General features: G+C 41.6%; 2 protein-coding genes across 2 annotated transcripts; both read right to left on the bottom strand.

Moving 5' to 3' along the window:
• Window positions 1–26,295: 26,295 nt before the first annotated feature.
• LOC307271431 (unconventional myosin-XVIIIa-like) lies at window positions 26,296–233,281 on the bottom strand (the record flags this gene model as incomplete). Its single annotated transcript, XM_080053890.1, has 42 exons — window positions 233,162–233,281; window positions 223,604–224,687; window positions 163,090–163,177; window positions 159,601–159,707; window positions 157,540–157,716; window positions 156,471–156,681; window positions 154,095–154,237; window positions 152,992–153,092; window positions 152,467–152,530; window positions 150,520–150,664; window positions 146,883–147,077; window positions 145,676–145,766; window positions 144,941–145,133; window positions 143,551–143,637; window positions 135,027–135,168; window positions 134,018–134,177; window positions 133,532–133,718; window positions 131,037–131,244; window positions 127,193–127,302; window positions 119,221–119,286; window positions 107,758–107,886; window positions 106,746–106,889; window positions 106,213–106,302; window positions 104,509–104,628; window positions 92,755–92,866; window positions 90,298–90,425; window positions 89,832–89,986; window positions 85,615–85,738; window positions 85,298–85,405; window positions 84,822–84,914; window positions 83,683–83,793; window positions 82,877–82,981; window positions 80,818–80,964; window positions 80,330–80,443; window positions 56,142–56,258; window positions 47,921–48,004; window positions 45,878–46,015; window positions 38,185–38,370; window positions 37,572–37,711; window positions 35,784–35,828; window positions 28,590–28,712; window positions 26,296–27,652 (listed from the first exon to the last, which is right to left on the bottom strand). Exons 2-42 carry the CDS (start codon window positions 224,606–224,608, stop codon window positions 26,296–26,298), a joined length of 7,350 nt encoding a protein of 2,449 aa, XP_079910016.1. The 5' UTR covers window positions 224,609–224,687; window positions 233,162–233,281.
• On the bottom strand, window positions 167,538–174,199 carry LOC307248640 (uncharacterized protein; the record flags this gene model as incomplete). Its single annotated transcript, XM_080025083.1, has 2 exons — window positions 167,538–168,758; window positions 174,107–174,199. 2 exons carry the CDS (start codon window positions 174,197–174,199, stop codon window positions 167,538–167,540), a joined length of 1,314 nt encoding a protein of 437 aa, XP_079881209.1.
• Window positions 233,282–254,396: the final 21,115 nt, after the last annotated feature.

Genomic DNA, 254,396 nt, shown 5'->3' with positions numbered 1-254,396 from the left:
ATTAAATTTTATGCCAAGAGCCATGGTATAACTCTCTCCTCTTCAAAATTGTAACATAACATCAGCACAATTGACAGTGCTGTATTAAATGTAATGTATTTAAATCATGTATAGTATTTCTTTCTTTCTCACATGACATCTTTGAACAATAATAGCACATGAGAACCAGGTGCCTTCATTTCTGGTAACAAATAAAACATTAGCACAATACCAGTATAAGGTGTACAAAAGTGAAAAAAAAGTGCTGTATTGGAATTCAGCTCTCATACAAAAACGTAAACGGACACAAAGCCAGTGCAGGTCATATGGGTTTGCTGCTCTCTGCCCTTTTGTCGCCACTTTTAACAACTCGCACTTATGTGGTGTGCATGCGCAGTGGCGCAGGAAATACTAATATTAAATACTAGTTGAAATTTTTAATTTTTATTTTATTTTTTTAATTAATCGATTATTAACTTTTATGAATCGATTCGGAATCGTTCGAGAGAGAATCGCAATGCATCGGAGAATCGATATTTTTACCCACCCCTAATGTTCATACAGATGCACTGACAGCCACAAGCTAATGGAAACGGCATGTTCACAATAAAATTGCAGCAAAATATGGAGGCTACTGCGAAGCTACTCGGGGGCTAACGGTTAAAAATAACACTTAAATCGATGAAAATATTAGTTTCATAGTTTGACTTCTACACTATTACCTTCCAATGCTTTGTCTTGCTAAAAACGAGGCATTGCCAGACTGCTGTGGGGAATATAAATAGGTTATTATGAGCAAAAGATCAATGCTTTTCCCAAAGCTAGCTTGGGAGCTAGCGGCTAAAAATATCACTAAAATCAGTGAAAACTTTAGTTTCAAAGTTTGACTTCTACACTATTAGCTTCCAATCCTTTGTCCTGTTAAAAACGAGGCATTGCTAGACTGGTGTGGGGAATATAAATATGTTATTATGAGCAAAAGCTGGATGCTTGTCCTAAAGCTAATAGCTATACACCAGTCAGGCAAAAATACCAATAAAAACATTTATTTTAGTTTCACCGTTTGAAAAAAAGCACAAGTAGCTTCCTATCCGTTGTGTTATTAAAAACGAGGCATTAATAGACTGCTGTGGTTAAGATAAATTAGTGGATTATGAGCAAAAGCATTCTGTGTTGGTTTATGCAACATTCAGCATGCTTTGCTGTACTACAGGCATCTTGTCGCTTAGCGGGGAAAACAACATGGAGGCGAAGGAATATTTTTGGGATCTCGGGGCCGTGGACCAATAAGAAATAGGGGGGTGGGGTTATCATACGTAGACTACTGCACGGTGGAAGTTTCTGGAGGCCACATGTGGGGTTTTTCATTGACTCCCATGTTAGATAAGCCTGTGGTGAGGAAAAGCACAAAGATACGTTTGTTGAAGCATCAGGGTTTATTTCAATAATAGCAAAGATCTCCGCGGAGGGTCACTAGTTCCAACACAGGTGAGTATGTTACAAGGAGTGACGGAGTTTTCTTAAAGTCATAACATATTTAAGGACATTTGCCTCCCAGGGGGGAGAGTAAGTTACAATACGTACGAGAGAGGTAGACAGGTTCGAATATACATACTTAAGGAAGCTGGGTGGGGGAAGACGACTAAATTACATTACAAGAGGAGAAGGAGACAGGTTGGGATATACATTGATATTATAATCGTGGGAGGGTTAGGCTGACCAGAGAACAGCAGGAGGCTGTCTGTAAAAGCAGTGTCCATTCAGATGTATATTCAGGCTGGGCTATTTTACCTCCACACTCCACTATTTTTATCATTTATGATAACACAAAATATAGCAAACCAAAATTAAAGCAAAACCATACACTCGGGGGGGAAAAAATAGTAACCCCAAAATAGTCAACAAAATACAAAAATGTAAGGCTAAAGGAATAACAGGCAAGAAGGTGAGTTAAGGGAAATGAAAAAAACCTTGCATAGGCAAAAAGTAACCCAAAATTGGCCATAAAATAACACAAAACAAGAAATTTGATTAAATGGGAAAAAACCTCAAATGGGTATTCTATTGAGGAAAAAACATTAAACCGAAATAGTCAACAAAAAAAAAGAAAAGAAAGTAAAAGTTATAAGAAAAATTACTGTGATAGTCAAAGGGAAACAAAATATACAGAACAATCCTAGATCTAAATCAAGTGGGAAACAATTACACAGAGTTTCCCATGTGGAAATACTCGAAGCAATCAGCAGAAGGTGGATCAATTGGGTCAAGGCAGTCGGCAAAAGGGGGAATCCAAATCTCAAGGGGGAGCTTGCGGAGCGAGGGGCAGACATTTCCTTCAGGTCTGAAAGCTTTGTGTGCTCTCACTGTGCACCGCCGGACGGTGATGGGGTTCTTTTTGACAGACATCTGGAAAGCGACGTTTCTGCCGTTGGTAATGATGCTATGGAAGTGGCAGTAGTCTTCATCACATTGGGTGGCAGGGCAGGAGAAAGAGATGACGCCAGATTTCCAGGGCTGTGTTTCCCATCCAGAAGGGGCGGGCCTGACACATCCAGATTATTGCCCAAAGCAAGTGTGTAAGGCCGGGGGAGGTAGTGGGTCGTCTGGCTCTCATTGGAGCAAGGTGGTTGCCCGTCTTCTTCTTCGTCGTTGCTGGTGCTGGTCCCGCTGATGTCGTCTGGTCCAAGCTGGTGGGCTGTTGTCCTGTCGTTGGTGCCTCTCGATCCGTCGGGCTGTAGCTGGCAGGGATTTGCTTGCAGTGGCTGGCATGGATCCAGGTGGTCCTGTCTGCAACCTTCACAGCCGTCATGGTGGTGAGGAGGATTTGAAAGGGTCCCGTCCATCTCTTGCGGCGCCAGTTCCTTCGTCTGAGGTCCATGACCACTATCCAATCCCGGGTTTTTAGTTTGTGTAGCTGGGTAGTGGCTGGTCGTGGTAGTGCCTCCTTCACCTGTCTGTGGAGAGCAGAAAAAGAAGAGGAGATGGTATCACAACAACGTAACATCGCATCTTCACATAGATCAGTGCTAGGAAGGACCTTGTTAGCTGGACCGATACCAGTGTTGGCTGGTCTGCCAAATAGGATTTCAAAGGGACTAAGGCAATTTTTATGGCGGATTCTTGTTCTCATCTGCATAAGAACAATTGGAAGGGCCTTGGTCCAGGAAAGGCCAGTCTCTTCGCAGCATTTAGCCAATTTTAGCTAGAGAGTGAAATGTTCTCTTTCCACAGCGCCAACACTAGCTGGGTGGTATGCACAATGTTTTCTCAAATCAATACCAAAGTAGGCACTAAGCTCTTTTAGGGCAGCATTTGCAAAATGGGTACCGTTGTTGCTACTGATTTTTCCAGGGATGCCCCATCTCGGAATAATGTCATGGATCAGAGCCTTGACAACAGACTGAGCATCTTGTTATGAGGTGGGAAAAGCTTCCACCCATTTTGAGAACATATCAACCATCACCAAACAATGACGCTTACCTTCGCTGGGAGATAGCTCAATAAAGTCGAGTTGTAAGTGGTCGAAAGGTTTACCTGGCTGTGGGTGCGCCGCCGGTGGCATGTGAACGCCGCGGCCTACATTATTTGTGACACAAATCAAACAAGAACGACAATATTTTTTTGCATAGATGCAAAATCCCTTAGTAAACCAAAAACTATTGATTTGAGCGAGCATGAGGTTTTCTGAGGCATGGTCAAGGCCATGGCTCAATTTAGCATAGTGAGGAAACAAATATTTGGGAAGACAAGGCAAACCTTTGGGGCCATACCAAGCCCCATTCGTTATACTGCAGTAATTTCTCTTCCAAAGTCGGCATTCTTCCGGCGTGGCCCTCTGTTGCAGGTCCTGCAATTCAGACAGGGGAGTGACAGTGACAGTGACAGTGACAGCAGGCGTGCTTAGAAAGGTTGTTGTGGAAGGCTCATGTTTTTGTTTAGCGGCAGCCTTAGCCGCTATGTCAGCTCTAGCGTTACCTAGGGAAATATAATCTGTTTTGAGTGTATGGGCTTCACATTTGCACACTGCAATTTCTTTGGGTAGGAGAATAGCATCGAGCAGGGTTGCCACTAATGTGTGATGTGCAATTGGTTTGCCTGAAGAAGTCAGGAAGTTTCTGTGTTTCCATAGGGTGCCAAAATCTAGACAAATGCCAAATGCATATCTGTTGTCTGTAAAAAATGGTAACAGATTTGTCTTTAGCTAATTTGCATGAGTTAGAACGATTAGTTCAGCAGCAGAGTGTGTTGTGTGCTGTTACCACTGCGAAGCCCACTTGATTTTGCCCTGTGTCTGGATTCCGTGAGGCTGATCCATCTACAAACAGCTCCAGGTCTGGATTGGACAGTGGTGTCTCTTTCAGATCAGGTCTGGGGGAACACACCGCAGCAGTCATGGCTACGCAGTTGTGAAGCTCTCCTTCTTCTGGGGAGGGGAGAAGAGTAGCATGGTTTAATGTGGTACAATGTTTCACAGTGATATTTGGCAAATCTAAGAGAATAGTGTTATACCTTAACCATCTTGCAGAGGATTCTTTTTGTTCAAGCAAAATCATAGATACAGCATGAGGTACCAACAAGGTTAATTGAGAATAACCCACACAATCAGCTTAAATAGGGAAAATAATGTACACTTCACCGCAGTAAATCAAAGCCAAAAGAAATAACAATGTTGTCTTACCTTAGGTTTGCAGTCATCAAGAGAAAAAACATAACCATAATTACTTACTAATATGACCTGCAAAGCCTACAAAGTTTTCCTGTGGAACAACATTAAACATCAACAAGGTTGCAGCAAAATGTTGATAATGTGCATTAAAACAAAAACATAAAAATTTCAAAGTTAGTTAGGCTGTCTGTAAAAGCAGATGTATATTCAGGCTGGGCTATTTTACCTCCACAAGCCGTTTTCACAGCATTATTAAAGTGGCTACGAGGAACTTCTCAATATCTTTAAAACAGCCTCCTTTTTCCTCTGATAATCATAATTTACCTTTACAGCATTAATGCCTTTGGTCTGGTCGCACACCCAGTCTGATTTTCGGCTTGCGCATGCAGGCTCTATGGTCACATATTCGTATTGATCGCGGATTTCAGTGTAGCGCAGCAACGCGAGTAGCATTGCAGGTAAGGGAAGGGGAGCCTTGTTTGAGACAGTTACAGTGCTGTGAAAAAGTATTTGCCCCCTTCCTAAATTCTTCTGTTTTTGCTTGTTTGTCATACTTATTTGTTTCAGATCATCAAAACATTTATAATTTAAGACAAAGGCAACTCAATTGAAATCAGAATACAGCTTTTGAATTTTCATTCTTTTTATTGAATGTAAATAGTTAACCAGAACCTATTACACCCACGTGAAAAAGTATTTGCCCCCTAAACCTAATAACTGGTTGTGCCACCCTTGGCCGCAACAACTGCAACCAAATGTTTGTGATCACTGGCAATGAGTCTTTTACATCGCTCTGGTGAAATTTTGGCCCACTCTTCTTTGCAGAATTATTTTAATTCGGCCACATTGGAGGGTTTTCAAACATGAACTGCCTGTTTAAGGTCACGCCACAGCATCTCAATCGGTTTTAAGTCCGGACTTTGACTAAGCCACTCAAAACATTTTATTTTGTTTTTTCTGAGCCATTCAGAGGTGGACTTGCTGGTGTGTTTGGGATCATTGTCCTGCTGCATCACCCAAGTTCTCTTGAGCTTGAGGTGACAAACTGATGGCCGGACATTCTCCTTCAGGATGTTCTGGTAGAGAGCAGAATTCATAGTTCCATCAATTATGGCAAGCTATCCAGGTCCTGAAGCAGCAAAGCAGCCCCAGACCATCACACCACCACCACCATGTTTGACTGTTGATATGATGTTCTTATGGTGGAATGCTGCGTTAGCTTTACCCCAGATGTAACAGGAACCAGGCCTTCCAAAAAGTTCCACTTTTGACTCGTCAGTCCATCGAATATTTTCCCAAAGGTCTTGGGGATCATCAAGATGTTGTTTGACAAATGTGAGACGAGCCTTTGTGTTCTTTTTGGTCAGCAGAGGCTTTCTCCTTGGAACTCTCCCATGGATGCCATGTTTGCCAAGTGTCTGTCTTATGGTGGAATCATGAACACTGATCTTAACTGAGGCAAGTGAGGCCTGCAGTTCTTTAGATGTTAGTCTGGGTTCGTTTCTGTCCTCCTGGATGAGTCGTTGATGAGCTCTTGGAGGTTTTTTGGAAGGCCGGTCACTCCCGGGAAGGTTCACCACTGTTCCAAGTTTTCTCCATTCGTAAATTATGGCTCTCACTGTGGTTCGCTGGGGTCCCAAAGTCTTAGAATGGCTTTGTAATCCTTTCTAGACTTATAGATAACAATTACTTTGTGTCTCATCTGTTCTTGAATTTCTTTTGATTGTGGCATCATGTGCTGCTTTTTGAGATCTTTTAGTCAACTTCACTGTGTCAGACAGGTTCTATTTAAGTGATTTCTAGATTCTACAGGTCTGTCAGTAATCAGGCCTGGGTGTGGTCACTAAATTAAACTCAACATTCCAAAATATATGGTCAATTGATTGATTTATTAAAGGGGGGGCAATTACTTTTTCACACAGGGCAAGGTACGGTTGAATAGATTTTTACACTTAATAAATGAAATCATCATTTAAAAACTGCATTTGGTATTTACTCAGGTTATTTTTGATTAAAATTAAAATTAGTTTCATGATCTAAAACATTTAAGTGTGACAAATATGAAAAAATATAAGAAATCGGGAAGGGGGCAAATACTTTTTCACAGCACTGCATTTGTCGTAATTTGGCTGATAACGGGGCAAAACCATCTAAGAAAAAAAGAAAATTCAATGAAGAACAACTAAAAGGGAGAGTGATAGACGGGCAGAAGGAGGGCGTTGCCAAGCAACATGTAAACAATTTAACGGGAGTGAACTAGTCCTGCAGTGTTTACTCCTAAGTGGATTAAAGGTACTAAAACAAAGTTTACTTTGCTTCATCATCATAGACGTCGATTACGGGGGGTATGGGGGGTACATGTACCCCCCACTTTTCGTCAAGACTCATTTCGTCCCCCCCACTTTTTAAGCCGGACATGGAGTGCGTCCAGCCGTATTAAAACACAGCGTCAAGGTGTCTCTCTCTCTCTCTCTCTCTCTCTCTCTCTCTCTCTCTCTCTCTTTATTGGGCACGTTATAGCCTCAAGCCCAGGGCAGAATGGATGCTAGCTCTAGAATGAACTAAGGGCATTAAAAGTGAAGTCATCTATAGGCGTTTTCAGACGGGAGGAGACGTTCTGTCTGTGCACTCGACCGGTGGAGATAGGAGGCTCCGCGAGGAAACGCCGTGCGGTAACCATGGAAACAACTTTTGTTTACAACCCTGTGTCGCTGCTGTCAAATATCTACTCATATTGTTAACATTTGTTTAGTTAATAAGTGGATTAGTTATTCAGTTTAGTTTGGTTTAAATGTCTACTTTGTGGATTAGGTCTAGGTTTCACTTTAGTGTTTGGTGGAAGGATCAGGGCGAACAGCGATGCTCCTGTTTCATCTCATTAGATTCATGTCGCTACAAGAGAAAGCAGCAAAAGAAACAGGCTGCTTTATGTTCATCATACAATCTTGACTTGAATACAGCAGAATGGTGAATATCACCATCTCATTGAGGAGAGAAAAGTAAAACACTGTTCAGCATGCCAGGCTGCAGGCGCGTGTGTGTGTGTGTGTGAGAGAGAGGAGCACAGACGTGAGTTTAGCTGTGCGGCCGCTTGTCGCTCCGTCTGTAGAACTGCGGACTCTCTCTCTCTCCACTCGCATGTCAGCTGCGTTACAGACGTAACAACAGTTTAGTGCGGCCGCTTGTCGCCACGTCTGTAGAACGGTAGTGCGTCTCTCTCCACTCGCATGTCATTGAAAATGTAGCCTATTACCAGACACGTCAAAAGCCTCCCGTATGAAAAGGCCATGATGGCGAGAGTAGGCTACATTTTATTAGTAAAGGCCACTATTAATGAATTAAAAAGAATTAAAAAACGGGAGGACGGCAAGGACGGATTAACATGACCACGGGCCCTGGACACAAACCAGTCATGGACCCCTACCAACACGCAAATACACGCACTAGCACACCGTGCAATCCACAATCACACACATTATAACGCAGTGTACGGCCTAGAGAGAGAAAGAGAGAGATAGAGCGAAATACAATTCTATAAAGTCTCTCTGGTGCTGCGCAAGAGAAAGAGACTCTTTGCGCCGGAGCCTACTAGACAGTTAGATTGGGGCAGAGACACCGGCGATGCGAGCGCGCGTTTAGCGCGCGAGCAGATTTTTTTTGCCATTGTAAGATCTCTGCGCCTGCTTTTTGGCCCACCCTTGCCCCCCTCGGAGCCTACACTCAATGTCTGAGCGAAGCAGCGCGTCACCCGGTGAAACGCTGTGTTGGTGTCGTTCAGTGAGACAGACACACTCTGTGGTTTAAAACTAAATGATCACAGGGGATTCCTGCACGTTAACGGGTGTCGAGGGGACAGGCTCCGCGATCTGATTGCATGTCCCGAGCCTGGATACCCCAATCTCACTGCCGACTAACTGTAAAGTGAAACAACCGCCTCGCTCGTTACACTGGTAGGCCTACTGGTGCGTAAAGGGAACGCACAGTTGGCAAACTCTCCTCACTACAACTGCCACAGCAGAAAAGCCACTGTAGGTCGATCGCTTTGTCGATTCGTGCCTCTGACACGTTGACTCGCATCATAATGAGTCGAGGCTTTGATTTCAGTGGGGATGTGGAGCTCTTTGGCCATTTCCCGTGCCTTTTTTTCTCTAGACACATCGTTCTCTCTCCAAGCGCACACACGCTGGTCCCGGCCGAATATAAGACCCCGAATATAAAACAACCCGACTTTTTACGACCCATTCCCAGGGGGGAAACCCCTGTCAAATTTTTTTAATAAAAAAAAAAAATCAAGGGCCCCCCTATTGGCCAGGGCCCTGGACATGTGCCCACTTTGCCCATGCGGTAATCCGTCATTGGAGGACGGGTCCCGTGGCCAATTTCCGGTACTCCCGGACTGACTCATTTGATTGAATCCCGAAATCCCGGGACCCGTCCAGCAACCCTAGTCGGAACTACCTTCCCAAGCTCCTTTTGTTTACGTCATGTTTGGTTGGGCTACGGGGAGCAGCTAGTGGCTCATATGTCCGCTGCTTTTTGAAAATGCTTTTTTCATCAAATGTGTCAGACATCAGTGTTTTGTATACATTGTATTCATTAGTGAGCGGGTATGCCGTCTTTCAGAACCGTTCATTACCTGCACTAAAGAGAAAAAAAGACGTTTCCTCATTGTCCCCCCCACTTTTGAAAATGCACTCCAGAATGCCTGTTTGTCCCCCCCACTTGTTTAGCCAAATCGACGTCCATGTTCATCATCATCAGATGACCTGAAATAGTCAATATTTGCAACAACTAGGGCTGTCAAGCGATTAAAAAATTTATCTAATTAATTACAGGCTCTGTGATTAATTAATCTAAATTAATCGCATACCTATATGAGACATTTATGCCTGTTTCTAAACAGCGGTATAGTCACACGCAATCAAAAGAGGAAAAAAGGCAGGCATAGGTTAGGAAGTGCAAGCGGGAGACGAGGCGGCTAGCACACAAAAGTGAGACACACGTAGGAAGATTGAGAGATACTGAGAGTTTTGAACCTACATTGTTAATTAGGCACCCACTAAATCAATAATGCACAGACACAGCGGAGAATAACATGAGATGTCTTCCTACCTTCCTACCTTCATGCTTATGTGCCCGGAGCAGCCCAAAACACATCCATAGAGCCCTCGGGCCTTTACCCTGCTTCTTTCTTTACTCTTAATAATAACTCTTAAAAATATTAAAACAGTGATAGACAGAATATCAAAAGGAAAATCCAGAAAATCACATAAAAAAAAGATAGAAATTATTTTGCATTTCATTGAGTGAAATAAGTATTTGATCCCCTATCAAAACATTGCTTAGTACTTGGTGGAGAAACCCTTGTTGGCAAGTACAGAGGTCAGACGTGTCTTGTAGTTGATGACCAGGTTTGCACACATCTCAGGAGGATATTTGGACCACTCCTCTTTGCAGATCCTCTCCTAATCTTTAAGGTTTCGAGGCTGTCGCTTGAGCTTCAGTTCCGATCTATTGGATTAAGGTCCGGAGACTGGCTGACGTTAATGTGCTTCCTCTTGAGCCACTCCTTTGTTGCCTTTGCTGTATTTCTAGGGTCATTGACGGGCTGGAAGACCCATCCACAACCCATTTTTACAGAACCTGGCTGAAAGAAAGAGGTTGTCACCCAGTATTTCATGGTACATGGCCCCATCTATAGTTCCTTCAATGCAGTGAAGTCCACCTGTCCCCTTAGAAGAAAAACACCCCCAAAACATAATTAGACTTGACTGTGGGGATGGTGTTCTTGGGGTCATAGTCAGAATTCCTCTTCCTCCAAGCATGGCGAGTCACTATGATACTAAAGAACTTGATTTTGTTCTAATCTCCCAAGCATTCTCTGAGTCGTTCAGGTACGTGCAAACTGTCCCTTCTTGAGCAGGGGGACCTTACGGGCACTACAGGATTTCAATCCATTACGGCAGTGGTATTCACTATTTTTTTCAGGAGAGCCGCACTGACAGGACAAAGTCAGCAGGAGAGCCATTTTTACCGCAAAGTATCAAAAGCTAAATCCAGTCATACATAAGCATGCCTGCTTATTAATATGTCATTCTTGAACCATGAGTGTTTCCCACAGAATTTTGTGAAACTGAGGGAACTCAGTCCTTAGGGGGGTCCGGGGGCATGCACCCCCGGAAGAAAATTTGGTACCTTTTAACCCAGAATGCATCAATCTGGTGCACTTTTGGAGGAAAATTAAGAGTTGTTTGACTGTGTACTATTATCTGGAATAATTTGGAGACACTGGGTCACATAACATCAAAGCTATTGAAGAATAAATTAGTATCCTACTTTTTATTCAAATATTTGTAAAAAAAAAAATTATGAATGACATATTCAATCAACATGGGTGTGTTCATAAAATACCCCCCTGGAATACATTTTGTTTTACCTTTCAAAGGTAAATGCATCAATCTGGTGCACTATGAGAGGAAAATTAAGAGGCTAATTCAATGTGATTCATGTGAGCTGTTTAGCAGCCTATTATTTTTCTGGAATAATTCAGAATAATAATTGGGAACCCTGTCTGATCAAAGTGAACATACAAAATGCAGGTTAGCCAAAACACTTCATTTTCCTCGTTTGTGGAGCTTTTTATCTGTCCTGATGCCCAACTGGTTATGACTAGAAATCTATCAATTTTCAGCACATGTTCAATCACTTTCAGTCCTTATAACACCAGTAACCAGCATGAAATGTTGAAATCGCATCCAAGCTAGCGTTGTTGCGGTACCGTGCGTATGGTTGCCAGGTTGTTAGTGTCCTCCAATTTAGCGATATAAAACGAGATCTATTTTTTTTGCAAATTATTTAATATATTCCATGTTCGTGAGCATGCTTGTGATAGACGGCATGCATAACATATTTTTATTGACCGTGAGTTATTTTTTTTCCCCCACAGTAGCCCAATCTATCCAAGAGCACATTCTCCCTTGTAATGCATGAAAACCGCAAATCTGGCAACCCAGCTGTCAGTCAGCGTACGGCTGAGCAAGTTTAAATATATTTTCTAGTCTGTATTTCCACCTTGTAATGCCGCTGTTGACTTATTCTTTTAATACTTATTTGTAAGAGAGCAGCCACGTTAGTTTAACAGGTTTAATGTTATAGATCTGCTTGTTTTTAATGGTTTTATGAAATATCTGTATTAACTGCATGAACATATCACAGTATTTTTTTACTGCCATGCGAGCCGCACATAGAAGCTTGGCGAGCCGCATGCGGCTCGCGAGCCGCGCTATGAGTAACGCTGCATTACGGCATAGTGTGTTACCAATGGTTTTGTTGGTGACTGTGGTCCCAGCTGCCTTGGGATCATAAACAAGCTCCTCCCATGTAGATCTGGGCCGATCCCTCACCTTTCTCATGATCATTGATACCCCACAAGGTGAGATCTTGCATGGAGCCCCAGACCGAGGAAGATTGATGGTCATTTTGTGTGTCTTTCATTTTCGAATAATCGCACCAACAGTTGTCTCCTTCTCACCCAGCTTCTCGCCAATGGTCTTGTATTCTATTCCGGCCTTGTGCAGGTCTACAATCTTGTCCCTGATGTCCTTAGACAGCTCTTTGGTCTTGCCCATGATGGAGATGTTGGAGTTTGATTTATTGACTCTGTGGACAGGTGTCTTTTATACAGGTAACAAATTGAGACAGGTGTGTTTTATAGAGGAAACTAGTTGAGATTAGGAATACTTTTTTTATAAAGCACGAGGACTAATCTGTGGGAGCCAGAATTCTTTATGGTTGGTAGGGGATCAAATACTTTTTTCACTCAATAAAATGCAAAATTATTTATATATTTTTTTTATGTGATTTTCTGGATTTTCTTTTTGATATTCTGTCTATCACTGTTAAAATAAACCTAGCTTTAAAATTATAGACCACTCGTTTCTTTGTAAGTGGGCAAATTTACAAAATCGTGTCATGTATAACTGTTAATAACATTTTCAGTCTGTATTAAAGACCAAAATAAAATTAATATTATTGCAAATACTTAGAGATTAGCTTGTTTCAGCCATTAGTCAACACTAAAAGTAGACATTTGTTTCAGCTATGAGCTTCTTAATGCCCTCTCTCAGGTGCTGGGAGGTGATATTGAGAAACTATTCAGCTCTGTTGGGGTTGTTGGACCAAACTGGAGGCAGCGAATGATGTGACTGAGCTTGTCTACCGGTATCTAGCAGGGTGTGGTGTTAGCCTAGCTCCTGGCGGTCGTGCTAATGTTGATAATTCGGTGTACGTCACGGTATGTCAGCTAGATCGGCGTATCTCCCTCCCCCAACGTCACATCAGTGCCCTTTTTTGTTAAGAGGAAATAAGGCGGAGTCAAACTCTGACAAGATGGCGACACGCATAAGCCAAGAGGATTGGATGCATTTGGAAGAACTGAGATCAGCCCGGATGCTACATCCATTTTGATATACTATCTTTGGCGAAGACACACAAACTCATACTTGATTTTGACTAGAGAACAAATATTGACAACTAAATTCTAACAATTATTTTTGCAATAGTCACATCACATCTGTATGAAAAAAGAGCAGCTTGAATCTTTTTGGCTTGCATCAGTAATCCTCCCTCTCGCTGCCAGCCCACCATTCAGCGTTTTCAAACTAAGTACTTGTTTTAAAAGACATCAGCCATTGAGTCATTTGTCTATGTGAAGCCATCTGCATGGTTAGCCCTCAGAGGTGGCCTATTGCCTCGATCTATTTCCCCATGTACCCGTAAACATTTGAATCACTAATCAGACGGCCTATTACAATAGATGCCAACCAGCGCCATCAGCGGGAATGGGAAAATTATGCAGCGAAACGAGAGGGATCAGCGAGCCATTTGCTCTTTTGCCTCTAAGTGACTTCAGATGGATAGCAAAGGGCCATTATGCAAAGTGAAATAATTAGAAGAACATTAAACATGCAAATGAAAATATTCAACCACCAATAACCATCAAGCAGCGCCAAAAGAAAAACACCTCTCTGGAAGATTCTCTAACTGGGAAGATTCTACAATCTTTGACTGATACCTTTTTGACTGTGCATGAAAAATATATTCGGGATAAACTGTAAATATGTTAGACACTTACATTACTTTAAGGCGTATTTGGCCATGTTATCCAATTTGCTTATTAATTAAATAAATCATTCAAATTAAAGTCAAATGAATCAAATTCAAATGGATCAATATATCAAGAGTCAGGTTAGAAAGAATAATTTAGACAGTAAACTCATAAGCTGCATTCATCAATATTTTATATTTAGGGCTGTCAAACGATTAACATTTTTAATCAGATTAATCACAGGATTCTGTGGATTAATCACGATTAATTATACCATTCAAAATATGCCCGAAAAATTCGAAATTATTTCTCTGTATATTGTTGTATGAACGGAAAGATAAAGGACAGAAGGTGGATATGTACATTTAAAATTTGAATTTTTATTAATTGAAAATCCAAATGATGGGTTGAATACTGAAAATAAATGTAAATCAAACTAAAATATATACCTACTATTCTGTCCTCTCAGACGCGTCCCTTTGCATCCAATATACAGATAGTTAACAAACAAAATAAATCCAGTAGGCGTTGCTTATGCTGAAGCTTATTTACTGAATTTAATGTTGTGAAACTGCAACACACAGAAAATAATAAACATAAGTTACACAGCTCAAAATAAATGCAATAAGTGCAACAAACAAAATACTCCTTACATGTGTTTTACATGACGTAGGCTATATGAAAGAAATAAAAATACTTACAGACAGATCTACAGTACATCAAGGATAAACGTGTGGAGCTGCCTTCAGCTTGTGTGGATTCTGCTTATCTGTAGTAACTGAAAACAAAATGGCGGCCGAAAACCATGTGGTAATTTGTTTAACGTGCAGTACCTAAAACGGCCACTAAGCGCCACTAATTAACAATGACTGGGGTCAGAACACCTACCACACCATAATTCAATTGGTCTGTCTCTATACTATGTCTTTGGGCAAATGGCTATATAATGGCATTTATTTGGTGAATCTATAGGTTGTGCATTCTTGAATACAACCTGATTACAGTCTGCGGTGTGTGTGTGTGTGTGTGTGTGTGTGTGTGTGTACGCGCAAACACGTCCTAGGGGACAAACAAAAGTAAGTCATCGGCGTATAATGACCTTATGTTCAATTCCTCCTCTCCATATCCCCGGAATCTGTTTGTTACCGCGAATGGCAATCGTAAGTGGTTCGATTGCAATAGCAAAAAGGAGCGGGCTCAAAGGACAACCCTGCCGGGTCCCACAGTGCAGATCAAAACTACTTGAGTAACGGCTGTTTGTTAATACTGAGGCAGAAGGGCATGCATATAATAATTTAACCCAAGAAGTGAAAACAGGACCCAAATCGAATTTCCCAAGGGTGAAAAACAAACAACTCCACTCCACTCCATCAAATGCGCACTCCGACCCAACATTTCTGGGGGAATATAAAATGTTCATTAGCCGGCGGATATTATAAAATGATTGGTGTCCCTTTATAAACCCAGTTTGGTCGGGGGATATGATAGAGGGGAGAACATCCTCCAATCTGTGGGCGAGAATTTTAGCAAGTATCTTCACATCCGTATTTAATAGTGAAATTGGTCGGTATGATGCACAATCTAGAGGATCTTTATCCTTTTTTAACAACAAGGAAATACAGGCCTGATAGAACGAAGGCGGAAGTTTACCTGAGTCAAATGAGTCTGAGAATACTGAACATAAAAAAGGCGACAATTCGGCTGAGAATTTCTTGAAAAAGTCAGATGGAAGTCCGTCTGGACCAGGAGATTTGCCTGATTGCATAGATGTTATTGCTGCAATAATTTCCTTCTGAGTAATAGGTGCCTCAAGGCTATGTCTCAGGTCTTGAGAAAGGGAAGGCATGTTTAGGTTACTGAAAAAGGTTTCCATCACCGTTACGTCTACTGTACAGTCAGAACTATACAAATTTGAATAGAATGTTTTGAACTCATGGGCGTAAAATTGCGTATGGACGGTGTGGACGTGTACATACCAATATTCAAATGTGCAAAAATTGTCCACACCAATATGAGAAGGATATGACAACGACGAGAAAGGGTTAATGCGTTGCCTCTTTATAGTCCCGCCTTATGTATTTAGTGATTGGCTTTGCCTCCTGTTGGTTGTCGTGGGTTGTGTTTCGGTTAGCGGTGATTGGTTGCTTAATTTGAGAGCGGCAAAACAGCTTCTGCTGTCATTTCGGAATCTATCAGCTCAGCTGCTGCGCTATGAATGCGGCTGAAGTTTGACGTCAACTGAGGAAGAATGTCGGGGAAATAAAGGAAAGGAGTGGCGTTTTCTCCCGGAGGCCAAGGGAAGCCAGGCTTCCCTGTTTTTTAGGCTGTAGTTGTCATCCAATAAAAACATTTATATTAACAGTTTCGGTAATCTTTGGTGCTGTGCTCCCGTCATTTCTTCCCCATTTCTCTCCTCTCGTTGAGCATTTCACAATGCGCGAAACAGCGCCCCTTTACATTTAGATTCTGAAGACGCGGCGAAACACGACACTGCACACTGTATGTCTGCGAGGAAGCCCAGGCCGAGCTGGCTTCCCTTGGTAAAAAAAAGAAAAAGAATTGACCAATCCGGTGAGGCTATTACCATGACTCTGCCCTCTGTGATTGGTCAGGAGGGTGTCAGGAGGGTGCCAAGGGAAGCCACTCGGCCTTTGGCTTCACACCAATCAAATCAAAGCTTCATTATCAACGTCACTGAAATTTAACAACAATAACAATAGCGGGAGATTAGCATGTTTGCATTGTTATCATATTAGCAAGAACAGTTATGGAGGGTGGATATTTTGAGTATTTATAAACAAATTAGTTTACCAAACTGCCAATTGAGAAGCCATTAAAAATCAAATCTGACGGCAGGCCAATGCGTGTGGAGAGAAAGAAAGTTTATCGCACTTTCCGTGAGGATAACTATGTCCGCACCAAGTGGCTAGCTGGTAGCGGCAAACTTCAGCTAATGGCCTTCCTCTACAAATAGTGAGTAAAATACACACCTTCTCCCGGCGCGGGTTAACTGTTCCCTTAACTGTCTGTGTAACTATGTGTGTTATGTTTTGTGTTATTTTATTGCTAATTGTGCCTTGATTGCCTGGATTAAGTTGCATTGGTAGGCCTACTGTAGCCTATATCCACTGAAGTTGTTCTGGGTTGTCTTAAGTAGCCTATAGTGTTGTAATGAACATTTGGCCTAGTTCTTAAACGAGAAGGATGTATAAAAAGTATGTGTGTATGTCAAGCACCTACAACTGATTGTGTGAGTCGTGTCTCATGTGAACGTGAAACTTAAAATAGCCTTAAACGTCCCCTAATTATATTGTGAATGAATTCGAATCTGCATTGGGCATTAAGCGGCTAGTTGTGCATTCCGGTCGGAAAGAAAAGGCACAGTGCCTCAGCATTTGGGTCGGATCGAGTCCGGACAAATTCACACCACAAACAAACTGCAGCAGAGTGCGTATGGAAGCACACCGAGACCACCTCTTCAGCTGGGTCTCGGAGCACTTGTTTGGTCCGCCCCCGAGCAGGGCCGCCCATAAGGGGTAGAAAGTGGGAAAGCTTTCTAGGGCCCAGCCACCATTCAGAGAGGAAAAAAATAAAATAAAAAATGTTTTTTTTTTGTTGCAGATTACCTAATTTAGCCAACCTTTATTATGAACGCTATATTCGCAAGAGAACTTTCTATAAAAGAAAACATTTTATTCATTGTTACTTGGATAAAATATATCACATTTTATATTGAGAAACTAAAAGTATCATGGGTCGTTTTTTCCCCCTCAAAACCGTTGCATGCATTGATGATGAGCAAGCTAACCTAGCAAGCTCAGTGATGCCAGGACCTGGACATAAATCAGGGTACCAGAAAAGAAAGGAAAAAAAGGGAACATTCAAGGGCTTTAGATCCCCGGAAAATTCCTTAATATCAGTATTTCTGCTAGCAGAAGTGTATTTTCAATTCAGAGATACTGTGATATTTCATCAAGTTTTGAGGTGTCTTTGAAATTATTCTGTATATTTTATCTATTATTTTCTAAGAAAATTAGAAAATTAAATATTTAGCCTTTAAATGAAGGTGGCAGATGGTTGTTATACTGATGAGGAAAGCTTCTGGTAGCAGTGCTATCATGGTAAACCCCCCCTACAGCATTGGTGTGTCTAAAAGCTTACATTACAGGAAATGTTACAGTAAATGTGCCAAAAAGCAGGTGCAGAGATCTTGCAAGAGCAGAAAATTTCCGCTCGCGCGCTACACGCACGAGCATCGTCGGTGTCTCTGCCCACTATTATTTTCAGTAGCCCCCCTTAATCTAACTGGCTAGAACCGGCCCTGTGTACAGGTATGTGTTTATGTAGGAATAAGCGCATCATGCACATTGATACAAGTTCAGTATGAGTAAAGGGGGCCCAATGACTGGACCTTTTCAGGGGCCCAGTCATTTGTCTGGGCAGGCCTGCCTCTGAGTGCGATTGCTGTATTCACACGTCTGAAAGATGCGCACCGAAGGCGGAAGTGCATCTGAGTTCGTTTCAACCAAACTAAACACGGCATGTGTGAATACACCTTAAAGCTATACTGTACGATCTGAGAGAGCTAGCATGATTTGAAATTAGCTTGTCCTCGGAGTTCCGTTTAACTCCTCCCTCTCCCCTCGGGACTCCCTCCCCCACCCCTCGACACACAGCCGTGCACGAGCGCTGCTGGCTGCACTTCCCAATTGCACTGTTTACCAGTGATTGTTAACATTTAACTCACACACACAAACACTCACACATAGGCTACATGCAGAAAAGGCCCCAAAGTTTATAGGTTACAGTGTTGTTATTTCTTATAGAGTGTTGAGATGAGTTTTGTTCAGTGTGGATGACAGTATAGCTGTCAGTTAGTGGCCGTGACGTCAGTCGGCCGCAGGGTCTGTCTAGTAAGTTTCCTTTTCTCTTCTCTCTCGGTCAGGTGTGTGAGCGCGCATGTTGCCGCAGTAGTCGACACAGTTGAAACGTGTTTATGTGAATCACCCGTGTGTGAGTAAGTACATGCAGTCCCGATCGCTGTTATAAGTTACAGTTTATGGATGTTATTGACGGCCGCGATTCGCAGGTCGCAACAGCTGTTCTAACGTCTCCTCACGAGCGGAATGTAAGCCTGTGTCTCTTTTCCTGCGATCTATGCTGCTGTGCCTGTGAAAGAAGGAAAATAAAGAGCGGAAAAACCATACTCCTCTTCTCATGCTTATAGTCTGACGTTTTTGGCCTTAAGTGGTGTTCTGGCCGACACCTCTGAAGTGAAACCAGTGATAAGCAGATCAGCGCGGTACCGGTAGGCGACATCCACCAGTTTCCTCCGCTACACTAGGCTAGCCTACATGATGAAAGATACAGAGCAGTAGCCTACTTAAAAATATAGCCTACTTTTTAATCTTTGGGTTTTGGGGAAAGTAGCAAGTCTTGTCAAGTCAAAAGGCTCAAGTCACGACGATATGGCACGAACGCTTTCTCTGCCCTCCGTGAACGCGCTCAGGCTCGCACACAGAGGGGAGAGAACGCGCAGGATTGTGATTGGTTCTTTAGATACGGGTCCATCGTCTCCGATTGGTCAGCATTTTAACAGGTTTATAGAAGGTACAGAATTTGGGGGTTTTTCGTTTCTTTTTCATTGCCCATAAGTCATTTATTGCTGTTGGGGTGTAAAAAGCACTTTTCACAACATATTAAAAAGTGCATATTGCAGATAATCTCCTATGATGCCTTTAAGTGTGAAACCTCTCGTGGACCGCGGGGCAGACTTTGGTGCAACCTAGAGGTGCGTTTGCCGGGTATTTGGACGTTAGAACAACAGCCTGTGGTCGATAGGAAAGGTAAAACAAATTGTGTTGTCTGAAAACACCTCAGACTCACGACAGACTAAAATAATGTACAAGATATAAAGTCACGCGTGGACACGCGACTGTTAAAAAAAAGAGCAAAAGAAAAGGCATAAGCGACCGTATCTGCACCTCAAAAAAAGACAACCAAATGTTGTTGTTTTTTTTTTTTTTTTTTTTTAAGATATTTTTTGGGCATTTTTATGTTTCATTTGATAGTGCAGAGAGACAGAGGTGAAATGGGGCAGAGAGGGGTGTGACATGCAGAGAACGACCGCGGGCGGGAACCGAACCCGGGTCCGCTGCTGGGCCCGGCCCGGGAGGGGGACGCCTTACCAACTGAGCTAAAGGCGCCCCACAACCAAATGTTGTTTAATCACTTTTTAGGTCCACTCACAGTGGTCTGTGGCCAGGCAATAAAGGAATTAAAACACGGGAAGTTAAAAGCTCATGTATTCTTATAATAGTTCCATGGCCACCACAACAGTCAACAGCCAACTATAAAGAACACTGTAAAATTGCCTATCCAGCCAGCTGCATGAGACTTAAGAACAGATGCCTGCACATTCTGGCAAAATACGTGTCCTATCAACACCATTAGCAATGTTTTATTTTTATTTTCACATTTCGCTATTATTTATTTTATTCAATTTTATAAAATATTTTTCACTTAGGCTGTACATTAGCATTTTCCTTGTTTTCATTTCAATGAGGCCTATATTTAAAGTCCAAAGTCATGGTGTTAAAATAAACAACCTTGTTTAAAGTTAAATAAATGCATGAAGTTCTTAAATCAAGGATTAGGGTTAGATTTTTTCCAAAATCAAAGGTGCCCTACCTTGTCATTTCCATGGTTTGGATCACATCACTGTAGCCTAATTGACATTTTGACTTGATATAGGTTCTTTATTTTTGATTTTGTCAAAGAGTCAGTGAGCTCCATGTTAATGCAGTGATTGACAGGCTGACTGAAATGCTCTTTAGCTGGACAGAAACTCCCATCCCCTAACCACTCTTAACATCCACATAAGTTCTCCTTTACTGTTGCACATAGTCCTAACCCCAAAAAAAGTTGTTCCGTGTACACCCTCACCCAAAGGCCCATTCTGAGCCAGGAAAAAACCCTGTAATGTGTGAAAATATCCTTCTGATGCACATCCTATCTGATTCAACAACATGGAGGACCTTGTCTGCTCTGTGAAGTTGAATGAAGGACAGAGTGCAGAGCCCATTGCTCACACATAACACATTAAATTGAATATTGATCAGAAAAGAAAGATTTCATCTGAAGGTCTCACTCTGATGTCTCAAGGAGACTGAGCACTAAATAAAGTCTGTACACACACACACACACACACACACACAGAGAGAGAGACAGACTCACGTTATTGTTATGACAGCACTGCTGGATACTGGATGTGAGTATTCCGGGAACATGACTTTACCTCCAAATGCACTGAGACAATGGTTCTTTGGGTAACACACACTTTAGGTTTTAGAATATAAGTGGAGCATTGTATAAAGACTCAAGGTCACTGATCCTAAAGAAGGACATTTTAAATCAGAATATTTTTATAAGAAATGTGCTTTCTTTTCATTTCATTGGGAGAATATTTAAGAACAATATCATTTATAATGATATGGACCAGAGTTCATTTGTTGAGGTAGGATTTGGATATCTTCTTGTGGAATGGAAGCGTGCATTTAGCACTCTGACACCTCATTCATTTGAACTGCAGTTCCCCAACAGAAATCAAAATCGTTATTATACAGGCCAAAACCAAACAGAAAGAAAAACTAAATCAGTGAAGTAAGTTGGCAGTGGCAATGTCCACACTTCCTAAAGCAGATGTTAACAAGCAGATGCATCAGAAAACATGTTTCCCTTTGAGTTTTCTCTGCATGGCCTTTGGAAATCTTCAAACCACATCAGACATCCAGATTTAAATGCAAAAGAAAAGATGTAACCTGAAGACAGCAGCAAAAAGCCAATACCTCAGACAAATTCAGGCCTCCAGTCAGAGTAAAACAATCACCATCATTTATTTACAATATATTAAACTGTAATGCAAAAATGTATAACAAGTGGTCAATTTGTTCAATAATGAAAATAAACATGAACATTTTCCAAAGCTAGCATGAATCATATTTATATATAAATACGGTGCGCAGGCAGCAATATTATGTCTGCTCTTAAGTATGTGTACTGTTAAAGCCAGACACTTTTATCAGGGTCGATAAGGGCAAAAAAATACATTACCACACTTGTGTTGACTGCATAGAGCATAAAATACAAAAAGCATGTGTAGTAATATCGCATCCCAACCTTCTCCCACAATGAACACAACATTTCATTTCAGCCCCAAAAGCACTTTTGGACCTTAAAATGGCTTTCCAACTATCTTAATGCTATACTCCAAAAAACACAAGACAGATGAGCACTGGAACACTTAAGCAGCCATGAAAATACCGGCTCCCATTTTTCATTGTGTTTAGGCATCGATGGGTTAAAAAAGAACACAGAAAACCTGCCATAAAAAGCAGGCCTCAGAGACACAGAACATGATTTCACAGTATTGGTTGTACAGGCTGTAGTGTCCAGTTCAGGAAGGTAAAGTACCCAATGAGGAGGCTGCGGAGGTTCTAGATTCTTATTTTCACAAAACCCAAGACATTTTTTTTTCTTCAACTCTGTGGGATATGGGTAAATGTGATATTTGATCTGTAGTGTGATTGAATGATAAACTCGCAGGCTGTTTTCTGAGTTTGTTAAGTGTAGTGGGGCAGCAGAGGCACAGTACATATTCTGGGACCGACTTTGTTTTCTGTTCAGATTTCCTTGAACAATTTTTGTTAGTTCACATTTGTTCAAATTACATTTTTATAAAAAAAAGTGTCAGTCCTATTACATATAGCTGCACCATCCACTTGTAAATAACCTGTAAGGCTCCACTGAATTGTGTTGGCTTTCACACAGTTAATGAACAAGAACTGATGAGACAAATACGGCTCTCAGAGAAACCATGAATCATCATTATTGTCTGGTTATAGCAACCAAGCTAGCTGAGCTGTTAGTAAGGACTGGCACTTATATATTATAATATATCATATTAGAATATAAATACAGTTGCCAGTGATTGAGGAACTTTTGAAAGATTCACATCTTTATTTAGAAGCAGCCAGTTTAGGGCTAAGAGGTTGTGATGACACCTGACCTTGATCCATTTGCTGGAGAAGACAGAGAAATGGTTCAAAGCTACCCCATAATGATCAGTGGACCTTTGAGCGCAGAGTTTTGGTCTTAATCTGTGATTTGTGAATACTAAGATAAATATAGAACCACAGCAGCCTTTTCCTTTAACATATGCTGGTGGAGGATACCATGTGATCCGTGGTTTTCTGTGGGAAACCAACAGATGACTGGTGCCCAACGTCAAGTACATTCCCTTTGGAAGAGGAAAGCACAACAACACAGACAGAGTGAGCACGACAAGCACAACAACAACAAAGTGTCAACACCAGATACGTCTGGCCGGTTCTTCATCAAATCAAGTCCAAAATAAAAATGAATACCATGCATTTCAAAGAGGTAAACTCCAAGCTGGTGGAAATTCATTTGACGGCTTTCCTCTGCAAAAACCAATCGGTCAAACATCAAAAGTAAAAGATTCAAATAGGGGAAAAAAAGCTTTGATTTAACGTCCAAGCAGTTAGTAATGCAATCCTCTTCACCATGAAGGAAGAGGTACTTTGCCAAGGAAAAGGCAGTCACTTTTCAGGCAAACAAAAAGCTTGCTGATGATGCGATAGGCTTCATTGAATAACAGAGCAGTTGATGAAATGCCAGAGCTGCAGAGAGGAGGCCACCAAGAACGCATGGAGAAAAAGAGAAAGACTGGGACTTTTCCCACCATCAATTTGCAATAAGTAAAAAAAAATATATATTAAAAAAAAGAACCTGCACACATACTTTACAAAGTCTTTTTGGCAATAAAATGTAGAACGACAATACATGTGACTGTGGTGCACAAAAGGAAAGAGGAAGAGTTAAAGACACAAAGAGGGAAAACAAATCTATAATCATCGCAACCTCAAGTTCTTTGGCTCAGTTCCAACCGATGGAAGTTAATCAGGATGGCTGCTCAAGCCAAGCAACTACAGCTTGCATGCAACTAGCAGAGTTGAGTTGTTAACCACTGAGCTGCTGTGTGTGTGTGTGTGTGTGTGTGTGTGTGTGTGTGTGTGTGTGTGTGTGTGTGTGTGTAGTGAGGGCAGACCGATGAGTGCCCATGTTCATTGTCAGCCTGGAACATCTACAGTGTTTGCATGTGTGTGTGTTCTGCAGGGTAGTGAGTGTCTAGATGTGTTGGTTGACCACCTTTGTGATCAACTTTGCATGCAAGGGCAAACCACAGTCACAGTTGAATGTGAATGCATTTGATTGAGTGGATGCTAACAGCAGGGACTACGATGTGCTGTCATAAAGCCTCTCCTCTTGCTCTCTCATAAGGCTGCTGTATCTGGCCCCCACTTCCTTGTCCTCTTCCTCCTCCTCTTCATCAGATCTCTGGAGGAGATAACGTCTTCTGCCTGGTGGGCTGCAGCAGGACACAACAAGGAGAGAAGGCTGGTATTACACAACTGGATAATCAGCAGGAATAGTTCAACATTTTGAATGTTTAGCTTTTTGTCTCACTGTTGTTGATACATAGATGACCATCAAAGACACTTCTTGGTTTCCAACATAACGTGGTAAATAAACAAGTCCCCACAAGCACACAGAAGCGTTTAGTAATGTTGTAAAGTTTATCTTTTGACCTGCTCCCTTTGACTACCACTGTTTGAGCTAAACTAACCTGGATGAGCTAAGCTAACCTGGATGAGCGTCCTTTGCCCATTTCTATATCAGAAATGCACACACAGTTACAGGAACGGTTTCTGCCGCCTTTTCTTGAGCAGGAGAGTGAGACTAAAAAGTTTTAAATGTTGAACTATTCCTTTAAGGGCTCAATGCACTACACTCATCAAATTGGTGATACGGTTTTCTTTATTTGCTTGCATGTTGAACTCTCCTAAACCACAGAAAGTGGCTGTACCAGCCATCTTCTGAGGTTAGCCATTACTCTAGCATATAGAAGGAACACAATCTTGTGCAACGTGGTGTCAAGCTAGCGTGCAAAACTGTTACTAAATATGTGATTCAGTGACAAACACAAAGCATAGTGTTTAGTTGTAAAGTGAACAAGCATAAAGAAAACTAGAATCCCACTTAACCCATTTATACCGGCTGCTGCGCAACGCAACATTGTATCTCCTGCCGGCTGATGCGTAGCGCAGCATTGTGTTTTTATCTAAAGCCCCTATCTCACTGGGCTGCGACTTTTTGCGACAAGTTGGAGACTGCATTCGCGAGGTAGTCTCTAAACTGTCTTGAAACGTTCGCGGGGTCTCAATTTCCTCGCATGAGTCGCAGAGCCGTGCAGTCCTGTCGCTTGAATTTTTAACATGTTCAAAAAATGTGTGGGACAAATCTACTCTCAAAATAGTCTCAGAGTGGTCGCAGGTGTGTCGAACTAAGGGAGCTAAGGGAGCATGTTTAAATAAAACCTGTGAACCTTACCTTTTAAATGTTTTTTATTTCATGTTTCTTTGTGCTACACAGGCTTAGATATTAAGGTTTTGGTAGACGTTGACAATTCGTAGTATTTTTTCAGAAAACCCTCAGGCATTAAGGACATGCATCCTAGATTGCCATAGTCATCAATGGGTTAAAATAAACAAATCGTTACAAATATCTAAACTTAAAGTCATGTTTTCTTTATCACAACAAATCAAATTTTCCCTGATGCAAGTTAAATCCAGTCCATAGCCTGTCTACATAGTCTACATAGAGTCTAACATAGCTTTTTACACATTATTTAATGTTTAAACTGCTTTCATATTGCAAACTGGAGGATATTTACTGTCAACGGTGCATCTCAAATGCATTTGCTAGTTGGTGTAAATCATTGCTCGGGGTCTAATTATGCCTGCAGAAGGACCTCTCTTAATTGACTTAATTGATATTTTTACCTTTCTGGGGCTATACATCTCCAGTAATTAAAGGCTTACTTAACATTCATGTAGAGTGCAACATCTCATTATCTACACTTACTCAACTCTTATCTGCTCCTGAAGACCCCTCACTAAAAACTTTAACATTATTTACCTTTAAGCGGGCATGTTGCTAGCTACTGTGAGCCCCCTTTGTTTACATACCCTTTGTTAAGATACAAGTTTAAAGAGCCTTAGCTGTCTATAAACACTGGATTTATTTTCAGCGCACGAACAGTACGGACAGGTAGTGGAGCATGACAACAAGCGTTCTCCAGAATCGCTGACTCCACCTTTAACATTATTAACCATGTGAAGAGACAGAGCTTGTGGTAGCTAGTGTTTGCCTTATAACTGACAACGTGAAGTAGTAAACACCCAAAAACTGTTAGCGTGCATAAGATAAAACCATCATCAAAAGTGCAACACACAAACTAGATCTCTAAAATGTAAAAGTCTAATCCCAGTCAGATTTAACAAAGAGCAGTCCATGTGCTGATTGATAACACTGGAAGGTATTTGTTTGGTTAGGTCACTCCATGCTTCAGAAACACTCTTCAAGGTCTAGTCCGTAATCAGACAACCACCTACTGGCTGCCTCAGTCGCTGTCCGGCCGGTACAGGTACTTCATCATCAGGTTGTCCACCTTCTTCTTCCTCTTCTTGGCGTCCTTCTTGTTAAGGGGCGGGCTCTGGCTCTTTGGCCTGGCTTCTTCCCCTCCTTCCTCTGGGCTGGAGACCTTCCGGCCCGGGGCCCTCTTCACACTGCTGGAGCTGCGGTAGGAGATGGTTGAGGCACCGGAGCTGGACTCTGATGATCCAGAGTCTGAGTCAGAATCTGAAGATGAGGAAGAGGATGAAGACTGCTCCCTCTTCTTGGACTTGCTCTTGGCCTTGTGTGACCTCCTCTTGGAGCTGCTGCGGTGCCTGTGGTCCTCTGCAGAGCTGTCAGACTCAGAGCTGTGGTTCTTCTTCTTCTTGTTCTTCTTCTTGCTCTTGCTGCGGTGGTGACTGCTGCTGCGGCTGCTGGCCCTGCTGGATGTTCTCCTGCAGTCCACGGCGGATGCAGAACGTCTGAGACTATGGCTTCCTTTGATGTCCTCCTCATCTTTCTTGGATTTCTCTTCATCGGCCTCAGAGTCTACCATGCTACTGCGCTTGAACTTGATGGGCTTGAAACTCAGCACCTCGTTGATGGCTTTCTCCAGGTCGGGGTCCAGGTAGTTGCGGTGACTGACTGTTTTGATATCCATGGTGTCAATTGGGTCGTTATCAGCAGTTGTTGATCTGGCCTGTGGCGGTGGCATGGACATACTGCGGCCGGTGGACGAGTGAGGACTGTATGCTGACCTCTCGGTGAAGGCCACACTTCGACTATCGTCTATATCCACGTCAAACTCGCTCAGGCGGCAGCTGCGGGCCAGCGACATGTGAGATTCGGCTCGGCTAACACTTCCAGGACTGCGACCCCCGGAGCGCCTGCTAAAGCAAGGGCTACTGGGACTGCTGCTGTACATTGAGCGCCCACCTCTGCCCTCATGTAAGCGGGACGTTCCTCGCTGACTTGACAGACCCAGGCTGATGGTAGACTTAGCATCGTCGTCCGGGCTTAACCCCAGACGCGTAGAGGCCCTGCTGGGTGCAGCCAAGGACTCTGTGTCAAAGTCGGCCCAGCGGCTGTCCATGCCTTTCCTGGCACGGCTGTTGGCCTCTGAATAAGCCTGGGAGATGACCGAATCTCTGTCATTAAGGATTTTGGGTTTAGGCTTTTTGACGGATTCTTCTGGGTCAGTATTCTCCTTTAGGTTAGTGAAGAGGGCGTCTCCTTTGGAATTCAGGGTGGATCGTTTTCTGTAGCTGAGCGAGCTCATCACTGACATTGGCCTGCTGGATTCTACCTCTTTATTGACCTCTTTCCACTCTTTCCCTTCCTTTGAGTCTACATTTACAGTAAATCTAGAGAGAGAAACCACAGCGGAAAGAACAAAGGAATAAAGACAGGAGGAGGGAAAAGACAGAGAGTGGGTGAAAGTGGAGGTGAGTGAAGGAAGATAGGACACAAATGAATCAAAATGTACAAATTATAAAAACAGAAATACGATGAAGATGTTAAGCAAAATAGGAGTCCGAAAATTAGAAAAGAAGATGAAAAGAATAAGGAAAGTGACACAGCAGTTTTGGCCATTGTGGCATTATGGCAAGACAATTATGCTGCAACACATAATTCCCAAACAGATACATGTGCAATACACTATGGAACACAGAAACATTATCTAGTTCCATAGAAAGAATTTGGGCAAGAATTGGAATGAACTTGTGTACCCGTGCAAATGGCAATTTACATCACTATTACATGGGGAAATGTTAGCTAGCTGGATGAATCTGTCAGTGTGTGTCCATGGGGCCAAGCAGCTAAGAAGAGATTTAAAATCTCCAAAAGTTTTTAAAGATAGTGGCTGAGTTGAAGGAGGGAAGTTCAATCTTCTGCTAAAGAGACACATCTAGGCCAATCCCAGCTGTCAGTTTGAGACACATTCATTAATCTCAGCCAGCGGTTCAAGTAGATTATGCCAGCTGGCCACTGGGCATGTCCATAAATCTAACATGGTACCTCCATATTAGATTGAGGTGGTTTTTGAAAATAGAAAAAAAGGAAAGCCTGCTTTTCACCAAGTGGGTGACAATAAAGGCAAAGCAGCATGAAAATGCAGAATGGTAAAATACTAATAATAACTAATAGCAGTCCCTTTATTCCAGCCAAGTATATTTAACGGGTTTCTAGGTCAGACCATGTAAAAGCCATTTCATCCAAGAGTGAGTCAAGTGTCTGGGCAGAGTGCTTACTTACTGCTGTAGAAGTGATAGTTATAGCAGCTGTAATGTTTGGACTGACCTGGAGCTCTTCAGGCTGCCATCATCCGACAGGTTCTTGGCAGAACCTTTGCTTTTGGACAACCAGGACTTGACCCCGTCCACACGGTCCTCCAGCTCAGAGTCTGTGTCTGAATCGCCCTGACTGGGAGGAGGCACAGACAGGGGCACAGGTCAGAGGAGCAGGGGAGAGACCAGGTGGGTATAAGGAGGTTATGAACACAGCAATGCAAACAGTCAAGACATGGCCATTCAGAGAAGAGGGGATCAAGTCAAAGAAATGTTAGTGTGAAAAGGTACAAGTGGCCTAAGCTGGCCTTGTAATGTTCTCGAGCTGTGGAACCAGACATTGGAAAAACGGGCTGTAAATGTTAGTATGGAAGCAGAGAGGGATTGTGGCATTTATCCTGGATGAGAGATAGCACATGCAGTCAGCTAAAAAAAAGGCATGTAAACCCTCAAACATGCCCACGAGAGCTTGTTGTAAACTGTCACTGTTAGATGAGTGCTCTCCTGGCCAAGCAGGCATCCATTTGAACTTTTTACCTTTACTTATCCAAAGCTAGACATCAATTAGCACCATGAAACTGCTCAGAACACCGTCTCTATGAGGCAGGCAGCCCTGCTCTGGCATCCCTCCATACATGAATGCATGCGTATAGGTTCCGTGCATGTGGGTTATTTTTGGCCCATGTGTGTGTCAAATAACATAGTGAGACTTGAATTTCCCCTCAGGAGATTAATAAAGTACATCTTCTTCTTCATCCTACATAACCACATGTGACATTGCATCATTTATGAACTGAGATAGTGGCAAAATTCCGCTATCCAACTAGCAGCTCTATAGCCTCAGTTTACGGTTTGATTTTTTTAAACTGATGTTTTGTAAAATAAAAAAATCTTTATTAGAGCAACAAAAGGGTCCTTTTATATAAGATCAGCCCTTTTTGCTGTGCAGCAGAGGTACTTACTTCTGTATCCACAATTAGCGATAATGTAAAGGTTAAATGGACTCCATGGTAAATGGACAATATAGCGCTTTTCCCTGGTCTACATTGTTTTGTAAACATTCACCCCATCACACACAAATTCATACACCAAAAGCAGCAGCTACCACACAGGGTGCTAACTAACTATTGGGAACAATTTAGGGTTCAGTGTCTCTTTGCCCAGGGAGACTTCAACATGTTGCAGGGAGACAGGGATTGAACCACCGACCCTGCACTCCAGTGGACGACCGCCTTACCCGCTTTGCCACAACCGCACATAAAGTGTACAGTACAATAGACACAGTAATACCCACGTACATTCTAACTATAAGTCAAATAATTATTATAGTTATTGAGGCTTTACTTCTAGGTTGTTTGAAATACATATTAGGCCTTATTACACTGTTTTGCTCAAGCTTACCTTGTACTCTTGAATTTGTTTTGGTTCAGTGATTCTTAATTATGGCTTCAAAATGTGTTAAAGTTGGGTACCAACATTTCAACTTGGCACTCATAAATGTTTTCTATAGATTTGGTTTCAAAAAGAATGTTCAGTGATTCTTGAGAAGCTGGACAAAAGACCGTAATGCAATAGTAACTGCTGTTATTTTTAAAAATAAAAATATTTAAAATTGTAGATGTTATTAGGGATTAAGAATATAATGTCTGGAGCACAACTATCTCCTTAAATTTTATTTTATCAATATTATGTCAAATATATGACACTTGTTATCTTCTCACGATGTCCAAAACAGTGTGTCCACAGAGAAGGGTTCAATCTTTCATATGCAATAACACTTATTAAAAATGTACTTGATTAAAAAGATTTTTTTTCATCAAAAGCAACACTAAATAATCTCTCATATCAATACAAACTGTTTTTCTACAACACATTCATGTTTTATAAGGTTTCTAAGTGGTGTCCCCACTGTCCTGCATCACAACCATGATTTGTCAAAACCGACTTACAATTTCTAAAGAAGTTATTTGAAATGTATAATAGCATAATAACACCTAACATCCACAGAAAAACCAAATGCCTACTAGATAATTTCCATTTTGTTTAAGAAACGTTAAATATGTCAGATTTCCTACCTGAAGGTGGTGGCAGGCCAATGACGGAGTTAACATTCAATGTGAAGGCATTATATTTGGGTGGTTTTCAAGTTATTATAATTAAATTAAATATAGAAATAGGGTTTAGTTTTTCTAATACTGTATTTATGAAAACTCTCACAATCTTCTTTTGTCATGGATGATTCTTAAAAAAGTACAGGATGATATACAAAATGAGGCGATTTGGTGTGAGTCTGTTAAAGCAAGTCTGATTGAAAGACTGTAATATGAATCTTGAATTAAAGCTCAAAAATATACTGTTATAAAATCACTGTTATTGATTATTCTATGTATTTTATGGTTAAGATGATTACATCTGGGTTTTTGTCACCACCGTCAGATATGTCAAATCCATAAGTATACTTGTCAACTCCGTCAGATATGTGTCAACTCCGTCAGATTTATATTATTTTGATAATATTGCATAATGATATTTCATTGTTGTTGAGGAATGGTTGGTTATATCTGAAAATCTAACCAGTCAACTAACGTGAGAATGTGTTTTGAAATTTGAAACACATCTTGATTGCTGTTAATTTTAAAGTAAAAATTCTATTACACAGTTCAACTAATGCTAGGCTTACACTACACGCACACAATCTTCCAATGTCGGACTGAAATCGTGGGAGTCTTGCTGGAGTTGTGGCGCGCGCCCGTAATCTTAGTCGTCTGGTGTAAGGTGGTCATCCGACCCGATTTCAGTCAGTCTTCTTCCCGTCTTGATGTTCAGACATTATCAAATGTTTGATATTATCAATAGTCTCGAGGGGTTGACTCAAGCGAAATGAGGCACTTCGGACACTTTTACCTAGCATGCTCGGGTGGAGAACCAGGCTGACAACTGCGCAACCTTAACACTTTATCGTCACATTTGGGGTTAGGAGTTGGAGTTTTGGACAAGATCAGCAAATAAATCTGGTCAAATAACTAAAGGATTCCCCCCGCTCGGAATATTGAATTAACTTAAAAAAAAAATTAAATAATCACAATCGTGTTTGCAGTTATTCACATGATCATACATGACATTTAGCCTACGTGATAAGGGCATATAGTTGTTTATATTTATTTAACACCCAGTCCATTTGACCTGCTAAAAAAAAAAATTATTTGACTGAAATCACTTTAATCCCCGGTAGCAGGATTGGAAATAATATTAATCTCAAAAGGAATCTAGTTGTAGTCTTGCAGTATGAGACCCCCTGTCTTTTCAAAATCTCATTTTGTGACTGAAAACTCAGAGAACTAATGACTAATTGTCTTCAGGTGTGAGTTGATTGTCTTTAGATGTGAGAGGGTGTCAGTCTTCAGTCTTTTCAAAGTATTTTAAAAGTCCTCTAGTGTAACCCAGCATAAAGAACATAGAGGGAAATCGATATAGAAAATGTATATTCATATACATTTTGAAATTTTTTGTGGCCTCTGTCAGTCTTGGTGAATATTTGTGATCACCATACATCTCATGGGTCTAGCATAAATTGAGGGAAAATGTATTTGTGTTTTTGGTCTGACGGTGTTGACACAAAATAAGGAATGGCAAGATAAAAAGCCCATGTTAAAAAGGAGAAGCAAGGTAAAAAGCCCATTTTGATAAAAAGGACAAAAGCTGGGAGGTTGTATCAAAGCTTAGCTCAGTAGCTTAGTATATGTTGGATACATACATGTAATTTAATTTGCCTAAACATAGGGTTTGTATTTTTTCAACATTGAACCCTGTTTTGTCCCACTTCTCAAGAATCACTGATTTACGTTATGGTATCCATCTGTATGTTTTGGGATTCTGGTGAAGGCTGGCTTGCCGACATGCATCAGCATAAGAGAATACAATGCTTAACTGAGGCCGTAGTATTAAGATTTATTTTTGTGTTTTTGAAATACAACTATCTCAGTTCATAAGTTCTTAAAACTTAAGTAAATATACCAATTGACTGAGAGGAAGCTCACCTGGATTGAATTGCATTTTGCACAACTCTTTATGTGTGTGGTAAAAATTGACTTTGCATGTAAAAGCTATGTGCGCTTAACTATAGATCTATGTTGGTCAGAGGGCAGCAGGTCTTGAAAGGAAATATCTTGCACGATGTCTCACTTATTTCTGGAAATGATTTAAAAGATTTCCTCATTTCATACCTTTAATTTTAAATGACCATCAGGATCTATTTCTGCATGTGCATACACTCATAATAGGTTTCTTGACAATGATTTGATACACATCTGGGCACTGCTCTGTTTTTCCTCTTAATTATCATAAACGTTCACAACGCACTGTGAGCCACAGAGTAAAATACAAAGGCTTGTCATATAATTTGACATGGATGAAAAGAGCGCAACACTCATTAAGTGCCGTCAAAGCCAAGGGCGTGTGTGTGTGGCGCAGTGAAATGAAGATGCTACAGCTTAATAGTCCTACAGAGACATCAGAGGGGCTGGCTCCACATCTATACATCTGTTTCACAAAACTTCCTTTCTTGTTGAGGAGGAGAGAGAGAGAGAATATCCTTTTCTCCTGAACACAGAGCACAGAGAGGCCAAGAAACACCTTAACATTTAAATAATTAGCAGGCACAGACAAAAGCTCCCTGGATTTTCAAAAGCGGAAACTTCAAATAATGGCTTGCCCATTGGGATCTAAATGCATAGCCGGCTAGATTGAATGGAATACAATAACCTTGGAGGCTAATGCTGGGGACTCCAAAGATGAGGAGGGTGGGAATGATGGGCGACCGACTCCTAAGCTGTAATTAGCTTTGCAGAACATACCTCAACTCGAAGACTATCTGGGCTTTTGCTACTGCCTACTGTTATGATGACAGCCAAGTTTGGCTGTCTTTGGCAATGTGGAATAAATTAAAAGGCTTGGTTAATAGAAATAGAGAAGGCTCTGGGGAGTAAACTCTTCCCTCCTAAAGGAAGTCTTTTAACCTTGGTCATTACTGGCAACAAGTGTTTTAAATATCTTCTCACCCTGTACTCTTAGTGACACTACCACCACTGTCGGTGGACCAGGCTTACAGTCTAAATCAAATTAATTATACTCATAGGGGCTTAATGAGTACAAGAATGATTATCAAACTAAATTCAGTTCACAATGTTACACTAGACACATATTCAAACCTAAAATTGCCTATAAAGTTTAACAGCGATAGTGAACGTAGCGTTATTTCATTCCTCAACCATTATTCTCCAAGACTTTCTTATCTGCAAAATAATATCATGATACATTGAGAGCACAGAGAGACCTCTCACATCTAGAGCCAAAAAACAACAATGGTGGCCACTATGTCAAGCACAATGTATATCTCTGACCACCATATTATTAGTTAGGCCCTGCCAAAAAGCCTGGGGGGAAGCAAACAAAACACAATGCTGAGGTGACATTAATTGTCCGTGACATTCTGCCGCCATTGGTTTTACATCTGTTACACACTATTCCATTCATCATTAGCTTGTATGGATGCTCCTGCTCTGCTCAGCTTTGCTCCTCTCTGTCCCTGGGTCTTATAGAAACCAGTGTTAAGACCTTGTATATTGGATATATCAAAGTGTGGAGCCTCTCTCACACACACAGCCATATGCATCCTCTCTCAGACCATCAGGAGCGTATGCTTGGACAAACTCATCTCTTCCACTGAGTTACATGAAGAGGAAACACTTAATCGGTGCTGTGAAAGTTTGGTGTGATCAATTATTAGCTATACCAAAACCGCCACTGAAGTCACAAAAGCCATCCCTTAAAGAAATCAAATATATACAGTACTGTGCTAAAGTTTTAGGCAGGTGTGAAAAAATGCTGTAAACTAAGAATGCTTTCAAATATATAAAAAAACAATTGTTTATTTTTATCAATTTAAAAGAAATACTAATTGAGAGAACAAGGTAGTTATACTGGATAAGCAAGGTCTCTAACAGACAAAGATTGCAAAGCAGACTGGGGTATTTTTTTCAAATTCTATATTCAAATTATAATATTTCAAAGTTATTAAGATGTTCTTTGGAGATACATCAGAACCGGTCTTTTATCCTTGTGCAAAAAAATTATTGTACAAAGGTCAGTGTTTGAGAATATACCTCAGTACACACGACAACGCAAAACACTTTTGTAATCATATGATTTATTGCTTACTGCTGTAACATCACAGTAGAAACTATAGTCACAATATCGAAAATAATTTTGCCAGCGAGCTAAGCTGATTAGAAGTTAACAGACACCACATTGTCAATAATAATAATAGTATGCTACTTCCCCTGGTGGGCAGCACAGCTTTTTGTAAGACATTTGAGGATTGTAAATGATTTAGTAAAGTGTGAGTCAATGATTGATGAGAAACACAGCCCTTCTTTCCTCTTGTCACCGCCGGGCCCCAGAGCAGTGCATTAAATATGAAGACAAGAGGCGGAGCAGACAGACATCAATACAGCAGCCTCCAGCATGACACCCTTGGACCAAGCCACGCAAACACAGCTGTACACCCTTCAGCCAGTGTATAGAGGAAGACCTGGGCCTCCAGGGGGCGACCAGAGAGCGCACTTTGCAAAGTGGTTAACCATACTGTGTAGGGACTCTGCAAGAAGGAGGCTTGTTTCATGCTGGGGGCTCCAGGAACATATTGCCAGTGGTGTTCATGCATCTCAGCCTGTGAGGGGCATGCAGTGATGAGTGGAGTACACTGGGGTTATGGAGGGATCTCTGAGCACTGGTGATGATGCATTATCCCCCCAAGCCTTCACACTTCAATCCCCCCCCCCACCCTTTGGATTGAATGTATCTCTGCCTCTTCTTCCATAAAGCATATCTCCTAATGGAATTGTTATAATTGTTAAACATGTGTGTGGATCTGGAACTTAGCCATATCTGCCTCTTTTATTGGGGGGCCTGACACCCAAAAAGTCTTAAAATAGATGAAATGTATCAAGGGAGTCAAAGAAAAAACAAGGCACAAATTGGCCATAAATGCCAGATGCATTCCCATCATCTATTCCATTATTTCCCTCCTGGCTCCACTATCAGCTGCTCTAGTGAATGTGTAAAGACTGTAGAATGCTGCATCATCTCCAGTGGTGCCCCCCCCATCCCCCATACACAAACACAATCCCAAAAAAAATCAGTTCCTCACGTTCTGTTCTGTCTTTTCTGATACTTTGTCACCATGTCTTGCAAACTAGTCGTGATGATGAGATGGTGAAGAGACAGACAAGATAAATAATACAAAAGAAAAGAAAATAGAAAAGAAAAACATGGAATAAGAATCAGGTCAAAAATAATACATAAAACATGAATGAAACTAACACTTTACAATAAGGGTACTTTAATGTATTGTTAGTAAATGCTTAGTTTGTGCTTAATAAGCATTAACTAACCATTAAAAACTGATTAGTTATGCTCAATGAAGCATTAACTAAGCATTGACTAACTGTTATGCTTAGTGCATGCCTACTAAGCATTAGTTTACCAAGCATGGGTATGGTTAACGCGCATTAACTAACCATTAATAACTAACTGTACTGTAAGCATCAGCATAGCTTGGTCTTGTGTCTTGCATAGAGAGTGGAGAAGTAAAACGCTCACTCTGGTCTTCGTGGGATTGCAGGGAAAAATAAGTAAGTCTCAGCTGGCATCTCAAGAGCTGAATAGATTTACTAACAAGCAGCCCTGGACAGAATACAGGACTGTGTACAGGGTGTGAATTATACAGAATGGAGATGATAAAAGATGAGGATCTATTTAGATGTGGCCACTCAACAAAGTGAGGTAGTCATACATCCTAAAGCAAATGTCATTGTACTGAAAGCTCTGGAAATCAATGGGAAGTGAATCATGAAGTGAGAATGGACTATATGTTGGTGCTTTTTGTGCATTAGGACCCTTCAATACAATAAAGATTGATTCATTCTATTGACAAGGGCAAATATTGCTGGGCTATAAACTCATTCTTTGTTAATTCTCTGTCTCTTATTAGCCAGGGGGCAAAGTGATTTTATGGACATGGAGTGTTGTAAAAGGTTGTTCACCAAAAATGACATTATATCATTATGAAACTTTGCCAGTTGATTACTGACATTAAAACAAAAACCTTTTGTATTACAGTATTTTCCAAAATGTTTAAATAAATATGAAAAATCATCAATATCATACTAATGATGCGTACATTTGCATATCTGCAAAGCCCCAAAATCTAGATGTTGGAAGAAAACAAATTTTGAAAACAAAACAAGTGTCCAACTGCCTGAAGCCTTTCCTAATCACAGTTCAAATTTGATCAATAACCCATAGAAAATAAAAAAATTACACAGTTACATTTCATGTGCCATGGACCAAAAGTGTCCTTTTGGAGTCTCCAGCTGGTATTTCAGGAAACGGCTAAACATTCCCTTGGAAAAAACAGTGTAAAAAATGTATTTTCTATGGGTTATTGATCAAATTTGAACTGTGATTAGGAAAAGCTTCAGGCAGTTGGACACTTGTTTTGTTTTAAAAATTTTAAAACAAATTGACTCTGCTTTTGTCCAACATCTAGATTTTGGGGCTTTGCAGATATGCAAATTTACACATCATTATTTATTCAAACTTTTTGGAAAATACTGTAATACAAAAGGTTGTTGTTTTAATGTCAGTAATCAACTTGCAAAGTTTCATAATGATATCTATAAGTTTAAAAAAATCCCTATTAGCCCACCCCCATTCGCTTAAACAGTGGCTCTGATTTGCTCTATAGCTTTCCAGCAGCTAGTTGACCAGGTTGTCCACCCAGGTTGGGATCCTGGAAGGTCCTGGATATCATTTCTGGTGAACAACCTTTTACAACGCTCCATGTCTGTTTTAAAAAAAAGGGGGGTTTTCCCCCTAGGTATATATCATTTGGAACTTCAAAAGGTTCCAAAGCCAGAAGTTCATTTTGTTTTACCTGTTGATGAGATCTTCATTGTCGTCACTCTCCATCTCGTCCTCGATGGCTGCCTGGAGGTCCCCGATCCTTTTGAAGGCCAGCTTGAGGTCGGCCTGCAGGCTCTGGTTAGCAGCCTCTAAGCTTTCTATGTCCATTTCCTGGTTTAATTAGATAATAGGACCAAAGGTTAGACCAGCTCAGAGTTGCTGATGTGTTGTCGATGGATGCTATGCAGGCACTGCCGTAAAAGGTGGGGGAAGCAATTCCGGAGAATGTTTTTTGACAAAATCACTTTTTTTGTCAAATGAGCTCATCAAAATCTGCTTCTTGTCCGTACGATGTGAGTGTGCTGAAAGAAATTTGGTGTTTGTACACAGCCTAGGCTCTGTAAAAATGTGCATGTTTACATGCTACCGAGGGCTCCCTTTGTTTACATTCCCTTTGTTTACACAGAAGTTTACAGAGCCTAAGCTGTGTATTAACAGCAGATCTTTTTTTCCAGCACACTCACAGGAAGCAGATTGTGAGGGGATATTCACTGATCTTGACAAAAAGTGATTTTGTCAAACACATGGCTGACTCCACCTGTAATGTCAGGAGTGTGAACTCTTAATGTTCCTGATGTCCTCACCAGCTCATGTTTCTTGCGGCTGGCCTCGGCCTCCTTCTTGGCCAGCTCTCCCATCTCCTCCTTACTGTCTCTGATCTGTCTCTGCAGACGCTTGTTCTGCTCCTTCTCTCTGCTCTCACTGCTCACACGCTGGTCTCTCTCCTCCGTCAGCTTCTCCACATTCTCCTTCAGACGAGATACAAGGCTCTGCACAGCAACACAGAGAGGAGGCTCAATGATAGACAGATAGACAGATAGACAGATAGATAGATAGATAGATAGATAGATAGATAGATAGATAGATAGATAGATAGATAGATAGATAGATAGATAGATAGATAGATAGATAGATAGATAGATAGATAGATAGATAGATAGATAGATAGATAGATAGATAGATAGATAGATAGATAGATAGATGTACTGTATTTATGATCATTTAGAGCCAGCTGGACAGTACACAACAATATAATTAATGCCTGAAGAAATGCAGCCCCCGCTTTAATTTAAAGTCTGTCAGGCCAGTAGCGGAACCAAGACAGAGCACAAAGACACAGGGTTGAACCAACAGGTTGAGCCATGATCAACCATATGTACCAGTGCTAGTACTTCTGGTGAGGCTGCCAGCATGCATAGGAAAACCTCTGCAAGTTTGGTCTCTTACCAACCAAACAGCTCAGGTCAATCCACTCTGTATTACTCTGCTTAGAATGAGTTCGAGACACTAAAGCTTGCCTACAGAGTGGCCAGCACCACCCATTGGCCCTCATTTATCAACCTTGCGTAGACCAGAAATGTGGGTGTACGCACATTTCCACGCAAACCTCTGCATTTATCAATATGGACGTGAGCGTAGGATACGCTCAAATCCCACGCCAGCTCTCAGCTCGTGTACGCAAGTTTGTAAACAGCATGGACTCGCAGTGCAGGCTGTGCCGGGTAGCCGATTACTTTGTTGGACAATTATTAGAAGATAATACAAATGCAGTGTTTGCTCAGACCGAAATAAAGATATTAATCACTTAAAAATTTGCAGCTTATGGTGTGCAACTGAGTAGGAGAGCTGATTCAATAGTGTACACACCGGCCACTTAGGAGCGCTGGGACTAGTGTTGTTTTTGGCGGCCTGTTTTAAGTTTAGTTTTAGTCTAGTCTTTGTGTCAAACTGTCATTTTAGTTTTTATTAGTCTTAGTCACGTTTAAACTCTTTTTAGTCTAGTCAAGTTTCAGTTGACTAAAAGTCTTGAGCTTTTTAGTCTTCGCTTAGTCAGAATTATCTGGGACTATTTTCGTCTAGTCTTAGTCGACAAAAACTGATGACATTTAAGTCTAGTCTTAGTCAATGACATTTGTATTTTAGTCTTTTTAGTAATGCAATTATATTTAACCCAGTTAATATAGTACAAGTACCTAGTATAGTACAGCCAAAATCAAAATGTTCTTTAAGTCCCCCATTTCACAAGTCAAACAAGGTTATCTTATCTTATTATATTATTTTTACCTTATAGACTCAAGAATACATGCAATTCCAGACACGGAAGACGCTCTAATTGAATTTACATCATATTTATTTGAGCATCAAACATGTAAGAATGCCGGATTCCTCAACCTGAACAGCTGTCTGGTGGAGCCCGGACAGCTACTCTTGGCTTTTCAAAATCTCCTGTCTAATGACATACATTTACATAAAATAAATAGGCCTAAATAAAATAGCTTCAAATGACAATGCCAGAAAAAATTGACATTACATTCAAGTTTAATTAAGAGAAAAAGGGTTCTTGAATGCTAGAGCTACAATAACATAATAACAAAGTGCAAATAAAATGTTTGTGTATGACTTGTATTGCTTGTAAACTGAAGTCAGATTTTGTAGGCCTATTACAAGATATAACAGAAATGGTTTGAACCATGAGATTGGAAGCACAGACAGCATACAGTGGAATTCGTAGACAGAACTTATTACATGGCACTTTGAAAATCCTATGTAAATCACGGCATTCTACAGGTCTGTTATTTCCAGCTAGACAGACCTCTGTCAAGGGTATAATGACCGTTGCTAAGGACCTACGTCATAGTTTTGATGGATAGACGTCCACAAACAGGGCTACTACTCGTTCAGAAAACAATGGAATACTTTTTCGACATGACTCAGGAGAGCAGGGAACACAGGAGTCATGGTTAATATCCGACAGGAATCCAGTCAAGATGACGTGAGTACGTTTGGCCGCATATTGACAGTTACCCCGGAATTCCACTGGCTGCGCGTGCGGTGTCCAACGGTTTTGCTCCGTGCGCCCACGTCCGTCAATACCCACCTGCTCCGTTTTCAAAGCAGGCACGGCCAGCTCCGCTGAACAGCTGGAGACGCGAGAACGAGGAGTTCCCGCGGTAATAAAAGTGACGGGCGATCGCTCTTGATAATGTGATTCTCCTATATGGTATTTACACAATAACGAACGCAGGTTATTGTTCCCATCCGAACGAGTAAAAGAACAGTGGACATGCTTGTATGTGTCTCTGTTTTGAGAATGTCACCTGCAGTGAACACCGAGTGTCTTATTTTGAAAATTAACCAGATGTTTTATTGTTTTGTCGGCGCTTGTGTTCCTGTCTATCTCGATGTGTTCTGTGCTAAATTGATGCGGTGAGCTCAGGCATCCTGCATAAATAGAAGCAGTGCATATTTCACCGGAGAGCTGGAGCAGCAGCGGAGCAGAGAGACGGTGCAGCGGACGTGGTGGAAACTCACCCACTGACTGCTCTTAATTGTATTACTGTTTCTGCCGTGCTGGAGCGGAGAAGGACCGGAGATGCAGCCGGTGGAATTCGGCCTTGAGCCTATACAGTAACTTCAGGCTGCAGCTGGTTAGTCGTTAAAGTTAACCCACCGCCGCAGCTGCATCTTCCATATTGCCGCGAGTGGGGATTGAGGAAGTAACGTCGCCTGCTAACTTCCTGCTATTTCAAAGTAAAAGCCAACTCACGTTTGTCTAGTTAAATACTCATGTTAAGCCAGTGAAATGCTTTTAATCTGAAGCCGTAGCCTGTTTGCAGCCCCGAGACTCAGGAAACAGAAATATTGCAAAAATAATAATAATGGCGAGACAAAATAGCCTGAACATGAAGAGATATTTTATCAGAGTTTTTGTTTTTGTAAACCACATTTAGTCCCGTTTTTATTAGTCAACAATAAAGCATTTTATATTTGATTATATTCTTCGTCACATGACCACCATTTACGTTGCGTCTCGTCTCGTTTCTGTCACGTGATAAATGTTCGTTGACGACGATATTTTGTCATACATTTCGTTGACAAAAACAACACTAGCTGGAACTGCGTAAGGGCAGTTGACTCCGTCTGGAGCATCTGGGGGGACACTGAGGCACGGGGGCTGCATTCATTCAAAATGTTAGCCACAGTATTAAATATGTAGTAGGCCTACACTGCTCTTTATGATAAAAAATACACGGCACAACATTCAGCTTAACATTTTATTTATTTGACGCACTTTTTAGATGTTAGTTCCTCTTTTAATGCGTCATTGATCGCTTAAGCGAGCAATTTATTTCCACCGTTAACCGGCACGTTTTTCCGATCTGCTGGTGGAGCAGGACAGTGGGCGCTCTCACAGCTGATCGTTGCCGGGTCGGCTTGTGCAGCTGACCGCCGGGCTGACCACTCGTGCTGTCATACAGTAAAACGCAAAATGTGTTATTTTTAGTTTTTACAACCCTTTTGGGTAGTGCTATCTAAAAGGTCCAATACATTCTAATCATTCAAATCTCTGCAGACCTGTATTTATTTCATGGGGACCATTACCGGACAGTTGGTGCGTCTGTTTCTCCTCTACCACTTAGCCTATATTATGCCCGCACCCTCAGTTGGTTGCATTTCAGAACAGCAACACGCTTTTTTTAGTGGCGATTTTTGAGTCAGACCACTTTTTCTTCATCTATGTAAAGAAATGGCGACATATACTTGTATATGCTGTTTTATAGCATTTGAGCGATAGTAGCCTACTGATGTAAACCTAAAATGCAAAATCCTCAGCTGGAGATCGTTTGTTGTCAACACCAACGCTGTTGACCGCAGCAGTTATTTCCTTCCTAACTGCTGCCTTCTGTCGTTCTTTGATGCCGCTTGTAATGCTCCGAAATGAAACTCTTTTTTTTTCTACTTTCGCTGTTATTCTGTCAATTTCTACTTCAGAGAAATTCCTCTTCTGTGCCGTAATGCGCATATCCATGTCGTAAAACCTCTGGGCGAGGCCTCTAAACTGAGAAAATATAGGGGCGTGATACGACCGCATTTATCAATAATGGCCTGGCGTACGCTGAGATTGGCGAGATACGACTGTTTGATAAATCCCACGCAATACCTGGCGTAGGGAGGTATTTGCGCCAGATCTGCACCAGTTTGCACCAGGATGTTCTCCCCTCTATCATATCCCCCGACCAAACTGGGTTTATAAAGGGACACCAATCATTTTATAATATCCGCCGGCTAATGAACATTTTATATTCCTCCAGAAATATTGAATCAGAATGCCTCGCTTCTATGGATGCTGAAAAAGCATGTGATAGAGTAGAATGGAATTATTTGTTTTTCACCCTTGAAAAATTCGGTTTGGGTCCTGTTTTCACTTCTTGGGTTAATTTATTATATGCATGCCCTTCTGCCTCAGTATTAACAAACAGCCGTTACTCAAGTAGTTTTGATCTGCACCGTGGGACCCGGCAGAGTTGTCCTTTGAGCCCGCTCCTTTTTGCTATTGCAATCGAACCAATTGCGATTGCCATCCGCGGTAACAAACAGATTCAGGGGATATGGAGAGGAGGAATTGAACATAAGGTATCATTATACGCCGATGACTTACTTTTGTTTGTCGCCAAGCCAGCCACCTCCTTACCGGAGGCACTTTCTGTGTTGGAGGTCTTTAGTCAGTTTTCTGGCTATAAACTTAACTTGAGTAAGAGCGAACTCTTTCCAATTAATAAAGAAGCTCTTAAACTTGATCATACAGCTCTCCCACTCAAAGTGGTGACAGATCATCTGAGTTACCTTGGGGTATGTTTTACCAGAAATTTTAAAAACCTATTTAAATCGAACTCGAGACCAGCGGTCTCCTCTGGCTTTCTCTCTCATAGGTAGAATAAATTAAATTAAAATGACATTACTCCCAAAGTTCCTATATCTATTCCAATGTCTCCCCATCTTTCTCCCCAAATACTTTTTTCAGGCCCTTGACTCTTTAATGATAAATTATATTTGGAATGGTAAACACCCTCGGTTACGGAAAGCTTTTCTTCAAAGACCCAAACCCAAAGGTGGAATGGCCCTCCCTAATTTCCAATACTATTACTGGGCTGCTAATATCCGTTCTTTAGTGCATTTTCACCTTGACGACTCAGCCCCAGTCTGGGTAACAATGGAGTCCAGCGCTATTAGCCCATTGTCTCTATCTGCCCTCTTAAGCGCCGCACTTCCACTCTCTTCGGCTATTCCCAACAGTAATCCCGTGATTAAGCACTCCCTTCGAATCTGGACCCAATTTAGGAAGAATTTTGGAATGCAGAATTTTTCACTTTTCAGCCCAATTGCAGCTAATCATTTGTTTGCTCCCTTGACGGTGGATGGTGCATTCAAGATCTGGCATAAAAAAGGCTTAAAATGCATCTGTGATTTATTTATTAATTATCTATTTGCTAGTTTTTCTCAATTGACAAAACATTTTGGTATCGAAAAGACACATTTTTTCCGATTTCTGCAAATCAGGCATTTTACGCAGAAGTTAATTCCCCAATTCCCTTATAAACCGCCAGCCAATCATGTCGATTTGTTTCTTTCTGTAAACCCCACATTAAAAGGCTCAATTTCTGTGTTTTTCAACCTTATTTCAAAGTTGCATAGCCCCTCTTTAGCAGCTATAAGAACCCTGTGGGAGCAGGACCTAGGCTCTGCCTTCACTGATCACATGTGGGATTCAGTCCTGGATCGGATACACTCTACCTCCATGTGCGCCCGACATGCTCTTGTGCAATTTAAAGTAGTACATTGTATCCACATATCTAAAACTAAATTAGCTCGTATGTTCCCCGATGTAGACCCGACCTGTGATAGCTGTAAGAACGCACCGGCATCACTCTTTCACATGTACTGGTTGTGTCCCACCTTGACTGAGTTCTGGACATCAGTTTTTCAAACAATCTCTGAAGTACTTCAGCATCAAATTGAGCCGAACCCTTTCACTGCAATTTTTGGCATTGCTCCAAATCCGGGCTTGCCTGAAGTGAAGCTGAAGGTACTGGCCTTTACTTCATTACTTGCTCGTAGGGTTATCTTACTCAAGTGGAAAGATCCTGCTCCTCCTTCCCACTCACATTGGATTAGAGACATTATGTCATGCATGAATCTAGAGAAGATACGTTACACTACCCAGGGATCTGAGAATAAATTTGACAGAATTTGGCGCCCCTTCTTAAATTATTTAAAAAAAACAACGACAACAATAGAAAAGTAGCTGCCCCCTCCCCTCTTTTATTGAATTAAATTTTATTTCTTTATGTTTTTTGTTTCATGTTGATTGTTTGTTTTTGTTTCTTGGAAGTGTGTATTTTGTTTTGTATCAGATGGTGTGTGGTTGGGTGTGAGGTGGGTGGGGTGTGTGCGGGGTTAAAAAAGGGGAAAAAATTTGTATTCCATTGTGCTGCAATTGTTTTGCAACTGTCACTTAATAAAAAAACCTTTGAAAGAAGTTTATTAGCATTCTCCTCCCTGATTATTTGCAAAAGTATGAGGACAACTAATGTATCATCTGATTCTGCATATACCATTCCCTTCAAATCTCACTTCTATAGCAGAGGAAAATCAGAGCACAAATCTCAATATATTCCAAGAAGTTCTGGAAATGATATGAAGGAATGCTTGCTGTGGTTCAGAGTATAGATGCGAGCTTAATACCTCCACAGAACCCTGTCAGAAAAAAATGTAAACAATTGATGAGACTATTTCAATCAATAATGCATTGGAGTGGTGCAGCAGACTTTAATCACAGATGCTTGTCTTCAGCAGTCTTTTCATTGGTGACTCCTACCAGTCAGTAATCAGCCTGTGCATCATTGCATGCAGTGTGCTTTATCAGTGAGTGAGCCTCTGTCCACATTTCACACAGTGACTGGATGTTGTACCTTTCCTCCTCACATCTGTATTGATTCAGCTCTGCCACTTCTAGCCCTGATGAATTACACTACTACTACTTTTATGCTGGTGGCACGTATTAAAAAGCCTAATCAAAAAGCAAAATTAGTCTTACATTTTTCAAACTTTGCACATTTCCCCACAGGCTGTCTGGGGAAGAAACTAAACTAAATCAAATTTAATAAATTTAAAAATAGATTTAAAGGAGCAGAGGGACTGTGCCTGGCAGTGAGCACTAATTACTAAACTGAACCTGCAAAACTGAGCACAAGGATATTTTTATCAGTGGGAGTGAGGAATTACATTCTCAGGAGCTTACAGATGGTAACTTTGATCTTTTACTTGTGCCTTTTGTCTTTGTTATTTAAAAATGACAGAAAATAACAAATGGTGTTGTCAAGTGAGACTAACACAAGCTAGTGGACAGAGTAGAGCAGGTATATTTATATCTAACTGACATTAATCAGAAACATGTTGTTTTAGTTAATCATCATTATTCCTCTTTCTAGAGCTCACCTCCAGGCGTTTAACCTGGGTCTTCTCAAACTCCAGTTTGGTCTCCAGCTCACGGATCTTGGCCTCCTGACGGCTGACCAGGGATTTCTCCACCATGGACTGCTCCTGGAACTCCAGCTGGCTCTGGAGTGCTTGCATCTAACACACACACACACACACACACACACACACACACACACACACACACACACACACACACACACACACACACACACACACACACACACACACACACACACACACACACACACACACACACACACACACACACACACACACACACACACACACACACACACACTTAAGTCGCTATACTTGCAAGTGCCAACAATTTTCTGCAATAAAAAAGCTATTTTCTCTCAATTCAAAACGTCTCATCACAAAGTAGACATTCCATGTGGCGTGCAACAAGGCTTTGTACTTTGACCACTACTAATTAGTCAATATATGTTATGATATACTTCATTTGAATTATAATGTAAATCATAATTATGATTTAATTCAATATGCAGGCAACAACCAACTCTATATGGCTTTATTCATAGGACACAACAGATGAGAAGTTTTGGTCCAAAAGAACAAACTGCATGTGAGTAACTACACTCTCACTGCCCACTACAGCACCAGAGTCTGCAGGGTTTCTATTCCAACCAACCAATGGTCATTTTAGATATCGCGGAGATTCACACAATCCTTGCACTCTTTGTACTTTTTTGTTTTTAACTATCAGTTTTTTAAGAAAAAGGAAAAAACACACACGTGTTATCATAACCACATTTATTAAGTATGTATTCAAAAGAGGCAAAAATAATTAAATTAAATAAATAATTAAAAAAAAATCTTTGTACTTTCACATTCCCGTTTGTGTCCATCATTAACCAAGTGTGATACTACAGGTCAATTCTTGAGTTGCTTAGCTAGGCTCACTGTGTCTCGAATTCAGTATCAATCCTTTCATATCAGTGGGAAGTTAACTGAATAATGACTACTAATTAGTACTCACTATTCCTTTGAGGGGTTCAAGTTTTACCGAGGTAGCAATATTGTCTTGCTCTCAGTGGAGATAACTGCCCTGAAGCAGAGTTTCAGATGATATCATTGCATGGAGGAGTGCAGGGCTTGGATCAATGAGACAAACTCATGGGCTGTACAGGTGGAGGGTAGAATACTGCTCTAATCTCCCCCTCTCCTAGCAGGCTTCCATTGCTCCCATTAAGCTGTGTCTGATAAAGGAGGATGACAGCACTAGCATGCTCAGCACTATTGCTTGAATGACTTGGGAAACCAAGTTGGCCATCTGTGTCACATATTGCCAGCACCCATTTTGCACTGATAAAAATAAAAATTTACTGGAAGCTGGAACCAGTAAAAAAAATAATAATGAAAAATTCAAGTCAACAAATGACAACGTATGAACACTAAAGTCTTTATGGTTCATCAAATGTTTTGAGTTAGTCATGATTGATATAATTAGTGGAAGTGATACTGAAACGGATTTAGAGATAAAAACATGGAGAAGAAGGAGAGTCTCTTTCTCAATTTCTTCACATTATAATGGTTTTGTCATGTATGCACTTCAGTTACAAAATGTTGTCACAGAAGAATCTTTTAAAGAATGTACACAGATAGAACTGTGAGGCTAGGCCCTTTCAAACCATGTATAGTTTACCAGAGTAAAGATTCAACCAGCTGGGGAACCAAACACCTCATAACGCTTACAGCAAACATTTACTTTAATAGTCAAATTTCCAGCTTTTACATTACTTGCATTTTTTTATATTTACCTAACAGCCAAGGAATATGGGAGATCAGTTACACATTTTCATATTAAAACCACAAAGAAAAGTTTAGTTCTAATTGGTTCCTGAGCACTAATTAAACGCCCTAGCTGAAGTGACTTCAGGGCTGGATTTCTTTTTTTAAGGTGACATATGGTTGAACCCCAGCAAGTTACACAACACTGTAAAATCTCTTTCTGTGCTTCTGATGGACTGGCTCTCCTTGACACCAGAGGTATGTTTAGAGCAGAGAAGCAGCACGTACCTTCTCCTGAACCTCCTGCTTATCCTTCAGGGACTCCTCCAGCTGGGCTTGTAGGTCACTGATCTGAGCCAAGTTCTGAGCCGACTGAAAGCAAAGGAAGACGGGGAACAAGTCCAGTCAGTATATGAGCTAGATAGTTTAAAATGCGTTTTCGGTAACACTTTACAATAAGTGTACATAAATTGCTGCCATCGGTGTATGAGTGTGTGTATGAATGGGTGAATATGGTAAGAAATGGAAAGCGCTTTGGGGCTGAAAAAATTGGCTAAAAAGCGTGGTAACACTTTATTTGAAGGCGTATTCATAAGACTGTCATAAGACTATCATTACACTGTCATGACACCTGTCATGAACACTATTAATGGTTATGACTGTTGTCATAAAGTGTCATTCGGTCAATTATGTCACGTTTAATGCAACATTGACATTGTCTGAGATATCTTTGTTATGACAACCTGACATAAGCTGAGACAAAATAAGTTGTCGGTGTCTTTGTTATGACAACCTGACATAAGCTAAGACAAAACATCTTATTGATGTCTTGGTTATGTCTACTTGACAAATCATAAACATGTCATAGTAGGCTTAAAGGTCTCATATTATACACTTTTCTGGCAATATTATATGGTCTTAGAGGTCCCTAATACGTTTTTCTTTAGTTGTTTGCTGAAAAAAACGTTCAGATAATTTATTGTAGTATGCCTCTATACCCTGATTTTCAGCTAATCTCACAATGGCCTATTTTTGAAACCGAGCTGCAGCTCCCCTCATAAATATACAATCTATGAGCTCCCACCGCCCTGTCCGGAAGCGAAGCCATTGGCGTCTGCCCATAGGTCCATAGCTTGCCGTGCCTGTACTGCATGTAACCACGGTTAGGTTTACCCTGAGAAGAACCATGTCTAGTGCTAGTAACGCAGGAGCTCAGCCGCACTTTGAACAGTTTGACATGACCGATCCTTGTCTACATGAAAGACTATGTTCATACAGATGCACTGACAGGCACAAGCTAATGGAAACGGCATGTTCACAATAAAAATGCAGCAAAAGATGGAGGCTACTGCGAAGCTACTCGGAAGCTAACGGCTAAAAATATCACTAAAATCAGTGAACAAATTAGCTTCAAAGTTAGACTTCGACTCTATTACCTTCCTATGCTTTGTCTGGCTAAAAACGAGGCTTTGTCAGACTGCTGTGGGGAATATAAATAGCTTGTTATGAGCAAAAGCTGGTTGCTTGTCCCAAAGCTAATAGCTATACACCAGTCAGGCAAAAATACCAATAAAAACAATTCTTTTAGTTTCACCGTTTAAAAAAAAGCACAAGTAGCTTCCTATCCGTTGTGTTATTAAAAACGAGGCATTAATAGACTGCTGTGGGTAAGATAAATTAGTGGAGTATGAGCAAAAGCATTCTGTGTTGGTGTATGTAACATTCAGCATGCTTTGCTGTACTACGGGCATCTTGTCGCTTAGCGGGGAAAACAACATGGCTGTCGCTCGGAATATTTTCCAGAGGATCTCGGGGCCGTGAACCAATAAGAAATGGGGGGGTGGGGTTATCATAGACTACTGCACGGTGGAAGTTTCTGTTTACTACAGTGTTGCCAACTTAGCGATTTTGTCGCTATATTTAGCGACTTTTCAGCCCCCCTGGCGACTTTTTTTTTAAAACAGCGACAAGCGACAAATCTAGCTTTTTTTTCTGGTGTAATTGGTGACTTTTTCGCCGAAGCAAGTATCACTTTTATCGCTTCTCAACGAGCAGCGGGAGCCTCCCGGCCCGTCCCCCGTAACAGAGCACTGACAGACGGCCCGGTCCTCGCGCAGCAGCCCCTCCCAGCTGCGGTCAGAGCAGGAGATACACCTCTCCGCTCGTGTTCCGTTAGCATCACTATTAGCAGTTAGCAGCTTTTCCCACCTCTTCTACAGTCTACGAGTAGTGCAATTCAAAATGTTATGCAGTGCTTTTTTAAACTATGAGCATGTAAGATTACTGCTAGACTTAACATTACCACGTTGGTTGTTTATGCAATTGTCACGTTCATAACACTAGAACCCCATCTATTCAAATATTACTGTATAAAACCCATGTCTACAAATATGCAAATTAGGCGATGACAGCATCTACAAATATGCAAATTAGGCGATGACGTCATCTGGCGACTTCTAGCGACTTTTTTGGACAGCCAATATATATATATAATAGCTACTTTCCTTACTGAAGAGTTGGCAACACTGGTTTACTAATGTGGGGGGGAAGCATGGACATATAAAAAAAATATGGGGAAGTGGCTGTGCCGACTGTGACGTTACAGTAGGCGAGAATTCTGACTGGAGTATATTGGAGAGGTTTTCAGAAAGGGGGAGGGTGAGGAAAGGAGATATATATATTTTTTTTTAAACTTTGGCAGTCCCTAGGCACACCGTGGACCCATAGTTATGTTCCATCACATTGAAAAAGTGCGTTTTGCATAATATGGGACCTATTATCAAATGTAAATTAACTATTTCCATTTATGTGGTAAGATTATATTAAACTGTCATATGCGGAACATTTTGACATTGACTGTCATGAGACCTTTATTATACTGTCATGAATGATTCTGTTGGCCTCAAGTAAAGTGAAACCATTTGGACATTTCATTAACATGTCATGAAGCGTTATTACACTGTCTAATGCCTTTATAACAGGCTCATGAATGATTCTGTTGGCCTCAAGTAAAGGGAAACCATTTGGACATTTCATTAACATGTCATTAAGTGTTATTACACTGTGTAATTTTGATATTTACTGTCATGAGACCTTTATTATACTGGCATGAATTATTCCCTTTGCCTCTACGTAAAACAATTTGGACTTTTCAGTAAATGTTATTACACTTAATTACGCACACAACAGTGTTAACTTCAGTAGTAGCCCCTTTATAGATGTAACATGAAGCATGTCAGTATTACATGTGAAAAAGCAATTTAAGTCAAGACAGTCTGTTTTATTTGCTTTGAGACACTAAACACAAAATATATACATACACTTAAAACAGAAATAAGAACTACTTTAAAATCAAATGCACTTTCCAGTCCTTAAATGAACAATCCAAAGAATAAAACAGTGGCTTTAAAATGAATAATATATGTTATAATGGCTGCTAAAAATCACCAGGAAGAGATCAGCCTAAACACAAAAGGAGGGAAAATGACATTCAAACGTTGTGGGCCTGTTAGCTTCAGCATGTAACTAGTGCAAACTTGTAAGTGAATACAGTTCTTAAACAGGCAGATTGCAGATGAGCAAATCATAGAGCTATTAGCGCACACAATAATAACAGAAATATACATTAGATCAGGTTGAAGTAAATAAAATAAAAGAGACTGTGTATGCCTACTGCCCTGGCAGTGCGTAGTATGGAGCATGATAGCCAGCTAACATTTAAAAGCCCAATAAAGAATAAAAGACACAAGGCTTGACTTTTCTTGTTTCTTTGTGAATCTTGTATTGGTAGTTTTTTCTTTGTAAAACTGTAACATAGACATAAATCAATATACACAGACAGTACCAGACCTATACAGACAGTAGACAATACACAGTAAGTAGTATATGGTACGTATACACACAGCTATGCTATTCCTATTTAAGTATTAAACAACACATGACTGTATAAACACAGCTTAGCATGTATGTATACGTCAGTCTGCCCCAGGGCAGCTGTGGCTACTCCGTAGTTTATGACTGTGTGTGAACGAATGGAACCTGGAACCCTGTAAAGCGCTTTGAGTGCCCTGAAAAGCGCTAAATAAATCCAATCCATTATTATTATTATTATTATTATTATTATTATTTATTATGACAAAGTATAGTGAGCTAGCAAACAATTATCTTCTGTAGTAGTCTACCTGCTAGCTAACAGAGCCACATGTGCAATCAAATAAACATACAAGTAGCTTACTTTACATTCTTACACCTGAAAGCTAATGTTAACATTACAAACTATCAACACTTACAGACAAATAGTCTCCAAGGCAAAGGCGTAATAAAGAAATACTCAGCAGCATGTATATGTAGGCTATGCTGTTCCTGCTGTAGACTGCATAACACTGTGAACAAAATGTAAGCTACATGAAACACCGGAGATTTGGCGCTAGATCCTGTATGCAACACGTGAGGGCTCACTCGGACGCTTTTTCGAAAAACCAAGATACAATAAAAATATTAACACTTCATATTTACTTAGAAAAACTGCTATACAACAATAATTACTGACTTATAGTTAAGGCAGCAAAGACTGTCTTGACATATTGCAATTGAAATTATTGTTATATAGCAGTTTTTCTAAGTGAATATGAAGTGTTAATATTTTCATTTTATCTTGGTTTTTGCAAAAAGTGTCAGAGTGAGCCCTCACGTGTTTCATACAGGATCTAGCGCCAAATCTCCGGTGTTTCATGTAGCCTACATTTTGTTCACAGTTTTATGGAGTCTACAGGGACATCATAGCCTACAGATAAATGCTGCAGGGTATTTCATTATAACACCTTTGCCTTGGAGACTATTTCTCTGTAAGTGTTGATAGTTTGTAATGTTAACATTAGCTTTCAGGTGTAAGAATGTAAAGTAAGCTACTTTTATGTTTATTTGATTGCACATGTGGCTCTGTTAGCTAGCAGGTAGACTACTACAGAAGCTAATTGTTTGCTAGCTCACCATACTTTGCCATACATGCTAAGCTGTGTTTTTACAGTCATGTGTTGTTTAATACTTAAATAGGAATAGCATAGCTGTGTGTAAACTTACCATATACTACTTACTGTGTATTGTCTACTGTCTGAATAGGTCTGGTAGTGTCTGTGTATATTGATTTATTTTTTCATGTCTATGTTACAGTTTTACAAAGAAAAACCTACCAATACAAGATTCACGAAGAAACAAGAAAAGTCAAGCCTTGTGTCTTTTATTCTTTATTGGGCTTTTAAATGTTAGCTGGCTGTCATGCTCCATACTACGCACTGCCAGGGCAGTAGGCCTACACAGTCTCTTTTATTTTATGTATTCTTAATTTACTTCAACCTGATCTAATGTATATTTCTGTTATTATTGTGCGCGCTAATAGCTCTATGATTTGCTGATCTGCAATCTGCCTGTTTAAGCACCGTATTCACTTACAAGTTTGCACTAGTTATATGCTGAAGCTAACATGCCCACAACGTTTAAAAGCTGAGTGCCATTTGCCCTCCTTTTGTGTTTAAGCTGATCTCTTCCTGGTGACTTTTAGCAGCCATTATAACATATATTATTTATTTTAAAGCCACTGTTTTATTCTTTGGATTGCTCATTTAAGGACTGGAAAGTGCATTTGATTTTAAAGTAGTTCTTATTTCTGTTTTAAGTGTATGTATATATTTTGTGTTTAGTGTCTCAAAGGAAATAAAACAGACTGTCTTGACTTGAATTGCTTTTGTTAAGGTATTTTCCACATGTAATACTGACATGCTTCATGTTACATCTATAAAGGGGCTACTACTGCAGTTAACACTGTTGTGTGTGTAATTAAGTGTAATAACATTTACTGAAAAGTCAAAATTGTTTTATGTTGAGGCAAAGGGAATAATTCATGCCAGTATAATAAAGGTCTCATGACAGTAAATGTCAAAATTAGACAGTGTAATAACACTTAATGACATGTTAATGAAATGTCCAAATGGTTTCACTTTACTTGAGGCCAACAGAATCATTCATGAGCCTGTTATAAAGGCATTAGACAGTGTAATAACGCTTCATGACATGTTAATGAAATGTCCAAATGGTTTCACTTTACTTGAGGTCAACATAATCATTCATGACAGTGTAATAAAGGTCTCATGACAGTCAACATACATATCCCACCTCTACAAAAAACATGAGCCCACAATACACATAGCCAAGATGAGAAAGTGATTTGGATAGTCCCTGTGCATAAGTAGCTTTTACTCGTAGATAACAGTACACAAATACTAATACTGCCAGTGCATAGTATGAAAGGAAGAAGAAAAAAATATGGTAAAAGAAAAAGCAATCAACTGTGCAAATATACAGGTGCAAAATATGCAGCACAGGCTAAAGTTTAAAAGTTCAAATGTCCTCTGTCCTTACTTATAAAGTGCAATTGCAGTAGGTAAAAAAGTGTTTGCTTAAAAAGCAATAACTAAGCATTACATTACCACTATGCTAAGTTAATGCTTAACTAAGTATTCGTTAACTAAGCATAGTTGATACTTAACCCAGCCTTAACTACCAGTTAATAACTAAGCGGGAAGAGGTAGTTTAATAAGCATTAACTATGCATAAACCAACTGTTAAATAAATAGCATTAACTAAGCATTACCTCATAAATTCCCCGCTATATGGGCCCAGTGCTGCGGCACATAGGGAACCAAAAGGTGTGAGGTTTGCCCCAGGTTTGTTTTTGTTTTAGCTTTGTTTTGTTTCTTGTGTATTTATAGCTTATTTTCTTAATCATTTTGTCTTAGTTATTTATTTCACTTTTTTTCTGTATTCCTTGTCTGTTTATGTGGGGGAGGGGAGAGGGGGTTGGGTGTTGTGTATGCATTGTATGTGTTTACTTATTCTGTTTTTTTTGTCCATATGTAAAAAATGATGTACCCTTATTGTAAAGTGTTATGGCATTTTCTTTAAAAATGTATCTTTTTCATCATCTTTTTCTTTACACCCTGGATTATTAAAGAATGTTGACCTGTACAGCTATGTTCCCAAAAACCTGAATGCAAAAGCATCAAATCAACACAAGTAGATCCAGTCAAACAAGATGACATCTCAGTGACATTAACCTAGACAAATAAATCTGCTGGAGAGTTTTTAGTACGGTGAACGCATGTCAATAAATCTCATTTCAATAAGACCGGAGTGAAATATTTGAGATGAGTGCTTTAATCCCCACAGTAGATGAAGCACTCGGCTCCAGCGCTTCCCACTGTGAATTCAGCTGCTTCTATTTAGACAAGAAGGATGGATTCATTTAGAGCCAGTGGAGGCACATCACTCAGGAAACGCTTTGCTGCTCATTTGCATACACATCTACATTAATAGTAATGGAGCTTGCCAAATACTGCCGCTTTACAACAATGATTCAATTGCCAGGGATGGATAGTGTTAACACAAGTCAATGGTTTAGCTTGATTCAGCTAGTTTACCTTTAAATGAACCTGGGATCGTGATATGTGTAATATCAAGCCTAGACTGTCATCACACTACAACTATGTACGTCTGTTGTGGCAAAGTTCAACTTACTAAAATATGTGAAATGTACTTGGGTTTCAAACAGAAACGAGCTGAAATGTGTCGTTTGCTAGGATTTCATTGGCTGGAGTTGCATCATCACATACCAGTTGAGCCTCAGTAAATGGATAGTTTGGTATTTAAGTGGGGTTGTATGAGGTACTTATGGAAAGTCAGTGTGTTACCTGATTTGAAGGACTTCGGTGAGACGTAGCTGTAGCAGAAGTCAGCATTGTAATGTTGAAGAGGGGGCCGGCGGAAGAAACAGTTTTTTGGCCTGGTATATAAATGCTTATCTAAAAATAAATATCCGTTCAATTGTATGCTACATTTAGGATTTTTTCACTTCTGAGACTGATATGCCTCACTGCTCTGGCAGACAGCCGTTTATTTTTGCACCTTTTTCAAGCGTAGTTGGCCATGCATTACTACTCCAGCCGGTGCAGTGCAGGGTATCAGTCCACAAATCAGCAGACAAAATATTTTAAATTTAGTGTACCAATTGAACAGATAAATATTTTTTAGGTAAGCATTTATTTATAATGGCGTAAAAAAGTTTTTCTGGCCCCCTTCCAAAACAGTTGAAGGCTGAGTCCCAAACCCTTAGAATGACTGTGCTGACTGCCATCTCCATTAAGTAAGCTTCTATAGGTACCACATACAACCCCACTTCTGAACTATCCCTTTAAATTTGTAGGTCTTTATATTAAAACAATCATGAAATCGTCATAAGTCAAAGTAGGAGACTAATGAACTAAAATACAATAAGCACACACACATTAAAAAGTAAATGAACAGTCAAATTCAAAAGCACTTTAAAATAAATTTTGTTAAAAATAAATATTTTTCTATATTTCAAACCAATTAATTAATCAATAATGTAAATAATAAAACTGTGTAAGGAAATGGAAGTAGTCTATAATTGTTGGGGAGTCCATGTTAGTGCACAGACCTGGGCCACAGCAGCCTTGTGTTTCTTCATGAGCTCGTTGAGATCCTCCTGGTCCTCCTCCATCCTGGACTGCAGGTCATTCTTCTCCCTCTGCAGACGACTCAGCTGTTCCTCCAGCTGGAGCACACAGAGCAAAGACATCTGTCACTTCATCAACCCACACTATGTCAGGCTAAATGAGGCATACGCTGTCAGCTGCTTCTCCCACCTAAAGCCGCAATATCTTTGTTAACAGTTAGGAAAATGAAATAGTCCAAGACATAGGGTCAATTTCTATTTTTAGTTTTTAAGAAAGGATGGCGAGCGAACCCATGACATTGAGCTGTATCCTAGTGTGGGTTAGACTTCCTTGGCAGACAGAAGAAGGGAGCATTGTTTGCATTGCTTTTTATTTAAAGCTCACATATTATGCACTTTGCTGTCAATTTTATATGGTCTAAGTAGTCCCTAATACTTATTTTTTTAGATGTTTGCTGAAAAACATTTATTGTAGCAAGCCTCTATACCCTGATTGTCCTCTGGTCTCAGGATGACCTATATTTGTGCGATCTGGCTGGCCCCTCCCACCTCTCTGCCGGGCTTTCTTTAAATGGCCATGGGGCTCTCCCACCGTCTCTGCCGTGCTCTCGCGATACTAGAGAGACACTACGTGAGTCTACAGTGTTTACTCGGAGGCTCCGGGCCGGAGCTAAGCTAAGAGAACAGTTTGACATGACCTGACATGATTAAAACCAGTGAAAACAGTAGCTTCAAAGTTTGATTTCAACAGGAATATATTCCCATCCTTTGTCATGTTAAAAACGAGTCCTTTTCAGACTGGAAGCTACATGGGCGCTAACGCTAAAAATAAGACTCAGACGATAAAATAAACTAAAAGTACCACACAAATCGGTGAAAAAAATATTTTCAAAATTGACTTCCACACTATTAAGTTACAATTCTTTGTCCTGTTAAAAACAAGGTATTTCCAGACTGGTGTGGGTAATAGAATTATGTTTTTATGAGCAAAAGCTGAATGCTTGTCCCAAAGCTAAATAGCTATACACCAGCCAGGCAAAAATACCAATAAAAACATTTCTTCCAGTTTCACTGTTTGCAAAAACCCACAAGTAGCTTCCTATCCGTTGTGTTATTAAAAACGAGGCATAGACTGCTGTGGTTAAGATAAATGAGTGGAGTATGAGCAAAAACATTCTGTGTTGGTGTATGTAACATTCAGGCTGTACTATGGGCATCTTGTCGCTTAGTGGGGAAAGCAACATGGCTGTCCCTCGGAAAATTTTCAAGAAGATCTCACGGATCTCGGGCACGGGATCTCGGGGCCGTGGACCAATAAGAAATGGGGGGGTGGGGTTATCATAGACTACTGCACGGTGGACATTTCTGGTTACTAATGTGGGGGGGGGGGGGGAAGCATCGGAAGCATGGACATATAAAGAAAATATGGGGATGTGGCTGTGCCGACTATTAACGTAATAGTCGGCGAGAATTCTGACTGGAGTATATTGGGGGGGAGGGGTGGGGGTTTCAGAAAGGGGGACAGTGAGAAAAGGAGAGATTGTTATTTTTTTTGATATTTTGGCAGTCTCTAGGCACACCGTGGCCCCATGGATATGTTAGAACACATTTAAAAAGTGCATTTAGCATAATATGTGACCTTTAAAAGGGGCTCTTGAGCATCTTCTCTCCTCATCTTGCCTCAGTGGTGAACGTCAGAGAATCAGCCTATCTATTAGATCACAAGGTCTGGTTGGGAATGCAAAGGGGCAGGTTTGGTTATTATCAACAATTTAGATAATTAATCATTTCTATTAAATTAATAAATATCAATAAGGATTATTAATAGGAATTAATTACAAAACGGGGCACCATCCTGGAATACAGGAAACAATAACCTAAACAAGCTTGCAATCTGTTGACCCAGATTGTCAACAGACTGTTTCTGTCTTTGATTGTTTTTTTTTTAAAGCCTCCGGTGGACAGGTGTTGAAAACTACAGTAGCATGTATGCTAACTTAAAACAATGCATCTGGTAGTCCAATGAAATAAAATCTACAATACAATACAATGCCCCATACACCGGGAGGACTAAACTGAGGGTGCAGGATTTAGCTCATATGCTAACTCCTTTTGATAAGCTCCAGCAGACACTGAGGCTGAGTACTGAAAGCACACCGTAAAAACTCTAACTCCTGCATTAAAAATGCTGCTTCAATAAAAGTTAGTTTTACCAATTAGAAGTAATTTGTAAAAATGTGGGATTACAGATGCAAATTAGCTGTTAGCTAACTCCGGCGCAATTGTTTTTAAATTGTGCACTCTCCATATAAAAATAAATAAATCAATCAATAAAAAGATTTTTGGGAATATTAATGGCTGGTGTGGCTATTTAAATGTTTTACTTGCACCATCTCCATAAATAGGTGTAAGATGTGACTAAATGGTCATCTGGAGCCGTGCTTTAGTCATGACACTCTATACAGCAGATGTTTTCATGTGAAGGAAGCTCTTGTTAACTCCTACACAGCCCCTCCTCTGATCACAGGGCCCAATGTGGGTTATTGAAGGTCCCAGTCATTGCATATGAGATTATCCAATCAGAGGCTAAAAGCTAGCAGCATATGTCTGGTCTACCTTCAGCTGAGGGGAGGGACTTTGCTGAAGTGATCCTATTTCTGTAATGACTGGGATGATATACAAACGAGGGAGAGAGGTGGTGCAGGGCTATGGCTTAATAAATCATGACTAATGTGTCTATGTGAAAAGGCTAATGAATCCATTTGCACACAGCGAGTAGATGTGGAATGGGGACAGGCGGAGCTGACACCGTTGCATCCATCTTATTAGGATAAAGGATGTGGAACCAATTACTGAATCTAAACACGGCTTCAAAGCACAGATGTATTTATTCCTTATCTATTTTTATTAACAGCCCCCACTGCTGAGGTGTACTTATTCACTTACTAAAAATATCCATTTGGAATCTGGGCCAGATTTAATTTGCATATCACACTTTCCCTTTAAGTTGCACCGTTGGCCTGACTAAGTGCTGATAAAAGCTATTCAAGCAGGTCCAGCTCTGCAGCGCGCGCAGGGAGAATATGGGGATCAACTGATTGAACAGAAGTGGCATGCGGCAGCATTAAACTTTAATTTAGCACATTTAACAAAAGGCTGTAAGAGCAAATCTCAACCCAATTATGTGGCTCGGGCTCTTTGTTTTTTCCTCTTTTCTTTCTGTCAGATACCCGCGGCCCTCTGAAAATAAAGCTGTCCAAAAAAGGCAAGACAATTTTCTGAAAACACTGCAATTACGGCGATGGAGTTGTGGTAGAAAGTTGTCGTGAACATCGAATACAAATTGGCACGTAATGTTTTTGTGTTTATTTCGCAGCTGCCGGCATACTCACTGGTGTTTGCTTCTCTCACTCTTTCCTGTGGCTCTCTGCCTCACATGCATTGCGCTCACTCTCCCCTCCCAGCCTGAGTCTCCTGGGCACGCACGTGTGAGGTAGTCTGCGGTGCGCAATATGTACATGGGTGCACTCTGTATGCGTGTTGGTGTTTACCTTTACCACTATGTGAACACAACGAGTGGGAGAAAAGAAAGACGAGATCAGCTATGGCCTGAACCTTGGCTTCCCCAGGTCTAACTGATCCTCTCCCCACAAGTGGCCTAGATAAGTGACTTGGCCCTTATATTACCAAACTCACACTTCAGGAGATTCACAACCAGGCCAGCACTTTCCAACCTCAACAGCTCATCAATATGCGCAATGTGATCTTTCCAAGACAAAAAGTACACAACATCATCAATGTAGGTTACCACCTTTGTAAGCCCTGCTGTAATAGTGTTCATTAACCTCCTTAATATATCAGCTCTGAAAAGCAGCACCAGCTTGTATCCTTTAAGGAGATCGAAATTGGACACAAAACTAGCCTGTCCAATTCGATCAATTCAATCCTCTAACCTAGGGATGGGATAAGGGACGGGCATGTGTCACAGTGACCACTGACATACCGTGGCATATGTGCCGCTCAGTAACGGTAAATGCTGGTCCCAACAATGGTATCCTGCGCTCCGCACATCACACCAGCACGCCCCGTCTCCCCCTATAATTTCACTATAAATATTGCCGTAAATGTAAAGCTATATATATTTGGTCTTTACTGACACTATATCACAACATAACGCCTTAAATAAAGGGATGTAGGTGAGAACGGGGTAAGTAGGCACACTTTTTTACTCTAGTGAGAATTGCTTATCACCTAAACATCTTTCAATAGTCATTCCTACATTAAATTGAAGCTTAAGGTGTTGGCTTGAAATGTGTACCCCTCACTTTTTCTATCTTATTGTAATAAAGAAGAAATTAATCATCAAAGACACCCTTACACATTGTGACAACCAACCCCATCAAGGGGTCGGTTGTCAAACACTATGGGGTTGTTTGTCACAATGTTATCTTAAAGCGGCAACGAGTAACTTTTAAATATCTTTTAAACAGCTTCATGTTTCCTCTCATAATCATAAATTACCTTTAACAGCAAACGAGACCATCAGTGCAAAGAAATACGTTTTTATATAGTTTTTATTACTGCATTTGATCTGGTCGTACACCCAGTCCGATTTTCGATTCACGCGTGCATGCTCTATGGTCACATATCCGTATTGGTCACAGATTTCAGTGAGGCGCAGGAACGCGATTTGAGAAGCCTATCCCTCCAGGTGAGGGAAGGGGAGCGGGAGCCTTGTTTGAGACAGTTGTTTGTCGTCATAATGACCGATAACGGGGCTGAACCATAAAAGAAAAAAAAAGAAAATGCAATGAAGAAAAGCTAAAAGGGAGAGTGATAGTCGGGCGGGAGGGCGTTGCCAAGCAACGTATACACAATTTCACGCAGCGAAACTAGACTGCAGTGTTTACTCCTAAATGAATGAGCGGTAGCCTACTAAAACAAAGTTTACTTTGCCTCACCAGCATCATCAGATGACCATTATTCATCGGAAATAGTCATTATTTACAACATAAACACATTACCTCATCGTGATCCATACTAACTAACTGCCATCTCTCGTTCATTCGCTTTGTGTGAGGACACGGGGACTCGTTCAGCTCCGTGAGAGGTGACAATGCATCAACTCATTGCAATCAGGTGTGTTTAGCACTTACTGGCATTAGTTGATGCTGTGTCACCCATAGACTCACGGAGCCGAAAAGAGTCCGGTGCCCTCACACTTTCAACACACGGACACGCACCATATTGCTTCCTGATTATTTGAATCTTGCACGCCTGCACGAGCTACAAAACAGCTTCACGACAGCTGGCGTCGTAATAATACTACCGCTTTTGTTCAAAGGTGTCGCCAACGTGCCGACTTACTCGTAGTAGCTTTAATGGGAATACTCTTAAAAAGAAGGCAAGAAAGTAGAACTAAATTTGAAAGTTTAATTGCATTGTCAAGTTGACAAATAGGCCTATATAACTTACTGTAGCCTTGGCAGCTGGTCTAGTTTGGGATGCACTGGGTTGTTTTGATTTTGTTGCCCTTTTTTCTTTTGCATGCTAGCTGCCTTTTCCTGCTCTATTCTTTCCTTCTCTGGGGTGTCAGTGAGGATACAGCTTGACAATTTCTTTCGTTATTGGGTTCCTTTTCTGGCTGCAGCCTTGAGATAACATGTGACAACCAACCCCCCAAAAAATGTGACGACCAACCCCAACTTGAATTTCTTGCTAGCATCAAGGCCAACAACCATCTGACAACTAATTAGCTTGCTAACCACAATCTAAACTACCCTTGTGTGTTTACCCTTCACACTTTGTATGGGTAACAAGTGTTTTGTTATAAACCCATTGTGTAAAAGCCTAGACGAAAAATACTGAGAAGCTAAATATTTTCAATTTGACATGAAAAACACAGCAGTCTAACACCAAGGAAGACTATGTAGGTGACCTCTGAGCCCAATTCTGGATATTTACATACCAAAATTTTACAGGCAGCGCCTTCTGGTTCCGAGATATAACGATTGTGACAACCATCCCGTGTGACAAATTACCCCGTTCTACCCTATACGTTTCTCTGGTCCGTTCTGTTGTTAGGATATGTGCAATCTGTTTGTTGTTGCTTTTGAAATGACATATTTGTTTTGTATGATAGGTGCCAGGTTGTTAATTTTTATACACAGGTTGAAATGAAAAGAACAGATAAAAAACAACTTATGGCACTTCAAAACAAACAAAAGAAACATAAAAAAAATACCAGAAATAATCCCTCCCAAGTCACTGCCAGTTCACAGAGCCTGAAATGAGCACAAAAAAAGGTCCCTATGCTCTCTGAAACCCTGCACTGGAAGGCCGAAGTGAGTACCTAATTTTCTCTAGCTTAAGGCAGGATATGACATCTTTTAGCCATTGTGTATGAGTGGGCGGGACAGGTTCCCTCCACCTCAACAAAATGGTTCGCCGGGCCAGAAGAGAGGCAAAAGGTATAGTGTGTCGCTTAACTGCAGTTAATCCAACCACCTCGTCAGTGACCCCAAAAAGTGCAATTAGAGGTGTTGGTTCCAACTTTATGTTTAACACCTGAGATAATGTTTGGAAGACCTCTACCCAGAATTTGTTAAGGCTGGGGCACAACCAATACATATGAAGTAGAGAGGCTTCATAGATGTTACATCTTACGCACAGTGGACTAACATCAGGGTAAATTGTGGATAATTTGGCTTTTGAGATATGAGCCCTATGAACCACTTTGAATTGGATCAGGCAATGTCGAGCGCATATAGAGGTGGAATTAACATGTTTAAGAATGGAGCTCCATGTATCTTCCGCTAAAGAGAAGCCCAGGTCCCCTTCCCATGCTGCTTTGATCTTGTCCATAGAGGCATGTCTTAGATCCAACATCCTGCCATAGAACGCAGATCTCTTTTGAGATGGGTTGATAGAAAGAACAAAATCAACAAGGGTTGTGTCTGCTGGTATAGAAGAGCTGGTCAATTTGGATAGCACAAAATGTCTTGTTTGCAGATATCTGAAAAAAATCTGACCTTGGAAGACCGAAATTGTTGCTTAGTTGTGCAAATGATGCTAAAGTGTTACCCATATACAGGTTTTTGAAGCGCACAATACCCTTCTTATGCCATTCTTTAAAGACAGGATCTTGGGCTGAAAAGGTGGTTTGATGCAATAGCAGCAGGGAGAAGTTATGCAACCCAAAATGTTTCCTCAATTGAACCCATATCCTTAGAGAGTGTTTAACCACTGGATTTTTTAAAGATTTAATCGAGGTATGTAATGTATGTAATTCCATGGCTACCCAGTCAGGGCAAGTGGGCTGATTGTGAAAGAAAGACCAAAATTAAAGGCAGCGCAGGTTGGCAGCCCAATAGTAAAACTGAAAGTTTGGTAGAGCCAGGCCGCCAGCAGCTTTGGTTTTTTGGAGGAGGGTCTTATTGAGACGAGGCCGCTTACCTCTCCATATATATGAGGAAAGAGTTGAGTCGAGTTGGTCAAAAAATGACATGGGGATAAAAACTGGTAAGGCCTGAAAGAGGTACAACAACTTTGGTAGAATGGTCATTTTAATTGATTTACACCATTGCGTAATCGTTTGTTTGGTCTGATTAAACAGATTGATAAAGTTGTCTTTGAAAAGTTCCTTGTGCCTCTTTGTAACTGAAATGCCTAAGTACGAGCAGTATGACCGGTGCTTGTACTTCATAGTTAATGGGAAACAGTTTGCTTTTTCCAAGATTTATCTTATAGTCTGAAAATTGACTGAAATGATTGAGCAGTGACAAAGCAGACTGCATAGATGTGTCTGGGCTAGAAACAAAAGGCAGAAGGTCATCAGCATATAGGGAGACCTTATGCTGTGTGCCGCCCCTCCAAATACCGGCTATGTCCTCACAGCTACGAAAGGCTATGGCAAGGGGTTCAATGGCTAAGTCAAAAACATGGGGCTCAGAGGACACCCCTGGCGGGTTCCACGATGTAAGTCGAACGGCTTGGAAATCTGAGAATTTGTCCGAACTGAGGCTAAAGGGTGAGAGTATAGTAACCTGATCCACGATATAAAGTTTGACCCGAAACCAAATTTGTCAAGAGCCGCCCATAGATAACCCCACTCGACATGGTCAAATGCTTTTTCTGCATCAATTGACACGACACACTCAGGGATGTCCTCGGAAGCAGAGTAAATTATATCTAATAATCGACGTACGTTAAAGAAAGAATGTCTGCTCTTCACAAAACCAGTCTGGTCCTCAGATATAACCGTAGGGAGGACAGTCTCTAGTCTCCGAGCTAGAACCTTAGCTAAAATTTTAGCATCTGTGTTAAGGAGGAAAACTGGTCTGTATGAAGCGCAATTGGTTGGATCTTTATCTTTTTTGGCAATAAGAGTGATACAGGCTTCGGCAAAGGATGGAGGGAGAGAGCCTTGTCTGTAGGATTCAAATAGAACGGAAGACAACTGTGGGGAAAGAAGTACAGAAAACGTTTTAAAAAACTCTGCAGGGAAGCCGTCATGGCCTGGACATTTGCCTGATTGCATCGAAGAGATGGCTGCAGCTATTTCTACCTGTGATATAGGTTCTTCCAGTCTTTCCTTAAAATCCAATGAGAGTTTGGGAATGTTAAGACTGCTGAAAAAGTCAAGCAATACCTTCTGATCTGGTTGAGATTCGGAAGTGTAAAGCTTAGAATAAAAATCTCTGAAAGCGACATTAATTTGCAAGTGGTCTGAAGTTATCTGGCCATCAAGCATGCAAATTTTTGAAATATTCTGTCTCGCTTTGGCACCTTTAAGTTGATTTGCGAGCAATTTGTCAGTTTTATCACCATATGTGTAAAATGTGGCTTTATTTTTTAAAATTATGTGTTCAATTGAGTGAGTAGTGAGTAAGTCGAATTTGGTTTTGAGTTCCACTCGTTTTTTATAAAGAGTTGGGTTTTGAGTTTGCGCATATTGCTTGTCAATCTCTCCAATTTGATGAGCCAACTCCAAACGCTCTTTAGTGGATTGCCACTTCATCTTGGCAGTGTAAGATATGATCTGCCCCCTAAGGTAAGCCTTAAGGGCGTCCCATACAATCAAGCTAGATGTTTCAGTGGATATATTAGTAGAAAGAAAAAATGTTATCTCTCCCTTGATAAACTCCACAAACTTATCATCCGAGAGCAAAGTTGAATTGAATCGCCACTGCCTTCTCTTTTGAGGGAGATCTGGAAGGGACAAGGCCAGAGAAATAGGGGCATGGTCAGAAATGACAATACTCTGATAGTCACAGGAATGAACCAGGGGTAAAATATGGTTATCAAGAAAGAAATAGTCAATTCTAGTATACGTATGGTGGACATGTGGAAAAAAAAGAGAATTCCTTATCCTGTGGGTGTAAAGAGCACCACACATCACCTACACCATAATCGGAGAGAAAGGCTTGAATAAAACAAGCTGATTTACTCACTACACTGGGGTTAGTAGAGGATCGGTCTAACCAACAGTTGAAGTCACCGCCAAGTATAATAGAGTATGTGTTCGGGTCTGGAAGTAATGAAAACAACCGCTCAAAAAAACCTACATCATCTACATTGGGGGCGTATACATTGACAAATACTACAAGGGAGTTGTATAATTTTCCAGTCACGATTACATACCGGCCAAACTTGTCCGAGGTCACATTATGTGGCTCAAAGGAAATATTCTTGCTGATCAGAATTGAAACTCCTCTAGCTTTAGCCTGAAAGGAAGAGTGGAACCTCTGCCCCGCCCAACCCAACAAGAGACGGTCATTGTCTGAGCTACGGATATGAGTTTCTTGCAAGAAGGCTATTTCTGTTTTGAGTTGTTTGAGATGTGAAAACACTTTTCTTCTTTTAACAGGGTGGTTTAAACCTTTGACATTCCAGCTTACTATAGTGAGGTGTCTATCCATGAATCATAAATAGAAATGTTAAGTTGTTATGTAGATACAGTGAACCCAATGGAAGTCTGAATGCAAAGCAACGGGTCAGTGCAGGTTGAAAGTGACTAGTGTACAACGATGGGCTTAAATACATTGCTAAAGCGTTACTGGCAGTGACACATGAAAATATGACTGCAGCTTTAAATGTACGGTTGTAAACATTATAGAAGAGCCGAAGCTAGAACACCACAGCGTGCATAAAGGGGCAGACAACATGCGGCAACAGCACACCCCCCACAAAACAAAATGAACACCACCTGGACATAGTTTCTAATTTAAAATACACGTATATTTGAGTGTGGCCTTTTGTATACATCCTGTACCTTTTTAGTAAGTAGACAAAACACCCGGATAAGGGCGCACAATCAGCTGTGTAGCAAAACACAGAGCTAACTGAAAGCTGCACGTCTGTCTTCTATGGCTACAATGTTACCTCTCATCCAGTGGATTAAGCGTCCTTAACCCTCTGAACCCTAGGGCTATTTTGGCCGTTTTGCATACTTTTGATCAATCCTTACTAAACTACAGTAAGAAATGTTTATCATGCCAAAGTTTGGTATCTTTTTGTTCTGAACACCCTAACCTATATGACCTGATAGTTATTTATTTCATTTTGATAAATGATCATATTGGACCAAAAACCACATGATAAATGTAAAAACGGATTAAAAAATATATTATTGCTACCATGGGTAACTCAATCATTCATATTGAATTTTTTTGAAAGCTGAAAATAAATACATGGAATGTTTTTATGGTAATTTAAAAGTTTGATTGAGGTGGCATCAACCTTCATACAAATTTTATGAACAAATAGCAGGTGAATACATAGGCGTTTTCCCCAAATTCCTCAAAGTTCTGTCAATCATAACACAGAGGGCACATACAAAAATGTTAAGCTTGCTGTGTTTGGTATATTTTGTTTCAGTAAAACTTCACCTACATTACCTGCCAGTTTTTTTTTCAATTTGACATAATATTTGACCATTATGGACCCAAACCACAAAAAAAAGGAAAAAAAAACATATTTTTTTCATATATGCCTTTTTATTAAAAAAAGCTAGGCCTAGGTAGACCTATATAATAACACATACAGTATATGGATACATATATGACATGTATATGTAAAGAACAGATTATTAGGCTACTGTGTCTGTAGGCTACACGTTATGAAGGCTGGCTGCTGTGTGTGTACTCAGTGCTTCAGTCAGACAACAATGGCTTTATGTAGCCTACATTTAGTCATACTTTGACTCTGAGGATGAACTGTCCTCCTCCTTCATGTCAAAGAACAAGCTGATAGCTTGACTCACGTTCAAAGTTTTCTTCAATATGACTAAAACATTCTCAGTAGTCTATCTTCAAACCCCTCAGTACCTCTCAATCTTCCTCCGCGTCTGTCAATTTTGTTAGCTAGCAGCCTTGTCTCTCTCTCGCATAGAGAGACTCTCCCACAGCTCCCGCCCCCTGTCACTCTTCTTCTTCGTCTCTTTTGGTGTAGCTTCGTATCACTCCGCCAACCCCTGCCCCTCCTCCTCCCCTCCCTGGTAAATGCAGCCTGTTGAGTAGGAACTAGTTTCCGGCATCATTTTCTGATCGTAAAATGACTAAATAATGGCCGCGACCATCGAATTCTCATACTTTTGAGCCCGCGGAAATAAAATAGATATGTATCAACTTCAAACCATTATATCTCTGGTTATACTGGGTCAATTTAAATGAAACAAAGACTGGCATATAGCTTTAAGCCAGTACTTTCGACACACACCGCAAAGTTGGCCCCGCTCTAGTTTCTATGCTGCGTCAAGTAACGCAATGCTGCGTGACCAGAACGCAGTACTGCGGGCTCCTGGTTGGAAGGGTTAAACAGTGTCTTTATGAGGGTTTGGGGGACTTGTCGATGTATTTCTGTGTCTCCTAGGGTGAGTCGGACATCGTGACACGGAGTCGCGCTGGGTATAGAAGCGCAGGTCTCGGTCCCGATCTGTAAAGCTCTGCCATGACGTCCCGGTACTCTGCGCGCTGGCTCTGCACCTCAGGGCTGTAATCCTCCACGATCCGAATAGGCTTGCCACAAAACTCGAGCTGGCCTCTCCGTCGTGACTCTCTGATGAGTAGATCTTTGGTCTGGTATCGATGCAGGCGTAGGATGACTGGTCGCGGTCTCTGGCCGGGTGCCGGTCTAGCGTTAAGGGAGCGGTGGGCTCTGTCGACTTCTGGGGGATCTGGCATCATCTCGCTCCCGAAAACCTCCCGCAGCAAATCCGGAAAAATAACTCAGTTGGGCGGCCGGTTTCAGTGGATTCAGGCAGACCGAGAATGCGAATGTTTTGTCGCCGGCTTCGGCCTTCCAAGTCGGCTACTTTAGCTGTTAGCTTTGTGTTGTCACCACGCAGAGTGGAACAAATGGTCTCGAGGTCGCTGACACGCTGACTCAGGTCCTCAGCAGAAAGCTCCAGGGACGAGACGCGTTGACCATGGTCCTCCACTGTCAGTGTAATCTGGTCTAACTTTGTGTCGAGCTGAGCGAATGATTTTTTAAACTCGGCAGTCAGTGCCTTACGGTGCTCCTCAAGTAGCGTGTTTATCATGGTCTTTATAGCCCCCAAGCTAACGTTAGCATTAGCATCCTCGGAGTCGGCTTTTTACCCTTAGAAGCCATTTAGAGAGACGGCTGTACTTCCCTAAAGGAGTGTTTGACAGAAACGAAGAAAAAACTGAAGCCGTTTTGGTGTGATAGTATGAGTGCGGAATGTTATAAAAAGGTAGTTTACCGGAGCTCACGCTTAGTGCGTCCACTCCATCTAACTCTAAAACTGGAAGCCTTGACAGATGCTTTTGAAAACAGCCGGACTTGCTGTGGTGAGTGTAGTAAGCTTAGCCACCTGAGCAGGTCTGACTAATAGATAACAGAGATTTAGAGCTAAATGGCACATACCATTTTACATTATACCATTGTTGGGAGCGGCATCTACCGTTACTGAGCGGCACATGCCATGGTATGTCAGTGGTCTCTGTGGCACATGCCACAGGCCGATAAACGATCTCGGCGCTACTGCAGGTTTATATGCTGCTCATAAATTCTGTTACTAACAAATATTCTCCAGTTACAGGAAACAGGAACATTTTTGAAAAGTTGAGGTTACATTTTCAGTAAGTTTGCATATGATTCGTTATTTGCTGCCATTCTCTGTTTAAAGGTTGTCAGAAAAATAGTAATTCAATTCCCCTAGACTCCTTCCCCTATCCATCCACACATCCATCCCTCTCTTCTCGTCAGCTCCAGACCTGCAGCTGTGTCAACCCATTTATCTGTACTCTTCACACAAACTTATTAAGGTGTCAAGTCTGATTTCAATTAGGTTCAGCAATATGTAAAAACACTCAGTACTGACTTTTTAACACAACACTATGCAGGAGAGAATGAAACCTCACTGAAACAGTAGGGTCCATGTACGGCAGGAGAAATGTGGAAGCAGAGAGAAAAAAAATGCAGGTTGAGCGGCATGTTGAACCAGGCATAAAGAAAGAAAAGTCATGCTAAAAAGGACAGGGAAATAGAAAGGTCAAAAAAGATTAGTAAAGAACAAGGTAAGGCAAAGATGTGAAGAAAGAGCCATATAATGAGTTGGGATAGACTTCCGGTCTGGCGTGTTACGTGATGGCAGCAGGCCCCCGACCAATTTAACAAAAAGTGTCTGACAAACTCCTCGAATTTATTTCTTTTGCAAAGCGTTAAAGCTGTAGAAGAATTAACGGACGGACGAAAATGCCCAGAAGAAAAAAAAGTCACAAAAGTAGTGCAAAAATTGACGAAGAGGTCGACCAACTGTCGCTAGCTAGCAGCAACATGGAGGACAATATGACGCAGGAAGAATTAGCACTGAGCGGCGACGCTAACTTGGGCTTAATTCTGAAAGAACTACGAGACTTCAGGAAAGACTCTAACCAGCAACTCATTGGTATAAAGGAGGACATAAATAAAATACACCAAAGAATGGAAGAAGCAGAAGAGCGGATCAATGCGGCAGAGACTCGGATTCAGTCTTGGGAAGAGGTGGTATCTGGGTTGGTGAAACTACAGGAGCAAACGGAGGCTAAACTGACTGATTTGGAGGGGCGTTCGCGTCGGGATAATGTCAGAATATACGGAGTAAAAGAGGGAGCTGAAGACGGAACTACATCGGTGATTGCCTTTGTGGAAGAGATGCTGATGAGAGGTCTGGAGCTCCCCCCTCCACAGCTTTAAACATCGAAAGAACGCACCGGGCGCTCGGTCACAAACCCCCACCGGAGGCTGCGCCAAGATCGCTAGTGGTGAAGTTCTCCAGCTACAGAGTGAAAGAAGACGTACTCAAAAGAGCCTGGCAGAAAAGAGGTTTTGATTTCAAAGAAAAGAAGATACACTTGGACAACGACTACGCGCCGGAGCTGCAGCGGAGACGGCGGCAATATGCGGAAACGAAAGTGGCACTTAAGGAAAGAAACATAAGATTTCAGAGTCCTTTCCCGGCCCGATTGAGAGTATTTTTCGAAGACGGCACAGTGATCTACAACTCAGCTGAGGAGGCAACCGCGGACATGGTTGAGAGAGGGATACCAGTGACAGTTCTGAAAAACCCAACCTCCCTTCTGGACCAGATTAACCGGCTGACTTGGAGACCCAGCAGAAAGCAGGACAACAGAGTCTTAACGTCTCAAGCCAAACTTCAAGGAGCGGCTCCATGCTTTCCGACACCGGGACACTTGATAAGTATTAGCCTGAATTATGTCTGGCCATGCTAAAAGAACTTGGTAATTTAACCGGTAAAATAGAGTGTATTGATAACTACTTTTCAACTTTTTTTTCCTCCCCCTCATTACCGTGACTTCTACGTTAACATTTGATTAATGCATAGGGCATATGGGTGATATATGAGGTCGGGGCGCTACCTTGTGTTCGACATGGACCTAAGCACCAGCTTTAGAGCTGAAGAGGGCCCTCTCTCGTCAGGAGGAAGAGATTTTCCCTCTATATTCTCACTCCAACAGACACAGGCCAAAAATGTAGCCTCAAAATTGGAAGTCAACTTTGTTTTTCTTATATGTCTTTTTTATTTTCCTGTTACTGGTTAATGTTATAGTTCGTGCTACTGTTTGGTATAGCACCAGGGATGTAAGTTTTCTTTTAAAGATAGGACTGCAGGGACCTAAAATATTTGAAAAAAACGTTTAATGACAAGGTCAATTAAAGTACTTGCATACAATGTAAATGGTCTGGGAAATCCAATCAAGAGAAGTAAGGTCATGGCAAAACTAAAAAGAGAGGGAGTAGAAGTTGCTCTCCTGCAGGAGACCCACTTAACTGAACAGGAGTACCAAAAACTCCAGAGGTGGAAGTTCAATCAGTACTCATCCTCGTATAGCAAGGGCTCAAGGAGAGGAGTATCAATACTAATCTCAAATAATTTAGATTTCGAATGCATTTATGAAAAAAAAGACAGAGAAGGGAGATTTGTATTTATTCGGGGTAACTTGCAGGGTGTTTTGGTCACTTTTCTGAATGTATATGCTCCTCCGGGATCTGAATGGACATTTTATAAACAAATCTTTGAATTGATTACTTTGGAGGCTCAGGGAACCCTAATTTGTGGGGGAGATTATAATATCAGACTAAACTCAACAATGGATACATCAAAACCTCTTCACCAAGGTGGGGGAAAATACCCAAAAATATTAGAGTAATGATGGGGGAGCTGGGACTTTCAGATGTATGGAGAGACTTAAACCCAACTAAAAGGGACTACACCTTTTTCTCACATTCAGTTTACTCAAGGGTAGATTACTTTTTCATGTTTCAAAGAGATTTTTGTAAGGTTCAAAACTGTAATATTGAGACTATGGATTTATCAGATCACGCTCCGGTCTCCATGGACTTAATATTAGATCTTGAGAAGAAAAACACAATCTGCAGACTAAACACAGGAGTGTTGAACCAAATGAGGCCACAAATTAGGAAAGATATAAAAGATTATCTTAATGATAATGACAACGGAGAAGTGTCTCCCTTGATCCTTTGGGATGCTTGTAAGGCTGTCCTCAGAGGGAAGATAATTGGCTACAGCTCAAATCTAAAAAAGAAAAGAAAAGAAAATTTGGAGAAGTTAGAAATGGAACTTAAAAAGTTAGAAGATACACATAAGAAAACACTTAAAGAATGAAAATGGAAATAAACAAGAAAAAGAACGAATTGAATGAAATCCTCTCAAACGACATTAAGAAAAATTTGATCTTTTTAAGACAAAGATACTACGAAGCAGGAGGAAAGTCTGCTAGACTACTGGCCTACAAACTAAAAAAACAACAGGCAGGGAACACAATCCATAAAATTAGGGACCCTACAACAAATTCCATACATCCATATGATTTTTTTATGTATCCATAAAAGATATGCAACAATCATTTGAAGCTTTTTATAAGAACCTATATGCACAGCCTTTAGTAGAAGAATTAGAGATTGAGAAATGTTTTGATTTGATAAAACTACCTAAAGTAAGAGATGAACAAAATGACCAATTAATAAGCTTAATCACAGATAAGGAAATAGAAAAGGCAATTTCACATTTAAAACCTAATAAGGCGGCAGGCCCAGACGGCTTCCCCTCCGAGTGGTATAAGGAAATGAGGGACCTGATGACTCCAATTTTGAAGAATACGTTAAACTGTGTTCTCCAGACAGGTGCGACCCCCCCGTCATGGAGTGAAGCAGTGATCTCCTTGATACCAAAGGAGGGGAAAGATAAACTTGATTGTGGAAGCTATAGGCCAATAAGTGTACTTAACCAAGATTACAAGATTTTTACCCACATCTTGGCAAAAAGACTTGAACAAATTCTCCCCCAAATTATAAGTCTAGACCAGACAGGTTTTATTCAGCAAAGACAGACACAAGATAATATACGTAGAACGCTACACGTAGTCGATTATATATCAGAAAATAAAATCCCTGCAGTACTAATGAGCCTTGATGCGGAAAAAGCTTTCGATAGAGTCAATTGGAATTTTTTTATATAAAACACTAGAGAAATTTGGTTTTCATCAACATTTATTAAAACTATTCAAGCCTTATATAACAGCCCAATAGCAAAAAATAAAATAAATTGAGCCTTATAAAAATGTTTCAACCTTAAGAGAGGGACTAGACAGGGTTGTCCGAATAGCCCATTACTATTTGCAATTTACATTGAAGCTTTGAGTTTGGGGGTCATCCAAGATGAAAAGGTAACACTTTATAATAACTCGTTAATAGATCATTAGTAAACTCTTAATTAATGATTATTAATGATTTGTTACGTGTTTGTTAGCAGTTTGTTAAGGATTTATAACAATGGTAGATAGTTAATATCTTAATAATTGAATCAGTTCATCTGGGAGGTAATCCGAGATTAACTGATCACGTCACGTTCAAGTCCATGGCATGCACAGTGTGTATTGAGTTTATTTAAAAATATTTGAAAATGGGGCTGCCCTCAGTTGCCCATGCACTGTGTATAGTCTATAGCCTATTTCAGCCTCGTCCCAGATGAACTGATTCAATTATTAAGCTATTAACTATCTACCATTGTTATAAATCCTTAACAAACTGCTAACAAACACTTAACAAATCATTAATAATCATTAATTAAGAGTTTACTAATGATCTATTAACGAGTTACAACGGATAGTTATTATAAAGTGTTACCGATGAAAATATTACCGGCATCAATATGCTAGGACTGGAACATAAACTCTCGCTTTTCGCGGATGATATTTTAATATATTTGTCCCACCCAGAGAAATCATTTTTGAAACTCCTATCATTCTTAGATATTTTCAGTGCTGTGTCAGGTTACAAATTGAATATTGCCAAAACCCAGATACTGAGTTTTAATTACAAGCCTAGCCAAATTGTAAACTCTAATATTCAACTCAAATGGGATCTAAATCACATCAAATATTTAGGAGTAGTCATTCCAAAAGAACTAACAACATTGTATAATTTAAATTTCAACCCCTTGAATCAGAAAATAAAAGAGGATATAAAAAGATGGAATTTATTACCTATATTGAGCTTTGAATCACGAATTGAATCAGTAAAAATTAATGTATTACCTAGGATGTTGTATTTATTCCAGACTCTCCCAATTGAAATAACAGACAAACAATTTAATGAATGGGATAAATTAATTTCACGGTATATTTGGCATGGGAGAAAACCAAGAATAAAATTTCGTACTATCCAACTAGCCAAAAATAAGGGAGGACTTGCACTCCCTTGTCTGAAGGACTATTACACATCGGCCCAGCTGAGAAGCGTGTATTGTTGGTGCAACTCAGATTACTGGGCAAAATGGAAAGAAATTGAGGAGAACATATCCGGAGAGGTTCCAATCCAAGCAAGGCTAGGGGATAAAAGATTAATTAGAAACTTAATGGAAACAGATAATAAGTGCATCAATCTCTCATTGAAAACATGGTTAAACACTATCACTAGGTGTGACTTGCAAGAAGAAATGAAAATCCTGAAATGGTGCACTCATGACCTCGACTTTTTACCAGGCAAATTGGACGCAAATTATAAGGGCTGGGCTAAACAGGGTCTCTCCTCATACTGCACCTTCTTTAATAAGGGAACACTGAGCGACTTTCAAACGTTAAAAAGACTACATGGGTTGAACAATTGTGATTTTTTTAGATTTCTACAAGTACGTCATCACATCAATAGTTCCCTGTTAGTTAGTCAAAATGCCTTTGAAAACTCTTTAATGAAAGTTTTTATCAGTGCGTACAGGTCAGACTCTGGGTTTAAAGTAATCTCAAGATTATATAAGGGCCTTCAGGATATCAAACAGACAAGTACCACCTATATAAAACAGAAATGGGAAACTAAGAGAGGTATCCCAGAGGAAGTTTGGCTACAATATTGTGAATTTCAATGGAAAATATCAGTCTCATGGAGAATGTTTGGCTGGAAGAGTCTAAGTAGATTCTTCATTACTCCTGTCCAGTCATCTCATCACTCAGGCTCTTCCAGCTGCTGGAGGCAATGTGGCTCTGTGGAAGGCAATCACTACCACTTGTTTTGGGAATGTCCTAAAATCTTCACTTTCTGGCAGAAGATCCATACAGAGCTAGAATCTGTATTTGAGACTAAAATTAATTTTAATTGGGACGAACTACTTTTTGGTTTACTTCACTCAATCTTTACAAATTATCAAACAAAATACCTCTTTGGAATTCTTAGTATAGCTGCCAGGAAAGCAGTCATAAGGAAATGGCTAAAACCAGACATCCCATCTTTAGAAAACTGGTATGATATCATCCACGATATATTTGTAATGGAAAGAATAACGTTCTCCGTGAGGCTCCAGCAGAGCAAATTCGAAAAAATATGGTAAAAGTGGAAGAGATATATCTCCCAGAAACGACCTTCTTTTGTCTGATTGATCTGATCTGTTGTCTTTGGGTTTTTTATTTTTTATTTATTGTTATGTGTCTTGTTTTAAATACAACCCCTGCTGTACTTCTTATTTTATTCCACATTTTTTAAACTGAAACCACCCCCTGTTCTTTTTGTTCTTTTTATTGTCTCTGTATAAAAAAAAGGATGGAGCAGAGAATTTAAAAAAAATAATGAGTCGGGATAAGTGTGTGTGTTTTAAAGAAATTTAAAATGTGGTAAAAGAAGCAGAAAATGAAGGAGAGAGGATGTAATAAGGGGGGCAGCTCCGTGGGAACAGATGTGTCCTCTGACCCTTTATCTCTGGCTGAAGGCAATGATTTGACACATCTACTGCTGCTCTGCTATCAGCACAGATGGTGCAGCCTTAAAAAGACTTTAAACACAATGTACACTAACACCACTGACAAACATGTCCAATGTTTTGACAGCCTTAGCTATTTTTGTCCTATTCAAAGATGATATGTAGTTTAACTCATTCGTTATCTTGCCAACTGTCACCTGTACATGTGTCAGTGCAGGTGTGCTGTTAGAATTAAGCATGGTGGGCGCTCTGGTGGTGTAGTAGATAGAGCGCGTACCATATTGGCTCCGGCCTTCGTTGCAGTGGTCGCGGGTTCAAATCCGACACGTGGACCTTTACTGCAGGTCATCCCCCCTCTCTCTGTCTCCCCACACTTCAACTCTGTACTATCTAATAAAGCTTGAACATGCCAAAAAATAACCTTAAAAAAAGAAGAATTAAGCATGGGCCGATAACCGCTTTGAAAAAGTCAAGGTTTCAAAACCACATTAAAACTGCGAGCAGTGATGACCGGGCCCTCGCACTTTCGTGCTGGACGCCGTCCTGGCCTCGGCGCTCCGGGCGACCGCGTGAGAGAACGCGCCGCGGTCTCCTCCTCTTCGGAGCGCGCGGCATAGAAATACCTGTCACCGGAAGTGTGGAAGTTGCCGCGACGCGCTTAATACGGATGGTAGGACGTCCTCAGGCCTGGGCTCTTACCAGGCAGGTGAAGTTTGGAGCACATGGGACAGTGCAGAGCGAAATTACAGCGACTTCCTGTTTCGTGGCGATGACGCCGAGAAACTACGAAGGCCATGGAGCCGATAGAACCGGCTTCCCGTGTTATCATTGTCTCTAGACCTCCCTGAGCTGCTTTGAGGTTGTTTTGATCAAAGTTTGTCCGACATGTAGCTAAAGACTTTTATTTAATAAAACAATTAAATAATATATTAGAAGATGTGTGGCTTATCTCCACTGTTGGAGAAATAAAGTCCCATTGCATTAACCATTACCCTACATAGCATGTAAGGCTAAGAGAAGTCTTCAGTCCCTCTATTTGTAATGCAATACTGCCATCTAGTGGGCAGCCCTGTAAATAAGGGAGAACAAAGTAGAAAAAAGAACACAAAAATAGCTGACTTTCTGTGGGTAGAGGTCAGAACATGAAGATGATTTTCTTTGTAATTGTACAGAATCTATTTGAGAATATTTTGTGTTATAGTATTTTAACTTACTGCAATGCTTCATTATTGAAAAGGTTTAGTTTAAGCTACAGTGTTGCTACAGACGACTGAATATAATTAAGTTAGAGCTGCTTCCTGTTTAGTGGCGTTTCAGCCAATGGAACCAGCTTCCCGTGTTATCATGGTGGCTGTCTAGACCTCTCTGAGCAGCTTTGAGGTTGATTTGATCAAGTGTGTCGGACTTGGAGGTAAATAACCAACATGCAATATTTACTTGACCCAGCAGTTGGCGCTCTCACTTTTTCTTAATATTATTGTGTGGGCTTACTCAGGCCTTGGGTCTCATTAAGCATATCAAATGTTGAGAAGATCAGACTGAGTATAGTGGAGTTACAGCTACTTTCTGTTTACTGGCGAAGACGCCAAGCTACAGCGAAGGTGTTTTGACAGGTGGCGCTCTCACTTTCTATGAATATTAGTTTGGGTTTCCTAAGGCCTTGGGTGTCATCAACCATAACACATTTGGAGAAGATGAGACATAGTATAGTGGAGTTAGGCCAACTTCCTGTTTTTTTTGGCAAATATTTCAAATTAAAAGTCTTCCTGTTGATTTTGGGGCGGGGCTTCAAGAGGCTTTTTTGTTTTTCCTGGGATTTTACCTTGCTATATCAAATATTGTGCATCTAGGTGTAACACAGCCTGAGTTATGATCAATTAAAGGGTTCATGTTCACGTTTTTGATGTTTTTTGGCGAATGACGCGTCGGTGCTGCAAGACGGTGGTTCCGATTAAAACTAGCTTTCGGGTGTATCATCTTCCATGTCGGAGGACATACCCTATCATATTTTTTTTGCACAAAAAGTTGTTATGAGTCCATTTTACTCTTCAATCTTGCAGAGTAATGTGGAGTTATGACGTTTTGCTATATATGTTCCTGTTAGGAGTTTTGAATTTTTGACCATTGTGATGATTTGAGAGTCAGAAATTCACATATTTCAAAACAAAAGACTTCCTGTTGATTTTGGGGTGGGGCTTCAAGAGGCTTTTTTGTGGGGCCTGCAAAGATACATTTGGGTTTTAAATGTGGTGCAGCTAGGTACACTGTGTTCCAAATTATTATGCAAATTGGAATTAAGTGTCATAAACATTTAATTTTTTGTATTTAATTTAAACTCATGGATGGTATTGTGTCTCAGGGCGCTTTGGATCATTGAAATCAATCTCAGACACCTGTGATAATCAGTTTGCTAAGTAAGCCCAATCAAAGGAAATCTACTTAACAAGGACGTTTCACATTATTAAGAAGGCCACATGTTTCAAGCAATATGGGAAAGAAAAAGGATCTCTGCTGCCGAAAAGCGTCAAATAGTGCAATACCTTGGACAAGGTATGAAAACATTAGATATTTCACAAAAACTTAAGTGTGATCATCGTACTGTGAAGAGATTTGTGGCTGATTCAGAGCACAGACGGGTTTGTTTGGATAAAGGTAATATGAGGAAGGTTTCTGCCAGACAAATTCATCGGAATAGGAGAGCAGCTGCTAAAATGCAATCACAAAGCAGCAGACAGGTATTTGAAGCCGCTGGGGCCTCTGGAGTCCCGCGAACCTCAAGGTGTAGGATCCAGAAGTTTGCAGTTGTGCATAAACCTATTATTCGGCCACCCCTAAACAATGCTCACAAGCAGAAACGGTTGCAGTGGGCTCAGAAATACATGAAGACTAATTTTCAAACAGTCTTGTTTACTGATGAGTGCCGTGCAACCCTGAATGGTCCAGATGGATGGAGTAGTGGATGGTTGGTGAATGGCCACCATGTCCCAACAAGGCTGCGACGGCAGACAGGAGGTGGTGGAGTAATGTGTTGGGCTGGAATCATGGGGAGAGAGCTGGTAGGCCCCTTCAGGGTCCCTGACGGTGTGAAAATGACCTCGGCAAAGTATGTTGAGTTTGTGACTCACCACTTTCTTCCGTGGTACAAAAAGAAGGAAAGTGCCTTCCGTAGTAAAATCATCTTCATGCATGACAATGCACCATCTCATGCTGCAAAGAATACCTCTGTGTCAGTGGCGGCTATGGGCATAAAAGGAGAGAAACTCATGGTGTGGCCCCATCTTCCCCTGACCTCAACCCTATTGAGAACCTTTGGAGCATCCTCAGGCAAAACATATATGAGGTTTGGAGGCAGTTCACATCAAAACAGCAGTTATGGGAGGCTATTCTGGCATCCTGAAAAGATATTCAAGCAGAAACTCTCCAAAAACTCATAAATTCATTGGATGCAAGAATTGTGAAGGTGATATCAAAGAAGGGGTCCTATGTTAACATGTACCTTGGCCTGTTGATATGTTTTTGATTGAAATAGCTTTTATTTTACTAAATATGACCTCCACATTCTGCAAATTCAACAAATGACCGTTTTTAGTTGTTTACAACCTATAAAATGTTTTGAAACTCTCTTGTGCATAATAATTTGGAACAGTGCATTTTGAGTTTTTTATTTTTGAAAAAAATACTTTTATTATTGGGAGGTTTGTTCAATAAAATTTGAAATATACTCTAACGGTTGATGACTTGAAAATGTATTGACTGTGATTTGCATCGACTATTTCGGAAAATCTGGGAAAATCTCATTTGCATTATAATTTGGAACGCAGTGTATAACACAGCCTGAGTTATGATGAATTAAAGTTTTTTATGATGTTTACGTCAACTCTGACCCCTAATAGCTCCCTGGTACAATGAGAATTTTGAAATCTTTTCGCAATTTAACATCGGGCAAGCGTCTTCAGTATTTGAGAAGTGGTTCGACGTCCCTGGCGTAAAAACTCTAGGACGAGTTCGTCGATATGTAAACATTTTGTAATATGGCGATTTTAGGCACTAAATCCAAAATGGCCGACTTCCTGTTGATTTTGGCCCAGGACATAAAATTGCATTCAGGTGCGCCTCGGGCCAATACATGTTATCCTAAAATGTCAGGCTTCTAGCCCAATTTTTGAGCATGCATCTCCCGAAAAACTGGTCTGATGGGTACGCAAAACATTTTCAAGTTATGCATGACGGGAAGGGGGTGAAAAGTGCCAAAAATTACTAAAAATTATAATAAAGAATAAGAATCCTGGCGGTTTCAATAAATAATGATCAATCATGCCGTTTGAAGGTATCACCGTGATACTGTGGTATTTTTGCTTAAGGTTTTCATAGTGTCAGGATATCATAGCGGCCCATTGTCTAGTTAGAATAGGTCATGTATGAGGGGGAGAGTACTCACCGCCTGCTTGGTTTTGGAGATGTCCTCCATCTGAACATGCAGATCTTCTATCTCCACCTCCATGGACTTACGAGCTTTGACTGCAGCCGCACAGGTGAACTCAGACTCCTCCAGCTGGAAGGGGAAAACATGGTCAACACCAAACTATGGACAGTCCACTGTAGCCTGCTACCAACTGATGCAGGCCCCAGGCAGGGTATTGAATGCAGAAGTGGGTCTTTCTCTTTTGGTGGGAAATAGTCTGTCAGTTCTTTATTGTATAATACGTGCATACATATCAGCTGTTGCCCGTGTGCACATATCTTGGGCATCTTGGCTGCCTGACCTACTGAAATATTGAATGGCTTTCCATTCAAACTGATTCCAATCAAGAGGCTTGTCTGGTTGGGATGTCTCTAGCCTGGCCTTTTACAACTCTTAAACCATCTATAAATGTAAATGATTCCTTCTATGTGCATGTGTTGCAGTGATGTGTTAGCTGTCAGTACCTGGTTCTTGAGCTGGGCGATCTCCCTCTTGCTGGGTGCGTTGTTCTTGATGTGGTCCAACATGATCTGTGCGTCTGCCAGCAGAGCCTTGGTTCTCTTCAGGTCCTTCCTCAAACGTTTCTCAGTCTCTACGTCCCCCCCTCTCACCTGGGACAGAGGCACAGGGAGCTGTGGTCACACCTCTGATACAACTCATTAAGCTTTGAAAGGCATATTAAGCCATCTCCAGCGAACAAATGGTGAGTAGAGTAGATTTGAATTTTTGACAAAGAGTTCCAGATTAGAATCGCTTGGTTTGCCTTTAACGGAATCCATTTTAACAATCAGGGTTCCAATGCTTACATTGTATACCATATACATTTGAGTTAAATTTACACTAATAATTGAAGAGTCTGACTAAATGTTTAGATCCTTAAAGAGTGTGGGGACCTATTCTGAAAACAGAACCAATGAATTTTGTTAATGGGAGGTAGGGAATTTGAAAGCTTACAATCTGGGTTGTATCAATAACAGAAACTATGCTGCGGAAGTTAGGGTTAGGGTTAGGGTTGCAAAGGGGTGGAAAGTTTCTGGTACATTTCCAAAAACTTTCCGGAAACTTTCCATGGGTACTTTCGCTCGGGAATTTTGGGAACATTCAAAATTGGGAATTATAGGTATCAACTAAATGGCGGTCATTTAAATGATTTTTTTTTTCTTATCCAAAAATTAATCTAAACATATAAACATTATGTTTGGTCATAGACAGACATACATCCATGCAAAATAATACAATTAAAAAACATTACATTTGAACAGATTTATTTGTAAGTAGAACTTTATCAAGTTTTGATTATTTTCTGAACAATCAATAATTTCACAGAAAACAAAAAGATGAATGTTGAGTAAAATCTTACTCATCTGTCTCACCCCATCCATTCAATAAATTAAGTAAATTGCCCCCCATGTAATGGAGGAATGCACAGTGCATGTAGGGGGCGTGGCCTCAGTACCCCTGCAGTAAACTGTGTGTGCAACCTGCCAAGCTTACTTGCATGAAATCTGGTTGTTTTAAATCAAGATTATGCTAAAATATATTTTCCCAAACTATATTTAAAATCACTGTTTAAGCCTCTGTAAACCTGGTCTAGTAGAAATCAATAAATTATATCAAGTTGGGTTTCTCAATAGGCTTTTAAAAAATCTGATTTGAAATTAAATGTTCATAAATATTGTAATACTTAGTTGAAAAAACTGCTTTTTACTGTCTAGAACATTTGCCAGGACTGAAATAACATAGTTAGAATGACTTTGTTCATTTGGGTTGCTTTAAATTGAGAAAAATTCCCCAAATTCCTGTTAATTCCCAAAATTCCCGTTAATTCCCATGGAAAGTTTCCAACTTTGAAAATTCCCGGAATTTTGCAACCCTAGTTAGGGTTATCATTAACATGATCATCAAGTCATTGTACTATAAGCTGTGGTCACATGGGACACTGTATATCATATTCATCTATTTCCATTGCTTTTGGTTGCAGCAGGCCACGCTCCATTCTCTATTCTATTCTACTCCCTCCCTATTATATCAGAGATGTCAAACTACCATATAGTTTGGACATCAGCCTGAACTTTTCCTAATGCTGGTGGCTCTATTTGTATCTCAGTAGCAGTCGGCAGAGTCAGATAAATATTTCATTCAGTCGCATAAATAACTGAGTGGATTCAATCACACAGCTCAACAGCAGTAGTGCTTTGGCTTTAGACCAAAACACACTTTCCTACCCTGCAAATACCAAATATGCTTTTGAAGGGCTGTTAATACACAGAAGACATTTATACATGTACAGATCAAGTTAACTTTATTCACTGTTTCACATACATTTGTTTTAGTAGAACATATTTGTTTCTCTGGAGTGACTGACTACCTCTGACTTTACCACATGGACAAATGCTGCAGGAAAGCTGTGTTTAACCTGTTCTACCTTAGCTCCTGTAGTAACCCTGGGACCCATCCCTGTGTGTGTGTGTGTGTGTGTGTGTGTGTGTGTGTGTGTGTGTGTGTGTGCACATAGAGTGTTACCTGGTCCTGTGCTGACAGCAGCTTTGACTCCAGCTCTCTCTTCTCTTTCAGAACCTTCTGCTTATCATCGTACTCCTCTTCAAGCTGGACCTCCATTTGCTTCAGCTACACACACACACACACACACACACACACACACACACACACACACACACACACACACACACACACACACACACACACACACACACACACACACACTCCACAATTTACAGGAGTACCCATAAAGAATTTGAGATATGGCTTTCGTCCTGTGGCAGTAATCAAAATGCATTATAGATGAAAGTGATGATATGAAGTGAACAGATATTAATTTCTTTAGGTTTAACATTTAATTTGACCTTTCTTTTCAGCCCCCAACCCCCTCCCCTAATAAGGCTTTTGGCTTTTGCCAGGCTGTCTTTGTTAATAAGAATTTGTTTTTAATGACATGCCTGGTTAAATAAATGAAAATAAAAAATTAAATCGTATTATTATATTGGCAGTACAAACAAAGGCATTCCACCATGCATATCCCTTCAAATACAGTAGCTTGTATTTTGATGAAGTTTGGAACATTGGTCATACATATGAGTAAGGCTTTGTGTTTTTTCTCCGCCCCATTACATCTCTGTCTCTCCAAAGCTTTCCAATACAAATCAACAAAAAAAAAATCCCAAAATGATTTTAAAGTAAAGGCTGTAGGTATCGCAGTTGGGTTTTCTTGACAGTAGCTTAGAATAAGAGTATAAAATATGGCAAGGTGGCACTGCAAATGAGTGTGTGAGAGTAAAGGTAGTACTAGCGTAGTGAGTGAGCCCCCTTACCTTCTTACTACAGGACTGTCTGATCTCCTCCACCTCATCATCTTTGCTCTCGATCTCTTTGGAATGGCTTTGACGCAAGCGCTCCGTCTCCATCTCCAGACGCAGCTTGGCCTGATGGGAAAAAAAAACTCTGCTTTCATTATGGCCTACAGGAACACCGTCCTTTGGGATTTTTTAAACATTATTTCCACATAATTCATAACCGTGTGTATGTCCATAGTACTTGCTGTAAGCTGTTCTCTATATCTGCTTATACATTATGGCATCTGCTCTACTGCTCAAAGTAAACTACACTAACAGGAAAGTCAACAGAAAACATGCTATTCTAAATTTCTGTGTTTGTGGACAGATCAAATCAGTTAACTATGTTTACATTTAGTGAGTGTTTGAATTATTTGTCGACCTCTATTTGATCTTTGGACAGAGCCAGGCTTGCTGTTCCCCTTCTTGAAGTCTCTGAAGAAACATATTGATCTTCTCATCTTACACTCACGGTGAGCACAAAGCATGACTAACTCATTTTAAATATGGGTCTATGCCTGTGTTTTTTAAATCATAAATAACATCAGCATAACATGTTAGCTAGTAGTATCCCACTGTATTCTATTGTAAAACAGCCTAAGCCTATGGTAGAATAGCTTCTTATGAAAGAGAAGAAGAAAGAGCTGCATGCGCACACATTTTCCTCTAAACACAAGACTGTTCACTGATTAAAGGTATACGGCAGTTTGCTTATTCCAACCAAACCACTAATAACACCGAGTTGGCTTGTTATAATAATAAATAGTAAAAGGGCAACAGGGAGTTATGGAGATGGTCATCAAACTGGCACAGTGGCCAGTTAATCATCAGTAAATCATAATTTGAGGTGAGCCATAGAAAAAAAAGCTGGTGAACATAGAGTAGCATTTAGTAGCTAATGAGCCAGAGATCATTGTCAGGGGTTGGTGGAGACCAAACACAGAGCTGAAGGAGATTTAATATCAAACTTACATTAATCAGGCGGACACAAACGCAACTTAAAATGAGCTGTTAAAAAACTATTTGCTAGGTGATAATACGGCAGGGCATCATTCCGCCTGCCTCCCAGTGGTCATGGGGGAGTTTTCTTTGATGGAGCCACTGCACTCTGTCTCTACCTGCTCCAACATCTGGATGGAGCCGGCCTGCTCGTCCAGCTCCTCCTCCTGGTCCTTCACCTTAGCCTCCATGTCTCGAAGCTGCTTCCTGATCTGAAGATTGACACATTGTACAATCACATTAAAAAGGACTGCATGAGTTACATATACTTGCAGTGTGTGTGTGTGTGTGTGTGTGTGTGTGTGTGTGTGTGTGTGTGTGTGTGTGTGTGTGTGTGTGTGTGTGTGTGTGTGTGTGTGTGTGTGTGTGTGTGTGTGTGTGTGTGTGTGTGTGTGTGTGTCAAACCAAAAAGGCAGAGTACAATGACACTTTTACATTGTGGCTCTGTATTTATATAACAGACTGGCAGTCAGAACTAGAATGCTAGCTTCCAGGCTTGCAGCTGTACTAGAGTATATAAAGGATGAGCAGTATTTCTACAAAGTAGGATAAGGCAGCAACACTATACAGTCAAAGCCAGAGAAAGCCAGCAGACCTTGGCCAGTGACGCCTCATCCTTGGACTCCTGGGAGTTGAGGTCCTGCAGCTCAGCCTCCAGCTGCTCCAACTTCAGGCTGGCTGCACACACCTCCAGGTCTTTGTCCTGAAGGACATAGACAGAGAGAATACACACACACACACACACACACACGATGAGGGGAGGCTGAAATGATTTACTCAGTAGATAGTGCCGACACACACACACAAAAGGTCCAGAAAAGGTTAAGATGTGCAAATAAAAGCATAACATGACAATGTATAGAGCACAGAGAGCCAGCATCCAGCATCATGTTGCAGCAGACAGACACACACCTCCAGCTGCTGGCGGAGGCTGAAGGCGTCTCCACACAACATGTCCTTCTCCCGGGCCAGTTTCTCCCTCAGACTCCTCTCCCTCTGAACCTCCTCCTGGGCCCCACTCAGCTCACTGTCAAACCTGCACACAAGCACACACACTCCACTGGTTACGACACTCAAATACTGCTGCTCTCAAGACATTCTACAAGCATTTAGAAAAAGAGCATTTAGAATTCACCAAAATACCCCTTACAGTGTGCTGCACACAAAGAAGACCCTACATACAGTATAGCCTTAGTTGTAACTAGGGTATGCCAAGCAGCTGAGATCGAGCGCTTTAACACTATGACATATACATTGCCAGTTTGAGTGATGGATCCCTAACAGAGGAAGGGATGGGCAACTAGGGCTGCACGTTTATTTTGATCAATATTGAGATCATGATTTATTTTTTGTGACAAACATATTTTTATTGGACTGTCACGTACACATTACACAGCTTTCATATCCATGTGATCAACTATGTAATAATACTGCTAATGTACAAATCTTTGCATCAAAAAAAGGTATCCTCGTTATTAACCTGAATTCAATGCATTTATTTCCAAGAAGAAAAATATAAATAAAAATATTTTACACAAAATCAAATCAATAGAGCTGCACTGCTTTAACTTTTCCTTGTGCTACATTTCTGTTAAAGCCACTACGAGTAAGTCGGCACGTTGGCGACACCTTTGAACAAAAGCGGTAGTATTATTACGACGCCAGCTGTCGTGAAGCTGTTTTCTAGCTCGTGCAGGGCGTTCAGATTCAAATAATCAGGAAGCAATATGGTGCGTGTCCGTGTGTTGAAAGTGTGAGGGCACCGGACTCTTTTCGGCTCCGTGAGTCTATGGGTGACACAGCATCAACTAATGCCAGTAAGTGCTAAACACACCTGATTGCAATGAGTTGATGCATTGTCACCTCTCACGGAGCTGAACGAGTCCCCGTGTCCTCACACAAAGCGAATGAACGAGAGATGGCAGTTAGTTAGAATGGATCACGATGAGGTAATGTGTTTATGTTGTAAATAATGACTATTTCCGATGAATAATGGTCATCTGATGATGCTGGTGAGGCAAAGTAAACTTTGTTTTAGTAGGCTACCGCTCATTCATTTAGGAGTAAACACTGCAGTCTACGTTTGCTGTGTGAAATTGTGTATACGTTGCTTGGCAACGCCCTCCCGCCCGACTATCACTCTCCCTTTTCGCTTTTCTTCATTGCATTTTCTTTTTTTTCTTTTATGGTTCAGCCCCGTTATCAGTCATTATGACGACAAACAACTGTCTCAAACAAGGCTCCCGCTCCCCTTCCCTCACCTGGAGGGATAGGCTTCTCAAATCGCGTAACTGCGCCACACTGAAATCTGTGACCAATACGGATATGTGACCATAGAGCATGCACGCGTGAACCGAAAATCGGACTGGGTGTACGACCAGATCAAATGCAGTAATAAAAACTATATAAAAACGTCTTTCTTTGCACTGATGGTCTCGTTTGCTGTTAAAGGTAATTTATGATTATGAGAGGAAACATGAGGCTGTTTAAAAGATATTTAAAAGTTACTCGTTGCCGCTTTAAATAACACATCTTTGCAGACAAATAAGGTGTTTAGTCACATGACCTCATTGCATCTCCTAGAAGCAAAATATTAAATATTTTGCTCCATTCATTGTACCTGCATGATGGATGTGTATAAAACTTGATTTTGAACTAAATAAAATTGTGCTCAAAATGGATAACAAAAATTATATTAGGAGCTGCGCCTTGTCAAAATAAATCACAACCTATATGGCTCTACCATGTGAGAATTTAATTTGAAAGAACAGACACAGGAAGTGGCGGGCAACACTCAGCAGCAGTCCACGTTAGTTAACTTTGCTGCCTCATGCCTTTACTCTCAACGTGAGGTTTCATCTTCGCTTCTGGTCATGTGTACGAGGTGAAACAGAGGCACTGACTGTATGGAGCTAGTATTGGGTTATAAATCTAGCGCACAAAAAAAAAAGACTCATGAGGGGATGTACAGTATCTCACAAAAGTGAGTACACCCCTCACATTTCTTCACATTTTTCTTTATATCTTTCCATGGGACAACACTGAATAAATGACACTTTGATACAATGTAAAGTAGTCAGTGTACAGCTTGTATAACAGTGTAAATTTACTGTCCCCTCAAAATAACTCGACACACAGCCATTAATGTCTAAACTGCTGGCAACAAAAGTGAGTACACCCCTTAGAAAAATTTTACGAATTGGGCCCAAAGTGTAAATATTTTGTGTGGCCATCATTATTTTCTAGCACTGCCTTAACCCTCTTGGGCATGTAGTTCACTAGAGCTTCACAGGTTGCAACTGGAACCCTCTTCCACCCATTTATGACAGCATCACAGAGCTGGTGGATATTAAAGACCTTGCGCTCCTCCACCTTCCGTTTGAGGATGCCCCAAAGATGCTCAATAGGGTTTAGGTCTGGAGACATGCTTGGCCAGGCCATAACCTTTACCCTCAGATTTTTTAGCAAGCCACTGGTCGTCTTGGAGGTGTGTTTGGGGTCGTTATCATGTTGCAATACCACCCTGCGGCCCAGTTTACGAAGGTTGAGTGCACATGGTCAGCGTCGTACACAGAGGTTGGCTTTGGAAAATAGACGTATGAGTGCTGCCAGCATTGCTGAAGGGCTTGAAGAGGTGGGGGGTCAACCTGTCAGTGCTCAGACCATACGCCGCACTCTGCATCATACTGGTCTGCATGGCTGTCATCCCAGAAGGAAGACTATTCTAAAGATGATGCTCAAGAAACCCCACAAAAAGTTTGCTGAAGACAAACAGACTACGGACATGGATTACTGCAACCATGTCCTGTGGTCTGATGAGACCAAAATACATTTATTTGGTTCAGATGGTGTTAAGAGTGTGGAGCGGCAACCAGGTGAGGAGTACAAAGACAAGTGTGTCTTGCCTAGAGTCAAGCATGGTGGTTGGAGTGTCATGGTCTGGGGCTGCATGAGTGCTGCCAGCACTGGGGATCTACAGTTCATTGAATTCTAACATGTACTGTGACATACCGAAGCAGAGCATGATCCCCTCCCTTCATAAACTGGGCCGCAGGGCAGTACTGCAACATGATAACGACCCCAAACACCCCTCCGAACGACCACTGGCTTGCTAAAGAAGCTGAGGGTAAAGGTTATGGACTGGCCAAGCATGTCTCCAGTCTTAAACCCTATTGAGCATCTTTGGGGCATCCTAAAACGGGAGATGGAGGAGCGTAAGGACTCTAATATCCACCAGCTCCTTGATGTCGTCATGAATGGGTAGAAGAGGGTTCCAGTTGCAACCTGTGAAGCTCTAGTGAACTACATGCCCAAGAGGGTTAAGGCAGTGCTAGAAAATAATCATGGCAAAACAAAATATTGACACTTTGGGCCCAATTTGGAAATTTTTTCTTAGGGGTGTACTCACTTTTGTTGCCAGCAGTTTAGACATTAATGGCTGTGTGTCGAGTTATTTTGAGGGGACAGTAAATTTACACTGTTATACAAGCTGTACACTGACTACTTGACATTGTATCAAAGTGTCATTTATTCAGTGTTGTCGCATGGAAAGATATAATGAAATATTTGAAGAAATGTTAGGGGTGTACTCACTTTTGTGAGATACTGTATGTGATTTCACATGCGCAGATATCTGCTCTCGTTCGTGAAGTGCTTTCTACGCAGGCGGAAAGTTATTCACACGTTGGGGGCGGAGCCACTGGACTTTGATTGACAGCTCTCTGGGAGCCTGGGGTTGCCAGGTTGGAGTTTTCATTTACTTTTGTCAAGACGAGAGACAGTAGCCGCATGGACAGACTGTGACTGCTTCATGCAGACACATGATCAGCGAGTGCTTTGGGGAGCGATTGATTTGCTTGGCAGCGGAGCACACGTTTATAAAAATCGCACGATCATGTACATTTAATCGTGGGAAGCTGTGATCGTGATTCAAATCACAGTAATTGTGCAGCCCTATTGGCTACACATTCTTTTGGAAAGGATACCCTTCAGGTGGTCAGCATCAGCATCATGTGGGCTTATCCATTAAAACAGGTTGCTGCCAAGACTCACTGAATGTCTTTGTGTCTGTGTGTATGTTAATGTGTTTGTGTCTTTGAGCTTGTTAATGTGTGTGAGTATGGCCTGACCTCCTCTGTTTCTTCTCCAGGTCATGGTTGCGGCTCTGCTGGCCCTCCAGGTGCAGCTTGGTGTCCTGGAGCTCAGAGGTCAGGCGCTGGCTCTTCTTCTTCAGCTGCTGCACACTCCTCTGGGACTCCTCGTTATCCGCCTGCAGGTCGCTGATCTACACACGCACGCACGCACGCACACACACACACACATAAACACACACACACACATAAACACACACACACACACACACACACACACACGTTCAGAGGCTTTGGAATTGATATGGACTTTTGGTTTGCCATAAACTTAAATTCTTTCAAATAATTGAAATGCTGTAATAAAACAAGCAGATTCCATACATAAAAAGGTAATTATTTCAAATGTCTTGGGATTTATAAAGTACTACATAATGTATGGAAAACTAACTTCAAATAACATTTTGGATTGAATGATATGCTTTCTAGTTCCATGGTAGTGGCTCACCCTGCGCTCCAGCTGCCTCTTGTTCTGCTGCTCCAGCTCCAGTTTGTCATCAGCCTCCTGCTGCAGTCTCTTCTTGGTGAACTCTATCTCTCTGATGGCTCTCTCATACTTCAGCCTCCACTCTCCTCCTGTCCACAGAGCATGTCACAGTCACTGTCTGCTCCACACATGCTCTACCTTATTAGTTGTGTATTAATTGTATATTTGTTTAACCTACTAATCCTAATAATAAATTATCCTGTTTTATTTTTATTTATTTCTGTTTATCCGTATTTGTATATAGCAAATGTTTCTATTGTATATCTGTCATTTGTATTGTAACATCAACCTGCCTAATGGACAACAGGTGGAAATGAGCCCCCGGGCTACAATCTGGCATTTTTACGTGTACTGCTGTACATGTTCATTAATGTGCATTGTCCTGAAACAAATAAATAAATGAATAAACACATAAACCTTCTATGTCCCATAGATCAGGAATCATCTCTTACACAAACGGTCCCAAGTTTGGAATCGGGATTTCAGTACATAAACAATAACATCCAAACTTTTGTGTGTGTCAAAAAAAAATATATGAGGGGCGCCCTTAGCTCATTTGGTAGGGTGTCCCCCCCATGGGCCTCGGCCAGCAGCGGACCCGATTCCAGCCCGCGGTCGTTCTCTGCATGTCACTCCCCTCTTTGCCCCATTTCAACTCTGTCCCTACACTATCAATAAAGCATAAAAAATGCCAAAAAAATATCTTAAAACATTTTTAATTAAAATTATGAGAGGGATTAATGATAATTTTATACCAATCTTGTTTGTAATTGGCAGGGCTCTAAATCTTTGTTTTCCAGAACAGTAGGTCGAATTGTTGCTTTTGCTCAAACAGATTTAATGAAATGGAAAGAAAGGTAACTTCTCTTTCCTGAGAATGTTTCCTGATCATTATCATTAGTGAGTTAAAAGTTAGTAAGCCCAACACTATCTTTCTGTTTTTGTATGTGGCATAACCAACATGTATTTCTTGGACTTCAAGTCAAACATGAAAAATCCCTACATGATTGTGTTGTAGTGTTATTCTGGTCACAGCTCTGCTACCTAAAGCTTTTCCAACCCATGCGACTTGACTGAAACACTTAGAAAATCTATTTTACATTCAAAGTCTGAATGCCACACAAAGAAAGCCGGCTACCTGCCTGCAGGGCGCCTGAAACTAAATCCTTTCTTCATTTTTAACCAATCCATTTCTACTGTACTTCTTCCATGGGATGTATCTTGTCTTTTGTCAAAGCATCGATCAGACACCACCCCTGTAGTGTCAACAAATCCATTGAAGAACTCACACAGGGCTTTTCTTACGGCCGGGCAGTGAATAACTGTGGGAGTATGTGACACAGTTCATACTGGGAGTCCACTAAACAAGTCTTATGTATATATTTAGTAAGATTCCCAGTGTACATCTGATTCACTTATTTTTCTGAATGACTAAATTGGAACTAGGTATTCTCTCTGTCAACACAGTTTCCCAATGTTTGGAGTTTGTATTCTAACAAAACCCTCTGTCTTTTGAATATGTTGTTGAGGGGCATTGATTCTACTCTTTTGCTGCTTTTGAGGCTTTGGTTTCAACAGTGCTCCATTCTGTCGAGTGTTGAACATTCTGATGGACTGACAGAACATTGATGAGCAACAATTTTGGAAAAATCAATTTATTGTTTAAGTCATTTATGTTCTCAGATTCCAACTTCTCCAATCAGAGGAATCAATATAAACATGTAGTTTAGGACTGTTGGTCAGACAAAAGAAGTCACTCTTAACAACTGGCCTTGATAACTCGCATGGGGGATCCAGATCAAGCACACATTGCCTGTAGTGTTACATGATCATCTCAGTCAATCTCTTTCTATTTTCTGTTGTTCAGTCAATTGTGGAGTCTAGGACAGAACCAAAACATATGAGCCAGGGTTCCATCAGAGTGTTTGCACATAAGGCAAAGGGGTGACGAGGAGGGATAGAATGAATGGAATTCCACACGCGAACAGTGGAGCCGATGTACAACCTTAAAATAAATTAATTGGTGCCTTGAGTTGATCGAGCAAGAGTGTATGCTGCGAAGACACTTAGCCCAAGCATCCTCTGAAATTTATACTCTTTGAATGAATTAGAATTTAACGGTTATCGGCCAACCTGTTCCCTAAACATCGGTATCGGCCATTGAAGAACCCATATTGGTAGATCCCTATATCAAACTCAGTGTTTTTCCTGTTGTGTGTGTGTGTGTGTGTGTGTGTGTGTGTGTGTGTGTGTGTGTGTGTGTGTGTGTGTGTGTGTGTGTGTGTGTGTGTGTGTGTGTGTGTGTGTGAGTGTGAGTGTGAGTGTGTGTGTGTGTGTGTGTGTGTGTGTGTGTGTTTGTTTGAGTATGAGTGTATGTGTGTGTGTGTGTATGAGTGTATGTGTGTAAGTGTGTCTGACCTGTGTCGTCATCATCCATCTCTCCATTGAGTTCTGAAGCCCTGATGAGCCTAGCTTCCATCACCTCCATCTCCATGGACTCCATCTGTTTGCTCATGCCTTCATACCTGGCCTGGTGGAGGAGAGGGGACAAGGGGGTTCTGGTTCAATGGGAAGGCCTCTGTCTTCATACATTAACCCAGGAGTTCAACAGGTTTTACTGAGTTGGAGAGCCCAAATAGACATTAGACCCCACAATTTCAAACATAATTTTTTCAAGAAAAATCGATTATGGAGAAAATGTAAGTGACAATCTCCAAGTTTATCATTTGTTTTTCTCCCCTTTCCTCTCCATCTTTTGTGCCATTTAGCCATTGTCCTGTCTTTATATTTAGTGTCACTAACATTAGGTGCAAAGCAGTAGCTAAAGAGGAGCTCTACACAGGACTACACTTCATCCAATCAGCCCATGCGGACATCTTTTCCATTTGATTTACTGTTGTTGAGAACAGAAGTCTTTGAGTTGGTGGGTGATCACTTCCTTAAAACTTTGGCTAACTGAATGAGTGTGAATACTTTGGAAATGTCTTCATAAGTTACAATGTCAAAGAAGCTAGGGGGAACTTGTAGTTGTTGTTGATTGTAGCGACCCCTTTGGACCAAAACAGTAGTGTTTTTACCACACCAGCGCCTACTGTGCTAAAGATCTTTGCTTGCGCGTGCCAGCGTTTGTTTAGGAAGTGAGTGAAAGAGACGGCAGGATGCATGGCCATGAGGTAATATGACCACGGTGAAGGAAAGTAAACTTAGATTAAGTGGAAGGGATGGGTACTGGACATCAGGATGCGCAGTCTGCCTGCCATAAATCATTTGGTCCGAGTTCCTGGGAAAAATGGGACCAGAGATTCATAATAACTATATAAAAATAGCAGTGTAAAGCACTTAAGGATTATTTTATCTTACAGTTTTTCAAAGTTAGGAAGATTACTTTGTCTAAGTGTTGCCAGCCTCTGTTTTGAGTTCTACATGTTGAACACACACTGAGGGCATTTTGCAGCATCCAACAGCGGCAACTGAATCAACAGTTGCACTGGATACTGATGCTGAGGCAAAATAATATGTGCACTACTCTCTCAGAGAAGAGAGTTAAAGTAGGCAAACTCTACTGTTGGCCAATTGTAAAGCATGTTGACAGTGTGACCTTTAACCACACAGAGCTAAAGGTATTGTTTTACAGGAGCTGATGCTTCAAATACTGTTTTTACCTCGTTTTTCAGAAAGAGGTTTAGTTTTTTTAACAATACACCATGAAAACAGTTTTTTAGTAGACACCAAAAATACAACATTGAACCTAGATATGTGCAGAATTAATTTTTTTCATCAACACTGTAAGATGTACGGGTGATAACTGTAGGTTCTATTTCATTCTTACTGACCGCCAGAGGCAGTGCTTAACACTGGATGTTATCCGACCATCGCGCATGCGCAGGTCGAGTATATAATATAAACAAAGTCACGTGTGACCGGGGATGACGTCGGGACGCCCGTCTATATAAGTCCACGTCACTTCCCAAAATGTCCCTTCTCGCTGTAGCGAATACAGGTTTAGAGTAAGAAATAAGCTTGAATAAGAGCAATATTAGCTGGTGGCTTAAGCTTACGTCTTGTTTTGTTTGCCCTCGCAGTGATCTGCAAGGCTGCATCGGAGATTGCCAGTACCGGCGTTTGCTGCCTGGGTGGCAACTTTTGTTTCAGTTAATTAAAGGCTCCCTGACGGGTGTGTTCGCTCGTTAAAACATGTACTCCCTTGGTTGGAATTAAGAGCAGAAGCTCCCCAGTATGGCTATTGGGTAAAAATAAATAAAATAAAAATAAAATAAAGGAATAAAGTTTAAAAAAACAAAAAAAACATAAGAAGATAAATTAAATAAGTTATAATACAATTTAATTTTGAAGTAAACTTGAGAAAAAGGAAAAACTACCTTTGTGGTGTTTTAGTTTCAGTTAGCTTACTATTGAGCAGTTTGCTGCTATTTTTGTTGCATTATTACTAATGGGTGTTTTCGCTCAGTAGTGACTACTTCACTCTGGAAAGAGACTAATTGGGAATAGCAGTAAGGATAATTGCATTAATCCTCAGTTTTACACAGCCTATCCACGGGTTTTGAGCGGTGTGGTAGCATTCTAACCCACCACCACCATGTTAGGCTTACATGGTTGCCGCACTTGCATGGCTCCACTGCAAGCAACAGATGGACATGATGAATGCCCCGCATGCCTCGGTGTGGTCCACCTGAGGGAGGGGCTGTCTGACAAGCAATGCATGAATTGCAGTTTCATGCCACATAAGCTAAAGGTGGCGAGAATGTCAGAGGTGGAAGGTCCTCAGGTTGGAGGTGAGCTTCCCCCGTCTGGAGATGAACCAGAGGTAAGAGTACGCTCCCCACCCAGGGCGGCCCGCCCAGGAAGAGGGCTAAGAAGACTGACCCGTATGCTGCCAAAGTGGACAAGCTGGTGTCAGAGTTTGCTGAGATTAAGAGTTTGCTCTTTAACCTTCAGCCAGTCAGTTTGGCGTCAACCCAGGGGTCTATCCCTCAGACGAAGGCTCTGACCACACCAGAATGGGACGAAGATGCCCTGTCTACGAGGGCTTCCTGTAGCCAGTTCTATGAAGACAGGCCGGGACAGGACGAAGTAGAGGCTTCTACCCAGGCTTCGGAAGACTGCTCCCAAGTTACAGGAAGTGGGTCTAGGGCAGGCTCAGAAGCTTCCCCGGCCACGGTTAAGCCAGTGGTCCGAATGGCACTGGCACGTTTAGGGTTGGATGAGGCTCCAGCAGCAAGCGCTCCAGCTAGTGCATTCTTTAGGCGGGTCCCGCCGCAAGATGCTTTTTCTGTGCCTCCCTCCCAGCCATATATTGAGGAGCTACACAGATGCTGGCCAGACCCCAGATCTCTAGCTCATCACACCAGTGACAGCAGGGCTTTGGCTTCGATGCAGAATGCCAGCAAGCATGGACTTGACCGAATGCCAGCCGTAGAGCCGACCATTGCCTCCCTCATTGTAGCACCGGAGGAGGTGTTGAGGCCGAATGCTCGCTGTCCCAGGCCACAGTGTCGCATTACGGATGACCTGCTAACAAAGTGCTATGACACAGCGGCACGTATGGGCCGCATTGGGAACTCTTTTTCACATTTGATACTGGCCCTGTCGCAGTCCTTGCAAGCGTCCAGTGCAGAGGCGTCAGTGCAGAGTCTAAGTGATACGTCGTTGCAGGCTTTTGTCTTCATGACCAGAGAACTTGGTAGGATGATGTCGACGCTTACGTTGGCTCGCCGCCAGGTATGGCTGGCCCAGGCCCCATTATCAGAGCCATGCCGAAGAATCCTCCGCACTCTCCCCGTAGTTCCGGGGGAGCCGTTTGGCCCGGCAGCACAACAGGCCTTGAATCGTGGCATTCAGGCTAACCAGACACGGCAGCAGTTTGCTAGCCTTCGGGGACCTACACTCCAACCGAGACAGCAGTCTCCACAAGGTAATGACACCAATCGTCCTCTGCCGCCAGCGCGTCCTAGTGGTTATCCCAGGACCTCACCTGCTCCTGAGCGATCCTATCAACCCCGCCATGCTCCCACACGGCCAGCACCCCAGGCACAGAGGGGGCGGGGATCAGGGTCCCAAGAGGACGTGGGGGCAGACCCTGAGGGCTCAGGGCCGGCCGTCGGACGCTTCTCCCAGCAGCACCTCATCTGCTGGGAAAGTTGTGCTACAGACCCTTGGGTGGTGGCCACGCTAACCCAAGGGTACAATCTCCAATTTCAACGCCGGCCCCCAGTTTTCAGGGGGATCAGACTGACTTCAGTCAGCAATCCCACAGAGCGACAGGCCCTCAGCCAAGAAGTATCCACCCTCCTGGAGAAGAAGGCCATCGAGATCGTAGATCCTCGGACACAGCAAGGTGGGTTTTACTCAGTGTATTTTTTAATTCCAAAAAAAGAGGGCGGGTTTCGCCCTATACTGGACTTACGAGGGCTGAACAGTTTTCTGAAGGTATTGCCCTTTCACATGTTAAAGACAGCAGAAGTGCTCCAGGCCGTGACACGGCAAAGCTGGTTCACGTCAATATATTTTCACATCCCAATTGCACCACATCACAGGCCATATCTGCGCGTCGCATTCGAAGGGCGGGCCTACCAGTTCAGGGTCCTCCCATTTGGGTTATCGCTAGCCCCAAGGATCTTCACCAGGTGCATGCGTGCGGCACTCGCACCAATGCAGGCCACCGGAATGCAAATCTTCCCTTATCTGGACGATTGGCTTATTTGCGCTCTGACCCGGGAACGGGCAGAGCAGGACACCACGGCCCTCCTAGGCCATGTGGAAAGGTTGGGTCTTACAGTCAATTATGGCAAAAGCTGTCTGATACCCAGCCAAGAGGTACTGTTCCTTGGCATTACCCTGGACTCCGTCCAGATGCTTGCTTGCCTGTCTCCGCGGCGGGTAGAAGCAATACTACAGCTCCTCCTGCATTTTCGGGAGGACAGGAGGGTAAGGTACAGCCTTTGTCTCAGGCTGTTGGGGATGTTGACGTCAGTAACGGCAATAGTACCACTAGGCCTCCTCCACTTGCGGCCGTTCCAAGTATGGACCAATGGCCTCCACTTAGACCCGAGGGTGCACAGATCCAGGAAGGTCAGGGTGTCCAGTCAATGCCTCCTGGCATTACGACCCTGGAGACGCAGGGCATATCTTGCCAAAGGTGTCACACTGGGTTCGATCCCCTCACGCCGCGAGGTGGTGGTGACCGATGCTTCGCCCTCTGGCTGGGGGGCAGTATGGCAGCACAGGGCGGTGAGAGGGCTCTGGAGTGCGCAGCACATGACACAGCACATCAATGTGCTTGAGCTCCGTGCTATGTATTTAGCGCTCCGCAAATTCCTGCCTTTTTTAAGAGGCAGACATGTTTTGGTACGAAGCGACAACAAGTCAGCTGTCTACAATGTGAACCATCAAGGGGGCACAAGGTCGGCTCAGTCGTTACAGGTTGCACAGCAACTCCTGGTATGGGCTCTCCCTTACTTTTCCAGCCTCAGAGCTATGTACCTTCCAGGGCCACAGAATATGGTGGCAGACTTTCTTTCACGCCAGAAACCTCCGTCGGGGGAGTGAAGACTCCACCCAGAGGTAGTAGAGGCAATATGGAGCAAATATGGCACAGCAGAGGTGGACCTGTTTGCTTCAGAGTCCACAAAACACTGCCCTCTCTGGTTCTCTCTGGCAGAGACGAGTCCGATGGGACAGGATGCCTTGGCACATCCATGGCCACGTCAGCTCCTTTATGCCTTCCCACCATTTCCACTGATAGGGTTAACCCTACACAGAGTTCAGAAGGGGAACCACAAACTCCTGCTGGTTGCACCAAACTGGCCAGGGAGACCCTGGTTTCCAGTAATGTACAGGCTGCTGGATGGAGATCCATGGTGCCTGCCAAAGACACAGGACCTGCTCTCAAAGCTGGGGGGCCACATCTGGCACCCCAAACCAGAATGCCTGCAGCTATGGGTTTGGCCCTTGAGGGGACCGATCCACTTCTGATGGCATGCGACCAGGAGGTAGTTCAGACCATCATAGACTCAAGAGCTCCCTCCACCAGGGCACTTTATGCTAACAGGTGGAAGATATTTGCGGAGTGGTGTACGGCTCAGAGAGAGGTACCGGAGAGTTCCTCAGTGCCAATTATACTGCGGTTTTTGCAGTCTTTACTGGAGAGGAAGCTATCTGCTTCCACTTTAAGGGTCTATGTGGCCTCTATTTCATCCAGGCACATTAAGGTTGATAACCAGCCGGTGGGATCCCATTCTTTGGTGACCCGATTTCTTAAAGGAGCCCAGCGGAGGAACCCCCCACTGGTTGTCAAGGTTCCCTCATGGGACCTGCCTCTGGTGCTGGGAGCCCTCTGTCTCCCCCCATTTGAGCCCCTGGATCAGGCGCCGCTGAAATGGCTGTCAGCAAAGGCTGCCTTTCTTCTAGCGATTGCATCAGCCAAGCGTGTTGGTGAGCTTCATGCATTGTCAGTGAGTGAACAGTGTATTCGCTGGAACTCAGATGGCACAGGGGTGGCACTGTGGCCTAACCCTTCATTCTTCCCAAAGAGGCTGCCTTCGGCCTTCTATAATCAGGTCATAGAGCTAGCAGCTTATGGCCCCTCACATCCACTGGATGAGGAAGCTAGTTCAGCAGAACTACTCTGCCCGGTGAGAGCCTTGAGATGTTACATACAGGAAACTGCTGGTTTTCGGCCCGAGAAAGGGGCAAGCACTGTCCAGACTAAGGCTTTCCAAGTGGGTGGTGGAGGTAATTGAGGAGGCATACAAGTCAAGAGGACTGCCTTTGCCTCTTAACGTCAGAGGCCATTCCACCAGGAGTGTCTCCACTTCCTGGGCAGCACTAAGAGGAGTGCCTCTAAGTGACATTTGTGCAGCGGCCTCTTGGGCTTTAAAGTGCACCTTTGCCTGATTTTACAGGGTCAATGTAGCTGCTCGCCACACAGTGGCTGAAGCTGTTTTCCAGGAACCCTCAGGCCCTTCCTAATAGGTGGGTACAGGATTCCTCATGACTACGTTGGTAATAGTCATCCAGTGTTAAGCACTGCCTCTGGCGGTCAGTAAGAATGAAATAGAACGATAGTTACGTAGGTAACTACGGTTCTATGAATTCTGGATGACCGCCAGAGTTCTCTGTCACTCGGAATCTTGCGAGAAGATTCTGAAGGGACATTTTGGGAAGTGACGTGGACTTATATAGACGGGTGTCCCGACGTCATCCCCGGTCACACGTACCTTTGTTTATATTATATACTCGACCTGCGCATGCGCGATGGATAACATCCAGTGTTAAGCACTGCCTCTGGCGATCATCCAGAATTCATAGAACCGTAGTTACATACGCGACTATCGTTTGCTTTGTTGGGTCAAGAGATAAATGAGAGCGGAACAAACGGTGTCTCACAGACCTTGTTGTAGTTGAATTGCCAGTATGTTTCTGAATGTCTCAACTACAGCGCGTTCCAAATTATTATGCAAATTATATTTTTCTCCGATTTTCCTAAATAGTCGATGCAAATGACAGTCAGTATAATTTTCAAGTCATCAACCGTTAAAGTATGATTCAAATTTTATTGAACAAACCTCCAAATGATAACGGTATTTTTTTCAAAAATAAAAAACTCAAAATGCACCGTTCCAAATTATTATGCACAACAGAGTTTCAAAACATTTTATAGGTTGTAAAGTAATAAAAATGGTCATTTGTTGAATTTGCAGGATGTGAAGGTCATATTTAGTGAAATCAAAAGCTATTTCAATCAAAAACATCTTAACAGGCCAAGTTACATGTTAACATAGTACCCCTTCTTTGATTTCACAATTCTTGCATCCATTGAACTTGTGAGTTTTTGGAGAGTTTCTGCTTGAATATCTTTGCAGGATGCCAGAATAGCCTCCCATAGCTGCTGTTTTGATGCGAACTGCCTCCAAACCTCATATACATATACATATGTTTTGCCTGAGGATGCTCCAAAGGTTCTCAATAGGGTTGAGGTCAGGGGAAGATGGGGCCACACCATGAGTTTCTCTCTTTTTATGCCCATAGCCGCCACTGACACAGAGGTATTCTTTGCAGCATGAGATGGTGCATTGTCATGCATGAAGATGATTTTACTACGGAAGGCACTGTCCTTCTTTTTGTACCACGGAAGAAAGTGGTCAGTCAGAAACTAAACATACTTTGCCGAGGTCATTTTCACACCGTCAGGGACCCTAAAGGGGCCTACCAGCTCTCTCCCCATGATTCCGGCCCAAAACATGACTCCGCCACCTCCTTGCTGACGTTACAGCCTTGTTGGGACATGGTGGCCATTCACCAACCATCCACTACTCAATCCATCTGGACCATTCAGGGTTGCACGGCACTCATCAGTAAACAAGACTGTTCGAAAATTAGTCTTCATGTATTTCTGAGCCCACTGCAACCGTTTCTGCTTGTGAGCATTGTTCAGGGGTGGCCGAATAATAGGTTTATGCACAACTGCAAACCTCTGGAGGATCCTACACCTTGAGGTTTGCGGGACTCCAGAGGCACCAGTGGCTTCAAATACCTGTCTGCTGCTCTGTAACGGCATTTTAGCAGCTGCTCTCCTAATCTGATAAATTTGTCTGGCAGAAACCTTCCTCATTATGCCTTTATCTGCACCAACCCGTCTGTGCTCTGAATCAGCCACAAATCTCTTCACAGTACAATGATCACACTTAAGTTTCCGTGAAATATCTAATGTTGTCATACCTTATCCAAGGTATTGCACTATTTGACGCTTTTCGGCAGCAGAGAGATCCTTTTTTTTCCCATATTGCTTGAAACATGTGGCCTTCTTAATAATGTGGAACGTCCTTCTTAAGTAGTTTTTCCTTTGATTGGGCTCACATGGCAAACTAATTATCACAGGTGTATGAGATTAATTTCAATGATCCAAGGCGTCCTGAGACACAATATCATCCATGAGTTTAATTGAAAAACAAAACAATTAAAGTTTATGACACTTCAATCCAATTTGCATAATAATTTGGAACACGGTGTAAACACTAATGATTATGAATATCTTTATGTACATACAACAGCTTTTTCACTTATCCAACATTCATAGTTCTTAAAATGCATTACAATAGACCAGGGGTGTTTTTTCACTGAGGGCCACACACAGAAAAATCTACGAAGGGTCGGGCCACTTTGCAAAAATAACACATTTATCAGGACATGTAGCTGCTCTGATGTTTAGCTTCATAGTGTCTTCGTAAATTGTAATCCTTCTTCACGGCAACACTTTCCTTGCACATTAAACAGACACATCCCCCCTCTTGTTTATATGCCAATGATACACCCAGTGTTTTCTGCTTTTGCTTCCAATGTCCAGCAGGGTGAAAATAGTATCCAGTCGAGGTCCCGACCCTCCTAGGGGGGTCCGGGGGTATGCCCCCACGGGAGATTTGTTAAAGTTTTTAAAGTGAAATGCATGAATCTGGTGCACTTTGAGAGGGAAATTAAGGGGCTAAATCTGAAGAATTTTGTATGAAAAAAAAATGGAGACACTGTGTCAGATGAATTAGAAGCTATTGGAGAAGGACACAGATTTTCCATAATAATATTAATTTTAAATAAAATATTATGCAGGGTCCTCTGGGATGGGCTTGTTGCTGTTTTTCTTTTATGGGACATATTTCTCTGTAATATAATGAGTGCATTTAAATTATTTAAAAATTAAAAGCGCCATATTACATTATATTTTTAAAATGTGCCACGGGCCAATCAATCAGTGTTTGACACCCCTGCACTAGTGGGTTAACTAAGAAATGCAAAAAAATAAAAAAAAAAATAGTTTTTTCAAAGGGCCATATTACATTATATTTTTAAAATCGGCCGCGGGCCAATAAAAAGCGGGCCGCGGTTGGCCCGCGGGCCGTAGTTTGGACACCCCTGCAATAGACTATACAATCCCACAGGAGCGAAAGCAGGGCTGGTTAACAATTCTGCTCTATGATGATGTTCAAGTTACAGTCATATGAAAAAGTTTGGGAACCCCTCTCAGCCGGCATTATAATTGACTCTGCTTTCACAAAAAAAAAATAAAAGTGGTATGTCTTTAATTTACCAGGAACAGCTAAGTACTGGGATGTTTTCCAAACAAAGATTTTTTGAAAAGCAGTATTTGGTTGTATGAAATAAAATAAAATGTGAAAAACTGGCTGTGCAAAAATATGGGTACCCTTGTGGTTTTGTTGATTTTAATGCCTGTAACAGCATGTAAAACTGATGAATTTAAACACAAAGTTGGTTGGATTATGTTGTTAAGCCTTGAACCTCATAGAAATGTCTGTTTAATCATGAGAAAATGTATTTTAGGTGCCTAAATGCAAGTTGCACTTCTCTTTGACTCTCTGCTGAAGTGAGACAGAATGGGATCATCAAAACAGCTCCCAAAAGATCTGAAAAACAAAGATTGTTCATTGTCATGGTTTAGGGGAAGGCTACAAGAAGCTTTCCCAAAGGTTTCAATTGTCAATTTCGACTGTAGGGAACGTTGTCAGGAAATGGAAGGACACAGGCACAGTGGCAGTTAAACCCAGGCATGGCAGACCAAGAAAAAAACAGGAGCGGCATAGGTGGAGGATTGTGAGAATGGTTGCACACAACCCACAGATCACCTCCAAAGACCTGCAAGAACATCTGGCTGCAGATTGTGTATCTGTACATCGTTCAACAATTCAGCGCAATTTGCACCAAAACATCTGCTTTTTATAAAGACCAAATAACTTAATTTTTGTCTCATCAGTCCAAAGCATTTTCTTCCAAAATGAATCTGGCTTGTCTAAATGAGCTTTTGCATACTCCATGCAACTGTATCTGTGGCGTGGGCGCAGAAAGGGCTTCCTTCTCATCACCTGGCCATACAGATGTTTTGGTGCAAATTGCACTGATTTGTTGAACCATGTACAGATTCACAATCTGCAGCCAGATGTTCTTGCAGGTCTTTGGAGGTGATCTTTGGGTTGTGTGCAACCATTCTCACAATCCGCCGCATATGCCGCTCTTGTACTTTTCTTGGTCTGCTAGACCTGGGTTTAACTGCAACTGTGCCTGTGTCCTTCCATTCCCTGACAACGTTCCTTACAGTAGAAATTGACAATTGAAACCTTTGGGAAAGCTTCTTGTAGCCTTCCCCTAAACCATGATAATGAATAATCTTTGTTTTTCAGATCTTTTGGGAGCAGTTTTGATGATCCCATTCTGTCTCACTTCAGCAGAGAGTCAAAGAGAAGTGCAACTTGCATTTAGGCACCTAAAATACATGTTCTCATGATTAAACAGACATTTCTATGAGGTTCAAGGCTTAACAACATAATCCAACCAACTTTGTGTTTAAATTCATCAGTTTTACATGCTGTTACAGGCATTAAAATCAACAAAACCACAAGGGTACCCATATTTTTGCACAGCCAGTTTTTCACATTTTATTTAATTTCATACAACCAAATACTGCTTTTCAAAAAATCTTTGTTTGGAAAACATCCCAGTACTTAGCTGTTCCTGGTAAATTAAAGACATACCACTTTTACATTTTTTTTGTGAAAGCAGAGTCAATTATAATGCCGGCTGAGAGGGGTTCCCAAACTTTTTCATATGATTGTATATAAAAATGACCAGACATTAAACTAGATTTAACCAAACTCCTTAACATCAAACTATATTGTTAAGTCAGGGAATGTGGTTGTGTTGTAGAAAACATTAGAACCTCACCGCTGAAGGGATAATTGGGTTTTAAACTGTTATCATCTCCATTTGCCATCACAATAATCATTTGGCCTAATAGAATGCTAAGACAACAGGCATCAAAGGAAGGACTGGATCAGTGCTTTAATAGCCACAGTGAGGCAGTTCTCCCCTCTGGTTTGCCGCACTAACTTACAGCATGAGTACACAACATAGTTCCTTTTTTCTACACATCTGAATGTGCTGCTTTACAACAGTTCTCCTGTTATCGGTTATGTATGTGCATGTGTATGCATGTGTGTGTATGTGTCTGTGCATTTATGTGTTTATGCATGTGCGTGTGTGTGTGTGCGTGTGTGTGTGCGTGTGTGTGTGTGTGTGTGTGTGTGTGTCTGTGCATGTATGTGTTTGTGCATGTGTGTTTGTGCGCGCGTGTGTGTTTCTGTTTGTATATACCTGCAGGTCCTTCATGTCCTTCTCCAGGCGCAGTCTCTCGGAGGTTTCCGTCTCCAGCAGTTGGGAGGCAGACTCCCCAGTGTTCCTCTCATCAGACAGCTCTGAAGACAGCTCAGTCATCTGACACACACACACACACACACACACACACACACACACACACACACACACACACACACACAACACACACACACGTCAAACACCTTTACACTATTCATTCATAGAATGTACGATTGACTGTCAGAAATTGTGTTTCTGTTTTTGGATTTATTATTTATAGTTACAAGTCATACACCAATTCTAGGAGTTACAGATGCACTTCTAAGAGACGTGACAGACAAGTCATTACATTATCTTTATATTAGAAACCTTGATGTAAGTTTTATGTCAAAACTTACAGCTGCTGCCCGTCTTTTAACCAACACCAACAGACGGCAGCACATCACACCAGTTCTTAACTCCCTTCATTGGCTTCCTGTCCTTTTTAGAATTGATTTTAAACTTTTATTTTTATTTTTTAAAGCTCTTAACGGCCTTGCCCCACCATATTTATTTGAGCTTTTAACCATCCGAAATCCTGGTCGAGTCCTGAAGTCCACCGATCAACTGTTGCTGGAAGTGCCCAGGTCAAGATACAAGCACTGGGGTGACCGAGCCTTCTCTGTTGCTGCCCCCAGGCTCTGGAATAAGCTCCCCACTGACATGCGTCTCATTTCTGACCTGGGCCTCTTTAAATCCAGGCTAAAAACCTATTTATTCAGGATGGCTTTTAATACACAGTAGCGTGATGACACTTTGTTCTTGATCGTATCTTGATCTTGTTTGATTTTGTCTTGTTTGATTTTATCTTATCGTGTTTTATCTTGCTCAGTCCTGTAAAGCACTTTGGTACACCGAAAGGACTGTTGTAAAGGGCTGTATAAATAAAGTACATTTACATTTAATAATGTATTCAAGCCAATTAGGAACAGTTGAATTCCTTCATATGTATGGATACATGTCTGAGGGACAAGAAGAAGAATTAAGAATTATTTAAAGAGGACCTATGATACTTTTTGACTTTTATGACCTATAAACGTTGTTATAATTTAATAATGATTTATAGTCATGTTTAACCATACTAGCTTATCAAATAATGACGTCCATGCATTTAGACGTATTCCCTGCTGACCGTCTAGGGTGGCTGTGCAGAGCACTAAACACTAGGGCAGCCGGTCGAGAAATCACGTGTTCAAATCGGTTCATAATTTCCGGATATTCTTGTCGTCACGAAAGCGGATGTTTCCATGTATGGTAATGCTGCTCAGGCAAGCTCCGGCTATGCCCCCACCTTCCTGCTCTCAAATCTCCCCGCGCGCTGCTGAAAGTGTTCCGGAAGGAAGGTAACCAATCACAACGGAGTGGGGTTTGCAGGAGGGGGGGCGGAGAAGCACAAAGCCGAGTGTGGAGCAGACTGCTGTGCTCGCTCAGATGAGAGGAAGAGTTTCCCGAAAATCTACATGGTTTTTTGTGATGTGATTCGTGTCAGGTTGCTCTATAGCAGTTTTTTTTACAAGAAATTAAAACCAGAAAAGTAGTACAATAGGAGATCTTTAAATAATTTTAAATCTAAGAATTATTTCAAGTTTTCATACAAATTTGACTTGTGTGTTTTACAAGACAGGACCCAAACTGACTCCTGTATCTGTATATGTGTGTGTTTACCCTGCTCTCCAGGCGGTCACTGCTCAGTCTCAGTTCATTCCTCTCCTTCTCCACCTTCTCTAGCTTCTGCTTCAGCTGCTGGATCTCCTCCTGAGACAGACAGACAGACAGACAGACAGACGCGTTAGGATACAGCAGGTGCAGTGCATTATTCATCATATAATTATTACTGGGTTCTAATCTGTGCGAAATTGCAGGGTGTACTTATGGCTATTTTCCTTGTGCACTCTCTCTGATATTTATCTGATAGATATTATGCAGTTTGGTTGATTAAATATTAGTATCAAACCGAATCATCTGACAAACCAAACAATGGATCCAACATCTAGTGTGCACCAAGGAAGTGGACTATTAGGTGTGAACACGATCTCACACTGCTATGGTTCAGTGGCTGTGACTAGCAATAATTCAAATGGCCACATGATTTTCACCATTCCTAGAACTTTGCACCTCTATAGTGTGTGTGTGTGTGTGTGTGTGTGTGTGTGTGTGTGTGTGTGTGTGTGTGTGTGTGTGCCATTGTGTGTACTCACATCCTTGCCGCGGATCTGTTCCTCAGTGAGCTGCACCTCTATCAGCGGTCTGACGGTGGTGAAGACCTTCCACCATGGCCAGCCTTTCACACCACGATTCTTCTTTATATTTTTTTGGATGCAGCGGATAGCCAGATCCTGGATCTGTCAAACACACACACAACAATATGAGGAAGATGACTAACACAAGACCACATAGCGTAGGAGTATCATACTGCATTTACAGAGAGCCCATAGTTTATTTATTTCACATACAATCGCTATAAAAAACATGTGGTAGAAAAAAATAAAAAATAAAATACATGTGTGGATGTGGTAGAAACCTGTACAAGACTACTACTACTGGACACAGAATATAAGCAGGCCCGCCTCAACCTGCCATTAGGCCCTGGGGCTGAGAGGTTTCGTAGGCCCCCTGAGTGGTGGTCTTTGATTACAGACATGTTCTATTCTTCAGTTTGGTTCAAGGTTGCTTTCTTGCATACTTTGAAGCCACTTTTAATGCTCCCAAATAAAACGTATGTGTTTTTTTCCACTTGCATTGATATGGTGGAGATTTCTACTTCAGAGAGTTTCCTCTTCTTTCCCATATTGCAGTCACATTGTCATAAAACTTCTGGTCAAGGCCTCTAAACTCAGAAAATATAGTGGCGTGATATTCAAATTATGATTCTTTCCAGCCGCCACATTTATCAACACTGATCTCTGGTGTACGCTGAGGTTGGCGAGGTATGACCGTTTGATGATCCCACTTGAAAGTTTGATCAATGAGGCCCACTAGGTGCTCCTCATGTTTAAAAGTTGTTTGTGTGTGGGCTCTGGTGGTGTAGTGGTTAGAGAGTCCCAATTCAAAAACAAATATATAAATACAGTAAAATAAAAGGTTATTTTTGTTTTATCAAGTATTTCTAAATTAATATTTCTAATCTGCAGTCAAAATGATGTTAGAATGACAGAGCCTTCAGAAAGTGCCTTGGAGTGCTCCTATAGCCACTAGGTGCAGCAGTCTTACCTTCCTCTTCTTGAAGGCTTGTCTGGACAGGTATCCCCTACAGGCAGCCTGGAACAGGGAGATGTTTCTCCTGGTCTGAACGTCCCTCTGCTCCTCAAGCCTGGAGAGGGTCCCTGCTCTGAAGAACACCTGACGGAGAGCCACACAAACACACTCTATTGTTTTCTATAAGGTGGCCCCATGCAACAGCATACATTTGACCATATGCAACAGCATACATTTGACCATATGCAACAGCATACATTTGACCATATGCAACAGCATACATTTGACACAAAACACATCAGTATGGATATCTGCCCAAGTGCCAAGAGAAGTTGACATCTCTTATCAATTAGAAGTGTTTTTTCTGAATTGCATCATTTCATATCCAATTATTTACCAAGATCCACCAAGTCATTCTTATCATTTGGACATCATCTGACATGATTATACCTCGACTGGTTTCTTTATAGCAACACAAATGGTAATGTTAACAATGAATGGATTATGAGATGGGCCTATAGTCTTTTGTTTTCATCTAAACTATCAGTCCTGATCTAGATCTAATTTCTTTACATTAGGGCTGTCAAAATTATCGCGTTAACGCAAGGTGATTAATTTCTGGAATTAATGCGTTAATTTTTTTTATCGCAATTAACGCATGTGCAGATTGATCCGCCCCGTACATCCCACCGGCTCTGTACTACAGCCACTCAAACGTTGCAGCTGACCCAGGATCAGTAGCTGCGCGCAGCCAAACATCACAGCACGCTAGCCCATGCCGTGTTTTAAACTGCTAATGGTCACGTCTGTGTCGGGGGCATAGATAGTAGGCTCGTTCGACCTGTCGCCGTCTTGCTAAGACCTGCGCAATTATGACGCTCGTCTTGCTGAGCGCACTGCATTATGGTTAGACTTTTTGTCCCACTTGCACCCGCGGCTGGCTGCGGCTCGGCTGCTTGAGACTTTGAAGTCCCGCGGTATCAAGACGGACACAGACACTGGAGCAAGTCGCTGCAGTTGCTCCCCACGGGCTGCGGGAGCGAAATGTCTGATGGGAAACGTCTTGCTGACAGGCGGAGCTGAGCGCTAATTGGGAGTTTAAACCTCGTGCCTTTGATGCGTTTCCCCAATTGGTTAGGCAAAAGTCTGACATCACCGCTCAAAATTAAATTACGATCCATTCTTTTTGATTTTAATTTATGTTTAATCATTAGGCCGCCACAATATGCATTTAAGCAGAAATGTACTTAATCAGAGTTAAACCTCTGAACCCTTGACATAGAAATAATTTGGATGTGTAACTCTCCTGTATAGATATATTTAAAAGTGAACACAAACTTGAGTCACATAAGATCTTGGTGAAGTGATTTTTATACCATTAAGATTAAATCATAGGCTTATTTCAAGTGATCTAAATGGTCTGGGAATTGTATTTTACATGTAGTGTCGCAAAGCCAGACCAAAACTACAACAAGTAGTTTGTTTGTTACACATCATAATACAGTTCATCATATCCATCTCTACAATAATAATAAGGGATCTTTTCTTAGACCTTCTTTAACTTTATTTAGGCCGATCATATTCGTTATGTAGGTTTAATACTAAACCTCCTTTATTTGGATTTGTAAATTATTCTTGTAAATTATTCTTTATCACTTAAAAGTAGGTGTTCTAGTAAAGTAACAAGAAAGATAAAGATGTGTGGGGAATGGGGATATTATATCTCGTTTCTTGTTTTGAAAATGCCCCTCGCTTTTAAAGTGTTTACTCGTCTTTGTGTTGTGTTCTGCTTCTAATCGGTTGTAGCATGTGTGACTCTCCTGCGAATATGTTTCTAATAGGCCTTCAAAATAAAACTAGAAAACGAACTGCATCCGCAACAAGGACGCTACTTCCGACTCGGAGCTGTCCGGCTTCAGTCAGGCATTTTCGTCACTCCCCCGACTGCACTCGGCTACTCTCGTCTACTTTCCAGACGAGCTGAAAGTTAGGTCGAACGAGCCTACTATATGCAATCAACTGCCGCGGAGCCACTCAAACGTTGCAGCTGACCCAGGATCAGTAGCTGCGCGCAGCCAAACATCAAAGCACGCTAGCCCATGCCGTGTTTTAAACTTCTAATGGTCACGTCTGTGTCGGGGGCATAGATAGTAGCCTATATAAAATCAACTGCAGCGGGTGACAGTTGATGTCGGGAGCAACAGGAGGAGAAACATTGTCCGCTCTGTTCAGAGCCCGCGAAGACACAAACGTCTGCAGTTTTCAGAGGTGTGTGTGAGTAGACATCAACATAACGTTGGCTTCCTGGCACAAATGAACAGTCCCCTAGGACGTGTTCGCGCGTACACACAAACACACACACCCACACCGCGGACTGTAATCAAGTTGTATTCAAGAATGCACAACCTATAGATTCACCAAATAAATGCGATTATATAGCCTATATTTGCCCAAAGACATAGTAAAGAGACAGACCAATTGAATTATGGTGTGGTAGGTATATATTTTAGTTTGATTTAAATGTATTTTTAGTATTAAAACCATCATTTGGATTTTCAATTAATACAAATTCAAATTTTAAATGTACATCCACCTCCTGTCCTTTATCTTTACAACAATATACAGAGAAAATTCGAATTGTTTGGGCATATTTCGAATGGTAAAATTAATCGTGATTAATCGTGATTAATCCACAGAATCCTGTGATTAATCTGATTAAAAATTGTAATCGTTTGACAGCCCTACTTTACATACCACATTGGTTCCATAACATCTTGCCCAAGGACTTCTATTCAAAATAGGCCAGTTGGCTAACATTGGCACATTTATAGAAATGTTGATTCATGTGTGTTGTCTGTATAAATATATACATACACTTGGGAACTAATAACGTGTGATGAAGATGAAGATATAGTATTGTGTCTCAACATGTTAAAAAAAGCAGATACACATTTTATGCTGTGTTGTTACTTCACACTACAGCTTGTTCTGCCCAGTGATAACAGTATAGTTGATTTCTTCCCTGTCCTGGCCATCATCCCCATGCTTTAGCCTGATCATTGTTGACCACAACATTTCCTGCTCTTTAATCTCCTCTGGGCAACATGAGTGTTTCTAACAGAATGCAAATGAGGGCACAATTTCATTTTTGACACTGGGCCCTTGTAAAAGACAAGATCATAATGCAGCTAACTCCATCTAGATCAGGGGTGGCCAACCCGCGGCTCGCGAGCCGCATGCGGCTCTTTGCCCAGCTTCGTGCGGCTCTTCAGTTCATATCAAATTATGTGATTATAATTTTTTTATTTTTTTATTTTTTATACTTTTTTTTTGTGTGGGCCTATGTGTGTGCATGTTCGCAAACGTTTCATGCGGCTCTTACGTTCGTTTTACATGTTGTCTATTATTTAATTTTTTATTTTATTAATGTGTAGGCCCTATGTGTATGCCTGTTCGCAAATGTTTAATTGAGGACGCAACATAACGTTCGCAAACGTTTGGTGCGGACGCAACATAAAACTGCCCGCTCAGCTTGGAGGGAGGTTTTCCGTGAGTAAACTATTTGTGTCAAGTTCGCTCCGAAACAGAGTGGGAGAGTTCATATTTTTTGTTGAACGTTATGACAGGCCATTCTGCCTTATATGCCAGGTGTCATTTGCGCATTTCAAGGCTTCAAATCTTCGGCGCCACTTCAGCTCTCTCCATGCTAAAAGTAAGTCCCACTAAGCAACATGCATAGTAAGAGAAAAACGTTATTTTAAATTGTTATATTTTTGTTTGTGGACTTGGTTGAACTGAGAGTTTGTGTGTGAGGCAGTGCACACAATGTTCATTGTTGAAAATGACTGCCCTGTCGTCTTTAGTACTGTAGGAGTCCAGTCCTGTCATTATCACAGGGGCGGCCTTAACGATCTGGGGGCTTTCTTTTCTTTATTGTTAATAAATAATGCTTGTGCATGCATGTGCAAGCTCCCCGCGAAAATAAAAACGCCCCCCCCAGTTCAAATGTTATTTTTTATTTTCATTTTATTTTTTTAATTACATTTTTTTCCTGATATGTATCCTAGTTCAGAGATGATATGTATTTTTTTTTCTTTCTTAACTTTTTTTGATAGGTAGTTGCCAAGTTCATCACACAAACACTCCAATCCACTGATATGAGATCAGTTTGCAATTTTCAATTACTAAATTAATGGTAGGACTGTGGCCACTAGAACTGGTCTCTGGTCAGCAAAGGTCTTGAAAACAGCATAAGTGTGCTTGTGACATGCGTGCCACCCATGCATGTGTATAGGCCAGTGACGTGCGGTCAGGGTAGGCAGGGTAGGCAGTGCCTACCCTGGCGCCGTGTGCAAAAATAAATAAATAAAATAAAATAAAATATTTTTTTTATTTAATAAACTTATATTTGTATTATTACTGTTAATTATTTCGATCTTTACATGTAATCCGCGATTACTTTAAAAAAGTGTAGACGTTTTGATTAGAAACGTGGCAGTTAGTAAGTTACGCCAAAAAAATATTGTGCCTTTGCTGTTTCCCATTCATTGTGTACGGCAAAGAATCAGTGCCTTTGCGCCTATTCATTGTGGACGGCAAGAAAAAAAAAGTTTTCGCGCATGCGCACTTGATTCTGTATTATTTAACATGTACGCAAATAAGCATAATTCTTTGTGCCTTTTTTACGTAAATGGTATGCCACATAAGCCTTTACGTTACATATCATTCATGGACCAATTAAAATCGAGATATTACTAGACATTTACGCAGCTTAGGCCAACGTCATTACGTTGACTATGCTCATTCACGTCTCGTTACCCCCGCGGATTTTTAAGTCAACATTGCAGCTGCCGTGCCCGCAGATATTTCAGACTGGAGGAATTTTAACAAATTGGATTATAATTTAAAAAGGAACAGAATGAATAGCAAGAGAAAGGCCTGCGCCAGCCTTGGACGGTGTACAGCAGCAACAGGGACAAACAATGTTCGAGCATTTCAAACGGACAGGTAGCCTACATGAACGGAAGGATGCTTGCTAGCTAGCTAGCTGTGCTGTCAGTCAGACTGTCACTGGATTACTATCGTCTTGCTTATTTCTACAGCCAGGGAGTCAGATTGGTGAGTCAGAAACTTTTTTGGGGTTTATTTAATAATAAAGTTGGATGAATTGATACCGAGTGCAATCCATTCTGCATTTTATATTCAATTGAGCAGTTGTGTTTTCATTGTTACTGACGGACAAACCTAAGCTCTGCAATGTGGATAAATGGTTACATTCTGATGCTGGACAGGTCCATGGGGCATATGCTACTGGTACTTTATCTATTAAGATAAAGTTTATGGAGTGGAGTTGCCATCAGTTATGCTGTAGTCCTACATAATGATGAAGTCTGTCTTTTATTTTTAAGTTGAATAGAAGTAGTACCGGTAGTTTGAATCGGCGAAGGTTTGACTTGTTGCCTTACGTTTTTCGGCCCTCGGTGTGAGGGACGGGTCCGTTAAGTCGATGGATGCGATGTTTAATCATTTAGACCAAACTACAGTAGGCTACGGGCAAACCTGAAGTCACCGTCGTGACATTTCATATACGTCCCGTCTGTGTGTGTGTGTGTGTGTGTGTGTGTGTGTGAGTGAGTGAGAGAGAAAGAAAGAAAGGGAGGAACTTATTTGAAATCGGCCGTGCGTGCCTGTTTGTTGTTTATTGTTTTTGATTTAACAATATATAGGTTTAGAGAAATCTGGCTTTCAGAACTCAGTGCCTACCCACTCACTGACCTCACCGCACGTCACTGGTATAGGCACGTGTCCCAGCAGATTTTTGAAATCTGAATAAAAAAATTAAAGTTTGTAGTTAGCGAGTGTAACATGTTCTTAGCAAGGGCAGACTTTCATAAATAAAAGTTTATTTTTTTAGCAAGATATTTGGTCAAAAGCTAGTGGTCATCCGTCCCTCTGTGCAGTTGTTAGGCATCTGGCTGCTAGCAAGTTATGTTGTCTTGCTAATTTTACTATTCATCTGAGCTGAAATAAATATTGACTTTTTCCTTTATTATCTTCGCCAGAATGCACCAGAATGCTTAGATTACATGTTAAAAACACAAAAAAAATCTTCTGGGGGGGGGATGCCCCCAGACCCCCCTTCAGGGGTTTAGTTTTCTGACAAACATTACAATGGATACTAATATGATTTGGGCGTTTGGGATTATAAATCATCTTTGAATTGGTTGTACAGCATATCACATGCTATTCATTCAGGGGTGCGATGGCCACCCCACTCTAACTCTGTGGCCCACCTTGGCCACCCCCAGTCAAAATTTCCTGGAATCGCCACTGTGTGTACCCGTGTGTACGATGTGGCTCTTTGCAGTAACACAGTAACAAATGTGGCTCTTTGTCTCTGACTGGTTGGCCACCCCTGATCTAGATCATCAAATCAACCATTTTTATGCAGAAATCACGAGATATTTAATTTTTGTTCAGTGTTATTATTATATGATTATTGCGCCCTTACTCTGAAAGGGCAACGTGATGATGTCACTACGTTCACGTGAAGGAACCCTTTCTTTATAGGTCTGTGGAAGGAACGCCTCAGGTCAAACTGTCACATTGTTGTTGTCATGTAGGCTATTCAAGAAGAGAATAAATATACGCTATAAAGGCTAAAAGAGAATGTATCGCTTTGCTTATTCTTCACCACGCCAGCGACGAGGAGTCACCGCTCCATCTCACAATGTAGCTGTTCTTATGTGCAGCGCGCTGTTTATTATTAATATAACGGCCCGTCATCAGACACACGTATAGCGGATGGGTTTATACATCGATCGCTGCATCAACTAAATCCAAGGCAGAGCTTTTCTTTTTTGAGAGCGTTATTTTAAGAGTGTCTTACTGTCTTTATAAAGTGTCTTCTTGTTAAACGTTTTCTTATCACCGGGCCGCCGAGTCCCGCTGTGTGTTAAAGGCAGCATTTTAACAGCTGATGAACGAGAGTAAACAGTGGGCCTTTGGCAGCGGTTAAGAAATCCTTTTTGCTTTGCTTTATGCTGCTCTCGCCTTTTTATGTAGGCCTATCTCCCCCTTTCACTTGCCCACACCTAGGCTTACACACACGTTAAAGCCACTACGAGTAACTTTGTCCCTTGGCGGCCCCTTTGGACCAAAGTGGTAGTATGTTTACGACACCCGCTGTCGCAAAGCTGTTTTCTAGCTCGTGCGAGTGTCAACTGAGAAGGGCGCAATATAGTGCATGTCCGTGTGTTGAAAGTGTGAGGGCATGGACTCTTTTCGGCTCCGTGAGAGTGGTTAGTGACACAGCATCAACTAATGCCAGTCAGAGCCACACACACCTGATTGCAATGAGTTGATGCAGCTACTCTCATGGAGCTGAAAGATTACGTGTCCTCACAGAAAGCGAATGAACGAGAGACGGCAGTTAGTATGGATCACAATGAGGTAATGTGTTTATGTTGTTGTAAATAATGACTATTTCAGATGAATAATGGTAATCTGATGATGGTGAAGCAAAGCAAACGTGTTAGTACCAACCGCTCATTCATTTAGGAGTAAACACTGCAGTCTAGTTCACTCTTGTGAAATTGTATACACGTTGCTAGGCAACGCCCTCATCCCGCCCGTAGCCTATATCACTCTCCCTTTTAGCTTTTCTTCATTGAATTCTCTTTTTTTTTCTTTTATGGTTCAGCCCCGTTATCAGTCATTATGACAACAAACAAGGCTCCCGCTCCCCTTCCCTCACCTGGAGGGATAGGCTTCTCAAATCGCGTTGCTGCGCCACACTGAAATCTGCGACCAATATGGATATGTGACCATAGAGCCTGCACAAGCGAACCGAAAATCGGACTGGGTGTGCGACCAGACCAAAGTCAGTAATAAAAACTATATAAAAACGTCTTTCTTTGCACTGATGGTCTCGTTTGCTGTTAAAGGTAATTTATGATTATCAGAGGAAACATGAGGCTGTTTAAAAGATATTTAAATGTTACTCGTAGCTGCTTTAATTCTCACACATTTTATGTTCAAATCCAAGTGATGGGCAATTCTGGTGCCGGCTAGTAAGGCAGCGGACGTTTAAACGTTTAACCGTCAGGTTCGCAGTCTGCGCGCTTGCTTGTGCTCGTGCTTGTGCATGAGTCCTTTGATGAAATGGAAACTTTACAATTGTTGCAAGTGGCCATATTGTCGCCTTTTCGTGTGAAATACAACCACACTTTAGAGCGCTTCTGTCTCGACGTCATGTTTGCTGCGTTCTGAACCAAAACAAAGCAGCGTGTCTGAAGTCATGACACATTTGCAACGAGCGGAACCGATACGCGGCATCGTTAAGCAGGCATGTTAACGATTACAAGGAATTGGTTGACTCGGCACCGGTTCTGAACAAGAACCGGTTCTCGATTCCCATCCCTATACACCTGTTCAATGGCTTATAAAAACAAATAGCTAATCAGCCAATCACATGGCAGAAAATCAATGCATTTAGGCATGTAGACGTGTTTAACACAACGTGCTGAAGTCAAACCAAGCATCAGAATAATGAAGAAAGGGGGTTTAAGTGACTTCAAACGTGGAATGGTTGATGGTGCACGTCAAGATGAATCCATACTTTCATGTTGTTTACGCAAAATTCTGAACCTCCGCTCAATGTTAATTTCCCTTCAGTAGTCAGTCTGGGTCTGCGGTATATTCGCGGGTTTTCTCTTTTACCGGTCCAATCAGCGAACACTGCTTACTGTCTCATCCTGACCACATACAACCAACAACAATTCATATAAGCGTAGATATCAGACATCACACATACAGCCAAGAGCTTGGTCCTGCCGCAGCATCCTGAAAGGGCCTCTTTTTGCCATGCACCTGGCTCTCTCTTTTTTCTTGATGTTACATTTGAACACATCATGATGACCTTTGCCTAATAATCATTTTACTGAGCCGACCTGAACACATCACATTTGAAAGTTTTTTTAAGCTAACTATTTATTATCCTGCAGTTTTTAATATGGATTTAGGGACTTGCTAAACAGTCTCTCGTTTGTTGATCACCGCTGTTTTGAATGAATGATGAGACGTGCCGAGCCCGTCTGCAGCGGCAGCGGCTCAGCGGACAGGTTTTTCATTTTTTTTGGAGACAGAGTTGAAGCGGGTTGAAGGAGTTTCTTCAACACAGTCGAAGGTACAACACTTTAGTTGAAGATGACCCGACTCTACTCGATATTTAAAATTACATTATGTGCCCTCCTGGACTCCATAGCGGTATCGATAAGCTCAAACGTTAGGCCTATTGATTTCTGGGTTTTGAATATAGCGGAACCAGGTCCGTATAGCCTAATTAGAGCCGGCTTTCGGAACGTAGACAGCGAAACTGCGCACACACAGGCTGTTGTGTGTGTGTGTGTGTGTGTGTGTGAGAGAGATAGAGTGCGAGAGAGAGAGAGAGAGAGAGAGAGAGAGAGAGAGAGAGAGAGAGAGAGAGAGAGAGAGAGAGAGAGAGAGAGAGAGAGAGAGAGAGAGAGAGAGAGAGAGAGAGAGAGAGAGAGAGAGAGAGAGAGAGAGAGAGAGAGAGAGAGAGAGAGAGAGAGAGAGAGAGAGAGAGAGCGAGAGCGTGATGCTGCTGCGCGCAGCTGCTCAATTGCAAATAGGCTATAGCATATCTATTTTGTGTGGGTTAGCGGGGAAATTTTTTTTTTGCGGACTCTAAAACACGTGAATAAATAGCCTAGACTACTGACAACTCCTCTAAAATCCACTTTCCCATCCGGGAAACCAAAAAGCAATCTCAACTTGTCCAAACATTATTTTCACTTGCCCCGGGCAAGCGGGCAACCGTTAGTGTCAATGGCTGCCTTCTGTACAAATAAAATTAAGTACAATGGTCTGGTAGGACCAGGCTAGTGAAGAAAGGGAGTTTAAGTGACTTTGAACGAGGTATGGTTCATGGTACATGGCAGGATGGATCCATGCTTTCATATTGTTTAAGCCAAATTCTGACACTACCATTTGAACTTTGCAACTGAAATTGAGACTCATCAGACAAGGCAAGATTTTTCCAATCTTCTATTGTCCAATTTTGGTGATCCTGTGTGAATTGTAGCCTCAGTTTCCTTAGCTGACAGGAGTGGCACCCGGTGGGGTCTTCTGCTGCTTTAGCCCATCTGCTTCAAGGTTGGTCGTGTTGTGCGCTTAGAGATGGTATTCTGCATACCCTGGTTGTAACGAGTGGTTATTTGAGTTACAGTTGCCTTTCTATCATCTTGAACCAGTATGCCCATCCTCCACTGATGTCTGACTTCAACAAGGCATTTTCGTCCACACAAATGCCGCTCACTGGATATTTTTTCTTTTTCGGCTCATTCTCTGTAAGCCCTAGAGATGGTTGTCAGTGAAAATCCCAGTAGATCAGCAGTTTCTGAAATACTCAGACCAGCCCTCCTGGCACCATCAACATTGCTATGTTCAAAGTCACTTAAAACCCCTTTCTTCCCCATTCTGTAGCTCGGTTTGAACTTCAACAAGTTGTCCTGTCCAGGTCTACATGCCTAAATGCATTGAGTTGCTGACATGTGATTGGTTGATACGTTATATGTGTTAACAAGACACATGCTCTAAATGACAATATTTTCATTGTGAATTTGGTAGAAATGTTGCCAGTAGTTTATATTTTAATTATATTTACTACTTCAGCTGTAGCCTATTAGTTTTAGTTTCTTGCCTAACCAGACATTTTACGAGCTTACATTGAACTAATCACGATGATGTTACCTCCGCAAAATACTCATTTTAACCAACAGCACTTTAACTCATCACCATGTAGCGTTGCATTGGCCGAGATGCTGTGAGTGAAGCGCAGCTGCGCAAGTATGAGCGTGTCTAAACAGCTTTGTCATTTTTTGAGGTTGAGGTTTTTTGACAAATGAAGGGTACATCACTTACAGGAGTTATATCATCCGTCAGCTTCTTGGCCTGAAACTTAGTTGGGAGTGGGCTGTTCTCTCTGAGCAAGTGTTCTTGTTTTGGCCATGGACCTGGCTTACAGCCGCTCGTAGCCCTTAGCTGCTAGGCTAACTAGCTTTAGTTTCACGATCAACTTTGCAGAGGAATGATGCAACGAGTGGTTGCGGTGGTGTTAATGGACAAGAGTTTTACTTCAACACGACTCTACACTTAAACTGTGCGCATGAAGGCACTTTTAAGCAGCTAACAACAAAAGCACATGTATAATGTCGTCATATCAATCATTTTAACCAATAAGGCCACCAAGGGGAGGCAGAGCCTTTAACACTTTTATAGCTTCTTCCAACATAGGCAGTGGTGCGGACAGATGACCACATACTGTTAAGGCATTTATTATAAACTAACACACATTACACAGAATTTTTTTCTGGTAATGAAAGGAATACCGTTGCTATTTTTAGAAACCCCGGTATACCGTATTATGGCCCAACCCCATTGTGTGCATCCACTCACTCTGCTAAGGCCCATGTGGTAGCTGCTCTTCTCCAGATCCAAGGACTCCAACAACTCCTCCACCGCCTGGAAACAAGGAAGACAGACGGTCAGCAGGTCATCAAAAACATACATGGTCACATGACCCAGTCGCCCAAAGGATGTTAGCTCGGTGCTAGCTACAGACAGCATTACCCCCTTAATTCCAGCTAACACCAGACTTCATTGTAGCGATGTCTACATGTTCCTATCCCAGCAATTAATTTGGTGAGTACAATGAAATTGTAGCTGACTGAAAATACAACCTGCAATAGGAAATGGTTTGAATATAATGATAACATTTTGATAATATCATAGCAAGCTATAGGGATAAAAGTCCAGATATCAATTTTTTAATTGTTTTAATTTTTCTTTTCTTTCTTATTTTTTCTCTACTGTATCTTGTGAGTTGCCAGGTTTGTCAGGCAGACAGTCACTGGTATCATCCTTATGAATACAAAGTCAAAGTGTACCCCACGCTACAAAACTGTCTACAACACCTCCTTACAAAGAATGTGGAGCACAGAAGCTTATCAGCTGAAGCCAGGACAATAATAGTAACTTAGACATGAGAATATAACATATGGAAGGTGAGCCTCAGAGGGACGGGGCCAGTGACAGGCAGTTTGTATGAAGCGTTGTCTGTAGTGTGTTGTTGCCTGCTGGGTGTGAGACAGGTACAGCAGCTGGCTCCTGACATCATCATGTGAAGAGGTAATGACACAACTGGGCTGTCAGCAGCAAAAAGACTTTTCTTCTCTGTCTCCGCCTCCTTTCATCAAATTGGCCCCGATGGTTCAGCCAGCGCCTCGCATTGCAGCTGCTGCCATCTGTGTGTGTGTGTGTGTGTGTGTGTGTGTGTGTGGCAAAAACAATGTAAAGCGCTTTGGGGCTGAGTAAATCAGCTCAAAGCGCTATATAAGTGGATTCCATTTACCATTTACAATCCATCTTCCTTGCTTTCTTTCTCCACTGAATGTTGGTTCCCCCACTCCCCACATAACTGTTTACTAGTTCCTAGTGAGTGGTGAATCCTTTATGAATGGCTTTACTGCCAGTGTTCTTAAGAGAGAAGCGCCCGACTCCACTCATGGCCCTAATTAATCCAGTTAACATCTTCTCTGTTGACACTGGATTTTCATTCCAAATCTCTTTTTCACATTTCCACATTTTTTCAGAGACAAACCAATAGGCAGGCATTGAGCCAATCACATTGCTTTTTAAATGTAGAAATATCAGAAAATCCTTCTTTACGTTTTTAGACAAGACACTTTAACATGAGGAAGAGAAAGGACTTCAGAGTAGAGATGTTTTTCCAACCCACTTATCTGAGCTTTGTGCAACGCTAAATAACTACTCTATGTACTGCCTGAACTGAGTGGAGAGAAGACATTCATCATATGCTCAGGGATGTTCCTACCTAAACTGTTCTCTACCTACCAATGGAAAGATAATGAGGTCAGGGGGAAAAAAGTCGAAATAGACAAGGGAATGGGAGGAGGGAGGGAGGGAGGGAAAAGAAGGAGAGGGAGAGAGAGAGGGGAGACACGGAGAGAGAGAGAAAGAGAGTGGGGGATAGAGAGAAAGAGAGAGAGGGAGAAAGAAGGAGAGAGAGAGAGGGAGAAAGGAGGAGAGGAAGAGAGAAAGGGGGAGACAGAGAGAGAGAAAGAGAGGGTGGAGAGTGAGAAAGAGAGAGATAGGGAGAAAGAAGTAGAGGGATAGAGAGAAAGAGAGGGGGAAAGAAGGAGAGAGAGAGAGGAAGACAGAGAGAGAGAAAGAGGGATAGGGGTAGAGAGAGGGGGAGTAAGAGAGAGAGAGAGAGAAAAGAAAGAGCTCTTCTCACTGCCGGTAATTAATCAGTACAGTAGCCGTATGCTGCCAGCCTGCGCAATCATAATTAATTACACACAAGAGCGCTCTTGGAACGGGAAGAGGACAGGGAGAGTGAGAGGAGAGAGAGAGAGGAATAAAGGCATTCTGTTCACACATGGAGATTTCAATGTGGAGAGGGCAGGGCAGGGAGGAAAAACTCAAACCTCCACACTTTACACTATCAATATTCTAGCCATTCTCTTTGCTGGCCAATAGCTGGGATTGATCAGGAGCTACTTCAGTGATTCATATAGTTGGAGGACCTACACGAGACAGAGGTCCTCGGAGGTTTCTGCATACCTTTGATTCATCCTTACTAAACTACAGTAAGAAATGTTTATCATGCCCATGTTTGGTATCTTTTTGTTCATCACATTCGAACCTATTTGACATGATCGTTATTTTTTTAATTTTTACATAATAAATTATCATATTGGACCCAAAACCACACAAAAGTAAAACCGGATTTCGAAAATATATATTTTTTTACTATATCTTTACTATTTTACTATATACAGTATATGGATATACAGTGGAGGAAATAAGTATTTGATCCCTCACCGATTTTGTAAATTTGCCCACTTACAAAGAAACGAGTGGTCTATAATTTTAAAGCTAGGTTTATTTTAACAGTGATAGAATATCAAAAATAAAATCCAGAAAATCACATAAAAAAATATGTATATATTTTGCATTTCATTGAGTGAAAAAAGTATTTGATCCCCTACCAACCATAAAGAATTCTGGCTCCCACAGATTAATCATCGTGCTTTAAAAAAGTATTCCTAATCTGAAATAGTTTCCTCTATAAAACACACCTGTCTCAACTTGTTACCTGTATAAAAGACACCTGTCCACAGAGTCAATAAATCAAACTCCAACATCTCCATCATGGGCAAGACCAAAGAGCTGTCTAAGGACATCAGGGACAAGATTGTAGACCTGCAAAAGGCCGGAATAGACTACAAGACCATTGGCGAGAAGCTGGGTGAGAAGGAGAACTGTTGGTGCTATTATTCGAAGATGAAAGAAACACAAAATGACCATCAATCTCCCTCGGTCTGGGGCTCCATGCAAGATCTCACCTTGTGGGGTATCAATGATCATGAGAAAGGTGAGGGATCGGCCCAGATCTACATGGGAGGAGCTTGTTTATGATCCCAAGGCAGCTGGGACCACAGTCACCAACAAAACCATTGGTAACACACTATGCCGTAATGGATTGAAATACTGTAGTGCTCGTAAGGTCCCCCTGCTCAAGGGACATGAGAATGCTTGGGAGAAGGTGATGTGGTCAGATTAAAACAAAATCAAGTTATTTGGTGTCATAGTGACTCGCCATGCTTGGAGGAAGACGAGTTCTGACTATGACCCCAAGAACACCATCCCCACAGTCAAGCATGGAGGTTGAAGCATTATGCTTTGGGGGTGTTTCTCTGCCAAGGGGACAGGTGGACTTCACTGCATCGAGGGAACTATGGATGGGGCCTTGTACCATGAAATACTGGGTGACAACCTCTTTCTCTCAGCCAGGTCAGTAAAAATGGGTCGTGGATGGGTCTTCCAGCACGTCAATGACCCTAAAAATACAGCAAAGGCAACAAAGGAGTGGCTCAAGAAGAAGCACATTAAGGTCATGGAATGGCCTAGCCAGTCTCCGGACCTTAATCCAATAGATCTGTGGAGGGAACTGAAGCTCAAGCGACAGCCTCGAAACCTTAAAGATTAGGAGAGGATCTGCATAGAGGAGTGGTCCAAATATCCTCCTGAGATGTGTGCAAACCTGGTCATCAACTACAAGACACGTCTGACCTCTGTACTTGCCAACAAGGGTTTCTCCACCAAGTACTAAACAATGTTTTGATAGGGGATAAAATACTTATTTCTCTCAATTTTTCTTTTATGTGATTTTCTGGATTTTCTTTTTGATATTCTGTCTATCACTGTTAAAATAAACGTAGCATTAAAATTATAGACAGTTAATTTCATTGTAAGTGGGCAAACTTACAAAATCAGTGAGGGATCAAATACTTATTTCCTCCACTGTATATACTGTGTCTTCCAATATTAACTGCTGTTATGATTAAAAGTAAACATATTTAAAATTGTAGATGTTATTAGGGATTAAGAATAGAATGTCTGGAGCACAATTATCTCCTTAAATTAAATTATATTATTATTATGTCAAATATATGACACTTGTTATCTTCTCACGACGTCCAAAACAGTGTGTCCACAGAGAAGGGATCAATCTTTCATATGCAATAAAACCAATTAAAAATGTACTTTAATGATTAAAAATAACTTTTCACATCAAACGCAACACAAAATAATCTCTCATATCAATAAAAACTGTTTTTCTTCAACACATTCATGTTTTTTAAGGTTTCTAAGTGGGGGGACACTTTTTGTCACCACCGTCAGACAATCCATTAAAATGTAATAAAATCAGACAAAATAAGGGGCAACTGTCACTATGAAGGACCTCTTGTCACGTTCTGCCTCTGCACAGTACATTAGAGTCAGACAGGCTCTGATAAGTGTTGTAGTTTAAGAATATTTTAGATTCCAAATCTTGAAAGTCCTACGTCACAACCATGATACGTCAACACCGACTTACAATTTCTGAAGAAGTTATTTGAAATGTTTTGATCATTTTATTTTCCTGAAGTAGTTCATACTAGCACCTAACATCAACAGAAAAACCAAACTGCTACTAGAAAAACTCTATTTGTTCTGTTTAAGAAACGTTAAATATGTCAACACCGTCAGATGTCAAAAAAAATTATATTCATATACATTTTGAAAATATTTTTTGTGGCCTCTGTCAGTCTTGGTGAAAATTGAGGGAAAATTAATTTGTGTTTTTGGTGTCTGACGGTGTTGACACAAAATAAGGAATGGCAAGCTAAAAAGCCCATGTTAAAAAGGAGAAGCAAGGTAAAAAGCCCATTTTGATAAAACGGACAAAAGCTGGGAGGTTGTGTCAAAGCTTAGCTCAGTAGCTTAGTATATGTTGGATACAAACATGTAATTTAATTTGCCTAAACATAGGGTTTGTATTTTTTCAACATTGCACCCTGTTTTGTCCCACTTCTCAAGAATCACTGACATATATGACATTTATATATAAAGTAAAGATTGTCACTGTGTACATAGGCTACACGTTATGTAGGCTGGCTGCTGTGTGTTTAGTGTAGTGTGTGTAGTGGACAGATGCTGTCGGTGAAGTTGTCCCAACTAGTTTTCATGCTGCGTAGGCTCGAACGTGATCACGTGAAATAACGCTCTAGAGCGTTGGTTGAGCTCAGAGGCCGACATACCCTCATCCTCAAAAGATACTTTAATGTTCAGTTTATAGGAACCAAGGTCTTCCTGTGATTCACACAGATTAGAGTACTTTAGCTTCATACTGTAACACTAGTGAGAAAGATGATCTTTTGGGGAGAAATTAAACTAAAACGGCCAAAACAAGAAAAAGATTCAGAAACAAGAGATGCACTTCAAAGAGTGTGTTTTTTACAATACAACATAAGCTAAATAAAGGTGGATTTATCATATTATTTATTTGATGATCAATTCAACTATGAAGTATAAACTAAATATTGCACTTCCAGCATAATATGACTTTTTGGTTTAAGGGTTATGATAATAATTCTTAATATTTCTTTAAACCCAATCTCCTTTGCACAGTACCACAATAACATCCCATGTATTTCTTTTCAGCTTTCAAAAAAATTTGTTGAATGAATGTTTGAGTTTCCCATAGTAGAAATAACATATTTTTTAAATCCGTTTTTACGTGGTTTTGAGTCCAATATGATCATTCATTATGTCAAAATTAAAAAAATAACTATCAGGTCATATACAGTGGCTTGTAAAGTATGCATAACCCTTGAACTTTTCCACGTTTTGTCACGTTTCCATCCCCGGAAGTCCGCAACCTGGGTGTCATCCTGGACCCTACACTTTCATTCCAGTCTCATATCAGGTTCATCACCAAATCCGCCTTCTTCCACCTCAAAAACATCTCATGTCTCCGGCAATCACTCTCTGACTCTGTGGCAGAAACCCTCATCCACGCTTTCGTCACCTCTCGTTTGGACTACTGCAATGGAGTTCTGTCCGGGGTTCCCAGCAAAGCCCTGGACAGGCTCCAGTATGTGCAAAACTCGGCTGCCAGGGTTCTCACCCGCACCAAGCCCTGGCAGCACATCACCCCCACCCTCATCCACCTCCACTGGCTCCCGGTCAAGTCCCGCATCACCTACAAAATTCTCCTCCTCACCTACAAATCCCTCAACGCCCTGGCTCCTCAGTATTTATCTGACCTCCTCCACCCTTACACACAGCCCCGGAACCTTAGGTCCTCAGGCACGGGTCAGCTCTCCATCCCTCACACAAGAATGCGAACTTTTGGGGACAGAGCCTTCAGTGTGACAGCCCCCACACTTTGGAACTCTCTCCCCATAGAGCTCCGCAACGCACCATCTCTGGACACCTTCAAAAGACTCCTCAAAATCCACCTCTTCACCAAGGCCTATGGCCTCTAGCTACTGTTACATTTGTGTGTTTATTTATGTCTTTGTTAAGCGTCCTTGGGTTTCATGAAAGGCGCTATATAAATCCAAGCTATTATTATTATTATTATTAACAACCACACACGTACATTTATTTTATTGGGATTTTATGTGATAGACCAACACAAAGTGGTGCATAATTGTGAAGTGGAATGGAAATGAAACATGGTTTTCATTTTTTTGTATAAAGAAAAAACTGAAAACTGTGGTGTGCAAAAGTATTCAGCCCCCCTGAGTCAATATGTTGTAGAACCACCTCTTGCTGCAATAACAGCTCCAAGTCTATTTGGGTATGTCTCTACCAGCGTTGTACATCTACAGACTGATATTTTTGCCCATTCTTCTTTGCAAAATAGCTCGAGATTCAGATTCAGCGTCAGATTGGATGGAAAGCGTCTGTGAACAGCAATTTTCAAGTCTTTCCAGATATTCTCAATTGTATTTAGGTCTGGACTTTGACTGGGCCATTCTAACACATGACTATGCTTTGATCTGAACCATTCCATTGTAGATATGGCTGTATGTTTAGGGTAGTTGTCCTCATTGAAGGTGAACCTACACCCAGTCTCAAGTCTTTTGCAGACTCTAACAGGTTTTTCTGCCCTGTATTTGGCTCTGTATTTAGTAAGGATTAATCAAAAGTATGCAGGGCCCCCCATCGTTTACATTCCCTTTGTTTACATACACATTTACTGTGCCTAGGCTGTGTATTAACACTTGTTTTTTTTCAGCATCACACACAGTACAGACAGGTAGTTGAATCGTCAGGAAATATATTAAAGAGGACCTATTATACTACTTTTCTGGTCTTAATTTCTTGTTTTACACTGCTATAGAGCAACCTGACACGAATCACATCACAAAAAACTATGTAGATTTTCGGGAAGCTCTTTCTCTTATTTTGGCGATCCAGCACATCCTGTCAACACTTGAGTGTGTGTGCTTCGGCAATCTCCGCTCCCTCCGCCTGTGCATCGGCCATCTCCGCTACCCTCCCCCCCCCCCTCCTGCAAACCCCACTCCGTTGTGATTGGTTACCTTCCTTCCGAAACACTTTCAGTGGCGGGAAGCGCGAGCATGGACCTATAAGGGCGCGAGGCAGACGCGAACAGGGAAGTGACAGCATTACCATACATGGAAACATCCGCGTGGTCACATCACCAATTTTTATGCGACGTCACGAATTATGAAAGGGTAGACCGCTTCGAAGACGTGACTTCTCGACTGGCTAGAATAGTGTTTAGTGCTCTGCACAGACACCCCAGACGGTCAGCAGGGAATACGTCGAAATGCATGTAAGTCATTATTTGATAATTTAGTATGGTTAAGCATGACTATGAATCATCATAACAACGTTTATAGGTCATAAAAGTCAAAAAGCATCATAGGTCCTCTTTAAGTGATTTGACAAAAGGTGATTTTGTCAACAAACATTCTCCAGGATCGCTTCACCACCTTTATAGCACTACAGAGTATCAGTCTAACCCGTGCCATACACTCACCCTCTTCTCATCTGTGACGATGTAGTGGCGGCCATGTTTCTTGGTCAGGTGTGGAGCCAGGACGTCAAATCGCCTGCGGAACTCAGAGAACACCATGTGGTCTGGGTACCCTGCAGACAAACACACAACACATACAGTACAGCTAGTGCCTCAACCAGGCTTTCCCACTCATGCATTACACTGAGGAGGCCTGCCACAGTTTCATTTGTCCCACCAGTCTCAAAATGAAAAAAAAAAATTGTATAAAATAATCTATTTTAAATGATTATTAATATTATTTTTACATCAACATTATGGATCTATGCCATTGACGGTAAATCTCAACACTGTGTTTTGCCGACCCGAGTCAATCAGCATCTGCTCACTCTCCAGGCTCACACACAGACAGCAGTCTGCAGGAAGCACAGCCACAGACCCAGGTTGTTTGAGGCAGAACTGCCCAAAGAAATGGCTCTACTCACATCCATAAGTAACGTTAATAACCGCGCTGAAGTTAGTTTCAAGTCGTATATTCGTTAGACATTTATCAGCGATGAATTGATTGACAAGTAAAGAAGCACACTCATAAATATTTTAATAAAAAAATTACTTTTTCTCGTTATGTGACCCTGTGTCTCCAAATTATTTGAGAAAATAATTCTAAACAGTTGAATTAGCCACTTTATTTTCCTCTCCAAGTGCACCAGATTGATGCACTTAACTTTGAAAGGAATGAATTCCAGGGGGGCATGACATGGCAACAAACTCATTTAGATGGATAGCATGTCATTCATTTATTTTTTACAAACATTTTATTTAAAAATAATAACTTTTTTTTAAATAGCTTCCACTTTAACCCATTGATGACGGCTGCTGCGCGATGCCACATTGGCTCTCCTGCCTGATGCTGCGTCGCGCAGCATTATTACTTTATCTAATTTTCATGGCATTCCCAGCATAGAATGCACTGTCATTGGTTCAATTACACATGAGGTGGGTTTTGTTGATTTTTTTAAGACCACGTGACCACCCAAAATTTGTGTGGTTTGCCGAAAATCACGTCAATCAAAAAAATGTAAAATTTAAAAATTAAACAAAATAATAAAAAAAATACGCCGGCTATGTCAGCGACAGAACAGTTAGTGGCGTTTGGTGCGCAGAATCAAGGTCTACTATAGACTACTGACGAAAATCACACAACACATTGCATCTATTTATTAACAATATTTAATAATTTTCTAATTCATCTAATTTTGACGATTTTTAGAAATATTTGTTGGTTTGTAAGCGCTAAGGGAGCATGTTTAAATAAAACCTGTGAACCTTAACTTTTAAATGTATTTTATTTCATGTTTCTATGTGCTACATAGGCTTAGATATTAAGGTTTTGGTAGACTTGACAATTCGTACAATTTTTTCAGAAAACCCTCAGGCATTAAGGACATGCATCCTAGATCGCCATAGTCATCAATGGGTTAAAATCCAAAATCAAATGGATTCCAGGATTTGGAGAATGGTGACACGCCTACTTTTGAACCAGACAGTAACGTCTAGAAAGAAGGAGGATCTCCCTGAGGATATACTACACCGTGTTCCAAATTATTATGCAAATTGGAAGTGTCATAAACATTTAATTTTTTGTTTTTCAATAAAACGTATGTATGATATTGTGTCTCAGGGCGCTTTGGATCATTGAAATCAATCTCATACACCTGTGATAATTATTTTGCCAGGTGATCCCAATCAAAGGAAATCTACTTAAGAAGGACGTTCCACATTATTAAGCAGGCCACATGTTTCAAGCAATATGGGAAAGAAAAAGGATCTCTCTGCTGCCGAAAAGCGTCAAATAGTGCAATACCTTGACAAGGTATGAAAACATTAGATATTTCAAAGAAACTGAAGCGTGATCATCGTACTGTGAAGAGATTTGTGGCTGATTCAGAGCACAGACGGGTTTGTGCAGATAAAGGCACAATGAGGAAGATTTCTGCCGGACAAATTCATCGGATAAAGAGAGCAGCTGCTAAAATGCCGTTACAGAGCAGCAGACAGGTATTTGAAGCCGCTGGTGCCTCTGGAGTCCCGTGAACCTCAAGGTGTAGGATCCTCCAGAGGTTTGCAGTTGTGCATAAACCTATTATTCGGCCACCCCTAAACAATGCTCACAAGCAGAAACGGTTGCAGTGGGCTCAGAAATACATGAAGACTAATTTTCAAACAGTCTTGTTTACTGATGAGTGCCGTGCAACCCTGGATGGTCCAGATGGATGGAGTAGTGGATGGTTGGTGAATGGCCACCATGTCCCAACAAGGCTGCAACTTCAGCAAGGAGGTGGTGGAGTAATGTGTTGGGCTGGAATCATGGGGAGAGAGCTGGTAGGCCCCTTCAGGGTCCCTGACGGTGTGAAAATGACCTCGGCAAAGTATGTTGAGTTTCTGACTCACCACTTTCTTCCGTGGTACAAAAAGAAGAACCGTGGGGGCGCCTTTAGCTCAGTTGGTAAGGCGTCCCCCTCCCGGGCCGGGCCCAGCAGCAGACCCGGGTTCGATTCCCACCCGCGGTCGTTCTCTGCATGTCACTGCCCTCTCTGCCCCATTTCACCTCTGTCTCTCTGCACTATCACAATAAAGCATAAAAATACCCCAAAAATATCTTAAAAAAAAAAAAAAAAAAAAAAAAAAGAACCGTGCCTTCCGTAGTAAAATCATCTTCATGCATGACAATGCACCATCTCATGCTGCAAAGAATACCTCTGTATCATTGGCTGCGATGGGCATAAAAAGGAGAGAACCTCATGGTGTGGCCCCATCTTCCCCTGACCTCAACCCTATTGAGAACCTTTGGAGCATCCTCAGGCAAAACATCTATGAGGTTGGGAGGCAGTTCACATCAAAACAGCAGCTATGGGAGGCTATTCTGACATCCTGCAAAGACATTCAAGCAGAAACTCTCCAAAAACTCACAAGTTCAATGGATGCAAGAATTGTGAAGGTGATATCTAAGAAGGGGTCCTATGTTAACATGTAACTTGGCCTGTTAAGATGTTTTTGATTGAAATAGCTTTTGATTTCACTAAATATGACCTCCTAATGCTGTAAATTCAACAAATGACCATTTTTAGTTCTTTACAAATGTTTTGAAACTCTGTTGTTTTCATAATAATTTGGAACAGTGCATTTTGAATTTTTTATTTTGCAAAAATAGAATACAGTTATCATTTGGAGGTTTGTTCAATAAAATGTGAATCATACTTTAACGGTCGATGACTTAAATTATACTGAATGTCATTTGCATCGACTATTTAGGAAAATCTGAAAAGAATATAATTTGCATAATAATTTGGAACGAACTGTAGTGTGTTGTGCACTTTCCCTAAACCCTTTAATATTCAGAAGAACCCTAACACCCCATCACTTTTTTACAGAGATACTCCAGTCTTGTAGTATTGTACTAACTTACTACCAATTAAGTTGGGGGTTTTCACCAGAGACAATACAATGGAATGGAAATCAATTCAAAGCAGTTCCATTGAGATGAGCCTCCACACCCTGTATGGGTCAAGCTGCAAAACCACCAGAGCCTACAGTTCCCCTCATGCAGCCAATAATATACTTTCATTTGACCTTACTGTCTGTTAAGGTACTTATCTTTCAAATGTAATAGTCTCAGTTTGTTACACATATTTCCAAATAAGCAGAACCGTAACCTTGATGACATCACTGTGACATCATTTTGGTTGTTTTCAAAGCAGCTGTAGAACCATAGAATACATTATACAACACAGAGTAGTGCTCCCCAGTCTATCATTAACATTAAAAGGAAAGTAAATGCTGAAACCTTCCAGCAGTAGCACTTCCTTACCTTGTCTGTATATGCGCAGTGCATCCAGCAGCTTGGAGCCTCTGAGCTGAGCTCTCAGGAGGCTGACATCCAGCGTCATGAGGCCAGAGTCGGGGCTCTCTCCGTGGGTGACGCGCGGCTCACCTCCCCCACCCACCGGCTCTGGCATGGGCAGCAGGCAGTGGACAAAGTGAACCTTGGAGCGACGCACCATGTCAATCAGAGCATCCTGTAAAAACACAAAGGAGCTGACTCAGATATCAGGATACAAGCATCAAAATAGTCTGTGTCTGTATATAATATATATTATACACTTGCAATTTCTTCAGTTTACTGCATATTGCACTCATTGCAAAGAATGTTCCTCATATTACAATGTTTTAAACTTTTAATAGATCGTGTGGTATTTGCTTTAACTTTTGCACTATTTAGAATCTATTTATTGTACAGTATATATTACTTGATTCATTTGATCTCACTTTATACTTTTGTACTCATTGCACCATGGGTCAGAGAGTCATTTTGATTCCTCTGTATGTCTGGCACATATTTCAGAAATTGACAATAAAGTTGACTTGACAAGTAGATTACACTAAAATCCTCTCTTCATTGTGGCAGTTTGTACTAGATTGCAAACCAAAACCAGCAATCTACATGCACCTACAGCAGTGGCATGAAGCACCTCAACATTTCCTTAAAGGCTTTAAAGGCACACCCACCCAAGTATTGACTAGACCTCTGCTCAGGTTTTAAACAGGAGGATCTATGCTGGGAATGACATGATATGACCCAGCTCTACAGTAGTACTTGATTTAAGCTCACTGGAGTGGAGCTATTGGATTATGCACCAAAATCAGGATTCTCTACTTTTTATGTATAAAGCGATGGATGGATTTAAGAACGTAGGTAATCTTACTCAGTATATTTTGAGGAAATTCTTAACTTGCTTCAAGGCAGCTTGTGACATTTTTCCACTGGCACTTTTGGTCGCGCCAACCCAAGCCATGCTGTTCTGATTTTGTTTTCCATAACAGTCAGAATAGCCTCCACTGCTTAGTCAGATGAACCAGAAATCCCAAATAAGAAGCCCAAAGCCTATTTTATTTAAATACACAATACAGTTTGACATAGAAGCCCAAATAATGCTCTGCATAATTACTACAAATACATGTGCCAAATAACAAGGGCTAAAAAAAAGAAGAAAAGTCCGCTAGCTTAATGCTAATTTATGAACTAACAGAAAGCGGTTTTAAACTATGCTTTAACTATAAACCATGGACGTATAAGGCCCTTGTCCACAGCGCTATGAACGGCAAATAAGGTCAGTGCTTTTATACTTTATCATCTCAGGGCGGCGCATCATTTTTAATTCATGTTTTTATTAGGCTAACAGACAGTTGAGCAGCGGTAGGCTTCACTCTGTGGTCAATATATTCACACATAAGCCCCAGAGGGCGGTGCATCATCAGTTGAATGCTCACCCACAGACCAGTAGCTCCGCTGTCATCGAAAAGCAAACCCCTTCCACACTGGGCTGACAGGCTGAGCCAAGCCAAGCAGAGCCAGCACATTTGTAGGGAAAATGCCATTGAAGCAAGGTTGCTTTTTGTGCCATTTGGCGCAGTTACCCTCAGTATTTTGTTCAGTATTGGCTCTTTTTATCAGCTTGTTGTGTATTTGATCCTGAAAAATATCTTGAGACCGAGGGAAAATTGAAAAGACACTTGAAATCAACTCACATTTCTCGGTGGTTGATCGTAACCAAGTTGTAAGTAGAGCATAAAAGTTTAAGACCATAGCCTAGTGTTTCCAGGAGGCTGGTGGGAAGAATGCTCCATGGGGTGAAGATGGCTTCATGTAGGGTATCCATGGTCTGGAACTGGCGTCCGTTTTTCTAGACTTCCCTTGCCATCCATCCCCAAATGTTCTCAATGAGATTTAGATCAGGAGAATACACAGGAGGGTCCAAAAGAGCAACGCTATTCTCCTGGAAGAAGGCCTTGGTCAGGTCAGGCGGGCGTTGTGAACTAACTGCAGCTGTTGAAAGACCCAGCCATCACCACACAGACGAGGGCCCTCAGTCAAGAGGGATGCTGCTGCAACATCTCCACATAGCCAGCAGCCGTTTGACGCCCCTGGATCAACCTGAAGCTTCATTGTTGCATTGAAGGAAAAAGCACCCCAGATCATGATGGAGCCTCCTCCACTGTGCCGTGTAGAAAACATCTCCAGTGGGAGCTCCTTGTCATGCCAGTAGTGTTGGAAGCCATCAGGACCGTCCAGGTCACATTTTTTCTCGTCAGAGATGTTTGGTGCTCGCTTGCAAAGTCCAAACGGGCAAGTTTGTGGCATGAGAGGAGACTTCATCTTTGAAGACGTTTTTCGTTCTTTTTTTACCAAGGAAATTATACTTAATGACAATAATTTAATTTTTAATTTCAATACCTCATACATTTGACCGGTGGGGGCTTTTTAAGAACCAAGCACATGTTTGAATAAGTATTTGCTCCACATACCACTTGTAGTTTGACCTGTATACACAGGCTCTTCTTCTTGACCGCAGAGACTCCTGTGGTGAAGGTTTTCCTCATGCTGGTGGCGCGGCGCAGTGCTAGCTGAGAGCTACCCTCCAGACCAGCGATAGAACCAGACAGCACAGTGGCTCCACACGCACGGCCCATAAACAGACCACTGATGTTCTTCCTACAGCAGCACAGGGAGGAGGGGTTTGGGTTTAGATAAGACTCATACAATATAATGACTGAGCTTTAATAAACTGGATGGTATGTGTGTGTGTGTGTGTGTGTGTGTGTGTGTGTGTGTGTGTGTGTGTGTGTGTGTGTGTGTGTGTGTGTGTGTGTGTGTGTGTGTGTGTGTGTGTGTGTGTGTGTGTGTGTGTGTGTGTGTGTGTGTGTGTGTGTGTGTGTGTGTGTGTGTGTGTGTGTGTGTGTGTGTGTGTGTGTGTGTGTGTGTGTGTGTGTGTGTGTGTGTGTTTCTCATACTTGTTGGAGTCTTGCAGCAGTGTAGCAGCATTGCTAGCGGCCTGGTTGTGCTTGGCATGGCTCAGCCAGCCCTGTGCATTGTACTGAACCCAGTCTGTCCCATGGCTGTGTCCCAACAGGAAGAGGAGAGGCTGCTCTCCTCGCAGCAGCAGACTGGAGCCTGAACACACACAAAGATTAACATTAGGAGTATGATCAGGGCTCTCTCCAGGAACACTGACTTACTGCTTTCACACATACTGTACAAACACACACAGACACACACACGCAACTGAGAGACTGTGGCTCAGTTGGTAGAGCGGGTCGGCCGATGATCAAAGGGTTGGAGGTTTGATCCCCGCCCTGCCACCTGTGTCATAGTTGTTGTGTCCTTGGGCAAGACACTTCACCCACCTTGTCTCGTGTGAATGTCGATAGTTAGCCTGCTATCGGTGTATGAATGTGTGTGTGAATGGTAACGTGTAAATGGGAACAGGTCTCCCTTGCAAAAGAGTCTTCGGACTCAATGGGATATACCTGTATAAATAAAGGTTAAAAAAAAAAAGAAAAAAACACACACACACACACACACAGTTCTGGTTCCGTTCTGGTGTCTAAGAACCTCGGTGCTTTCTGGTGAACCATCCTGTGTTCACACCAGTTTAAGTGTAATGGTATTGGGCTTTTTTGTGCTGCTCTCTAACTACTCCTGGAAGTATGTCTGTCCCCAAAAATCCACCAAACATTTAGTTTCCTCTGTAGAACACTGACAGTTTGTCTTTTCTGCTGCCTGGACATTGTCTCTGCCTATGTGTCCTTCTGTCTTCACAGCTTGGACACGCCCCTTGATGACAATACGCTTCACAAGAAAAAATAAAAAGTTTGGTTCCAGCTGAGAAGCAACTGTTCAGGGTCCAAACCAATTTATTGTATGTCTGAAGACGCCGGCCGGCTCTAGAACCAGAGCGGACACAGAGCCTTGGCCCCATGGTGGATGCGTTAGCAGGCAGTGGCAGGTTTGGGGGCTGACCTTTGTGTTGTAGCTGTGCAGAGCCATAGTAGCTGAAGAGTCTCTCTAGCATGGTCTCCTCTGAACCTCCAGGCTGGACCGCCTCCTCTTCCATCAGCCACAGCAGACCTCGAGCCTCATCCGTCCGGGCCAGAGTACGCACCTGTGGGCCAAGCCAACAACTCAATGTGTCACCATCACTTTACTAGGAAATGTATATAAACAAACCTTGGTCAGGATACATGTATGGATAGATATTTTTGTTCATCAGACCATGAGAATATGTGCAGCCAAATATCTAACAAAATGAATGTCAATAACATGACATAAGCATAACACATTTAAAGTAGAGATTCTCCCAATTGATATTGATTTTCATTGACCGTGTTTCATTTAAAAGAAACCGGTTACCTTATTCTCTTTATTTAAAACTGGAAAGATTCACTTTAGAGGGGCAAAAACTGGCCTAAAGCCAACCGTAGCAGTATAAGTCAGTCAGTGATTGTTACATTCTGTAACATGCTTTTAAAATTGTCAGACCGTAAAACTGTATGGACGGTCACACAGGCTCACAGCAATGACCATCAACAAGTCTGATCCTAGTTTTCATGCAGCTGTCCTCTTCTGATTCTGCAGAAACTCATGTGGAGTAACCCCATTGTTTCTCAATCTATTTCCAATTTAAGTTGTATAACTCAAGCAGTTTATTTTTCACTGTACAAACGGGGAACAGGGTGGGTGATTAGTAGAGATCCTTCACTGGACGGGGTGAGGTGTTGCCCTTATCTATAAATCTATTTTCAACCTGAGCTCGAAGAATGACTTTAAATGTGATTCATTCGAAGCTCTGGTAATGAGGCCACCTCCTGCAAATCAGAACAATGGCTTTCATTGGGAGGGTTTCAATTTGGTGGTGGTCTATAGGCCCCCCGGCCCATACTCACAATTTATAGAACAATTTAGTGACTTTCTTGCGGATCTTATCACCCATTCTGATAAAATCCTAATGATCGGTGATTTCAATATTCACCTCAATAAGGCAGCCGATCCCTTAAGGAAAGCCTTTGTTAATATAATTGATAACTTTGGTTTCAACCAATTTGTAAATGAACCTGTGATGGAAACACCCTCGACCTCGTCCTCTCCCGTGGGATTTCTGTAATGGACATAAGTGTTTCTCCTGTCACTTCTGTAGTATCTGACCATTTTCTTATTTCTTTCGAGGTTGCCCTGGACTGCCCTAGCTTGATTCCAATTAATATGTCTGATGTTGGACAAATTACAAAAGGAAATATTAGAACAAATGAGCCACAATCACAAAGAGCATAACTAACTGGATAGATGCAACAGGCTCTGCCACAGCAAATACATGATAACTGTCTGCCTTTGTTTCTATTTATGGGTAAATATTCAATCTGACAGAAAGTCAGATGAACAGTAAAATAAGACCCTTTGAAGGACAGTCAAGTGAAAGTAATCGGAACAAGCTCATCATTTTGCAGAAGGGCGAGCTTGTTAAAAAGCATATATATTCCATGTACTTCAACTGGAGTGTAGGGCACTTCATAACACACATAAAAATTAAGCATTGTCACTAGAATTACCCTGCGTAGAGTTTAACCCACTGGGCCTGTTATAATATTAGGCACACTTGTACCGCTAAGGTCCGTAAAAAGGATTTTAAGGAAAGATTGGAAGAACCTTTATCACAGGCAGAAATAGCTGCAGCCATCTCTTCGATGCAATCAGGCAAATGTCCAAGCCATGACGGCTTCCCTGCAAAGTTTTTTTTATGTTTTCTGTACTTCTTTCCCCACAGTTTTCCCCACAGTTGTCTTCCGTTCTATCTGAATCCTACAGACAAGGCTCTCTCCCTCCATCCTTATCACTCTTATTGCCAAAAAAGATAAAGATCCAACCGAATGCGCTTCATACAGACCAGTTTTCCTCCTTAACACAGATGCTAAAATCTTAGCTAAGGTTCTAGCTCGGAGACTAGAGACTGTCCTCCCTACGGTTATATCTGAGGACCAGACTGGTTTTGTGAAGAGCAGACATTCTTTCTTTAACGTACTTCGATTATTAGATATAATTTACTCTGCTTCCGAGGACATCCCTGAGTGTGTCGTGTCAATTGATGCAGAAAAAGCATTTGACCATGTCGAGTGGGGTTATCTATGGGCGGCTCTTGACAAATTTGGTTTCGGGTCAAACTTTATATCGTGGATCAGGTTACTATACTCTCACCCTTTAGCCTCAGTTCGGACAAATTCTCAGATTTCCAAGCCGTTCGACTTACATCGTGGAACCCGCCAGGGGTAACTTCTCCCTGCTGAGCCCCATTGCATCAAACCAGCTTTTCAGACCATCAACCCAAGATCCTGTCTTTAAAGAATGGCATAAGAAGGGTATTGTGCGCTTCAAGAACCTGTATATGGGTAACACTTTAGCATCATTTGAACAACTAAGCAACAAATTTGGTCTTCCAAGGTCAGATTTTTTCAGATATTTGCAAACAAGACATTCTATGCTATCCAAATTGACCAGCTCTTCTATACCAGCAGACACAACCCTTGTTCTTTCTATCAACCCATCTCAAAAGAGATCTTTTTTTTTAACCTTTATTTCTACAGGTAAATCCCATTGAGACCGAAGACTCTTTTGCAAGGGAGACCTGTTTTCCTTTCCCACGTTACCATTCACACACACATTCATACACCGATAGCAGGCTAACTATCGACATCGACATTCACACAAGGCAAGGTGGGTTAAGTGTCTTGCCCAAGGACACAACAACTATGACACAGGTGGCAGGGCGGGGATCGAACCTCCAACCCTTTGATCATCGGCCGACCCACTCTACCAACTGAGCCACAGTCGCCCCAACCTGCGTCATCTGTGTTCTATGGCAGGATGTTGGATCTAAGACATGCCTCTATGGACAAGATCAAAGCAGCATGGGAAGGGGACCTGGGCTTCTCTTTAGCGGAAGATACATGGAGCTCCATTCTTAAACATGTTAATTCCACCTCTATATGCGCTCGACATTGCCTGATCCAATTCAAAGTGGTTCATAGGGCTCATATCTCAAAAGCCAAATTATCCACAATTTACCCTGATGTTAGTCCACTTTGCGTAAGATGTAACATCTATATGAAGCCTCTCTACTTCATATGTATTGGTTGTGCCCCAGCCTTAACAAATTCTGGGTAGAGGTCTTCCAAACATTATCTCGGTGTTAAACATAAATTTGGAACTAAAACCTTTAATTGCACTTTTTGGGGTCACTGAGGAGGTGGTTGGATTAACTGCAGTTAAGCGACGTAGCTCTCTACCTACCCTCGTTTTTGCCTCTCTTCTGGCTCGGCGAACCATTTTGTTGAGGTGGAGGGAACCTGTCCCGCCCACTCATACACAATGGCTGAGAGATGTTATATCCTGCCTTAAGCTGGAGAAAATTAGGTACTCGCTTCGGCATTCCAGTGCAGGGTTTCAAAAAGCATGGGGACCTTTTCTGGCCTCATTTCAGGCTCTGTGAACTGGCAGTGACTTGGGAGGGATTATTTTTGGGTATTTTGATGTTTTTTTTCTATTGTTTGTTTTGAAGTGCCATAAGTTGTTTTTCAACTATTCATTTCATTTCAATTATATGTAACAAAATAGCAACCTGGCACTTTGTAATATTATAAAACCAAATAAAAATATTTTGATTCAAAAAATGCTGGCAAAACCAGCTTTAAGACAGAAAATAACATGGAGCCTCAAATGAATCACACCAAATTCCCTTACAATAAACTAACTATTTATATTGTGGCAAACAGGATTTGCCTTATCTTTGTTACACAACAATCAACACATAAGAATACACTCTGTCACCATAGTTAATCTTGTGTTCACGCGCACGCACGCACGCACGCACGCACGCACGCACGCACGCACGCACGCACGCACGCACGCACGCACGCACGCACGCACGCACGCACGCACGCACGCACGCACGCACACACACACACACACACACACACACACACACACACACACACACACACACACACACACACACACACACACACACACACACACACACACACACACACACACACACACACACACACACACACACACACACACACACACACACACACACACACACACACCTCAGTCGTGCACAGGAACATAATTTTGCAAAATGGGACGATAGTGGAGGAAGCAGGTGAGTGTGTTGTTTCGGCGCTGATCTGCTATAATCACTACATTCACCTCATGTGTGTCGGCCAGAACAACACGCAGCATTCAAAAACCGTGAAAACAGCAATAGACAAAAGCACATTATTAACTTGAGGTGACTCTGCAGTGACAATCCGCCAACCGCGGCCATTAATCAGCACGCACATAAAGCAATGCAAATGGCTGTAAAACAACGGTTGGCAAACTCTGTGAATGTATTTAAAAAGTGATTCACACAAAGAGTAGGCACATTAACACGGTAAAATAATAGTACTGCGGCTGCGGCTACTTGAACGCTCCGCTGCAGGGCCGTAGCACCAAATTCTGGGCCCCTATACAGAAGTCCGGAATCTTCATCTTCTTCATCAGGCATACGTTTCCTTTTCCGTTTCCGCTTCCCTTCACTTTGAAACTGAGTAGGGATGTCCATGCTTTGGGCTACTAGCGAGGCCTCAGCAAGAAGAGTGTCCCATTCACCCCGCATAGCCTGCATATTCTCCTGTAGTGCTTTAATGTTTGCTGCCTGAATATCCAGGGATAGATTACCTGTCTGAAGAATCAGGTTGCGATGTTCGATTGACTGTAGCACTTTAACCCACACAGTAAGCAAAATCACTGCATCAAAGGTGTGGAAATAGGTTTTTAAACTTTTAGCCTCTGATTTGGCATCACTTGTCAGATTGCATGTGCTTTCAACACGTTCCAGTGCCACCAGAATAGAGGGCAAACGAGTGGCCACGGCTTTTACGGCAGCAATTTTAGCACTCCATCTAGTGTCCGAGGGACGATGAAGTGAGCATCCAGTTTCTTGCTTGAGGATTGCCCATCGCTCTGGACTGGGACTGAAGAAGTTGTAAAGCCGATTAACAAAGCCCAAAAATGCTGCCACTTCAGTGCTTGACTGAGCTGCATGTACTCCCACCAAATTGAGCGTATGAGCAGCACACGGGGAGTACAAAGCAAATTGATTAGAGTTTAAAATATTGGCCTGCACTCCTTTAACCTTTCCAGACATATTGGCTCCATTGTCGTACCCTTGCCCTCTACAGTCTTCTAATGGTATGCCTCTGGCTTGCAGAACCTCACAAATCATCTCAGCAATTTCTCTGCCTGTCTTTTTAAAGAAGTCTTTCAATTGGCAGAATCTTTCTGATATCTTCCAAACTTCTCCATCTTGATGTGTGTATCGGATCAATAAGACATTCTGTTCAGTGTGTGACACGTCTGGGGTTGAGTCACATATTATGGAATAGTAGATGGAAGCTTCCCTTTCTGCCATGATAGTATTTAGCACTTGTTCACCACAGAGATTGATGAATTCATTTTGTGTGTCAGGACTCAGATAGTGTGTTAATCTTGTTCCTTTTTTATGTTGCCTTATCATCTCCAAGTGGTCATGTAAAATGTGATCATAATGGGTCAGCAACTCCAATGTGCCAAGAAAATTCCCATTATGGACATCATCTAAGTCAGGGGTGCCCACTGTTTTTCAGCTTGTGAGCTACTTTTAAAATGACCAAGTCAAAGTGAGCTACCACCTACTATTAGGGGTCAAAAGTCACGGTTCGGTACGTACCTCGGTTTTTAAGTCACGGTTCTGTTCTGTACGATACGGTTCTCAGTTAAGAGGAAACATGTCTGCAGAATTGCAGCCTAAAGGTATTTTCCAGTATAGAAAAGAAAAAAACTGCTGCATACAACCAAAGTCTCCAAAAAATAAAATACTTCTTAAATAAAAGTGAAAGTTCTGCACCGCAAACCAAACAAGCCTGTACATATTTATTTAAACATATTGAAAATGAATGTACAATATAAGTTGGTGTACCCTGCATAACTGCATGAACCTAGGGATGCACCGATCCACTATTTTTAGTTCCGATCCGATTCCGATATCTGGGTTTTGGATATCGGTCGATACCGATACTGTCCGATACAATATCATAATTGTTATAAATTTTTTTGTTGGTGGTAATGTTATGTATTAGGCTAGGAAGGCTTAAGCAATTCTAATTTAAAAGAGCAAGAAATATACACAAATGCATATAGGTTTATCTTAAAGGCAGAATTATAGTCATACAAAAAAAATCCTTCTCAATGATCACTTCTGTCCCACTAGAATATGTGGTGGTCTGTTTGTCTGAACAGTCTTCCTCTCTCTGGCTGTATTTTACATAGTAGAATTTGTCACAGTGCAGAAGCCTCTCCACTTCCTTGACTTGGATTAGCTTTGGTTAGCTCACTGGCTAACAAACTGATGTGTACTGTATGTCAAAATAGAAAGTGGTGTCCTCTCTCCCTCCACCGAACGTCGGCGCATGCACCGTAAGAATGCCACGCGATCGACCCACACTACCCTCGCCCACTAAGTCGATCGCGATCGAATGGTCGATCGCGATCGACCTAGTGGGCACCCCTGATCTAAGTCAACAGTATTGCCTCTGAAAGCAAGGTTTCTTGATGCCAAATGAAGGGTCACATCCAAAAGCCTCTCCAGAAGCAGTCTATTCTTTTCTATTTCACTTTGCATCTGTTCCTGAAGGTGACTATCAACTCCACTGGCTGTCAAAAGTGAGTGCTGGAGGTTTTTCCATTTCAAATAGCACTGTTTATGGGCCATGCCTGTCTCGTGTTCTGGTTATTTTTTGTACATGTTGCGCCATCTCGTGTACTTTAATCCATCCTAGCTGTTCAGGGTACTTTTGGATGACTTTGACAGCTCATGAGAGAACAGTAGGCATGGGATGCAATAAAAAGCCTTGGCACTCTCACTGTGAATAAGCCAATCTCTTCTGATTTTCTCACGGCCATTAGCTGACTTTGCGAATTGAAGATACAGTGGCTTGCAAAAGTATTCATACCCCTTGAAATGTACCACACGTACATTTATTTTATTGGGATTTTATGTGATACACCAACACAAAGTGGCGCAACATTGTGAAGTGGAATGAAAATGAAACGTGGTTTTGATTTTATTTTTTGTAAATAAAAAACTGAAAGGTGTGGCGTGCTAAAGTATTCAGCCCCCTGAGTCAATGCTTTGTAGAACCACCTATCACTGCCATTACAGCTGCAAATCTATTGGAGTATTTCTCTACCAGCTTTGCACATCTACAGACTGATATATTTTCCATTTTGTCCATTCTTCTTTGCAAAATAGCTCAAGGTTCAGATTCAGCATCAGATTGGATGGAGAGCGTCTGTCAACAGCAATTTTCAAGTATTTCTCAATATTCTCAATTGTTTTTAGGTCTGGACTTTGACTGGGCCATTCTAACACATGACTATGCTTTGATTTAAACCATTTCATGGTAGATCTGGTTGTATGTTTAGGGTAGTTTTACTTCTGGAAGGTGAACCTACACCCAGTCTCAAGTCGTTTGCAGACCCTAACAGGTTTTCTGCCCTGTATTTGGCTCAATCTATCTTCCCATCAACTCTAACCAGCTCCCCTTTACCTGCTGAAGAAAAGCATCTCCATAGCATGATGCTGCCACCACCACCATGTTTCACTGTGGTGATGGTGTGTTCAGGGTGGTTTGTAGTGTTAGTTTCCGCCACACATTGCATTTTGCATTCAGGCCAAAAACTTCACGTTTGGTCTCATCTATGCATGGCTTTTGGCAAGGGTGGAGGAAGGTGCTCTGTTCAGATGAGATCAACATTGAAGTTTTTGGCCTGAATGCAAAATGCAATGAGTGGTGGAAAACTAACACTGCACATCAGCGAATTTCGCCGAAAGGTGACGAGTTTGCATGCCTGATATTTGTATTAATGTGTCACCGAGTACGATAGATTTTAAGGCCCAAAAAAAAACACCCTTGTATGTGAACGTAATTACCTATAGGCTTCACTCCACACAAACATGAACTGATCCACTTTGGTTCAGTTCCATTCCATCCCATTTCGCTAACTGGGATTTGGATATCGGCCGATACCGATACTGTCCGATATCATAAATACTAAACCCTTTCTGTTGGTGGTGATATTATGTGTAACGTTAGGAAAGCTTAAGCAACACAGCAATTCTAAGAGCAATAAAAAGGTTGATCTGAACTGCTTTGAACGGTTTTGAATACAGCAGAAACTCAACTTTTTAATTGCTAAATCATTTTTAACATGTGCTATATCACATACTGTAGCTATGGTCTTAGAATTCTGATTTATTTCAGTAGATCAGATAAGTTGATTGCAGCCATATCGGACCCCATACCGATATTGGATCGGTCCCAACCCTACAAACACATGCCTTCACCCAGACCATACATCATGACACCACATGGACAGATACACAGTGTAGTGAGGTGTGTGTTGTGCTTACCAGAGCTTGGCTTGAGGCTTGGTCAATAGCTGCTACAGACAGTGAGGTACTGGACTCTATGTCATCTAAAGCAAGCTCTATGTTTTCCTATAGAAGCAGGAAGGGATAAAGGATTAGGTTAGTAACTACATGAGGTGTACCATCAGAAGATGAGACCATTCACAAATCACAATACTGCTAATTATACAATTGGGTTTGTATGAGAAATGCATTTGTTGGTAATGTGTCTGTTTAGATTTTTCAGAGCACAAGTGTTATTTAGTTAGTAGGTCTTAGAATATAAAGACTTAATAACTGAGTCAAGTGGAAAAGACGTGCAGTATTTTTTTTTTTAAGAGATTGATGCAGATAGTTTAGTTTTTTTTCTTCGTCCAGGGTTTTTAAGAGAACTGTCTTTGAGACATTCCCCTCCAAAAACAATGGAGGTGAATGGAAGTCAGGATATATTACCCAGACCCTTCAACACTTGTCTTTGGAACTACGGAAGAGTATTAGGGCCATGGGGAAGAAAAAAAATATGAGAGGAGGATTTTCTTTCTTTTATTATGCACATGCAAAAAAAATTTGAAATTCAATTTCTAGAATAAAGATGAAGCTAAGGAAAACTTCAGTTTTAGCCTCCATTCTTTAACCTGAGATGAATCCACTGTATAGTCTAGTTTATCTCAGAGTCTAAAGATTCTTTACACAGACTTAATAAGGGGAGGCGCTGGTGGTGTAGTGGTTAGAGCGTCCCCCTAGGGCCTAGAGGCTCAGGCCTCGCAGCAGACCCGGTCATTCTCTGCATGTCTTCCCCTCTTTACTCCATTTCAACTCTGTCACTCCAGTATTTCTAATAAAGCAAAAAACGCAAAAAAAAAAAATCATCTTTGCAGCTAAATTTTTTTTAAACACAGACTTGAGAGGTCAAAAAACAGAGGATCAGTCGCTCCACGCTGTAATTTAAGTTTTCCTTAACCCTTCCCTTAACTTCCCTTTAGCTTCGTCTTTATTCAATTTTGGTTTTATTTTGCAAGTGCACAAGTGGGCGGGAGCTCTAACCACTACATCACAAGCCCCCAAATATTTTTTTTTTGAGAGGTTATTTTAAAGCTGTGCGCACAAAATATCTTTGATTGGCCTCCACTGTGGTGGTGGAAACAGACATCTCAAACCTGATCACATTAAACCAAAACCATCTGCATGGGTAGACCAAACTGGATTACATTTTATTTTATTTTTGTTGTTATTTGAACCAACCAGCCATGTGTAAGATATGTACGACCATGTATAAGTACGGATACTTTCTAACGTAGATAGAGAAAAGGGCAATGTGCTACTACTATGTGAATGCTGTGTTGATGCCACTGTGTTCTGTGTTAGTGTGGGTCTCTGTGGTTGTCCGCAGCACCTCCTTGTATCGGTCCAACTCCTGGATGAAGGTGCGTTGCTGGTAGAGTGTCTGCAGCCTCTCCTGGGTGTAGTTGTGGCACAGCTCCTCAAAGGTGGCGCCCCTCTGCTGCTGGGACAGGCCCGGGTTCTGGAAGCCCGGGGTGTCCACGATCAGCAGGGAGCACAGGGAGTGTTGGCTGGACTTCAGAGCCCTGAGACGCGCACGCACAACACGCACACACACACAGACACACACACACACAGATGAGGCTTTAGTGATGAAGCTGAACCCCGGGAAGATAAAGTTGGCATGTTTTATACTGTACATCCAAAACCCTTTAGATGTTTAATAAACAATTAGATGAAAAAGAGAAAAAGCTTTTTCAGTTTTTACATATCCACATTCTAAATATTTGACAGGAAATCCATATACAGAGAAGGTGGAAGGAAAACCTGAAAATACTTTTTTAAGCCAATATATTTAATCTAGCATGTGTGTATGGCAGAGGTTTCCAAACTATACACTCAAAGAAAAAAATAGAGCTACTTTTATGTCCTCGTTCTTTTGTGTGTTTGTTGGATTTAAAATCATTTATGTGTGATTTACTTACTTCTTTGTCAGTATAAATGAATGATCATGCCTGGTATCTACACATAGTGTGGGAAGTGTCAAGATCAATATGTATAATATCTATAATATTGCCTAGTAATAATAATAGTTAGTAATGCTCAACTGCATATTGTGAAGTCTGACCTGTTAATGAGGGAGATGACCAGAGTGAAGAGCTCAGAGTAGAGTCCAGATGCCATGGCCTCCAGACACTCCAGAGCGGTCACCTTACAGCCTGACAGACACACACAGTGGATCACAGGTACAGACAATAACATCACAATCAAATCCCTTCTAACCAAAGATTCTCAATCTACCACCCTCACAGGTGTCTTACCCCTAGTCTCTAGCACAAAAACATCTAGGAGGCATTTTTTACCTTATTTATTCTGCTTAAATCCTCATTTTTCTGCATATACGCCCGTAAACGGCAAGGTGATGGCCAACAAAAAGATACAGAATACATATATTTATCTACATTTTGCAACTTAGTATTTATTATTTCAGACCCAATCAGTTTAAACAGACTCTGGTTCACTATATGGATGTTATCATTGTAATTTAAACATTGATCATATTTTAATTTTATAATCTAGCCTACTGAGGGCATGTTTTCTCCTTTACTGCGGTTTATTTATTGATTCTATAATGTGTATTCCTTATCTTAATTTGTAGGCATAAAGCATTTTATTTTTCAAAAGTGGAGGGCCCATAACCTTTAAGCCTGTTACATACTCCGCAAGAAGAAAGAACAAAGTTCTCGGTGACAGAGCTGCGAGAAGAAAATGACATTTTCTTCTCTCAGCTCTTGTTTAGCTGTTCTCGCAGCTTGTTCTCGACACATCACCCGGGCCGAACTTTCTTCTCGCAGCTTGTCCGAGAACTATTGTGTGATTGGTCAGTCTGAAGTCAATGAGGAAAGCGAAGTGAAATCAGCTGGCGCTACTGAGTCAAATTACCATGGTAACAATGCGCCGCGGTGAGGAGTTCGGCAGTTGAGTTCTCGTGAAGTATGTAATGTCAGACCAGAAAGAACTTCTCGCAGCTCTGTCACCGAGAACTTTGTTCTTTCTTCTTGCGGAGTATGTAACAGCCTTTAGTGTGAATCGTATTCATCAGTGTTGATTGAAGAATTGTTAAGGAATACTCATACATAAGGAAAACTGCTCACAACACAGAATATTTGGTTCCTGCTTTGCTGTTCCACTTTTGAATATTTTATTTTATTTTGGTAGAGAGTCAGATTAAAACAGTGTACACTACATCTGATCACAGCAAGGGCCTCCCCACATATAAGCAATTAAGTATATGTAAATGGCACAGTGTAAAGTGCACTGGTCTAAAATGTTACCCGAGCCGTCCCCTTGTCCGGCCTCGTCCGGCCCTCCTCTGAAGGAGGCTCCATGCTGCAGTCCTTTGGCCTGCTGTTTGAAGATAGAAGAGGACAGCTCCTCCAGACTGCAGCCCAGCAGGTAGGCTGCCTTCTGGGCCCACTCATGACGGGCAAACTGCCGACGGCCCGCTGGAGACAACAGCAAAGAAAAGGCTATAAAAGATAAACTAATATGCAAGAGGGAGTGCTGAGGAAGCAAGATAATGATGACAGGTAAACTGTCAACTGAGATTCATTAGTAAACCTATATCAATGGCCGAGGAGCAAACCCTCCTATCTGCATCATTTTATCATTTTCACCAAATAATAATAAAAAACTCCAATCTGCAAAATGATGCAGGAAATTTGGACCAACTACATAACAAAGTCCAAAACCTGGACTGTGATGGGTTTTTATGATTTCTCAAAAGAGTGAGACAAGAGTTATATTCTCATGGGCCATCGATATATAGTTTCTGTTCAACTGCAGAAGACTTTTTCTGAGCCATAAGCTTAGTCAAAACACACATTGAGAGTACATTACAGCCTCAACTATAGCTGTATCTTTAAACAAGATAAGCTTGGGACAGGTCTGTGGAAACAAAACTAAGATTTTTTTCCAGCAGTAGAATATTTGGACAACCATGGGCCTGATTCTGTGTGTGTGTGGCTGTGCGCTGCAGAGTAGGGGCTCATTCTACCCCTGGGAAATATGTTTCAGGGACATTTTCTGTCATTTCATTGCAAAAGTATCACATGTTTGGAAATACCTTGTTTTTTCTTTTGAATACCACCATGGTTCTTCAGGTCAAATAGAACACTTTTTTAGACCTTTTCATTATCACATAAAATGAAATTTGAATAGAAATGTTTCCGCATATTGGGAACATTTGGGCTTTTTCCAACTGGATCCACGTGTGAACTCAGAGTGGAAGGAGGACATACAGTTCATAAATAAGACTGAAACAAGACAAGGTCTGAAGTAGAACAAAAAAACCTTCAACCACTTTGTGTTTTCCATTACCTTCATCTCCGTCTGGGTTTGATAGGACGCAGCATGCAAACATGCAAGAGAGGGGGTTAGAGATAACACAGGTTAGGGAGTCAGCAATACACAGTCACACAACATAAAATTAGCATTATGATTAGCATTGAACATCACTGACAACCCAAGCCTCTGCTTGTGAAGAGCACGCTGAGCAGTTAGACGGCTTACTGTTGGGACAACAACAAGCCCATGTTATTTATAAGGATACTCTGGAATGCCAGGAATCACAATAGACCAAACTAAAAGAATGTCCTGTAAAGCCTTGTTTACACTGAGCGGTGCGGTTTGGTTTGGTGCAGCTCTGTGCACTTTTATTCACGTTTCCATTGTCAAAAGTTGGGAAGGGTCCCAGAATAAGCGAGCAGACCACCTATTTTTTGGGACCCTTCCGTTTGGGGTACCAAGCCATCCCAAAGGGTCCTTAATTAGGATAGTCAGCATAAACCCCGCCTATCAACAGGGTAGTGTCTGCTGCGGAAATGCAAGTCAGATCTAGTGTAACCGAGCAGACTGGAACCGTGCTGTGCCAACCGGAAGCGCACCACCCAGTGGAAAGGAGGCTTAGGTTAAGAAAGCTTACAAAATGAATAACTGTTATGAATATTAACATTAACCTTTAGGAGAATAGACCAAAACCAGTCATTCACGCATTTGAAAACATTGGTTTTAGTGTGGGATATTTCTAATCTCCCAAAATAATGTTGAGATGCTAATAATAATAGCTGGGACAAATGAGTTGAGGCCAACATCTGTCCGGTTTAGACAATTTGCCTGTAATAGGCTTCACACATTGAGCATATTACGTGTCTATAAATGTCTGCTATCTACAGGTCATATTTTCAACAAAGAATGCTTAAAGAGCTACTTTATCGATGGAAATATGAGGGTCTATTGAACTCTGAGATCCTATGTAGTATAAATGTCCAAACATTTTAGAAATCGGTTCATCCTAGCCTGAGAAAAGGCAGAAAGAGTGTTTTATGGTCTCACTGTCTAACCCTTCATTTTCCCATGTGTGACATCACGCATTATAAAATGTAGGGTTAGGATTAACAGGACAGCTGGGCCAAGGAAAGACTGAGGGAAGAAAAACCTTATTCATTATATTATAATAGTGATTTTATAATGATAGAACGCAGGTTCCGTATGGGTGAAATATTCCTTTAAGGGTTTTTTCAGGGTTTGAGTCTGTTTGGTCTTGGGTCATTACAATGATGTTTAAGACAAATTGTGTTCCATTTTTTGGCACTTAAAATGGTCTCTAAGGTTTTGTACATGACAATTCCCCCCGCACAATGTCCAGACCATAGAGAAATGCTTTCAAAATCCAGTGGAGATACTTTGTGACTTGGATGGGTATAGTCAAAGCTATTTGCATGGTTCTGCTATACCTACGCTATGCTATTTAGGAGAGGTTAGAAACAGCATCCTATAGAAAAGCCCTGTAGTCCTGTAATGGTTGTAGCAACCAGTATGCTGCTTTTGAGAGCCTGAGCATTCAAATGTCAAGCCTGACACCTAGTGGCAACTTCAGTCACATGTTTCACTTGAGTGGTAAGGAGGATTTGCATTCACTACTGTACCAGTTGTGCTAATGTGAGCAGGGCAATAATGTCATTAGTGTTGAAGTAATAAGGCCATGAAAATAGACACATGGTTGGCAGAACAGAAAAGCAATATCATGGTCAAATATAAGAAAAAATCCCTTGTTAAATGTGAAGAGACAAAGATATGACGATAAGAAAGGAAGAGTAAAAGCTAACCTGAACACAAGCTAAGTTGTATTCACAATGTGAAGTAACACATTAAGACTATAGATTTCTCTCTGTGGACGACAGGGGTAAAACTGTTGATGATGGCGTATGGTAAAGTGTTAAAATAAGGCACTGTTACTCTTGCTATACAAAACTATACCAACATCTTTCCTGGCACAGTCTAAACAAACAAATGACAGTGTACACTTCACTAAATTGAGATTAATTAAATGTCCAAGCAATTGGATGATATTGAATGATATTCACCAGGCCTTCCCTATTCAAACATCTCTTCACATCCTAACTTTATCTAACTGGCATGCTTATTGGTCGGTGAAGTCAGCTCTTATGACTGATCTCACTTTATTTAATCAAATGCCTTACAGCATGAGTACATGGATTTGACTGTGTGACATCACAGTCCTCAAGTCACATGGACAAACACAGGAGATTAAAAGAGACATAGCCACGTGGCTTTGGAAGGAGACTCGCATTTCTTTAGTTCACTTTCATACACACTAAAATGATGAGCGATGAAGACAATGAACCAAGTGTTTTGGAGATTTGGTGTGGGAGTGTCATTGGTCTTATTTGAAAGTCTAAGATGAGAAGATCCTCTCAACCATTAACCTTCCTCTTCAAGAACCAAATATGTGAAGGGAATATTTTGGTCAATATGATTGTATGCCTTTTCTTTTAGCGTGCTTATTGGTGGTGTCACCTGGACTTGAGTTGCCACGGACACATGTCTATGTTCTGATGATATAATGACAGGATAGAGTTGATCTGGTATCATCCAGTTGGTAGTCCCTACCTTTAGTGGCCCCGGCTGCCCCCAGGTGATAGACGGCCCCCAGGATGAGCCATAGAGCCTTCTGCTCCTCTCCAGAGATACCCAGCACCTTCATGGCTGCCTGCAGCTTGGTGAACTGCTGTGACGCTCGCTGCTTGTCCTCGGCCTACACCAGAGGACATCACACCAAACGTTACTCAAAATTTAATTACTTTACTAAAACCTACAGTGCTGTGTGAAAGTTTGTGAACCCCTTGAGCATTTTGGAATTTTATTTATTTTTACCATTATTAATTCATTTTTATCAATACCAGTATTTTTTATATGAAATAACAGATGTTTGATTATCAATTCAACATTTTTCTTTTCCAGAAATCAATTGTTAAAAGAGATACAACAAATGATTTGCCAACTGTTGTATGTGCAAAAGTTTGTGAACCCCGAGCTGCATTGCTTAAATCGAGCAGCTTAACACAATCAGGTGGGCCAAACTGATTGATGAAATAGACCAATGTAGTGAGAGATCTTTAGGGAAGAAATTGGGCGGCACTAGATAAAACAAAGATAAAACCAGGTCAGTTACATCTCCAGATGTAATGTTTGGGTTGGCTTTTACCTGAAAAATTACTTTTCTTGTGGCGCTTGTGGATATTTTTGAAGGAAGTCTACTTCTAGGCAGATGTTAAGTCACTCTTAAAGCTCTCCATTTGTAGATGATTTGCCTCACGGTGGACCGATGGAGCAAATTTTTTTTTTATATGAATTTATAGCTGTCCCCAGACAAATGTGCAGCATCACAACTCTCTTCCTGAGATGCTCAGAGATTGGTTTCCATTTTAGCATGTCTGACCTGTATGGGTTCACTTTGGTGAGCCTAAACTGACCTGGTTTTATCTTTGTTTTATCTAGTGCCGCCCAATTTCTTCCCTAAAGATCTCTCTCTACATTGGTCCATTTCATCAATCAATTTGGCCCATCTGATTGTGTTTACCTGCTCCATTTAAGCAATGCAGCTCAGGGTGCACAAACTTTTGCACATACAACAATTGTCAAATAATTTGTTTTATCTGTTTTAACAATTGATTTCTGGAAAAAAAAATGTTTTGAATTGATAAACAAACATCTGTTATTTCATATAAAAAATACTGGTATTGATAAAAATATATTAATTATGGTTAAAATAAATCAAATTCCAAAAGGTTCAAGGGGTTCACAAACTTTCACACAGCACTGTATGTCTGTGTTATTGTGCCTTGTTTGTTATATGGTCTGAACGTTTGGCTTGTGTGAGTGTGTCTGTACGTGCTTGTGTTAATCTTGACAAACTGTTTTTGTTTTAATGTTTATTAGCATTAATATAATCAACTTTAATGTATTGGGCTAAATCTGGAAGTTTTAATTCAAGCTTAATCTTTTATCTGTTCAGGGTGACTTCTTACCACCAGTCCAGGGACAGCAGATGTAAAATAGCATACCATTTGTATTGAAATGGTTTTATTAGTTTGCATTGTCCCTGTTCAATAAACCTGAAAAAGCTATAAATTAGTAAACTCAACAGCACCTACATCTAAATATTGCTTTGATCCATTAATACCTTAAAGGGTAGAGCCTAACCAATATTAGCTCAATGCAGAAACAACTGTATCAGTGTGTGGATTAGCCGATGACAAATGGTTTGGAAACAGTGTGCCCCATTCTATAGTTTGTCCATCAGAGAAGAGGGACATGTTTATCTGTCAACTCTAAAATGTCCTTCCCAGTACCCAGGGTCCTACCCAGCCCCGGACACAATTGTATAAAAGAAATAAGATCATTTATGTTGTGTATGTTATGTTTCCATTGTAAGACTTGTAAAGAAAATATTGGTACACGTTGTTGCATCCAAAAATGCTGCATCAGTCAGGCCATAATGCATGTAAAGTAAAAATACATACACTAAATACCTGAACCAAACCGTAGTGTGATTACCTTAGACTGTGGTAGGATCCCAAAAGCGCTGTTCTCAGCCAGGTGGTTAAAGTGCAGCTCCGTTCTAAAGAGAGGACAGAAGCAATGAGTGCCAGTCAGACATCTGACGCCATCCCACAATACCTTTCATTTGTGATGCAAAATGAACATTCACAAACCAAAGGCTCCTTTCCTGCACTTTGGAGTAAACTAGTCAGTGTTTATTTGAAAGGGAATAGTATACTTTCACAATAATTCCATCAAATTAAATCAGACATGTTTAAAATAATTTTGAATGATAACAGCAAGCAGGAATTTGATATGTTAACAATTAAAGCCACTGACCACTGTCAATACTAACTGGCCACAAACAACTAGAAGACACAGCTCAAATCACATTTGAAATCACTTCCTGGAATTGGAGATTCAATTCAAAAAACAATAGTAATAATAAACCTCTGTAATTGAACCTCTGTAATTGAATGCGCCAGCTTGAACCAGTTGTTACTGGTGCTATTCATGTTAAGGAGTGTTATGTGGTCTGACCTCAGGCTGCTGTCTGCTCCAGCCATCATGTAGTAGAAGACGTTGAAGGTGGACTCTGCCTCAGGGCGTCTGCTCACTCTCAGCTTCTCCAGCAGCATGGTCTGAACAGCAACACACAGCATGAGTCACAGTCTAATGCTACATGCATACACAATGGAGCAGATAGGCCTACATAGGCCCCTGTTAGCTCTGAGGCATGTTGGGGGATGTGTTCAAAGCCCACCTTTTGACTTTTCAACCCATACTGGAGTTAAACTCTGGATTCAGGCTCTTTGGAGCAGAAGGACTTTTTCCCTCCTTCCACAGGAACAAAGAAACATGTTTTTCCTCAATTTTACCATCTGGCGCAGTAACATTTTGACTGACTAACTTTGTTGCAGAGAAACAAGGAAATAACCAGTGCGCATTTAAATTCGCTGAGGAGTGAATTCGTTTTTGACGAAAGGACAAGCGTCCAGCTTCCCTCGCGAGCTCCCGAGACAAGGACCCTGTCCACATCGCTATTCCACCTGCTCCAGGCAGCTGTGTACCGACGGATATACGTTAAGTTGAAGGCACGACCTCTTCAAGCAAGGCTTTAAAATATATCTGGGCAGATATAGATATTGAATGCTGATTTGCTGTGCTTTGTTTTACTTTTCTTCCACTGAGAAACTGCTTTGGTTAAAACCAAAAATAAATAAATCCAGAGAAAGACAGACCCATACAGCAGGAAAGATTTTACAATCTTCCGCTAGTTTGGTGCTGACAGGACGTGTCCCCCCCCTCAGGAAACCCCTAACCATGACATCATTCTCCTCCTCCCTTTGTCACCCGCCAGCTGTTGCTATTTTCTACCTCTCTCCTCACGCACACACTTAGCTTCATTATTGTTAGAATAAACTTGATTTTTTAGTGTAACAAGAAGTGTCTTGGTGATTTGTTTGTGTGAATATTCTGTGGTGAAGTCAACCTCTGATGCGTCAAGAATTTTATTAATCTTCAGTTTATTGTGTATTCACATTGTTGCATTTTGAGCATGGAAAATGTGTACATCAGACTTGTGTGTGTGTGTGTGTGTGTGTGTGTGTGTGTGTGTGTGTGTGTGTGTGTGTGTGTGTTACCTGTATGGAGGCGGAGGCCACCTGTCCAGCCTGGTCAAAGTCCAGGGACACTACGTGTGAGAAGCGGCTGGCGTTGGTGTTCATAGACGTGGAGCTGTTGCCAAAGGCCTCCAGGATTGTGTACACTGCCTGCCACTTCTCAGCTTGGGTACAAAATAAAAGACAAACATTCTATCTCATCATTTATTCTAGAGCATAAAATGTTTACTCTTGCAAACTGGTCATCAATATGCTATTTACAATCCACACTTCTGTTCTGCAATCAGCAGTTTGTCGTCATGCAACTTCTTACGTCCTTAAATACACAACCAGTTTGAAAAGATCCAGCACGTGGACAGCTCCTACTGTTAAATACCATAGACCAGTGGTTTTCAAACTGTGGGGTTGTGGCAGGGGGGGCGCAGATGAATATGTAAAAAATTAAATAAAAAAAATAAAAATTAAAAAATTAAAGTTTTTTTTTTTTTTTAGTTTGTGTTTTTGTTATTAACATCATATTACTTTTTTTGTAAATTATCATACAAAAAAAGGAATACAATGTTTTGGTCTAGATAGCTAATCATTTGGGAGGTAATCCGAGGTTAAAGCGGCAACGAGTAACATTTAAATATCTTTTAAACAGCCTCATGTTTCCTCTCATAATCATAAATTACCTTTAACAGCAAACGAGACCATCAGTGCAAAGAAAGACGTTTTTATATAGTTTTTATTACTGCATTTGATCTGGTCGTACACCCAGTCCGATTTTCGGTTCACGCGTGCAAGCTCTATGGTCACATATCCGTATTGGTCGCAGATTTCAGTGTGGCGCAGGAACGCGATTTGAGAAGCCTATCACTCCAGGTGAGGGAAGGGGATAGACCAGATCCCAATTCACCAGATGTGGGACAAAGACTACGTTTGTGCGGGGCAATACGGGACAAAGTGCCATTTTTTTAGCAAAATAAACTCATGTCACCACCGGTAATGCCAGAGACACGGCTTTCTATATTAAAAAAACACTATCTTTAGATCAGCGCGCAGCAGTTAAGTTAGCTACTGTTAAACAAATAGAGCATTAAGGCTGCGGCTTCACATTAAAAGCATTTCACTGGCTTCACATTAGCATTTCACTTGACAAACGTGAGTTGGCTTTTATTTTGAAGTAACAGGAAGGTAAACGCTGAAGCACTGCAGGCAGCACCTTCACAGAGCCACTGAGCCCAGCAGCCCGATACACACACACAGACAAACACACACACAGACAAACGGAGACTGCTGTCTCCTCACAGCTATCGGATAAATGCCAGATTATAAAACACGCATTTAAAAAGGGGGGCTCACTTTCAATAACAATGCGGGACAACGTCTCAATTTGCGGGACGTGTGAAAAGTAATGGAAATGCGATCTGGGGAGCGGGAGCCTTGTTTGAGACAGTTATTTGTCGTCATAATGACTGATAACGGGGCTGAACCATCAAAGAAAAAAAAGAAAATGAACAGTCACTCTCACTTATGTTCCATAAGCACCCATATGGAAATGAACTGCTCTACTCTGAACCTTCCAACCACTTCTTCTATTCCTCTTAAACAGTTTGCAGTAATCTAATGGCGCTTTTCCACTGTGTGGTATCAGCTCAACTCGACTCAACTCGCCTTTTTGGCGTTTCCACCGCAAAAACATGGTACCTGGTCCCTGGTCCCTGGTAGCGGCTGCTTTTTTGGTATCGCCTCGCTCTAGGTTCCAAGACTACCGGCTTCATTCTGTTGTATATACTCTCAAACTCTTCAAAAGTGAATTTTGTCGTTGCCTTTTGCCAATACGTCACCACGTCGATATATACAAGCAGGCTCAGGATTTGGAGCGTATTTGTATTGTGAATATTTTCACCGGCCAAATTTGCAGCAAGCATTCCACTTCCACATCAGACCAGCACGCACCCTTTGAAAAATGTAAATGTCTGTTGCTACATGGACGTATTGGGTTGTGGGGAAAAGTCTCATATAAATTGACATCAGGATCGCTGTCTGAGCGTGTGTCGGCTCATAAGCATCTGTACCGTGCCCAAGCACACCTCTCCCAACTGTGCTTGAGCCGAGGAAGTGTACCGTGCTTCAGTACGGATGGCGCACTCACACTGGTCAAAGGATCTAGACTTTAGGGGGCAAACGTACTTGGGCACGGTACTAGTGTGTGTGCGCCCTTTAGTGTCTTAACAGGAATTTCACAGCTTAACCCCCTTGTGATCCAGTCCTGTATAACTACATGTCAGAGGGGCTTCTTTAGCCTACTACTAACTGTCCATCTCTCCATCTATTGTAACTGTTCATGTATAATTTTTCTTTCTCTTTGTCTTGTGATGATTGTGCTCCCTTTCTCTGTGTGTGCAGGCTCACCAGAGAAGATCTTCCCGGTGCTGCCAGCGATAGAGACCAGGTATTGGACCAGGTGCTGGCAGTTGGTGGTCTTGCCGCTGCCTGACTTGCCCAGCAGCACGATGGACTGGTCCTGTCTGGTGGTGAGCAGGCTGCGGTAGGCTGACTGAGCCACAGAGTAGATGTGAGGGGCTGAGTCCTCACGTCGACAGCCTTTGAACATGTGCATCACCTGAAAGCACAGGGATCAGGGTTCACACTGATTCTTAACAGTAGAATTCAAGGAATTTACAGCAATTTCAAGATAAAAGTTGAACTTGTTCAAGAAGCCTGAAGCTTTAAATATACATTGAAATATACATATATACTCAATTGTTCTACATTAGCACGATTTAGTAATTTCTTTTTGATTTTCAATTAAATAGTGTGAAGTTATTAAAATTGACGCTCAATTTGATCCAGGGTTCACAGTTCTGTCTTTAGATTTCAAGTACATTGAAAACTTTTAAAATCAAGCATTTTCTAACATTCCAGGCTCTGTACCGAGCATGAAGATACACACAGTACAGGGACGAGCACCAAGAAAAGACGTACACAAAAGTACAGAAGCATTAAAATAACAGCCACAACCCACATTGTTGCCAACCTAACATTTCTGAGAGTTATTCAATATTTAAGACCATCATCAAGCTTGTCAGGAGGTCATACAGTATGTGCTATACACTTCTCACACACCCTAGAAAACCTGCTCATTTTCAAATGACATTACACTGTAAAACATTCCCTTCTTTCTTTCTTTCTTTCTTTCTTTCTTTCTTTCTTTCTTTCTTTCTTTCTTTCTTTCTTTCTTTCTTTCTTTCTTTCTTTCTTTCTTTCTTTCTTTCTTTCACCTATTAACATTGTGTTCCATTTGATGCCAGCAACTTGTGTAATGAGCCCACAACAGCTTGGCTAGAAGTCCATCTGAAGTTTTCTCACCCGACTGGTTCATGTCTCAATGTTTGGATTGCTAGGTGGTATTAACACGACACAGGCTACACACCCACATACCAGGTGAACATGGCCAAAGCATGGGCTAGAAGCTGCTCACCTTCTCAGAGTACATGGAGGGTGTGCTCACAGGGTTGATGACCACCATGTTGGTTCCAGCGTAAGTGTGGATGAGGTTGCCTCCATAGCGCTGCCTCAGACAATGCATCACACTAGACTCATTTAGATACAGCAGGGAAGCCAGGTCCTCGGATCGGTCGTAGGAAGGAGGGTTGGCCTACAGACAGACAGACAGAGAGACAGACAGACAGAGAGACAGAGAGACAGACAGACCAACCAAAAGAAAACAGAAAATGTGGTCACTGTTCGATAGGTGAGGTTGAGACAGAGATGCACTTTCTTCTACAATGTACAAAATTAAATGAGACAAGAAAATTGTATTTGAACAAGTTCAGCTCTTTAGTACCAGATTTCAAAGAGCTGAACGACCTCTCCAAATTAAAAATACTCCTCGGAGAAGGAGACCGGGCACATCTTGCTGCCCTATATTAACATGCCACAACCTGAGGGACAGTGAATGATTGAGGCACACACACACAAATGTGCACACAAACACACTGTAACTAATAATGTTCATAATGTTTATATCATTCATCATTTGAATATTTGGATTTATTGAAATGTATTTGATGCTTTGGCAATATATTTTTTTAAACTTTCATGCCAATAAAGCCCTTTTGAATTTGATGTGAGAGAGAGAGAGAGAGAGAGAGAGAGAGAGAGAGAGAGAGAGAGAGAGAGAGAGAGATGATGGAATTGAAATTGGAGCATGTGTGAGGTCCAGTGGAAAAGTAAAATGATCCATGGATAAGACTGTCTATGTTCAAGCACGCTTGAGGGTCAAGTAAGGGGCTTCAGCATGTGCCACTTAAAGAAAGTCATCTGAGCAGCAGCCCAGGCTATGTGGGACTGGGAGGGAAAAGTAAAACTACAGTTTCATAGAAATGTTGGCCAACAAGAGGGAATCTGTCTGAAAGTAGAAGACATTCATTGGTAGTTCTGCTCTGCACATTGGGATGTGTTGACCAAAAGTAAATGATGAAATATCCCCAGACATATCCTTTACATTGTGTTATGTCAGTGAAGCGCTGTGGCCTAGAGATAATCCCTGCACTCCGAATCGCATAATCTTTATTTTTTCTATTCAACATACTACATCTGACAATAAAAAGAATCTGACAATAAAAAGAATCTAGTTAGGATGCAGTATGCTACAATTGGGACATACTTTAACTTGTTTATTTCATCATTACATCACGCCTTGATCTTGCCTCTTGCTTTCATATCCGTCACATCCCTGTTTGTTTTCATACGGAGGCTCCTTCGATGTGACGTCACTTCAGGTTTTACACTGGATTATGGCCAAATAGGATGCTGTTTTCAACACATAAAACCTCAGCCAGATTTAGTAGGACATCTGGGTCTTTCTAACCATCCTACATCTGGCCACAAGAATCGGGACGTCCCAAATCTTTTTTCTACATACTAAATAGTAGAAAGTATGCGATTCGGAACGCAGGGCATGTGTCAACAGCTGGCAGCAGTGGCAGACAACTGTCCCCTCTGACCCCCAGCATGCCTGGCAGCTGACGGTGAGTTAGACCTCAGTCTGTGTGGCCACTTAACTTAATGGAAGCTCTGCACCTTTTCCCTTATTTGATGTTTGATTGATTTAATTGCAAATGACACTTCAGGAATATCTAATAAAACTAAACTAAACTTCACTCTGTTTTCTCTGAAGCAAAAACCTGGCTTTATTGAAGGATCATTATCAATCTCAGTGTATTCCTGTGACAGAAATCCATTGCCAAAACTATCTTTAAACTGTCCATAGAACACTTTCTGTTCCACAATGCTAATACTGTGATAAAGTGACTAATACTGCGATACTGTAGTCCATTGACATTAGGAAATCTGATTCGGTCTCAAAAATGATTATATTCATAATGCCCAGAAGTGAATGTGAAAAACTGATGTCTTTAAAAGATTCATGTATAACAGTGTTTACTATGAAAGCATTCAAACAGGTATGGATGAACGGTGTGCATCAAACTGGACATAGGGGCTTCTGCAACATATTTCTACTACATGTCCCATTCACCTTCTCTACGTCGTCTTCGTCCACATCCAGTGTGGTCCCATCATGCTCCAGTTGGATCCTCACTTTGCCCTCTGGCAGGGAGCCAGCCTCGCTCTTCACCACAGTGGCTGAGAGGAGAAAGACAGCCAGCTGTTAGCCTGCCCCAGGAGCTCACACTCCTATAGCTATCCTAACTGGCTGATTCAAAGGCTAAACCAAAGCAGGAAAAAAGTGATTTCATTTAAAACATTGAAGCTACTGACCAAGTGTCTGTGGTCTGTGTATAGATGAAACTCGAAAAATTAGAATATCATGCAAAAGTTCATTTATTTCAGTAATTCAACCTAAAAGGTTAAACTAATATATTATATAGACTCATAGCATTCAAAGTGAGATATTTCAAGCCTTTATTTGTTATAATTGTGATTATTATGGCTTACAGCTTATGAAAACCCCAAATTCAAAATCTCAGAAAATTAGAATATTACATAAAATCAATAAAAAAAGGATTTTAAATACAGAAATGTCGGCCCTCTAGAAAGTATAATCATGCGTATGTATTAAGTACTTGGTTTGGGCCCCTTTTGCATGAATTATTGCCTAAATGCGGCGTGGCATGGATGCTATCAGCCTGTGGCACTGCTGAGGTGTTATGGAAGCCCAGGTTGCTTTGATAGTGGCCTTCAGCTCGTCTGTATTGTTGGGTCTGGTGTGTCTCATCTGCCTCTTGACAATACTCCATAGTTTCTCTATTGGGTTCAGGTCAGGAGAGTTGTCTGGCCAATCAACACAGTAATACCATGGTCAGTCAACCAGTTACCTGTGGTTTTGGCACTGTGGACAGGTGTCAAGTCTTGCAGGAAAAAGTAATTCAGCATCTCCATAAAGCTTGTCAACAGACAGAAGCATGAAGTGCTCTAAAATCTCCTGATGGATGGCTGTGGTGACTTTGGACTTGATAACACAGTGGACCAACACCATCAGATGACATGGTGCCTCAAATCGTCACTGACTGTTGAAACATGACAGTGGTCTTCAAGCCCCTTGGATTTTGTGCCCCTCCACTCTTCCTCTAGATTGTGGGACCTTAATTGATTTCAAAATGAAACGCAACATTTAACTTGGATCAGTGATGATTTGAGGTATCATGACAGCTGCTGATGTTGGTCCACTGTGTTATCAAGTCAAAAGTCACCACAGCCATCTACCAGAAGATTTTAGAGCACTTCATGCTTCTGTCTGTTGACAAGCTTTATGGTGATGACAATTTCCATTTCCAGCTAGACTTGGCACCTGCCCACAGTACCATAAACCACTGGTAACTGGTTGACTGACCATGGTATTACTGTGCATGAATGGCCATACAACTCTCCTGACCTGAACTCCATAGAGAAACTATGGACTATTGTCAAGAGGAAGATGATACACACCAGACCCAACGATACAGACGAGCTGAAGGCCTCTATCAAAGCAACCTGGGCTTCCATAACACCTCAGCAGTGCCACAGACTGATAGCATCCATGCCACGCCGCATTGAGGCAAGAATTCATGCAAAAGGGGCCCATACCAAGTACTTAGTACATATGCATGATTATACTTTCTAGAGGGCCAACATTTCTGTATTTAAAATCCTTTTTTTATTGATTTTATGTAATATTCCAATTTTCTGAGATTTTGAATTTGGGGTTTTTATAAGCTGTAAGCCATAATAATCGCAATTATAACAAATAAAGGCTTCACATATCTTACTTTGCATGTAATGAGTCTGTATAATATATTATTTTCACCTTTAAAGTTGAATTACTGAAATAAATGAATTTTTGCACGATATTCTAATTTTTCGAGTTTCACCTGTAAGTGGCCAGAGCTTCTCAGGCCATTAACAATAAGAAGACACACCACTCTTGTCCCATAGCTGACAGATATAATATGTTACCCATGTCCCACACTATGAAACTTTTTTTGCAAAGTGATGCTATGCAAAGTGAGAGAGATACAGTATGAACATGTAACATGAGTGTTGATCGATTCAACCTCTCTTTCCTTTATTGTAGATGTTTGGCCTGGTCTTGAAACGTTTCTAGGTACTTAGCCTGGCTCTGTTCATAGTTTAACAATACATACTGTATGTTCACAAGCAGAATATGTGAAGACAGATATTAGTTTTAGGGGGAGTTAAAGGCCTACTTCACCGGTTTGAATATGAAGGTGTATTGAATTCTGAGATCCTATGTAGTATAAATGTGCAAAAAAAATTGAAATTGGTTCATCCTAGCCTGAGAAAAGGCAGAAAGAGTGTTTTTTTTAACCCTATATTAATCTTACTGTGACATCACAGTAAGATAAATATAGGGTTAAAAAAAAAACCTTACTTTGTAAATATTACTGTGATTTCTCCTACTGTGACATCACAGTAATATTTACAAAGTAATTTTTTTTTAACCCTATATTTATCTTACTGTGATGTCACAGTAAGATTAATATAGGGTTAAAAAAAACTCTTTCTGCCTTTTCTCAGGCTAGGATGAACCAATTTAAAAAAAATTTGCACATTTATACTACATAGGATCTCAGAATTCAATACACCTTCATATTCAAACCGGTGAAGTAGGCCTTTAAGTTCTGCCACTGTTGATTGAAAACATGCAACTCGCCAAAAATACATTTTTGTTAAGTTTGAAAAACTTGGTTGATTTATTTATCAAGGAAAGGAGTTAGAAAATCAACCAGGCAAAGATTGAAATGATAGCTCCCTAGTTACTATTATTGTCATATCCAGATATATAAATGATACATAGGATTTTGGCCAATAGTTCATATGTTTTTATTGACTTGCCATACCAATGAATAATTGTGGTTTTATAGTTTTTTTTAATAGTTTTTCACCTTTATTGGATAGTTTTAAGCACAGAGTTGTAATGGAGAAAGAGATAGAGGGGGGAAACGTGCCGTAAACACCACGGGCTGGAGTCCAACTAAGGTACGCTGTGACAAGGACTCTGGCCTTAATGGTACGAGCTCTAACTGTGCGCTACCTCGGCAACCCTATGGTTTTATAGTTTATTATGTTTCTCAATTGTGTGAGCATCTCTAACAACTCAGAAGATTACACACTTTAATACAACTAAACGTACAAATCAAACTAGTTACAGTTTTTAACAGTCAGAGCTTAATTGTCCACAAGAAGGTTACACTTTTCCTCCATTGCAATGTTTCAGAATTAAGTGGCTGTATATGTTAGGGCTGTGTATTGGCAATGACTATAGATGTGATATGCAATGCAATTATATTCCACATGGTTGACTGAAAATGTACTGCTACCTCTACATGAGCAGAGGTTGTAGTTCACAAGCCATTCAAACTTGAAAAACATTATCAAAGTATAATTTTTTGGAGCTGACGATACGATACATATATATCACAAAAATAAATATTGCGATGTATTGCAGTATGGATATTTCAGCACAGCCCTGGTATATGAGCAAGCACGCCCAGGAATCCAATCTCACCCAGGCTGAAGCCATCTTTGTGGACCAACCAGACTTTCTCCGATCCGTACCAGGCCTGCTCCGCTGCAATCTGCTCCTCTGTCTTCACCTGCTGGACACAGAGACACAAGGACACACAATGAGTGGACAGCAGGGGACAGGGGGATGACTCATGCCCAACCACAACACTGGAGCACACTCATAGTCACACAGGTATGAAGGAAAAGTTGTCAGGATGGTGACCATGCAGTGGATGAAAGTGGACTTAAAGGTCTCAGGGTCCACCTGCATGCTCCTTCAGGGTGCTGTGTCTGTGTGCCTCACATTTCAACAAGCCTCGGGTGTGTGTGTGTGTGTGTGTGTGTGTGTGTGTGTGTGTGTGTGTGTGTGTGTGTGTGTGTGTGCGTGCGTGTGTGTGTGTGTGTGTGTGTGCGAGGGCTGTGCCAACCATGTTTTTTTCTAAAATGCATGGGAACTACCTCAATTCAGTAAAAACAAAAGGGGTCAAAAAAAAGGAATGAAGGAAGGAACACAAACACAATAAGAAATTAATAAATGAAGAACTTCTTAAACTGAATATCATTTGAATGGGAAGAGTGAGCAAGACACACTGCACTTAGCAAGCACATAGCACAACACTCCTTGGTGCAGGGTGAGCATGGTGGTGGTGAATGACACACTGGGGCACAGTGCAGGCCAGACCTGGGATTGCTTAGCTGCAGCATGAGAGGCCTGGAGGAGGGCCACAGAGTCCTCTTCCACTGGTCCCTGCTGCTGATTGGCCAGCAGAAAGAGGGTCAGAGGTCAGAGTTACATATGAGAAGAACCAATGGTATACAGACACAGAACATATTGAGATAGATAAAGGCACACAGATTATGTGGAAGAGATCAACTGCAAGCACGAGTGTGTTAATTCATCTGAAACAAAGTGACGTTTGACACTCATTCAGCACACCTGTGTGGGAGGAGTCAAGTTTCAACTTCAAACAACATTTTAAATGAAGTGATCCAGTTCTGATACAGTTGTTAGCTTAATGGTAGTTGGATGCACTTTGATGTTAAACTTTGACAGGAGGAACGCTTACAGATTGATGGAGTAAAAAAGTCTGAATCATGAACTAAGCTTGATTGTGGTACAGAGCAGTGTGCTGGGAGCCACACAATACTGACACTTACTTCCAGAGCAGTAATACCACACATGCATTCTGCATGCATTCATCATGGTCTAGTACCACTCTGTCCACCACATGCCAATCCTTAATACAAACCATATAAAGCCCATGCAGGTCCTACTACAGTAAAGTACTTCAACCATGAGACCAAACCGTTCAGTAATGACAAGCATTCACGGTATGGCTAACAATAAAACGTAAAACAAAATAAGTGGTCGGTCAATCAGGGTAAAAGGTTTGATCAATGCTGAAACAAATACAAACAAAAACAACATACAGCCCCTCAGCTTTTTGATATTGGTCACAGTCTGTTACAGGAGTTAAGCAGCAAGGCAGACAAACAAAAAGAGAGATTCCGTGGGCCTTACACTTTGACAAAGCACTCCTGAACATATTCCAGCCAGGAGGCTCTGAGGAAGGCTGCAGGGCTGCTGTGGTGTCTGGGGCTGCTGCACAGGGGCAACACTGACTGGCTCCAGCTGAGCCACACAGACACAACCACAGCCAACACAAGCACAGTGAGTAAGGCATGGAGACAAGGAGAGAGAGCATGAGGGAAGAATGGGAGAAACAACAGACCAGGTCAACATGACATTCTGGGTGAAAAAAACAAAAAAAAAAATATATCTTAAATATCTTTTTTTGGCATTTTTTTGTTATGCTTTTATTGATAGTGTAGAGACAGAGTTGAAATGGGGCAGAGAGGGGAGTGACATGCAGAGAACGACCGCGGGCTGGAATCGAACCCGCTAAGGGCGCCCAGACAGCTTTGAAACTTGACAGTGTAGTGAAAATGGTTTGCAAATTGGGGCCAATCGGGAGGAGGAGGAGGAGGAGGAGGAGGAGGAGGAGGAGGAGGAGGAGGAGGAGGAGGAGAATTATTATGGTGGATAACAATAAGTTACGGGCCCATACCTAATGATTGATAACTGTCAAAGTGACACATAGTAAGACACTGCAAAGGAAACAACAGTGAAACAACAGTGAAAAGGATATGAAATGTAAAGGATAAATAAGTACGAAATGGATATGTTCCATCTATTAATCAGCCCGTCTGTGGAAATCCTTTAAGTTGGTGGAGGTTGTGGTTATTACAATAACTAACTAATTAAAGGGTAAACCCCCCTAATTTGGGCAGAACTGTCTCCTCCCTGATATTCAAAAAGTGCTTCAACTTGGTAGGAGAGCTAAGTCTGTAAAGGCACACCCATACAGACCAGTATTCTAATCCCTCCTACTTTGGGCTTGTCACTTATTTGGGTTGGCTGCCCATGCATTAAATAAATGTATATTGTATATTATTCGCATATTGTTTATAATTGTTATGCTTTCAGTTTAATATTGAATCGTTGCCTAATGTTTTCATGGTAAACGTAATATATATCAAATATATCAAAACGTCCTTCTTTGCACTGATGGTCTCATTTGCTGTTAAAGGTAATTTATGATTATCAGAGGAAAAATTAGGCTGTTTTAAAGATATTTAAATGTTACTCGTAGTGGTTTTAACGCTCTAAGTGCGAGAAAAGCGATATATAAATAAAATGTATTATTATTATTATAACCGGGAGTTCTACTGTCGATATTGAAAATTGTGATGCCACCAAATAATTGTATCTATTTTAAGTGATCTCACATCATGATCATTAAAGAGTCTTAAATAACATGTTGACAACTGAAACATATTAATCACTGCAGTTTTTGACTGATGGAGGGCTCTTGCCTATTTGCTTGGTATAATCCAGACTTTGTTTCTGGCCTTTCAGTGTATTTTGTATCCCTCTAAATCTGTTTTTTCTGAGTCTTGATTTGTGGGGTGGACAGGGACAAGACATTAATGACATTCAGATTGACAGCAGGGTGATTTACAGGAGCACCGAAGATCCTCATCAGGCGTCTCTGAGCCTCTTCGGTGGGACTGAGCGGTGCCTCCTAAAGCAGCAACACAGTGACACCACTGATAAGCAAAGCCCATGACTACACACGTATACAACCATACAAAAGTAATGACCATGCCATGTATTGCTCTGTCACACAGCCCAACATTACAATAGTAGTTTGGGTTAATGTGGAATTGTCCATGTTAGCAGTCTTCCTAAATGAGCAATAAATGTTCAAAGGTGCATTAAACAGCATGCACAATACAAAATGAATAAATACTAGCCACACAATAACCAACCAGATTAAATAATCGGCAAGTTGCAACAAACCGAGCAAATTGAGTGAATGCAATACAGTGAGCCAACATTAGTTTTAGTTCAATCAATGCACTGCACAAAATCAATGGATGGATATATCGCCGTCCTTGTGCCATTAGGTCTGTGTTCTGGAAACCCCAATCTAATTCATCTCATATATTTATCGTACCAATAAGCACAAACTATGGGTTGCATCATTACGATTTGTCAAAAATGCAAATAAAAACAAATAAATGGAAAGCTTTCAGAATCTAGCAGCATATAAGACACTGCTAAACAACCAGCTATTTTGACATAAAGGTGTTGAGGAAAAAGGAAAGCTGATGAGGAAATGAATTGTTTATGACTGAAAGGTGACTAGAATGGGACATTGTGGTCAGGAAGGGAACATGTACTTCCTACTTTCTCAGCAGCTACTCTTGATTTTCCCGAGGAGCAAGGCACCAACAATAGAGAATTAGTTCAGTACCCATAAACACAAAACAAAGACAAAAGTAACAGTTTCACTTGTGTGCCAGGAAAACTGTAGGAAGAATGTCAGATCCAACGTATACGATACTGTGTTATCTTTTATGCAGGCTGTCCTCTAAGGGCAGTAAAAGAAGTACCATGGGGTCATCACATCTAAAGGGTTTATCCATATGGGCAAAACAAGCTATTGGCATTCCAGCCATTACTCTACCTCGATACCTTTTTGTAGAAGTGATAGTCAAGAGGAAATTGTGCCCTAGGACTACACAAAATAGCAGGGAACTACTACAATCATTAAGAAAATATAATTTCCACCATTATTAGACCACATTTCATCATGGCAGCTTGGTAGTCACAACCTGTTCTAAGGCAGAGACCCGAACCTAAATATGTTAGACCCTAATCTGGTAAACCCAAGTATATATCTGGGTCTTAAGGTGGGGCTAGGGATCCAAGATGATTCAAATTTGAGGCCACCTGTCTTCCGTATGGTTGTTTATTCTGGTTAATCAAAACATGTTCTAAAATGGGATGATGTCAGAAAGTAATTGATTTATTGGGGTATGCCAAGTCTCTGCAAGCAAACACCACAGTGCTCTTTTTGTTTAAACATGCATTTCAAAGGGCTATGCACTTTCCACACCAATGTCCCAAATGTTGACCAAACATGCGCAGTGTAGAAATTGTACCTCTGGTAGACTGACGGCAGGTTGCTGTGGTGGGGGAGGATCAGGGATCACAGTAGTTGGAAGGGGAGAGGGTTTAGGAGCTGGGATGAAACGTGATTTTTGGGTGACTTGGGTGGTAGAAAGAGGGTTGGTTGGACTGGGTTTTGTGGTAACGGCTGGTTTGGCTGCCGGTATGAAACCAGGAGGTGGAGACAAGGTTGAGGGTTTTGGAGCTGGAATGAAGCCAGGAGGTGGAGATAACGTCGAGGGCTTGGGAGCTGGAATAAAGCCAACCACCGCCGGGAGAGATACGGGTCGGGAATGAGTGGATTTGGAAAAAGATGGAACTGAATGCTCAGAAGCCATGCTGGTTGGGTTTACAGCGACCCCAGGTGACTTTGTTCTATGTATGACTGGACCAGAGCTTGAAGGCTTGTGATTGACCTCCTGTGGCTTAATGGTGTTTTTATCCTCAACTTTTTCCTCTATCTTCTGAATTTCCTTCTCTAACTCTAACTTTTCTGGTCGTTCTTCTTTGCGTATTCGTGGGCGGGGCTCCCTTGTTCTGCCTCTGACCATGAAGTTGGTCAATCCCCTTGAAATGTCATCTTTTTCTTCTGTTTTGATGGCGTCATGTTTAAAAGAGAACCCTGACGTCACGGGGGCCTTAGATACTGGAGTTGGAGCTGGCACTGTGTTGATTGGGTCAGCAGCTGGCTTGGCTACTTCTGGAGCTTTGTCTGAGGGTTGGGGTGGCCCATTGGCCTCATCCTCTTCCGTTGGTTGGACCTTCCTCACAACACGACGAACTACCTTGATCACTTTCTTCCGTGGCTGACCATGGTCATCTGTAGTTTCCAACTGGTTTGCGCTAGTGCCTTGCGGTTTGATAGCACCGTTGGCCGTACCATTTATTGCACTTTTGCCTATTGTGCCATTTTGCTCTCGCTCACTGTTCATAGATGGTTGTGGGCTCAGAGCACTTGGTGGTGGTTCAGGACTTTTGAAGCGCTCTGGCACTTTTACAGGTGTCCTGAATTTAGGTGGGGACGGACTCCTGAGGCGCTCTACAGTCTTGGTAGGGGACACTGGTGCAGGGCTTTTTGTCCGGAATATCCCCCGACCGGGGTCTAGAGCTGGCACTGACTTGGCCCGGCTGAGCGACCCCTCACTGTCTGGCTACTCACACAGAGGAAAGAAAGGAGGTATAAGGACGGGGATAGAGAAGGAAAGTCCAAGCATCAGATCTTGATGCAACAACAAACATGGAAAAGAAGGACTTAAGACTGTAAGACTAAACCTAACCCAGCTTTATCAAGTATGTCCCTGCTTGTTCCATTTATATTACTGGTGCATTTGATTAGATTTGGTACTACAATCATGTATGCTTATCACATAAATTCAGTTGCATGACTCAAAATTTGACAAACAAATTTGAATCCAGATCTAGAAAAAAATGTCTGACAAGGATTTAACAGTCAGCTACTGACTACATTCATCACTGACAATCACAGGACTTCTTGGCAGACTTCAGGTAGCTCTAAGACTCTGGAGACCAGACTTATAAATTGTGTGAAATCATGTGAAACTCTAATAAAGGACCATATTTACTTACACTCTTGCTCTCTGGTTCTTCTTTAACCTAAATTGTGTTGAAATAAAAAAGGAAACCAGATCAAACCCTGGCACTACTTGAAGCTCTTGTTCATCACACCGTGCAAACCACAAAACATGCAATCTTTTGAATCGAAAGTATTTCTGCACACCAACATCTATTTGCTAAAAATAAATATTGAATTAATTTTAAATTCCATTTCCGTTACCCAGGAAGGACATTTTTCATGGGACAAATCATATGATTCAACAAAAAAAATTGTAATTGCATTCAGAAATGCAGTTCCTTTTGTTGATATGAATACAGAACACTGATTAATATAGAAAGTGCTTGAATTTGCATTTATTTACTTTTTTTTTTTTTTTTTTTATCCTTATTCGTCTTTGACCCTTATTCAGATACAAACACCACTTCTAACTATGGACTCTTGGTATGGACTTGCTGCACTGAAAGGGCTCTGGTTGAGTGTCAAGAAAATGCCGAAGGTTGTGTAAATTCACAGAAAACAAGTTAATTACAATAGCATATGCTTTTAAATGAGAGTGAAATCGATCAAACCATTAGTGTGATACAGGCTAAGGCCTCTGGTATCGAAATGCACACATGTTAGTGTATAACACACACCATGCAGTATACCAGTGCTTTATGAAAAGGTCTAAATGAGACTTCCCTTTTTCTCCCAGAAGGAAAAGCGAGATGAGAACGCCATGATGGCTGCTCTGCTGTCATGGACTGAGATGGATGAGATGACAGCAGAGGAAGGAGAAGGATGAAGAGGGGAGCAGCTAGGAGAGGAAGAATGGTGAGAATGGTGAGGTCTTAGACAGGTATAGGATGAACAGGAGATTAGAGGAGCTTTAGAGAAATGAAAACACAAATTGCAAAAGTACACCATACTCAAAAAGAATCAAAAGCTTGAAAAAAAATGAATAAAAGATTATCATTCAACTAAAACCTAATAGTGCACAACAATCTTGAACCTTTTTGAATTGGTGACCAAAAAACAAGGCATCTCCTAGTAAGATCATCTTGACCCTGGTATATTTTAAAAGACTATGAACAAAATGCTTTCAGAGGATGATGCATATTGTGGTCAGACCTACATCATCCCCTAAAAATAAGGTTATAATGTGAAGTACATAATCAGCTCAGCTTCTTCCTAGAGGTTCAGAAGAATTAGGTGTCAATGAGTGAGGTAAATGGACTGCTGTCATCCTATGCCTCAGACTCAAAAGCACTTTGCAATCTTTTCCTCTCACTCACACATGCAGCAGGCTACCAAGCAGGGTATGTGTGCACCAAGGACACTTTGACCTGGCTCATTTTGGAAGCAGGGGGTGGGGATTGAACCTCCAACCATGGCATCAGCGGACGAACGCGCCACCTCTGACCAACAGAAGAGCAAAAGTATCAGCTCATACCAACCCCAACCCCTATTGACAGGTCACATTTGTGTTGATACATTTTACCAACATTAATTCTTCTGATCGAGGGATATGATGATACAGTGAGACAATATTTGTAGTTCTGTACTGCCACAGATATGTTTGTATTTCTCTGGGTCTTTCTAGTAATATAAACATATATGTGATACAGTACTTTGACTTGCCTGGTATGAAAAACATTTATGTCATTAAGTATTTGAAATATTGTACCATGCACAGGTTGCTATCAATTGATTTTCCAGAAAATTTACTGAATTTATACACTATATCAATATGGAAATATAAAATGCATATGATGAGGATTTTATCCACGATAATCCAAGCTGATAACAGCGTGCCATGCCTCCACAAGAAGCACTACAGTGACAGTGCAAAGGCTAGTCTAGGGCCCTGCCTGAAGTGTGACACTGTGAAACCAATTCATTTGCACACAAAACTGAACATAAAAGTCAAACTTTGATTGAAGGTCTTCGGGTTGATGAGGCAAGTTATCATCAACCCCAATGCCCTTCCAGAAGAAGTCTTAAGTCCAGGACACACCGGTCCGACTACCGACCGTCGCCAGAAAATGGAGTCTGCCGATGCAGGCAGCTTCATTCTCCCCGACGCGGTCAGAAAAATACGAACAACACACCGAGCCGACTACCGACTTGTCGTACGTTCTGCGCTTGCGCCGGATGACATTAAGTAGCTATTAACATAATGTAGGCTGTCATTATAATGGAGAGAATGCATGCTGCAGACACACACGCACACACAGACTCTCCGACGCCCGATCCTGGCCTTTACTGGCTATAGAACATTGTCCAGGGTCTGGCTCGGGGTTACTAGGTTCTATCAGGGGTCACTGAATTAGCTCACTGACTAACTGTCTTATTTTTGGACCAGACAGTGGTACTGTAGGGCTGTCGGCCAGATTACTCTAAAAAAAAGAACAAGGCAAATACAACTGGCATAGGGAGCCGATACACACATACATCACAGACCTCTTGTTTTTTTAGCTGTACAAATCAGACAGACAGATATAAAATTGTTATTTTAAATGGATAACATTTACATTTTGTACATTGTGTGACTCATTTGGGAAGTTGCACATAAACAATATGGAACTCCGCTGGAGGGATGAACACCATTATTCCAATAGCCCCTAAATGGGTGTGTTGATGATGGTAATGGAGAGCCCAGTCTTCACAGCAGTCCAAAATCTCCCATAGTTGTTCAATTGGGTTGAGATGTGGTGACAGTGAAGGCCACAGCATATGATTCAAATCATCTTGATTCTCATAAACCCATTCAATGATCCTTGGTGTTCTATGGATGGAGGCATTATCATCCAGGAAGAGACAACTCCCACCAGAATAAAGGTGATCACTCAGAACAACTTTGTATTCATTTACAGTGACCCTTCCTTATAAAAGGGACAGGTGGACCTAAACACGCCATCTTCAGAATCAGAATCAACATAGCATTGTTTTGTCACGGAGCAGGATACGATACAATGTTAATTGCTTTATTGTGCACATGTTAGGAACCATCTGCAATCGTTGTCTTTCTCTTCTTAATTATTTAACCTTCTCCTCCTCTATATATGAAAACAAATTCCACATTTATTGAAATTGTATTGAAAAATAAAATTTTCTAAAATTCAATCATTTGACTTTTCTTACCTGATGTGTTATAGAACATCCATATATTTAGAATAGATAAGATTTCATTTATCAGCTAAAGAGATTAAATTATGCATATGATTAAACTTAGACTTTAAAAACTCTTTGTAGCAGACTGTTTTCTGAATGGTGCTGAAGAGTTAGGCCTAGATTTACAATAAGCATTGAACACAATTGTTATTAAGAATTAAAATTAGTCAGGATCCTGCGTTACTTGACACCATTTGCAATCATAGCTGTGATGTCATGTGACGTCTGAATTGTACATGGCACATTTACACAGGATAAAACTGCATTGTATCTGTACCTAATAATATTACTGCAGTGGCAATAAGCATGGTCAAAATATGATGATCACATATTCATGGGAACGATGCTTTGGTTTGTTCTAGATTTATTGAGACTGAAGTACTCATTAATGATAACTCATAGTTGCAGAATTATTCTTTGTAACCTACACCCTGAATGAGTGAGATTTGGTCAGTACATTTGAGTCAAATTTAATTGATCCATGTGAATACACAAATACACCTATATTTGAAGATGAATTAACATGAGCATTGAAGGTCAAGTATGCTGGTTTGATCTGAAAAATGATAGAAAACAACTATCATATTACAATAATTAAAGGAATACTTCACCCATACGGAACCGGCGTTCTATCATTATAAAATTGCTATTATAATATAATGAATGAGCTTTTTCCTCCCTCAGTCTCCCTTGGCCCAGCTGGCCTGTTAATGCTAACCCTACATTTTCCCATGTGTGACATCACACATGGGAAAATGTAGGGACAGTGAGACTATAAAACACTCTTTCTGCCTTTTGTCAGGCTAGGATGAACCGATTTCAAAAACGTTTGCACAGGTATACTACACAGGATCTCAGAGTTCAATACACCTTCATATTCCCACCGGTGAAGAAGGTCTTTAAGCTATTTCCAGCAAATTGTTTATCAACATATGAATAACATTTAAAATAATCAAACACATATGACACCAAACGTTTCTTTACAAAACAGAACCTTTAAGTTGAAATCATACATTTCTATAACACATATGTGTAGAGTGGTGATGATGAGTTGGAATAATCTTGATAACATTCTGCCTTAAGTCAATGAATACTACTTTTAGTTCAGCTCCAAAAGCACAGGAAGTGATCAATCCCAAAGGAAACAAACTTAATATTATGGAACATTTCAGAGTATCATACATGCTGTAAAGACAGAGTACCTCAACTAATTACACCAAATGTTTTATATGAACCCAAAACCATAGGCACACATCCTACACCAGCACAAGCTCCCGCTGAGCATTCACAAACAGCATAACTTATATTATCCAATAAACCTACATGAGCAACTCTTCACACCCGGCAAACTGTCCGTCCACATACTTCTACTAGAATACTACTACTTTTAATTGTTCACATCTGAGTATGAAAAAGGGGAAATGTCACAATGACACAAAAGCTGCTAATGTAAGATGCTACTGTCCAAGCTGCCCACCTCAGCTAACTCCATTCTAAAAATAGAGCCACCGGCTGTGGAGCCCTCAAGGCCCCACACTAGTCAAAGATTTTCCACAAAAAGAGATCCGACTTCAGGTCAACACAAATAATTTTACCTGGTTACCGAATTAATTCCAAAGCTCCTGTATCCAAATAGTCCCAACAAGTCAGCGTTCAAATTCAAAAACTGGGTCCAAAGTGGAGTCGATGTGAGGAAAGGCTCACAGAGTGAAGAAATGAGAGAGCAGGGCAGAGCTGTGATAGGCGGGCTATTCCTGACAGTGGACAGACCAGAGCTGCAGGGACAGCTGTTGTGATATGAGGGTGTTGATCAGCGGTAAAAATAGAGGAGCCAGGAATCTCCAGCCTGGACAGGTCTGCCATTAACTCCCCCCAACCAGTCAGCAGCCACACCGCTCAACCACACATGCTGCTGCAGTTGCTGTCATCTCAGCTGTTTCTGTGTGACTATGTGTAAGCAAACACAGCTAAGGGGCTGCTAATGTAATTGAGAAAACACTGGGCCAATTACTTACTGTTTGGGAAACAGTAAAGCATGCTAACAGGCTCACAACGGCATTGAAAACATGTTGATGATAAGCAGGTATAATGTTCACAATGTTTACCATCTTTAGCTAGAGAGTATTAGAATGTTAACATTTGCTAATTCGCACCAAGTCACAAGGTGTAGCTGGCATAGCACTGGAGATACTTTTCTTAGAATCATTGAAACATAATGCTATTATAATGCTGATATGTGAGAGAAGACACTGAAATGTAAGAACCTGGAAGACACTGTGCCAGGGCTGTACAGTGCGACAGTTTTGATCGCATTTGCTACTGAAATTGATCACGTGCGATGATGAATGAATGATGATGAATAAAAGTCTACTCGCACTAGTGCGACAGGTTGCTAATGAGGAGATTTCTCAGATGTTCTCATTTGGACACAGAGAGGAGTGATGCACAACACTGCTTAGAAGGCTCTACATCAGTGGTTCTCAAAGTGTGGGGCGCGCCCCACCGGTGGGGAATAGAGACATGACAGGTGGGGTGCAACGAACGGGAGAAATATGTGTCCACATCCGTGGCACATAGTTTTTAGAAATATTTTAATATATGTTTTTTTTTTACCGTTTCCCAGCGTGAGTTGGAGCCCCTGCTATTCCACTTCTTCAATTAACACATAAAAACCATAATAACGTGGATAGAACAGAAGCCGAAATCATCGGCTCAGCGCGCAGGCCAGGGCAATCACTAATAAACAGTGTGGCGCCAGATGCGCAATGGACACACTGTGTCATTCGCTGGGAAGCGCCGCTAGCGTCAAGGCAGCTCATCCCCGAACTATACAAAGTTTTGACAGAGGTTGTGAGTGTGCTCCATTTCATCAAAACCCGACCAATGAAAGCGCGATTGCTCTACGCACTTTGTGAGGAGATAGGAGCTGATCACACACACACACACACACACACACACACAATATCAGGAGGGAGGCTAGGCACGTTACGCGCGTAAAACCATTTTTGACACAAAATGATCAAGCAACATTTTAGCTGCGTTACGCGCATAAAGCTTACGCGGGTAACGCGTGTAGTGTGTTCGCACCTTAAGACTCACATACTGACTTGCTCATTGTTTTTGGCAATTTTTTGGGCTCAGATTGCAAAGTAATGACACAAATACTCATATTTTTGAATTGTATTCCTTGATTTTATTTCAATACATTTTAAACTTTTAAGCCTGACCTATTTAGTTACTATTTTGTTGACGCAATCGGGGAACGGTGGGGCTCGAAAAGATCCCCATCTCCAAAGTAGGGAATTACAAAAAAAGTTTGAGAACCACTGCTCTACATTAACACTCTCCAAAAGCGGGTAAATGTATTCTTAGGCGAGTAAGTAGTTTCTAGGACCCGAACTCTTGCATGGCATGCATTTTTAATTTCTCTTTGCTATTTGGGCTGATTGGGACCTAATGAGTGTGAAAACCAAGAATTATCTTTTTACATGATGTAGTTTCTGAGAAAAATGATGTCCACATATGAGGACCGCAGTTTTAAATCGAGATAAAACACAATAAAGTAAAAATTGAGTCATCAAGAACAAAACTCTTTTTTTGGTGCCTGAACACAGCAGCATTTTTCCTGAGTGCAAAAACAAAATGAGAAACAACAATTGTGCCCCTTTGAGCAATATGGCTCATTAGAAAGGCTGCTAACAGTTGCAGGAAGACGTATATCCTGAATGGTAGCCAGAATCCTGGCCTTGGCCCTGGGGATGGTAGTCAAAGACCTGGCATTGGCCCTTGGGTTTGTAGTTGGCAATCTGGCCTTGGCCCTTGGGTTTGTAGCCAGAATCCTGGCCTTGGCTCTTAGGTTGGTAGCCAGAAACCTGACCCTGGAAGCCAGAATCCTGGCCTTGGCCCTAAGGATGGTAGCCGGAAAACTGGCCTGGGTAGCCAGAATCCATGGCTTTGGCCCTTGGGTTGGTAGCTGGCTATCTGGCCTTGGCCCTTGGGTTTGTAGCCAGAATCCATGGTCTTGGCCCTTGGGTTGGTAGCCCGAACCTGGCCCGGATAGCCAGAATCTTGTCCTTGGCCCCTAAGGATGGTAGCCGGAAAACTGGCCATAGCCCTGGCCCTTGGGTTGGTAATCAGAGACCTGGCCTTGGCCCTTGGGTTTGTAGCCAGAATCCTGGCCTTGGCCCTTGGGTTGGCAGCCAGAATCCTGGCCTTGGTAGCCAGAATCCTGGCCTTGGTAGCTGAAAACATGGCCTCGGCCCTTGGGTTGGTAGCCGGAAACCTGGCCTTGGCCCTTGGGTTGGTAGCCGGAAACCTGGCCTTGGCCCTGCCCCTTGGGTTGGTAGCTGGAAACCTGGCTACCAGGGCTACCATCCTGGCCTTAGCCCTGGGGATAGTAGCCAGACAACTGGCCTTAGCCCAGGCACTTGGGTTTGTAGCCAGAATCCTGGCCTTGGTCCTTGGGTTGTTAGCTGGAAACATGGCCCTGGTAGCAAGAGTTCTGGCCTTGGCATTAGGAATGGTAGCCAGAAAACTGGCCCTGGGCCTTTGGTTGGTAGTCAGAGACCTGGCCTTGGCCTGTGGGTTAGTATCCGGAAACATGGCCCTGGTAGCCAGAATCCTGGCCCTGGGGATCATAGCTGGAAAACTGGCCTTGGCCCAGGCCCTTGGGTTGGTAGTCGGAGACTTGGCCTTGGCCCTTGGGTTGGTAGCTGGAAACCTGGCCGTGGTAGCTGGAAACCTGGCCTTGGCCCGGCCCTTGGGAAAGGAGCCGGAAACCTGGCCCTGGGGTTGAAATTTACTGAAATGTACTCATTGTAACTGTAAATGAGGGCAACCTCAGTGTCTCTTGAGTGAAAAGTGAAAGGTTATTGATTGATTGATTGATTGAAAACATATAAAAATGTTCAACAGAACTAAGTCCCGCTGTCCACATACAAGGATTTTTCAATAAAACTAACAGAATGAAGTCCCTCCGTCCACATATGTGTACATCATGTTTAGCAGCATGGTAAATCGTTACAGTTACTAGCTTTTGTAAAATGTTTACTTCCATAACAAACATTGAACACTTTTATACATAATCTGAACAAGAATCAGCCATGAAATTTGATTAGATTTTTTTCCTGGTCGAAGTTTGGATCGGGAGTTTTGGGTGTGTTGAACTTTTGGATGTGTTGTCGGCCATCTTGAATCTAAAGTATAATGTATTATACTCTTCTGCCACCACTAAGTGTATAATGTCCTTGTATGTGGACCCCAGGCCCTTTTTAGAGCAACATTTTGCATTGCGGTCTAGGCTGTGTTCGGAAAGCCATACTAGCGTTCTACATCCTACATACTCACCATCTATATACTACATATTGTCTCCTCAAAGATCGATCGTGTATGTGAGGTGCGTCGAAACGTTTTCAATTGAAGTATACTCAAGCAATAAAGAATTTCTTCTTCTTATAAGATTCAGCCAGTTTAGACGCTGTTTAGCGTGTAAGCGCCCTCCACAGGTTAGATATTGAACTAGATTGTTAGTCCTGTGTTCATCATCTGTGTTTTAGACCTCTTGTTTTATAATTATGTTTTGAGGCGGAGGATCCCTCCGACGCTCTCTGTCCAGCTCATCATACAGCACTCAGCTGTCTGTCAGTTGAGCTGGACGAGCCGCGGTGTGTGGAACACAGCATTCAGTTTTGATCTCTCTCCACTATGAGACTGGCATCACTCATTTCACTTAGTAACTCTAATGTTGTTAGGTATTTATCTTCATCTCTTATCTATTGTAAGAGTTTATGAATGACTGCACGTACAGTTGTCAGATCGCGGACCCCAAACAATGTCGTTGCCTAGCAACTTGCTCGAAAGTATTTCATTTTCCTGGGCAGGTAGAATTGACCCAGTGCATTGTGGGGCGGTTGAGTAGGAAAAGTATCCAATCGATCTATACCCAAAATCTTCCCGGAAGTTAGTACTCATCCGGGAATTTCTCGCATACCCAAACTCGCATACCCAACCATCACATACTCAAATTGAAGTAAAAATTAGTATGAGTAGGATGTTAGTATGGCTTTCCGAACACAGCCCTAGACAGCCCAAAAAGTTGATGTCCACACAGGTGGACGCCAGGTCCTAGGAGGTTAAACGCAGTTAAGTTTCCGCGTGTGCAAACATACCATTTCCTATGCGCCTTCACATTAAATGCATGTTAATAGCGAAACATGAGTTCACTTTTATTTTGAAGCAGATAAGAACAGGAAGTTAGCACTCACAGCCCCACAGTGCTCTAGCTTGAAAGGCAACTGGACCTTCAGCTGAACAAATTCACAACAACCTATTTAATTTATCCTAAATTGTACAAATGTGTAAACTAAAAATGGTTTAAAGTTTGGTTTTAATTAAAAGGGAATGTTGTAAAAAAAATTATTGTTATTTTCAAATATTAAATAATGGAAATAATTCTGAATCAGCAAAAGTTGCTATTGGCAGGTTAAATCTTTTGTTTAAATTGGAATAATTGCACCCTTATTCATTTTTCTACAATTATTACTGCACAATAGAATAGAATATTGATTGAGAATCTCAGATGAGACCAAGATGACATGCTCGAAGGTAATTAGAGCGAAATGCAAGGGTTAAGGTTATGGAAGTTTCCGATCATACTTTGTGTGCTACAAAAAAAAATTGTGCTACTGAATTTTTTTGCTTGCTGCTAGCACCAGTGCTACCACCTAAAAAAAATAAGCGTACAGCCCTGCACTGTGCAGACAGTGCACTTTCATTATTGCTACCACATTAATGTATAACAGTCTGAAGTTATAGTTGAGTGGCTCAACAGCCTTTGCCAGCTGGATATCTAAAGCCAATGGTATCAATAGAAGAGATTGGCTGCTTATTGTTCTTAATGAAATGCTATGAGATGAATATACGCATAACCTACTGTGATGCTCCATCCAATCTACTGGTAACATACCTTTACACTTAGTCCAATCATGGTTGGGCAGTAGCAGTCTGACCTTAACCTTCTCTCAGCTCTCTCTCTCACACACACACACACACACAGGACTTAGAGCATAGTGTATGTCTCTCTAGAGGGTTAGACGTTGCATGGTCTTCCTGTGTGAAACACTTCTGTGCAGCAGAGAGGAAGAGGTGTGAGAGGAAAGCAGAAGCAGTGTTACATGTTGCCAGAACACACACACACACACACACACACACACACACACACACACACACACACACACACACACACACACACACACACACACACACACACACACACACACACACACACACACACACACACACACACACACACACACACACACACACACACACACACACACACACACACACACACACCCCTCACTGCCGGCAATGAATGGAAAACAGCAGTTTTTTCTTCAGTTGAATAAAAACTTCCTGATCAAGTACATGCTATAAGTAAAGACAGATCTATAAAACACATGGAGGCTATGCTCAGCTGGGTTCATTATATCAGTTTTACATTTATCCAACATGTTCTAGCAGCACTGAACAGGTTTCTGCCACATCTCACATCGTAATTACAAAACCACATAGACATGGATAGGACGCACAAAAAGGTTTCCAGGCCTAGTACCTAAACAGGTTAGTGTAATGAATGTAGAAATATATTAATGGACTGCAAACCTATAAAACGGTATAATATGAAACAAATCTAATAAAAAATGGGATTATAGATTTGGATCTATTAAAACCTATTGCGTGTTTACAGTGGCTTTTTATAAAGCACATAAAAGAACAACACCTATTACACCTTCTGAGGGTCTGAATCGCTCCATGGTGCTTTGTGCCCCCAACAAGGCAGCACTGTCTGAAGGCCCTAACCCTCACCAGACAGCACTGTCTAAAGGCTCTAACTCTCACCAGACAGCACTGTCTAAAGGCTCTAACTCTCACCAGACAGCACTGTCTAAAGGCCCTAACTCTCACCAGACAGCACTGTCTAAAGGCTCTAACTCTCACCAGACAGCACTGTCTAAAGGCCCTAACTCTCACCAGACAGCACTGTCTAAAGGCCTTAACTCTCACCAGACAGCACTGTCTAAAGGCCCTAACTCTCACCAGACAGCACTGTCTAAAGGCTCCGCTGGGGGGCACAAAACACCTAACACCGTATGAATGTATCAAACATGAGATGCACACATGTGTTCTACATATCAGACTATGTTGACACTGTAATCCTTTATAGGAAGATTAGGAGCCGCATCTGGTGAAGTGTATTTTTCACAGTTTACAGAAAAGTTGATAAGAGTTTAAGTTGTTCCTCAAACAGACCTGTCTCATTTCCCATTATAACAGCAGGGAAGAGAGTGTCTGATCCAAACTACTGCTGGTCATATTCATGTGCAACATACAACATGTGCACTGGTTAACATGTAGGTGTCAGGTGTGTGCTATACATGTTGAGTTGAAATGTATTGAAATGAGATGTGGCAAACAGCTTTGAGCTACTGTATGTCTGGTGGCTTTCATCAGTTCAGTCAAAGAGTAAACAAATTGCCTTATAGTGTCTGGTAAAGTGCGTCATACAATGTCAATACATTGCATTGTTCTCTACAATGTATGCACCTTTCTACCTTGGAAAACATTGGTTAAAGTTTTAGAGTTACGTATGTTTAGAAAAAACAAAACATTTCGGGTCAGCATTTAGAAAAAGGCAACATTGCCTTTAACACAATAACTCAGAGTAAATGTAATGTGCTTTGTACGTCCAAAAGTAAGACTCTTCCCAAATACATGAAAAGGGGAAAAAATATTAGTTATGAATGTAATGTATAATAAGTGATTACAGTATAATAATACAGAGCAGATTGAGTGTTTCCCACAGAAGCATCTCAGTAAGGTGTATGTCAATCACCACTAAAGCAAACTAAATCTTTCCAAACACAAACCCTGCGTTCCAAATCTCACATTCATTTTTCTATTCTACACACTACAGCCCCTACAAAAGTATTGGAACGGTGAGGCCAATTCCTATATTGCTGTAGACTAAAAACATTTGGGTTTGACACCAAAATATGAATATGAGACAATAGATTTCATTTCCAGGTATTTACATCTGGATCTGATATACAACACATAAGATCAAGTTACCTGCTAAAGAGGAGACTGAAGAGAGCAACCCCCCTAAACAAACAGCAACTGAATGAGGCTGCGGTGAAAGCCTGGAAAAGCATCACAAAAGAAGAATGCAAAAGTTGATGCAGTTATTGCAAGCGAAGGATTTGTGACAAAATATTAAGTCTTATTCATTTTAATTTATTTTAGGTCTATCTGTTCCAATACTTTTGCTCACCTAAAAATGTGGTGTTCCTTTACAAATAATGCTATCTTCTCAGTTGTGAATCAGATCCAGATGTAAATACCTGGAAATGAAATGTTGATCTATTGTCTCATATTCATATTTTGGTGTCAAACCCAAATGTTTCCAGTCTACAGCAAAAATAAAGGAATTGGCCACAATGTTCCAATACTTTTGTAGGGGACTGTATCTAGTTAGCATGCAGCAAGGACATACTTTTACTTATTTATTTCATCCTCACAGGGCTCCTCGATCTTGCCTCTTTCTTCTATATCCGTCACATCCCTGGTTGTTTTCATACAAAGGCTACGTCGATGTGATTTCACTTCTGGTGCGCACCCAGATAGCATACTGATTTCAACACTCAAAATCTCAACCTGATGAAGTAGACACCGGAGTATTTTTCATACTAAATCTGACCACAATAATTGGGACATCCTAAATCTTTATTTCTACCATACTTATTAGCAAAAAGGTACGTAAAAAAAGGTACCCTACGTTCGTAAAGGGAACGTAGGGTACATTTTTCCAAACACTCAGGCTATCCACCAACATAAGGAAGCTCATGTCAGTCACTTGGAGACATGCTGCAATTCTACATCCTGGATTTCACACCAGCAGCACCTCTGCTTTTAGACCACAAGGTGGTGCCAGAGGACAGGGGGAAAGCTCTGTCATGCTTTTGGACTAAACCACACAAAGCCTCCATTATTTCCCAGGGACTGCCATGATTATCTAAAGGAGAGAATACTGGGCTGTAAAGTGAGCGGGGTGACAGCTGATAGTGGGGAGGAAGAGGTTGTTTACATGCACAGGGTCCCATTAGGAAATGGATTGTAGCCTAAAGAAGAGGGTGTGGTATGACAGGCGTGGACAGCAATGCAGTGACGCAACACTATGTTCAAGAGTGACAGCAAGTATTAGGAACAGGCCAGGAAATATTATGTCACATGTACAAGGGCTCATCTAGAGTCAGCTGAGAGCAACTCAGCAATATGCAAGTCTTAATAAACTTGCCACTAACTATTCTTACCACAGGTTCATCTTCAAATTATAATTATTATTTCTCAACCATTATGGTTGTTCAGTGGCAATGCTGCACTAGAGACTAAGGCAGAGTGAGAGACAAAAGCAGGCATGTATCATGTCGATGAAAGTGTTGTATGTTGGGTCTATCATCACAGGCTCCTCAGCAGGATACAGAGAAATAGCTTTAAAAGACTCACTTTTTACCACCAAACTTGATGTTATTTCTGGATGTAGTGAAGCCTTCATAACAAAGTCACTATGAGATCCATGAGTCATTGTGAGATGAAGCGTAGAGCTACTTTGAAGGTTACGTTTAAAGCACAAGTATTTTTCTCTCAGCATCATTTAATGAACCACTATGTATGTAGTGTGTGACACTAAGGGAACTCTGAACTTGAATTTAAGCCAGTCACATTTAATACAAACTATATACTTACTTCCATATGATTAGCCTTGCTATTTAAGAGGATTAAAGTAATGCAGTATTTCATTTCCATACGTTGGCCAAAGACAGATTAAACAATCGAATGTTCAAAATCAAAGCATGGACTTTATTACTGAGACAGTGCAAATGGCAGTGAGATAGATACTCATACTGACTCACTGCAAAGACAAGTTATTTCAATCTTGCCCGGTATAGTTTCTCTAATTAGTTGTTGTTCTCAAGAGTTTCAGCACACATTCCCTCTCCTACTAGCTACACAATTCAGATGTGCATTCATATATTTCTCCAATGGCATGAGACATTCCACTAATGCACCCAGGAGCCAGTGTGTACTCCAACAGTCTCTGCTGTCAGGAGCGCCATACACACACACACACACACACACACACACACACACACACACACACACACACACACACACACACACACACACACACACACACACACACACACACACACACACACACACACACACACACACACACACACACACACACACACACACACACACACACACACACCTTAATCAGTGTTTACACTCTTAACAAGCACACACCTGAAACTCAGTTCCAGGCCAGCTTTCAGTCCTTGAGATGAAAGCATTCTATACAATAAGCTGGGATAAAGAGTCCAGGTAGGGCTCAATAGTATCGCCACTGGCCGCACATTTGGTCCAGTACACAAACCTTAAGTAGCACACCCTGGTAAGTACAAGAGGATTGCTGGTGTCCTTGGAAATGCATGACCATTGGATGACTGTCATGATTTGAATGCATGACATTTCTAGTAAATGCCAACACTGGAATTTGTCCAAGTATGTTTGTGGATGGTTGGGCAATGCTGATATTGTGGAATGCAACAACTTGCTAGGTTTTACAACACTATATGAATATACAATTTAAGTACTGGGATTCCAAAACTGTTATTCAGTTGTGTTTGTGAGAGAAAAGAATGTTTGGGGGAAGATCTGACTAATTCTCAAAATAATTGTAACCCCTCCAAGGGGGTCCGAGATTAACCTGAGTGAAATGGTTATTAAAACAGATATTAGGAGTATCTTGTGAATGAACTGAAATGGTTTCATATTTTCTAGTTCAATAACACATTTAAATGAAGGAGCGGGGGGGGGGGGAGTGGTGGAATTTCTTGCATGTCAGACATGTACAACCTGTGACATGGTGTAAGTGGTTTAGAGTATACTGCTGCTATACAACAAGCATTTCATTCAAGACAAGAAGCCAATCCCACCAACTGGAACAAACTATATCCCACAGAGTTCCAGTAACACTGGGCCATATAACTAATAACTAAGTGAAACAACATAGCAGACAGAGAGTGACAGTACAGTAAGGACTAGGGGTGGGATGGTACAAGTAACTCACCATATGATACTGTGACGATGTTTGGCCCTCGGTAACGCTACTATCACAATACACAATATTTGCGATGATCAATATAGTGAGATAAATGTAATCTCAAATACATCACTATATACTGTATGTTTAACTGAAGAAGAAAAATACTCATAAGAAGCCAAAAGGCAAACATTTTGTATTTATTCACACAGAACTGACATGAAAAGCTTATCAGATTGCTTAGTGTGCAATCTGTGCATCACACACTGGCCAATCGCACATAAAACAATGTACAACAAATTGCATTGTGCACCTAAATAGTGACTTAAAATAGCAAAAGGGAAAATCTGTTTGACAGAAAACTAAAATCAAATAACCACTTGTTTATTAATATCCTTTTCTGAAAGGAAAATCCAAAGACCAAAAGGTACACAGCAGCCGCAGGCACTATGTTATGTTGACGGACCAACAGCATGTACATCCACCAGAGAAGGACAGTGAGCAGGGAACCCTGTCCTCTCACAATATGAACAGCTATCAGACTCACAGTCACTTTTTGTAACCTCAAGGTACACTCAACCCTGTCTAGCGGCAGTAATCTCTTTGGTATGTGTGGGCAGGGCAAAAACATGGACAATGCTTTTTTACACTGCTCCTCTAACCTCTTATGCTGGCGCAAGGTGAGGGCTACAGCTTACATGCTGTTGTGTGAGCTTCAAAAACCAAACAGACGCAACAAGATTTAGAAACAAGTGATTATCTTAAACCGTCATGCATATGAGAGTGGCCCAAAACATGTGTAGTTCCATTGACTGTAGCCATCATGGTGCAACTACTGTACAATCAAACTCCAGAAAGGACTCAGGAAATTGTCCTGTTGTGTTGGTTACAGCTAGTGAGACCATCTTCCAGCCACGACGTCCACACAACTATCACTCAGTTAGCTTAAATGAGACTGATGTTTCATTCAATGTTCACGATATTCAACATATACGGTATGTGTGTATGAAGATATTCCACAAAACGGATACTCCTCATGCTTTTTTAAATACCTGTGTCTTGTTAGTCACCAAACTCTATGGACGTTTAACCCATTGACGCCTATGGCAATCTAGGATACATGTCCTTATCTCCTGAGGGTTTTCTGAAAAAATACTATGAATTGTCAACATCTACCAAAACATTAATATCTAAGCCTGTGTAGAACATAGAAACATGAAATAAAATACATTTAAAAAGGCAAGGTTCCCAGGTTTTATTTAAAAAATGCTCCCTTAGCGCTTACAAACCAACAAATTAGTAAAATTAGAAAAAAATTAATAAATTATATAAAATATTTAAAAATAATGTGCTAAATGGGGTTATATTCCTGCTTCCTTTAAGCATGGATAGTAGTGACTGAGTGTGCAGTGGACAGAGAAATATAGACAGATAGAGAGAGGAAGAGATAGCTTTATTTTATAATTTAGTTCAATTATCACTGGCTTTAGACTAACTCCCGCTGTCGCGAGCCGATCAGCTGGTCCAAACAGCTGTATAACACAGAGATGAAAACGAAACTGATACTAAACTATCGCCTGGCTGGGCTGACTTGAGGTGGAGCAGCCAAATATAGCCTAAATGAATAAATATTGTTATTAAACACAGGTAATGTGCTGTGTGATTTTCGTCAGTAGCCTATAGTAGACGTAGATTCTGCTCAACCAACGCCACTAACTGTTCTGTAATACACTATTGCCGAGCACGTGAACACACAGCCGGCTTTTTTTTTTGATTGACGTGATTTTCGGCAAACCACACAACATGTGGGTGGTCATATGGTTTTAAAAAATCAACAAGACCCACCTCATGTGTATTTCAACCAATGACAGTGCATTCTATGATGCACGCGACGACAAAACAACAATGCTGCGCCACGCAGCAGTCGGCAGGAGATACAATGTTGTGTTGCGCTGCTCGCGCAGCATCCAGTATCAATGGGTTAAGACAACATTTCCAAAGTTTCCCCTGAAAAGGGGAGCTAAAGATGTTAGCATACTCTTCATGAGATTGAAAACTCATGTTGTAACCTACCAACCTCAACCTTGGTCTTACCCATTTCTAACATGTTGTAGTTTCTTTAGGCAAATCTTCATTAAATCTAACAATTTAACGACATGCCCAAAGTAATTTTGACTACAAAAGTTCTCCCAAATCACTGGCTCCACCTTTAAATATGGCTGATTACATCCAGTCAGGAAAAGATGTCTAATGTCCAAAATACTAAATTTTGTACCAATCCATAATTTCATATATTAGTGGCGTACACTTGGTTGAGCTACCAGCAGTCCCACCACTACTATGGCAAAATGAATCCTAAAGAGGGACCTCAAAACATCTAAAAAGCACAACATAATTGTGTAACATCACGCAAAAACCAATGAACATGTTGAGGACTCAAAATATGAGATGCTAAGGAAAAATAGGCAATCTTTCTCCATGCTGGGACAGACTTTTCCATCACAATTTATGACTCTTTCATAATGGTATGATATATTTTTTGACAGGTCATTACATTATCAGTCAATATAAAGTGCCATATGAGGTGCTAGAGTTAGGTCCACGCCCACACCCAGCAGTGATAGGATACTGTAGTGAACAATGAGCCTGGTGCACAGCCAGTTGTGTGTGGGTGACAGCAGCCCCAGGGCTTAGGTCAGCTGGAGATAAAAACAGACAGCCATTCACTGACAAGGACAACGGAAACTCAACAGCAGATAAGCTGAGTGCCACTGGACTTGTGCTGAAGTGTGCCCATTGATTTGACTGTAATGTGTTGCGTGAGTGTCTGCGTGCGACTGTCTGTATATTTGGGGTTTCAATGAATTTTAGCAGGTTGGTATTAAACATAAGAACCCAATTTTTGGAGGGAACAAAGCAGCTCATTGGTCTGTAGCAACTTGCTGTCCGAGCTAAATTCTTCACCCACCAGCAGCCCACTTTATAAGCCTGCAATTGGTCTAAAATATCATGTGATTTGCTATGTTGCCTTATTGAAATGGATTTTTATTTTCTGGTCTATTGCCTTGACCTGCATGTGTTGCTGTGATATTCAAGTTTGGACTAACTTAGTTCCAAACTTGAATATCACATCAACACATGAATTTCCCTTTATTTAAAAAAATAAAATAAAATGGGAAAAGTTCCCAAAGCAATATGACACTAAGTTTGAAGGCGTATTCACACCTGCCGTGTTTAGTTCGGTTGAAACAAACTCAGGTGCACTTCCACCTTCGGTGCGCATCTTTCAGGCAGGTGTGAATACAGCAATCGCACTCGAGGGCGGACCAAACAAACGCTCTGAGACCCAGCTGAAGAGGTGGTCTCGGTGTGCTTCCAAACGCTCTCTGCTGCAGTTCTTTTGTGGTGTGAATTTGCCCCGACCTCGATCCGACCCAAATGCAGGAAGCACTGTGACTTTTCTTTCTTTTATTTTTTAATAAGGTTTTAGGTTATATACGAGAATAATACCGTGATAAAATGTTTAGGTTATATCGCCCACACCAACCTCCACCTTTTTCTCTTATTTGGAGGTGACGGTATTATATCACGGTATTACGTTTTGGTGTCACCTTTAGGCCTATACTGGGAGTAGTAGCCTGGCCTATCTCTTTATGAATACATTTAACGTGTTGATAATATAATAGCTTAAAGGCACTACGAGTAAGATGGCACGTTGGCGTCCCCTTTGGACAAAAGCGGTAGTATTTTTACGACGCCCGCTGTCGCAAATGCTCGTGCCAGGCGCGTGAGCGTGGACTGAGAAGGGCGCAATATAGTGCATGTTCGTGTGTTGAAAGTGTGAGGACTCTTTTCGGCTCCGTGAGAGTGGTTTTGACACTGCATCAACTAATGCCAGTCAGTACACACACCTGCTTGCAATGAGTTGATTCAGCAGCGTCACCTAACTACTCTCTCTCTCACGGAGCTGTCCTCACAGAAAGCGAATGAATGAGAGACGGCAGTTAGTAGACTATGGATCACGATGAGGTAATGTGTTTGTGTTGTTGATGTAAATAATGACTATTTCAGATAATGGTTATCTGATGATGGTGAAGCAAAGCAAACTTTGTGTTAGTACCAACCGCTCATTCATTTAGCAGTCTAGTTTCGCTCTCGTGAAATTGTATACACGTTGCTTGGCAACGTCCTCCCGCCCGCCTATCACTCACTCTCCCTTTTCGCTTTTCTTCATTGCATTCTCTTTTTTTTCTTTGATGGTTCAGCCCCGTTATCAGTCATTTATGACGACAAATAACTGTCTCAAACAAGGCTCCCGCTCCCCTTCCCTCACCTGGAGGGATAGGCTTCTCAAATCGCGTTGCAGCGCCACACTGAAATCTGCAACCAATACGGATATGTGACCATAGAGCCTGCACGAGCGAACCGAAAATCGGACTGGGTGTGCGACCAGACCAAAAGCAGTAATAAAAACTATATAAAAACGTCTTTCTTTGCACTGATGGTCTCGCTTGCTGTTAAAGGTAATTTATGATTATCAGAGGAAACATGAGGTTGTTTAAAAGATATTTAAATGTTACTCGTATCCGCTTTAAGTGAATGGGTTGTACAATACAGTACATTAATACTGAAGATCTTGAAATGAACAGGCTTAAAACAAACTAGAAAATCCCACGGATATTTTAAAAGTACGGGCTCCCCGGCACCGACCGCCAGTCCCGCATCGGCGTAGTGCTGAGTTAGGTTGGTACTGAGGGAGTGTGTCTTCTCCCCTTATGGCGTCATAAGGGGAGAGACATCTGATCACCTTTCTGAAAACAGAAAGGTGGAAGTGGAGAAAAAGAAGGAGGGTTGTTTTTCCTCATTCTTTGGTTTTCTGTAGTGACACCGGGGAACAATATTAATGATGAAAATGAGAATTTTGCATAAGGGTGACCTTTAATTTACACTAAATTAGAGCAATCATCAGAGGTAAATTACATCTGTGTTATAATAATAAAGTACAACTGACCTATGACACTTTAACTATTGAATCTTAGTACAGAATCCGTCTCTCTATAATACATGTGATAACTTGGAGTCAGGTTCAAACTTGTATGCTCTCTTGACTTGTTTGGAGCGGAGAGCAGTGTGTTACCATGGAAACGGGCAGGTGATTTGACAGAGCTGCTGTGTCACTGTGCTCAGAGTGCAGAGAGAATAGAGACTGCTGATGGGGTAGCTTTCAGTCAGCAGCAGTCAGCACTGACACAGGCCAAACAAGACACTAACCTCTAGCTCACAAATAGAAATAAATCATACAAAGATGCTACCTGTCTGTTTCTAACTGCTTAATAAACATTAAGTTAAAAAAGAAAGGGCGCTGGGAGGAGTTTAGAATAGTATTCACTATGTACTGTAGTTGTGCAACAGAAAACAAGCAAAAAGAAGCACAGCGAATTTCCAATGAATTTCATTATTTCCTTCTTCATATAACCTTGTTCATTACCTGTTGCTCTGACAATGAAACACAAGACCTGATAGGGATGTGACAGAGAGCAGCTTTCCTTCAGCAGTCTTCTCTACTATTCATCCAGTCATCAGCCTGTCTGTAAATAATTGACTTTGCTGGAAAACAGATACACAGGGAAAAAGCCCAGGCCACTGCCGCACAGACAAACCTAGCATGAGGCCGGAGCTAGACTAGTGTAACACTATATCACTCAAATAAGAGCCTACTGTACTGTAGAGGCTCAGTCCTGGTCGCAGCCGACCCAGGTTAGAATCCAGCCCGGGTCGTTCTCTGCATGTCATTACCCGGCCTCTCTGCCCCATTTCATCTCTGTCTCTCCACACTGTCTAATAAAGCTAAAATTGTCAAAAAATTATCTCCAAAAAAAATTATTCACACACACTGGCACAACAAAATATCATCTATCAATCTGTTCTACATCTACCCTTTCAGTATACACATATACAGTCATGTGAAAAAGTTTGGGAACCCCTCTCAGCCGGCATTATAATTGACTCTGCTTTCACAAAAGAAATATAAAAGTGGTATGTCTTTAATTTACCAGGAACAGCTAAGTACTGGGATGTTTTCCAAACAAAGATTTTTTGAAAAGCAGTATTTGGTTGTATGAAATAAAATAAAATGTGAAAAACTGGCTGTGCAAAAATATAGGAACCCTTGTGGTTTTGTTGATTTTAATGCCTGTAACAGCATGTAAAACTGATGACTTTAAACACAAAGTTGGTTGGATTATGTTGTTAAGCCTTGAACCTCATAGAAATGTCTGTTTAATCATGAGAAAATGTATTTTAGGTGCCTAAATGCAAGTTGCACTTCTCTTTGACTCTCTGCTGAAGTGAGACAGAATGGGATCATCAAAACAGCTCCCAAAAGATCTGAAAAACAAAGATTGTTCATTGTCATGGTTTAGGGGAAGGCTACAAGAAGCTTTCCCAAAGGTTTTAATTGTCAATTTCGACTGTAGGGAACGTTGTCAGGAAATGGAAGGACACAGGCATAGTGGCAGTTAAACCCAGGCATGGCAGACCAAGAAAAAAACAGGAGCGGCATAGGTGGAGGATTGTGAGAATGGTTGCACACAACCCACAGATCACCTCCAAAGACCTGCAAGAACATCTGGCTGCAGATTGTGTATCTGTACATCGTTCAACAATTCAGCGCAATTTGCACCAAAACATCTGCTTTTTATAAAGACCAAATAACTTAATTTTTGTCTTATCAGTCCAAAGCATTTTCTTCCAATATGAAGCTGGCTTGTCTAAATGAACTTTTGCATACTCCATGCAACTGTATCTGTGGCGTGGGCGCAGAAAGGGCTTCCTTCTCATCACCTGGCCATACAGATGTTTTGGTGCAAATTGCACTGAATTGTTGAACCATGTACAGATACACAATCTGCAGCCAGATGTTCTTGCAGGTCTTTGGAGGTGATCTTTGGGTTGTGTGCAACCATTCTCACAATCCGCCGCATATGCCGCTCTTGTACTTTTCTTGGTCTGCTAGACCTGGGTTTAACTGCAACTGTGCCTGTGTCCTTCCATTCCCTGACAACGTTCCTTACAGTAGAAATTGATAATTGAAACCTTTGGGAAAGCTTCTTGTAGCCTTCCGCTAAACCATGACAATGAATAATCTTTGTTTTTAAGATCTTTTGGGAGCTGTTTTGATGATCCCATTCTGTCTCACTTCTGCAGAGAGTCAAAGAGAAGTGCAACTTGCATTTAGGCACCTAAAATACCTTTTATCATGATTAAACAGACCTTTATATGAGGTTCAAGGCTTAACAACATAATCCAACCAATTTTGTGTTTAAAGTCCTCAGTTTTACATGCTGTTACATGCATTAAAATCAGCAAGACCACAAGGCAGGGTTCAACATAACTTTTTTTTCCTACTGGCCCGCCGGGCCAGTGGATCCGAGTTTTACTGGCCCCTTGTATATTTTCACTGGCCCTGCACACACTTTTTTTTTCTTCATAATTTAGTGTCAATAATTATAATACCTGTATTAGAAAAATAAAGAAAGATAACCAGATCTAAAGGGAATATCTATACTGTAACAGTATAGATATTCCCTTTAGATTTGGTTATTTTTCTTTTAGTTAATTATATGAAATGTTGATATTGCTCATACACATAATATAAAACCAGGCAAACATATTGAATTAGAAGCCTACAACTGAAAGTATGTTGAAAGAGTCGGCCAGTATTTTAAAGTCCAGTAGTTTGATGGTTGTTTTTATTCTTGAATTTGGGCAGTTTAATGAATAGTTCACCTGCAGAAGTCATGTTCAAACATAAAAAAAAAATAAGAGATGAAGGTCTGATCATTCTTTGTGTTGTGGTAGGCTGTTTTTATTACTTTCTCTATATGCATTAGGGATGTGAATGTGTCGACCGAATGACCGGTTTTCCACTTGCGCTCAAGTTGACTTTAAAAATAGAATAGAAATCCGAAAATCAGTGGGTTATGCCGTTTTTTTAATGGGAGATTTCACCGTGTATGTGAGTTCACGTCTGGTCGTGAGCGCGCTGCAGGAGTGTCACTTCTCCATGAAGTGTCACCTTCACATATTACATTTTTAAACTATTGATAAAAAACAATGCAGTGCAAAATATGCAGCACAAGTTAAACGCTCGTCTAAGACTATGACGTTAAATCACCTTAGAAACACACAATGCCTTCGTCCAATCACAGCAGCGTTTCACCGTGAGATCTCGCCAGCGAGTGAGCCGCCGCGCAGATGAACTGTGGTTTGTGGCTAAAATAATAACCGGGGATATTCTCCCCGTTAGCGATTTCAATGGGAAAGACTTCCGCGATCTGATTGAATGTCTCGAGCCTGAAAACACAGTGCCAAACTGCGCGACTATAGGAACTGTAGAGTGAGCGGAGTCCCTCCGTTCGTTTCTGTCTACAACCGACACAATCACCGGAGACGCATTCACAGCGTTTAAATAACGCCTCTCATTTGTACCATTGGGGCTTGGATGCAAATACTGTAACATTACGGCGGCAGATAAAGGAAAAGCGCAGTTATCATTTTCTGCACCTCAACCTCTGCTGTGGGAAGAAAGAAAGGGGGCAGAGTAAGTCGATTGATTTGTCGACTCGCAGGCGGACGGTAGGCAGCTCTGCCAACGGAGCGAGAGTGCAACCCCTTGTTGCTCCGCCTGTCAAAACGCCCACGCATCGGTTGTCCACTGGCCTTTCATTAAAAAATATATTTTATATTAGGTTTATTATATTGAGTCTTAAATAAACACTGCTTTCATTACGACTCTGAACGCGCATTTCAATTAACCATGATGTAGTCTACAAAAAGATACTGAACTGTGATTGGCCAGTCACTGGCCCGGGCGGGACAGTGACTGGCCAATCAACTTGCCCTGCATATGATTTTACTGGCCCCGGGCCATCGGGCTATACGTTATGTCGAACCCTGCAAGGGTTCCCATATTTTTGCACAGCCAGTTTTTAACATTTTATTTAATTTCATAAAACTAAATACTGCTTTTCAAAAAATCTTTGTTTGGAAAACATCCAAGTACTTAGCTGTTCCTGGTAAATGAAAGACATACCACTTTTATCTTTTTTGTGTGAAAGCAGAGTCAATTATAATGCCGGCTGAGAGGGGTTCCCAAACTTTTTCATATGACTGTAGAGTACATATAGAAGAATGTCATCGGAGCCTTACCAGGCTCACCACCAGTGTTTGTATAAGGCAGGGACTCCTCATTTAGTAGGAAAACAGCTATTTGAGGATATGTGTCCATCATGTTATATTTGACTTTTATGACACTGCTAAATATTATAACTCAGAATGTTGATGTCTCTCACACACACACACACACACACACACACACACACACACACACACACACACACACACACACACACACACACACACACACACACACACACACACACACACACACACACACACACACACACACACACACACACACACACACACACACACACACACACACACACACACACACACACACACACACACACAGGGGCCAGTTATGGGGTGAAAGCTCAGACTAAAGTGCTGGGGAACAGTTTCTAGCAACGAGTAATTATAATGAAAACTACGTTGTGGGTCTTTGTGGCTATAAGAAATTTATAAACTAACAAATATGCTATAAAAAGCTGAAAAGCCAGGACTTGTGCCTCGTTCCCACCGAATCCTGGGTGGTAGGATGGCCTAGAGGTAAGGTGGCCGACCAGTAACCATGAGGTCGCTGGTTCGATCCCCGGCACGGGACAGGAGGGTGTGAGTCGTAAAACTAGCAGAGGCTGGTATTGTGTCTACGGTGCCCACCATCTCTACCATTGTGTCCTTGAGCAAGACACTTAACCCCAAAACTGCTCCAGCTGCGCTGTACTGTGGCTGACCCTGCGCTCTGACCCCCTCTGAAGTGTGGTAACTTGAGAGGGGATATGCGAAAAGACAAATTTCAATGTGCCTCGTGTACAACTGACAAATAAAGATAACTTAACTTAATAACTTAACTTAACTTAGAGCGGGTCGGGTCAGAGCGGCACAGCTCTTAAGAATCTCGGTGGTGATTCCACCGCCGACCCTACCCTTACTGGTAGGGCAGGGTTTAGGGTGGACTGCGATAGCCACCGCCAGAATATGGGTCAAACTATCGGGCTGTTGAACAACTGTGGTCAAGCCAGCGGTCTCTCGTTTGTGCTTGGTCAAACCAGCAACTCCTTTATTTATTCCCCCCGTGTTGTGAGCGTATTACGCTGGTAAATGCACAGAGACAGCTCGATGCAAGCAGCCAGAGACAGTGAGCGAACAGCGCTGGCTGCGGCAGCTACGTGACATTTTAGCAGTGGGACACAGTAGTGTTGTTTTTGTCAACGAAATGTATGACAAAATATCGTCGTCAAGGAACATTTATCACGTGATAGAAACGAGACGCAACGTAAATGGTGGTCATGTGACGAAGACTATAATCAAATATATAATGCTTTATTGTTGACTAATAAAAACGGGACTAAATGTGGTTTACAAAAACAAAAACTCTGATAAAATATCTCTTCATGTTCATTGACAAAAACGAGAGGACACGAAATGTTATAAGGCTATTTTGTCTCGCCATTATTATTTTTGCAATATTTCTGTTTCCTGAGTCTCGGGGCTGCAAACAGACTACGGCTTCAGATTAAAAGCATTTCACTGGCTTAACATGAGTATTTAACTAGACAAACGTGAGTTGGCTTTTATTTTGAAATAGCAGGAAGTTAGCAGGCGACGTTACTTCCTCAATCCCCACTCGCGGCAATATGGAAGATGCAGCTGCGGCGGTGGGTTAACTTTAACGACTAACAAGCTGCAGCCTGAAGTTACTGTATAGGCTAACTGTCAATATGCGGCCAAACGTACTCACGTCATCTTGACTGGATTCCTGTCGGATATTAACCATGACTCCTGTGTTCCCTGCTCTCCTGAGTCATGTCGAAAAAGTATTCCATTGTTTTCTGAACGAGTAGTAGCCCTGTTTGTGGACGTCTATCCATCAAAACTATGACGTAGGTCCTTAGCAACGGTCATTATACCCTTGACAGAGGTTTGTCTTGCTGGAAATAACAGACCTGTAGAATGCCGTGATTTACATAGGATTTTCAAAGTGCCATGTAATAAATTCTGTCTACGAATTCCACTGTATGCTGTCTGTGCTTCCAATCTCATGGTTCAAACCATTTGTGTAATATCTTGTAATGCAAAATCTGACTTCAGTTTACAAGCAATACAAGTCATACACAAACATTTTATTTGCACTTTGTTATTATGTTATTGTAGCTCTAGCATTCAAGAACCTTTTTTCTCTTAATTAAACTTGAATGTAATGTAAATTTTTTCTGGCATTGTCATTTGAAGCTATTTTATTTAGGCCTATTTATTTTATGTAAATGTATGTCATTAGACAGGAGATTTTGAAAAACCAAGAGAAGCTGTCCGGGCTCCACCAGACAGCTGTTCAGGTTGAGGAATCCGGCATTCTTACATGTTTGATAGCTTAAATAAATATGATGTAAATTCAATCAGAGCGTCTTCCGTGTCTGGAATTGCATGTATTCTTGAGTCTATAAGGTAAAAATAATATAATAAGATAAGATAACCTTGTCTGACCTGTGAAATGGGGGACTTAAAGAACATTTTGATTTTGGCTGTACTATACTAGGTACTTGTACTATATTAAAGCTGCAGTTCAGAGTTTTTTTACTGTAATATTTGGCAAAACTGTCATAATAGCCATTCAGCTATATGTAGGTGAAGTGGTCTGAAAATATTTTTTTATCACTTTGCTCCCGCCTGCCTCTGTGTGCTGCCCCCCAAAATTGCCACCGCTCATGTTAATTTTGACCAATCAGAGCGAGGTCAGATTCTCCGTTCTTATTGGCTGTGGGACCTTGGCAACGACGTTGATGCGTCAGTTGCGTGAGCGTTCACGACCCTAGCAGTCTGACACTAGCCTACTGTTTGGTACAAGGCTACTACGGCGGACAGCGAGTAGCAATGTCTTCACAAACGAACCCTCAATTTACCATTCCCAGGATACTAACAACTAACACCGCTAAGACAGCAAAAAAACGAGGAAAGACGAATGTTGAAAAGTTAACTGCTGAAAGGGAGACGGAGAGAGCTTGAAAAAAAGTACACCGGCCATGTCTTCTTGCCCTATCACATCAAGACCTCTCCGACCGCGACCTCGTCCCCTTCCTCTGCCTGCCGCTGGCCCCATATAGCCCTTGTCCTGTGATCAGTGTTGCCAACTCAAAGCGATTTTGTCGCTATATTTAGTGACTTTTCAGCCCCCCTGGCGACTTTTTTTTTCAAAACAGCGACAAATCTAGCTTTTTTTTCTGGTGTTATTGGTGACTTTTTTCGCCAAAGCAAGTATCATCTCTTCTCAACGAGCAGCGGGAGCACTGACACGCAGAACGCTCCTCGCACAGTAGCCCCGAGCTGAGAGGTGTATCTCCTGCTCTGACCGCAGCTGGGAGGGGCTGCTGCGCGAGGACCGGGCCGTCTGTCAGTGCTCTGTGACGGGGGACGGGCCAGGAGGCTCCCGCTGCTCGTTGAGAAGTGTTAAAAGTGATATTTGCTTCGGCGAAAAAGTCACCAATTACACCAGAAAAAAAGCTAGATTTGACGCTTGTCGCTGTTTTGAAAAAAAAGTCGCCAGGGGGGCTGAAAAGTAGCTAAATATAGCGACAAAATCGCTAAGTTGGCAACACTGCCCGAGCAGCCCCTCACAGCTGCGGTCAGCGCAGGAGCATAGATAGTAAAACCCCTTGACTCGGTGTACCATTCAGCCCTTAGATTCATTACAGGTAATTCCTTTAAAACTCATCACTGTTCCCTGTATGAAAAAGTCGGCTGGACATCCCTGTCATTGAGACGTGAGTTACATTGGTTTTTATTTATTTTTAAATCCTTAATTGGTAAACAGCCACCCTATTTATCAGCTATGCTCGACTGGAACTCTCAGTCTTTTAATACCCGATCCAGTGAGCTGCTGCTTTTACAGGTTCCTAGAGCTTATTCTAAGCTGGGAACAACTGCTTTTAGCTATAGTGCCCCCACCTCTTGGAATGCCCTTCAGAGCAACTTCAATATGACCATTCTCCCCACTTTTTCTTCTTTTAAATCTATGATTTCTGATTTTCACCATCACCACTGCATTTGTTTTAACTGAATTAATTTTTTAAGCTCTTTTATTGTAATTCTTTATTTCTTTTGATCTTTTTTTATCTTGCTAGGATTTTGTGTTTCTCTGTTTTATTCTGTCACTCTGTTGTTATTGTTGTTGTTGTGTTTGTTGTGCGCTCGTCGGCGTTGTAAATGAGGGGAACCTCAATGCCTTTCGAGTTTGTATAAATAAAGGTTTTCATTCATTCATTCATTCACACACACACACACCTCTCCGCTGCTCTGTTACAATTAGTTTGCTATCTTGCCTGGCTGTTACAGCTACTTTTGTTAGGCCTACCAGCACACTTACAATGATTTTAAGCTAACATACATGGTATGTCTGTGATTCAAATGTATGCTCAATATGTACGTATGTAGTTATCATTACTAATGTTTAATCACCTCGGAATCGGACATGGTGTTTGTCTCCTGTCAATGTAACTGAATTCACATGAACGCGCGTAGCTGTCGTTCAGAGGGAGGAGCTACAGCAGGTAGAGCGTTGGGAAAACAGCCGTTGGGATCCCAACTGGGCAGGAATCATGGGGAGAGAGCTGGTAGGCACCTTCAGGGTCCCTGACGGTGTGAAAATGACCTCTGCAAAGTATGTTGAGTTTCTGACTGACCACTTTCTTCCGTGGTACAAAAAGAAGAACCGTGCCTTCCGTAGTAAAATCATCTTCATGCATGACAATGCACCATCTCATGCAGCAAAGAATACCTCTGTGTCATTGGCTGCAATGGGCATAAAAGGAGAGAACCTCATGGTGTGGCCCCCATCTTCCCCTGACCTCAACCCTATTGAGAACCTTTGGAGCATCCTCAAGCAAAACATCTATGAGGTTGGGAGGCAGTTCACATCAAAACAGCAGCTATGGGAGGCTATTCTGACATCCTGCAAAGATATTCAAGCAGAAACACTCCAAAAACTCACAAGTTCAATGGATGCAAGAATTGTGAAGGTGATATCAAAGAAGGGGTCCTATGTTAACATGTAACTTGGCCTGTTAAGATGTTTTTGATTGAAATAGCTTTTGATTTCACTAAATATGACCTCCTAATGCTGCAAATTCAACAAATGGCCATTTTTAGTTCTTTACAACGTATACAATGTTTTGAAACTCTGTTGTGCATAATAATTTGGAACAGTGCATTTTGAGTTTTTTATTTTTGAAAAAAAATACTGTTATCATTGGGAGGTTTGTTCAATAAAATGTGAATCATACTTTAACGGTTGATGACTTAAATTATACTGACTGTCATTTGCATCGACTATTTATGAAAATCTGAGAAAAATATAATTAGCAAAATTATTTGGAACGCACTGTATATCCGTACCCTACCCAACTTGACAAATGGAAAGCCAAAATAACCGGACCGGGCCGAACCGCTCCGACCCGCTCTACTCGGTGGAAACGAGGCATTATATGCGCTACATGATGTCAAAAGGCAATGAACAGACTTTGAAAGGTTGATATGGCTATGGTCGACAAATGCCATAATATTCAATCAGCAGTCAGGGCTCCAGACTAACTTTTTCACTGGTTGCGCATAACATTTTCATGTACGTGCACGAGCATATATTTTGGGTGCACATTGGGTGAATATTACATTTCAGTGCTACCCTTGTGTGAGTCCACATAGATATTATGGGGTGTAACAAATACACGTATTCGTACCGAACTGCACCATACCGCAATACGTAATCATGGCGTAAATAGCGTCAAGATGACGTAAATATGCCAAATGTACAGGCTTGTTTTGATTGTGGTGCGGAACTTGCATTTCTATTTGAGAAGTATTTTATTTATTGGAGACCTTAGTTGTTTTCAGCAGTATTTTCTTTTCTATACTGAAAAATATATAGGCTGCAAGTGTTGTTTATGCTGCACGCTGTTTTTTTTTTTCCTCTTAAAGCCACTACGAGTAACTTTGTTAGTTGGCGGCCCCTTTGGACAAAAGCGGTAGTATTTTTACGACGCCAGCTGTCGTAAAGCCGTTTTCTATCGCGTGCCGGCCGTGCGAGTGTCAAATGATTAGGACGCAATATAGTGCATGTCCGTGTGTTGAAAGTGTGAGGGCACGGACTCTTTTCGGCTCCGTGAGAGTGGTTAGTGACACTACATCAACTAATGCCAGTCAGTGCCACACACACCTGATTGCAATGAGTTGATGCAGTGTCACCTAACTACTCTCACGGAGCTGAAAGATGCCGTGTCCTCACAGAAAGCGAGAGACGGCAGTTAGTATGGATCACGATGAGGTAATGTGTTTATGTTGTTGTAAATTTACAACAACATAAACATTATATTATTTATAATGACTATTTCAGATGAATGATGGTCATCTGATGATGGTGAAGCAAAGTAAACTTTGTTTTAGTACCGCTCATTCATTTAGGAGTACACACTGCAGTCTAGTTCACTCCTGTGAAATTGTGTACACGTTGCTTGGCAACGCCCTCCTCCTGCCCGTCTATCACTCTCCCTTTTAGCTTTTCTTCATTGCATTTTCTTTTTTTTCTTTGATGGTTCAGCCCCGTTATCAGTCATTATGATGACAAATAACTGTCTCAAACAAGGCTCCCGCTCCCCTTCCCTCACCTGGAGGGATAGGCTTCTCAAATCGCGTTGCTGCGCTACACTGAAATCTGCGACCAATATGTGACCATAGAGCCTGCATGCGCAAACCGAAAATCGGACTGGGTGTGCGACCAGACCAAATGCAGTAATAAAAACTATATAAAAACGTCTTTCTTTGCACTGATGGTCTCGTTTGCTGTTAAAGGTCATTTATGACTAACAGAGGAAACATGAGGCTGTTTTAAAGATATTTAAATGTTACTCGTAGTGGCTTTGAGATCGCTTCCTGCTTTCCTACTGTGCAGACGCTTTTCTGCTTGCTCTCTCCTCCTCTTGCACTTTTTGCTTACATTCTTATTTTTCCCTTATAATAAATTTAGCAGCAGCTCCTGGATACATACAAATCAAAGGGACTGTAATTAATTTTTATAGATACTACAGGCATTTTTGGACACTTTTACAACCTTCTCAATAGAACGTGAGGGGGGCCTAACAACAGGACAAGCCTGTGGTGACTGGAAGCGAGGCGCTAAGCTAAGGCTAATTAGCAGCAAGATGCCTCCCTTATCAAACGAGGACTATCAAATACTCCTACAGAGGATTACAGCACTGGAAACAAAAATGAATCGATTAGAAGTGAACATTGAAGTGAATGGACTATATGGGAACGACACCACTCTACCAGTGACTTTAATAATTAATAATAATAATAATAATAATAATAATAATAATAATAATAATAATAATTGATAGGTTTTATATAGCGCTTTATTGCCTAGGCACTCAAAGACGCTTTACATTTCCTGGTTCAATTCGTTCCGGTGGTGGTAAACTACGAGAGTAGCCACAGCTGCCCTGGGGCAGACTGACGGAAGCGTGGCTGCCATTCAGCGCCAACGGCCCCTCCGACCACCACCTCAAACATACAGCAATCATACACATTCACACAAGGCAAGGTGGGTGAAGTGTCTTGCCCAAGGACACAACAACCATGACACAGGTGGCCGGGCGGGGATTGAACCGCCAACCCTTGGATCGTTGGCCAACCCGCTTAACCACCTGAGCCACAGTCGCCCCTTAAACAGTGGGCAAGATCAAGCTAACACACAGCTAACTAGCACCGACAAGGCTACGACGAAACAAAAGGACCGTGTCCAGGTTAGTGATAACCCTCCCTGGTATCGTCTTGGTGCAAGGCCAAAGAGATTGGAAAAGGGAGGACGGATAAGGACGGACAGGGCCGAGCGCCATGAGATGACTGATCTGGATGGCTGAAGACTTTTCTGTTTCCATTTTAACCTGCAATTTTTATTTTATTTACTTATTTTCATTCGCTTTTAAATGTTTTCTAATGTGTTTTATGTATTCTAATCTTGCCCCTGTAAAGCACTTTGAATGGCCTTGTGTCTGAATTGTGCTATATAAATAAACTTGCCTTGCCTTTAACCGAGAACCTTACCGTGACTTCAAAACCGAGGTACATACCGAACCGTGACTTTTGTGTACTGTTACACCCCTAATAGATATAGGCAATTAATTATATAATTATATAAATTATTGTTAATAGGAGTAGAGCTGCAACGATTCATCGACAAATTGATTATTAAAATAATCGCCAACTATTTTGATAATCGATTAATCGTTTCGAGTAATTTTTTAATAAAAAATTTCCAAATTCTCTGATTTCAGCTTCTCTAATGTGAATATGTTCTGGTTTCTTTAATCCTATTATGACAGTAAACTGAAATATCTGTGTGTTTTGGACATAACAATACATTTGAGCCCTAAATAGGAGTCATAGGACTAAAGGACTTAAACAAATGTTTGTTTAAATCATAGGTAACTCACTTAGGTTTCAAACGTACAAGTAATGTTTTACTTGCCCTAATGTCGTGTTCACTTGCCCTAACAAAAACAAAAAAACTGTTAACCGATGGTGTATCATTGAATTATACCTTAGTGAACCATATCTCTGAAAGCAAACACTGCTTACTAGTCACATCCTGACCACATTCAACAACTCATAAAAGCCTACATATTATGACATGGCACATACAGCCAAGAGCTTGGTCCTGCTGCAGTATCGTGAAAGGAACTCTTTTTGCCAGGCACCTGCCCTGGTTTTGGGGGGCTCAAAAAACTCAGTCTAGCTCAGAGTAAAGCGGAATGTGAGCTTCCAGACACAAATGTGTTGACAAACTTGAACTTCTTCTTTTACTTATTTAAACTGTAACATCATGCCAAACCCTGTGAATGTGTTTCATAACTCTAACAATACATGAATCCCATTTTTGATTGAAAAATATTCATGCTGCATATACTCCCCTTAATTTAACAATGGTCCTCTCTCATAGTGACAGCACTGATGGGGATAAGCTCCCAGCAGGACAGCCCACTTAGCCTCAATGGGTCAGCTGTACACACACACACTGATCTGGCTTCTCCCAGGCTTTGAAGGAGAGAGTTGAATATAAGTAGGGAAGAGGATTAAGTGTTTGGTTAACCTTCTTGTTTGGGTAAATCACAAGCATCAGGCACATGTAATCCAACAGACAGTCAACACAGATTGATGGGTAGCTAATCACAACTCTCTCACAGCAATCATACAGCTAACCTCGGAATCCCACTGGCTGCGCGTGCGACGTGCGTTGTCCTACGGTTTTGCTCCGTGCGCCCACGTCTGTCAACACTCACCGACTCCGTTTTCAAAGCGGGTACGGCCAGCTGGAGTTGTTAGACCGAGGAGTTCCTGCGGTAATTAAAAGTGATGGGCGATCGCGCTTGATAATATGATTCTGTATGTGGTGTTTACACAACAACAAACGCACGGAAGGTTATTGTTCCCATCCGAACGAGTAAAAGAGCAGGGGACAAGACATGCTTCTATGTGTCTCTGTTTTGGTATTGTTACCCGAGTGTCTTATTTTGAAAATTAACCGTAAATTTTATATTTTATCAATTTCTCAAGTTAGGATTAATCATCTGATCCTCAGAGTGGATCTCTAAAAATAGCATCCATCCAGACTCTATCAGGCTCTATCTCTGTCATCCTCTCTGATACACACCTGAGCCAGAAATAGCAAACCCAGATAATTGACCTGCTGAGATTTAATGATTATCAGTCACATAGAAACATATGTAGGGGAGAACGGGGTAATCTGAGCCACTTTTTACATTTGCTCCCCTCTAAGCGAGCTAAAATTATTTATCACTCAAATTTACACATTTCCCATTAATTCAGGATGTTTCCTAGAAATGGGCATTAGCAGAATTGTTTCAAGACAAAGGGCAGTGAAAATATGATTGTTTAAAAAAAAGTTGTCATGTGGCTCACTTTACCCCAGCTGTGGGGTAAACTGATCCACTTACTCTACATTCCAGCCCTGAAGGTTACAGGGAAAGATGAGAAGGTGCTCTTTCCGTGTGGTTGCCCCAGGTCGTCTTCCTGGTGTATTTCCTTGGCATGATGGCTTTTCTACAATGTGTATGACATTAAATAAAACATATGTCATGTAATATTACATTAAAATATGTTTAAGACTAAACTTAACTTGTGCCTCATGGTGGGGGAAAGTGAGACAGTGGCTCACTTTCCCCCACAGCATTTGGCTCACTTTCCCCCACCACCACAATTTGAGAAAAAACTACCTCTCTTAGCATTTCAGGCTAATCTTGAGTTATCAGCATCACATGGTTTCATATGTTGGTAGTTCATCAACACGTATGATAGAAGTTTTTCTACGTGAATACATTTGCTTTGGCACAACAGTTGATTAAGTTGACAGCAAGAAAATTTACTTTTACATGCAAAATACCTATTTTGTTGAAAAAAACATGCTTACCACAGCACCATGAGGTCCTCTCTTTCAGGACCATGGGGAAATGAGAGGGGCTTGAAAACATATATCTCATATGACCACAAATGTTTTCCGTTGCCTAGATACAGGGGGTGGCTCACATTACCCGATGCCTCAGATTCTCCCATTCTCCCCTATGTATATTATACATCTGTGCCAACTGCTTAAAGTAAACAAATCCCGAGAGAAATAGACATTGAATTAGAGATGAACGTTAAAGCCTTGTCATTTCCTGCTTGGAGACTTTAAATGGTAAACAGTAGACAGAAATGTTTGGTATTTCATCTAACTAATGTTAAAACTGATGAAAATAATTTATGTGTGTGTGTCGGGGGCAGCAGTTGCTGTCAGAAGCAACAGGAGGAGCAACGTTGTCTGCTTTGTTCAGTGCAAGGGAGGACACAAACGTCTGCAGTTTTCAGAGACATAACGTCGGTTTCTGGCACAAATTAAAGCCACTACGAGTAACATGGTCCGTTGGCGGCCCCTTTGGACAAAAGCGGTAGTATTTTTACAACGCCCGCTGTCGCAAAGCTGTTTTCTAGCTCGTGCCAGGCGTGCGAGTGTGAACTGAGAAGGGCGCAATATAGTGCATGTCCGTGTGTTGAAAGTGTGAGGGCACGGACTCTTTTCGGCTCCGTGAGAGTGGTTAGTGACACTGCATCAACTAATGCTGTGCCCAGGGCCGCCGCTCCCTATACGCAGAGTACGCAGACTGCGTAGGGCACCAAGTTCCTGGGGGGGGCACCCCAAAAAAAAAAAATTATAATTTTTTTTTATAATTTTTTTTTTTTTTTTTTTAATTAAAAAGGAAAAAGAGATGGTCCGGGGGCCCCCCAAAATAGTTTTTTTTTTTAAAGTTCATGATAATCATTACATTACAAAAAATATATAAATTAGTTATGAACAGGCCCATCGTTGTTTTTTCTTAATTGTGTAACCTATCCAGGGGTGGATTACTGCACAGGCACACCGGGCACAGGCCCAGGGGCCCAAGGGCTCAGGGGGGCCCTTAGCCAGAGATACTGATAGTAACTTTTCATGTTGCATAGTCAAAGAGCTCAGTCACTCATGTCAATAACAGGGTCCAAAAAGGAATAGCCTAAATATAAATACTCATTAAAATGTAACAAGATAGAAATCATCATGGGCCCCTCAACTAGTAGGGGAGAAATACAAAAGAAAGTTAAAAACAACAGCATTAGTAGCTCTGTCTAAGGGGGTTGAAGGCCCCCTCACACATACACAAATAAGCTTTATATGTGTGAATTCTAAATTGTTCATATCCACCCTTTATCTGTTGAAATGGGCCCCTCCATCATAGAACATGGGTCTGCAGACCAATCTACTGTTTTTACAGTTGCAGAGTAAAGAGTGCTACCTGTTTAAGAAAAATCTGAAAAATAATGTTCCTTCTGCATCTCAGGATTTGATATCTCTCTAGTCTCTAAAATGTCCTCACAAAGTGCACCAGATTGATGCATTTTACTTTAAAAAGGTAAAAAAAATTCCACCCACCCCCCAACAATACCCCAAAATCCTGTGGGAAACACTGACTTCCTTAATATGTTTTTGCCATTAATTGTATGTATCCGTGTAGAAAATTCAGTGTACCTGACTGGATAGGGACAAGTGGGGGGCCCTTTAAGAGTGTAAGCCCAGGGGCCCATTATCTCATAATCAGTCTATGATCCTATCACTCAATTCCTTTGCAAAGGCAGTTTTTTCACAAGTTAAGCTGTTCTTTCTGTTAGTAAATGCTGGCAAATGTGCCAAAAAGCAGTCGCAGAGATCTTGCAAGGGCAAAAAAATTTCGCTCGCGCCCTGCGGACGCGAGCTTCTGGGTGTTTTTTTTTTTGGGGGGGGGGGGGTGGGGGGGAGCATCACTGACAATTTCTGCTTAGGGCACCCAAAAGCGTAGCAGCGGCCCTGGCTGTGCCACACACACCTGATTGCAATGAGTTGATGCAGAAGTGTCACCTAACTACTCTCTCTCACGGAGCTGAAAGATTACGTGTCCTCACAGAAAGCGAATGAACGAGAGACGGCAGTTAGTATGGATCACGATGAGGTAATGTGTTTATGTTGTAATAAATAATGACTATTTCAGATGAATAATGGTCATCTGATGATGGTGAGGCAAAGTAAACTTTGTTTTAGTACCAACCGCTCATTCATTTAGGAGTAAACACTGCAGTCTAGTTTGCTCCCGTGAAATTGTATACACGTTGCTTGGCAACGCCCTCGTCCCCCGTAGCCTATATCACTCTCCCTTTTAGCTTTTCTTCATTGCATTCTCTTTTTTTTCTTTGATGGTTCGGCCCCGTTATCAGTCATTATGACGACAAATAACTGTCTCAAACAAGGCTCCCGCTCCCCTTTCCTCACCTGGAGGGATAGGCTTCTCAAATCGCGTTGCTGCGCCACACTGAAATCTGCGACCAATACGGATATATGACCATAGAGCCTGCACGAGCGAACCGAAAATCGGACTGGGTGTGCGACCAGACCAAAAGCAGTAATAAAAACTATATCAAACGTCTTTCTTTGCACTGATGGTCTCGTTTGCTGTTAAAGGTAATTTATGATTATCAGAGGAAACATGAGGCTGTTTAAAAGATATTTAAATGTTACTCGGAGCTGCTTTAACAGCACCCCACTACGTGGTCGTACACACACATATTGCCCACATATGAAAATCCACTCATTAATCCATTGATTTGGGTGTAGAACGACAAATAAATGCCATTCTATATATTTGCTCACAGGCATAGCAAAGACATAGCCAATTTGAATTATGGTGTGGTATGTGTTTGATTTTAATTTATTTTTCAGTATTAAACACCATCATTTGGATTTGCCATGATTAAAAAACAAATGTTGAATGTATACAGGCCTATCTACCTTCATCATCGTCATTTATCTTTCTTTTCCTACAACAATATACAGAGAAAATGAGAATTTTTCGGGCCTATTTCAAATGGCGATTAATCGTGATTAATCCAAAACTACCCTGTGATTAATCTGAAAAAAAATGTAATCTTTTGACAGCCCTAATTTTCAGTGATATGTTTGTTTGTCTTTCTTTCAAACATGGGGGATTATTTATAAGGAAGTTGTTGGCTGTGCATGGCTAGCTCCAGTATGACAAACACATCCCTCAGAGCTGACCAAAAGCCCTCACACAGTAACAAGCTGCAATATCCTTTAAGGCCAGGACACACCGGCCCGATAATCGCCGTCGGAGAGTCTGGAAGGGGCGGGGACACAAATCTGTTTGGTGTGTGCCGTGACGTCGGTCGTCGTAGATGTCGTCGGGCTTCTTTTGAGCCGATTGAACATGCGGGTAGTCTTTCAGTTGGAGCAATTTGATTGGTGGAGGGCTAGCGAATCAGTGAAGCCCGGAAGTGAGGCGGGTAGCACAAACAGCTAACAACAGTTAGCCATTGTTTTAATGTGTTTGTTTGTTTCGTTCAGCGGGTACTAACATGCATCAACCCTTGTTGACTGCTCGACACCATGTTCGACACTCTCTGCTAAAAATGGTGCTCTTTATGGTCCATAAATATAAATACGTATTTCTATCTATGTTTATGGTCTAGAGATCTGTCCCATCATTTCCGGCTTCCGTATTTTTTTGGGCCACAATATAGATTAGCGCCGCCTGCTGTTATGGAGACATTACGTCCCGAGCAAGCGCAGAGCGTACGGAAAGTCAGTAGTCGGCTCGGTGTGTTCTTGGCACTCTTTTGGCCGCGACGGGCAGACTGGAGCTGCCTGAAACGGCAGACTCCATTTTCGGGTAGTCGGACCGGTATGTCCTGGCCTTTACAGGACTCAAGCTTCTCTTTTATCATTCAACTGCACTTAGGTCATGGCAGTACGCTTATTTTTTTAGGTGGTAGCACTGGTGCTAGCAAGCAAAGAAATTCAGTCGCACAAAAATAAATTTGGTAGCACACAAAGTATGATCGAAAACTTGCATAACCTTAACCCTTGCATTTCACTGTAATTACCTTTGAGCCTGTCATCTTGGTCTCCTTTGAGATTCTCAATTAATATTATATCCTAGTGTGTGCAGTAATAATTGTAGAAGAATGAATAGGGGTGCACTGATTGCAATTTAGACAGAAGAATCTAACCTGCCAATTGCAATTTTTTGCTGATTCAGAATAATTTTTCCCCATAAAAATATAAAAATAATATCTATATATGTTTTGTATATACATACAATTATTATATTAATAATAATAAACATTTTTAGAAAATGTCCTTCTGTTAATTAAAACCAAACTTTAAAACATTAAACATAGCCTATTAAATAAATAAGTATACATATTGGTACAATTTAGGATAAATTAAATAGGTTGTTGTGAATGTGTTGGAAGTTGTTCTTCAGTGGCTTATTTCAAACTTTGTTTTTAGACTACTGTTGACTTTTCTCTGCAGCTGAATGAGTTGCCTTTCTAGCTAGAGCACTGCAGGGCTGTGAAGCGCTAACTTCCTGTTCTTACCGGCTTCAAAATAAAAGTCAACTCACGTTTGGCTAGTAACAGGCTTTTAACGTGAAAGCGCACAGGAAATGGTCTGTTTGCACACGCGCTAACTTAACTGCGGTGATCTCCTTCCGGTTATTACCGTTGGTGAAGTTTTTATATGGTAGAATCGCAGCACGAGCACAGATCCCGAGGACACTTATCTTTCACCAGCCAAAGTGAAGGGTGGACTCAATAACTTACTTGCCTAAGACTACATTTACCCCCATTTGGAGTGTTAATGTAGAGCCCTCTAAGCAGTGTTGTGCAGCGCTCCTCTGTGTTTCAAAGACAGCCTCTCCTCATTATCAACTAGCACTAGTGCGAATGGACTTGTATTCATCATCGCACGTGATCTATTTCATTAGCAAATGCGATCAAAACTGTCGCACTGTACAGCCCTGACTTAGGTTGAATGTAAACATGCACTCAGGTACACCTGTACTATCTATTGCTATTCAAATACAACAGCTCTAGCATATTTCATAGAGCTATCACTAGTGGGATCAGGGCGAGGCAGGAAGTGATTCATGCCCCACTGGGTCCATACGGTACACACCCACTGGCAGGCAGGCGCGCGCGCACACACACACACACGCACACACACACGCACACACACACACACACACACACAAGCACACACAAGCACACACGCACACTAAACAAGAACCAGCCCATACTATGTCAATGCATCAGCATGCTACATCACAGAGACAGCTCCATAGCTGATATTCACAAGAGGGAATGACAGGAGAACAGTGGAAGAGTCTAGAGCAGAGCAGGAGAGAAAGCAGCTGTCCATCCATACACAGAGAGGCACCAGGGAAAGCCACAGACACAGTCACTCTGACACAACACTCAACACATGAAGGATCAGCAAGGGTACAGCATTAAAAAACACTTATTAAACACTTATGTTATTTATCAAATTTGCACGAGACAAGGATGCTAACGTTAGCTATGCTGCTAGACATCTTATGTGGATCTCGATCAATGACTTCATATACTTGGAGTCAGTGGAAACTGATTGAAAGTAGGCTACCAGAGAAGTTGAGATTTTGAATTGACATGACTTTGTTAAAAAAAAATTAAAGAGAGATGGTTGTAAAATAATTTTTAGTTGTAAAAAGACAAAAACAGTTGTACAGCATTGCTGTAAAGAAGGGAACAAAAATGTATGTGGACTGCAAAAACAGTTCACGGGATACAAAGACTATCGCAGACATTGCATGTTTCAAGAAGCTGACAGTTCTGAAATGCTTATATTGTGTTAGTTTTTTTGCAGACCTTGACTATTTTAAGTGGTGGCGGCTGCCTCCCTAGATTAATATACAACAACAATTTTGACATGTGGTAACTTTTAGAAAACAAGTCTCTTAATGAAATCTACTCATGGACATGCAGTTCAACCTCCCCCCCCCCCCAGCCTCAACATCTCATTCCTCTTCCTCCATAGTACAATCCCATGGGGAGAGGGTCAGGAAGTGGCCTATTTGTTCCAAAGCAGATTCCACAAATACCAGAGTGAGTCCTAAAGGGAGAGGCCTGCTTCCCGTTGTTTCCAGTCAGCCTGTTAAGACAAGTGAAGATGGCTTCTTGCTACTTTTTCCTCTACTCTCTCTCTCTCTCTCTCTCTCGCTCTTTATCTATCCATCTCTCTCACGCTCCCCTCTATATGTCATTTGCCAACTGGATTCAAGTTTCACATAGTTTGAGGGCAAAAGACTGTGGCAGATTTACAAGCTAACAAGTTTGCCTAACTATTTCCACACTATGTAGTATCTCAATTAAGTGTGGTTGGAAGAATATTATGCCACACAAGGAGGAAACCAGCTTCCTGAGCAACACAAGCATGTGCTTAACTCATGGGAAGTTATGAACATTTTTCAAGTTACACAACTCATTCACACAGCATTCCATCCTCTGAAAATGTGTGGACGTCATGGTAACTCTACCTTTAATTTGCAGTTTCTTTTTCTTCTTTTTTTAAAATTTAGATTTCAGAGGAGAAAGGGCAAGATGGAACAAAAAGGAACTTCAAAAGTCAGGACGTTACTATATGTCTTTAGCCCTTTTTACATATTGACAGAACAACTTTATGCTTTGTTTATTTACACAACAAGACCAGGCAAAGCCGGCATGCTGGCGCATCAGTGTGCCAATTTACACAGCGTTCCACATCCCGGAATGAAAGAGGGGTGCCTGTAACCAGCGTCAGGTGTGACGTATACATTTATAGCCGCACCGGTCAGCTGCTTTTGCAGAAGCGCTGGTGCTGGCAGTTTATGTGTTTACAACGCTACAGATGTGTGTTTGTGTGGTACGTCTGCTACTGGATGTCAGAATGTCCTTCAGGATCAAACAAGTAGGCGTATCCATCTATTGTCTTCCGACTGCTACCATAGTTATGCTCGCACGTTTAAAATGTATTTAACGTCAGACTCGCCACGCGCACCCCTGTTCCAACAACAGGCAGACACATTCAGACAGAGATCCTACCTGGAGCTTTACTACCTCAGAGGTGGTAAAGTTCCCAGTACGATCTGTTGCCCCTCTCATACCTCTTTCCGTAATGGAGCCATTTACACAGCAGGGCGAGGGGCCAAAAGGCCGGCACTTTGCCGCCTTTCACTGGCTGTGTAAAAGGGGCTTTTGATTAAAAGCTAACTAGGACACCCCCTCCTTTTTTTCTCTAAGCATATTCAATATTCAATTCAGACTCCACCATGCAAAGTGAAAGCCATATCAACAACATCCACAAATGCTGCAGACTTCACAGATCACAGTTAAGTCACAATTACTTCCTGAACGGGTTCAAGTAACAATGACGGTGCCTAGGTTAACAGGCACTACTGAGGGTAGACATGATGGCCAGCCCAGAGGAGCATTGACAAAGAAAAACTGAGCTTTAAAATGTTTACAACTTCTACTAGATGACGGGCTCCCTGCTATCTGTTTTTAGCAGTCTGCATTTAAATAGTACATTTATTGAATTGGTTAAAAGTTGTTTACAAATTTAAAATTCAATTCAATATATAATGCCAAGGCACCCGGAAACATCTCAACCTGCTGCCAAAGACAGAAGGGGAGGAACACGTGGATAGTATTGAACAAGTGAAGCATTTAGCAGTATAAAGCTGCAAAGAGGCTTGTAGTGAAAGTGAGCCTCAATCCACTGTGACTTCTGCATAAATGTACAGCACTGAATGTTGCACATCAGGTTTGACGGGAGCCACTCTGCTTGGGGAATGCTCAGCTGTTCACCTGTGCTGCACTGCCCTTCCAAAGTTTGAAATGCAACCACACTTACAGGAACTTTCTCATTATGGTATTAACTATAAACATTTAGTTATTAGGGCCCAAGCACCGACCGGTGCGAAGCCCTATTGAAACCGCCAGGATTTTTATTATTAATATTCCGACTCGTTTTTGGCACTTTTCACCCCCTTCCCGTCATGCATAACTTGAAAATGTTTTGCGTACCCATCAGACCTGCAAAAAAATTAGCGTTGGTTTCGAGACCGGGCCGAAAAAACGGCGCCCCGTGGCCAAAAACAGTTTTTAAGGAAATGCATGCTCAAAAAATGCAATTTTATGTCATTAGCCAAAATCAACAGGAAGTCGGCCATTTCAATATTTCATATAGCAATGTAAAATCCCAGGACAAACAAAAAAGCCTCTTGAAGCCCCGCCCCAAAATCAACAGGAAGTCTTTTAATTTGAAATATTCGCCAAAAAAACAGGAAGTTGGCCTAACTCCACCATACTCTGTCTCATCTTCTCCAAAGTTGTTATGGGTTTCCTCAGACCCAAGGCCTGAGGAAACCCTAACACTAATATTCATAGAAAGTGAGAGCGCCACCTGTCAAAACGCCTTCGCCGTAGCTTGTCGTCTTCTCCAGTAAACAGGAAGTAGCTGTAACTCCACTATACTCAGTCTGATCTTCTCAACATTTGATATGCTTAATGAGATCCAAGGCCTGAGTAAGCCCACACAATAATATTAAGAAAAAGTGAGAGCGCCACCTGCTGGGCAAAGTAAATATTGAATGTTAATTATTTACCTCCAAGTCCTACACACTTGATCAAATCAACCTCAAAGCAGCTCAGGGAGGTCCAGAGAAAACGATAACACGGGAAGCCGGTTCTATCGGCTCCATGGCCTTCATAGTTTCTCTGCGTCATCGCCACGAAACAGGAAGTCGCTGTAATTTCGCTCTGCACTGTCCCATGTGCTCCAAACTTCACCTGCCTGGTAAGAGCCCAGGCCTGAGGACTTCCTCGCATCCGTATCAAGCGCGTCGCGGCAACTTCCACACTTCCGGTGACAGGTATTACTGTGCGTGCTCCGAAGAGGAGGAGACTGCGACTGTTCTCTCACGCGGTCGCCCGGAGCGCCGAGGCCGGCCAGGACGGCGTCCAGCACGGAGGTGCGAGGGCCCGGTCATCACTGCTCGCAGTTTTAATTTAATTTTAAATCTTTATCAATATTATACTATTATGTTTTTTAGGTTTAAAAAGAGACAGTGGGCCTGCCTGCATGCGCAAACCGAAAATCGGACTGGGTGTGCGACCAGACCAAATGCAGTAATAAAAACTATATAAAAACGTGGGGGCGCCCTTAGCTCAGTTGGTAGGGCGTCCCCCCCCCCCCCGGGCCGGGCCCAGCAGCAGACCCGGGTTCGATTCCCGCCACCGGTCGTTCTCTGCATGTCACTCCCCTCTCTGCCCCATTTTACCTCCGTCTCTCTACACTATCAATAAAGCATAAAAATTCCCAAAAAATATCTTTAAATATAAATATACCGTACTTTTCGGACTATAAGCCGTGACTTTTTCTAACTGTAACCTCAACTTTTTTTTTTTTTTTTCAACTTTAACTCTATGGGCTCTATGACCTGTCCGCGCCCACCTTTAAGTGGTGGGCTCCAGCTGGGAAAGCTGGAGGCCGGAAAAGAGTAAGACAGGTGGTAAGAGAGACAGAACGAGTTTGCGCAAGGGAAGTTATTATGGAAAACAAACGTAGAAGCAGTGGCGGCTCGCCCATAGAGGGCGATAGGGCGCCGCCCTCCTTGAGCCATATCAGCAAAAAACAAAAATATAATAATGAATAATAATGATGTTTTTTTTGTTTTTTTTTGTATTAATAATCATAATTTATGATTTCAATACAGTTTTTACCTGCATCTAAGTCTGAATATCATTGTACAATCAGCGTCTGTGCTCTGTACCGTCACTCTGGGGCGATGTCGGGCTGGTTGAAAATCGCCCCCAGCGCTCCCATAGACATCAATGTAAAACTTTTTTTTTTCAAACTGCAAGCCTCGCAATGCAATCTCTATGGGTTCCGGGGGTGCTCGCCCTAACGTGTTGTCGTCATACGTACAGTAAACAATAAACCAATTACAGTGACTGATACTGTCACATGTCCAGTATGCAGCCCAGAGCGGTCATATTCAAGACCAACACAACTTTATATCAACTCAGGCTAGGCTGGCAAGCTACTTACTTGATCGGACTCGGACTAGGTCTTTCCCAGACAAAATGTAACCATCAAGCAAGTATCTACCAAGATGGATTGGGGGATCTTATAAACGCGGATTTTCACGGGGCTCGTTTGAACGGCTAACGAGGCTAGCAGGATGCTAATGCGCTAACGCTCTGTCCTGCTGCCGCTGCATGATGATATGGACTGTATACTGGCTTTTTATCCATCCTGATGGCAGCACAGAGACCGCATGGATAACTTTGGGTGTCACCCCTATGCATCATCTCTCAGAAAAGGTAAAACAAACATTAAACATCAATCTGCATATACGAGCCAGCGCCGTTCAACAGCTGATCGGCTATTGAACGGCGATCAGCTGTTGATCGTCGTTTAGCTGACAGCTGCTTTCACCGTCCGACATAAACCCGCCTACCAAGTGCTGTAGACAGTAGTAACCCAAACCAATGTGATGATTAGCACTGTTAATGTTGCACATGCTATGCCAGCATCCATTTTTGTCTCCTAACTTTTAAAGGAAGCCTATCTGAGGAGCACACTGGTAGATGACAAGTTATCTGTGATGGCCACAGCCGGATAATTAAATCATTTTAGAGCTAAAATAATTTTATTCAAGAAATTAACTAACTTAATTTCCAAAAATACTGTACAGTGCAATGCTTGTCTAATGTTGCCAGAGTGGTTATGCCAGATGAACAGGAAAAACAAACAGTTAAATGCAATATGACATTGTCATATGCTATCTGATTTAGGTTAATTTTGGGTCATATTTCCCATCATGGCAACAATTGCCCCCCCTGAGATTATTGTCAGGAGCCGCCACTGCGTAGAAGTGCATATGATGCAGCTTTTAAGTTAAAGGCAATCAATCTGGCTGTAAAAGAAGGAAATAGAGCTGCTGCACGTAGTCTTGCCATCAATGAGTCAATGGTGAGACGTTGGAGACGCCAGCGGGAAGAACTGTCTCAATGCAAAAAGTCTAAAAAAGCTTTCAGAGGTAATAAAAGCAGATGGCCCGAACTTGAAGATGTTCTTGAAGATTGGTTGAACACACAGCGAGCAGACGGCCGAGGTGTTTCCACCGTGCAGATTCGACTGAAAGCTAAAACAGTCGCCACCGAAATGAAAATTTAAAATTTTAGAGGAGGACCATCCTGGTGTTTCAGATTCAAGAAACGAAAGGGACTGTCCATCAGGGTGCGGACGACTGTGTGTCAGCAACTCTCTCCCGACTACCAGGAAAAAATAACAAACTTTGGCGAATTCACTCAAAGAAAGATAGAGGAATATTCCATCAGACCGGACCAGATCATAAATATGGATGAAGTGCCTTTGACATTTGACCTGCCTCTCACTAGGACTGTTAACAAGAAAGGTGAATCGTTTTTCACGTTGAGAACCACTGGCCACGAGAGAACGAATTTCACTTGTGTTCTTGGCTGCACAGCATCCGGATTAAAGCTTCCGCCAATGGTGATTTTTAAACGGATTACAATGCCAAAAGAACAGATCCCGAACGGCATCATCTTAAAAGTCAACAAGAAAGGGTGGATGATGGAAAGCGTAATGAAGGAGTGGCTGAATGAGTGCTACCTCATGCGCCCTGGAGGATTCTTTCACAAAAAAAAAGCTTTGCTCGTTTTGGACAGCATGAGGGCACATATTACAGATTCTGTTAAAGCAGCCATCAAGAGCTTAAACTCGATTCCAGCTGTGATTCCTGGGGGCACAACGAAGCATCTGCAGCCACTCGACATCAGTGTCAAAGTGTTCAAAGTGGCACTACGCGTTCAGTGGGAGGCGTGTATGACTAGCGGCGATAAATCATTCACCAAAACTGGTCGCATGCGAAAAGCAACTTTCGCTGAAGTTTGCAAGTGGATCCTGATAGCGTGGAGGAGTGTCAAAACATCCACGATCACCAACGGGTTCCAAAAGGCTGGACTGCTGCATGATGAAGAGGAGGACGCCGCCACAGGCTCAGCTGAGGCCCTTCAGAGGCTGTTCGATTCCGACAGTGACGAAGAGGAGTTTGTTGGTTTTGAGAGCGACAACGAAGGAGAGAGGAGAGTGGTTGACGAAGCCATCCTGAGCCTGTTCGTTTCCGACACTGAAGATGAGGACTTTGGTGGTTTTAGTACGCAGGAAGAAGAAGGAGATGAGGATGAATGACTTGACTTTTCTGGTTAGAGCCGTGTACTGCACCTTAGCCTAAAAGATGAAGACTAGGATTAATGACTTTTCTGGTAGGCTGATTACCGTAGGGATATATTTTAAGCAGCCGTGTTGCTGCAACTTTAGGCTTACGCGCTTACTGTCTTGTTACAGGCACTTTATTTTGCACTTTAAAAGAAACACATTTAATTTAGCCATTGATGTTGCCTCGTCAAGCACTGTAAGCTTTGTTTTTTGTTATGTTATTACTGTAGGCCAGTGGTTTTCAAACTGTGGGGCGCGGATGAATATGTGAAAAAAAAAGTTTTTTAGTTTGTGTTTTTATATTAAGATCACGGCATAGCTGGACAAGAGTTCTTCTGCTTCGTTTCTCTGTAGGCTATAATGTAGGCCTAGATCAGTGGTTTAAACCACTGCTGTAGCCTAGATCACTGCCGGTAGGCCTATGTGCGCTGGGAGCGCACCGTTTAAGTTTGAACGTTGAAAAGTTTTAAGTACAGTTTACACAGCACAGTATATGTTCTGTAGCTACTATTGCACTAAATGGTAACACTTTAATACGTTATGCAAATATGCAGCTTGTTTGTTGAAATGTTAATAAATGGGAGCATCTCAAGCAGCCATCTCTTTCCCGACAATCCCCTCTGTGCACAAACTCTTACATATGGTAATCAAACATTAAAACACCTGCGGTTTATAGTCCAGTGCGGCTTATAGATGTACAAATCATTAAATTTAGCTGCTGCGGCTTATAGTCCAGTGCGGCTTATATATGTACAAATCATTAAATGTAGCTGCTGCGGCTTATACTCCGGTGCGCCTTATAGTGCGGAAAGTACGGTATATATATATATAAACAAAACATCTTTATTTGCACTACTGGTCTCGTTTGCTGTTAAAGGTAATTTATGATTATCAGAGGAAAATTGAGGCTGTTTAAAAGATATTTAAATGTTACTCGTAGTGGCTTTAAGTGGTTGTCCTGTTTGTTGATTGAGTGAGTGAACATGTCTCCTCCTTTCCTAAGACATCCCAGAGGGTTGTTTTTAGAATATCCTGCCCATACTGCTCACAGCTCAAAGAATAGACAGTGCATCCTGTCTGTCTGCCTGCAGTAACTCTAGCTTTAAATGGACTCACAGAATGCTCAATCACTTCAGCTGGTTAACACTAGAACCGCCAGCATTCTATTTATACCTAGAACTGCCAGGCGGGTCAAATTGACCCGTGCATTTCTAGTGTGGTATAAAGTCATAAATTAGTTTGTTTAATAATCATCTGTGTTTTGGACCTCTTGTTTTATAATCTAAGTATCTTTAAGAACACAAATCACGTTTCGTGGCGACTCAGTAATGAAACTGAAAGTAGATAGGCCTATAATATCGCAAGTAGCCTATAGTAATGAAAACAGAAGGTCAAAACAGCGTCCAAATGAGCTAAAATCCTAAATACAATAAACAGTAACATGGCAAACTTATTTTTAGTTAAGCTCTAATTGATTATTCATTAATTTTTCCCCACGTAGACGTGTTTTGAGGCGGAGGATCCCTCCGCCGCTCTCTGTCCGGCTCACAGACAGCACTCAGCTGTCTGTCAGTTGAGCTGCGAGCTGCAGTGTATGGAAGACAGCGCTCAGTTCTGATCTCTCGCTATCAGACTCGTATCACTCATTTCACTTAGTAACTCTAATGTTTTTAGGTATTTATCTTCATCTCTAATTTATTGTAAGTGTTTATGAATGACTGTAGCTTACGTAGGCTACAGTTGTCAGATCGCGGACCCCAAACAATGCTGTTGCCTAGCAACCTGCTCGAAAATATTTCATTTTCCTGTGCGGGTCAAATTGACCCAGTGTGGCGGTTCTAGGTATAAATGCCTGTTTTTTTTAATCCAGTTTAATTGTGACGTTGCAGCTCTAACATCCGTCAATCATAGTTAGTCACTATGGTCACTCCACTTTCTTAATAGGTCCGTGCTCCACACCACACACACACACACACACACACACACACACACACACACACACACACACACACACACACACACACACACACACACACACACACACACACACACACACACACACACACACACACACACACACACACACACACACACACACACACACACACACACACACACACACAGCTGGCCATCAGACCCCCCCACCCCCCTCCCCTCCCAAAATATTTTCTCAACGGATCTCCACGACTCACATAGATGGCAAATTTAATTTCCAAAGCGGCGAATTTCGCCGAAAGGTGACGAGTTTGCATGCCTGACATCATCATCATCAACCTTTATGTAAACAGGCAAAAACTGCAAAGAAACAATGTCTTATTTAAGCAATGGCCTGGTAACACACACACAGTGTGTGAAGTCTCGTTACTGTAGACAGAAATAAAGTGTGGATATACGCTCAGACTTCAGGATAATAATAGCGGCGGCGATCCGGCATAGCAATAGCTTTCCCACTTCATTGTACAACTTTCCCCGGGCAGAAATACACTCATAAACTCTGGAAAATTAAGCGTGGGGGTTTGGATTGAGCAGCGGACTTTATGACCAGCTAGATTATACGCCGTTCCTTTTATTTGGTGATTTTTACGGGACATCAGGCCGCCGTGGTTAATGTTAAACACACTTCCTTCAACTGCTAACATGGTCGCATGTTTAGAACCTAGGCTATGGAACGTCAAACTCGCCCCTGTTCCGCAACAACAAGCAGACGCATTTACAGAGAGGCGGAACAGATTGTGTCTGCAATTTTACTACCCTCCGAGGTAGTAAAATTCCCGGAACAATCTGTCGCGCCTCTCATCCCCCGCAACGGTACCATTTATACAGCAGGGTGAAGGACCGGCATATTCCCGGCTTTCACCGGCTGTGTAAAAGGGGCTATTATTTCAAGATAATTTTTTTCAAAATTTTGAACCAAAAATCTCAACTTCTTAGGAAACGTACATAAACTAAACATTTTTTTTTTGGGGGGGGGGGGCTCCGCTGAAATTTGTTCTGAGGGGGGGCTCACTCTCTCACACTTTGAAAACCCCTGATCTACGTAGATAAATCCATATTTTCCATGTATGGTAATGCTGCAACGTGCTCAGGCACGCTCCGGGGCCCACCTGCCTGGTCGAATCTGCCCGTGCGCTGCTGAATGTGTTCCGGAAGGTAACCAATCACAACGGAGTGGGGTTGGCAGGAGGGGGGCGAGGGGCGGAGAAGGACGAAGCCTAGTGTTGACAGAGAATGCTGAAAGCGCCCAGATGAGAGGAAGAGCTTCCCGAAAATCTACATAGTTTTTTGTGCTGCGATTCGTGTCAGGTTGCTCTATAGGAGTCATTAATGAGAAATTAAGACCAGAGAAGTAGTATAATAGGAGATCTTTAAACAAAGCACCCTCCGGTGTACACTTCCTGAATCCACCATGGAAATCAATTCCCATGACACAAGGTGAGTGTTATCCAGGCATCACACCAACACACAACCACAGTGGACAAAGAGCTTCAACAGCCAATTAATGCTTCCACGAGGAAAGAGACAACATGCAGGGCTCAACACAGTCCCTCCCTACCCTCCCAAAGCAGAGGGAGACCAGGACTCCCTTTCATTCTGACTGTGTCACAAGGACCCTTGAACCAAAGCCAATGGAGGCAAACAAACAAAACCCTCTGGTGCTGCCAAGGCGACCCTACCAGAGGACACACACTCTACTGTTAGTGCAGGGTATCAGCACACACCCAACACAAATGGACTGTTCCAATACCGTCAAAAGAAAAACGAACTGACAATCTAGGTTACTTAAGAATTGATTAATCCATGAATCAATCGGAAAATTGTGATTGGTTGATGGATTACCACAGGGACAAAATTACTTGTTTAGTCAGACCAACAATCCAAACCCCCACTCTGTGCAGAATATGATGAGTTGTGTTGACATCGACAGTAGCATCACAGTCAAAAAGAGCAGAGTGAAAACAGTATTTTTGAGAAGAGAGAGTGAGAGCAGCTCAGGAGTGAGTATGATACAGTATATGACCAGTGTTGTGCTGATGTGAACAGTAAAATGTAAGCGTGTGTCCATCTACCTGTTTTTCTGCGCCTAGAAATACCAGAGTGGGAAGATTAGCTGTACTTAAGAAAGCAAAAAATCAAAAGTGTAACGAATGCTTTGTAAAAGCCAGGCAGGAATAGAACACTTAAAGTCATGTTATTCTTTGATGCCTTATTTTCAAACCAGTAAAAGATACACATGGTTAGCAGGACACGTTGGCATTGGACACTGAGATATGAGTTCTTAGAGACAGCTTGTCAGGACAAAACCCAAACACTGGAAACCAATGATATCTGGGACATTGTTGTGCGATCTGCTGCACACAATCTGCAAAGGTTTCACACACTGGACACTTGAACAATTGGAAGGAAACACTGAAAGATATAAGATTGAAAGAGAGACCACCAAGCTTTGAGCACAGAATGTATACAGTGCATACGGAAGGTATTCACAGCGCTTCATGTTTCACACATTTTGTTATGTTACAGCCTGGATTAACGCTGGAATAAATGTATTTGTTTTCCTCAAAATTCTACACATAATACCCCATAATGACAACTTAAAAAAAAGGTAGTTTGAGATTTTTGCAAATGTATTAAAAATAAAAAAAACAAAGACATCACTTATAAGTATTCACAGCCTTTGCGATCAAACTCAGGTTTGAGCTCAGGTCCATTCTGTTTTCACTGATCATCCTTGAGATGTTTGTACAGCTTAATTGGACTCACCTGTGGTAAATTCAGTTGATTGGACATGATTTGGAAAGGCACACACCTGTCCCACAGTTAACAGTGCATGTCAGACCACAAAACAATCATGAAGTTGAAAGAATTGTCTGTAGAACTCCAAGACAGGATTGTCTCAGGGCACAGAAACATTTCAGCTGCTTTAAAAGGTCCCAATGAGCACAGTGGCCTCCATCATCCATAAATGGAAGAAAGTTGGAACCACCGGGACTCTTCCTAGAGCTGGCCGTCCCTCTAAACTGAAAAACAGCAAAAATATCCGCGTTTTTTTAAATGCACCCAACGTGAATTAAGTAGTAACGAGGATGCTAACGTTAGCTCTGTTGCTAGAAGCCTACTACCAGTTAATGTGCAGGTCAACACAAACATCAGCAACAGTTAGCAGAGGAACATCTTTACAGCCTGCATGTTTATCTCAAAAATGTCTAGGTGTCTGACTTCACATAGGCTACCAGGAGGCAGTGGAAGCCTGAAAGTAGACTACTGGAAAAGTGTTCAAAACAGGCTGATTTTGTACAATAAAATCAAAAAACTTTAAAAATAGATTGTTATAGGCCTAAAAAATGTCTTGAAGAGAAAAAGTTTTACAGAATTGCTGTAAAAGAATAGGGTCAGAGTGCAGTTAAGGTTATTTACGTAATTTTTGTTTGCATAAAACATGTCCCATTCGCAGTTATTGTCGGTTTAGAAACAAAAAAATTGCAAATGTTCCAACTCAAATAATATTTGACTAAAGTCCTCCACTTTCACTTTGACCTTAAACTCATCTATAACACTGTCCATGATGTGTCTATACATTGTAAATAAAGAGCAAATATAACCATTTTTTGAACACCACTAATAAAAAAAAATTGTATAGGGGCCAATAAAAATTAACTTTGGGCAAGTAGAATTGCCCGGTCGGACAAGTGAAAAAAAAATCTTAGCGTTGAGCCCTGTGTGGGGATGTTTTTCAGCGGCAGGACTAGTCAGGATTGACCTCAGACTGGGACGACGATTCATCTTTCAACAGGACAACGACCCTAAGCACACAGCCAAGGTATGGAGGGAGTGGCTTCAGGACAACTCTGTGAATGTCCTAGAGTGGCCCAGGCAGAACCCAGACTTGAATCCCATTGAACATCTCCGGAGGGATCTGAAAATGGCTGTGCACTGACGCTCCCCATCCAACCTGATGGAGCTTGAGAGGTTCTGTAATGAGGAATGGGTGAAACTGGCAAAGGATAGGTGTGCCAAGCTTGTGGCTTCATATTCCCAAAGACTTGAGGCTGTAATAGCTTCCAAAGGTGCCACAACAAAGTACTGAGCAAAGGCTGTGAATACTTATGTACATATTGTATTTTCATTTTCTCAAACTTTTTTTAAGTTTTCATTTTATGGGGTAATATACACTCACCGGCCATTTTATTAGGTACACCTGTTCAATGGCTTATAAAAACAAAGCTAATCAGCCAATCACATGGCAGCAATTTAATGCATTTAGGCATGTAGACGTGGTCAAGACAATGTACTGAAGTCAAACCAAGCATCAGAATGGGGAAGAAAGGGGGTTTAGGTGACTTTGAACATGGCATGGTTGATGGTGCACGGCAGGATGGATCCATACTTTCATGTTGTTTACGCCACATTCTGAACCTGCCATCTGAATGTCGCAACTGAAATTGAGACTCATCAGACCAGGCATGACTTTTCAATGTGCTATTGTCCAATATTGGTGATCCTTTGAGAATTGTAGCCTCAGTTTCCTGTTTTTAGCTGACAGGAGTGGCACCCAGTGGGGTCTTCTGCTGCTGTAGCCCATCTGCTTCAAGGTTGGTCGTGTTTTGCGTTCGGAGATGGTATTCTGCATACCCTGGTTGTAACGAGTGGTTATTTGAGTTACTGTTGCCTTTCTATCATCTTGAACCAGTATGGCCATCCTCCACTGACCTCTGACTTCAACAAGGCATTTTACGTCCACACAAATGCCGCCCACTGGGTATTTTTTCTTTTTCGGGCCATTCTCTGTAAACCCTAGAGATGGTTTAGAGTGAACATCCCAGTAGATCAGCAGTTTCTGAAATACTCAGACCAGCCCTCCTGGCACCCTCAACATTGCTATGTTCCAAGTCACTTAAACCCCCTTTCTTCCCCATTCTGTTGCTCGGTTTTAACTTCAATAAGTTAATAAGTTCAGGTCTACATGCCTAAATGCATTGAGTTTCTGCCATGTGATTGGCTGATAAGTTATATGTGTTAACAAGAAATTGAACCGCTGTACCTAATAAAGTGGCCGGTGAGTGTATGTAGAATTTTTAGGAAAATAAATACATTTAATCCAGCATTTTTCCAGGCTATAAAATAACGAAATGTGGAAAAAGGGAAGCGCTGTGAATACTTTCCGTATGCACTGTAGATAGAGAGGAGTTACCTGTGAGGAGTCCCTGCGCTGGCCCTCTGTGTTCCTCAGCCAGCAGCGGCTCAGCTCACTGAGCTCCAGGATGGGCTGCACCTTCAGCCTCACCGTGTCTCCTGACTGGCGGATCATCTCCACGATCTCGTCACGGCTCTTGTTCTCCACATTGCGTGCGTTGATCTCTACCAGCCTGTCTCCGGGCACCAGCCCCAGGGCCAGGTCCTTGGTGCCCGCGCCGGGCTCTGCAAAGTGGACCACACGCCTGTACACTCCCCCGTCTGGACTGCGGTCCAGCATGGTCGTGCGCCTCAAAGAAAAGCCAAAGTCTCCGGTGTTGCGGCGCTGGAGCTCCAGAGCACGAGTCTCTGGTGCACTGGGGGCCACCACAGCAGGGAGCTGCAGCACTGCAGGGAAGCTCTTGTCCACCACCTGAGGGATGCACACCTTCTTAGTGGCTGGAGATCCAGGCTGCTGCTTCAGGCTGTGCTTGCGCAGTATGTCAAACACCTTGCTCTCCACCTGTGGGGACGGAGCAGCAGAGTTGTGTCCTGATGGTGTGGAGCCCTCTGAAGGACTCTCCTCTTTGCTGCGCTGGGAGAAGGAGAAGCGTTTCATCATCTGTGTGGAGTTCTGCTTGGCCAGAGAACCAAAGTGAGCCACGCGGTCTCGCACCGAGCCGCGGTCCCTGTCCGGCCCCCCCTCTCCCTTCAGGTCATCGGTGGAGCTGGCAGCACTCAGCTGGTCCTCCAGGACCATACTGCTGCGGTTGCTCAGGCCATCTGACTCAATGTCGGTGAGGGTGAGCTCGTTGGAGCTGGCCACTTTGATGGGGATGGGGTTAGAGATCTCCAGTTTCTTGCTGGAGTCGCGCTTGGCCTCTCTCTTGAGGTTGAAGAAGCCCCGTCTCATGCTCATCTCCTCCAAGCTGCGCAGCTCGGCAGCAGACATGCGCTCCTTCTTATCCTTCTTGTCCTTCCTGCTGCCTTCCCTCTCCTTGTCTTTCTTCATCAGGTTAAACATGGCAGCTACACTGTGTCTAAAGGTGCAGGGCCACTTCACTAGGCAGGAGCTTCTGGTCAGACCAACAGGGACCAATCCCCTATGGAGAGAGACAGGGAGGGTCAAACTCGCAACTATATAGATAAATAATAATAAAAACAAAACAAACAAATCTAATAATAATAATAATGATAATAATGTACATTGTTTCAATCACATACCATTCTGGGGCTTTGAACACACGAGAATTCACAGTAGTAACAATGTTACGAGGACCATTTCACAAGATATATTGATGAATTTGTGGGATGTAGGGCTGGGCGATATGGACCAAATCTTATATCACGATATAGGTAATTTTATATCACGATATGGATATATATCACGGTATAGTATTTTTCCTTAGAATTCAATGGATTACAATAACCGTACTGAACTTTAATCACATTAGATTATTTTCATCTTTTGCTTAGAACTTAAATTTCCATACAAAAGAAAAACTGGTGCAAAATACCACACCAGTCTGGCTTTAGTCAGTCAGTGCAAAATAAAAATGACAGCATCAACCAAAGAGCCTACATTTTCCAATTGATAGTAGCCTATATCAAAATAATGAAAGACTTCATTTAAAAAAGCTGTCAAAATTAACTGGTGAGCAAATGTCTGGTAATACTTTAACTCCAGCTTCAACACAAATAATATTTTCAAGTTTGACATGTTTTAAAGTTATATAAAACCAGCCTTGCTGGCTGTCTCCAACAATAACAGCACGGGGGTGAAGCCCCGAGTAGGCTAAAGATGTCATTATTAGCCAGCTAGCTCACGAGAGCTAACCCATGTAGCTTGCGGCTTAAAAGAAGCCAACTCTGCGTCACGGCAACAGCACGCTGAAGCAGCAAGCAAGTTTCCTTTGCCCGATGACATTTTTGACCGTTAAAACCAGCTGCTCTGCCACCGTGACACGGAGTTGGTTTGTTAACTGTAGTCATGGCGCACCAGAGCTAGACAGCAGCTAGAGCGACAGATGAGGCTTCTTCTGTTGCGGGTAGAGAAGCTGTATTGCAGCCCAGAACTCTGCTGCAGAGCCCCTGTGTGGCGCGGCGGTGTAACTGCAGTGTAACTATAGGGACTCGGAGGGACAGCTGCCTCCCGCTCCATCTATGCTCCCGTCACATGAACTTTTTTTCTCCGCGATATAAACGGTATGGCCAAATCTCTCCCGGTAGACACTTTCATATCGTCCACGATATGATATCGTCATATCGCCCAGCCCTAACGGGATGTAATGGAATTTGTAGTATGGAATCATGATGAATAGAATGTATCTGATATGGGCTCATGATGCGATTAATAGATGATAAAATTTTAGAGATGGTGGATCTATTTTCCCCGTATCCATATTTTTCTTATTTCATTATCAAATGTACTGTACAATGTTAATACTGTAATAAACTAGCACCAAAAAAAGGTTGTTTATGAGAAAAGTCAGATCGGGTTTCGAAAATTGTCATGATTATTATGATTATAATGCTATCTTAAGTTAAAACATTTAGATCCATTTAGAATATATATCGTAAAGCAAATCCCACATATATACTTAATCCTTCTAGTGATACTATTATTCAATTTACTGGTCAATCCAAACGTAATTCATCAGCAGCAACTTTGGTGATCAATCAAGTCATTTATCAATTTAGGGCTGAGCATTATGGGTAAAATCACCTATGGTAGTAAAACTAATGCAGATTGCAATATCTTACTTATTCATCTAACTTATTTCAATATTGCTGAGAAACTTGTTTACCAGACAAGAAAGTCTGTTTTGGCTAAACTAGTGACTCAAATACATTCATGCAAAAATAGGAGAAAACTAAATGAGTCTAATATTATTGTTATATTTCCTCACCATGTATGCATTAGGCGAGACTTGTAATATATAATTTAGTTTCAGCTTCACAGACCTGAGGTTTTTGCTGCTTTTATCTATTTGATATAAGTGAAAATTAGTATGTTCAGGTTGTTTTTGTTGTTGCCAAAACAAGCCCTGTTAACGGTGTTAAGACCTCGCCTGTGGCACTTAGCACTGATGGGCTTTGCTTTCACCATTTTAAATATTTACATTACTCTTATTGAATTTCTGATACATTAATGGGATATTGAATAAGTTGCAATTACAGTAGATGTTATCGTATCAATCTATTGCCCTGGCATTGTATTGTTACTGTTAAAGTGGTAATAACTAATGAAAGAAGTGGCAAGCATATTACTTTTTCCTGTTCTAGCATCTGTCTATTGAATATTCTGTACACTTTATTTCACAAGGCAATGCAAGGCAAGTTTATTTATACAGCACAATAATAAATAAGAAATTAAACATCAATAAAAACTCAAGACTGAGATCAAGCAAGAACAATGTGTCTTTCAAGCAGACAGCCACCCTGGATTCATACGGAAGCCGAGAACGTCGTAGCCCATATATTTATTTACAGTGCGTTTTCCTGTGATCTAGAGTTATATATCTGGAGATGACGGGATAACAGAGCTGCTTTTCAACTCATTACTTTTACATCATCTCGGGATCACGAGTTATTCATCTCGTTCTCGTCTTCCATACCTAGGTCTCTTCCCATGTTTATCAGGAGTGTCACTTCTGAGGTTGTTAAGGGGCCTGGGAAGGCTTCATGGCTATAGAATGATGCACGAGAGGAGAAGATTAGCCGGACTGCGTGTTACTGGAGACAGGGGGACCGAGGTCCAGTCATATCTTGAGAGGGCGACAGCAACGTTAACAACCTCAGTAGGATTACTATGCCGTCGGCTGTAAAGCTGCAGCCAGGCCAGGGTTCGACATAACGTATAGCCCGATGGCCCGGGGCCAGTAAAATCATATGCAGGGCAAGTTGATTGGCCAGTCACTGTCCCGCCCGGGCCAGTGACTGGCCAATCACAGTTCAGTATCTTTTTGTAGACTACATCATGGTTAATTGAAATGCGCGTTCAGAGTCGTAATGAAAGCAGTGTTTATTTAAGACTCAATATAATAAACCTAATATAAAATATATTTTTTAATGAAAGGCCAGTGGACAACCGATGCGTGGGCGTTTTGACAGGCGGAGCAACAAGGGGTTGCACTCTCGCTCCGTTGGCAGAGCTGCCTACCGTCCGCCTGCGAGTCGACAAATCAATCGACTTACTCTGCCCCCTTTCTTTCTTCCCACAGCAGAGGTTGAGGTGCAGAAAATGATAACTGCGCTTTTCCTTTATCTGCCGCCGTAATGTTACAGTATTTGCATCCAAGCCCCAATGGTACAAATGAGAGGCGTTATTTAAACGCTGTGAATGCGTCTCCGGTGATTGTGTCGGTTGTAGACAGAAACGAACGGAGGGACTCCGCTCACTCTACAGTTCCTATAGTCGCGCAGTTTGGCACTGTGTTTTCAGGCTCGAGACATTCAATCAGATCGCGGAAGTCTTTCCCATTGAAATCGCTAACGGGGAGAATATCCCCGGTTATTATTTTAGCCACAAACCACAGTTCATCTGCGCGGCGGCTCACTCGCTGGCGAGATCTCACGGTGAAACGCTGCTGTGATTGGACGAAGGCATTGTGTGTTTCTAAGGTGATTTAACGTCATAGTCTTAGACGAGCGTTTAACTTGTGCTGCATATTTTGCACTGCATTGTTTTTTATCAATAGTTTAAAAATGTAATATGTGAAGGTGACACTTCATGGAGAAGTGACACTCCTGCAGCGCGCTCACGACCAGACGTGAACTCACATACACGGTGAAATCTCCCATTAAAAAAACGGCATAACCCACTGATTTTCGGATTTCTATTCTATTTTTAAAGTCAACTTGAGCGCAAGTGGAAAACCGGTCATTCGGTCGACACATTCACATCCCTAATGCATATAGAGAAAGTAATAAAAACAGCCTACCACAACACAAAGAATGATCAGACCTTCATCTCTTATTTTTTTTTTATGTTTGAACATGACTTCTGCAGGTGAACTATTCATTAAACTGCCCAAATTCAAGAATAAAAACAACCATCAAACTACTGGACTTTAAAATACTGGCCGACTCTTTCAACATACTTTCAGTTGTAGGCTTCTAATTCAATATGTTTGCCTGGTTTTATATTATGTGTATGAGCAATATCAACATTTCATATAATTAACTAAAAGAAAAATAACCAAATCTAAAGGGAATATCTATACTGTTACAGTATAGATATTCCCTTTAGATCTGGTTATCTTTCTTTATTTTTCTAATACAGGTATTATAATTATTGACACTAAATTATGAAGAAAAAAAAAGTGTGTGCAGGGCCAGTGAAAATATACAAGGGGCCAGTAAAACTCGGATCCACTGGCCCGGCGGGCCAGTAGGAAAAAAAAGTTATGTTGAACCCTGCAGGCTAGCCTTCTCCTTACGGCCTCTGCACACATCCTGCGTCTACCTCTGGAGCGCGTCGCCTTACCTTACTGCTGCGTCTCTCTGACTTTTCTCAGACACACATGGGCTTTGCTGCTGCTGCTGCAGCAAAGCCCTATCTTTCTACATAGAGTTTTCATAGATAATTCCCATTAAAAATGAAGTTCTTTCGTGTCATTTATGATGCATATGATTTATATTGAGTCTAATATTGAGTCTGGACAGTAATCCGTGCGCCCCATTGCCTTTTTTTTTTTTGCCACATTTTCCTTGTTGGGAGTTTTATTTTGAAAGGGACTAGGGCTGTCATATTAACGCGTTAATTTCGATTAATTAATCACAGAAAAATTAACGCGATTAAAAAAATTAATGCAGATTAATCGCACTTCTATAATGCCCTTTGACCCGGTGCAAAAGTGGTGCGCAGCTGCACCGAGCTGCACCTGTAGCTTGCATACACAGCCCGCACGGGTGAAAGGGAGAAAAGTAAAGAGAGAAGCAGGGGAGAGGGGCCGAGGGCTCTATGGACGGTTTATGGGATGCTTCGGGCAAATAAGCATGAAGGTAGGAAGACATCTTACTTTATTCTCCGCAGTGTCTGTGCATTATTGATTTAGTGCAACAATAGGTTCAAAACAGTATCTCTCAATCTTCCTCCGTGTGTCATTTTGTTTGCTAGCTGTCTCGTCTCCCGCCCCGTGTGTGTGTCAATATTTTTGCCTATGAGTACGACGATCGGCTATACAGCCGTTAATAAACAGGTATAAAAGTGTCATAAAAGTATGCGATGAATTTAGATTAATTAATCACAGAGCCTGTAATTATTTTTTTTAATAGCTTGACAGCCCTAAAAGGGACACACCAGGAAATGGTGAAACTACAGCGAAATCTGCTGGTATGAAGTCAATATGACTCTCAGCAGAGTATTTCTCTATCAGTTAAAGCAGAGAGACCCGAGAGAGACGCACGGCTCTCAGAAAAAAAATAGGCGAGCCTCCTGAGGTAAAGGGGAGCGTCGCTGCAGACGTGCCTCCGACGCGCATCAGCAGTGCATCTGAGGTTGGATGTGCGGCCGCTCTAGGTTGATTACACGGTCAGTGACAAAAAGTCAGACGCAGACGCGAGGTAGACGCGCAGTAGAGGTAGGATGTGTGTGGAGGCCGTTATATGACAAGCACTGATCGTACATCTAACAGAGAGATGCAATATTTGCCTGTGTGAGCCCTTGATTGAAGTATTACCTAGTGGATTGATCAATAAAAACTACTGCTATCTGGTCGTCGTTTCTGCCTACCCCTTATGACCAATAACAGATCCAAATTCTCTTTTGTACCACAAGCCATAAAAGCCTTAAATCAGTCAAAATAAGCTAGATGTCCAGCTGGCCTGGTCATGTCCAAAGGTGTATAGTGTATTGTAGTGTGTAATGTATGTTCTTCATGTTATGTCTGTCGGTGTCTGATGTATGGACTATCTGTTTGTATCTGATGTCGGCGACCGTGGCTCAGGTGGTTAAGCGGGTTGGCCAATGATCCAAGGGTTGGCGGTTCGATCCCCGCTCTGCCACCTGTGTCATGGTTGTTGTGTCCTTGGGCAAGACACTTCACCCACCTTGCCTCATGTGAATGTGTATGACTGCTGTATGTTTGAGGTGGTGGTCGGAGGGGCCGTAGGCGCTGAATGGCAGCCACGCTTCCGTCAGTCTGCCCCAGGGAAGCTGTGGCTACTATGGTAGTTTACCACCAGTATGACTGTGTGTGAATGAATGGAACCTGGAACCCTGTAAAGCGTCTTTGAGTGCCTTGAAAAGCGCTATATAAATTCAATCCATTATTATTAGGGCTGTCAAATTAACGCGTTAATTTCGATTAATTAATCACAGAAAAATTAACGCGATTAAAAAAATTAACGCAGATTAATCGCACTTCTATAATGCCCTTTGACCCGGTGCAAAAGTGGTGCGGAGCTGCACCTGTAGCTCGCCGGGCGCGTGGGTTAAAGGGAGAAAGGTAAAGAGAGAAGCAAGGGAAAGGGGCCGACTCGAGGGCTCTATGGATGGTTTATGGGATGCATGAAGGTAGGAAGACATCTTACTTAATTCTCCGCAGTCTCCGTGCATTATTTATTTAGTGGGTGCAACAATGTAGGCTAGGTTCAAAACAGTAGTAGGCCATATCTCTCAATCTTCCTCCAATTTTGTTTGCTAGCTGTCTAGCACCCGCCCCGTGTGTGTGTGTGTGTGTGTGTGTGTGTGTGTGTGTGTGTGTGTGTGTGTGTGTGTGTGTGTGTGTCAATATTTTTGCCTATGAGTAGGCTACGAAATGGTGGCATTGCAGCGCTGTCTGTTGTGGGAGATGGAAAGTCGTAATTTTGTCTGCTTGTTTTTTTGAGAAAATTCGGCGCTAGTTCATGTATAAAGATGGCTGAGGGGAGGAGACAGAAGTTACGAGAGACGGAGAGCGAGCGCGCGCGCGAGAGAGAGAGAGAGAGAGAGAGAGAGACAGAGAAACAAACTGTAGTAGGCTATACAGCTGTTTACAAACAGGTATAAAAGTGTCATATAAGTATGCGATTAATTTAGATTAATTAATCACAGAGCCTGTAATTAATTAGATTAATTTTTTTAATCGCTTGACAGCCCTAATTATTATTATTCCATTATGTCATGTCATGAAGTGTGACTGTGCCGCAAACCCAACTGTGTTCTACTACTACTTATAGGTTCCTCCCTGATCTGACATTTCAGTTAGCCTACGATGGCCACAGCTGTCAGAAGTGGGACTCCGTCCTGATCAACACAGGAAAAAACCTGGGTACGGAAGCCGAGAATGATCTCGAGATAACGTTTGCCTGAGTTTCAGGGATGTTTGGAAGCGTCCACATGTGTATGACGTAAAGCCCAGTTCAGACCAAATTATTAGACGAACATCACTGAAAACCTCCAACACTCTAAATTACGGAGCACTACTGGCACTACCAAAACACATTCTTGCCATCCTTTTTAAAGGGGTCTCTCTCCAAACCCTCAAAAATCAGGGACTCTTCCTGCCACAGGCCCATACACAGCCTTCAGTCTGCTTCTCATTAGCAGCTGAGTGACACAGTGACAGCCCAAACAAACAACTGCCTCCCTCTTTAATTATGGCAAAGGTATGTTGGGACATGGAGGATCCTTTCAGGGATATGATGCGGTACTACTTACTGCTACAAATGTCACTCGGCCCTTATCAAAGTCTAATTTGTGTCAGGGGAGCAGCTAAGCTTTGCAGCAGTGATTAATAAATGGTCACATATTGAAACGATTTGCATAGTATACCACACACACACACACACACACACACACACACACACGCTAGTAAAAAGCACAGACCTCTGGTAGTGGAAACAATACAGTGTGCCTCAACTAGTCAAAATAGTTGAAAATATAGGGCTGGCCAGAGGACTATTTACAAAAATATTTAGCAGAAGAGCAAAAAAGTGGTTCCCAGTCATACGCTGTTATCTTGAACTAGAAGCAGGCCACAGTGAATGGACACCTTTGTAGTATCATCATTAGCGTCACGTTCCGTCTCCAGTCAACAGCAAAGGCTGAGAGACTATTAACCGCTAAGGAACCGACAAGTGCCTGCTCAGTGCTCATAAGCTCTCTTCTGTTTGTCTGCTGAGCTTTGAAATAGTGCTAACACCTGACACACTTCTGTACACAAAGCAACATTATTATTAGCCGCTCTCCGCTTTCAATGTGGACTCAGGGACAAAAAGCATGACAAAGCTAAAATTGGTGTAGCTTTACGGCTACATTAGCTAGCTGAGCTTCTGTTTCGTAGGTGGGAGTAACGTTATATCATAACAAAGATTTTTGTCCCACGGCAATGGGAAAGCTCCAACAGCAATTCATTAGTGAAGATAATTTAACTTTTCATTGAGCAATAGAGCTAGCTAACTGGCAAAAGCCACAGCCCTAACGTTTGATATCTGCCCTCATTTTTGGTAAAGCAAATCCTGGAACAACACGTTGGGATCCTGGGGAAACGACCAAGTCAGCCCGGGCTGCCTGTCTGTCCCTACGATGCTGTCCTCAAACAAAGTGTTCCCCTCCATTGCGCGTATAGTTCTAAGTAGAATAAATACTCACTGTTCTCCAGTAACAGCAGACGGTGCGCCGCTGGATAATGGGTGCAGCTCGGTTCGCAGGGAACAGAAGCCGCAGACTGGCGTTTAGCTAACGTGATCAAAGCGGGCTGCTCCCTGTCCAGCACAGGGGAGAGGGAGGGACGGCCAGAGGCGGTACACTGGCGCCCCCTGCTGGACTCACGGTGGAGCTACAGTCTGCAGCAGTGTGAGGGTGTTATGCCGAGTTCTGCGTGCTTGCGTGTCTGCTACAACTATGCTGGGTTACACTAGAGGACTTTTAAAATACTTTGGAAAGACTGAAGACTGACACCCTCTCACATCTAAAGACAATCAACTCACACCTGAAGACAATTAGTCATTAGTTCTCTGAGTTTTCAGTCACAAAATGAGATTTTGAAAAGACAGGGGGTCTCATACTGCAAGACTACAACTAGATTCCTTTTGAGATTAATATTATTTCCAATCCTGCTACCGGGGATTAAAATTGATTTCAGTCAGATAAAAAGTATTTTTTTAGCAGGTCAAATGGACTGGGTGTTAAAGGTGAAGTAAGCGTTTTATTTATGTTAATATAAGTGTTAAATCGCTCTTTATTTATACATTGATCACTTATATAGTGTGCACGTTTCATAAAGCCAATCTCTCAGAAACCCGCACTGCATTCAATTGGCAAATAAACTTTTCGGGGATCCCACTACTGATAACCAATCAGAAGAGAGAACGCTACAAACCAGCACCCGTTTCACTGACGGTGCATGTGCAGAGCGACAGATGGGTGAATGTGTATGCGCCTCCAATGGCGGAGCAGGTGAAAATCCTTCACAATCATAGACGTCGATTACGGGGGGATGGGGGGTACATGTACCCCCCACTTTTCGTCAAGACTCATTTTGTCCCCCCCACTTTTTAAGCCGGACATGGAGTGCGTCCAGCCGTATTAAAACACAGCGTCAAGGTCTCTCTCTCTCTCTCTGTGCGCGCGCGATACCAACGACAAAACAGTGAACATGCTCCGAAGTCTCCGCTAGTTTGCACACCAGAGAAGACTGATGCATTTCAATCAGCAGCAGAGAGACAACGGCGAGTGGCTTTAAGTGTCCCGTTGTGAAGTGTAAACTGTAGGGATTACCATCCTCTATGCCCACTAATGACTGTAAATGTAGCGGACACTAACAGCAGCTTGTGTCGCGGCACATGGATACTGACGATGTTCAGTGACGTGCGGTCAGACTGCCTACCCTGGCGCCGTGTGCAAAAAAATAAAATAAAATAAAATATTTTTTTTATTTAATAAACTTATATTTGTATTATTACTGTTAATTATTTCGATCTTTACATGTAATCCGCGATTACTTTAAAAAAGTGTAGACGTTTTGATTCGAAACGTGGCAGTTAGTAAGTTACGCCAAAAAAATATTGTGCCTTTGCTGTTTCCCATTCATTGTGTACGGCAAAGAATCAGTGCCTTTGCGCCTATTCATTGTGGACGGCAAGAAAAAAAAGTTTTCGCGCATGCGCACTTGATTCTGTATTATTTAACATGTACGCAAATAAGCATAATTCTTTGTGCCTTTTTTACGTAAATGGTATGCCACATAAGCCTTTACATTACATATCATTCATGGACCAATTAAAATCGAGATATTACTAGACATTTACGCAGCTTAGGCCAACGTCATTACGTTGGCTATGCTCATTCACGTCGCATTACCCCCGCGGATTTTTAAGTCAACATTGCAGCTGCCGTGCCGTGCCCGCAGATATTTCAGACTGGAGGAATTTTAACAAATTGGATTATAATTTGAAAAGGAACAGAATGAATAGCAAGAGAAAGGCCTGCGCCAGCCTTGGACGGTGTACAGCAGCAACAGGGACAAACAATGTTCGAGCATTTCAAACGGACAGGTAGCCTACATGAACGGAAGGATGCTAGCTAGCTGTGCTGTCAGTTAGCCTGGATTACTATCGTCTTGCTTCTTTCTACAGCCAGGGAGTCAGATTGGTGAGTCAGAAACTTTTTTGGGGTTTATTTAATAATAAAGTTGGATGAATTTATACCGAGTGCAATCCATTCTGCATTTTATATTCAATTAGCAGTTGTGTTTTCATTGTTACTGACGGACAAACCTAAGCTCTGCAATGTGGATAAATGGTTACATTCTGATGCTGGACAGGTCCATGGGGCATATGTTACTGGTACTTTATCTATTAAGATAAAGTTTATGGAGTGGAGTTGCCATCAGTTATGCTGTAGTCCTACATAATGATGAATGCTGTCTTTTATTTTTAAGTTGAATAGAAGTAGTACCGGTAGTTTGAATCGGCGAAGGTTTGACTTGTTGCCTTACGTTTTTTCGGCCCTCGGTGTGAGGGACGGGTCCGTTAAGTCGATGGATGCGATGTTTAATCATTTAGACCAAACTACAGTAGGCTACGGGCAAACCTGAAGTCACCGTCGTGACATTTCATATACGTCCCGTGTGTGTGTGTGTGAGTGAGTGAGTGAGAGAGAAAGAAAGAAAGGGAGGAACTTATTTGAAATCGGCCGTGCGTGCCTGTTTGTTGTTTATTGTTTTTGATTTAACAATATATAGGTTTAGAGAAATCTGGAACTTAGCCATTAGACAGGGGTAGGCAATTGCCTTGGGTCCCAGACTACCATGGATACCCATAATCATCTAATTCAATTATGATTACGATTTTTTTACCATTAATCAGCGATGCTGATCAGCGGACCTCCACATCGCACCAGGAACCCCCGTGCGTAAATGTGCAACACCACTACGTGCCTACATGTGCGCCTCTGTGTGGGCTGCAAATGAAACCATCGATTGCTGATTAGGCCTGTTAGGCCTGTAAAGGAAGTTCTTTCAAGGTAGGGTTGGAGGTCAACACAGGTAGAAAAATATTTCAGGAGACTTTGATGAATTGTGAAACAATATTTATTACAGGCTTGGCCAAGGAGAACCAGACTGCAACTCGGATGACTTGCACTTCAATTCTGACAGACCCTTCCTGAGAGCTGTGTATTAACCTGGTGCTATCTCTAACACCTCCCCGGCTCGGGCACCAAGCGTACCAATGTTTTGGTTCAGAGCTGAACACAGTGAACCATAACATTCTGGAGTCTAAGGAGATGAGACTTTATCTATACAGCTGACCTAAGTGTCTCCTAACAGGCTCCAAGGCTGACCTAGAGATAAAGACATAAATGAACTATTAATCTTTACCATTAATATTATAACTAAAGACTGAAAATTCCCTCACAAGGCCCATTTGAGAAAAAGAGATTGAGGAGAGACAGCAGGCTCGACACAGTTGAATCTTAAAACCTTAAAGTATCACAATGACAGAAACACAGAACCGGCCGAAGCCGTTGCATGGTGTGAGTGTGTGTGTGTGTGTGTGTGTGTGTGTGTGTGTGTGTGTGTGTGTGTGTGTGTGTGTGTGTGTGTGTGTGTGTGTGTGTGTGTGTGTGTGTGTGTGTGTGTGTGTGTGTGTGAGTCCATATTTGTAGAGGAAAGAAGAACCTTGTCTGGCTATTATCTGAAGTGAGCTATTTGTAAAATAAAGCACTTGATGGTAGGACAGACAGTCAGCATAGTCAGCCGCGGGGACTCACTTCCTATCGGGGGTAGAGCTATCTTTTCAGCCAAAATATGTTTCCCGACGGCTAGAGCGCATGCGATGGAATAGACGTGTTTCACTTGCGCTCCTCTCCGATGTAGTGTAATATTACATAAAAAAAGAAAATGTATTGCACAATTCCCACTATGAGTGCTGCTTTATACTTTACTACCGGCAACGAAACAAAATGCCCCGTAAAAAGCCGAAAAGCCCATTACCCCCGCCGGCTGAGGAGGGGGCTAATGGCGAGGCATCAGAGCTAACAATGGCGGACGGTGCCCCTAGCGTGGCCGTCATTCTCAAAGCTATAGGTGACTTGAGCAAGACGATGGACGATTTGTGTACATGAACGTGTGTATGTTCCTGCATAGTAGATATCCTTGAGAGACCAAATAAGCATTTTAATTTATTTATTTTTCTTTCTTTTTTATTATTTATTTTCTCTCTGATAACGAGTAACACCAATTCTGTGGTTTTACTTAAATATATTCATAATAGCATATCAATTTTTATAATTTATCAACACCAACACAGAAACAAACAATACTTTCTGTCATTACCTCTCTGTAGCAACTACTACAGGATTTCTAGTTGCTTAAGCCAAACTCCATCCAACCCTAACACACACACCCCCACACACACATTTTTACTTTTATTTATTTTATCAGCCGTTTTTCCATGTGTTTAGTTATATCTGAAGTTATTTTCTTCCTCATTCTCCTGTTAAAAATAATACATTATTGCCGTTTATTTATCTTTATCGATCTCTTGCTTTCAATACTTTTAAATTTCCAGGTAAGATGGGGAGAGGGTGGGGAGAGGGAGCAAATAACCACAATGTCACAATTTCACCAAAATTAAATACAAGCTGTATCCTCCTCCCCTGGACAGGCCTCCTCCTAAAGGGTCTGGGGGCTGTTCTGATTGGTGACTGGGTGCAACCTGGAGCAGCAAGTCTTCTCCCCAGGGTTTGAAGGCGGCTAGGACAGGAACTTCCCTGAGCTCATACAGCTTGATAGAATTGATTAAAATTTAGAAGAAAAATAAATAAAATAAAAAAATGTAATTGAGTGAAAACAATAATGTTAATAACAATTTTGAATAAAATAAATAACTGTTGTTTGTGCTCTATCTCCTCGCCCTCCTCGTCTTCTGCAGGACTGAATTGAAGGCTAGAGAGTCGACTATTTACTCTATATTTATTTATTTTTGTCTCAAGTAATATTTCTACTATTATTAATTATTTAATATTTTCTTTTTTATTTATATATATACACATATATATTTAGATATTTTCTCTTCTGTCTTCACTAACTACACGCCCGACCACTAATAACATCTTCAATACAAAATACATATCAACCCAGTACATTCCCTTTCTCTCTCCCTTTCCCCTTTACACAATAACAACACAAGATAACTTTTAGTTTTTTGTTTTTCTGCTCTTATTTATCTATGATTACGACTCTTATTTCTATCATTTTTGTTTATCAGTATTGTCAATATGGATAACGATAGCCATTTTTCAACACGGTCTCCCTTATAACTGCTCATATCATTTACTATGCTTGTTTTTGCAAAGCTTTTTTTTTCTCTCCCAATTATCTAATTACCTTATGACAACATTCAAAACTGTGGATCAAAAGTCTAAAATACCATAATGGAAACTAATACTATTTAAACAACTGAAAATGCCATTCTTATCATTACATTCTTATTATGTTGATTATTAATTTCTTAGTACTGATTTATCTTTTATTTTTAATTTATTATTTTGTTGTTTATATGTATGTATGTATGTATATATATATACACACACACACACACACACACACACACACACACACACACACACACACACACAGCCTGTCAACAACAATGTAAAAATATGCAATGACCTCCTGCTTGTTTTTGTCTTGTCCGTTCTGTCTTAAAGGTCACATATTATGCTAAATGCACTTTTTAAATGTGTTCTAACATATCCATAGGTCCACAGTGTGCCTAGAGACTGCCAAAATATTTAAAAAAATAACACTCTCCTTTTCTCACAATCCCCCTTTCTGAAACCACCACCCCTCCCCCACCCAATATACTCCAGTCAGAATTTTCCCCTTTTCTGACCTCACAAACTGGAAAGCCAGAAGCTTCCACTGTGCAGCCCACACCCCTATTTCTTATTGGTCCACGGCCCTGACAGACAGAGGGCGAGGCGTATCTGGCTTCGCTTCCGGACAGGGGGCGGGGGCAGCGCAAAGATTGTATATTTACGAGGGGAGCTGCAGCTCTTTTTGAAAAATAGGCCATTGTGAGATTAGCTGAACTTCAGCATAGTACAATAAATTATCTGAAAGTTTTTTTCAGCAAACAATTAAAGAAAAATGTATTAGTGACCACTAAGACCATATAATATGGTGTATAATAGTACCGAAAAGTGTATAATATGGGAGCTTTAAATGTGAACACTTAAATTGTCATGTCCCTCACCTAATGTTATGTCTTTCACCTGTCTTGTCCTGCATCCCGTAAAGAAAAAAAAGTTAAAAAAAAAAAAAGAAGAAGATGGACGATAGATTTCAAGCCCTGGAGGCGTCTCTTCAAATCACGCAGGCTACTCTGTCTGAACACGGTCAGCGGATGGCTACGGTGGAAGAAGCTAGCAGTGACCACGACACCCGGCTAACCCTCCTAGAATAACAGGGGCTAAGGCTAGAGAATGCTAACAAGCTTCTCCAGGACAAAGTAACCGACATCGAGGCGCGCTCTAGACACCAAAACATAAAAGTGGTCGGGCTACCAGAAAAAGTTGAAGGTGGTCGCCCCACGAAATTTTTCGCCAGCTTTATTAAGGATCTACTGGGGGCAGAAAACTTCCCGGAGCCAATAGAGGTGGACCGAGCTCACAGACTTGGATCACATCCAGCTAACGACCCAGCACATCCCAGAGTCATGATAGCTAAGATCCACAGCTACCGGCTGAAAGAACAGATAATGCGGCTGTCACAACAAAAATATCCGCTGAGCTACAATGGGAAAAGGATCCATATCTTCCCGGACCTCCCTGCGGAGATAATGAGGTGTCGCCGGCTCTTCGAGGACGCGAGGAGAAGGCTGGGAGATGCTGGCTTTAATACCGGATTCATCTATCCCGCTCGGCTGCGAGTCACCCGGGGCTCCGACATAGATTTCAAACATATCTCTACAGTAAGTGACCCGAATGGTTGTTTCCTTATAGTAACTGGGTACCTTTTCTCTGTTCATGTAACACTTCTTAACATTTATGGCCCAAATATTGATGACGCTGCCTTTTTCCGTAAAACCTTTGATATGTTATAACCTGACCTTTCGGGCACAAATGTGATCGCTGCAGGGGACCACAATGTAATCCTTGATTGGCATATGGGCATCATTTCCTTTCTGCCAACAATCTCTTCGACAGCTTTCAATCTGGTTTCCGCTCCCGTCATTCTACTGAGACTGCCCTAACTAGAGTAGTTAATGACCTTCTCATTACCGCCGACTCTGGATCTGCTTCTCTTCTACTCCTTCTTGATTTAAGTTCGGCATTCGATACTGTAGATCACTGTATTCTTCTACATCGACTGGAGCATTGTGTGGGTGTTCACGGGTTGGCACTCTCATGGTTCCAGTCCTATTTATCTAACAGAACCCAATGTGTTAGTTTTAATGACTCTTTATCTGAATGTTCTGCAGTTGTCTCTGGTGTGCCCCAGGGGTCTGTCTTGGGCCCTCTGCTCTTTTGTATCTACATGCTTCCTCTGGGTAGGATCATTGCTGAATACGGCATCCAGTTCCATTTCTATGCCGATGACACACAACTTTACATTCCACTGCAGCCAAATGACCCCTCTCAAATTCAAAATCTTGAATCATGTGTAGTCCGAATCAAGAGCTGGATGAGTCACAACTTTCTTATGATTAATACCGCTAAGACTGATCTCCTGGTGATCAAGCCCAATAATTATAAATACTTATCTGAAGGTCTTCGTATGAACATTGATGGTTGTTTTATTTCTGAGAGTCCTCTGATCAAAAACCTTGGTGTTACCTTTGACCCAACTTTGACTTTCCAGTCTCACATAAAAGAAATCACTAAGACAGCTTATTTTCACCTTCGGAATATTTCTAAAATCCGCCCTTCTCTGTCCCTGCGTAGCGCTGAGGTGGTTCTCCATGCCCTTGTGTCCTCTCGACTGGATTACTGTAACATTCTCTTTTCTGGCCTCCCCTTTTCCACCACCAGGAGCCTTCAAATTGTCCAGAATTCAGCTGCTAGACTTTTAACTAAAACAAGTAAATTTTATCATATAACTCCTGTTTTAGCTTCATTACACTGGCTGCCCATTCAGGCAAGAACGGATTTTAAAGTTCTTCTTTTAACTTTTAAAGCCGTGAATGGTCTTGCGCCACTTTATCTTTCCCATTTACTCACTCCCTACACTCCGTCCCGTCCTCTTCGCTCCCTTGGCTCAAACCTCCTAGTCATTCCACCCATCAATAAAAAATCAGCTGGTGGGAGGGCTTTCTCTTACCGCGCTCCTCTTTTATGGAATGCCCTCCCACTTGACATCAGAAGTACCTCCTCCATCTCACTTTTTAAATCACGTCTTAAAACACACCTTTTTACCCTATACTTTGATTAAACTATCTTTTAGCATTTCCCCTGGTCTTTACTATTGTTTTATATTTTTATTTTTTATTGGTTTTTATTTTCTTAACTGTTTTATCCTTTCTCTGGTGTTTTAACTGATGTTTTGTTAACTGTTTTTTTTTTTGGTGGTTTTGATTGTTTTAACTGCACTTGTTTTTATTGGAAAGTGTATTGGGACCGTGTACCATGGTGATTTTGCACTTTAAATAATAAATTGATTGATTGATTGATTGATCAAAGAAAACAAGCTACCCCTCTAACTCATCTACAGTTCTGAAAAACTTGATTTCAACTACTAATTTAGTTGACATCTGGAGAATACAGCACCCCACAGACAGAGACTACTCCTTTTTTTCCAAAATGCACAATTCGTATTCTCGTACTGATTATTTTTTATTAGACTCAATACTCATACCCAATGTAATAGACACCAAATATCACAACATCCTGATCTCGGATCATGCCCCAGCGGCCATTATTCTTGACTTTGGGAGATCCAAACAGCGAGCTAATTGGCGTCTACGCCCTTCACTGCTCAACGACACAATTTTTTGTAAATACATGTCGGGAAAAATCACTGAATATTTAGAGACCAACGATACCTCGGATGTCTCTGACTCCACCTTGTGGGAAACTTTTAAAGTGGTCATGAGAGGTTATATCATTTCATATGAAGGGTCTTTATAGAATCCATTATTCACACAGATCAGACCGGGTTTATCCCCAATAGGTTTTAATTTTTTAATGCTAGGAGAGTCCTAAATATTATGTATAACAAATTCGACAGCTCTTCCAAACAAGCTGTTTTGTGTCTGGACGCGGAAAAGGCTTTCGACCAGGTTGAGTGGAGGTACTTGCTCAAGGTGCTGGAGGAGTTCGGTCTTGGGGCCCCTTTTATTTCATGGGTGCGCTTAATATATGCCCATCCCACCGCCTCCATTCTTAAAGATATTTTTTTGGCATTTTTATGCTTTATTGATAGTGTAGAGACAGAGTTGAAATGGGGCAGAGAGGGGAGTGACATGCAGAGAACGACCGCGGGCTGGAATCGAACCCGGGTCTGCTGCTGGCCGAGCCCCATGGGGGGACGCCCGACCAACTGAGCTAAGGGCGCCCCCTTCCATCGCCTCCATTCTAACAAACCAGGAAAGATCCACACCCTTTGCCCTTCAGAGGGGCACGCGCCAGGGTTGTCCCCTCTCGCCGCTCCTCTTTGCGTTGGCCATCGAACCCCTGGCTATTAGCATAAGAGGGCACGCACTTAAAGCAAATATCACTAGGTGGGATGGACCAAAGATTTCTCTGTACACAGATGACATCGCCCTCTTTGTAGCGACCCCGAGAATTCCATCCCCCACCTACTCCAGCTAATTAATTCTGTTGGCGACGTCTCGGGCTACACCATAAACTGGCAAAAAAGTGAACTCTTGTCTTTAACAGCAGATCTGGACCCAACATTCCTTGCCAATACGCAGTTTAAAACAAATCTGGTCAGTATAAAATACCCGGGCATTAAATTATCTAAAAACCCAAAGACACTTTTTAAGTTAAATTTTACGGAAAGATTGAACAAACTAAAGGAGAACATAGAGAAATGGAGAACAAGGGGGCGCCCTTAGCTCAGTTGGTAGGGCGTCCCCCCCATGGGCCTCGGCCAGCAGCAGACCCGGGTTCGATTCCAGCCCGCGGTCGTTCTCTGCATGTCACTCCCCTCTCTGCCCCATTTCAACTCTGTCTCTGCACTATCAATAAAGCATAAAAATGCCAAAAAAATATCTAAAAAGGGGGCGCCTTTAGCTCAGTTGGTAAGGCGTCCCCCTCCCGGGGTTCGATTCCCACCCGCGGTCGTTCTCTGCATGTCACTCCCCTCTCTGCCCCATTTCACCTCTGTCTCTCTGCACTATCAAATAAAGCATAAAAATGCCCAAAAAATATCTTTAAAAAAAAAAAAAAAAAAAGAAATGGAGAACATTACCGATCTCCCTTATTGGCCGTGTGAACGCAGTAAAGATGGTTTCCCTGCCGAGATTTCTGTATCTATTTCAGAATGTGCCAATTTATATTCCTAAATCATACTTTAAGTCAATTGATTCTATTGTAATGCCTTTCATTTGGGGATATAAAGCACATAGGATCTCAAAAGCCCACCTTCAGAAATCCAGGGAGCATGGCGGACTGGGGTTACCGCGTTTTTTACATTATTACTGGGCTGCCAATGCTAGAGTCATGGTGTATTGGCAATTTACATATGAAAAAGACGTTAGAACTAAACTGCCCCCCTGGTTGGCCATTGAAAAAAGCCTGGCCCCAAAAACTACTCTTACTGCCCTCCTTTTCTCTTCTCCCAGACCGCCTGCCTCCTTTAGAGGAGACCACTTTACCTTGTCCAACGGTCAGAGAATTTGGAACCAAATTAGGAAGGCCTGTGACCTACCAAACAAGACCATACATGCCCCAATCTGGCATAACCGTGCCTTCCCCCTATCGTTCACAGATTCAGCATTCAGAGATTGGAGCCGGAAGGGAATAGTAACAGTTGAGGACCTTTATATAAATGGTCACTTTGCTTCATTTGATCAGCTAATATCAAAGTTTTCACTGTCAAAAGCTCAATTCTTCAGGTATCTACAGTTAAGGAATTATGTCAGACAGAATATACCATCCTCTGAGTCCCTGCCCGCAGATGATTCATTGTCCAAAACTTTGCTAGGCTCACCAGAAGCTAAAAACCTGATTTCATCTTTTGTGGGAATATTTTTAGACCGGCAGGACAAATACACTTTAAAAATAAAGCAAGCCTGGGAAAAAGACTTAAACATTGGAATAGCTGACGATGTCTGGGAGGGAGCTCTAAAAAGCATAAAATCCTGCTCTATAAACTCGAGGCTTCAGTTAATTCAATTTAAGGTCACACTTAGATTGCACTATTCTAAGGTTAAACTGCATAACTTTTTACCAAATCTTTCACCTTTATGTAACAGGTGTAAGATCGCCGAGGGTACACTTGCTCACCACTTTTGGGAATGTCCAAATCTTTACAACTTTTGGTGTCTTGTATTTCAATGGTATTCTAATGTCTTAAATGTTTCTTTAACTCCTGATCCGGAAACCGCTCTTTTTGGACATTCCGCTGCCTTGGAAAAGCTGGACCATAATGCTCGCACAATCATGGTCTATGGCATGGTAATTGCTAAGAGATGCATTCTAAAGCTGTGGAAATCGGACTTGGCCCCTCAATTCGACACTTGGCTGAGGGAACTGGTGGGCATTTTACATGTTGAGAGGCTGAGATATGAGCTGTCAGGCAACGCTCATAGTTTCCTCACCGTATGGGGCCCAGTGCTGCAGCACATCGGGGCTTGAAATGTCTGCCCCCTTGGCGCCACCTGCAGTGGACGTGAGGTTTGCCCCAGTTTAGTTTTTTTGTGTGTGTATTTATAGCTTATTTTCTTAATCATTTTGTCTTATTTGCTTATTTAATTTTTTTTTTCCTTTTTTTTTGTATTTCTTGTCTGTTTGTGTGAGGGAGGGGTGGGGGTTGTGTGTGTATTGTATGTGTCTACTTATTCTGTCTTTTTGTCTGTATGGAAAAAAAACTGATAACACCATTAAAATATAAGTTTCAAAATATGTTTCCCCTCTCTATAAACATTAAACATTTGGTTTGTTCAGTTTTGATCTGGATGGTTCATCTGATGAGCTGTTGATGTGGATCTAGTGACCAACAGCGCTGAGGTTTCTGTCGATGTTTAGATCAAGCCTTGTTTCCTCTGAGCAGCACAGTTCGGTTCAGCAGGGTTTCCCTGCTAGATCTGCCATGCGGTTCCACTACTGACAAGAGGCTTTAGCCTACTTGAAGGACGCCGATAGCCAGGGTCAGAAAACAGTCTATGGGTCAGAGCCAAATCGGCGCTGGACGCACATAGCTCGTGTCATTGTGGCAGCGGGACACAGTAGCCGCTGATTAATATAAATGATTATTTGGAACTTCACTTACGAAAATGCTAATTTTTTACATTCTCTGTTTGTCTCATTTCCCATTTTCTTGTGTTAAGGGAGACATGGAAAATAAAAATCAATTCATGTTTTACAGGCAAATTTTGATATGGAAAACTAATATGGATTGAAGGGAAGATACACGAATTAATAAAGCATACAAAAACATTTGCCAATGCAAACTGTCGTATTCAAAATATGCCTGTAAAATATGAATTGATTTCCATTTCGTATTGTCTCTCTTCCCCACTCAGGAGATGGAGATCGCCGTGCCTTCGGTCCAGCACAACCTGCGCAGGATCTGGAGGGATTCCAGAGCGGCTCTCCTGAGTACTAGGGAACAGAATCAGAGATTGGCAGATCGGCGGCGGATCCCAGCTCCAGTGTACTTACCTGGTCAAAAGTGTTGTGATAGCTTGAGGTTGGACCCAAAAGCAGAACAGATACCAGGTAGTCAGTTTAGAACAATGTTTATTAGGCAGGCAGGCAGGCAGGACACTGGACGGCTGAATGGCGTGGCGATCAGAGGCAAGTGGATATCCGGAAACCCGCAGGCAGGCGAGCAGAAAAAGTGAACAGCGGAGGCAACTGGCACGGAAGGAAAACAAGGAGCAGAGTTAGAACTCACTCCAACTGGAGACATGAAGAAAACAATAACAGAAGATATTCCTGATCTCGGGTAAGTTACCGCTCTGGTACGTAGTAGACTCTGGCGCTGAATGACTGGAGTCCACAGGTTTAAATAGGGAGCCCTGATTAGCCCAACGATCCACACCTGGAAACAGCCTGCCCTGATTAGCCCAACGATCCACACCTGGAACAGCCAGCCCTGGAGTGCCACCACGCCCACATGCCAACAGGGAAGCCGACACATGGAACAACAAAACAAAGGAAAGACAGACGAGGGAAAACACACATAGGAGAAAGAGAGACTGCCGAGCCGTGAGTCATGACAAAAAGGTTTGGCTTAACTCCAAGGACATTCCTCTTAGTGTACACTGCATTCCAAATTATAAGGCAAATTAGATTTTCCCAGATTTTCCTAAATAGTCGATGCAAATCACTGTCAGTATAATTTTCAAGTCATCAACCATTAGAGTATAATTCGAATTTTATTGAACAAACCTCCCAATAATAAAAGTATTTTTTTCAAAAATAAAAAACTCCAAATGCACTGTTCCAAATCACTATGCACAACAGAGTTTCAAAACATTTTATAGGTTGTAAACAACTAAAAATGGTCATTTGTTGAATTTGCAGCATTAGGAGGTCATATTTAGTGAAATCAAAAGCTATTTCAATCAAAAACATCTTAACAGGCCAAGTTACATGTTAACATAGGACCCCTTCTTTGATATCACCTTCACAATTCTTGCATCCATTGAACTTGTGAGTTCTTGGAGAGTTTCTGCTTGAATATCTTTGCATGATGCCAGACTAGCCTCCCATAGCTGCTGTTTTGATGTGAACTGCCTCCAAACCTCATATATGTTTTGCCTGAGGATGCTCCAAAGGTTCTCAATAGGGATGAGTCCGATCCAGTATCGGTATTGGGTCCGATATGGGCAAAATCGATTGGGCTTACTTAGCAAACTGATTATCACAGGTGTCTGAGATTGATTTAAATGATCCAAAGCACCCTGAGACACAATACCATCCATGAGTTTAAATAAAATACAAAAAATTAAATGTTTATGACACTTAATTCCAATTTGCATAATAATTTGTGACAGACTGTAGAATCCAAGAACTGTCTCCCCGATTTATTGGACCATTCGAGGTCGATTGTGTCATTAATCCTGCTGCCATTCGCCTTAAAATGCCCTAATCCCTCAGGATACACCCTACGTTTCACGTCTCCCAGCTTAAGCCAGTTTCTTCAAGTGAGTTATGCCCGCCTACCGTCGCTCCACCACTCCCCTGTCTCATTGATGGTCACCCTGCCTTCACGGTCAGCCGGGTTATGGACGTTCGGCGCAGAGGGGCCGCCAGTATTTGGTTGACTGGGAGGGTTATGGCCCGGAGGAGAAAAGCTGGATCGCCAGGGGCCTCATCTTGGACCCCGCGCTCCTCCGGGAGTTCTATGTCAGACACCCAGACAAGCCCGGTAGACCTCCTGGAGGCGGTCATTGAGGGGGGAGGGGGGGGGGGGGTACTGTCATGACTCACGGCACGGCAGCCTCTCCTTCTCCTCTGTGTGTGTTGTCTGTTTTCCCTTGTCTGTCTGTTCCTCTTGAGGATCGTTTGATAATCAGACCCTCTCTACTTAAGCCTCGGGACTCCAGTCATTCGGCGCCAGAGTGTACTACGTACCAGAGCGGTAAATTTCCCGAGATCAGGATTTCTCTGTTTGTTGTTTTCCACGTCTCCAGTTAGTGCTTGTTGCTAACTCAGCTCTCGTTCTCCTTCCATGCTAGTTTGCCTCCGCCGTTCACCTTTCCTGCTCGCCTGCCTGAGGTTTCCGGATTCCACTTGCCCATGCTCACTACGCCGCACAGCCGTCCAGTGTCCTGCCAGTCTGTTGCGGATCCCAGCTTTAAATAAACATTGTTCTAAACTGACTACCTGGGTTTCTGTTCTGCTCTTGGGTCCAATCCCGAGCAATCATGATACCTACAATGTTAATATAACCACCACCTGCGCATGGAAAGCGTTTAAATAAAGCCTCTTATTTTTATTAGGATTTATTGAGCTGTTTTGTCGTCAGAAAATTAAGAAGTAGCCTCAGCAGATTGTCTGTGATGTGTAGCCTATGAGAGACACAGTGTGGAGCTGTGCGTCATCAGCTGCTGTCATAGTGATTCCATAACTCTGCTGAGTAAACTGGGACCTGTGTCAGTTTTTGCCGTATTTTATCACTATGAAGTTTAGTTTTTGTCATTAACTTATTATTGTAGGGCTTCACCAGATGTGCTGACATTAGACAAGTAGCCAAACGTACATTTTTCACATTGAGTCCACTCGTGTTAAGTGTTCCCTTAAGGATAGGCTGCGTGAATGAGGCTTTACCAAGTTAGTCCGATGCTGTGTTTGACCCAGTTAGTTAAGATGCAGTTTGAGGTTCACGCTGCGCACAGCTGCTGCTGGAGCCACCGGGAGTTTTTGCTCCACGTGAGAAAAATTAAATATTTGCAGTTTGCATAATCCATTTGAAATTGATATAAATTTTTTGATCGTTGAAGATCCAGTCCTCATTCAAGTGTAGGTTATGTCACGCAAGAGAAACGATAATAGTCAGCTATCACCTCAATATGAAGGAAAACTCCACCTTGACATTTCTGTATCTGGCTGTCGGAGGCCAAAGACTGTAGCGGCACATTGAATTTTCTATTGTCTAATTTTTACTTAAATATTAGTAAAGATGAAGGCAGCAATCCATTCCTTCTTTGGCTAAAATGTGAAAGTGCACAATGATGTGAACAACTAATTTTGTGTTTATAAAATCACTAGAATGCGAGAAACAGTGTGTTTGAAGCTCAAATCTTTCCTTGGGGGGGGACCCCAGACCCCAATCTTTGTTGTGAGCCCCACCTGTTTTTTACACCTAGAAATGCCACTGATCGTATCCAGGACTTCTACTAAAGCAGGGGTGTCCAAACTACGGCCCGCGGGCCGCTTTTTACTGTAATATGGCCCTTTGAAAAAAAATTAAAAATAAAATTAATTTTTGCATTTCTTTGTTAACCCACTAGTGCAGGGGTGTCAAAACTGATTGATTGGCCCGTGGAACATTTAAAAAATATAATGTAATATGGCCCTTTTAATTTTTAAATAATTTAAATGCACTCATTATATTACAGAGAAATATGTCCCATAAAAGAAAAAGAGCACCAAGCCCATCCCAGAGGACCCTGCATAATATTTTATTTTAAATTAATATTATTATGGAAAATCCATGTGTCCTTCTCCAATAGCTTTTAATTCATCCGACACAGTGTCTCCATTTGTTTTCATACAAAATTCTTCAGCTTTAGCCTCTTAATTTCCCTCTCAAAGTGCACCAGATTCATGCATTTCTTTTTTTTTACACTTAGATCTTTATTGACTTTTTTCACAGTAACATGCCAGTTATAACAGCATTATATCGACATCTGCAATTAAGTGATGGCAAGAAAAATAAAATAAAAACAAAAAAGGAAAAAAAAAACAAGGAAAAAGAACAAACTGCCTGGGAAGTGCCTTCTTATATCCTGAGGTTGTAGTTAGTTATAAGTTACTGTTCCAGTCCAATGTCTTCATTTTGAGTCCTGTAAAGTGTCCATTTCTCCCATTTACAGTCGAATTGTGCTTCTTGAAGTCTCAGTTTGTGAGTCAGTTTCTCCATTACAGCTATCTCTTCAACAATAGCAAGCCACTGATTTTTTGTTGGTGGTGTTTCTTTCAGCCAATGTCTGGTGATAGCTTTCTTGCTCGCTACTAGCAGTATTTTGATCAAATATACATCACTCATAATAATATTCTCTTTTTGAAATTTACATAGATAGAGCACCAAACTACTTTTGGGGACCTCATATCCTAGTATTTGCTTTAATACCTCATAAACCATTTCCCAAAATACAGTTATTTTCTGACAATTCCAAAAAACATGTGAATGATCAACATCATAAGACCCACATTCCCGCCAACATTTCTGACGTTTGTGTAGCTGTTTACCTTTCATTTTTGGTGTTGTAAAGAAAAGAATCACATTCTTCCATGAGAATTCCCTCCAAGTTCGTGAATTGGTGGATGAGTGATGTGTCCTCCACATATCATGCCAGTCTTCATCTGAAATTTGTACATCGAGTTCTTTTTCCCATTTCATCTTAACATATTTAGTTGAATGTTTGTCGTTAGTATTCAAACCTTTATACATTAACGAAATTATTCTTATGTTACTTTCTTGATATGCTTTTATTATAATTTGGATGACACTGTTCACCTCCTTGGAAGAATCTGCTTCGATTTCCTTCTTGAAATAGTCCCGTAGCTGAAGGTATCTATAAAATTCATGAGCTCCCAATTCGTATTTTCTTCTCATATTTTCAAAACTCTCCAGCCTCCCATCTTTTACCAAAACACACCAAGATGTTATTCCCTTTGTTAACCAATGTTTGAATCCTTGATCATACATTGCAGGTTTGAAATTTCTATCATATGCTACCCATTTTAATATATGTATGTCATTCTGAATCTTGTGTATTTTCAATATTTTAAACCACAAACCTAGTGTGTGCACTGTTATTGGATCCATTTTATTTTTGAGTTCCTTGTATAGTTTATTATCTCCAATCAAATGTTGAATTGGAATTTGGTTCACTTCTCTTTCTATGTCTTTCCATTTAGCTCTAAATTCTGACTTACACCAGCAGTACACAGGTCTCAATTGAGCAGCATAATAGTATTCCCTTAATTTTGGAAGACCCATACCACCTCTCTCTTTTGTTAGCTGAAGAGTTTTGTATCTGACTCTAGGTCTTTTGCCCCCCCAGACAAATCTGGAAATCATTCTGTCCCAATTTGTAAATTGACCTTGGGGTACCTCTATTGGTAAAGATTGGAATAGATAGAGAAATCTGGGTAATATATTAAGTTTAACTATCTAAATTCTAGAGTTTAAATCCAGTGGGAGAGTAGACCATCTTGTTATTTCTTTTTTTATTTCTTGATCTAAATTGTTATAATTTGCTTTATATAGGTCTGTGGAGTTTTTAGTGATCGTAACGCCTAAATATTGAATTGACTTTAGATTCCATTTAAGGTCATATAATTCCAGGATCGCTTTTGTTGGAGTATAATTAAAAGATAAAATCTGGGTTTTGGAGACATTAATTTTATATCCTGACAGATGGCCATATGATTGTAGTAGCTTCATCAAATTAGGGAAAGATGTGTTGGGTTGTTCGAGGAAAGCAATCAAATCATCAGCAAAAAGTCCCAATTTATGTTCTATACCTTTAATTGTGACCCCTTTAATTTCTTTATTTTGTCGGATTGCCTGAGCTAAGGGCTCAATAAAAATCGCAAACAGGGTCGGTGACAAACAGCATCCTTGTCTGGTTGATCTCTGTAAATATATTTCCTTGGTCAAACTTCCATTAATTTTAATTCTAGCAGAGGGTTTATGATAAAGTGTTTTAATCAATTGTATTGATTTAGTATTAAATCCGAATCGTTCCAACACCTGATAAAGGAATTTCCAATTCACACAGTCGAATGCCTTCTCGGCATTAATGCTAACCAGTACAGTACTTTGTTTCTCTCTTCGTGCTTTGCCAATTATTTGTAGGGTTCGTCGAATACTATCTTGGGTTTGTCGGCCCGATATGAATCCCGTTTGATCTTCGTCAATTAATTCTGTAATGAATGTGTTTATTCTTTTAGAGATAATTGACGTATATAATTTATAATCTAAATTTAGTATTGAAAATCGGTCTATAATTTTCACATCTATCCTTATCCTTTCCTGGTTTTGGAATGACTGATATAATTGCTTCTGCCCAGGTTGGTGGTGTTTTGTTTTCTTTTAGAGTCCAATTAAAGGAAGTCTGGAGAGCTGGTAGCAGTTCTTCCTTGAAAATCTTGTACCACTCTGCAGGATAACCATCGCTCCCTGGAGATTTATTGTTTTTCAACGATTGTATAGCATGGATAATCTCTTCCCTTGTAATGTCTGCTGTTAATCTTTCGTTTTGGTAAGTGCCGATCGATGGTAGATCCAATTCGTTTAAGAAGGTTCTCATTTCTTCCTCGTTTGCAGCAGTTGGTTGTGTATATAATTTTTCATAGAATCCCCTAAATACTCTTTCTATATTTTCCGGCTCGTGTATCGTCTCATTGGTGCATGGATCCTTAATTGTATGTATAGTATTAATTGCTTGCTGTTTTCGTATACGTTTTGCTAGGAGCTTAGTTGCTCTTGGGCCAATTTCATAATAATTTTGTTTCATAAATATATACTTTTTTCCATATTCGTCCATTAATATATCGTTTATCTTAGTTTTGGTATCCCTAATTTGTTTACTTATATTTGGGTTGTTTGTCTTTTGGTATTGTTGCTCTAGTTCTCTTAATCTTAAAGAGTGGTTCTGGTACGCCTCTGCTTTAAGTTTTTTTTATTTTAGATGTTTTAGCTATTACTTTCCCTCGAACAACCGCCTTCAGGGCATCCCAAACCATGTGCGGGTCAACTTCTCCATTACTATTGTCTTCCATATATTGCCTAATTTCTTTTTTTAATTCCTCCACTAAACTCTTATTATTCAGCATTCCCACATTAAGTCTCCAGATTGTTTGTCTTTTCCTGGCATTTAGATGTATATTTAGAAATAGGGCATTATGATCTGATACATCTGCCCCTCCAATCCTACACTCGGTCACTCTATAACCATCAACTTTATTTATAAAAAAGTAATCAATTATTGAATGGACATTGTGCGTAGCCGAATAATGTGTGAAATCCTTTTTAAGAGGGTTAAGGTTCCTCCATACATCCATCATTCCCATCTCTTCTAAGGATAGCTTTACAAATTTTGACATCTGTTTTTTGCTCCCTTTCAAACTTGTTGTATCCAGACAATGGTTCATGATTATGTTAAAATCCCCCCCACAAATTAAAACTCCTTCTGATTCTGTTGCTATGACATTAAACAGTGATTTAAAGAATTGCTTATTGCTCTCCGGAGGAGCATATACATTTATTAATGTTACCGTTTCATTGTCTAGTTTTCCCTTCACTATTATATATCTTCCCTCATCCTTAATTACCTTCTCAGAAACAAATGTAGTTGAATTTGGAATTAATATCATAACTCCTCTTTTACGTCCTTGTTTATATGTACTGTAGTACGAATTTCTATAGCCAAATTTCTTAAATTTTTCGTGTTCTGTTTGGCACAGATGGGTCTCCTGTAAAAATATAACATTTTGTTTTTCTTTTTTCAATTTTGTCAAGACCAATCCTCTCTTTTTAGGTGAATTTAGACCATTTACATTTAAAGACATCACCTTTAAGTCATGACTTACCATATTGCTTCAGTAACATGTGAACATATTTTCCCAAGCAGCTAAAACTTACGTGAACATGAACATACACAGAAATAAGAACAGTGTGAACACTATTGAACTTCCAAATGGGGGTTATTCCTCTCTTCTCCACCAAGTCCCTGTTGGTGGGTGGATGAGAAAACCTCTCCTGTGAGGGCTCATCCCTAGACACGGAGCCATATCCGTAAAACGGCAATACCCCCAGCCTAGAACTGTCCAACTTTGATGGCTCTCCCTCGCCATGTCAGCGTTATCATATGTTGATGAATTCAATTAAATGAAGCCGTCCTTGTTACCTTACAGCGCTGTTATCTTTCACTCTGTCTGGGGCATTAATTGTCGGCTCTCCGCTGGTAGCCTTGTAACTTTTCCTTCGCTCGCTGCGCCGCCGCATCCATCACCGTTCTCGGGCGTCCTGCTCGTTTCCATCCCCGCTCACCTCGGCTCCACTCCTCCGCAGGCTCCGCGTCATCTCTCGGCACGTCCACAGATATTCCCCTGGCTGTCATATCTTCCGCTGCCTCTCGTGCACTGTCGTAGGTCCTCACGCCGTTATTCCAATGTATTCTCATTTTCGTGAATGGTTTTTGGAAACGAATGGCCCTCTCCTTCAGTGTCTTCTTGATACTCAGATATGTTTTTCGTTTTTGCACAATCTCAGTGGGATAGTCGTGGTCAAATTTTTTTTGTCGCCAACCCCTTTTTCTCCCAGACTTTCTGTAGGACCATCTCCTTGGTTTCAAAGTGAAGGAAATTAACCACTATTGATCTCGGCGTGCCGCCTGGATTAGGTTTTCGTGTGAGAGCTCTGTGTGCCCGCTGAATTTGCAGATTGGTTCCGTCGGGTAGCTGCAGCTCCTTCTTTAGCAACTTGCCCAGGTATTCGGCGACAGAGGCTCCTTCTGTGTCCTCGGGCAGG

Source organism: Ammodytes marinus (assembly GCF_949987685.1).
Source record: "Ammodytes marinus genome assembly, chromosome: 3".
NCBI classification, from domain to species: domain Eukaryota; kingdom Metazoa; phylum Chordata; class Actinopteri; order Uranoscopiformes; family Ammodytidae; genus Ammodytes; species Ammodytes marinus.
The sequence above is the reverse complement of the archived record's forward strand: the minus strand, read 5'-3'. Positions and strand labels throughout refer to the sequence as shown.